Source organism: Marmota flaviventris, chromosome 2, assembly GCF_047511675.1.
Source record: "Marmota flaviventris isolate mMarFla1 chromosome 2, mMarFla1.hap1, whole genome shotgun sequence".
Lineage (NCBI taxonomy): Eukaryota > Metazoa > Chordata > Mammalia > Rodentia > Sciuridae > Marmota > Marmota flaviventris.
This window is the reverse complement of record NC_092499.1, coordinates 75,935,160-76,223,517: the sequence shown is the minus strand read 5'-3', so window position 1 is coordinate 76,223,517 and position 288,358 is coordinate 75,935,160. Positions and strand designations below refer to the sequence as shown.

The following is a 288,358-nucleotide window of genomic DNA, read 5'->3' as shown; positions in this document are numbered from 1 at the left end:
GCATACATTTGTTTTTCAAAAAATTGAGGTTAATTTGCTTGAGACAATTTTGGAGAACACATTTTATGTCTCTTAGAAAACCTTGAGATAATATCATCCATCCCTGTGTGCATGCCAATTAAGGTGGAGGATGGGTGCTCTGGAATCCAGAGAAAAACCCCTGCCTAGCTCATTTGGAGTTCTAGGGAAGGAACTGTTCAAGTGTAAGTGAAGACTCAGGACATGTTCGAGTGGCTTGCTGAGTCTATTGCACACAGATGATCCTCATCAGATATTTAACTGGAAAAGAAAGATATCAGGGAAAGTTTACAATTAATATTAAGAACAATTAAAAGTTTATGAGAGACATAGAAGAGAAAGCATTCTCTTCAACTTGAATTTGCTGCTTGAGGGTGTGTGTGTGTGTGTGTGTGTGTGTGTGTGTGTGTGTATGTTAGTTAATGTGCATATGTAGAATTCAGTTCTGAATGAAGACCTGGCTGTCTTGTATCAGCTTACTAGACTCTCTTTTAGTTTTCAGTTTCTAAAGTCTAGTTAATTCCCTCAATACTAGGTTTCTCAGTTTGCCAAGACTGACTCCAAATACCTGTTCTGCCTCAGGAATTGTTCTCTAGGTCAACTCACTCTGCTTCTCTGACACCCAGTTTTTTTGATGAGATAATACTATGTTTTAGCCCTAGACATCTTGGAATCAAAGACCAGGTAAGGAATAGGGTTATTTGAGAAACAAAAGCTGGAGTAGCACAGGTGAAGGGGAGGAGGACAGTGTGGCTAGGAAGGTGAGAAAATGGGTGACACCATGTATGCCACTGATTCACAACAAAACAACCAACAGGGACTTCACTGGAGAGTTAATAATAAGAAAGCACACCTCAGAGTCATGCATGGGGTGCAGAGAAGAGAGGGACTTATTTGTTCTGTTCCCTTCTATCTCATGTCTCCCATCGGTCAAGATTGACCTCACTGGCAAATAACCCCACTTCCAGGTCTCCAGGTCACATCATCCAGCCCTTTGGTGAATACTCCAGAATCCAAACTCAGTAGTCTGCAGTGTGGCACTTTATCCCTGTGTGGAAGCAGCAGGGAATGCAGAGATGACATGGCTCTGCATGGGCGATGTGAGAGGCAGGCAGACCGGGAGTTCCCTGGACTCCCACCAGCCAGGACCCTGTACAAGGGTGCCACAGAGGTGCGTGAAGCAGTACAGCCTGAGGGATAGTATTTTGAAAGAAGTGGATGGTCCAGGGAACTGAGAAATCACACGAAGTTTCTGTCCAATAAGACTGAGATCTACTGTATCGGAATTTTGCCAGAATTGAACTTAAGCCCAATGCCTGGTGTGACAGAGAGCGCCTGGACTTCAGTTCACTATTGGCTTGTTAACTGTGCAAACATAGGCAAGATACTTGCTTTAAACATCAAAAGTCTCACTTTAAAAGAAAAGATGATAATTGTACTTATTTCATAGAATTTTATTTTATTTTATTTATTTTTTTGGTGGTGCTAGGGATTGAACCCAGGCCCTTGTGCAGGCAAGGCAAGCACTCTACCAACCGAGCTGTATCCCCAGCCCTCTATTTCATTGAATTATTAGGAAGATTACATGGGACACTAGAGTACTTAGCGCAGTATCTCTTGGGTGGCAAGTGGTCAGTAAACTTTAATCATGATGTTGATGGCAATGCTGCTGCTACTAATAATAAAGATGAAAATAACGAATCAACAGTGCTTACATGTAAAGTTCTTTAATCTCAATTTTATATAACTCCTTACAAGAAAATCACTGGTCTCTGGTATTTTCTATTTGGTTTCCTATTGCATTCTTGTCATCGTTGAATTATATTAAACTTGATTTCAGTTCTTCTCAAAACCTTGGTTGCTTGAAATTTACCCAGTGGCTGAACATGATAGAGAAACTGCTATAAGAATACCACTACACAGACTATCAGACAGTGGGATCTCTTAATAAATCCTGAGCCTGGTCTGAAGTTTAATGACTTCGAAAGCAGCCATAACTGGCCAGTCAACCAGAGACACATCAAATTTATTAATAAGATGTTGTGAAGTTCCTTATCTATCTATGCATCACTGGATGCCCTAGCAACAGAACTCATCTCAGGACTGTCCATAAACATTTTGTGGTTTCTGTAATACTTCCTGAGCATAGAAGGATTTGTGTCCTCGACTATAGGTAAGCTAGCCCATGTTCATCACTCATGAAATGACTTTAAACAAAAAGTAATTTATTAAATATACTTGACCTTAGATATCTATGTGTTTTCTTGGGAGAAACTATGAAACAAGTCATTAAATTAACAACCTGAATGTGTATCCTGAATTTATCACAGTTGTAGGACAGATCCCATCAAGCCAGATGTCGGTGTAATCCACATACCTGTAAAAGTCAAACCTGATTGGGAACAGGGAGTACAGAGAAGGTGCAGAAGTCCAGGTACTTCCAGCGAGCATTTTCACAAAACGGTTCCCTCAAACTGTCATAGTCCCTCCCCCTCCATATGCACACCTCTGCCACTGAGCCCCCTTCACCCAGCTCTAGTGCCCTCATTCAAGACACAGAAGTAGGTAATTGCAGACCCCTGAGTTGCTTCAAAAAATTCCCTTATTTGCCTGGACCAAGGAGTGCAATTCTGTATTGAGAGAAATAATTTTCTCAGCAGGCTTCCATAGCTACATCTAAGACAGTCCTAGAGATTGGCTAAGACCATGGATTTAGGCTCACTCAGATGTGAGTTTGAATCCTGTTCTCACGGCTACTTTTTTATAATACGAGACAGGCTACCGAGTCTCTCTGCTCCTCAGTTTATTTCTAAAACAGAGTTGATAATAAAAAAGAAGATAATGGTTACCCTTTATTAAATACTTACAATGCCCCCTTCCCAACTGAACTAAATAAATCCTTCGCCTTTATTCTTTCCTTTTTGGAGATTTCCTTGACAACTCTTGGAGGCATTGATGTCACAATGAACAATGCCCTGCTACTGTCATGCCCACTACATATGCCACCACTACTGTCACTGAAGAAAAGACTTTTCATTCCCAGCTCCCTCTCATGCCCATAACTAATATTCTCTCCTGCTTTTTAAAATATATATTTTTAATTGTAGGTGAACACAATATCTTTATTTATTTATTTTAATGTGGTGCTGAGGATCAAATTCAGTGCCTCACATGTGCGAGGCAAGTGCTCTGCCACTGAGTTACAGCTACAGCCCCTCTCCTGCTTTTTGAGGCATTAACACATCTCCTTTTTGGTTCTAGGGCCAGATATACCTGAGATACACCGATAGAGGGGATACTTTGTTCCCTTGTTCATTTTTCTGAGAATTATGTAGTACATGTAATTTTTTTCTTGCATTATTTAGGGATGTTGATCTGCTCTACTCTGGATTTACTTCAAGAAAGGATCCAGATCGAGAATCGTTCTACAGCATTTACAGCATTAAGTTCCTCTAAAACAGAACTCAATTTTAAACAGCATAAACAAAAAATAAAAGCAACAATTGCAAAAATGATCTTCCCAGTAACCCTATAAGAAAGCCCCTCTGACTGAGGCATTGTATTTACTCTGACATTGTGGGGAGGTGGTGTAATGCAAGCTGTTTCTTATGCAGCAATTACTTGGCAACATGAGCTCTACGTTATTAGTGGTCTCTTCTATTGATGCAGGAGCCTGAGGAGCAGCAGCCCTGATCAAGACAAGCAGTCAGCCTCCAGGGAGGTGAAATCTCTACCACGAAGAGATTTTTATGTTCACTTCTACCCTTGGCCGTGATTTATTAGTAGTGCCTGGATGGTAACTTGATTTAACCCATAATGCATTGCTTTCCAAATTACAGCATGTTAAACATCTAGTAAGCTATTTCACACAATTAAATAGGCTTAAACAACCCTGGAGTGCTAGTTACTGACACAAAGAAGCAGTTTATCATAGGTAGTGTCACGCACTGAATTACACTCTTGGTTCTTGAGCCCACCCTGAGAAACATCATAGACCCAGGGTTACTCATCCCCTTTCAAAGTGGCATATTTATTTTAGTTTAAAATGGTAACTTCCAACAGCCTAACTATTAGTAGAGACTTAAAAAAAAAAAAAAAAGAAAAAAAATCAGGCACTGTTGCCGGTGAGAATGTGCAATGTTTAGCTCTTAATTTCCATAGAGAAGTGAGTAGAGATGTCAATAAACTCCAGAAAGCCTGCATTGCTTTTGGACTACAGCCTAGACTGCAGTATTGCTCAGCTCACTTTGGGGAGATTTGGCTTTGGGCTTTAATCTGAAGGTGGCCTCTGCTGAGGTCCTGAGTATAAAGCCCACTCTGAAGCAGGGGATTGGCCTGTGCGAACTTTTGACATTCCTTCTAGTCACCAAAATCTCTTCTGAGAGAGCTTGTCACCACCACTCCTCTCAAATAGCCATGGCCTGTGGAGGGAGACCTGGAGCAGCTGTGGTCTTGCCAGCCAACTCAGCAGATGGCAGTGAGGTGACTGCAGACCCAGTGCCACCCAGTCATCTCTGGGGCCTGTCTACAGGCGCCAGGCCCCACCTTCAGAGATTCCCGTTGAGGAGTATATTGTTGTGGGGCCCTGATCCTTTATATTTTCGCCAAGTTTACTGAGGTATAATTTACATTCCCGCTTGGTATTCACGGGGATCTTTAAATACAAAGTTTGAGCAGTTTTTGTTTGTTTGCTTGCTTGTTTGTTTTTATGATACAGGACTTAAACTCAAGGGCACACTAAGCTACCTCTACAGCCCTTTTTATATTTATTTTGAGACAGGGTCTCATTATATCACTGAGGCTGGCCTTGAACTTATGATCCTCCTGTCTCAGCCTCCAGAGTAGCTGGGATCACAGGCGTGTATCACCATGCCCAGCAGTTTTGACAAAGTTTGAGCAATTTTGACAAAGGATTTGTCCCTATAACCACTACTACAATCAAGGTATAAAGCATTGTCAGCACCCCCCAAAGTTTCTATGTGTCCTTTGCATTTAGTATTCTCCCATCCCTCTCCTGGCACCAGGCATCCATTGGTTTGCAGTTCCTCTAATCAGTTCCCATTAAAATTATTCATCAACATGGACTCAAGCCTGAATCTCACCAGGAGCTTTGAGCCTGCCCCTGATGTTCCATCCTGTGCTCACCCTTGACATATACTGTATGATACATTTGATACACACACACACACACACACACACACACACACACCTTATTTTTTGAGCATATTTTTTTGAGATTCGCCTGTTTCATTGTGTACATCGTTGGTTCATTCTTTCTATTTGTAACAAGTATTCCTCTGTGTGGCTATATCCCAATTTCTCTATCCATTCACTTTTTGATGGACATTTGGGTTGTTTCAGAATTTTAGCCATTAAGAATGAAGCTGCTATGAATAATCTATGTAAAATGTCTTTGTATGGGATTTCTGGGTCACCTAAGTGTATATTTACATTAGGAGAAACTGTCAGATTGTTTTCCAAAACAGTTTCACCCTTTTTTAAAGAGTCTTTCCACCACTGTTTGAAAGTCTCATTGACTCCATATCCTCATCATTACTTAGTATTGACAGTTAAAGTTTTAGTCACCCTAGTTGGATACCTGTTCAGGTGGACCCCAAATTATGATGGCGCAACTTGGGATTCTTTGACGGGATGATGGGGTGAAAACGATGCACATTCAGTAGAAAACACACTTCCAAATTTGAATTGTGACGTTTTCTTAGGTTGTCACTGTGCCATACGATCCCCTTGTGATGCTGGACAGCAGCCCCCAGTCAGCCTGGCAGTTATGAGAGAAACTAGTGGTTCTCTGCAGCTCACTGTGTCGCTGAGCTAAGATGTTCAGCAGGTTAGGTGTAGTAAATCACTTTCCACCTGTGGTATTTCAGCTTATGATGGGTTAGGGTGTAATCCATTATTAGTCTAGTAGGAGCACCTCTGTTTTTAATAAGCTCCTGAATGATCCCAATGCACACTAGCCCAGGTCTGTAAAATCTTTGGCTTATTTATGGCAGCCTAAAAGCAACTCAAGCTCTGAATCGCACTCTGAGCTCTGAGCCTGCCCCTGCTGTTTTACCCTGTGCTCACTCTGGATAACCAGGGTCTTCCAGAAAAGTCCTTCTGGTATCTGGACAGCCAGGCTTTCCACCTCTCTGCTGCTGTTGTCCACTGCCTCTGTGAGGACCATTCTCATGAGCCAGCCTCCCATCTGCGGATCCACACCTGGTCACCCCAGGCCAGAGCTGCATTGAATGAGTAGATGATGGGGGAGGGGAGAGGGACCAGCAAGGACAAAGTCTCAAGGTTACGAACTCACCTGGCCTATTGGGAAGCCAGAGTAGTTAAGGGTCCCTTGAGTGTGGTACTGAAAGGAGAACTTGGATAGAGATGGCTGAAAATCCAGATCACATGGGGTCTTTAATGCCATGTTCCACGCTTTGGGCGTTTTTCTAGGAGAGGCTGAGATGTGGGGTATGGATGGCTGTATTTCAGAAAGATTACCCTAGTGTCTGCAAGGAAAATGAATTAGAGAGGAGGAAAAGAGAGAAGAAAATTAGCTAGAAGACCAATGCTGCAGTCCAGATATATCCCAGGTTTTAGCCCAGTTCCGACTCACTACTGGGTACATCGTAATTATTTTTAAATAAAACGGTGAAAAAAAAATGGGATTTTTGGGTCACTTCCTGCTTCACTGTGTTTCGTCCCCTCCCCTCATGCCCCACCAAAGGTGGTAAAATAAATTGGTCTGGGGGCAGGGGGTGACCCTGGTCCCTGCTCAAGTCTAAAGACCATCCTGCTGTGAACCTGCTCTGCCAATCTCCTGGATGCCTTGCCATCATCATAGTTTTGTGACCTTTCCCACCTGGTCCTTGCTCATTCCTTCACTCACCAGTCTTTGAACATTTATTATAAGTCAGTTATAAACTGGAAATGAGCAAACACCATCTCAGCCCTCAGGGCCCTATGTTCTTTCCCATCTTCGTGAAGCCTCAGTCTGGGGGTCTGCAAACTTTCTCTACAAAAAGCCAGGTAGTAAATGTTTGGGGCTTTGATAGTCACTTTGGTCTTTTGTAGCTACTCAGCTCTGCCACTGTAGCCCCACAAGCTCCCAAGCTATCCTAGATGACTAAACAAATGGGCCTGGCCATGCTTCAGTAACACTCATTTATGAGCACAGAATCTGAATTGCATGTGAGTTTTCATGTGCCACTGTTATCAGAGTCCTAGGCCCGAAGGACCTGACTTCAGGAAGTCCCAACAAATCATGTTCCACCACTCACCCCAGAAACCACATGGAAAAAATAAAGGGTGAGAGGCGGGAAAGAAATATGTTTATTCAATATAACTACATCAGGAAGACAAGGGGGAGTAAGTGTCCTCAGGCCTGTCTTGGGGTAGGCTACTGATGGGAACTTTGAAGTTCCGTAGAAAGGGGGAACAAAGGCAGGGGTTGGGAGTTTGCACAGCTGGGAGCTTTGCATAACTGTCAAAGCAGGTAATCTTTTTTTTTTTTTTTTGAATTTTCGCAACATTTATTTTTTAGTTTTCGATGGACACAACATCTTCATTTTATTTTATTTTTTTTATTGGTTGTTCAAAACATTACAAAGCTCTTGACATATCATATTTCATACATTAGATTCAAGTTGGTTATGAACTCCCAATTTTACCCCAAATACAGATTGCAGAATCACATCGGTTACACATCCACATTTTTACATAATGCCCTATTAGTAACTGTTGTATTCTGCTACCTTTCCTATCCTCTACTATCCCCCCTCCCCTCCCCTCCCCTCCCATCTTCTCTCTCTACCCCATCTTAATCAGTCCATGGTTTGGTTGATCATTATCTCAGGGCTGATTCAGCCAAACCCCAAGGACCAGGGAAGTCAGGGGGGGGGCAATTCAGCTCCCCTAGTGACAAGATTTTTCCTGCCTTGTGGGGCTACGTTGGTTCCCATCATGGGGCAGTTGCTCTGGCTGGGGGTCTGGGCAGCTAACTCATGCAGTAGAGTGATCGGCCTACAAGGCTCACTGTTGTTTGGTAGTAGCTTTGGTTCCTTGTTGTAAGACATTTATCCATCAGACCTAGTGCTCCTGGAATCCAAGGTGACGCAGCACAGCATGACGCAGACAGCAAAGGAGATAGAGGCAAAATGGAGGGAGGGATTCTGTATCTTTATTGGGTTCAAGTGAAGAGTCAGTGCTTTTAGCAAATGCAGCCTCTACTTCATTACACACTGAATATTCTCCTCCTTCTCATTCTCCTTTGTTTCTTTTTCTTTTCTTTCCTTTTTTCAAATGTTTCTTCAATCGTTTAAACATATAAAATGTTGTCTTAGCTCCAGGAGGATTGTACAAAATCAGGTAAAGGCAGGATTCGGTTTGTGAGCCACGGTTTGCCCACCCTCTTAGGTTTCTTCTTATAGCATTGATTATGGTCACCATTGCCAAGAAATATTCCCCTACTTGCATCCCTGTTTTACACCCCCATATACACTAACCCAAGTTCTCAATATTGCTAATGAAGTATTCTTTCTATAATGTAAACACAATCCATGGTATCAGCACCCTACCCAACACCCCTGCCCAGGTGTCCCCAAGCTGTGCTATGGAGTCAATTTCAGCTCCCCAGGTCTGGTCACTTCTGTTCCTCACAGCTCTCTGTTTTCCCTTCTAGCTTCCTCTGTTGCCCCTTCTCAGCCTCAAACCTCTGCTCCAATCTTTCTAAACCCTTTACAGCTACTTTCTCTAGCTTTCTCTAGTATGCATTCCTGGGTCTGCTGGGCTTTTTATTTTTTTAAAGCATTTTATTTTTATTTACTTATTTTTAATTGATATATGGTAATTGTGTTTCTGGAGTATAATGTGATGTTTGGATCTGTACATACATCGTAGGCAGATTTAATCAAGCTAATTAGCTTATCCATTACCTCAACAATTTTTTTTTTGTTAGAATTCTAAAAATCTCTTCTTTCGGCAATTTTGAAATATACAATCCACTGTCATTAACTGGACATCACACAGAGCCATAGATCATTCAAACTTATTCTTCCAGTCTGAGACTTTGTACCCTTCCATCAACATCTCCCTTTTCCCAATCCCTTTCCTGCCTTCCCAGCTCCTGGTAACCACCTTTCTATTCTCTGTTTCTATGTGATCCATTTTTTTCAGATTCCATGTATAAAAGAGAGATCAGACCATATTTATCTTTTTTGTGCCTGGCATATTTCACTTAGCAAAATATCCTCCAGTTCCATTCATGCTACAGCGAATGGCAGAATCTTCATTTCTTTTAAAGCACTTCAGGATTATTCACAATAGTCAAGATATGAAGCAACCCAAGTATCCATCAACTGATGAATAGATGAAGAAGATGTGATAAAATACCTGAAGAAATTCTATTCAGCCTTAATCTGTTTTTTTGTCTGATTAACTCCTGTTTGTTTTTAAGGTTCAACCTACGTCTTCCTCAGGTCACCTAAAACTTCTCACACCAGACAGAATTTGGGCATTCCTTATCTGGGGTCCCAGCACTCAATGACCCTTAGGAAATAGTAAGCACCTTGAGTGTCATATCCTGTCCTTTTTTAAGCCCTCAATTCAGGGTCAAGCACATAGTAGATGCTCTGTAGATCTTTTAATGAATTCTCAACATCAAGACCCATTTGTATGTAATATATAAAAATGTAAACATTATACATTGACGCCTCTGTTATTTTTCTTTTCTTTGTTTTATGTGTTATTGCTATGATTACACTTTAAGGTTTAAGGGAGGACAATAGAATCTATATTTTAGTATAAATCTTCCCCCTTCCTTTTAAATGCATAAAAGAACCTTCTGTAGCTCCGGAGTTCTCCATTGGAGCCTCCTGGTGCTAATAATGGTGGCTTTTCCTCAGAGCAAACCTAATCAACTGATGAGAAATCAAAGAATGTCACCAAGGCCTTATTATGTCTTCCTTTGACAGATGAGGAAACTGCGTCCACAAAAGGACCAATAAGTGTACTTCAGGACACTTGGCTAGTAAATAGAAAAAAATAACAATACAACACACAACAGGAGCTGGAACCCAAGTCTTGTTATTACTAGCATCCTAATTTTTGAGTCAGTTTGAAAACTAAAATGCTGTGCTCTGAATATGAATTTGCACTTTCTGAGTGTGGAGATGCAGGGTGAATGGGGGTGTAAGAGTGTGCCTAGGAGGCTGGGCAGTGGGGACCTTTTGTTTTTCACATCCTTGAATAGGATTCCTTGTCGGCTGGTACCCATAGCCTTTTCTTGCTCTTTTAGCCAATCAGTCATTCCCTTAAAACAGTGATGCTCATTATAGCTGGCACACAAATGGTCGGGAGCTAGGCAACTCCAATTATTTAACTCAGCATGTGAAAACATTTAATCAGAGCTCACAGGACTGAGGGGCAGTATGAGAGAGAAATGGGCACCCTGTCTGGCCCCCAGAATGAACTCTTTTCAGGAGAGAAGAGAGCTTATATTATTTATTGTGGCAGGAAGAAGATATACTGTAGTATATAAATGAGAAAAGAACTAGATGATAAAATTTTAGAGACTAGCATTCCCTTTGAGCTCTGTTCTGATTTTTTCAGTTTAATTATAGAACAATTATTTAATTATTGCATAACACCATTTTTCCAACATAACATACAACTGCCCCCCCCCTTTTTTCATAATTTTATGATAGTGCCATGGGACCTGGGGTGTGCCATCTGTGTTATCTTGCATTCAACTGTAAGGTTGCAGTTTCTGAAATACCAAAAAGACTGCATTTAAAATTGGTTTTAGAGGCTGAGGCTGTAGCTCAGTGGTGGAGCATTTGCTTTGTATGTGGAAGGCCTGGGATTCACTGTTGAGCAACACACAACACACACATAAAAAGTACTTTTAACCCCGGGATGAATACAATGGTAGCGATTCCTCGGATACATTTTTAAGTGCTCATAAGTCAGAAGCACACATTTTTAAAGTAATTTTGTGTTCACCACCAGTTGCCTTTTTATTTTAATGGTATAGGCAGCCTTTTGTTAAATATGAGAGTGTAGGAGGTGGAGCATTGGCTGGGAAATGTAATAATTGAAAAACACATTGAAGTCTGATCCCAGAGAGAGATGCCACAGATGGCGACCATCCCTCCTCCATATCATTTCCAGTTTGGAAAGGAGCCTTCTGGGGCTAAGCATGCATGGGAACAGGAGGACACAGAGGGACAGACAACTCTCTTGCCAACCAGTCATGCTTTGGAACAAGCGTGCATACAGGCCTGCGCTCCCTTTCTGTCTCTCCTGAAGTGCTGCTGTAACGTGTGACATTGCTTGGAAAGCACTTGCTCTGTTTGTCCTCCAGAATCTTTCATGTGCTTTTCTGAGAAAAAACAAATTAACACTCTCCTCCTGACTGACAGAATCTCAAGACATGAAAGTACAATCATGGGAAATAGGACGCAACTTATAAATGGCCGCGTGGACATATGCTTTTCTGAAAACCTAAGAGTTATAGGCTAAATTCTGATACCACCGTTCAATAAATTTAATTTTGCATTTTTTTCTTTCCGCTCATATTGTTCCTTAGAATCGTTTTTTAAATGTTAGATGGCTTTGGAAAGCTGTGTACTAGCCGCAGATTGCATAGAAAGCTGAAGTCAATAGTATGCAACGTGGACCGTGAGCATTATGGGTGTTATTGGGAATTCAACATATGTTTAAGGTTCATGCAGCCTTCATGAAGCTTAGACCCTGTATGAGATCTCGTAAGTGGACTTGATGAGGATTTTAATATGCACTGTCACTCCCATTTTCTTTAAGTTGAGCTCTCTACGGTTCAATGTCAGTGGAGGAAAGTGGATTCACTCGCCCTGGGCAAAATGTCATAATCCCATGATGCATAGAGAGAAGGAGCTGGAAGAAAGGAGGACCAACAGGAGGCCCAGGGTAAATGGTGAGCTGACCTGTGCTAATTATGGCAATGTGATTGGTCAAACAGAATCACACAATCATGATGTCACTCTTGAAGTTTTTTCTTTCTGCCTTCTCTCTCTTTTTTATTAAATTTCTATTTATTTTTATTCTCTTTTTTTCACTCAGAAACAAAAAATACATATTCAAAAGACAGGTCTTTAAAACTCGAATCAAGAAACGTCCTTCCCAGTAGAAACATACAGAACCACAATTTGACTTGGGGCCTGACGAAGTCAAGAAATGATCTTTTTAAATATTCTGATCAGAGGCTTGGAAAACAGAAAATGTAAAACTTCAGCTCAGAAGAGTGTGATTAACTCGGAGCGGATGTGCTGGTTCTAGCCACGTAATTTTAGGCATTCTAATTGGCAGTTTAAAAATAGCAGCCACAGCCTTCTCCTCTGCACAGTTATTCTCTTTGTTTCGCTCAGGACTTTGCATTGTATTTAGGGAGACTTCAGGTTGCAGGGGCTGCCAGGGCGCTATGAGATTTCACTTACCATCTCCTTGGTGGGCCAGACTCCACCCTGAAACCCTGCGGGGTTATACAAACCTGTGTTTTCTTAGGAATACATCCAACCTCCAACTCATGGACATATTCCCCTTCCTTCTCTAATCACTATATACTTATGGGACAAGCTTCTATGATGCTATTCAATTAAATCTGTTTCTGGGTACCTTTAAGCTTCCGGCTGAACTGCATCCTTTACTTACCAGGTAATAACGAGAGTGCAGGATGTCATCAGGAAAAAAGAAGATACTGATTTTAAATAACCATGAACTTACCAAACTCTTTCTGTATTCTGCGAGGACAGGTCTAGAGGCAGAAACAAGTGTTCGTTTCTCTTTGCTGCTATTTCAATTGGCAGCAAGATAATGCATCAGCAAAGGAGCTCACAACAGAGCTACAGTTTTCCCTTTTGCATCTCTAAGGAGCCCTAAGAGTTCTATGTGGTGAGGCCTAAAGTCCCTCATTTTTTACCTAATTGCAGTCTCTGAAGTTTCTTTCTGAGAGACTCTTGCAGCTTCACTAAGAAGGGGTGAGATACAAAAATGGCTTGAGGTACAGAAGCTGCTCACAGCAACACAGGAACTGCTGCCCCAAGCAAAGGGTTCACTGGGGCCCAAGCTGAGGGGTTCTCCATTGGCACCTGCGTTCCCTGTGGGACCTTGTTAATCATTCCCGTTTTGAGTTTTATTTACATGGAATTTCTCACTTCCTAACCAATGAGGCCACAAACACATAAACTATATTAAGCCCATCAATCCCAGACTGCCAAGTCCCTGGACTATCAGCTCTAACCTGCAGTGAGTAATAAATTGCCCTGTCCGTTTGCATGGGGAGCCTTCTGTGTGGGGAGAATGCTGCTCTTCCTGCTCCCCTCCCCAAGGGGACCTGTAGCCACCGCTCTCTCATGAATCTTAAATCCTCTTAGGCAGCATTTTGAAAAACAGGAATAAAGCAAAGTTGTTTTCTCCTGGCTGTCTGGGAGCAGAAGGGTGGAGTCTGTTGATAGGATTCTTATCTTTCATCCCAGGCTCTTAGAAAGGTAGGAATGTTAATGGAGGCTTGCAGTCCTCTCGCTAGGACCTTGTCTCCTCCAAGCCCCTTCCTGTGGAGCCAGTAAGGAGAGTAAAGACCCACACAGCAAAAGGCCAGTTCCCAAGGAGACAGTTGAGAAAGCAGCCTCAGTGCCCAGGAGGGATTAAGGGGGAGCCTGTTCTCTCCAAGTCACCACCCAGCCCTTAAGCATGTCTGTCAGTCATCCATGGGACCTGACAAGTGCCCATGGGAAAGTGAGATGATCTGAGCTGAAGGAGGCCCTGCTACCTTTTCCAAGCATGAGGGTCGGTTAAGAACACAATTCAATGGTTCTCAGTGGGATGAGGCTGTGTTGGCAGAAATGGCTTGGGATTGTTATTGAAGTCACTTGTAAGGATACTGGTCCATTTTCCTTTTATAATACACAGAGTTAGGGTCTGGGACATCTAAGGCCCTGCATCCCTAAGGCTTAAAAAAAGTTCGGCCACACCCACTTTTCCTAGACTCATGGAATTGAGCCATGGTCCTTGGGTTCCTTGTTTAATCACACAGTATGGGGTTCCCCGTGTGCTTTGAAAAGAAGCCTCTTTACCTTTTCATTCCATTCTTCTCGTTCTTTATGACTTGCTAACCAGCCCTTGTGCATTTCTACAGACCTCAGAGAGTGGGTCATCTTCCCTTGATTTTATTTTTTTCATATTTGTATTTCTTCAAAATTCATGGATGACATTTTTGGAGCAGTTTTAGGTTGACACGGAAATGAATGGCAAGTAGAGTCTCCACACGGTCTCCCCGCCGACCACCCCCACCAGTTTCCCTTATGATTAGCACCCTTTACCTTATATTAACATTATGAAAGCCAGACAAGGAGAGCTATTGTTATAACCAAAGATTTTCACTTCCATTATCTCATTTAATGGAGACTGTTCAGGAAATAAGTTACATGATTGTGGACATGCATGTCCTTAATTATGGAGATCCCCAGCATCTCCACCCGACTGCAGTTCTCAGGCACCTAATCTGTGCTCAGGATGGACTCATTCAAGGACAGGTGCTCAAGGTGAGTTCCTCAATACCCAGATTGTTTTCCCAGAAATTGGACTATTTCCTATGGCTACCATAATGACTTGCTCTAGATGCAGAGGCTTCACACAGCACAAATTTATGATCTTTTAGTTCTGAAAGTCAGAAGTGTGAACTGTGTCTCACTGTGTCATTAGGACTCGATCCTTCTGAAAGCTCTAGGGGAGAATGTGTTTCCTTGACTTTTTATCTCTAGAGGCTGCCTGCATTCCTTGGCTCTAGGTCCCTTCATTATCCTCAAAGCCAAAAATGGTGGCTGAATCTTTCTCACATCACATTTCTCTGGCTCTTCTTCTGCCTTCCTCTCCCATTTATAAAGACTTTTGTAATTAAATGAAACTCAAGTGCCTAAAAATGGGTACTCTTCTCATTTCAAGGCCAGCTGATTAGTGATCTTCATTTCCTCTCTGAGTTTAATTTCCTCCTTGCCTGGTGAGGGAACATAATCTGGGTTTCTGGGAATTAGGATGTGGACATCTTTTGGAAGTCATTGTTCTGCCAACCACATGGGGCATTCTCCTGGAGCAGTGAATGCCAACCTTATCCTGGCCCAGGAGTAATCAGAGACAAAGCCCAGCCTCTTCATTCAGTTCAACTGTCCCTTCCTCCATTGTTGATCATTGAAGAAGACAGTGGACATGTGTGGCTTTTGAGCATTTGAAATGTGACTAATCTAAGTATAATGTACATACCATATTTCAAAGGCTTAGTACGAATATAAAATACCTTATTAAAGTGTTTTTAAACTATTGATGACATATTGAAATGAGATATTTTGGAATATTGGGTCAAGTATATTATGAAATTAATCTCATTTGTTCTTTGATTCTTTTTAATGTGGCTACCAGAAATTCTAAAATAGTAAATGTACCCTGTGATGTGCTTTTGTTTGGTCAGTGCTTTCTACAGTAGCTCTGGGATGAGCCCAGAGCCTCTTCTTTTGCTCCCGCGGCTCTGTGTCCCTGCCTCTAACACTTACACTGTAATTATCAGTTTGCATGTCTACCTTCCCCACCCCGTGGTGAATTCTTATGTGTTATTAATCACTGCATCTCTACTAGAAATGGATGATAAACTGACTCTAGGAAAGAAGCAGGGATAGACAGGGGGAACTGCAGACTGCCTCACACTTCTGCACACAACCCACCAAGGACTTGGTGGTGAGATGGATTGTGTTAATCCTGTCTCACTGACTATAGTGGATTTTACTTTTTAAATGTGGTACCAGGAATTAAACCTAGGGGCATTTAGCCACTAAGCAACATCCCCAGTCCTTTTTTATATTTTCTTTAGAGACAGGGTCTCATTGATCATTTAGGGCCTTGCTAAATTGCTGAGGCTGCCTTTGAACTCACAAACCTCCTGCCTCAGTCTCCTGAACTGTTGGGATTATAGATGTGCACCACTGTGCCCAGCTGACTGTAATTGCTTTACACTTCAAAATTATTATAGCCCAAACAGAGGAATCAAACCAAAATGTATGAGTTAGAAATCAAAATTTTAAAAACAAAAACTTATTTTGGTCCATGATTCCAAAGTAAGGAAGGAGAAGGAGTCAATACAGGCCACTGATGGAGTTTCTCAAGTGACCAATAAATTGTTGACTTCTTAGCACATAACATTGGGGTCGCTTTGCGTGGGTCTGTCCCGGAGGCCTACCAACCTTGGCACACTCACACTTGCAATCTCTGTGGTTCATCTCAGACTGTTAAAAAGTCGAGGTCACCCTGCAAGGCGCGGTCTATAAATTTCCAACTCCCAGCCTAAATGTGCAGAAAGTACTATAGTGTCTCCAGCCAGATTTCACCACCACAGGAGGTGGGGGAATCAAAGGCAGGGATTGGTCTTTAAAGGGCCTGACAAAATTTATGACTCAATTTAAAACCACTTGTAGTTTATCAAAGCAAGGGAAATGGAATCTCCGGCTCCAGGGCAGGAGCGGATTATCTGTGAGCGTGAAAGAGGAGCCTGTCCTTCTATGCAGTCTTCTGTGCCAGCAGAGTCTTTCCCCAAATTTCACACATTTAGCAGTTTAATCATTTCATGCACTAATTAAACAAAATTTATGAATGACTAATTGGAGAGTCCATGAGCCTCCTGGTACAGCTCAGTGACAACCTGGAGGAGGAGAAATGCAGAGCATGGGGGGAGGGGCAGAGTCCAAGGCTTTGGGTTTAGTCTCAGTCTTGATCATTTTTCTGAATGATCTTTGCCAAGGCAACCATATTCTTCATCTAACAGATGAAGAGAGTGAAATAAATGGTCCCTCATCAGATAGTCTCTAGTTCTTTGCTAGTAGAACTAGAACTTTGGAGTCAAATCTGTGAGTCACATGAACAAGTCCATTGAAGCACATTGGTTAGTTTCTGTACATTTATCATAGGCTCTGAAACATAAGTGTACCTAACAAGAATTGCATAGTTTCAGTTCAGTTGTCCTTATAGCTGCTAGGAGTAAGGGCCTGACCGAAGTGTCTTGAACACACAGAACCTATTTCTATTATATATTAGGAAGTCTGGGGGTACACAGAAACTGACTTCAGTTCAATAGCACAAAGATATCATAGCTGAGCTCTTTGATTTGCCTGAGTTTTTCCTCATTGTCTCAAGATGGCTGCTGGAGCTCCAAGCGTTACTGAACTTCAGGCACCAGAATGAGCAGAAGGGAAAACAGGGCTTTGTTGGAAAGCCCCACCAGTGACTTCTGATTACATCACATCTGGCACAACTAAGGGTATAGGAGGCTGAAAAATTTAAGTCGTATTTTCCCTCAGGCTAGGTACTTTTTTGGCTCTAATAACACAGAGAGAAGAAGAGGAAGATGGAGAGTAGGTGAGCAACTAGAAGTTTTTTTTTTTTTTTTTTTTTTTTTTTCAGTTCACAACCAGCAATTCAGTAGTGTGGGAAGAAGGAAGCCAGTCTTGAGGTTCCTGTAACTAAACTTGTATGAGGTCTGATCAAACTTTTCTATCTACTTGTATTACTTTTCTCTCTCCTTTGAATGTTTACATTAAAAGTTATTTTGCTCTCCTTAGGTTCCCCAGAATTGTTGTTCTTATTTGCTCAGTGACCAGCAAGGAACTTGGCCCATAGCAGGTTCTAAAAACCATGCTATTAAATTGAATTATTGGATGAATATGACTAAATTGGGTGCTTGGGAATAGAAATATTTGCATTCATATGTACATATCATATATACTGATAAAACAAATCATTAATAGTCTCAATTGTTTCAGGTAAAGAAAACAGTTCCCAGAGAAGTACGTCTCCTTTAACATCTCTGCAAGTTACATGACCCTGCAGGAAGTTGCTTGAATGATGGAATAAACTCAAGCTTCCTGCTCATCCTTCTATGCCCCTCTGGAGCTTCTCTCATTATGTAAAACTTCTCTCTCTCTCCTTTGTCTAAAAAGACAAGACTCCTGTCACTCAACAACAGCACCTGCCATACACCATGCAGGTCAGGGTGAAGATTCTACTACTGATCTCTTATCCTCACTATAAATCAGAATTATAGAGGAATTTAAAAATACCAATTCCCAAGACTCTGCCCTGGCAACTTGGATCCAACAAGTCAGAGATGGTGTTCCAGGGTCTGTAATTTTATAAAGTGATCCAGGTAACTCTGATGTGCAGCCATGTACAGATGTCCCTGAGGCGGTCCTCTCTTCTTTGTCCCAGATCATGTCTTTCCTGTGGAGCACTTACCATCACCATAGGAGCTGGCTCACCTGCACTAACCTGCCCAGGTGGAGGGCATCTTTTCCCTTAACGTTCGCAGCTGCAGCGGCTGGCGAGTGCCTGGTGCCTGGGAGGTGCTTTGTAACTGTTTGTTACAGTGTTAGAATAAATTGAATGGGTAATTATTCACCTCTGCAGACTCCCCGCCATGCTGAGAACACTAGCACAAAGTAGCTCATCTTACCTAACAAGCAACTTGTCTTACTTTAGAACTCAGGGACAGAATACACTCTGGAAATGACCAAAAAGGCATTTCTAATGCACTTGGTGGTAAGTCACCCTGAGGAGTCTTGAACAGAAGTTACCTTTTTATAAACAACATATTTACAAATGATTCTGGTGCCAGTTACCTAGAAAGTTTAACTGAAATAATTCATATAAAGTGCTTGCTCAGCACAGTGCCAGCAGTCAAATGATTGTTCAATAAATGTTAGATGATGATGATAATGACAACTATAATTACAAGAGTAACTGCTGCTCATCAAAAGAAACTTAGAACAAAAAGCGTAAAGAAGAAACCCAGTCTTTACCCTTAATCTTATCCACAGAAGCAATAGCTTTGAGACATGATTTCTTCTAGTTTTCCCCCCAGGCATCTATATTAACAAGTATTTTTAAAATATATGAAGTATATATTGAAAGTATGAATGTTGTATTTTCAAATGTTTTACTAAATCATTTTAAGATATGTTGACTGTTTTAGATATATTTATAAGAAATATAGGATTAAATTTAATATTTTATATTTCATACAATACATATATTATATATACATTTATATAACATAGAGAATACATGCATGCACAATATGAATATTATAACATGCATGCATATATAATTTATACTAAGTGTATATATATTATATGTACTACAGATACATATATGGATATTGCATATATAATACATTTGCATAAATATGTAATATACACATTACTGTATGCACATCTATATGTATATTAGAGATAAGCATATCCAGCTTTGCGTCAAGCAGCATTATTCCCCCGATGGCTCCTTGTTTCCCACTGTTTCCCCAGCTTCCCTGGTCTGGCGACCTTTGTCTACCAGTCTGTGTACCTCTGTCTGGAGAGCCATCCTCTGCTCGCACAAGGCCAGCCAGGGTGGCAAAGCCAAATCAGTCTAACCAGGATGATAATGGTTATGACAAGGAGCCTGAGTAGTCTTTCCCTGCTTGAGGGTCTCTGCTGAACTCTTGGTCACTTTATGTTGCTAATGAAGGGGACTCTACTCTCAAGCTGTGACCATGTTCACTCAGTCCTCCCTTTCTGCCAGTCAGAAAGATGACATGTGGCCATCCCTCTTGGTTGCCACACGTTAAGCTTCATCTCACAATGGGCACTTGGTCTATAGTTATCCTGGACATTTGAAAGTGACATTGCTATTTCCTACAAGCTAAGTGAAAGGTAAAAATCTAGCCAAAGGTAAAAATTTACATTTCAATGATCAGCAAGTTTGAGTACATTTTAAAAACTGGCCAGAGACGCTCAGCTCCCGTACACAGGTTTTGTTAATGAATTTGGCAGAGAGGAGTTGCATTCCTAGGCAAAGTATGAGAACAAAAAGGACCTGTTTTCCTGTGTAATGAATTGCTGAGAAATTATTCAAAATGTGACTTAAAAAGCTTCTAGCCAGTGAGCTCAATTCTGTGAGCTGTGAATTAGATAAAGGGCTTTTATGAACCCACAGAGGGAGACCCTCTAAGGATTTATGTGGGTGAGGAGAGAATGTCTCTCCGGGGCCACCACCCCCTCCCAAGGACTGGTGCATGATGCAGAGGCCCAGAGACACTGCATACCAATGCCAAGACCAACTGGAGCTGCAGCGAGGGGGGCGTTCCGGCTCCACATTTGCCCCAGACTCTCGGCTGCAGCTCACACCAGAGCACAGAGAACTGCACCTGCCCTGTGCCAGGAGCCAGAATGGTCAAGAGGACAAGCAAAGCCTCCTCCACAGCCCCATCACCATCTTAAAGATAATGTCTCTGTCCTGTTTCCCAGTAGTAATTCAGATCAGGAGATGTGAGCCTCCCGGGACACCGAGACTTAGAGTTCTTGTATGTACAGGGAGGAGTATTTAGAGAGGATTCCATGAAAATGAAACCCCACACAATGGGAACAGAATCCCTCTTACAAATGGAGCTCTAAGAGTGAAAGAGGAGTGCCAGCCAAGAATGTATCAGACAGCGATGACAGAACCTTATGATGTCCTTTATCCACGCTTAAAGATAAGGGCATTCCTGGGCACACAAAACTATTCAATGCATTGACTCCCTTCTTCCCACCTAAATGTTTTCTAGTACAATGGACACAAACTCTATTTTTGCCCCCACAGGGGAACCTTGACTTCCTTCATTTTGGTTACCTATCAGGACTCCTGCCTGCCCTGAGCCAGGAACACCTCAGATTGACTCTGCCTCATGCCACTGCCCACTCCGGCTGTGTGTGCCCTTGGACTGCCAGCTTGGAGCTCTGGCCTGGCTCCCATGAGCCACTTGGGCATGAGGACAACCTGGATAGGACATCTGTCGGCCCAATGGTGGCCAAGATAGTCTGGCAACGCCTATGTCGTCTGATGCTAGAATGTTCCAAAAACTATCTAGCAATCTCATGTGACTAGTGGCCATGGAAGCCACAAAGGATTTCCTCTATTACCTGAGTTTACACATTGTTTGAGAAGAGAATAGCAAATAAGGGGCAAGAGGGTTTTCTTATATTGGGAGCCAGAAAAATACAATGGGCAAGAATGTCCTATAGTATTGTGCCAGACCCTGCCAGCATAAAAACTAAAAAAAAACAAAAACAAAAAACCCAAAATTCCTTCTTAGACAGTCACTGGATTTGGAGATGTCATCATTCTAGGGGTGAAAATTTTCATGTTTTTACTTCCAAAGCTATCTTCCTGAATTTCTAGAAAGCACAGACCTAAGAACCCACATCACTTCTTGTGAGCTAGGATAGATCGGTAAGGACAACAGTTTGGGTAGGTCCTGGAGGCAAGGCCTGGAAGGTGTTTGGCTTAGCTGGTTAGAGCCCTGCAGCAAGCTGACTAAGTTTGAACTTCCAGATGGCCCAGCCAGCTTCTTTTCACCTGTGGCTCCACTTGTCACCCCTGGTTTTATGTATGGTCACATTAGAATAGATGAATGTGTGTTTCCTCCTTTAATCCAGTACATCTGCATTGAGTACAATACCCAAAATTTTAGTAGGTGTTTCAAGATATAAAAATTAGTGTCAGTTTATAAATTGGTTGAAGATTGCTTCAAATTCATCATTTTCTTTTTCCTCTTCTTTCTAAGGTTCTCACAGTTTATCTGGGGGCTCCCAGTTTCAGGGGTCTCGGTCCATAGATGGCAGGCTCCATTTCATGGGGGTCAGTATGAGAAAGAACATCATGGTGGAAGAGTGTGGTAGAGTGAAGCAGCTCACATCATGATCAGGATGTAGAGAGAGAGAGAGTCTCCACTTATCAGATACAAAATATATACCTCAAAGCTACGCCCCAAATGGCCCACCTCCTCCATCCACACCTTATCGGCCTTCAGTTAGCACTCAGTAATCCCATCAGGGGATTAACTCACTGATTGGGTTAAGGCTCTCATAACTCGATCATTTTTCCTCTAAACCTTCTTACATTGTCTCACACATGAGCTTTTGGGGAACACCTCACATCCAAACCATCACATTTCTCTTATTTAAAATAAAAAGATTTCTAATAAATAACTGCCTTGTCTTTAAGATAATAGGAAATTAGCCAAGGACTTAATGAAATTGTGAGGGAGACAGGTGGTAGCTGTTAATATACTCATAAATGGAGAAGATATTTGTTGTAAGTAATACACAAGGCAAGCTCACAGCAACCGACCAGGTTTGGCTTTTAAAAGTATTTCTTCTCTCAGAGGGAGTGTGACATTTGCAAATTAAAGATTTACTATAGAAGCCCAGATAGTTATGACATGAAAACTACAGTTTTCAAAAATACTGGCTGAAGTCATTGAAAATCCCTGCATGATCAAGCAAAGTTTAGGGAAACCCAACTGTTTTTCAAGCATTTGGAACTGAAGCGGAATGAATTAAATGACAAATCTCTCTGCCCTTCCACTTTGTCATGAAAATATTGAGTGCCTTATCAAATGAATGCATCATGATGCATAATTTATTTTAGGACTGGGATAATTTGCAGGCACTATCAGTTGGCAGCATAGAACAGAAAAAGTAGAAGTCCTAGTATTTGGAATAGGACAAGAGCTTACATCTATCCCCAAGGGAAGTCTGAAAGCAGCTAGGACCAGAGCTGTTCTGGGTGCTGTACTGAGTCCTTAGAGACCCAGGACCCTCACAGCTGTCTGCTCTGCTCTCCCTGGGGTCCTGGGTTGACCTCTTGTACTTCAGCTTGCCAATCCCTGCTCCAGGTAGCTAGGTGCATATAGGGGCCAAGAGCACGTCCCTCCCTTTACAGATACTTCCCAGAAGCCATATGAAACTCTGTGACCTAAACATAGTTACAAGATCATCCCACTACTTTATGATCCGGTGAACATAGTCTGCCAACTGGGGAGTAGTAAAGATCAGGAAAGAATAATATTAGGAGAAAGGGCAGGACTAGGGATGTAGTTCAGGGGTAGAGCACTTGCCTTGTATGTGTGACGCCCTGGGTGCCATCCCACCAGCAGTGGGGAAAAAAGGAAAAGAACAGGAAAAAGAGAAAAAGGCTGAACGGATGTTTGGAGAAAATTAACAGTCCCCGTGTGTGTGTGTGTGTGTGTGTGTGTGTGTAAAAGAGAGATAGAGAGAGAGAGAATGAATGGATGAATGAATGAATGAATGAGAGAATGGCAGCAGGAATTCAGGAATCCTGATTCTTCCAAGGCTGAAAGATATCAGTGCTTCCTGAGCTAGATGTGTCTGAGAGGAAGCTATGGAATTGTTCATGACGGTGGATATTTAATTCTTACTTCTTTGTAAAACTTTGTATTCTGGCTTCCTCTGCTTTGTCTTTCATAAAAATCAAGCCCAGAAAATGCACATGAGACATTTCCATTACGCTTGGCTTTTTATTCATTGTATCAAGTAGGCTGTTCATATGTTTGCTGATAATGGCTACAAGTCAAGATTTTAATGATAAAAGTAAAATATGATGTAGCATTTTTCTCTCTTCTCATGCATCTTTTCAAGTTCACTCTTCTCTGAAAAATGAAAACAAAACAATCATAGCTCTTAGACTCAATAAAATTTCATTTGGTTGAAACATTTGGATGATGGCAGAAAGGGGAATAATTCAGTTTGAAGGAGATAGACTTAAATAAAGCTCTTTCTCAATCGTTGTCTGTCAACATCCCACCACCACCTCCCCACTTCTCTGCAGGTTTCCAGCATCTAAAAGGCCCTTTACAGGAGGGAAAACTCTTCATACACATAGAATCACAAGGGGATTTTAATACACAGCTGTTTGGTTGACTGGTGAGAAAGTGAGTTGCTTGGTGAGATAAGAAGGATTAAAGAATTTATAGAGACCTCCATCAAGATGTCACAATGTGTTCATACTTTGATGTCCTGTGTGCAAAACGTGTAGCAGAAATGGGTTTCTTAACATGCCATATAAAATTGTCCATATTTGACAACACACTCGCCATTTCATGGGACTCAGTCTAGTAATGAAGAGAAAAAGGAAGAAAGCACAAAATGATATATCTAGGATCACGGCTCTTGGACTCACAGTGACATGTGGGAGTCTACTTCTGGTGGGATCACGAGGACTCCACATGCTCCATGCAGGATCCTTCAAGCTGTTACTTGAATGAGTGAACCTGCCCTCACCCTAAAAGGAGTCTGAATAAAGCCACTTTCGACTGTTGCCTGAGGCAGTGGCTCTTGGTAAGCTATAGGTCTAGGGAGCTAGAGAGACCCAGACTCCATCTCCCGAACGAAGCCACTGGCTGGGTAGGTAGATCTGTATCTCGCCAACATCACCTCAGAAAAAAACTGGACTATGGTTATATGACCAAAACTGGGCACTAAATAATGACATCCATAAAACCACTGCACAGAGAAGATTGAGAAAGAAAGGAAAACACTGAAAATTGAACTGCAAATCCAAATTCCAAAAGATGTAAAGCAGTTGAGTGCTAACATAGGCAGTCAACTTTTTAGTCTTTAGCATGGATTTATTCAAGAGGAAATAAATTTTTTTGTCAAAAACTTTAAAACGTGAATAAAAGAAAACAAGGATAAACTGAATAAGACTGGGAAAAGTATAACAGGAAATTTTCAAAATTTAAACATACTTGAAATAAAAATGTAATAGATACAGTTTAAGCAAGATTAGAGTGAATTAAGAGACAGCAGATGAACTAAAAGTCTCCAACATATATCTAACAGAAGTTCTAGAAGAAGAGATGGGAAAGAGTGATAAAGTTATTCTTTCTTCAAATGAGAGAGAATAATTTGACTTCTAGTTAAAAATGCATTTACTACTACTTCTTGCCAAGACTTTACTAGCATGACAGTAAAATAATAAAAAGGACACAAATCTATAAAGTTGTAGATAAGAGACAAAAATAAATATGAAACTTCAGAAGATGGAAAGTAAATGAAAAAATTATAGCAGATTTGGCAGATGGGAGCTTAAAACCAATCCAGAAAGAAATAAGTCAACAATAACCAACTTGATTCACACCATAGGATACAAGAATGACTCAAATCTGCCTTAAAAAAAAAATCTTCATTAATCTAACAAGATACCTAGATACTCTTTCTTACCAGATACATCCAGGTGATTGCTCCTTCTCACTCCCTGGGAGAAGACTGGAGTTTTGCTTTTTGAAGAAGTGGACTGAGGGACTGTGGACTTAGGGAAAATAGGACAGATGAACAAATTTGAGTGCAATTCCAAATACTAAAGAAATACATTTCTATATAGAAAGGACCACCAAATACCACCCTTTCAAATGGAAAAGACCCATACTAATGTATGTCATTTTAGAATTTCTGGGCTCTGAAGATTAAGAAGAGAGCCTGATATATTTAAATTACTGTTTCTAAGAATTAAAGCATAAAGTATCAAAAATAAAAAGTGGAGGGGGCTGGGAGTGTGTGTGGCTCAGTGATAGAGCAGTTGTCCAGCATATGCATGTCCCTAGATTTGATCCCCAGCACTACACACACACACACACACACACAATTTAAACTGCTCAACAGCTCTCCAGTCTAGAATTTTATACCCATCTGCCACAGTTCAGTTGTAGACCCATGTGTGAAATGCTTGGTCCCTAAGATTGTGTTATTGGGAGGTGGTGGAATCTTTAAGAGGTGGACCCTAGAGGGAGATCCTCAGGCCACTGGAGGCATGACTTTGAAGGGGATTGTAGGACTTCAACCCCTTCCTCTTCCTCTTTTGCTTCCTGGACATAAGGTAAGCACTCTAGGCCATTGTTGTCTGGTGCCCCCCACCAAAGGCCTAAAATCAAGGGATCCAAACATTCATGGACTAGAACTTCTAAAACAGTGAATCAAAATAAAACTTTTCTCTTTATAAGTTGATTTTCTCAGGTATTTTGTTATAGTAACAGAAAGCTGACTGACACATCAAACTATTAATCAAGGGTCAACTCTGTGCTAAGTATGGTATCAACATTTTAGTGAACAAATTGAATGAGAGTGTGTTCAGAATTAGAGAACTAAAACATGAAAGGAGGGAAGGGGAGTTGCTTACAGAACAGAGCTATGGTCTTTAAACACTTCTATTCACATAACACTTAAAATAATTTTTAAAAACTATGAAACCTTTTGTATATTTTTAGATTGACACCTGAAAAATTTTAATGTAAGTTAAATTGTTACAAAGGATATAATTTCCAATCTATTGTACCTTTTGGCATTTAAAAATAGAATTTTTACATTGCCCTTTAAAAATTATCCGAAGAAATCTAAATATCATAGTAATCTCATACATGTTATCCATTTTAAAATGGATGTGTTATAGCTGAGAAAAAATTCTATTGCTTCAAAGGCTATATAAAGATAATACCAAAATAGAAAACTCTATAAGCTCAGCTTTAAAAATTGAAAATTTCTACATCATTCTTTCTTCCACTCCAATTCCCACTATAGAAGTTTACCTTAATGAAGTGCTTTTGCTTAAAAATCTTACATTTATTCTTTGATTACTCTTTGTAACAAAACAATTCAAATACTGTACCCAGATATATAAATAAATTTAATTTTTTAAATTTCCTGTGACCAAGTCTTTGAATCATAAAATTTCTTCTGGATTAATTATCACTACAAATATTAGAAATATTAAGTTAATAAAAACAACAAGAATGTGTCATGAAATTTGATAATTATTAAATGTAATATGAATAGGGCATTTAAAATTTTCAACTTTTTCTCACATGCATCAATAGATGAGTATAATTGGTACTAAAAAAAGTTATGGTTCATCAGCAATTCTATTTCCAATTTTGTTTCAATTGATATAGATTGAAAAACCATATTTAGCACAGCACAGCCATTATCTTTACAGACCATAGCACCAATCAACCTGAGTTCAAATCCCAACTCTGTCACTTACTACCTGTATTCATTAGTCAAAACCATAATTACATACCTGAGGTAAGCTACTTAGGAAGAAAAAAGTTTTATTTAGCTCACAGTTTTGGAGGCTTAAGAGCATGGTGCTGGCATGGGTTTGGTTCTGGTGAGGGCCCTTTCAGCATCATGACATCATGGCAGATGGCAAAGGTGGGAGCACATGTGGGAACAAGTGACTGTATCTTGATACAAGAAGCTAGAGAGAGGCTGGATGGGGTTGGGCTGAGGTTTTAACTAATGATCCCCTTGAATAACCAATGAGGGTTCTCTGAGAAATAACTTGACTTTCAAAAGCATGTCCCCAATAGACTTAAGGACCTCTCACTTTGTCATGTTAGGGACCAAGCCTCTAACGCATGAACTGTTCTAGGACAAATCACATCCAAAGCAGAGCGCTATAGCACCATATAGCACTATATAACTACTATAGGACAAGTAGTTACCCTCTCTGGGCTTCCTTTATCATGTGTAAAATAAAGACAACATAAAATTTACCCTATAAGTTTCTTCTGAGTATTGATTAAATGAGTTAATTCGTGTTAAATGCTTAAACCTTAAGTTTCACATAAGCATTTAAGCAAAATGCTAAATAAGTAGATGAAATAGTTTTGCTATAGTAGCATTCCGTAGTTGTGCTCATTCTCTGAGCACAACTGGGGAATGCTACTACAGCAAAAAAAAAAAAAAAAAAAAAGGGAGAGAAAGAAATCACATGATGATCTAGTATCCAAAATTATTATATGAAACTAGATTAAACTTCATTTTTGTTTAACATGTGCAGGCGAGCCCGTTATTCATGTTCCTGACAGAGACTCTCTTTGAGGTGTAGGACCCCAAAGCACTCCTGAACTGGAGCCATCTCACTTGAGAAGGGAATTGTTACCAAGTTATCAGAGTCATTGACTTTCTCAGAACCTGCACTATTGTCTTTAACTTTCCTTTGTTTGGTGACCCAGAGATCTGTATACCCATGGAGCATCCTAGTGCATTTATAAATGGAGCAGCAGTAATGAATTGTGTGTTGGAAGGCAAGGTCACAAGAAGATCAGTTACAAGGTAGGGTGTTCCTGGAAGTAAGGATCTTCAGACTGGCCCCCACAGAACTTCCCTTGTCCTTGGCCATGGTTGGAACTCCCTAGCCGTGCTGCCCATTTGGAGGTCCACTGATGACGTTCCAGCTCCAGGAGTAGAAGCGGCAGACTGGGGTCCAGTTCAGTATACCCCAAAGGAAGTATCTGGAACAACCTAGTTTATTAAGTGACCTGGAAAGTTTAGATGCCAACCGTTTTGTACAATTTGGTCTTCAGTTTGAAGTAGAGGGGCCGAGACACAAAGCCATTCTCCAGAACCAGAAAGAGATCTAGTTCCAAGGATCACCAAGACTTAACTCCCAAGATAAATACCACCATAGACCTCACTATTGCCTGTTAATGAATGGGACTTGTGACTCTTTTTCTTACCTGGAGAAAATTAGCTTTTGTTTCTTAGTTAAAAACATGGAGATTTGTCTGCTGTTTGCTAGGACTGGGGGCTTCAGGGACATGACCAAGTTGTTGGCCACAGTGCCCCAAGCATCAGTGAACATGGCCAGGCAGAGCCTGATGTGGACCACACTGTCCAGGTAAGCCACTCTCTGTTTCCAGGACCACCTCCTAAAGCCAGAGAGGGAATTTCCCTCTGTACTGGAGCATTCATCAGCCTGAACCAAAGGATGTTTGGTTAAATCCAATTGGAATCACCCCACACAATTTAAATCAGAGATGTGTCTGGCTTTCCCTGTGCCTGTTGATACCAAATTCTCATATACACCAACCTCCACTGCATTGCTTGGAATGAGATTTTTTTTTAGCTGTACACACACACACACACACACACACATTTTAAACTCACAAGTGAATTCTAGTCAAATGGTTATTTTAAAAATTACCAGTTATTTTAAAAATTCCAGATCACCGCTGGCTGGAAAATGCTTCTTTGTTTTCATGAGATGTGTGTGGGTGAGCTATTGCCATGAGGTGCCCGTTCGGACTATGATTACCCCAATAACACATCTGACCTTCTAGCCTCACACACCGACACATCAAATACCAATTAAATGTCACCTGGTAGAAGCTGCTCTCAGATTATTATATTTTGTTGTCCCCCCGACACACACACACTTTTTTGGTAGGGCTGTGATGCCCATTGTGCTTATTTACATGCACAGAGATTCAAGAAATGTGTAGAAATTCTATGTAGTTTCAAGAGGCTTCCCTAGGCCCCAGATGCTTTACACAACTTAACAAAGGGTCCTGTAACCAAAAGCCAGAATTTAGAGAAGTTATAGGACGTTCCCATAGACAGAAAGAATGAGAAAGTGTCAAAGAAAAGGCAAAAAGTCACACTCTGAAAAACCCGAGGAGATTATTTGTAGAAACAGCCACAGACAACGAGGACTGGCAAAATTATTTTCCAACATTTGATGGCCTAGTATCACCGAGGGAACTTTCCATCTGATTAAAAATAATTACTGCTGGCATTAAATCCAATTGGAATCACCCCACACAATTTATCTTCTATTTCATGCTGCTACCATATGCCCGACATTGTGGAGCAGAAACATTCTCTTTCATTCTGATAAATAGTACTTTGTAAATATTTAGAGACGGGAGCGCTGGATCGCTGAACAATTCTGACAGGGAACATGTGCAGAAGAGCCCGTTATTCATGTTCCCCGACAGAGACTCTCTTTGAGGTGTAGGACCCCAAAGCACTCCTGAAGCTGTGAATTCCTTTCCCAAAAGTCTTGTTGAGAATCAACAGCAATTGCATGAACACGGTTGGGCTCTCCAGCATGAGCTGAGCTTTCCAAAAGAGCACGTGTACTTTGGAGTGAGACGTTTTGCTGTCTGGCTAGTGCTGTATTTGTTGAGAAACTGCTCTATTTAGTAAACAGGCTTTTCCTGGAATACTTGATTCAAGAAAGAAGCCATACCTAATGTGACTTTATTTGGAGAAAACAAATTCAATGCTCTTTGGGGATTTCTTTGTGTGTGTGGGGGGGGGGGAGAAGGGGCTCTCAAACACGGAGCCACATCCCCAGCCCTATTTTGTATTTTATTTAGAGACAGGGTCTCACTGAGTTGCTTAGCTCCTTGCTATTGCTAAGGCTGGATTTGAACTTGGGATCCTCCTGCATCAGCCTCCTGAGCCTCTGGGATTACCAGCGTATACCATGCCTGGCTCTTTGGGGGATTTCTATGGAGGAAAGTTTTTTTCCCCTAAGAGAAAGGAAAGTTCTCCACTCTATTTAAGAGAGAGCTGCTTAGTGGAATCCTGGTCATTCCCTCCCTCCCTGTGAAGAGGTGTGGCACTGGGACATGGGGGACTGATTATGGGTGGCCCACTCTTGCTCTCTCTGGGGCTCTCAGGCCTCAGACTCACCTCTTAATTGCTCTATTCTTGCTTCCTTGCAGCAAACTGTCTTCCTCACCCCTTGCACTGGGCAGGCATCCTTTCTCCAGTATTTCACTTGGGCTCCAATCAGAGAAAGCAGTAAGAAGTCCTAGGCCAGGCTCCACTCAAGTGGGCCCTCCAGCCAGTATCTGGAGTAGCAAGTTTAATAGTTTCGTATTTGTGGTCTCAGTCCCTGGTGAGAATATTTTGGTGGCTGGAATTCTAGGATCTTTAGAGTTTGTCTGATTCACATGTTGGACTCTCATCTGGCTCTTCTGGGGACTAGAACAAGGCTATGATGCCCATTGTGCTTATTTGTTTGTGGGTGTGTGCCCCTCAAAACTGGAACCTTTAGGGAAAGATAAAAAAATAGTCATTGCCATATTCAAGTACCATTGGATTCATGTTGGAAATTTCTGCTCATGGCATTTATGGGCATTTTACAATTCCCCTCCACCCTGCAAATGAGGAAATTTTCACCATCAGTGATTCCAATGTGATCATTCATGATGCTTTAAGAAGTGTAGAGAAAAATCATTATCTATTTCTAGAAAAATTTTAATGGACTTTTTAAAAGGTGCATCCCATCTGTCCATGGGGATCTTCATGGGGGGATCCTGACCCCATTCTGAAGTCTTTAGCTCTAACCTTAGCAATAAGGGAGACCAAGGCTGAACATCTCAGGACATTAACTTACCTCTTACCTGCTCATTGTTAAAAGTCATTTATGCATCTTGAATATATCTCCCTAAATATTTGTCAAGAGTAATTGATCAAAATGAAAGAGTTTTTTTTTTTCCACTCAGCAAAGCCAGGAATGGTAGCTCTTTGATACAGAAAATGAATTCTATGAAGCTAATGTCAATGGCCACTAGAAACAAAGAGAAAGAGAAAGAAATGGGAGAAAAATGTAAGGCCAGGAGCCACTACATTGTTATCACAGTGCCCAGAAAAGATGTTCTAAGAAATTAGAGAGCCTGCTTTCCTTTTTCTTCTGAAACTATGGACCAGAGCCCAGACAAGCAATCAGAAAGAGGGAGCAGGAGATTAAAAGGGGACTATTAGCAAAGTTTTGAGATACAGGAGGGAAAAATATGTGTCAGCATATATTTTCTTCTGATTAAACATGCACAGATAAAATTAAATACCAGGGCTTTTCTAAATAGTCACCAATTTTTATAGCTAAATAGTAGACTTAATGATACTTTAAAATAGCATTTCTATAGAATATGGGTTCACAGTTCTTTATCCTTTACCAAATAAAAAATACGTAGAAAATTTTGAGTTTTATAGGTTATGCACCCAGCTGAGACGAGTTTAACACTTCCTTTATGGAAAGAATGGATGATTTGGAAAGAGCAGTTTCAGCATTTTTCCCCAAATAGTGAGAAGGAAAAGTTTTTTCACTTTGGTAAAAAGAATACACGTATGAGGACTGCGGCCAAAGTTGTTGAAGCCTGAACAATTCGTTTCTGACGTGTGTAGCATTTTCTGGTTTTTCACCATGGTGGACTATGAAATAGAGGAATACAGTTTGAGAAGCCCACAGTCTCCTGTTTCTTTTTGAAGAAATTTGAAAAGTATAATGTGGACCATGAAAGAGGAGGATCCTCTTCTCCCATTGCTGAGACTTGAAGAGAACAACTCATGGAATGAAGCATTGACACACAGTGATAAATTAAACCCACAGCTCTATCTTACATTAGCTTGGTGACATGTTAAGAAATATGGGAAGGGGCTGGGGTTGTGGCTCAAGTGGTAGAGTACTCACCTAACACACGTGAGGCACTGGGTTTGATCCTCAGCACCATATGAAAATAAAAGATATTATGGCCACCTAAAACTAAAACTAAATAAATATTTTTTTTAAAAAAGAAGTATTGGAGACACTTTAAAAATAGATATGGATAGTTCCTGGGTAGAGCTTCAGGGCCAACTCAAAGGTGCCATTATTATCATGTGCCCTTAGTGCTTTTGAGAAGTCACTGGCACCTAAAATGTCCTGTCTCCTAGGAATGTGATTTTTGCACATGCCATCACAATGTGGCCCTCCCCTCCTTTCTACCCTTCTTCATCTCATTCAGTCTGCAAGGATTCTATTAAATCAGATGTGTTTTTTTTTCAGTGAAATTTCTTGACATACCCAGGTAGTTGTTATTTCTATGTCAGCCTGTGAGACTTAGTATTTATATTGCCATGAATTTAGCTGTATTGAATTTATGAATTTTGCTGTATTACTATACTGGGGTGACATAAACTACCATTGAGTAATGATTCCATCCCAGTACTAGGATATTATCACTTTATTTTTCTGAATCAAATTTAAAGAGTCAGAACCCGCCCAGGACATGAAGGAAAACATCAGTTAGTTCTTATTGGGATTCCTCACTCCACATGCCCCATCACATGAGGGCCCCATGGTTGAGGCATGGGCTAGTCTTCTGTCCTCACTGGCTACAGCTGAAGGGCTCCTTGTCTATGCCGACCTTGTCCTTGATAAAAGTCAGTTCTGCTTTCCATGTCACCTGGGGCCTGAGAGTCTCCAAAATGGCTGTGGTGTCTTCTCTAAGGACATTACCCTGCCATTTTCCTCTTAGGTTTGGCAAACCTTATAGGGTACTTACTGTAAGAATTAAGTCTCAAAAACCTTAGAATCTGAAAAGCTCAACCTTAGTCTATTCTCAAGGAATCTCCAGCTCCCTGGTTCCCTGTATCATTTCCAACTCTACCACTCCAAACATTTCCCAGTAAACACCTTTCCTTTAGAGAATCCAAGAGACTGTCTTTCAATGACTCTTTGGAAGTACATCCTGAGCATGGTGTAGAATAAGGATTACTAATGCCCATCAGGGTTTTTTTTTTTCTTACTTACCCAATTATATTCTCATTTGGCACTCATCCATATAGAACTTTAGAGTCTTACCTTTTCAAGTTCTGCCCAAGTAGATCATAGACATAGAGTATACATTAGAAGTCTTGATGAACCTACAGAGCCAACAAACAGATGATCTATTTTTATTGAAAGACAGAGAAGAGCTAGGGGCACGGGGAGGGGGAGGCATTGCTGTCGTTTATCCTGACCATTATACCTTTTTTCTTTTTGCTAAAACTATCAATAAAATCAAGTTTCTTGTAGGGCTTGTAGGGTCTTCGGTGTATGTGTGTGTGGTGACTGAATCCAGGGCCATGAGCATGCTTAGCAGTACCCTACCACTGAGCTTTGCCCCAGCACCTTTTTGAAAGGACAAGAAGACTCATTTGTAACTTCTAAATTCTACTTATTTTTTTAGACTTGGTTTAAATATCATCCCTTCCATGAAGCTTTACCTGACTTCTCTAAAAGGAGCATTCTTTCTTTTCTACAATACCCCCAATATCTTACCTTTTCATTCTTTTGCTCAGCTGTAGATATTGAAGAGGCAAGAGTGAAATGACTAAAAGCACAGATTCTGGGGTTACAAACTACTTGAGTCCAAAATATGGCTATGGATTTTCCTTAGGTTTGTGACTTTGAGCAGGCGGCCTCCCTTGGATAATCATAATTCCATAGTACCAATCTCATAAGAATTATGTGAGTTTATACATAGAAGGCACTTGGAACAGAGTAGGTATTCGGTATGTCTTAGCTGTGAACATATGCTGATGTGACTAATGCTATTTTAGTGTTAATTTAGACATCCCTGATCACAGTAATGAGATGACAATAACCTGGAGTGGAAGGACAAGAGAAAAATAAAATTTTCTAAGAAAGAAAATTTCAAGAATTTTCACTAAGAAAAATAAAATTTTCAAATAAATCACTCGAAAACTCAACTGATAATGTGTTACCTAAACAAGGCCCTTTGAGAAGAAACGGCTTTATAGAAGAAAATTCTTTAGTGAGCATATCAATTTTTTTTCAAAGAGTGCTTCTGAAGTGCCTGAGTGTTGAAAACAATTTGCTCCCTCCAGTACCTGTGAGATTTAATCTGCTTTAAACAGTGTATACGGGGTCTATACACAATGTTTTACAAAACCAAATAAATGAGTGTGGTTTACTTTTAAAAAAAGAAGACACCATATTATTTTCAATAAGTCCAGCAAGGCTCCATGGCTCATGCCTATAATTCCAGCTGCTCAGGAGGCTGAGGCAGGCAGGAGGATCACAAGTTCATATCTATCAACCTCAGCAACTTAGTGAGGCCCTAAACAATTCAGCAAGACCCTGTCTGTAAACAAAATATTTAAAAGGCCCACGGATATGGGTCATTGTTTAAGTGCCCCAGGTTCAATCCTTGGTACTAAACACTTAAATAAATAAAGTAAGTCCAGTTACATGATATCTAAAGGATGACAAATACTAATTTGGTCCAAATCCATGGAGTTTTTCAACTTTGTAATATTTCTGGGAGCTGATTGATGCCTATAAAAATTGGCCTTTAAAAGGGTAACAGAGCTGTGACTTAGTCTGAAGCAAATTTTATGGAAACAAATTTTGAGATGGAGATTTGTTTGCTGGCAGTGTATTGGGGGAGTGCTCAAAAACATACCTGTGAGGAAATAAAGAAAGCAGGATTGGGCAGAGGGAGAGGGGGTCTCTTTTGATCCCACAGGGAGCTCCAGAGCTTGAATGGCCCTCCCAAGTCATTTTATTGAGGGAAGGATCCAACCACCACTGTGCTGCCTGTCCACACACACACTGACCAACCCAGGGAAGGAGAGGGCATAACATTGGGCAAAGTAGCTTCCTTCAGCTATTGGCAATTCCTAAAGGGCAACTTAGCTGTGACCTTTTAGCAGCTGACACTGTAGGAAGTTGAGGGGAATGAGTATCTAGATTCTAAACCCAGGATCTAGGTGCCACACCATAGCATCCATAACACTAAAGGGTCAATAATTCATATGACTTGACTCTAACATTCTTACCTATGAAGCAGGTGACATAGACCCTCCTAGTGGATCCTGTGTTTAAAACACAGGCGTTTTATGTGTAAATTGGAGATGCTATATGAACAGTGGCCAGGTTAGAAGAGAAGAATCATCTGGATCTGTGTTAAATTGAATATCCACAGACAGACCCTTATCAAGGCTTATACCCCTTGTGACTTTTTTTCCCTAGGACCAAAAGAATACCTCATCCATCCCTTGCCTAGTGAATTTATCTTGATTCTCCTTGGGAAAGTAAGGTGGAGTGGGGATAGGAGTCCATCTGAGAATTATGTGCACAATGAAACTCACAGGATTTTTCTTCCTCGCTATCAAATCTATACTGAAAAATGAGAAAATAGAAGAATTCTGCACATCTTTTGCACATCTAACTGCTTTAAGAAGTCATAACTCAGAGTACTTGTTTTAAATCTGATTAAAATCCAGGAGTAAACAATGCATATTAATTGATCCATGCATTTGGGTGAATAATAAATTTGAGTCCCTAGATTGATTTTTCTGAGCAAGCCAATAAAGTGAGTAAACCTTGCATTATTTATCACGGATCATCCTGTGCAATGTTTAAGTCAACAGAACTGGTGTGCTTTCTGCTTCTCCTCCAGGAAAGCAGCAGGCTTATTTGGGAAATATCATATTTTTATACAGCATCAGATTTTTACTCTTTGTCTTTCAAATTTAACAGCAAGGCCATCCGGAGCATTCTGCCTTCTTGCCTGTCAGGTAGGTGGAAATGTGTACAAGGAGAGATAGTCCATCTGTAACCTTAGAAAGAAACAATAGACCAAAATGAAACCAAGTGTATTTTTACCAATCAGATGAGTCATTTCCCCCAAGAGGTTAATTATCATTAATGACTTTAATTAAGGAGTCATGTGAAGTATTTATCTTAGAAAATGTGGATCCATGTGGGTTTGCACTATCGGATTTTAGCTCTCTGCTGTGATAGCACTCTTTCAAAACACTATTAATGTTAAGTCTCTTTGGTGCTATAAGCTAAAGCTGTGTAGCTTGAGGGCATATTTTACAGTGACATTGGCCAGGTTTCGCCTGGCATTTAACTAACTATGGAGCCAGAATTATTCTTGCTCATTTGAGGCTTCCAACTTGGAATTTGTAAGATAAATGAGTCAGTTGCATCTATTCTGTAGCAATTAACTGGTAATTGGGGCATTTAATCAGAAAACCGACTTGAAGGACATTTGCCTGATTAGATGCTATCGCATTGAATAAAAAAATACTCCTGGTTCATCTCATTCATAGACTTTATTCACACCCTAAGTCCAGATCACACCCAGATCTAGCTTGTCAATTAACATTTTACAAATAAATGGGTACTTAAGAAAATGGGTACTTATGGAAAATTAATAGTTTTAGGAGCAAATCTTATGCAAAATACTCAGGTCAATAATAGTCTATTTTAAAATTGTTTATCTTCTTGGTGCAAGGAAGTTACTTGTAGGGATATAAACAAGAATGACATAGTTGTTGAATTCAAGAAGCCTAGAAGACCCATGTTTCATTTCAACCAGAGTATAAATCAAGGTAAATAATTGCCTCAATTTCCTCTCTGAAAACCAGATGACTATCCAACTTCGTAATCTACACAGTGAAGACATAACCTATTAGCAATGCTTTGTGGTTTATTAGCAAAAGTCAGTAGTTTAAGTCTGGCTGTGTATTAGAGTCACCTGGAATGTTTTCACAGCATGATTCCCGGATAACACCTGATATGGTTTGGATGTGGGTTGAGTGTGACATCGGGGATTCATGTGTGGAGGCTTGGTCCTCATTGTGGTGACGTTGGAAGGTAGCAGAACCTTTAAAAGGTGGAGCTTAATGCAAGCTAATCAGGTCATTAAGGATTGCTGCACTTGGAAAGGATTAGTGTAGTTCTCGTGGGACTCAAGTTAGTTCCCATAGGAAGGATTATTATAAAAGAGCAAAACTGTCCCTCTGTCTTCCCTGGCTTCCTTTCTTGCCATGTATTTGCTCTTGTAAACATTCCTGACACAGTGATGTCATCTGCCATGAGGTCCCCATCAGCTGAGGTGACGCCGAACCTCTAAAACTGTAGGTAAACTAAATAATCCTCTTTTCTTTACATATTACCCAGCCACAGATATTTGTTATAGCAATGGAAAATGGACAATACAAATCTGTTAAACCAGAATATCTGGGCATGGGACATTTACATCAATTTTTAAAAAGTAAGTTTGATGACTTCAATGTGTTAAGAAACGCTGATATAAACCCGGCACAGTGTGCACATCTATAATCCTAGCAGCTTGAGAGGCGGAAACTGGAGGATCACAAGTTCAAACCAGCCTCAGCAATGTGGAGACACTAAGCAACTCAGTGAGACCCTGTCTCTAAATAAAATACAAAATAGGGCTGGGGATGAAGCTTGGTGGTTGAGTGCCCCTGAGTTCAATCCCTGGTACCACACCCCTCTCCGCAAAAAAAAAAAAAAAGAAAGACAAAAAACGAAATGCTGATATAAGCAAATAAACTTTTATTTAGCTTTAAAGGTATAGATACAGAATTGTGGTAGGAGTTGGTAGATCCCAGTAGTCTGTGAGCCATAGGAAACCATAGGAGTGGATACAAAGCGGGTGAATGAAGGTTGGGGGCATAGGAATCAAGAACTCATCCTCTGGCCATCTGAGTCTGGCCCTGCTGTTGCCTCTCCCCTTGTGAAGGTGACCTCACTTTCCAGCAGAAACTACTAGAAGAAGATGGCTAGCTTCTGCTTCATATCCACCTACCAAGTCCCAAACAAGTATCACGTGAAGGCTTTGCACGTCTGTAGAGTGAGAAGACAACTGCAAAAGCAGGGTGAAATGTGGGTTGAGCTGGACAACCTAAGTATTCTTTATTGTCCCCAAATATAATGGCAGGGCAAGAGTTTAATCAATCAACCAGATTATTTGATCAGTTTTCATTTGTGCCCTCCTTTAAGGCTTCCACCCGACCCACATTAAGTTTGGTGTCCCCAGGGTTCTATCCTAAGCCTGTGATGTTTTGTGCCCAACAGGCTAGGAGCCCTTCCAAGGAAATTATCCTTATCTCCTGGTCTAAACCACTATCCAAATGATGTCAGTCAAATCCATATCTGTAGCTAACACCTCTCCCTGGACTTTAATTTTATATATTTAATTGTCAGCTCCACAGCCCCACCTAGTCCATGTAGTGCCTCAGGTCTACTTGTCTGATGATTCTAGTTTCTATGAATGTCACCTTCGTCCACCCAGGAACCTGCTGCATTCCTAGACTGTATGTTGTCTCCTTGATTTGCCTCATCTCCCATATTTAGTCTGTAACATCTCTGAGTTTTCTCCTGTTTTAGTTTTTGTCACTGTGACCAAAAGATCTGACAAGGACAATTTAGAGGAGTAAAAGTTTATTTTAGCTTATGGTTTCAGAAATTCAGTCCATGGTTGCCTAACTCCATTTCTCTGGGCCCAAGGTGAGGCAGAACTTCATGGCAGAGGAAAGCAACTCAGGACATGGTGGCCCGGAAGCAGAGAGACAAAGAGCTCTGCTCACCAGGGACAAAATATAAACCCTAAAGTCATACCCCCAGTGACCCACCTCCTTCAGCCACACCCATCCTGCCTACAGTTACTGCCCAGCTAATCCCTATCAGAAAATTAATCCACGGATTCTGTTACACCTCTCATAATCTAATCCTTTCATTTGTAAATATTCTTGCATTGTCTCATCCATGAGCTTTTGGGGGACCCCTCATATCTAAATCATCACACCTCCTGAATCTCTCTTATTCATCCTGTCTTCTCCAGCCCTATTACCACTTGTTTCAGTTTAAGCCCACATTGTCTCGCCCTTGGATTCCTGCAACTGCTACCTGATTGATTTCCCTAGCCCCAGTTTTCGACTCCTCAAATCTGTCCTCCATATGGTTGACAATAATTGCATTAAAAACATGATCACATCAGCTACCCCTCAGACCTCAGCTATACCTTCATCACCTATTGCAATGATATTAAACTCAGGCTGCACATTAAAATCTATGAGTCTATTATGAGACATAGCTTGGCAGCTTTTAAAACTATGTATGCCTGACTTAACTTTTCCTCTAGTATGTGCGGGGTTTCTGGCCTAATGCCTAGATCCTTGATCCACTTTGAGCTGAGTTTTGTGCAGGGTGAGAGGGATTAAATTTCATTCTACTACATATGGTTTTCCAAGCACCATTTGTTGAAGAAGCTCTCTTTTTTCAATGTATGTTATTGGCGCCTTTGTCTACTATGAGGTAATTTCATTTCTGTTGGTTTATCTCTGTGTCTTCTATTCTGTTCCATTGGTATTCTTGCCTGTTTTGATCCCAATACCATGGTTTTTTTTTTTTTTTAACTATAGCTCTATAGTATAATTTTATGTTTGGTATTGTGATGTCTCCTACTTTGCTTATCTTGTTAAAGATTGTGTTGGCTATTCTGGGCCTCTTATTTTTCCAAATGAATTTCATGACTGTTTTTTCTATTTTTGTGAAGAATATCATTGGAATTTTGATGGGAATTGCATTGAATCTGTGTAGTACTTTTAGTTGTATGACCATTTGACAATATTAATTCTGCCTGTCTGAGAACATGAGAGTTCTTCCCATCTTCTATGGTCTTCCTTGGTTTCTCAATTTCTTTCTTTAGTGTTCCGTACTTCTCATCATAGAGGTCTTTCACTTCTTTTGTTCGATTGATTTCCAAGTTGATTTTTTTGAGGCTATTGTGAATGGGATGGTTTTCCTAATTTCTCTTTTAGATGATTCATCGTTTGCATATAGAAATACAATTGATTTATGAGTGTTAATTTTGTATCCTACGACACGAATGAATTCATTTATGAGTTCTAGAAGTTTTCTGGTGGAGTCTTTTAGGTCTTCTAAATATACAATCATGTCATTGGTAACCAGAGCTGGTTTTATCTCTTCTTTAAAAAGACTTCTAAAGTACAAGAAGTAAAATCAAGAATCAATAAATGGGATGGCATCAAACAAAAAAGCTTCTTCACAACAAAGGAAACTGAAGAGAGAGCCTACAGAATGGGAGAAAGTCTTTGCCACCTGCACCTCAGATAGAGCATTAATTTCCAGGATATATAAAGAACTCAAAAAACTTAACACCAAAAACAAACTAATAACCCAATCAATAAATGGGCAAAGGAACTGAAAATGGCAACAGTCAAGAATACAAGTAACAATAAATATTGGCAAGGATGTAGGGAAAGATGTACACTCATACATTTCTGGTGGGACTGTAAGATGGTGCAACCACTCTGGAAAGCAGTATGGAGATTCCTTAGAAAACGTGGAATGGAACCACCATTTGACCCAGTTATTCCAATCTTCAGCTTATATCCCAGAAACTTAAAATCAGCATACTACAGTGATGCAGCCACATCAATGTTTATAGCAGCTCAATTCACAATAGCTAAGCTATGGAACCAAATGAGGTGCCCTTTAGCAGATGAACATATGTTGAAAATGTGGTATATGTACACAATATTGCTCAGCCATAAAGAGGAATGACTTTATGACATTTGCCAGCAAATGGATGAATCTGTAGACAATCGTGCCAAATGAAGTAAGCCAGTCCCCCAAAAAGCAAAGGTCAAATGTTTTCTCTGATATGTGGAAGCTAACCCACAATAAGAGGAGGAGTGATGGGAAGAATACAAGTGCAGTAGATTAGACAATAGGGCGTGGAGGGAAGAGAGGGAGTATAGATAAAGGAAAGGCTGTGGAATAAAGCTGATATAATTTTCCCATGAACATACATGAAAACAACACAGTGAATCCTACTAACATGTACACCCATTAGAATGGGACTCTAACTAGAATAAATATATCCCCAGCTTGTATGGTTATATCAAATGGATTCTGCTGTCATGTATAACTAAAAAGAACCAATAAATAAATTTAAAAACTATGCCTGAGTACCACTTCAGACCAATCAAATCAGAATCTGGGGAGAGAGTTTGGGATCAATATGTATTTTCTTAACTTCCTAATTATGTATGTAGCTAGAGCACATTAGATCACATTCTGCTTGGTTACCTATTGCTAAAAAACAAAACTTAATCGATCAACAACTTAATAGCATAAAACAGTCACTATTTTATTTTACCTCTTAGTCTTGTGGATCGTGAATTCATACAGGTTTTGCCTGGGCAGTTCTGCTCTAAATCAACTGAGGTCACTTGCTGTTATTTAAATAGTAGAGGGTGCATGATGGCATCACTGAAGTCAGAACAGGTGGTCTCCACTGAAACCACAGTGTCTTCACATGGTCTCTTCAGCACAGCAATCTCAGATTAGCTGGTCTTGTTACACAGCCTTGCTGCACCGATCATGGTCGCTAAACCAGCAGTACTGGAAGCTTGTTAGAAAATGCAAAATCCCAGGCCCCACCCCAGACCTTCTGGATTAGAATCAACATTTTATAAGATCCCTGAGTGATTCACGTGCCTACTAAAGTTGGAGAACTACTGACCTACAGGCCAAAATCTGATTTCCTTATGAGACTTGATGTCTTCTTTTATCTGGTACTTCCTACACCTCACCAGCTTAAATACTCTTCATCTTCCCCTCCTGGACTTTGAGCTGTAAGAACATTCAACAGCTTTTAGTTCCTTTCACTTTGAGCTCCATGCTTTCACACATGGTCTTCTCTTTCTGTGTTAGATACTGACAAAGACCCAGCAGTAGAAACCAACCGAAATGAAACACAAATAAAAAAAAAAAAACAGAAAACATAAACAGCGAATCCGTGAGCTGTGAGGCAACATTAGGTGACCCAAGAGACAAGACATGAGAGTCAAGGATGGAGAGATCCCTGCTTCCTTGTCATCAAGTGCACAGCTCTGCTCCACCATATGCTCCCCATTGTGGTGTAAGTTTACAAAATAAATCATAGGATTATAGGTTATTTTTAAAAAGGAGGACTGAAAATATATATATAAAGTTTGCAGATTATAATCCTATAGTTTCAAGAAGTTCAATAAACTACAAACACACACTGAAATATGAATAATACTACACTAAAGACATCATAATCAGATTGCCTAAAACTAGCCATAAAGAGGGGAATCTTTAAAGCAGCTACAGCAAAATAGAGAAATTATTTTCAGAAAAACAAAATCACAGCACACTGAAATCACCAGAAACAGTGACAGTCAGGAAACAAGAAGGCTGTATCTTTGAAGTCTTGCAGATAAAAGTTAAAAGGACAACAACAAAACAATAACAACAAAAGTCAAATCCAGAATTCTATAACCAGCAAAATTATCTATCTGAAGCAAAGATTTTCGGACATACAAAAACTAGAAAAATTCGTCACTGACAAACCCTTCATTTCTAGAAATGTTATTGGAAGTCCTTCCAGCAGAAGAAAACTATTACCAGATGGAAATCTGAATCTACACAAAGGCACGAGGCAACTTCTTGCCAACAAATAGTTTCTTATTTTTAATCATTTAAAAGGACAACTTGCCATCTAAAAGCAAAACAGTAACCATGTACTGTGAGGTTTATAATATCCACAGAAGTGAATTATATGAGCACCATACATGAAGACCTGGAGGAGGGAAAATTAAGATCATGATGTTAGGTTCTTATACTGTATGTGAAGTGGTATAATATCACTTATGGGAGATTGTGATTAAGTAAAGATAAATAATATAACTCCTAAAACAATTTTTTAAATAAAACAAAAAAAATTATAACTAAGGCTGGGCATGATCCCAGGGGCGGGGGGGGGGGGAGGGGCTGAGTGAGTCAAGAGGATCACAGGTTTAAAGTCAGCCTTAGCACGGCTGTAAGCAATCTAGAGAGACCCTGTCTCAAAATAAAAAATGAAAAGGGCTAGGGATGTGGCTCAGTGGTTAAGTGCCCCGAGTTTAATACCTGGCACCAACAAATAAATAAATAAATAGTAACTATATATAGTAATTTTACACACACACACACACACACTAAAGAGTCCAATAAGATCACACTTCACTTCCAGAACTCTAAAATGACCTTAATCACATTAAGAGATTTAGTTGGGCGCAGAGCCCCTGCAGCAATGATGAGTGAGACTCAGCATGTGATCCCACCTACCACTCACTTAACATGGCCACCGTGGATAGTGTCAGGCCAAGCTGGGAATCTGCAGCCCTGGTCCTTGCAGGTTCACAGAGCTGCCCCTCTGTTCCTCTAGCCACCTGTGGAGGTAGGAATTCACCCCTCCCATTGTTGGGAGACTGGAATGATGCTACTGTACCCTGAGGCCAGAGATCTTGTCAGCACTCTGGTAAAGAAAGAAGAATCCTCTTCTGTATTTAGCCCAGGTAGAGAGAAGGGAAAAGAGGACAAAGGGTTGTCAGTAAGGTTTACTGAGCCCCAAAGTGCTACAGTGCTTAATATAGAGCTTGTTCTGTTCCACACAACTATGCACTGTTTCTACAATGACAAACTCTGTCACCTAGGCTAGGTCAGGAAGATTCTGCTGTCAGCTGTTGGACCATTTCTGTTGGACCATTCCGGCTCTCTGGGCCCTCCTCCTAGCTCCCCGGGATAACATCTCTCTAAAGACTCAGTTGTTCTTCTGGCTCCTATTGAGGCCAACCCAGTCCATCAGAGATGGCTTTTTGGATGTGATTCTCAGTAGTGGACAGGATTTGAGTCCTTTGTTTTCTCCTGGAGTCTTCAGCCCCCATGTAAATTAGTGGACAGGGAAGGAAATGTCAAGGAGAGGAGCAGAGTCGAAATCTACTTACCAGAGACCTCCAGGGCTCCGTTCCTGCCTGATGGAGACTCTGCACTGTCAGCATGTTACCTTTATTTTTCCTTCACGAGCTTCCATTTGATTATCACATGCACTCTGTGAGCTGGATATTATCCAGGTACTTCAATCGAGGCTCAGTGAATTATAAGTGAAGTAGTAGTTTTAGAGAAAACAGAAATTAGTTGGAGAAGGTAAGATGGGCCAAGCTTTGAAAGAGAAAGATTTAGAAAGTATCTGTGACAAGTGGCATTTGGAATGCTCAGTCTTTGGACAAGGTCAATAGCGTTCGCAAAGAATTCAAAGACAGAATGAGCATGATGAGCTGGGGAGAGAGTAAGGAGACAGCCCCCTGGGACAGAGCTCCTGCTGGGAAAAGGCTGGGGTGGGTGCGGTGGGCTGTCTCCAGGGGTATTCGTAGTCAGGCAGGAGAGGTGAGGTAGGTTATTGAGCAAGGACAGAAATGTCTGCCTAGTATAAAAATGACATGGGGTTTTAACAGGGTCAAGAGTTTGAGAGGAGAGAAGAAACTTGGGTCAGAAATTGCTATAGAAGGAGAATGACCTGATGTGAGGTGAGGACACACACAAAAATGACAATTAAAAGTTGAAAAGGAGAGCCATTTTGGGAGGAAAGACAAATTCTCTTTGGGACATGTTGAATGAACTTGAGGTGACGGGAGAGTTTGAACTCTAAAAAAAAAGATACATTTTTAAAGAAACACATCTATTAATTATAAGGTTGGAGTTCAACTCTTGAGAAGAGTGAGTGAAGATTGAGTTCCCTCATTATAAAGCAACTCTGCAATGTCTGGCATTTCCCACAGGTGGACATGGAAAAGTGGTCTTGGGAGTTATAAATAAAAAGAAAGTCACCAGGAAAATATTCTGAACTGGGTGATGGATGACCAGAGGACAAAAGTGTTATTGCAGAGGGCAGCAGTGTATTCATTTCTTCTTCAGTCAAATCAATCAGAATCAGAAGGGTACACCCAATGGAAGAGAAGAGAACAAGTTTCTAAGCTCTCCAGGGCTTTGGGTATTATTTTAGTAAAAGACATAGTTTAGTTAAAAATCTTAAAATGTTGATGGGAAACTTGGGCCAGAAGTTCGAATTGATTCTATAATGTGAAGAAGAAAAGTGCTTCTGTAATCACAACAGTGTCCTGGAAAACCCTTTGACCCACTGAACATCTTGTAGGTCTTAGTCATGCAAATCTATTCCCTGAGCATTAGAAATTCCAATGGATATATGTTAGGTGGAGAGGAATAGGAGAGTGGGGTTTAGAGGCGGTGGGGATCACTTGATATGCAGGGGAGGGAGGAATAGAAAATGAAATTTGCCAGAAGCATCTATGCAGAGTGGTCAGTGTGATATCTTCATGGAGGAAAGGCAAGCTGGATGGTCTAATGTTCAAAATTGCTAAGATCTTAGGTTAAAAACACTTATTTGAAAGAATAAAAAAAATTCTAAGATAACTTAAATAAAACACAAACCATGAAGAAAAAAGTTTGATAAATTTGATTTCATTGAAATTTAAAACTTTTGCTCTTCAAAATACAACATTTAAGGAAATGAACAGGGGAATCACAGAGAGGGAGAAAATGTTTGCAAAACATGTATCCAGTAGGGGACTTTTATCCAACATATATAAAGAGCTCTTATAATTAATTAGCAGGAAGATAAACAACACAGTAAAAATGGGTTAGAGATTTGAACACTTCCCAAAAAGAGAAATATGAATGGCAAATAAACTCATGAAGAGTACAACTAACTACTCTTAAAGGGAATGCCCATTAAAATCACAACTAGGTACCATTACATGATCCCTAAAACAGCTAATTAAAAAACACTGCCAGTGATAAGTGTTGGCACAGATATAGAGGAATTAGCATTCTCATACATTGCTGGTGGAATTCTCAAATGGTACAATGGTTTTGAAAAAGAATATGACAGTCTTATGAAATTAATTGTACCTACATGTGACTTAACAGTTACCAATCTTGCCTATTTTTTCAAGAGAAAAATATCTACACGCAGACTTTTAAATAAGTGTCTATAGCAGACTTAGCAAAAATCAGCTGACAACTCAAAATATTCAGATGTCCATTGACACAGGAATAGACATTTTACAGTATACTTATACAATGGAATACTACTCAGAGGGGGAAAATAATACCTAGATATTGATACAGGTATTCACCATCTAACAAAACAAAACAGACACAAAAGAATACATACAGTATGGATGTCTTCATATGAAATTCTAAAGTAGGCAAAACTAGTGTATAAAGACAGAAAGCGGATGAGTCATTGTCTGGGGCTGGGGTTGTGGTGGGAATGACCAATGGGCTCAGAGCTGTTTTCGGTATGATGGAAGTGTTCTATAGCTTAATTATGGTGGTGGTTACAGAATAACTACATTTGTAAAACCTCATTTAGCTGTGCTCTAGAAAGTATGCATTGAGGTATAAATGATACCTCAATGAAATTGATTTTTAAAATATTTTCTTACCCCCCAATAGTCAATAGAATATCTCCCATTGTACAAAGATTTGCACAAGTGTTTTTAGAAATTAAAACACTTCACATCAGGTTTAACATGGTGTGAAATAAAATAACATATTTGCCTCAGTGAGAACAACCCAAAATCCAATTATTTGAGCAACGACACACTCCTTGAGCCAATGACAAAAATGCGAAACATGAACTTGAACTCTCCCATTCACACCATCACTTCCCAAAATATGACAGAAGTCTCAGGGTCGGGAAGATTTGGACCTCTGTAAGAATGAGAACCTCACAGGAGGAGGATGTGAACCCCACTTGTCTGGATCTCAGCTCCCAGAAATACCTTCACCCAGACCATTCTGACATGGTTTGCTGAGTTTGGATCAGTATTTGAAAGCTTTGTATCAGAGATTAAAGGATTTTTAAAAATAAATTCTCAGTGCCTGTTATTCTGTGATGAGATCCAGTAATGATGTTAATTAAGTCCAGCCATTAAATTCTTTTATTTCTTCTCTTTGCAAATACTTGCAAAGTCAATCTTCTATCTCTTCCCCATTCCTCCATTTTTCCACCCTCCTCCTCTCTTCTATCTCTGCTGTGCTTCTTTCTTTTTTTAAATATTTTTTTAGTGTTGACGGACCTTTATTTTATACATTTATTTATATGCGGTGCTGAGAATTGAACCCAGTGCCTCACACATGTGAGGCAAGCACTCTACCATTGAGCCACAACCCCAGCCCCTTCTTGCTTATTTTCTGCTTCTCTATTCTTTATCTATATTTACTGACTTGAACATTATCTTAAGCAAAGGACTTCTACCCCTCATAATGGGACCATTAATTATGCAAGAATAAAAATATTATTGATTATATAATATTAGGCATTATTTTTGTTTAACCCCCAACCACACACACACACACACACACACACGGCCATGCTGATTTGTTTAAATGGTAAAGTTCATGAGGGTGGACTGGATCCAGACTATTGAATTATCACCTAAAAATAAATAATAGAAAAACTGACCAAAAGGTCTAGCTCATTTATGAATGAGAGCTTTTTATCACTTCACACAAAACACAGCTGTCCTCATATTGTCCTCCTGTGGCTACTTCAAGTCTGTAGCATTTCATAGTAAATAACCAGCAAGTGATGCTACACCAAGTTTTTGCAAAGAGCTAAGCAAATTTACTGACAAGAGTAGCAAAGATGATAAGTGTTATTTTTGTGTTTCTTTTGTTGGGTTGGTTTTTTAAGTCCGAACTTGGTAAAACTAAAAACACATAATCAGTTTTGAGACAGACATTAAAATCTTCTGCAGTTCCCTGGAGAGAACAAAAATAGAAAGCTTCCAGAGCGAGAAATAACTGTGGTCATGTGGAAAGCTTCAACCCTCCGTTTTCTCTCTCCATCCATCCAAGGGCTCCAAGAGCAGCTTACAATTAGGGAGAGAGAAAAAAAAAAACCTTTGAGAACTTGTTCTAAAGGGGGTTATTTTGGGGAAAGTGTAATTGAAAAAAAAAAAAACCATGGCCACTTGGTTTAGAATTTGCTCATGTAAAATGCATGCCTTCCACAACGTACAAAGGATTCTTGTTATAAACCTCCCTGGTATCACTGAGAGGACTTGGTCTACTGGCAAATTTATCGAGGGATTTCTCAGCTTAAGTACTATTTGCCTGTGAAATCTTTTGCAGATGGTAAAATTATTTTAGTTCACTCTGATGTCCTCCCAATGTGTTAAGAAAGAAAGAAAGAGAGACAAAGAAAGAGAAAAGAATTAGACCTATAAGTTGTTAATGCTAGATTCTAATTAGACACATCATCCAGATATTTTGCAAAAAGTCATAGTATCTAGTTGATGTCAGCAAACCTCATTTAAAAATAGAAATAAAGAAATATGTCCCAAATAATTGATGTTTTCTGGCAGCAAACAGAAAACTAAAAAAGAAAGAAAGGAAGGAAGGAAGGAAGGAAGGAAGGGAAGAAAGAAGTTGGGTGGAAGGAAGGAAGGAAGGGGGAAGGGAAGAAAGTCAGTAGGGAAAAAGGAAGGAAGCTTCATTTTACTTCAGAAGGAGATTTTTTTTTACTAGAGAATGAAATCCATTCATCTTCTACTAAAAGTGTCAATTTTCAGCACATGGATCACCGCTTCTGAGTAAGATGCCAACTGTGTATCATACATGCTTTTGACAAGAAAAGGTTCTACTTTAAAACCTCAGGTTGGCGTCATATCACCAGAAAGTCAACCAACCACGAGAGCTAAGGGATGGCATTTGTATTAAAGATTCCTGATGAACCCTGGAGGGAGAGGTGAGCTCTCTAGCCCACAATACTAAATCACCTTAAGGAAAGCAGTGGATCCGAATTCTCACTGGGGACTCAATGACCACAGCTTACACAGGGTGAAATGCTGGAAGACAGCGTGTCTTGAACATGCAATCTGAGTACTCTTCCCATTTTGGCACTGGCTCCTGGAGGGTAGGGCACACATCTTTGCCCATGCAGTGGATAATAATCATAACTGGGGTTCAAAGGAGAAAACAGAGGAGACTTCACTTTGAGAGATTAGATAATGTGTCAAAGTCAGAAAAAAAGAAAGAGCAGAATTTTAACTCCAGTTATGTGACCACAGGTTTCACCTCCCATGATGTATGGGGGAAGGGACATCATTAGGAATACTATTGACTATTTCCAATTTTCAGAGGGTTTTTTTCCCTATGGTCCATTAATCACTTCTTTACTTTATCTCCATCCCCAAACGGCAGTGCAGAGAAAGGCAAAGATGTCTCTGTAGATTTATACAAAGAAATAAATAAAGGCCTTCCTCCCCAATACCAGCAGCTTGTCACTGAAGCCCTGAAAAGCAACGTGAAGATGGGGTGGGAGGCGTAGGTGGAAGGAACAGAATGGGACAAAGGACATGCTAGATACAGGCTGCATTTTTCTGTTTACCTGGGGATTTCTGGTTCGTACTTATCTTGGCAACTCTTCTGTGCTTCTGTTAATGCAGAAAGGAAACTGTGTCACAGAGAGCTGAAGAGAACTCTGAAGTTTTGGGGAATAGCCAAGAGATTGCAGTCAACTGGAAGAAGATGAAAAGGGTCACTATTTACGGTCCTCTCTGACTCCCTATGGCTAGCATTTCCAGCCCAGAGACAGAGGAGCACACCAACATGTTGGAAGATGAACCATTGAAAAATGGTTCTAAAAGAAACATCTTTCCCTTTCTTGCTTCAGTGTTCAGGACTCCCCCAAAGGGAGCACATGGACTGTCCACCATTAGATATTCACACAAGTAAACAGACTGTTATAACGGATGGCAAAGCACAAAGCACATTGGCTATCAAACATAGGGACTAAATGCACTGACATCAGAAACCTCCTAGGAAGGGAAGCCTGAGAGGGCAGCAGCTGGAGGGACCCGATGTTCCTGGGGCAGGAATTCAGATGTTCCCCTTGGGGCCCTGAGCTGTCTAGCCTTTGGTTGGTCTCTATCTAACACTGTTTCTAGACCCCAATCCCCATCCCCCATCCCATTTCCATTTCCCTCCTCAACTTTCACACTTCAATGAAGAGACCCATGCTGTTTTAACAGTTCCCTGAAATCCTACATGCCCACCCTTATCGACCTGCCTTTTTATTAATCATGTAAACCTAATCATTTTAATAATCCAAGTCAGCCTCACTTATTTAATAAATATCAGCAAAGATTTGTTACATAGATGTGTTTGGTGAGAGTTTCTGCAAACTAGAGTAGCCAGGGCCCTGCCCTTGAACCAAAATCAAGACTTCTTTCAAGAGGCCAACTTTTGGCAAGAAATGCCTTGTTAATGTGGAACCAAACATGTTCTTTCCCAGTAATAGAGCAAAATAAAATAGAAATTTGGGGAAAAAATGTGCAATTGATTTAACTATGGATTCAAGTATTATTCAGTAGTTCAGAGCATATTTTTTCATAGGCCTTCTTTGTTCTGATTTTTTTTCTGCAAAGTTTGTGTAAATATAAGAAACCCTAATAGGAAAAGTGGGATTAACTGAGGGTTTTGTGCTAATTCCTTTATGTGCTTCCTGCTCAGGTCTTGAACTGGTAACAGAGTGTGGGTGGCCTGAAAACCACAGTATAAGCTAAGCCTGTGTTTTACAAATCAGATTGATGAGTATCTACCAGCAGTTTCAAAAAATGGGGTGGGGGGAAGAAAGGAATACAATTATCAGCATTTGTCACATATAGAAGAGTTAACCTCTTTTCATTGGATGTTTGCTTCTGTTGTATGTGTTGGTTCTTAATTTTGATATTTCTATGGATCTCATAAAAAAATTGAAAGCTAATGACCAAAGAGACAGCAGAGAAAATAGTGGTTTCTGTTAGAGGAAGAAAGTTGTATTCAGGATGCTAAAAAATCAAGAGAAAGAGTTTGGTTTTGTATAGAATCTATTGTACATTCTTAAGTGGAGAAATGATATGATAAAGGTGAAGTTTTTTTAAGAATTTTGCATGGGTGGCATGCGTGATAGCTTGTTGTGGTTAGGGCCAGATAGGGAAACTGGAATATTTTTGAAGTTTCTTGAAAGAGAAGTTGATTCTTGCTTGATCATGAAAATAAGTTTTCATATGAATTACTGCATCACTCATGGAGATGCTGGGAAAGTTAGAGAACCAGGTTCAGTAAGTCAGAAGAAATAAAGGGCGCTATAGAGCAAGAGCCATGGTGGAAATGACTCCTATAAAGCTTGTCTGGAGAGGATTCCCAGAGCACAGCTGCTGAGTACTGGACACGGGAGCTGACCTGATGTGGTAGAACCCCCTTGAGTCACCCTAAAGACATCTACAGGCATTGCTGGCACTACTGCAAATCCTGCCCCTGTGCACCACTAAGCCTACACTTAGTGTCCAGGGTGAGTACTTCTGCTTAGCGAAGTCCAGATGTGCATCTGAACTCCAGCAGCAAGAGAAGCTGCTCTTTTTGGCTTCTCCAGCAGAGAGAAGTCTCTGCCTCCCATCAAGATTCACACACTGGAGAATTCTCTTAACACAGGAAAAGGACTCAGTTGATAATGGACCTGCTACAGTAGTGTGCCAGCTGAGGTGGTAAGGGTTTGGAGCAGGAAGGTAACAAAGAAAAAGAAGCTGAAAGAACAAATCGGAGAGATTGGGGAAGGAAGAAACAGAGTTGGTGATGGACTGTGTATAGATGATTAGCAATGGGAAATGGAAAGAGCCAACTCCAGGCTTCTGTCCTGAAGCTGATAAGAGCAGTTGGTACTGCTGACAGTTACAAGAACTGAGAGAAGAGGAAACCAAAAAAAGATCATGAAGTCATATTTAGTGGGGACAGATGGCCTAATTGTCTTTTGAGTTAGTGGTCATGGTAAATGTAGCTCCTTCAGCTAATCCCAATCTTTGAGATCATCCATAAAGACCAATTGTACATCATTGACTTGAGTGGCTCTTCTGTATAGTGTCACTGGAGGTCTGACCTTCTTGTGGGTTCAGGACTTCCCAAATCAGTGTTCCCATGTAGCCTGTAACCTGCACCCTACACCGTTTTGATATTTATTTTTACATGCATTTTGAAGACTCAAATTAGGAAAAAGAACTTTAAAAAATAATGCTTTATTTCTTTTAAAACTCTAACACATAACATCCACAAGAATGTCAATTTCCATTGAGATTTGACAAATGAAAAGACCCAAGAATGTGTGTATAGTGCAGAGAGAGACGCACAGATATGCACTGGATGAGAAATCGACATAGCCCTTCACCACCCATGCTTTCCCTTGCCAAGATGAGGTGATGTTCTCTACCTGTCATACCTCCAATGCCTTTTGTTGTCCCCACTTGGGATTAGGACTAGAACCCCAACCCATTGATCTATCATGTTGGTGGATAAACTTATTCATTTTGCATCTTAATCCTGACTACAACGTCTCACTACTCCTAACTTTGCAATTAAAAAAATGTAGTGGGTTGGGCTGTTAAGAGCAGATGAAAAGACCAGACCAGAGAGGTGTTCAGGTTAGTTTGCAGCAGTTCACATCTACAAGAACGGACTTGAAAACCACTAACAGTCCTGAGTATGACTTCCCTGCTATCCCCTTTCCTAACTATTCTTTCCCACATCTTTCCATATGCAAAGCCCATCTTATGTGTTTCAAATTTCCTTGCTTTTAAGATGAAAGCAAGATATTACAGACAAATTAGTAATCCTAAAGCTCCTATTTCCCATCTGGCATCAGGATCTCTGTGTTTCCCAAGTTTTCTTACTTACCTTGTATCACAGAAAAAGAAAATGAAAATGTAGAAATAAGGGATTGCGTTTTAATGGGAGTTGGGTGAATGTCAACAAACTGGGAAACTCAAGAATGTTTTCCTGTTCTGGAATAAAATAAAGTAAGACCAAAAACCAAGCTTTGATATGTTTAAAATGAAGCCAAATAAATTATTTTTATAATTTTAAAGACCATTACAAACCAGGACTTCAGACTCCAGTTTTCCCTTCCTCACAGGGCTAGGCAATGGCAAGTGCAAGCGCTCTACCACACCGGGCCAGGAATACATCCTTTTGGTTTGTTTGTATGTTCCAGTATCATGCATAGTGCTCACTAATTGTTTCCTAGTTTATTAATTAATCATGAGTCAGGGCCCAGGTTTCATTTGTAACCTTGATTCTAACTAGCTCTGGGGCCTGAAAAGATTTGTTTTCTTGTGGATCTTGATTCCTTCATCTCTAAAGATTTGGGGCTGGCTAATACCTCTGAACTTCCACTCCAGATTTCATGGTCCTGAAATGTTATGTGCAAAATTGTTTGTGGGTGAATCATGTAATATTAAAGTTTGCCTTTAAGAAAATTTCTAGAGTAAATCCTCAATGACAGGTGAAGGTAAGACTCCTCCTCGCTAGCTCAAACATCAGGACAAGAAACCTGATTAATTTGAGCTGGGGGAGGATGCTTATTTTAAGATGTTGGAAGGTTTTATGAATTCCTTAGGTTATCAGTTCTGAAGAAATTCAAACTTAGACAAATCTATGAGAACAAGGTGCGGGATGGGAGACGCATCCGTTAAAAAGAAATAACAAAAACTGCCACAGGGACAACTCATGGGAAAATAAAAAAGGAAACATTTCTGTCGACAGATATGTACATGTATTTTGCCTTGCCTGGGTGGATAATGGATCTTTTTGAAAGCAAATTGTTGTATGCTCAAATATTTTGTAAATGCAAGTTTTTATCTAATGGGATTCTGAAAACCATGCCCAACCACATTTTGATCTTTCTGCATACTTCTTCACATCAAATTCTGCATTCTACAACCTGAAAACCAGTTTTTAGAAAGATGCCCTGGTTGAAGAGAGAGGTTGAGCTCCACCTGGGCCCCTGAACTGGATGCATTTCCAACTTAGATAAGGACCAGAAGGAAATATCCTGTGCTAATATTTGAAACACAGATAGAAGGTATTTGACAATTTTGCCAATGTCTTTCATAAAACATCTGAAAGAGCAAATACCACCCGACCATCTCTGAACAGTATCTCATTTTGCTTTAGGACATTGATCATATTCTGTTCCTTCCTCTGCTCTGCTTTCATCTCATGGGGGTTTTCATTAAAAACTGATCTGAGGAGCAGAAGCCATGTCAATGTTATGAATGGGGACGAGCTTCTGATAGCATCTCTTATCGGGTTGGGAGGGAGATGGCAGCTGAACTGGCACGCTGAATAAAAAACAAACAGGAGCCTAGAATCTGCCCTGGGGAAGCAGCAGGGAGAGTTTGACTTCTGAAAGCTGGTGTGGGTCAGTGCTTCTTGGGTTCGACACCTCGGTCTTGTAAGCCAGTGCCAGTTAGAGGAATGAGAGAGAACATGAAGCTCATGGGGGCTCCTGCCCACAAGAATCAATGCCATTTACCCAGGGAAGGAGCGTGGAGCAGCCCAGAGCACACTGCTCCAAGCTGCCTCTCAGCATGACCTGGGGCATGCAGAGCTGCTTCATAGCAGTAACTCTCAAAGCCAAGGCAGGGAGATTCCCACCCAAGATGCTCAAAGCCAGCCATTTCCTGGCCCCCAACTCTAATATCCTTCCTCTCCTCCAGCAGGATTCAAATGAAGAGGTGGCAACAGGCCAATCCACCCAAACAATTAATAACCAATATTTGTTAAGTGGCTCTGAACCTAGCAATGTGCTAAGCGCTCTCTATACACTACCTCTTAAATCTGTATAGCAGCTATGGTGGAGAAACTATTTTCTAGGTAAGAAAAGTGAAGCACAGAGTAAATAACTCACTCAAGGCCTCCTTGAACCCAGGACATGAGATTTCACAATCCACACCTTAACTACAAGGATCAAATAACTCCAAGCAGTTAGCAGAGGTACCTGACACAGTGAGTATTAACAGATGAATTAGCAGGCATGTGGCCTTGATCAGTATTTTTTAAAATATATTTTTATTTATATTTTATTTTATCTTTAATTTTTTGGACAGGGTCTCACTAAGTTGCTCAGAGACTCAAAAGTTGCTAAAACTGGCTTTGAACTTGGATTTGATCTGGTTTAATGGTAGGTATAGTAAAGATTAGTTGCAATAGACCTTGTCTTTACATAATTTATACTACCATATTTTATTACAAAGACTCTGCTTTTAATTTTAGAGATAATTAACATGTTGAAAACATGTAAAGAAATCATTTGTTCAGGATCAAAGTTCAATTAGAATTATGAATAAAATAAGGTTTATAAGATCTCTGCTACAAGAAAACCTTTGTTTTTCTATGACTGATATTTCAGGGCTTATCCAAGAGGGAAGGAGAAGTCCAGAGATTTGGGTGTAATTTTGAAAGATCTGCAGTCTGGGAGTCAAAGATCTGAGCCTTAGACTGTTCTGCCACCTAAGACTTGGAACAAAGCTTTTAGAACTGAAGTTCCAGTTTCTCATCTGAAAACGGAGGGTGATTAGATCAGTGTCACTCTGGAGGCTGCTAAGAAAAGAACTTGCCTGTTCTAGGAACAGGGGATGTAGAGCACTTGCATGGCATGTATGAGGTCCTGCATTTGATCTCCAGTGACCCCCACCACCACCAAAACAAGAGCTCTAATTTGTAGTATTTGCCAATTTCTCTGGTGTAAACACTAGTACCATGACTGATATCAAGCTCCAACCTGATGCCACTGAATGCAGGGTGGAAAAGAAATGTGTGGTTAACTCTGGATGACCATCATAAACTGCTCACAGTGCCGTATAGATAAATCCATCAGATTGACTGTCTCTGTGATTGACAGTCAGAAAGCTCAGGATGGAAAAAGGGGTAACAAAGGCGAGGGTAGGATGAAAACAGGAAAGAAAGATGGGAGATGCTATCTAATCAGTTGTCACTCATTCAATAGATGTTCACAAATAGCTCTTTTTTATAAGTTTCCTGGACACTGTGTAGTTGGGGTTGGATAGCAGTCCCATTAAGGTGGGAGCAGAATATAACCCTTTTCTGCAATTAATTGGTTTGCAACCAAGTTTTGCCCAGAGCTGACTACTGAATCCTGGCCCGTGCTCACAGTGATGGAAGGTGATCCTTTCTCAGGTTTTTACACCGAGGAAATGAATCCATTGAAACAATAGGGAGACCTTGTGGACAGGGTTACTGTGCGTTTGGTTTTCTTGCTATTAACATCTAAGAGAAAGGAACAGAAATCCATATTACCATTTCAAGAAGAGAAGGAAAAGCAAGATGTCCCAGATGTATTCCACTACTCACATCGAAGCAATTAGCTACTGTACTGCAATTGATTCTTTGGGCCCACTACCCTTGTTTTGGGGGTGGGGAATATAGAGTAAAACAAAGAAACCAATTCAAGCCAACTGTTAAAACTGATTTGAAAAGAAGCTTGATCCAAAACTCCTGTTTTGCTTCAGTGGAAGAATCAGAAGATATAGTGATGGCACATTGCAATATCTACTGCTTGATATCTATTTTCAGGCAACCCCAGTTCAGCTGCCTGACATATTTATTTATTCATTCATTTCTGCATCAAGTATTTATTAAGGGTCTTCTAAGTGCCAGGCCCTGCAGTAGGTACTAGAGATACAACAGAGAATAAGAGAGCTATAATGACTCTCCTTATTAAAATCAACTGGAGGAATAAAAAAAAAAAAACAAAAATTAAAAATAAAAAAAAATTTAAATCTACTGAAGGGATTCAGGAAATAAAAAGCTGTCAAATCAATGGTAACCAACTGTGTAGGTACCGTTGAGCCTCCTAATCAACAAATCTGAATTCAGAAATACATTGAAAGGAAAACCTTTTTGAGGCTGACTTGACATGATGTCCAAAAAGTTTCCAATTTCAGAGCATTTCAGATTTTGGATCTGGGAGTTTGGGAGTAAGGTGTTCTACTGGTGAAGTCTATGCAAACATTACAAAATCTGGAAAACTCAAGAATAGGAAACACCCTGGGCCCAAGCATTTGGGATAAGGGATACTCAACCTCTACTAGGAAGAAAACAAACAAGAAACTATGATAAGGGAAAACATTGGTAATCTCATTTTAGGCTACTCAGGAAAGTCCTGAATAGAGTGCTTTCCATGTAGGCATGAAAGATGGGGGACCAGTCAATCAAGTTATAGAATGAGGGAGAAGGGGGAACTTAAGGGTAGTTTGAAGAGCCTTTAAGGCAAAGAAAATAATACCTGCAAGGACTTAATGCAGGAAGGAGTTTAGTGTACTCAAAAGCTAAAATTAAGACTAGACAAATCTACAAAGACAAAGTACATTAGTGGTTGCCTTGGGCTAGGGAAGTTGGGGAGATATGAGAAGTGTTGGCTAATGGGTACAGGATTAGGGGGGTTATAAAATGTTCTAAAGTTGATTGTGGTGATAGTTATGTAACTCTGAGCATATTAAAAAATGATGAATCATATACTTTTCAAAGTGGGTGAACTGTATGGTATTTGAATTACAACTCAATACAACTATTTTTTTCTTTAATTTTTTAAAGTATCTTAATATCAGGGGCTGAATAATCAAGGATGGGGAGAGGAAATAAGATGAAGTTGGAAATTCTCAAGCAGGCCTATGAGCCCTTGGCAACAAAGTCAAATTTTATTCTAGGTTCAAGAGAAGCCATCCCATCAGTACTGTGAGGATTTGGGGTGGAATGGAGTGGGAAGGCAAGAATGGAAAGAGAGATCATAGTTAGGAAAACATCACCATAACCTATGTGAGATGTGATGACTAGATGACTAAACCAGATGGCAGAAGTGGGTATGGAACAGAGAAAGGGATTCAAAATCCATTTTGAAGGGCATCCCTGATGGGAACTGGTGAAGAATAAACGTAGGAGGTGAAGCTACAACAGAGAGCAAGCTTTCTCATGATCTTCCCCCACAGCAGCTTCTAGATTCTGAAGAAGGAAACACAGATCACAAGAGCCCCTGTGGTCATTCTGGCCCAGGGCAGCCCTTAAAAACTGTGTTCAGGGGCTGAGACTGGAATAGGGGTGATGTCCTGCTGACGCCTCCACTGAACCCCCTTCCCTCTCTCCCAGAGGCCCCCTTCTTCTTCTCCATCTGGATTTGTTGCAAGACCCACAGATCCCAACAGCCCTTGCTGTGTCTTGCAAACTGTGGAGGATCCCTCCACTTTACATAAGTTGTGTTAGAAAAAGATGTTAACTGGGCAAAGGGAAGAGGAGGGAGAGCCCAGTAAACAGAAGGCTGGATTTTTCTCACTTCCTTGGGAACCTGTCCACTCGCGGGCTCATCATCTGCACTGCAATCCCGTTTGGCAGGAAGCGAAGTGTGGGCTGGATTGGCCTCCTCAGAACAACTAACTTGTTTGACTCCCAAAGAATGCTGAGACACTAAGCCCCAGGCCTTTGGCAATCTCTCACTGTGTGTACCCCGTGGATGTTGTCCACTCACTGACCCCAGGAACAGAGAGTCTTCACGGAACAGCCTGGACCCAACTGCAGCCCCTCTGAGTCCCTTTCTCCAGCCACTCTCCTGGTATCCATATGGCTTTTAGGCCAAAAATATGTATTTCCTCTTCCCTGTTCACACCTCCATCCCATCTTTCCCACCTGCCTCTTGAAGCAGAATGTGGAGCATTGAAAAAGCAGTTGTAAAGCATGGACTGCGGAAGCCAACGGAATCCAACCTCCTCTCCAACTTGCTGGATTATCTTGACCAAGGATCTAAAGTTCTCTGAACTTCCATGTTACATACTTCACCAAGAGCTACCAAACAACAACAGCGGAAACATGGATAAATACGAATAAAGTAGGACGCAACACCAAACTGTTTCCTTGATATTCGACAAATATCGACAGGCACCTATTTTAGGTGGGTCTTGCGGGTGATGGGGATACAGTGGTGAACAAAGCACATGAAACCCTGCACTATGGAGCTTATGTTCTTTTCTACAACTTTGAAAACTTTGTGATGCAGCATGTATATGAAAAAGGACACAGATACTAAGCATATGGCTTGTCGAGTTTTCGCATACGTGCACATACCAATGAAAACATCAACCAGACAAAGAAATAGAACATTCTCCAAGTATCAGGGTTTCTTTTTTTTAATGCTTCTTCCCAATTAGCACCACTCCCACCCCACATCTGCTTCCACCAGAGGTAAACACTGTTCTGATTTCAATGACCATAGACTTGTTTGCCTCTTGAATTCATGTAGATGAAATTCATGCCCTTTTGACTCGCTCTTTTGTATTTGACTTCTTTCACTAAAGAAAAATGTTTGTGAAAGTTATTCATATTGTTGCATGGATTACTAGCTTTTTTCTTTTATATTGCTGTATGATATTTCTTTCTCTTTATTTTATTTTTTCAGTCCTGGGGATTAAACCCAGGACCTTGTACATTCTAGGCAAGGGCTCTACTACTGAGTTACATTCCTAACCCATATTGCTGTATAATATTTCATTGAATGAATATATTATCATTTATCTGTTCTAAAATAAATATGGACATTTTTATATATGTCTTTTGACGCACTTAAGGCATTCACTTCTCTCATACATACCCTTAAGCATCAAATTCTTAGTATATGCGTAAATTTTGGTCAACTTAGAACACACCGACAGTTTTCCAAAGTGGTTGTAACAATTTATAGACTCATCAGCAATATTCGAGATTGCAGTTGCCAGTGGAAGAAGGGACAGGATGTAAATTTAATAAGTTACGCAGCATGTTAGAAGGTGATAAATGCTATAGAAAAATAAAACGAGGAAAGACACACTTAACTTCAAATGGTATGCTCATTGATGTGTACCTGTTTTATCTTTTTCTAACAATTTTATACTTGGCATATTTGGAGTTGATATGGTCATTATTTAAATCAAGAAATATTTATTGAGCACTTACTATGTACTCAGCACTGCATTAGGGGATATGAGAGTGTAAGGCAAGGCCCACAATTTGAGGGAGTTTACGGTGTGGGTGGAAGTTACATTGAGCATAAGAATCTAATCAGAGGGAGCAGTGCTGTCCTGTCAGAGTGATGGGAGCTTTTCAAGGTAGAGAAAAGTGCCAATCCTACTAGCAAGGAAGGGGACTCCAGAAGAGAGACAGAATCATGTGCCACGGTGTGCCTTTATTGTTTTCTCACTTTCCTCCTATTTTAGATCCTCTTCATTTGGTGTGTGTGTGCTCAGAAAGGCCTCTGGATATCTTTGTGAGACTGTAACCTGACCTTACTGGAGGGCAGTGAACCATAGGTTCCTCCAGATGTCAGTCATGTTGGGTGCATTTGTCCTTTCAATAGACACAGCTCCAGACTTCTAGATCAAAAGATAGAGCTGCATTCAAACAATCTTGGCCCTCAAGAAGTTTATGGTCCAGCAGGAGAGAAAAAATAGACATACAAATAACGACAAGAAACGAGAAAAAAAAATGTCATAAGCGAGGTGTTGGTAAAGCATTTCAGGCATTTGGAAGAGAAAAAGATGTGGAGAAATCAAGTCACCAGAATTCCATGTCAACAACACACATGTTCCCTCTCATTCTCTTTCCTTCTCCCTCTCTCACAGGCGCTTGTGCAGACACACACACACAACAGAATTAGACATTACTGCAGCCGGAAGCAGAACCCATACTTGTCTGAATGGCTGCATCTTTTCTGCTTTGAACCTTTTTCTATCACACTCTGAGAACTAGTTCTCTAAATGCTGCTTATTAAAAAAACAAACAAACAAAAAACCTCTACCTTATGATCCCAGCCATCCTATAGTGGGGATCTAGAATCCCCAAAGCAGCCTGAGGAGTCCAACCTTTGAGCTCAGAGTAGTACCTGCTGGCTGAGAAGTGCGGCCTGTGGAAAGGAAGAAAGAGGAGAGAGAATGCAGGAGAAGAAAGGAGGTGTGACTAGGGAAGAGAGGAAATCCTGAAGAAGAGGGCTTCAGACACTTGCCCTCATCTCCAGGCACCTCAAGATTTTGTCTGACTGTTTCTTTCATTGAATATGAGACTGGTGATTGAGAAAAAGCCATGTGGATGGTGGCTATGGGACTGCCTGACTTTTGTCCTTCCTCTGCTCTGCTTCTGAGAACAGGAGTGAGACAGCTGGAGCTCCAGGCCCCATCTTGGGCTGCGAGGTTAAGACCACATGCTGGAGATGGCAGAGTTGGAAACGGAGCTAGAAGAAGCTGTCAAGGAAGCAAAGCTGTCAAATCAGCCCTGGATTTTCTTCCTCCACAGAAATACAGTCCTCACTTGTGTAAGACACCATTATTTTGGTTGTCTGTTATTCACAGTTAAACATAATCCTAATGGATACAGAATTGTTTCTGATACAGAATCATTTTCTTGACAAATTAAAATTTACAAACCAATTACCAGATGATTACTATTACACATGATGAGAGCTGCTATGATCTTTCTTCCAATTATATTTTAAATCACACAAGTAATTTCATACATTCAAACAATGTGAAAAAATTATAGTAAAGACTGACAATTACTCTTTAAAATTCTCCTCCCCCTCCTCCCCTACCCTATTCCATTCTCAACCTCCAAAGTAAGCATCCAAAGTAAGTGCAAGGATCATCTCTTAGGTCCCTCTCTAGACGTTTACAAACACATCAAGGCTCTGATGCACTTCTGTTTTAAAAAATGGGATCCTTCCCAGGGGCTTGGGAGGCTGAGGCAGGAGGATCACAAGTTCAAAGCCAGCCTCAGCAAAAGTGAGGCACTAAGCAACTCAGTGAGACCCTGTCTCTAAATAAAACACAAAATAGGGCTGGGGATGTGGCTCAGTGGTCGAGTGCTCATGAATTCAATCTCCAGTACCTCCCCCCAAAATATGATTCTAACATGCATATTATTCTGCAGTGTTTACCATTTAATGATGAAATATGACTTCTGTCAAGGCTGAGATATTCTTTTCACCCCTTTGAAGTACTTCATACGTATGGATGAATGATAACTAATCAATTACACTTTAACATGGTTTACAACTTTCCTATCATAAATAATGCTTCAATCAAACAACCCTGTGCTTGTGAATGAGATTTTAGTAGGATGGATTTCTAGAAGTGCATTTGCAAGGTTTTGACCTTCTGAAGTGGACTTCAACTTTCTTAAAGGATTGAGAGCGATGTGGCAGGTTTTTTTGTTTTGTTTTGTTTTGTTTTGCCTCCCAATAGCAGCTGCAAGATGATAGAGCTAAAGAATGAGACAGGGCTAATGGGAAGGTCAAGTGTCCTGCTCACCCTCTAGCCATAGGAAGCAGAAAATGGAGAGATTCTATAAACTGAGGGAGGCCTATGAGTCTAGTGAAGGGGCAGAGCCTGTGGTCACATCTGAGCTTGTGACCAGCTGAGCTGGACACCCCCTAACCCAAAGTATCTGCTTCACCCAGCTTCATGCATGGTTCTTTGTGGCTGATGCAGTGCCAGGCTGGATTCGGGAACAGAAAAGACCTTCCCAGGGACAGTTATGCAGTTCTGCCATTTGTTCACATTCCCCCCACCATATCTGATTTTATCATCTGCTGCGTGATGTTCATCCTAAGAGTGCCCCACTGTTCTGGGATCAGTGCATAGCATCACATCAGCTCACCATTTCCCAAGAGTAATACGTGAAACCAGCCCACGGCACATTTTGAGTGGGAGACTGGATCTATAAAGGCCAACTATTTCAGGAAGGAGGCCAGAGGCTTCCTAACCAAACAAGCACAAATTTCGTTTTCTTTTGCAGCCAACCATTTCCTTTCATTCCCAATCTATTTACAGATCCCCTGGAATAGGTCATATCCGTCTCAGCATACCGCTGCTCAGCAGAATTATTGACCAGACTTGGGGCCTTCAAACTCTGGGCCAGAAGTTCTTGACCTTTCTTTGGGCCATGGATCCATTTGGCAGTCTGCTGAAGCCCATGAATTCCTTCCCAGAATGATGTTTTTAAGCAGTCGATGTAAAATACATAGAGCTACAAATGAAATGAGTCATCCAAACGCAGTTAGTAAAAATGTTGAAAAATAAGTGTGTGATAGAGTATGCAGTCTTTCTATTTAACATTAAATAGTAATATTCCACAGCAGGAGGAGCGCCTGGCATCATTCTGAAGAAGTGACAAGTGTGAACAATGTTTGAAGATGTCTGCAATAACCAACAAATGATATGGATATATCTCTGATGACTAAGGACAACAAACACAAGGATCCTACTAATCTCACTGTGGTCTGCTGCTACCCACAAAATTTGAGTCTGAAGTTCATGAAAAGAAAGATGCAACTTTTCTCCACCCTAGTTCACAGACCCTAACCTCTAGTTGAAGAACCCTCCTGTCCTCTTCCCTGCTGGCCCTCTCACCCTGGTGTCACACAGGCAACTCCCAATCAGAGTGGAATGAATTCATCATCTTCTGCTTCTTCTCCACTCCCCATATACAGAGACACCCCACCCATTACCCAAGCCCCAGACCTGGTTCTGACCTGGGGCTGCCTTCTCCCTTCCTTTCTAGGTCATTCTTCTCTGTTCTTCCCTCTATGAGTCTCCTCCCCATACTGCTAACTCCCTCCATTTGGTGTCACCCAGGTGGGCTCTTGTACTAGCCCTCTGCTCCTCTAGTCTGTCCTCCTCATGGCTATGGGAACAATTGTTCCAAAACAGCAATATGTTTACAGCTTCAGTGTTTAAACCCTTCATGGCTGCAAGATGGAGCCCAGAAGGCCTTCTGAGGTCTGGCCCTTGTCACATTTATGTGCCTGTCCCTCGATCCCCTTACCAACACTCCATGTCCCAATCATAAGGAAGGGTTTCCACTCCTCCTGCATCCCAAGAGACCTGACCCTGTTCCACTCCACTCCCTCTCATCTTGACTCATCTGGCAAGACTTCCACGAACCCTTTCTTATCAGCCTGCATCCCTGCCCCTGTCTTTCACAAGTGGCAGTGGATACACTCACACACTCACACACACACACACACACACACACACACACAAACACACATGCACACACACGAAGCTGGTTGACCATTTTCTCCTATGTTTCCTCACCACATAGTAAATACTTCATTAAAAGCTCCTGTCATATTTTATTTGGCTTATACTTCTATGTGACAATCCTTTTCTAGTAGTCATTGAGAGTTCCTCCAGGACTACGTTTCTGCTTTTGTTTGATTTCCTTTTGATTCTCTAAAATCCAGCACAGTATTTAGCACATCGAATATGCTTAATAAATGTGCGAGCATTCTTAAAAGATAAACAACCAAATAAAGACTACAATTATTCATGTACATTAATAAGAAGAAAGAAATGCACCCGCAACTTCCAGCATTTAAATAAAATGTCAATCATGGCAGCAAATCACAGAAAAGACTGGTGTAGAGTTAAACATGCAGAAACACAGAGCACACGGAATATGAGCTAAGAGGGATTTTCCAGCTGTATCAGTCAATCCTCTTTTCTGTATCAGAAAGAGGCTCTCCTCCATCCTCTATCTCTTTTACTCTTTTACTCTTCAAACCCTCTATTAAGCATGCTCCAGGAAGAGCTCCAGGAGAGACCTAAGGCATAAAGGAGGCCTGTATGTATTCTACTTTGTGTCTCAAGTCTGATAAAAAGAATCCTGAACTCACTGGGCATGATAGTGCACACCTCTAATTCCAGTGGCAAGGAAGGCTGAGGCAGGAGAATCGTAAGTTCAAAGCCAGCCTCAACAACCATGGGGGCGCTAAACAACTCAGTGAGACCCTGTCTCTAAATAAAATACAAAATAGGGCTGGGGATGTGGCTCAGTGGTCAAGTGTCCCTGAGTTCAATCGCCAGTACCCCCTTATCCCCAAATAAGAGAATCCTGAACTCCATCCTTGATATAGCTGCTGACCTGCTATGAAGCAAGTCCTGGGAACAATAGGCATTGCTGACCCCAAGAACTTGTTTTCTTGTCAGTATTTGGGAATTCCAATTTCTATGTAAAACAAATTCCAGATTTGGAGATTTAAGGAGGTCAGTTCTGTATTTCCAACAGAACAAAAAAAAAATTTTTTTTTTTGGCTTTCTAATTTATCAGGTCTATGTTTTCCTCTTTTCTGGGACCAAATGTCTGACATTCTTATTTTAACTCTGATCCCTTTCCTTAGTTCAATATATCCCTCCGTAAATGGTTGTTACTCCCCATCCACCATGTTAATTTGCAAGCAGCCACTAGATAGTTATTTACTGGTGCCATGGAATCTCTACCCAATTGATGTGCAGTAGGGGTGAGGCAGGGATAACTCCTGTTTTCTAGAATTCTTCTAAATGAAAAATGAAATTTGACCTTTCTTCTTATTCTAGTTCCATGCTTGGTTTTGTATTATTCCTATGGGCTAATAAAGACATTGATGAGTTTTTATGTTCACAATTTGAGGATTGCTCTCTTTGGAAAGATTATTGCATTAGCATCCTATCTCTGTGTGCTGTGGCCAGCAGAACTCCTTAGGCACTTAACTGAATGAGAAGTAGTTGGGCAGAAACAAGGGCCTCTAGTTAACTTACCAGCACCTTCAGCTTTCTCGTTAGGAAGACCCTCATTATCACTGACTTGAGAATTGCAGCTAGGTACTAGACAAATGGGATAGTGCCACAGTCATTCATCAAATGAAGGGAGAGTGTGACCTCTGCCATCCATTGGCTGAGATGAAAAGCTTTGGCATTAGCACAGTTAAAATGGTGTACATGCCTGTACCCATCCATTCAAGTCCAGAGTAAGGACATGGCTAGGGGTCATTTGGCTGAGCTTTCGGCTCCTGCACAGAGAGAAGTTTTATATGATCCAGTCTCTAATTCCAAAAGTCCAAAGCCTTTCATTGTTTTCTGTCTTTTGAGAGATGCCGCAGTCTGGCTGGGCACAAATCACGAGCCACTGAAGCAGGAACAAACTTTATTTTTAAAACGCAGAAAAACACTTCACACAGCTCCCGGGGAAATCCTCCCGAGCGCGCCACGAGGCTCGTCCAGGAACCCCCAGCCGGAACTATATCTCCCGGAAATCCCTCCTCCTGCACTTCCCCAACCAATGGGAACTCTCGGGGAATCCCCGGAAATCCCCACGAGAACTCCAAAATAGTGCGAGAACTCAAAAGTTGCGGCAGAGGCGGACAGGCAGAGGCGCCTGTCAATCAATACTGTTGGCAAAATGCCAGGGGCCATACAGACTCAGCCGTGGCTCTCAGCAGAGAGACTCCTCATTCCGGGCCTTCCACACTTTTAAGAACAGAAGAGATCTTTTGCTAGATGTTTTTGGGTACATAGGCATTTAGTGGCAGCTTTTTAGAGGGAAAAAAAAAACAACTCTCCCACCAAAGAGCTATCTTTAGCAAGGTCTCCCCTTTTTCTTATTTTGGAAGCATGAAGTGCACATTTCTTTGGCTAATTAGTATTTCAAAAGCAAACCCAGACACAAGGCAAGGAATCCAGAAAGTTTTTAATTTGTAGAAATGTTTTAGTTTTGATATAGCCCAGGCAATTTAAACACATGGTTTATCAGAGGCAAGGAGGTTGGGAAATGAAGGTCTCCTGAGCTCGTGGGTGAACAGCCTTCAGAGGGCCTAGTATGGGCAAATGGTTTTGTGTGTTAAGGATGCAGGCTCGGCAGGTGGGGGTCCAGGAATGGGTCCCCTCAACTCAACTTCCTGCACCTTCACATAAATCTATTTTAATCCCCTGTCAGTCCCTCTACTACTCTAACCCTTAAAAATGGATGATTGCCTTTCAGGTAAAACTCGGGCAAATTAAAGTAAGAGTACCACCTGGGCCAGGGTGTTGGATCCTCTAAAGGTAGCAAGAAGGGTTGCTGAGCCATTAGCTGAGGCTCCATGGGGCAAAGCAACCGCCACAGCCCTGTATCATGGACTACCAGGTTCTAGAATTCACGGCTGAGCCCAAAGAGCTGTGCCCACAGATGCCAAGCCAAAGGAATAAGGGAGAGGACATTCCAGGCCACTAACCCCAGATTTCTGAGATATAAAGCTTATATCAGAGCACACAGAGTATGAGATAAGATGGATTTTCCAGCTGTACCAGTCAAGGGCATTCATGAGTTGACATCAACCCTCTTTTCTGTATCAGAAAGAAGCACTCCTCCATCCTCTATTCCACAGATAAACCTCCGTCAATGTGCTGGATTCCACACCCCTTCCCTACGCCATTGTTATGGTTTGGGTAAGTATTTCCCCAAGGTTAAAGGCATGCTCCCCAGCGGGTGCTAATGGAAGGTGCTGTGGACCTTCCAGAGGGGGGGGCTAGAGGGAAGTTCTTAGGTCACTGGGGACAGGCTACCAAAGGAGATCTTGGGACTCTCATTTGTCCTTTCTCTTGTTCTTGCTTTCTGACTCATGATGTAAGTTCCTCTGCCACATATTTCTGCCATGGTGTGTTGCTCTTGCCATAGGCCCAAAAGGATGGGGTCACTCAATCGTAAACTGGAAACTCCAGAGTCATGATTCAAAAGAAATCTTCTCTTTTTATAAATTAACTGCCCCGGATATTTTTTTTATAGTGACAGGAATTTGGCCAATTTAATATCACTGTGTTCTAATTATTCTATCTCTGGTATCTTCAATCTTTCTCTCACCACTGAATCTTTTTTTATTATTATTTCCCAAGAACTGAGGGTTGAACTCAGGGTCTTGCATATACCAGGCAAGCACTCTGACACTGAGCCACATCCCCAGCCTGTTCCATGGAAGGTTTCATATCATCCCATAAACTTGTTCTAATTTTTCCCACCTGAGGAAAAAAATTCTTTCTCAAAGCTGGCTCCTCTCTTCTGTGACAGAGAGAGATGAAAGATGAGGAGAATGGGAGACAGAGAGAGGTAGAGAAGAAAGAGAAGAGGAGGAAGTCCTTCATGTTTAAAAAAAGAAGAGGAAGGAGAAGTATATTACATTTTTAAAAATTGAGAAAATTTTAAATAGTGAAAAACAGACACACATTTTGTGCTTAGGTTTCTGTCTCTTCTCTAGTCTCTCATCCTTCTCTCCATGTATGGGTTCCTTCTCCAGCAGATTCTCTGCACAGCAAGAAAGTTTACCATGGGCATACCACACAGTTTGCAATCCAGAGTGAGAAAGGACACGTTTTCTCTGATATCTATATCAAAATCTCTGGGAACACATTCATTGTTCTGCATGAGTTTATGCCCACATTGGGTGTTCATAAACAGATTCTCTTCTTGGTGGTGAGCAAGGGGACTGATTCATAGTGTCTGCCAATTTCTGTGGTGCAAATATCCCCATCATAACAATTTTAAGATACCAGTGTGAGGTTTTTTGTTAACTTCAAGGAGCCCACTCCAGCACATCACTAATCCAATCATTGTAGTCAGGATGAGATAGACACTCTTTCCATCTTAGGGCAAAGGGCCTAGTGCAGTTTGTACAGGACAGCATGAACATCTACTTCAACGGATTTATATGGAGTAGGGAAAGGTGGATGGCCAAAGGATAGATGAAGAACTAGGACCAGATGGAATGAAGCCCTGACATTGAAAAACAGCACATGCCCATGTGGCTTAGGTTTTACTGTTGTTGTTGTTGTTTGTTTGTTTGTTATCCTTTCTTCTTCCCAGTATGTGTGTTTCTTCTGTGTGATCTCATCCATCTCCATGACATCTACACTCATGAAATAATGATGTCCAACGTCTTTATCTTCCACCTTGGCTTGGCTTCTGATCTCCAGTCTCATATATCACCTGTCAATTAGATATCGACATCTGGATGCTCCCCAACCACAAACTGTATTTTCATAACTGAATTCATTCTCTCTCCACACAAGCATATTGACTTAGAAACACCCAAATCATCTCTGAGTCATTTGACTCTCCTTCATCCCCACAGTCCCTCCCCTAACACACACCACTCAAGTCCTGTGGGTTTGTGCCTCTATAATATCTTTCAGATGTATCCCTTTTATCTCCCTTCCAGGGCCACTGCCCTAATTCAAATACACAGTGACCACTGGCTGACACTCTTTCAGTCACCTCCTACTTGGTTTCTAAGCCTCCTCCTATCCTGCAAACTCAAACATAGCCTTTCTGTGGTTGTGATTGTGCCCTGTCCTAGGGTCAAATCCCTATAGGGTTGGTGCCTAGGATACAGTCCAGACTGTTTAGCATTGGTGCACTTGCACTTGGCCTTTAACTGTCTGGATTCATCTCCCTCCCCTGGTCATACCAGCATTCCCAGGCTATTGGCCTTTACATGTGCTGTTCTTTTCTGCCTGGGATTCCTCCCCCACCCTCTATCCTGATGCATAAACTCTTTCTTATCTTTCAGAGCTCAAAGTGAGTGTGAATTTCCCCTCCCTATCCATCCCAACTCCAGAACTATCTATGCTCTAGTTGTTTGTGGTCTAAACCTTAATAATAAACCTATACTATATCAGGATTAACCATTTATTAATAAATATTTTTGAATGAATGAATTCCAAGTATATGGTGGATGAGAATGGCATATGATTATATTCACCAAGTTCTTCAGTATTGGTCTTCATTTCAATGATCCAAATTCCTGTTCTCCCTTAGAAACAGTTAAAGATTTGTTTCTGTGTTAACAACAACAATAATAACAATAATAAGTCCTCTAGACAAAGTCTTGGCATTCATCAGGAAACAATTAGTTGAAAGATGCTGACAGTTCAAGGACACCTCATTTCCTTTATTTAAAAAAATCTGTGCATTTCATATCCAAGTGAATACATTTTTTCTATTATTTCATTTATAATTAAATATATTTTACTATTAAAAATTATTTTTGAGACTTTACCTTCTGCTGCATCTTTCTGTTAAAAGGCAAAGTGCTGCATGATTTAACAACAAAACCTATTCATAAAAGCTGGGATCTAAGGCATTTTCTGCTCTCAGTATGACTCAACATATTAAAGTATAGGAGAATTAACTCTTATATCTCTTACTTTGCCAAAAGACAAATTTAAGCACAAGAAAAGTCAAGTTTGACTTGAAGGAAAATAATTGGATCAATGAGTTCCCATTCCTCACTCTAGTTTCTAGGATACACTTGCCTTCTTAAGGAGAATTAAATAACTTCAAGTGGGAAATTAAATAAACAGAATTGATTACTAAATAAGTAAGGATTTTGTTATTATGTAAATGGTAAATTGTAGGACTAAAGCAGAAAGCTAAAACACAGTCTAATCAAAAAGGGTGGACTGTGGAATGAACACTAAATCCAACTGCAGTGGTTTCAAAATCTCATCTGCCATTTGCAAATTCTAGAGGACAATATAGTTTTAAAGTTTAGTGTCATCCTTGTTATAATAATTCTTATAATTTCTTGATATCAACAATAACATTTGAGTGTCTACAACATGCAAATGAAGATTATTAATAGGTCTTGACTAAATTATCAAACATTTGACCCTAGATTGAAGCTACTATGGCCCAATCCTATCCACCAGGATAGATAGAGGTCTGTGGCAGAAAAAGGAAATACATGGGATTTAGCTGTTTTTTCCTTTCTCCTGCATTCAAGGTCAACGATAACAAAGTCATACCACTCACTACTGTGATCTGCATGCCAGTCTTCAAATCTTCAGTATAACATTGTTGGTGGCAATCATCACTAAGTGATCACGGTAGATCCATTTTTTAGTCAGGAACTCATCAGAGCTGAGCAGATGATACACTCAAAATGGTCATTTTAGGGCTCTCTGATACAGAGACTATTGTTAACCTTTACCACTCATAGGCCTGAAGGAACAAGTGGTTGTAAGAATTCAGAAGGAGTGATTGTATGGAGAAAACATTTAAAGGAAGCCTTCAGTGGAATGAAACAGGAGAGCTTTTGCAACTGAGCAAGGAGGAAGATGGGAACACAAACACCCAGACTTTGTTCTTCTAATACATCCAGTCTCCTGACAGTGTGTTCCAGTAAAAAGCCTAGTTGGTACAGTCTGTCTGGGTCAGCTCTCTATTGCATGGAGCACACTGGAGAGTAGGTCTGGATGCAAAATGTAGGAATTCTTATTGCTACCAGGTTGAAGTATGCTGCCATTTGTAATTTACCTCATTGTGCTGTCTTCACATGTGAGTGCAAAGGCCAAAAGACACATGGTGGCTGTGGATGCTAGGACACCATTGATTTTTCATGTCTTCATTTTCCCAGTAGTAAGGCAAGAGTGAGCCTGCAGACCTCTCCAATGGGTGATGCAATTCTCCAAGTTTAGCATTCTAAACCCACTGGATTTTTGGCAAGAGAGTATAAGCCGATGTTGTTAGAGAGATGTGATAGACTATTTTGTTTCTAACACATCTCAAGCAGAGCACCCAAGAAAAATTTCCTCCTTCTTTTCATCTGTCTGCAGATGGGATCCTTGTTTCTCTGCAGTCATCTGTCAGAGTTACGATCTCCCCGTCTGAGCCCCCAACAGGCAAAAGGGTGAGGTTTCCAGAGAGCTTATTCATACCAGTCTCTGTATTCTTGAATGAAACCTGATATCTTGATTCCAAGTTTCTTGTGATCACCCAAATATGTCTTTGAGGTCTCAGCCCCATGATGTTACTTTGTTGGTTTCTTTTCTGTTGTGAAAAATGTTTGTGTTCCAGTTTTTAGAAACAAAAGATTTTAAAACTGTCCTTGGGACATTCTAGGAAGGATGGAGAAAGTTTTGTCCAAGCAGGGTTTGCATTAGCACCTGGCCTGTATTTAAATGCTCCCATCAGAAGAACAGCTGTGGGAGCTCAGTGTGGTTAACCATAATATTTACTGTTAATGCAAAGAAAAATGGGGAAAGAAAGGGAAATATTTGGTAAAAATGAATTTACTATATATCGCTGTCTCTCCCTTTTGGAATGAGGGAACCAGAGAGGGTTACCAAGACAAAGAGATGCAAATATGTATTCTATATACAATCTATCACTATTTTTCAACTGGTCATTTAAAAACTCATTCAATATTTTCAGTCAGGGTGATCAGTGTGTCTTATTTATAGTGTTTCATCAGGAAAATGAGAAGAATATTTCAAGGCATATTTTCTAGTTGTATTTAAAGATGTTTGTCTCATTTTCATATTTAAAGACTACTTATGAAAAAATCTCTCTCCTTCTGACACTTTGTGTCTGAAGATCTTCCAATTTTTTTATAAATAATAAGCTTCAGAATATCCTTGTTAGAAACATAATTTTATTCTCCCCGAGCTGGGGAAAGTAGAGAAATAAAAGCCCAAAGCCATGGGACAGAAGGAATGGGATTCCTCCCTCTTCTGTCTCCTCTGCCCCTGTGCTTTCCCATTTCCCTAAGCTCTCCTTGGCCTTCCCTTTTGCTCTGTCTCAATCTTCTCCCATGGTCCCATCAACCCCATGTCCTAGCCACTTCGGTGCTTTATTCCTTTGATTTCCCCTCTTAACATTTATATTTCTTGCCTTCCCTGAGCCATCCTATATCTTGGAGTCAAGTTCCTAAGTGGTTGGGTAAACCAAATATTCGCTCACCACCCCCTTGTCCTTCCTCTGCTCTACTCATTCCATTCAAATCGATTCACCTACCGTGGAAAACACAGCATGGAGGTAAAAAGGTGCCTAAAATATGGTGCCTGCCTATGGAGCTTAGAGTCCAATGACAGAGCCACAACAGCTCAACGTTATAATACACACAATAAAAAATACAGAAATGGGGAGCTGAATAGTGATGGGTTTCCCAAAGAAGAGCTGATTCTAACCAAGGGTGGATGTTTCTAGAAGATTTTGTGATCGAAATGTTTGGCAACAGACCTCCACCCAAGGAGGATGAGCAGGGACACCTCCAGCCAATCAGAAGACCCACGGCCTAAGCTAGACATGTGGCTGCTCACCCAGGGACGAGGGAGGACTGTGAAAGTGACCAGATCATGGAGGCAAAGAACATAGCAGGGAAAAGAAAGGTGAACAGCAGAGGCCAAGAGACTGGCTATATTTGAGGAAAAATAGAGGAACAGTCCCATGAGGGGGCTCAGAGAATAACTGTCAGAGATTAGAATAAACTAGGAGTTCAGTGGCAGGAAAACTTAAGAGATGAAATTCCAAAAGAGGGAGTAGGTAATAATAGTTATGAAAAGAATAACAACTAACTTTAATGGACTTTTTACTATGTTCCAGTTATTATTCTAAAGCACTTAACAAAGCTAAGTGGCAGAACTAGACTCGTACCAGACTTGACCAATGTCAACACTCTTTACTCTGCAGATGCTAACAGAATGGAAACCTCAACCATGTATTTTCCTAGGATAGTCACAGGAATCCACTGGAGGAATCTCAAGTGAAAGATTTCAGTGATTGGGATAAGTGGCAATAAAAGGTAGTAAAGGTATTGACTTTAGTGTCTTCTCCAAAATGTTAGCAGCAAATCTTAAGAAATAGGGCAGTGACTTAAGGAGATAAGAACATACTTTCTAAAATGGGAGCTACTTAGACATTAGGTTGATTATAAGCTTGAAAATTTGAGAGAGATTCCTATTGAGAAGGTAAGAGAAAGTGGGATCAAGAAGACAATAGAAAGATTATCTGGGAAAGATGAGGGACTTGGCTCCTGGCCTCTGAGATAAGAAAAGGAGAACCGGATAATATTAAGCAAATCATATGCAAAGTGTGGCAGAGTGTGAGGGAGTTCACCAAGGTCATCTTCACCTTCCCACCAAAGGTTGCTAATAAAAGGACTGGGAACTCTGAAAACAGAAGACGGCGTGACCCTGTAGGTCACAGGCTTGGAAAAGTAGACCTGTGCAAATTAATAAATCTCAGAAGTATGTCTGGGACACAGAATGCAGAGTAGAGAAACAACATTTCATGAATGGAAACTGGTTTTGAAAGTAAACCATCCCCCCATAAAGCAGATTCACATTCCAGTTGGGTGCCTAGACTTCTACTTTTATTCATTTTTTGGTTAGAAAACAGTAGATCAAATAGTTGGGACATCTGTATAACAGAGAGACTGCTGATAAATTAAGTCACCTTGGCAGAAAGCAGTGTTCTGAATGCCCATTGTATAACAAAAAGATCTTTGTAGCAAAAACCCCACAGAACAAGGGCTTGAGGTAGGAGCTCCTGCATTATCCAAAGAGGTGAGGGCCAGGTCAGGAAAATCTTTCTCTTACTGACACTCCATCTGCCCCTTCTGGTTGATCATAGAGCAAAGTATAGTGAAAAGAGCGTAGCTGTTGGTCTCTGAGAGCCCAGGGTTCAAGTCTATGGCCTCAGTTGTACTAGTGTGCAGCTTTTAACAAGTTACTTAATCTTTTTGACACTTATTCATAAAATGGAGATCATAATACCTACCATCCAGAACTGTCAGAAGTAGACAGTGTGCGGTGGCGCATGCCTGCAATCCCAGAGGTTCAGGAGGCTGAGGCAGGAAGATGGAGAGTTTAAAGCCAGTCACAGCAACTTAGTGAGACACTTAGCAACTCAGTGAAAACCTGTCTCTAAATAAAATATTAAAAAGGGCTGGGGATTTAGCTCAGTGGTAAAGCACCTCTGGGTTCAATCCTCAGTATCAAAAAAATATATATATTGCAATAAACCTCTTTCCTTTCCTTTAGCTACCTGACCTGCCTGGGCGCCTTGAAAAACCTCTGATTCTAAGTTGTGGAAAAGAGTTAAAAAATCATGAAAGCAGAGCCCTACCTTGTGTCTCACAATGTTCCTGCCCCTGGCCCAGCCTCTACCTTCTCTCCTATCCTATCATGCCCTGGCCTTATCCCTGTCCGTGGCCAGAGTTACCTGGGCATTATTAGTTTTGTCCTTCCCACCTACCCAAGAATGTTTGCCCTCGTACTGCTCCCCATCTCTCTCCTGCATCTTCAGGTTTTCTCTCTGCAGGATCCTCCTGATCAGCTTACAAACATGCTGATAGTTTTGCCCCCCTTTGTCTTCTAGTTAGACCCCATTTTCGTCCTTCCTTTTAGAAGGAAACCCTTTGAAAGATACATCTGTTCTTGTGACCTCCAGTTGCTTCTCTCTCTTTCTCTATCTCTTCTTCCTCTGCACTGACTGTTCAAGTTTACCAATGATCTGCTATATTGCTATTTTTTTTTCAGACTTCATCTTGGTTGACATACAGGCAGCATTTGACAAAGTGGAATGTTTTCCTCCTTAAAACACTTTCTTGTCTTGGTTTCCAGACTTTCCTGATGTTTCTCCCTGGATTCTGGTCAGTGACTTCACCCCTCCAACCTCTATATATTGAACTTCCTCAGGGTAGTCTATGAATGTTTCACTCTTCTAATTACATTTTCTTTCTTGGTAAATGTTATGATCGTTTGATTTAAAGACTAGCTCTGGGATGATGACACCCACAATTGTATCTTTATTCTGGACCTTTTCCTTAAACTTATAGAAACCATCTGCCCACTTGACATCTCCAATTGCTTATCTAATTGGCAACTTAAACTTAACATGTCCAAGATGAGGCCCCTAGCAAAATCCCCCAACCAACTTTTCCTGCAGTCACTGGTTGATGACTATTTCATTCTTCCAGTTATTTCATTCAAAAGATCTTAAGAGAACTCTTGATTCTTTCCTTTCTCTCTCTCCTCCCTGTATGTGCTCTGTCATCAGATGCTGTTGGATCTACTTCCATAATATATACAGCATTTACATTCTTCACCTTCCTGCCACCAAACTGGTCCAATTCTCTATCATCTGTCATTACTGTGGCCATCTCACTAGTCTCTATGCTTCTCAACTCTTGGACCCAAGCAGTTTCTTCTCAATCCAGCAACCAGAGCTGTACTGTGAAAACATAAAGTCTGATCATGACATTCATCTCATTCAGAAGAAAAAAATCAAGTCCACACAATGATGCCCTCTTATCTCTTGACCCCTTTGTCTCATTGATTTCCCCTCAATCACCTCAGTTCTTCAAATGTATACAGGGCCTTTGCATTTGCTTTTCCCTCTGCTCAGATTCCTCTTCTCCCAGATTCTCTTATGGCCAGATCCCTCACTACCTTAGTTACACCAATATAACCACTTCAAAAAAATCTTGTCCTACTAGTCTGCTCCATTTCTTACATCTCCATAATATGTAACACCGTTTAACTATATGTATTACTGACATTGTTTATTGTCTTCCCCAATAAAATGTGTGTCCTACACGGTTGGTAGTTCACAACTTTATTCCAGCACCTACTACAGCTCTTGGCACATGGTATTTGTTGAAAAATTGAATCAATTTTTATTAATTGAATGCATTTGAGCAGCCAAAGAGATGGTCATCACGTGTTTAAAAAGCTATTTAGAGGGAAAGGGGGCAGAAATCTAATGATCTAGAGTGTTCACACATACAAAGAACTTGGGAGAGGTATCACCCAGTGGGAATTTGGTGAAATGACGGGTGTCTCTTAGCTGCATGCTGATGGCAATACTCCAGCCAAAGAGCTTCCGGTTGCCAGTAGAAAAACAACTCTGACTCTCATGCTAAGAGTAAGACTAAGGTGGTCCCAATACCCAGACAGTAGAATTGCTCCTCAATGATTTTTAACATTGAAAGCATGGGATAATGTTCTGGGGCAGTGAGGGAAGGTGGAGTGTTATGGTCTTGGTTATGATTATGGTTATAGATGGGAACATTTGTTCCGTCAAGCTTGTGACCCAGTCACATTTAAAGGTCTCAGAAACCTGAACTGAACTAGATTTAATGTTCCTTTTGTGTGAGTGAAACATGACCAATGTGGCCTCTTTTGTTCTGCAGATGGAAGCTGTACTTCCAGAAGCTGGGTATGAGCTTCATGGATAATCAATATGAAGTAGTGCCTGAACTTGCAAAGAAATGCCAAAAACTTTCTCCCCCAAATATTAATTAAATGACTAAATATGTGATGTCGGAGAAATTGCTTGACCTTTTGGAACTATAATATCCACATCTGTAATGTAACAGAGTACCCCACTATTTTGTCCTTATAATCTTTTGATATGACATTAATTAACTCTTTTCTTGTAAAATAATAATCTTTATTCTACATATTTCTTATTTTGCTTATGAGCAAATATGTTCTAATAAGTTATGGTATAGTAAGGTCTTGGTCAACAAAAACATTTTGCCCATACAAAGCATTTATTATTATCATTCTGCATTAGTTTGGTAAGATAGGCTTAGAATGTTACTGTTCCTAAAATATTATAAAACTCTAATGAAAAACAAATTTGATTATCCCAGTATATAAACACACTTGGATAATTTTCATTGAATGTTTTAAAAAGTAAGCTAGCAACCATGATTTTTGGGCTGTTTGTCGCAGATAACATATCAAATCAGCCCATTCAAAAACTTGAATAAAAACTGAAGAGTCCAGGGAATATCAGCTTTGGGTGTGGCTTGATCAGGCTTCAATGATATGACCAGAAATTGATTACTCTTTTTGTAGATCTGCTTCCTCCCTATCAGAGCTATTCTCAGGTATTCTATAATCATAAGATGTCTTCCAGAAGCTCCAAGACTATCACCTTCCAAGTTTGAATACAACAGGGATTATCAAAGCCGTTGTCACTTCAATCTTAGCAAACATCTAGCAATTCACATTGCAAACCTACTGAACCAATTTCTGTGACCAAGAGAAAAACAATATTTTCACTGAGTATATGCTGTATGCTAAAGCAGGGGCAGAGTAACCCCACCCCCGAGACGAGGAGTGAGGCAGGAGCGCATCCCTCAACAAAACTTGTTTCATTGAGAGAGAAGGCAGGACACATACATGTTTCCTAAGAAAAATAGAGGCATCAGGTCCTGCCATTACTGCTGTATAATTTCTCCAGTTGCCAAGAAAGCAGCACATCCTTTCTACTGTGCAAACAAGCAAGCTGCTGGGAGACCATATTAACTTTTGTTAATAGAAAGCTTTGAGTTTGCAGAGTACAGCCAAATCTCCCTCAAGAGCTGGTGCAGTCAGCTGTGTTTATCTTGTCCTTGTTTTCGGGCAATGCTGGCTGGAACAGACCAGCCATGCCATGATAACCATGAGAAGTGCCGTGTCGTGCCCAGGCTCTGGTACAGACATTTTCTGGGGCACCACAGTGAAGCATCACTCATACACAGTTCAGGGAGGAGAACTCGGTGTAAGCTCCAAGAGCAAATTAAACACAACTTTGTGGGTTTCGTGGTTAGCTGCCAATGAGAAGACTGATCTTTGAGTTAATAGTTCATGACAGGATGACTCCAGAGTTCTTGGCAGGAAGCAGTGTTCCCAATACTAACCCTCCTTATGGTGAGCAAGACACATATGCTAAGTCGTCCATATTTACTGGTGGTATTTGCATAAAGGATCAGCTCTATTATTTTATTCAATGCCAAAATTTCCCAAGATGAACAAGATGGTGGATCTTCAGCATGAATATGGTGATGTGACTGATGCCTTTAGAAAAACCCTGTAAACAGTGTAACCATGGGGGATGTGCCATCAACGTGACAGGTTTTCACGTAAGATTACACTCTCCCATGAATATGAATTTCCCTCTGTGGCATGTGAGGACTGAATCTTATAATGTAAGCTCTGCTACAAGGAGATTTGGTTAAGCTGTCAGACCGTTAAATAAATGGTCTCACAATTTGTTTATACCTCTACTGAGCACAACATTTCAATAAAGAAGAGAAATTTTAACTGCCTGAAGGGAGATGGGAAAGAGATTACAGGATCTATGTTGGTGGCTGAACTTCATCTCATTTCAAGGACTTTATTTTTCTAAGCATTGAAGAGAAAACACAAAGAAAGTTGCTTCTCAAGATTCTAAGGGAACCCCCACATTTGCTAAAATAACTAAGTGAGCCCCTGGTAGCCAACACAGGGTCTTTCCTACAATAATTTGCATTGAGAAATGGTCATCAAGGTCAGTGGTGGCCAAAATAAATTTACCTTCTAACACTAAATTAGTCCCTGTGAAAGCAAGATTAAAGAACAGAAATACTAACCTAATCTTTGGGGTTCACATTATTTTTCTTGCAAAGAGTTTTCCCGCCTAAATATTTTGGGCTTTGGGGTTTATGTGCTTGCTAAATTTTGTCCCAGAAAATTTGTCATCAGGCAACAATTACATAAAAGTGTGTTTAACAACGAAGCGCTAAAAACCTCCACTCCAGCTAATTCTTATGTTCCCAACTGTCAGAACCAGCTGCTCTCTACAAGGATCATGTCTCTGGCTAGGTCTATACTCTTGTATACAAAACGGTGGGGAGAGATTGACGTGAGCATGCCGGTAGAGGCCTTCATCTGTTTGTAACAGGATTGGCAAACATTTCCAAAGTGAGCTTTCCCTTGAAAAGTTCTAGGCAGACAATCATTTGCATTTACATTTATCAAAGGTAGGTGGGCAAGTTTCATGGTTAAATGGGAGCAGATTGTCCTACCTAAGCCACCTACTAGCTGTGTGACCTTAGGCAAGTCTGGAAATCTCTCTGATTTCCAGTTTTATCTCTAAAATGAGGACAATAGTAGCATCTAATGCAGTATCATCTTAATCATTAAATAAGTAATGAGCACAAAGTTCTTAGCATGGTTTCAGGCTCATAATGAATAGTGGATAACTATTAACTGTTGGTATCTGATTTAAATATTTGCTTTTGTTCCTATTAAGTGAAAACTCTAAAGGCAGAAAAATCTATAATACTGTTAGAAAATGCTTGTCTCCATGTTTTCAGAGACACAGATAACCAATCTGTTTGACTCAAAAATACAGAATTTTAGAAACCCAAGCTTTTAATTCCAAGACCTAATTAGATGTGGCGAGGGATTTTTAATTTGGGGGATAGCATAAGGTTTATTCAAGGATTACCTGGTGGAATAATTACTTTTAGTTTGAATATGCTGTTTCGGAAAAAGCTACTGAAAATTGTCAGACAGGCTGTGAAGATAAAATACAAATTTCCTAAATGATGTCTCTCTCTCTCTCTCTCTCTCTCTCTCTCTCTCTCTCTCACACACACACACACACACACACATACACATTCGATCTGAAGCAGAACTGAATTTTCTCTCAGACTAGAACAGCCACCTCTTTGTGTTACTGCTGAATTTGCAGGAATGTTTTCATTCATGGTAGTACATTTGAAAAGGGGATTAAAAATGTAAAGTTTTGTCTTTGTGAACTTGACAGAGTTAGTCATATCCTGGGGGATGCCTAGGCCTCTGGCCTTGAGGAGACCCGAAAGGCCAATTTCTACTTACTGATCATCCATCAGTGCCTGGGCAGATGGTGCAGACGGGGAGGGAGAGGACACAGCAGGCCCTGCAGCCTCACTCTGGCACCTGGCGGAGGGTTACCCAGACCTCCTCCCTGCAAGCTGTATAAAAGAAGAGAAAATGCAAATTCCAAATCGACACACTCTGGAAAACCACCACACAGGCACAGATGTGTGTACTGATTTTAAGAGAAAAACATCCTGCACATTTCCTTTCTATGAGAAAGAAAAGAAATATTAAGTAAGGAAAATAAGTGATGAAACTAAAAAGATTTTTTATTTCCTTGGCCAATGACCTTTGAGAAATTGGAATTTCCTTTGGAGGAGTTCAAGTGGAAAACAAGTGAAACCTCAGGACGCCTTCTGGCTTCCTTTGTTACCCCACTCGTTGGTCACCCCTGCTAGGGTAGCCACACTGCGGACAATTTATAGGCCTCAGTTGTTGAGCCATGGTCTCAGGTGGCGCTTTGCAGGTCACCGAGGCTTTGGCCTGCAAATGGAATGAGAAGGCCATTTAACAGTGTGGCGCATTGCTAATTAGTGGCAAATTTGGCCAGTTTCTGCACGTAAGGAAGCTTGAGTTGACTCTGGCCCCATCTGCTCTGAAAATGATGATAACTGACTTTTATACAAAGGCTTGTCTTTCTCGGGGAATTCCTCCTCGTTCTTTCACAGGAAAATGATCTATAAAGATTTTTATTTGCACCATTGCAGTTATTTGTTGTTTAGCAAAATTATGGATGCTTCTGTGTGTGATGGTTGTCAAGGGTCTGGTTAAAAAGCCCTGCAAATCTGAGGAGGAGTTCTCCTTTTCTTTTGTTAAGCTAATTCACCCACAAAAACTCTGAATTCGGCAGAAAACCTTCTAGAAAACTCAGTCTGACCTTAGCTCTGCAGGGTGATGTAGCATCCCTTTTTTCCATCTGCCTCTGTTCATCTTTTACTGCTAAACAGAAGAAATGGCTCCAGAAGTTGGTTTACTGGAGGTTACTTTTTCTTGGAGAAAAATGTCAGATCTGCCCTCTCCCTACTGTGGTTTCTCAATTGGGCAACTCATTTCTTCTTGTTTCAACTCACTTCTTCTTCTGGGCAAGAATTACTGACTTTGTCCTATCCTAATCATATTTACTTAGGCCAAAAACCAGAAACAAAGTAAATAATAACAAATGCACACCCACACATACACACAAACCACCAAAAATAGTGTGTGGCTTTTCTCAGATCCCATGGATTCCAAAAAATAAGTAAGGAGGCAAATGTACAGACCTTTTTAATTTTTCTTTCTTTCTAAAGGTCTGAGCAGAGACATGTCCCCTCCCTTTTTGTTGTGTCAATCTTTTCCTGGATTTTCTAGGAGCTTTCATGCATAACTCTCATTAGCTGGATGCTCCAAATAACTCCCAGCAACTCATTTTCAGCAGTGTCTTTTTTTTAAAAAAAAATCAGAAAGGATGCAAAAGTCTTTGTACCACTTGCAGCAGATAGACATTTCTCTGTTAATTAAGTCATTATGATCTTATTGCCGTGAGAGGGATTTGGCCTGTATATCCACCTACTCTGTAGGCCCGAATAATGAAAACTCTGCAAGACCCTTTGCTGATGGGTGTACCTTTGAGTTTACAGAGATTAATGATTTTTAAATTGACTCCACAGACCACTAGTAATGAAATTGACCATATCCAATTTTGAAAGCCCTAAGACCTCAAGAGAAACTGCAAATTAACAGTGAGAAGGTAGCATGTCCCTAGTGATGTGAAGCCCAAGCTGATATTGGTCCTCTGAAGTGTTGCAGAATTGGGCAGGTTAGGTTAGTATTGCTGCATTAGGTTAAAGATCAACCCGGATATAAAACGTGTGGGCAGCCTTAGGCCTGGTAGATTTGCAATTCCTAAAGAACTGAAGTAGTGACAGGACATTATCCTGGTACCCTAATGGCATGAGACACAATTAAAAAGGAAGTAGCTTGGGCTAATATCTTGCTTCTGTTAAAGTAGCAACTATAGTAGCAAAAACAGGAGCTGACAGTTTCTGAAATATGCTATGCTTCAGACACAAGCATTTAATATGCATTATTTCTTTAGTTCATTATTAGTTCTCGCCAGAATCCAAGTGGGACACAGTTTCACTATTGTCCCATTGTGCAATTGCAGAAAATAAAACCTAGGGAGGCTAATGACCCATTTGGCATAATCAATAGTCAAGTAGTGGATCTGACAGTGGAGCCTCCATCTGATTCCACAGTGAAAGAACTTGGTCTTTCACTGCCTCTCTGTAGACCCTGCTGCGATGGTTCATAGAATCATAAGAAAGGCAAAGGTGGAACCAACGAGGGCCCTACAGCCCAGGCTTTCATCATCTCGAAGTCTTTTAAGGAACATCTTCAGCTTCTTGTGAAGCCTTCTCTTTAACAATCAGCTTAAATTCCTCAGACTGCCCTTTCAAAGTATTTATTTATTTATTTATTTGGGTACCAGGCATTGAATCCAGGGGTGCTTAACCACTGAGCCACATCCCCCAGCCCTTTTAATGTTTTATCTTTGAGACTGGATTTCACTAAGTTGCACAGGGGTCTCACTAAGTTTCAGGCGTTGGCTTTGGACTGACAATCCTCCTGCCTCAGTCTTCCAAGCACTGCTAGGATTATAGGTGTGCACCACTGCACCTGGCTCTTTCAAACTCTTAGCTGTCACTTCTCCTTTGTGCAATTAGGAGATTGTAATCAATCAATATGATCCTCTTCTTTCCTCAAAGGAAATAGAAGCAAAGACAAGTATTATGGTCCCCACACCACCTTAGTTATCGTCTCCAGATTCCTATCAAGCCCTTGGTGAGTACCATCAAATTGTAAGTTTGGACACCCTGCTGCCTGACATACAGAAACTGCAATACTCAAATACCTATACCCATAAGCCAAGTGACTGAATGCTAGGGTGCAAGTCACCAAGAAGGAATCCATACATGCGCCATTTCACTGTTCTCCAGCAAATCAATTTCCTCCTTCAAATATTGCAACATGGCATTTGAAATTCAGCTGAGGAAAGATTTGTTCTCATGCCCCCCACTCCCACCCCCGAAGGGCAGGTTTTCTTGGTTGTTGTAGGGTAAAGGAAAGTTCGTGATGTTAAAGGTTGACTTTTATGAGATCTAAACTCTGTACTCACCTGTTTTTCTTCTCTTACCCTCTCCACTGCCCAATCCATTTAGCATTTCTCAGTGATTTTATTCTCAGAAATACCACTTTTAAATTGAACGTGTGCTTTACAGTAACAAAAGCTAAAAAGTAGTGTGTGTTCCGGATTGATTTTCAATTTCTCTTCAAGGAAAAACAAGAAAGCTTGTCCTGAAAGAAAGCCAATCAGAAAGAGAGTGTTCTCCTTATTTCTCTCTCAATACTCAGGGCTTGGTTTCCTTTCTTATTTTTCCTTCTTTGAGTCTTAGTACAGATTTTGGGCTAGCCTCAGTCTCAGTCTTCTCCAGTCTCCAAGCAACTCCTATTTATGTGATAGAATATTAGAAAAATAAGAGGAGTTTGTCATCTCCAACACTAGAAAAAATATGCCATGTCACTTTGCAGTTCTTCCTACTCCATCTTTCTCCCCCACTCCATTAAGCTTCAGGGCAGCAAGGATACTCGGGACCAAGTATTCGCTCTAAATGAAGCTCCCTCAAGTCTGGCAGTCATAAAATGGGACACATAAATGACTTCCTTTGTCTTTATATGACTGCTTTATCAGTTTAAGAAGGCAAATGAAGCACAGGTTTGCATTTCTATCTCATAGAAGATGGCAAAAAAAAAAAATAGTATTTTTTTTTTGATAGCCACGTCATAGTTTATCTAAATTTGAGTATGTGAGACATAAGAACCCAGAGTTAGGTTCTCTGGCTGATTTCTATAGCAACTGGAGTACAGTGTTATCTACAGGGGAACCGCTCAATATGTATGTGCCAACTTCAGCACCTCTCAGCCTTACACAGATGCTGGAAGGCTTCAGCAACACCAAAGAGATGGAGATGAGAATGACGGGCACAAAATAAAAAAAGGAATGGGCTAATATCTTAACTGCCTGCCTGGAGCCTCGTATATTATAAGATTGTGGGCTGATGGCAGCTTCTGATTTCTATGGGAAATTAAAGAGAAATCCCAATGAATCCACCAGAAAGAAAATATCTCTGAAACATTGAAATATAGAACTGGAAGCAAAATTGAACTATTGAACATTAGAGGACTGGGAACTGTGACCCAAATATGATGATATTATTTCATTTAAAAATATGCTTCAGCACAGAAGACCAGGATGGCATTAACAGCAGAGCTGAAGTGTTTGTTCATAAATCAGAGAAAGGCCAGGATGGGGAATGATTTGAGCCTTGAGAAAGGAACATGGAAGAGAAAGCCAAAAATCTGCAAAGGTTTCTGCTTGTATGTTCAGCACTGCTTCCTGCAGCCTGGCCTGCTTCCCGCCTTCTCTCTGAAGTCAGCAATGAGATGAAAGCTGGAACGTACGACCGCCAGCTCAGGGAGGAAAAAGGAATAAGGGGAATATTTTTTACCAGTTAAATACACATTTGGGACCTGAGGCTTCTCTTTAAAAGTAAAATCAACAGTGATGATTTCATAGGGGAAACAATGAAATGGAAAGGCACGGAATTAACTATTTGAGTCTTAGCTCTGCGACAGGGTCAGGTTACTGGACCTTTCCAAACATCAGGTGATTTATCTGTCAAAGTGAGAATAGATATCTACTTTTGTCCTTGTGAGGGGGAGTTGTATGAATAATGTATGAAAAAGTCACTGTTTAATAGGTCCCCTAGAATTGAGGTGGTCGGGGTTGCTGGGTGTATTCGTTTCCTAGGGTTGTCATAACAAATTATCACAAATCAAGTGGATTTGAACAACAGAAATTTATTCTTTCATGGTTCTGAAGGCCAGAAGTCCAAATCAAGATATTGACAGAAGCATGCCTCCTCTGAAGGCTCCAGAGGAGGATCTTTCCTTGCCTCTTCCAGCTTCGGATGGCTCCAATAAAACCTTAGCTTGTGACTATTTGACAGTCTATATTCTAGATAATAACGAATGTGCAATGAACATTCAGTTATGTTGTAAGCACTGTTCCAGGTTCTGATGACATTTTATTTCTTTAACTCTCATGAGAATCTTGCCAGGTAGGAATACCATTGCCTCCACAGTGAAGAAACTGATTATCAGAGAACTTAAATAACTTGCCCAAAGTTGTAGAGCTAGTAGGTATAAGATCAAGGAATCAAATCCAGGTATCTCTAACCGCAAAGCCTATGCTGTTAGCTACAGTCCTAGAGGTTTACTTACTAAGTTCCTTGCACAGGAGAGGGAAATGGAGGGAATCAGGCAAAGAGCAGCTTCTTACAAGAAAGATGGGCTCAAGGTCCTTAGTATCAAGACACATGACACGAACAGTCTGTCACTGCCCAGAACTCTTGCCCCTCATGCCTTCCTGTCAACAGCCTCTCTCAAACACTTATTGGACAGAATGGATTGCCTGCCCAAAAGAAGATGGTGGAATCTAATGATATGGTAGGCTTTCAGGTCAGCTTTTACTAGAACTTCTGCTTTGAAATCAGGGAATCCTGAAAACACCCACAAACACACACACACACACACACACACAAAACAGATGGTTGTTCTCAGAAAAGTTTCCTTTAAGAAACAGGATTCTCAGGCCTTATTTAACACAAAACCAGTGCTGTCTCTGGGTGTCCTGTGTATCTAACCACAACTTTTCCACTTTTACAAATGTAAGAGAGGCCTCTCCATAGTGACAGCATGATGAGAGTGGCACAGTTCACAGAGATTCAAATGCATATAGAAATGTTAATTGATAGAGACCCTTTCACCATGTTAGCAAGTTTCAGGGAATAATTCTATGTAGGAGACCACTGGTTATTTAAAATGCTCAGCAATAATTGAATACAGCTGTTGGAATATCGCTAAATGATTTCTATTTCAGAGTTAGGAAACACCAGAGAGACTTTCATTGCTCCAGTTACCAAAAAAGATTTTTTTTTTCTTTGGGAACTCTAATTCTAGAAAAATAATTGTACACGTGTTGGAGGAAGAAAACCATGCAAGCCTTTTTGACATGTAATGTATAAACACCCAGTTCAGGCCTGGCCCATCAACTCATAAAACAAACATATAATTTAAAATGTCTACTTTTCAAGTTACTCCCATGAATAATTGTGAAAAAAGTTTGTATTTTATGTTTAAAAGGTTTTTTTTTTATGTTAACTACAAAAAAGTTGATGATAATGGTCATTTCTCCTTGAAAGAAAGTATTCTAGTTACCTATTATGGCATAATTAACTATCCTAACTGTTCTTATTTAATACCATAACCAGTTTAATATGCTCAGAGACTCTGCAGGTCAGGGATTTGGATAGGACACTGAAGGGATGTGTTGTTTCTGCTCCCCGGAGGCTGTGCAGATGAGGATGGCTGAGTGGCTGGCAGCCCATATCACTCTGAGATCTGGCACAAGCATTCAGGTGACTTGCATAGTAGGACTGAAGACCAAAGCACCTGTATGTGGCTTCTCCGTGTGACTTGACTTCCTCACAAGCATGGCAGCCTCTGAACTCCCAATGCAGGTGTTCCAGTGGCCAAGGTAGAAGAGGAATGACCTGCCATCTCCCATGGCATCACTTTCACTGCATTCCATTTGCCAAGCAGTCAAAGGTTCCCCAGACTCAGGAGAAGGGGACACCACCTGTTGATGAAGACATGACAGTTCATATTGTAGAAGAAGCACATGAGGTGGAAATTACTGTTGCAGTTGTCTTTGGAAAAAATGCAATCTTCCATAAAAAGGGATAAGAAAAGTGAAAATAGTTCAAAATGGACATTATTATCCAAGAAGGAGTTGATGGAGGGAAAAATGTAAATGGAATAATCTCCTAGTGGGGCATATGTTAAACCTAGGTTTCAGGTAATACTGACGGTAATGATAGTTACTAAATTTTACAGTGTTCACTATGTGCCAGACAATGTTCCAAGTGGTTAACTTACATCAATTCAGTTCATCCCCAGTGGAAATGGATATAAAGATGTTCAGTAACCAACCAAAGTTATACAGAAAGCAGTAAGGCTAGGCTGTGAGTCCAGGCAATTCATCTCCTTGTGTTAAGTGCCTTAACTACTCTGCCATAGTGCTTCTGCAATCTAAGGGAAGAAACAGGAATAGTATAAGGAAAAGCAAACTCTAAAGTGGCATTTGTTTCAAGGTCCTACTTGGGAAGGAAGATGATCTTTACTGAATGCTCACCACAGGCCAGGGATTGTGCTCTGTACACTACAACTCTTCCTTCTCACTATAACCCTAATGAGGTAGGTATTATTACTGCCACATTATAGAAAGGAGAACTGAGGTTCAGAGGCATTAAGTGACTTGCCCCAAAGTCACAAAGATGACAAATGGTAGCCATGAGTTTCAAAGACAAATCCATCTGATTTTACCTGTTTTTCCATCTTTCTCCAGCTACAGGGTACCTTCTCCCCGGGGTTTTTGTGTCAGGGTCTATGTGAATCCTGAGTAATCCACAGTGGAGTCCTTTGCTTCTTGATAGCATGACCTTTGATAATACTTGATAGCTGAGCATCCAAAATCCCTTGGTTTGATTATGAAGCTTTGGGAACTAATATTGCAACATTTGTGTTTGTCTTTACAAATTCCTGTCGGACATGAACTATGACTTTTATCTTAGGTAATAAGCCTGAATTCTGGAAGGATACTCTTTTCTCTTTCTAAGAATATATCTTATTGACTACCTGACATTTTCAAGAATTTATCCTTTGCCCTAACAAACCATTAAGTAAGCAGAAACTCCTCTGAAGAGGTCTTTATTTTACTTGGGCTTCAGCTTTAATTTGATAGGCACTCAACCATAACATCATGATTATGAAGCACTTAGAACTGTGCATCTACAAGATGCTTTCTATATATATCTTGTGCTTCACCCTCTAAAGTCTTTAATCTCAACTGTGCTCATGTTTTTAACCCATTTTGAGAAAGATCCTTGAGCTGCCATGGAAAAAAGAGGCAATTGGGTTTGGGAATTCAAAGATATTTGTATATTTTACTTATTTTTTTTTTCATTAATGTGACTGACAGATTCAGCTCTAGTGTCAGATAGTTCTCTTTCAACTTCCTTCCTGTGTCAATGACTGAGGTTTTAACTTGCTCGTGACCTGTGGATTCAGAGGACTGAACCCCCTTGCCCTTTTTCTTTGACAACCAAAATTGGTTCTATCATTATGAAGATTAAGCAAACTTTCCCAGACTCTGTCCACAAATTGAGGGTTTTCAATTATTAATATTCTTTCCAAGTTATAATGGCATTATTTGCAACCACAGCTATTCCTAATGGGGCAGAATTTAACTAATGATGGGAGATCAGGGAGAGTCACAGAGGTCTTAGACAGCTGCAGAATCTACCAACACAGTAGTCAGGCATCAATACAAACAGGAAGCTAGGGAGTGAGTGATCTCTCTTATCAGAATATAAAAGCTATTTGGATGTGTTTACCTTAGTTCACTTTCTGGAACAAAAGCTCTTTGACAAAGAGTAAAGCCTTTTTCATCTTAGTGTATGTACAATGCCTAGGACATAGTTTTTAGTAAATGTCTGTTGACTTGTTCAGAATTGTCTCAGAAACTTGTGCACAGCACTTTGTTTAACTTGGAATCTATTGTCAGAGAAGTTCAAGGAAGAAAGAATTGAATTTTTCATGTGTGATTCAAACCTCCCAACTTTCCAGTTCAGTGCTTTTTGTTTTAAATCATCCTTAGCATTCAGGGAGCTAAAATGTATTATACAATAGCTGTGATGTACTCATTGTCCTCCTGAAAAACTTTAGTTATAACTCATCTAATCTCCTTGAGGGCTCCAGAGCTATTCACAGTACCTGGCTCATGTAATGGACACTCAATATAATTTGCTGAGTGATTACAATGACTGAAACATCCATCTCATTGGGAAAAGCTTTGCTATCAAGGCCCATTTCAGTGGCAGAAGCTGCTCATTGAGTCCTATTCTGGATGAAACTGCTGTTCTTTGCAAATACTTATGATATGCATGCTTCCTTGCTTGCCTTCAGTTTTTTCTTCAGAGAATACTGCAAGGGGTTGGAGGCTAGCCTTTTGATCTTTTAAGGCCTGCTAAATGTAGTTTTTAATCCTGGATTAAAAATATGCACACAAGAAAAGAATTATCTTAATCTCATAACAGCACAAAGAAAAAACTCAAACTAGTAAAGAAGAATCCATGTTAGGGTCTGGAATCCTATGACTAACATATAGCTAGGATTTATGGGAACTCAAACATATTGGAGCAGATAATTTATCTTGGTCCTTCTCACTATAGAGTCTTCAATCTCTTTGCAAGTCGCCTCCATCTTCCCTGGGGGAAAAAGTTTGTTTATTTTTGTTTGTTTGTTTGTTTTTAGGGGCTGCTTCCCTGTACCTTCAGCTACATTTAACTTTGGGGTGCTCTAAAGCCAATTCTAATACAGATTGAATATGTTATCCAAAATACTTGAGAAATGTTTTGGGTTTGAGCTTTTAAAAAAAAAAATTTCACATCTATATAATGAAATAGCTTGAAGAGGGAACCCAAGTGTAAGTATGATATTCACTTATATTTTATATACAACTTATAAATACAGGCTGAATGCAATTTTAGGAAATATTTTTAATAATTTTGTGCATGAAACAAAGTTTTATAGTGGGAGACTCTCTATGTGGCCTCATGTTGGCATTCAAAATTTCAGACTTTGGAGCATTTCAAATTTTGGATTTTTGAATTGGGGAGGCTCAACTTGTACGAATTCTATTCACTGATTTATTCAATCTCTATGTTTCAACTTCCATATTTTCTGGGAGTTAGGATTCGAATGACTCAATTGACTTACAGGTCCACTTTTGGTCTAATTACCAATGGGACAAGTTAAACCTTTTTCAGGCAGGGTTCTTAGCAGGAAAAGTTTTCAATTAAAGAGTGTTGGCAAGAGGAAATGATGGACAAATCTTCAAAAATTACCATATAAATCTATCTTTGCTAGAAGGTGATTTTGAGTAGATTAATCATCATGAAAACATTTAAAATAAAAATAATGAAAATTAGTTTCAATCTTTGTACCTAATACTACCTCATTTTTTATTGCTAAACTACCTCTTTATCTATGAATCTTCTAGTTCTCTCTCCAAAATTATCTTTAAGAGGATAATTTTGTGAACCTTGACCTGAAACGTCTTATATTAGAAGCCAAACAATAAGGATAAATCCTTTGAACATTTCTTGTTGCTTCTGGTAGCTTCATTTGTAATGACTATTTGCCCTAAATTAAAGTGAGGTTGGGGAAAGTAGAAATCAAACTCCAGGGAAAAGATCTGAAAAACTGGGAATACTTTTGAAGCTTAAGAAGATGAAAGAGATTGTAAGTAGCCTCAACCTTTTTTTGATAATTTACTCATGTAGAAATCTGCTTTCTTCAAAACAATGCATAAATTTATTGAAAAATGAACTTTGAAAAGTATGGGTAATCTTATATCTTAACAATTTAAATAAAGATGGCTATAAATGAATGGCAATTGAATTTTTAAAAAACTTTAATGGTCTTGATTTGATTTAATTTGATGTTTAAAACTGATAATGTAAATACCCTATTACCAAGATTTTGCTTCAGTTGTACCCCAAATTTACCAAGCTTGACATGTTTGCAGCCCCTAGCGAGGTGAGCTCTATTGAGAGAATGAGAGCGCATGTGCGAGGGGACAAGGGCGCACAGTCGGCAGCCATGTTTCCATGCTCAACTCTTCCTCACCCCACTGATGATTGGACAAGGAGAGCGAGCCCAGCCCAAGGCTAGCCTATATATATATATATATATATATATATATATATATATATAGGCATTGAGCCAATCAGATTCTCTCAAAAATGTGAATAAATGACAACAGAAGAAGTCTAGGAAATATTATTAAGAGCAAAAGGTGGCCCATTATAGTATGTAGAGATTTGATTTCCACTGGGCTATGCAAAAGCCAAACAGAGAAGAAAAAAATGAATCAACAGAGGAAGCCCACCTAGAAAGAGAGAAAAACAACTTCTTAGTGATGTAATCTCTTTTAAGAGATGGACAGCCCACTGGTCCCTGGAGCAGCCCTAGTACAGTTCATGTTTTAATGCAGGTGGAGATTTGCAGCAAAACCTCTGTTTTCTACAACTCTCTTGAGTATCTCTGTCCCTTATAATTCAAAAGACCTAACTTCAACACCATCTTATCCGGGGCTCATTATGAAGGCTAGGGGCTCCCAACTTGCATTAGGCAATGGAACTCGATAATTTGACATTTAGGAAACTGACATGGATCCTCCCAATAATGAAATTTGAGCAAATTTGGAGTTAGCAGAGATGAAAATATTTGCATATTGGCTTGCTTTCTTGGGTCAAGTTTGTCTCTCTCCTTCCCCAGTACTAGTGTAGGCAAGTCTAGCTGTGGTCTAGGGCCTCATCAACAGAGAACACACACCCAACCTGTGTCACTTGGAGGTCCATTCCAGTCCAGGGTCTATTGAGAATTATTTGGGGGATAATTTGGGGGGCATTTCCTCTCTCTGAACAAGGAGGGTGATTCCTCAGGAAGGCCAGGAACTCTGGTCCTCAGTGAGAGGAATTGGAAGGGCAAAGTTGAAGAAAGTTTTTTAGTCACCTTGCATATAGCAGAGTCAACTTTAGTACCTGGGCTGGAGGTTATCTGGGAGTGAAGCTGTGACAGTAAGGAGAGTGAATGACTTTTACACTCTGTGTGTGTGTGTGTGCATGTGTACACACATATGTGTGTTGCTGAGGCAGCAGAATAATGAGCAGAGATGGAACTTTGAATCATGCCTTTCTCAGGAGAGGGATGGCTGCTGGTGAGCTCAGGGAGAGTATTGGATGCTTAATCTGGCCTCAGGAACTTGAAATTCACTGGAGGGTTGACCAGCACAGACTATGATTCCCCCTTACAGTGCCTTCAAACCAACATCAGAGGCCCTGTGATTTTTGTTGCTTTGGAGCAGGGAGATACTGTAAGTTGGTTTAACAATCCTTCCTGCTAGTGTATTATGACAAAAACTGATGACTATTGTAAACATATAAAGAACATGCAGAAAATATTGCCAATAGGTATCAAGTAAAAATACAAAAAGTTTTTAAGAGGTGCCATAGCATATTGTTACAAAAGGCATGAATTCTGGAACCAGACATGTTGGGCCTAATGCTGAGTACTATCAACTTATTAGCTGTGTAACTTTTAGCAGGACACTTAAACTCTCTATGCCTCAATTTCTTCTTCTCTGTAATGGGGGCAATAATAACAATAGCCAATACTGCATTCAGTTATTGTAAGGATACATGTAGTTTTTGTGTGAGATATGTACATGGCTGGTACATAATAAATATTCAGAGCTGGGCATGGCGGCACATGCCTGTAATCCCAGTGGCTCAGGAGACTGAGGCAGGAGGATTTTGAGTTCAAAGCCAGCTTCACCAACAAGGCCCTAAGCAACTCAGTGAGAATCTGTCTTTAAATAAAATTTTTTTAAAAGGGCTGGAGGATGTGGCTTAGTTGCTAAGTGGCCCCTGGGTTCAATTTCTCGTAGTAAATAAATAAATAAATAGAAATATTCGGTGTTAGAGATGTTATTATTTACTGCACTTCAAGAACGAGGTATAGAGCTGGGTACAGTGGCATACACCTGTAATCCCAGTGGCTCAGGAGTCTGAGGCAGGAGGATCCTGAGTTCAAAGCCAGCCTCAGCAAAAGTGAGGCACCAAGCAACTCAGTGAGACCCTGTCTCTAAATAAAATACAAAATGGGGATGTGGCTCAGTGGTCGAGTGCCCCTGAGTTCAATCCCTGTTACCTGAATGCGGTATAGAGATACACTTGTTGAAGGTCATGTGGTGGTCCCCTGCAAGGTTAGGAGGAATTTAAATTCTGTTTGACACTGGTTCTTTTTTTTAAGACACTACTATAAAAACCAAGCTTTGCATGCATCTTGAAGGAAATGCAATGTGGACCCACACTTTATCCTCAGTTCCAGGTGAGAAAACTAAGAGAATGAAAAGTGAGATGTGTCTCTCTGATGTGTCTATTTCCGTGTCGCTGTGTGGTTCTGACTTTGTTGGTGTTCTCTGCAGTAACATGTTACTGTCTCAGTAACATGCAGCCCTGGAATCCTTTGCCCCACCCCACCCATCCTCCAGGCAGCACATAACATACACATGCTCTAGAAGTTCCAGTTAAATAATCCCAGGGCTCATCACAGGGACCTGGCACATAGTGGATACTCGAGGAGTCTTCATTTGACATGAACGAATGTCAAATTTGCTCTTGCCTCAGAAAGCTTCCACATGACCCTTCTTCTTCAAAGTCAACCATTCTTCCTATGTTTCAGTTCTTTTGGTGGCTAGCCCTTCACCATTGTTTACTTACTTCAGTGAATGAATCTTCTCTGACCATGTTCTTCTTACCTATCTTTATCCTTCACATAGTACTAAATATAACTCCTATGCTTTAACATTTCAATATCCATACTTCAATATTCTGCTTTCTTTCCATTGGAATTATAGTTGGAGTGGACAACTTAGAGGTGTTTTCCCAGTCACATATGGTCTTCTCTAAAAATTGCTCTCATGGTAGCTATGTTTGAACTGCATGACCATGACGCTTAACCCTAGCTAATGGGACCAGGAATGACCACTTGGGCCATGCTAGGCCAACCAAATTCTCTCCTCCTAGAATCTGGAATAGGATATGAGAGGAACTAAGCAGTCTTTCTTCATCACAGGAGATAAGGTCAGGTAACCCTGGAAATATAAGGTAAGGCAGCCATCCTCTGTCAGGTAAGTGGAGAAACAGAGAAAGGTGACTGAACAGAGACAAGAGAAAAAGAAAAAGAAAGAAAATTCATGCAGTCAGTCTCAGAAGAAGACAGAAATTAGCTGCCTTCGTTGCTGGTCAGATTTTTCATTTTCTGATTCCATCCCCGAGGATGCCCAACTGTGCTTCTGCCCTTATTTTCTGTAAACTATCTACATAACCTCGTTATAAATTCTATGTTTAATTTTTTTCTCTTTTTAAATTTATTCTTCTTAAATGTATATGACAGTAGAGTGTATTTTGACATATTATACACACATGGAGTATAACTTATTCTAATTAGGATCCCATTCTTGTAGTTGTACATGATGTGGAGTTTTCTATGTCTTTATTTAAGATTGGCTAAATAGGTAGTTTTCTGATACTAGTCACCAAAGACCCTTAAAAAAGACTATAGTAAATAGAAGGATAATGTAACTTATCTTGTTTCTTCTGTTACTGGGTTATAAATCACCCCAAAAGTTTGCATATAGAAAAACAGTTCTGAGACTAGGGGTGTAGCTCAGTGGTAGAGCATACACAAGACTCTGGGTTCTATCCTCAACACTGAGAAAGAAGAAGGAGAAGAAGAGAAATAATTCTGTAGATCAACAAATAGTGCTGAGATCAGCAGGATTCTGATGGTCTTACCAGGGAAATTTCATGCAGTTGCTGGCATCTGACTGTTGTAGAGGGCTGCACTTGCATGACTGGTGTTGGTATTGGCTGTTGCCTGGGTGCCTCAGTTTTTGTGGGTGCTCATCCTTCAGTAAGCTAGGTCAAGCTTCTTCTCATGCTAGTGGAAGCACTCCAAGAGCAAGCCTAGTATGCAAGATCTTCAGAACAGTAGCCACTGATCACAAGCAGCTATCAATCACTTGCAATGCAGCTACTATAACTAAACTACTGAATTTTTAATTTTATTTAAATATAATTCTTTTTCATTTAACTGGATTCATGGGGATAATGGTAACTGTATTAGACAGTGAGACTAAGTAGTTCTATTTAAAAGCAGAAATTGACAGAATGGTATAAGAAGACAATACTATTGCTGCATACAATAGACATACTTTTATATAAAGACAAGTTGAAAGTAAATGAATGGAGAAGATTACAGTGTGCAAACAGAAGCATTTGAAGATTTGGGCAAGTACTTTAATATCAAAAAAGATACAAAACAAAAAGTGTTCCAATTTCAGTGCCCTTTATAGCATATCAAAACAGACCCCTTATAATGATAAACATGACAATCCATCAGGAAAATATAATTCAAAGGTATATGCACCCAATAACAGAACACATGAAGAAAAATGACAATATTAAAGGGAACTAGACAACCCTACAATTACAGTAATAATTATAGTAGATTTTAACAGTACTCTTTGAGTAGTTGAGAACTAGACAAATATTAATATAAACAACAGTATCAAAACTATTGAGCTTGATGTGGTGGCCCATGATTATAATCCCAGAAACTCAGAGGGCTGAAGCAGGAGGATCTTGAGTTAGAAGCCAGCCTCAGCAATTTAAAGAGACTCTCAGCAATTTAGCAACACTCTGTCTCCAAATAAAAAATAAAAATTGCTAGGGATGTAGGTCAGTGGTAAATCCCCCCTGGTAGTTTTCTGATACTAGTCACTAAAAACCTTTTTAAAAAGACTATAGTGAATAGAAGAATAATGTAACTTATCTTATTTCTTCCTACTACCAAAAAAAAAAATAAACTTAATTGACTACTACATCTAGTAATTTCATATACATTCTTTCAAAGTACACAATACATTCTCCAAATAGAACATGCATAGAGCAATAAAATAAGAACAATAAGTCTCAATATACTTAAAAGAACAAAATAATAGAAAGTGCTTTCTCAAACTACTACAACATTAAATTAGACCTTAGTAAATACATATTAAGGAAAACCCTGAATATTTGAAAAATAAAAATTTTGATTATTTATTATAAATAATTCATGGCTCAGACAAAAATATCATAACAAAGTTGACATGAGAAGAAATACAAAATCCCAGTAGTTCTATGTCAAACAATAAATAAATAAATTTGTTATCAAAAACAAACTTAATTCCAAAAGACAGGTATATGCCCAGATGACTTTATCAGTGATTTTCATCAGATACTTTGGAACAAAATAGCATCAATTGTACACCAACTTAAAAAAAAACAGATGTGGGATCACTGTATAATCTGTTTAATGCAATCATTGTAGCCTAATAAAAAGTCTGATAGAGACATTCCTGAAACAAAATTACAGACCAATTTCTCATTAATATAGTTGAACAGATATGTAACAAAATATCAGCAGATTACATTCAATTATATATAAAAACAATAATATAACCAAGTGGGACTTATTGCATACAATCAAATTTAATTTAACATTTGGAAAATCAACCAGTGTAACTAGTATAAAATAAAAAAGAAAAACCATAAAATCATCTCAATAGATGCAGAAAAGGCAGTTGATAAAATTCAATGCTGTACTTTAAAAAAAACTCCCCCCAAAATTAGGAATAATAGGGAACTTATTAAAACTGATAATGGGCACCTAACAAAAAACTTCAGCTAACATTATATTTGATGGTGAAAGGTCCAACTTTTTTCTCTTGAGGTCATGAACAAGGTAAAGATGCCTGCTTTCATCACTTCAACCGTACATTTTCTTAATGTCATTGCCATTTCAATCAGTCAAGGAAAAGAAATAAAAGTCATAAATATTAAAAAGGAAGAAGTAAAATTGTCCCAATGGTAGATGATATTGTTTACACAGAAAAATTCAGAGACTCTATAAAACAACTATTAGCACTGATAAGAAAGTGTAACAAGTTCAAAAGACATTATGTAATATTTTTTAAAACAAATTTCATTCTCAAATATTAAAAAGTTTTAGAAAATCTTATTAACAGTTGTGCTGAAAAGACCCTTACAGTGCCTGGGAATTTTTTTTAAAAATCTAACTAACAGAAGATAGTGCTCAAATGAAAACATTGCTGAAGAAATAAATCTCAAGAAATAGAAAAAGAATCATGTCTATAGATTGCAAATTGAACTATACAGGTTTAACAGGATACCAACCAATATTTCAATAGGATATTTTGTAGAAATTAACAGGGTAATTCTAAAATGTATATAGAATACAAAAGATATAAAATAAATCAAAGTAATTTTTATCTGGAAAACTTTTCCTATCTAATTTTATGACTTACTCTTTAGTTAATCAAGACAGCTTAGTATTGGCAAAAAACAGACATACAGGTCAATCGAAAAATAGTCCAAATAAGGACACATGCATACAGGAGCAATTCATTTTTGGACAAAAATGGTATGTAAATGGAGGGGGGGAAGCCTTTTCAACAAAATATTTCAGATCAACTAGATATCCGAATGGGAGGAACAAACATTAACCCTTACCTCATACCATATAAAAAATTAACTTGTCATGGATTGGAGACATAAATATGAAAGTTGAAATTGTTATACCTCCAGAAGGACATCAAGGAGAAAATATTTGTGACCTTCAGATATGCAAAATGTTCATATCTTTCTTCCTGTAAATAATCACATGCAACTAAAAGAAACCAAATGATACTTTTAACATTCTGGCTGGAAACTTCCTTGGCTAGATGCACAAGTTCATTAGGTACATTTTTTGTTTGTTTGTTTTTAGTCTTCCAAGTTTCCTTGGCAATGTTTTTGTGAAGTGTTGCTGCCACTGCATGATGCTGTTTTGTCTTTTCTTCCATCCTCGAAGAGTACTTTCCTCATTGCTATTCTAGCCTCCACTAACAGCCTCCTCCCAACAGCCTCTTCCTTCTGTCCTCCTAGATTTTGTCTTCAGTCCAGTTCCAAAGCCATGAGCTTTAAACGTTTATTTTGGCAGCACCCCACTTACAGATATCAATATCTTATCTCACTCTTGAACTTGGAACTTCATGGCTCACCCTTTTGGAAAACTGTTACCTTATAAAGAAGCCCAGTAAGTGCCCTTGAGGCTGAACCATCTTGTGGAAAGAGAGACCACACTGAGAGAGAAAAAAGTCCCACCAGTGACCTCTTCTAGCCAATCCAGCTGAGGCTCTGGACATGTGAGTGGCATCTGGGACATCCAGTACCCAGTTGACCAGCACTTGACTGTAAATGCAAGAGTGAGCATCTACAAAGGATGGGAGCAGATCAACCAACCAGCTGAGCTTGGTCCACATTTCTGACTCAGTCTCTCATGAAGAAATAAATGGATTTTGTTTTAATTTGGAGAGTTTTGTCTGCAGTAATAAATAATTGATGTAGTCATTATCCTCAAAAGTTGCTTAATGAAATCTAACTGTGAATAAAAATTTACTTACAGCATATTTCAACTTAATATCCATATGATTTTATTGTGAAAAGATTATTGCAAGAACTTTCTCTGCTGAATATGATCTATAGTACAAAACATATGGTAGGTCTATGATAAGCACAGAAAGATTGTGAATTTTAAAATGCCTAGAAGAGGAGAGAGAGGAGGCAAGTTTTGAGTTTTTAAGTTTGAGTTTTTAAGTTTTTTTTTTTTTTAAACTGGCTTTTAGCATTTGTTTTTCTGGATGCAGAAGAGGATAGAGCTAATAAAATGTTTAACATTTAATAAAATGCTCATCATTTCATAAAATAAATAGATTAGCTCTTTTCTTTCAGAAATGAATCTCTCTTAAGTCTTAGAGCTCAGTTAAGAGATTTCCCCTTCCTTGTTGCATATTTGTAACTTGTTTTTTGTCAACAGCAAATCTTTCTGGCATATTGACTTTAGCCAATCATGACACAAGAATAGAACATAGGAGGGGAAAGTCTCCTCAGACAATTGACTAGTGGCCAAGTGAGAAGAAAGGCAATAGGAATTTTAATAGGAATTAAAATTTACCAGGCAAGTGGATATTTTGTGAATTGACAGTTTTGATTTTGTGGATGTTAAAGTGTTTAATTTTCCCATTATTGTGGTTAAGCTTCAATCTTGGCTTAAGTACTTTCAAAAAGAATGAAAATGTCATTTTGTCTTACTATTTATCTTAAGGGAGTAGTTATACCTTCTACCTGTTATCTGGTGCTCATTTCTACTTTAATGGTTGACCATAGGGGTCAGTTCCATCTGTGCTGAGCTGCGTGTGTCAATGTGCCCTTGGATTTTTTTTTTTAATGTGAACTGGCACATGGGAATGGAGATTAGGTCACTCTGGTTGGTATGTTGGTTTTGCAGCTAAACACACCCACTGGCTTCACATGTGCATAGTAGTGGTTGAATTGAAAAGATTATAGAAATGTAAGAATAAAATGATTGGATACAGCATCATTTAAGGTCAAAAGGACGTTTATTAGCTAGGTGGAGATGACTGATGTATTGAATCGAAATTTTAGCTCTAGTTTCCTGATATAAGTTGATCTCTCAGTACTTCCTCATCATACTATTGTATTTCACCTTACAGATTAGAAAGTATTCTCATTTGGATTCATTACTTTCTTTGATTCTGGAACATTTTCACAACTAGCAGGAAAGCTACAAGATTGTGTGGATTCTGCCAGCCAGAGAAAATTAAATTATTTCAAAATGTAAATGACCTCAAAAATATAAGCCCTTGGGACTCCTGGATAACAGCTGTCTTATTTGCAGCTGTATTGTTGATGTAACTATCACTGTGCCTCTAACATCATAGACACTGAATAAACATGTATTAAGTTTGCTTGTTATTATAGGGCTACTCATTATCAGTACAAGAAATTTTCAACACATATTTACTAAAATGTTATTGTTTAATGGTCCCACATATTCTTTCCCATAATGTTGTTCATATAATTTTATTAAACAACAATAATAATATACACTTTTAACACTTTGCAGTTCAAAAATTACCATCACATGCATTATCTTATTTGATTTCCTCTAAAACCTAGTGAGCTATATTACTACTATTTCACAGATGGGATAACTGAGGCAGGCATATAAGGAGATTAAGTGATTAGAACTGAGTCTCTGACTCTGAAGCCAAGCCTCTCTTCCCTTTATTAGGGTGCCTTTCTCAGTGGTGAAGATAAGGAAAGCTTCTCTCAGTACCATCTCACTGTTACAAGTTTGTTTCCTTATTGGTGGTAATTTTGGCCTTGGGCTAAGAACATAAGAATGAATTCCTTTATTAAAGATAGTTTATTATGTAGCTTCTAAAATGTGTACCCTGATTTCAGCAGAAGCATTTTATGGTTTTTCATGATATCTATGTAGGTAAAATTGTTAGATGATTTTTTTTTTAGTGTTTAAATAACTATACACAACCCTTCAGTGATTTCCAATACAAAAGGGAAACAAATTGAGTTGGCACATCATTACCCTGAAGGCTCTGTCTGGTCTGGCTCCTACCCACTTCTCCAACTTTATCCTATATTTCTTTCCTGCTCATTCAGTGAACTTCAGCAACATGAATTTCTTTCTTTATAAAATATATGCCAAGCTTGTTCCAGTCTCAGGGCATTTGTACTGGCTGTGCTTTCTGTATGGAATGTCTGTAGTCCATCAGATCTTGCACAAGTAACTCTGTTGTATCATTTTCTCATCTGCTCAAAGGCATCCTTGGAAAAACCTTCCCAGTCTCCTTGTTGAGTGCAAAATGCTAGGAACATAACAGTGTGCTTCCATGTCTGTATCTTTTCTTAAATGTTCGTTATACAAACATATACACATACATGGAGAATATTGCTGGAAAAATACACAAGAAAGAACAGTGGTTTTACTATGGAGGAGAACCATAGGATGAAAGTAAGAATAGGTATTTTTACTCTTTTGTCTTATTTGAATTGCTTATCATCTGTATGCACTAGCTACTGAGATGACTAAAACATCTTTAAAAGAATAAAGAAAAATTCATCGGTTTGTCTGAGACTCAAAAATTGGAAATAGAAGAAGAATAAATATTTAATATTTCACTTAGATTCAATAATTCAACTGTGTAAGATCTAGTAAGATAGATCATGTTTAAAAGCTATTCATTTTACAAAAAATTAAACTAATATTTTATTAACCCAACCACTTCACTGTGTTGAATGTATCAGCACCAGCAGCATACATGTTCTTTTCAAGTGCACACAGAACTATCTATAGGAGAGATCACATGTTTAGGTCACAAAACAAATTTTAACAAAAAATTTTAAATATATATATTTTGTACCAGGGATTGAACTCAGGAGCACTCAACCACTGAGCCACATCCCTATCCCTATTTTATTTAGAAACAGGATCTCACTGAGTTGCTTAGCACCTGCCTCACTTTTGCTGAGGCTGGCTTTGGACTTGTGATCCTCCTGCTCAGCCTCCAGAGCCGCTGGGATTATCCATGTGCCACCACGCCTGGCTACATATTTATAATTTAAAATAATGCCAAATATCTTCCCCAAACACAATGGGGACACACTAAAAATCAACAGCAGAAGGAAAGTTGGAAAATTCACAAATAAACATGTATTAAACAACGCACCCTTGAACAACCAAGGGGTCAAGAAGAAACCAAAAGAGAAATTAGAAAATATTTTGGGACAAATAAAACTGAAAACACAACATACAAGACTTATCGTATACAGCAAAAGCAGCACTAGGAATGAAGTTTATAGCAGTAAAAACCTACATTTAAAAATAAGGTTCTTAGATAAGCAACCTGACTCTAAATCTCATGGAACTAAAAAAAGAAGAATGAATCCAAAGTTAGCAGGAAGAAGGAAATAATGAAATTGGAGCAGAACTTAATAAAATAGAGACTACTAAAAAGTGGGGGGAAATAAAACAGAGTTAGTTATTGAAAAAATCAATAAATTGATAGCTAAATTTTTCTAAGTAAAAAAAAGAAGATTCAAATAAAATCAGAAATGAAAGAGGAGACATTACAACTGGTGCCATAGAAATGAAAAGGGTTGTAAGAGCCTACTATGAATACCTGTACACCGACTATTTCACAATCTTATGGTTTAGATGTGGAATCCCCTGAAAGCTCACATGTGAGACAATACAAGAAGGTTTGGAGGAGAAATGACTGGTTATAACCTTATCCTAAATAGTGAATTAATCCCTAATGGAATCAAGTGAGTGGTAACTGGAGGCAGGTGGGGTATGGCTGGAGGATGTGGTTCTTTCCCCCAAAGAACCATGGCTATGGGAGATATATATTATCTCTCTCTCTTGCGCGCTCTCTCTCTCTTCCTCTCTCTTCCTCTCTCTCTCTCTCTCTCTCTCTCTCTTACCATAATGAGCCCCAAGGAATGAAGTCTGCTGTCTATGAATTGAGATCTCTGACACCATAACCCCTAAACTTTTCCTCCTCTACAATTGAGCTCATCAGGTCTTGTAGTTACAGCACAAAAAAAGCTGACTAAAGCAGATGACCTAGAAGAAATAGCCAAATTTGTAGAAACATATAATCTCTACCATGACTGAGTCATAAGGAAATATAAAATCTGAACAGACGTACAACTAAAGTAAGGCGACTGAATAATCCAAAACCTCCCAACAAAGAAAAATACACCATCAGAGGGCTTCACTGGTGAATTTTACCAAATAATTTATGAACCAATGCCAACCCTTTCCAAAAAATTGAAGAGGAAAAAATACTTCCAAACTCATTTTATGAGGACAGCTTTACCCTGATAGCAGAGCCAGAAAAACATATAAGAAAAAGCAAACAAACAAACAAACTATAGGCCAATATCGCTGGTGTATATACATGAAAAAATTCTCAACAAAATACTAGCAAATTGAATTCAATAGTACATTAAAAGAATCATACATCATGATCAAGTAGGATTTACCTATGAGATGCAAGGTTTTTTCAACATATAAAAATATTGTTTCAGAATTGTGTTACAGAATACATTATGTTACAGAATACAAGACAAAAATCATATGATCATCTCAATATATGCAAAAATATGAAAAAAGTCAACACCCTTTCATGATGAAAACATTCAACAAACTTGGAATACGAGGAAACCATCTGAAGCTATAAATAAGAAAATAGTAAATGGAAAGTAGTAAAATTATCTCTGTTCATGGATGACATAACTTTACACATAGCAAATATTAAGGATGCCACAAAAACAGCTAATAAATTAATTCAGTAAAGTAAAAACCTTAGGAATAAACTTAATCAAAGAGGAGAAACACTTGTACGCTAAAAACTATGAAGTCACTGAATAAAATTACAGAAACAAAAGATATCTCATATTCACGGATTGGAGGATTTAACTTTGTTAAAATGTCTGTATTACTGAAGACACAGATTCAGTGAAATGCCTATCAAAATATCAATGGTCGTTAAATAGAAAATAACAATGCAAAATGCAAAAATTTATATGGAACCACAAAGGACCCTGAATAGCCCAATCCGTTTTGAGAAACAAGAACAAATCTTGAGGTCTCACAATTCCTGGTCTCAAAACATATTCAAAACAATATGGTACAGGCATAAAGATTGACACATAGACCAATGAAACAGAAAAAAAGCCCAGAAGTAAACCCATGTGTTATGGTTAGATATGGTATGTGTCCCCCAAAGGTGCATGTGTTGGAAGCTCAGTCTCCACTCAGAGGTGATAGAATCTTTGAGTGGGAAGGCTTACAGGATCCTCAGAATAGATTAATGCTATTCTTTCAAAGAAAGTCCTCACAGGGTGGTGGGCTGTTATAAAAAGAGCAAGATTGATTTTTCACTACTTTCTGACTTCCTATCTCACCATGTGATCTTTTCCTCTTGCACATGTTTACACTATTGTAATGTCATATCGCCAGGACTAAGGAGAAGCTGGTGTCAAGCTCCGGGATCTCCAGAACTGAACGATAAAACTCTTTTCTTTACAAATTATCTAGTTCATGTATTTTGATACAGAAATGGAAAACAGATAAATACATAATGTAGACCATATGTATTTGGTCAGCTAATTTTTGACAAGGGTGCTAAGAATACATTCTAGGGAAAGGACAGTCTCTTCAACAAATGGTGTTTGAAAAACTGGATATAGAAATTCAAAGGAATGAAACTGGACTTCTTATCTTACACCATTTACAAAAATCAACTCAAAAAGGATTAAAGACTTGAAAGATTTCAAACTGTAAAATTCTCAGAAGGAAAAAGTGGGAAATTTTCATAGCATTCATCTTGCCAATGATTTCCTGGATTTTGACACCAAAAGTACAGGCAACAAAAGCAATAATAGGCAAGTGAAACTCTATCAAACTAAAAAACTTCTGGGAGAAAATTTTTGCAATCTATATATCTGGAAGGGGTTAATTTCCAAAATATATAAGAAACTTCTACAATTCAATAGAAACAAACTCCACCAAAACCCCTCCCAAAAAAACCTGATTGAAAAATAGGCAAAGGACTTAATAAATATTTCTTTGAGGAAGACATATAGAAAATAGATATATCAAAAGATGCTCAATATCTTTAATCATCAGGGAAATATATACAAAAACACAGTGAGGTGAAGCCTGGCATGGGGTGCATGCCTGAAATCACAGCGGCTTGGGAGGATGAATCAGGCAGATGACAGGTTTGGGACCAGCCTCAGAAACTTAGTGAGACCCTGTCTCAAAAAAAGAAAAAAAGAAAGGAAAAAAAAAAGAGTCTGGGGGATGTAGGTTAGTGGTAAATTGCTCTTGGGTTAAGTCTCCAGTATCACTGCCCCCCACCAAAAATCCACAATGAGATATCACCTCAAATCTGTTCAGATGGCCTTATAAAATAAAACATAACAGATAATAAATTTTCTTAAGGATGTGGAAAAATTTGAACCCTTGTACACTGCTTGTAAAAATGTAAAATGGTTTATCTACTATGGAAAACAGTACAGAGGTTCCTCAAAAAATTAAAAATGTAACTACCATATGAGCCAGAATCCTCACTTTTTGAGTTTTTATCAAAAAATAATTGAAATCAAGATCTCAAGGAGATATGTGTACTCCCATATTCATTGCAGCATTATTTACAAAAACCATCCTAAATGTACATCAAAGATGAATGGATAAAGAAAATGTGGTGTATACATACTATGAAATACTATTCAGCCATGAGGAGGAGGAAATCCTGTCATATGCTTCAACATGAACGTGGAAGCCATGTGCTCAGTAAGATAACCTATCCCCAGAAGGACAAATACTGTGTGATTCACATATACGAGGTATTTAAAATAATCAAACTCATCAAAGTAGAATAGTGGTTGCCAGGGGCTAGAGGGAGGGAGAAAAGGAGAGTTGCTGTTCAAAGGGTATAAAGATTCAGTCATGCAAGATGAAAAAGTTCTAGAATCTGCCACACACTATGGTGTTGATAATTAACAAAACTGTAGTGTACACTTAAAAATCTATTAAGAGGGTAGGTCTCAGATTCTGTATTTTCTTTACCACAATAAAAATAGTGAATGCCCTGCACAATAATAATCACAGAAATGCAAATAAAAAATTATCACCTGTCAAATTAGTAAGAATTTTAAAATGCTGGCGAGAGTTCCCTGAGGCAGGTTCTCATTTAGTGCTAGTTACAGGATAAATTGGCAGGCACAACCGTTTTGAAAAACACTTTGGAAGTACACATCAAAAGGTCTTAAAAATGTTTATACCCTTTGATGTAAAAATTTTACTTGTAGAAATCTGCTTTTAAGAAATAACAGCAAATATAAATACGTTTATTATTTATAATAGCAAAATTTAAAACTACTCCAAATGTCCCATAAAAGGAGCATGGTTAATAAATGTTGATAATTACTATTTTAAAAGTTTATGAGGTTTTAGTGACAACAGAAAACTTTTTACAGCATAACACTAAGTGGAAAAAGCTAGGATAAAAAACTTCATAAGAGATATTTACACATAGTATTATCACCACGTTGTCAAAGAAAGAGAAAAAGATGTAGAAAATACACAGAAATGAAAAAAAAGGGGGGTATTTCTGAGTAAGGAGGTTATGGATGGTTTAAGACAAGGGTTTTAAAAAATCCTTTTCCCATGTTTCCCAAACTTTTGACAAAGAACTTATATTACTCTTTCAATCAGGAAACAAACAAAAAAGATTTTTCCATCTTTTTGTTTGTTTCCTGATTGAAAGAGTAATATAAGGTTTCACAGAAAAATATATTATATCCTGATCAAATCTATATTTTTCAAACTTTATTTACTCTTTACTCTTTGCAAACATAAATATAGGAGATAAAATGTACAGTGACCAAAAATTAAACTCTTCATGCTAGAAATACTTGGAGGTATTTTACTTAAGGTTTGGTTAAAATAAACAAACTTTTTCACTAAATCTTTGAATTCTAAAGCAAAAGAGGTAGGCATATCAGGAGAGAAAGCAAGAGAGAGCATTACATTGTTTGTAAAGTAAACATATGGCTTCTGGTAGCCCAAGGAAATATCATTGGGTCCCTGTGGGATACTATGTGCATCCTCTTCAGGAGAGTGGTCTGCAGGGACATTAATGGCATGACCAACAGGAAGAGTAGGGAAGGGTCTGTCCTGGCAGCAAGGACAGCCAAACCCACCATGGCTTTCAGTGGATTGGCAGATGGCACAGCCAGATTGTCCCACCAGCCTGGAGCTACTAACTAAAACAATTACATTCAAGAGAGGATAAATTCATGCTACAATCAGATTCCTAATATTAGCTGGGATGGTGGGGGTCATGTTTCAATTGGTTTGGGTTGTGAGCAGATAATGAATAAAGGATGGGCCAAGAGAGGTGCAAGCTGGCTTCTTTAGGGACATAAGCCATTAACTCTGAGAAAATCAAGTTTACTGCCATGGCCCCAGTCCTCCTATTTGATGCCACTTGAGAAGTGTTCTTTTACTTGTACTTACATGTTTCCTTGAAATCAGAGAAAGTCAATTTGGAGATTTTGGGTACAACTTAGAAACTTGACATGGTTTTGGTGGGCCTATGAGATATTTAAAGGTGTGTGTACTGTGGTTGGTGGTGGGGAGCTTAAATGTGTTGCTGACAGTTCAAAATTGAGAAATTTTGGCATAATCAGGATTTGGAGTTCTTAAACAAGATTAAATCTATCAAGGGTAAGCTGTCATTGCCACAGACCACCAGTATACCACAGTTTTCACTCAGTTCATTATCTCATTTGGATTTTCATGCATGGAGTCTGTATGTATTCCTAAACCCTGATCAATAGGCTTGCTCTTACCAGTAGGAAGCTTTCATCGTTCAGAGAGACTTGACAGAAAAGGTCTACTCATAAGCTCTGAGCTGCCTCTGATAAAAAGCTTCCATTGAGAGAAAAATTCGTTCAAAGCAACACTACCTGTAAGTAACTCTGATAAAGACAAACCTGATGAAGCACTATAAAAATGCTCAAAGACTCTCTGGGGGATAAGAAAGATGCCCCTCTGGAAGTCATGGGTGCCCTATGCAGGTAGTTAGAATGAACAGGGCTTTCAAGGAAGATTGGGACAGACTGTGGGATGCTCACAGTTTAGTATTTGGAACTTAGTAGGAGGTTAATAAATATTTGTTTCCATCTTCCTAACAGCAGATGCAGAGCACAGCAAGGAAGAAATGGAGCCAGAACATGTAATGCAATGCACAAAAGCACAGCATGCCAAGAGAGAAGGAGGTAATTGTAGCCTAGAGATCAGTAGATGCACTAGAATAGACCTCTAGTAGTTAGGATGACAGCTCCAGGTACTGTAGTGATGGGGACTGCAAAACTGCAGCATGATTCTGACGGATCTTTGATAGTTATACATCTACATGGTAAGTTGGAGCATAGGATAGATGAAAACAAGCAGAAATTTAGGTAGAAATTTAGGAGAAAGAACTCAACCCTTCAGTGAATGATGGTTTGTTAAAATCATAACAAACTCTTTATAACATAAAAATATAAAAAGTATGTAAAACATGCAGGATAGACATATTCAGTTTAGGTACAGGATTCCAGTAATTAGTGGAAATAAGTTAACTGTTTAATAAAATTTATTTTTGGCTTATTGATGGTGCAGCTTGTGTCACTTTGGAATGATTTATTCCTAAAGCCTCAATTAAAAAAAAATCAGTTACTAACTGAAATAAAACCATCAAAAGCTTCATTGTTACTACAGTAATAACCTGTCAGAGAATGTTACAGGAAGGGTGTTGAACAGCAGAATGGAAGGTTACAGATGCAATTATTTCTTCTCTAGGTCATAGCCAATCAGTCGCTGTTTACACACAGGGTAGCTTCTGCACTATTTATTTCTTTAAATATTTAACAGTTTTGAGAGGCAGTGACTGACAATAGTCTATAGAGTTTCTAGCATGTTATGAGTGTTTAATAAATGTTAAAATATTTAATAAAATTCCGTATGATGAAAAACAGCAGTCAGTAAAACTGTTATAGCCTACAATATTTTAATGCCATAGTAGTAACTATTTAAAAATATAAAAAGCAAACAGTGCATTGACTAAACCATAATAAAAAGGAATATTTAGAGTCACCAAAAAAAAAAAAATCCACCTAGGTAATTTCCTCCTAAATTCCTTTGGGAATCATAGGAAAGTGCATAGAAAATGGATTTAAAAAAAAAAAAAAACTTCTTTGGAAAGGAGGTGCGTGTGTGCGACACTTCCAGATGTAAGCCGGGTCGCAGTGACACGCAGAAAGCCAATGCTCTGACACAGCAAGGAAGTTCTTTATTTCCGTCTAATCCTGGGAAAACGTCCGCTAGGCTTGGGAATCGTGACTACACGGTTCCCGCATCTCCTGCGCAGCCCTCAGCCGCTGAAGTCCGGGGCGGCGAGGGCTGAGGACCCCGCTCTCTAACTTTAGAGAAGGAAGTAAGGAGAAAAACAGAGCTGCTCCTTTAAGAACTCCCCTTCCCTTTTACTCTATGTTTACATAACACGGGGCCAGTCCCGGGCCGCCCGTGGGGGCAGGGAGGGGGCGCGGGCGGCCCCACGCGCTGGGGGCGGGGTCGGAGGGCGGGGGGGCGTCGGCGCTCGCGAGGGCGGGGCCCCCCACCTGCCCGCGCCGGCGGGGCGGCTCCGCGCTCTGGCCCCCGCCCACCCCGCCTCTCGCGCTCGCTCGCTCCCTCCCTCCCTCCCGCGGGGCTTCGGCGGCGGCGGCTGCAGTGGCGGCGACGCTAGGCGCTCGGCGCGGGCAGGTCCCCCTGCTGCCCGGTCCCATTTGTTGCCGGGTCTGGCTCGGGGCGGCCGCGGCGCGCGGAGCTCCGGGGAGCCAGGCGGGCAAACGCGCAGCCACGACGGAGCAGCCGCGGGACTGGCCGCCCCGCGCCCCCTTCGCCGCGGTGCCCTTCCCCGGCGCGCTCACCCCCTTCTCGGGATGGGATTGTAGCGGCGGCGCGGACTCGGCGGGGATCGCGGCGGAGGCGGCGGCGGCGGCGGCCGAGCGGGGCTCCATGTTTTCCCCGGGCCAGGAGGAGCCCAGCGCCCCCAATAAGGAGCCGGTGAAATACGGGGAGCTGGTGGTACTGGGGTGAGTCCGGGCAGACGGGCGGGCGGCGAGCGTCCCCGAGTGGGGCCGCGGGGTGGCTCGGGCGCTCTCTGGGGACCGCTGAGGCAGCGGGAGCGGCTCGCCGGAGGCCGGGATGCTTTGGTCCGCGCGCGCGGGACGCTGCGGCGGGCGCCGGGATGTGCGGCGCGCGCGGAAGCGACTCGGGCGACCCCGCGGGGCACTGCGTGGCGCTCCCGGACCCAGTCCTCGGCGGTTCCGCGGGGGCCGGGGCTTGACTTCTCGCCCAGTGGCTGCCCTCTCAGGGACCGGGGAGGGTGAGCAGGAGCTCGGGCACCTCGTGGAGTCGCTTCCCGAAGCTGGGGAGCCAGCCGCCGCGGCCCCTGGGGGTTCTTAATCTCCCGAGGACCGTTGGCCCCGAGCACCCGTCTTCGGAACCCCGAGTGCGGGCCGTGGGCTCGCGCCGCGGCGGACAGTGGGGCTGCGTTTTGCATATTGTTATGGTGACCGCCGCGGGCGGTGAACTGTCTGTGACCCAGGCTGGCAGGCTAGCCCTGGCTTCTCAGAGTAGGGGGGGGACGAGCAGGGACGCTGCCATGTGGGGCCTGGACACCGGGCGCGGGACCGCACTCCTCCAGCCCCCGGCCCAGGGCCTCGGCCTCGTGGATGCCCTCCTGGCGGCTGGGCAGCGGCAGGGAGCGAGCCAGCCGCCTTTGCTCCCTCTCCGCTGGTGAAAACCACATTTTGAAGATAGTAATTATCTACAATCGTTAAACGGCAGCAATTAGAGACTTCATCTACTTCCTGATTTTCCTTGTGACATTTCTATTGTTTACCCTTAATAAACCAGGAGAGAGGCTTCGCGGGATTAAAGCAGGATAAAGTGGGCAGTGAAAGGGGAGTGGAAGGGGGAGGAGAAAAGTGCAGGAAACTCGGGAGAAGGAGCAGCTTGGCTTTAGTGTTGGAGGAGAAAGGATTATTTTTCCCTTTGGATGTGCCACTCCTGGGAACCCGCGCTTTTGTCTTCCTCTGTTGAAAGACTTGTATTCAGAGCACCGTGAGTGCTGATAGGTGGGTTTAGCACACATGTGAGGAGTCCTAGCTATGGAAAGACTTATGGGACTTGGAGAAACGTGTCTTGATAACTTGAAGTGAATGCCAACTTAAAGATAATTTTAAAGAGAAGCTCCCAGACACAGCTGCCTACTCTTCCTCACTTTGTTGCTAGAGTAGTAAATGGGATAGTGCTGGAAATCCCATTACTGGTCTCGAAACTGTCTGCAGCTAAGCGTTTTTCACACCTGCATAGTAATTGCACTTAAAAAGACAGATATCAGGGTTCTCTAGACAGAAGGAGAAGTGACAGAGAAAAAGCCACAGTTTGGTCTGTCTTATGTAACTTCAACCCAACCTAATTTTGTGAAGTTTGGATTTATTTGTGTGGCTGGCTTCAAAGTATGTTTAACACTGTGAACTTGACATGGAAGATTAACTTATGCCAGAACTTTATTTCATTATTTCCTTTTGAGGCAATCATTGTTGAGATGTTTCAGAACAGCAGTGAGTGGGCCTGGAGGAGATTTTGTGTTCACAGTTGGAAGTGAAGGGCATTCCAAAGCCAACAGAAGGATTTATATTCTGGATTGTCCTGGTGTCATAGGCTTATTCCAAAGTAGGCTATGTAAATCCATTGCTAGTTGCATATGAACTGCCTTTTACTAATGCTTTCCAGGAGACATTAAGTCTGACATTGCTGCTGTTTACCTGACAGTTGGGGTCAGACAGGCAGAAGTTATTTGTGCACCTATTTGTGCCAGCTCTTTGTTTAGGCATTGAGGATCCAGCAGTGAACCAGGAACTTTCAGTTTAGTGTGGAGTGACGGGCATAAACAGGACAAAAAAAAAAAGTGAATAAATTAATAAATGACAACTTCAGGTGTTGCCAAATTCTCAACAGAAAATTGGTTAAAGAGTGACTGCTGGGTTTTGCTTTCTTCAGTTAAGTCAGGGAAGGTCTTTCTGAGAAAGTAAAGTGTGAGTAGAAGATGCTAGTTGTTTTTTATATAACTTGAATTGTCTTTGTTTGAGAGTAGGTTTCTGACTCTAGCAATATTAAACTTTACAGAAAAGGTAAAATAGTGAATAAGTGGGTATTTTAAAGAGGCTCTTATTGAATTATATCCTAATCTCAGGACTTGAGACAGTGTCTTCCCTTTTAAAACAACAATAACATTCAAAGAACAATCACTATCACCATTGCATGTCTGATCTTCTAGGATATATATATATATGTGTGTGTGTGTGTGTGTGTAAATAGTCTATTAGATTTTCTTGTTATTTTTGAGGTTAAAAAATGCTTAGTGTTTTATATTGATGGAATTCTTTGCTTATACAGTATATTGTTTTTTGTTTGCATTTTCTAAAAGTTGTTGTGACTGTCCCTCTATGCTGTCTTCTGAATTTAATAGTAAAATCTTACCAGGAAATTCTAGAGGTCAGGCCGAAAGGTTGATAGATATCTGTATCTTTATATAGTATTCTGCATCTTTTCATATGTTACAATATTAATTAATCCTATGCAGTTAGGATTTTATTGGGTTATAACTTTTTGTCAGATTAGTGAAATTTAAATTTTTTCATAATTCCAACCAGTTAATGTATCACAGCCACACTTTTTTGTTGTGCCCACTAATTAATTGAATGTGCAGGAAAATGTCTACTCATTGGGTCTTTCTTGCTCTTAATTTTAAACTTGACTAACATTTTAAGGTTGGGGAAGTAGCTTAGGATTTGAGAGGCAGTTGAGTGGGGTGGGAACAGCACACATTCACAGTTAGGGAACCTGATTCAAGTCCTGCATTCTTGTCAAGTGGCTTTGTGATTTTGACTTACTTCCTCCCTGTTTTTTTTAGCAATAACAAAATATGATTGGATTAGATTTTCATCAAAAACCCTTGGTCTGTACTCTGGAATTTTGTCATTGGCTTAAATGTAGAAAATGTATAGTTAAGTTACATTGTCCAAATTGCTTGACATTTGTTGATTTTTATGTATTAAAGTGATGGTACTAGAATTCGAATAGGCCCACATCCTGCATCTGTAGCAGAAAGGCTAATGCTATGTTTGTTTTTTATGAAGTAGACATACATAAAACAGGCTTAAAAAAGTAATATTACACATATACTTGATTTCTTGGTGGTAGGTTATGCATGAGAACATTCAAATTGGGTAAAACTTGCTGTCTCAAATTTAAGAAAGGCAAAGATGGTTTGAAGTCAAGCTAAATAGATTGAAATTCTAGCATAAGGAGGAGATAATCTAATGGTAGAATTTAGGACTGGAACGGGCCTAAGAGGTATTGGTATATATTCAGCCCTTTTATTATTCACAAACTGGGGATTTGGAAAGGAATTTTTTTTCGAGTTCCTACTTCTTCCTGTCTGAGCTGGGTCACTGTATATACTGTTTCCCAGTGCTATCAGCCCCTCAAAGTACCCTTTTTGGATTCAATTTGAAGCATGCGGCTCTCTTGCTGACTAATGGCCCATCATGGTTTTTGGAAAAATAATGCTTAGTCCCCTCACCTCACAGTTGAATGGATAATACATTTTGTAATACATTTTCATTAGATGCTTCACAAAATATATCTCAACCAAGGGTTCCTAACTGAGGGTCCACAGATGGAATTCAGGGAATCTACACATGTGAATAGGAGAAAAACACATCTTTATTTTCATTGAATTTATTAATTCAGACATTGTATTCAGATGTATGTAGCATTTTGCTTTATTATCAGCATATGAGACAAAAAGGTCTACTGCTAGACTTGTCATTTAATGCCTCAACATAGAAGTACATGTATGATTTTTTACAATTTAAAACTACTTGGATAACTCAGTGTAACTGATTTCTTTGGTATTCTATTTTATACATTGAAAAAACCCATTTGTCTGAGCAGAGTTGAATAGGCTTCATCAGACTACCAAAGAGATCCTTGGCACAAAAAGAACTTAAGATCCTTTACAAATTAAGTTTATAAATATTACTGAAAAAAGAAGTTAAGTATCTTAATGGAAATATTAAGCACTACTAAAGAGGGGAGATACCTGCCTTGTTTCCTTTGGATCATGCAGTTGCCTGTTAAATAAAACAAAAAGGACTATTGCTTGAAGAAGTTATGTGTCTTTCTTTTTAAAAGGTGGTCCCCAATTTTTATATGTTTTTCTGTTGTTCTGTAGGGACTTTGCCTTGATTCTGCCTCCCTTTGGTGATAATAAGGAACCTTAAAATGTATCCTGACACTTCTTATTTTCTGATCCTCCACTCTAATTTGGGCACATAGACTTCAAACACTAGTATCTTTTATAGACTTAAAAGCCTTTGAACTGTTTTTGTTTTTTTTTAATAAAACAAAATCTTTGTTGTCACTTAGCATGTGGGGTGATCTGAAGAGTTCAGATCTGTTTATGTGGACATAGTGTCTCATTCTGTAGGCTATTAAGGGTTATGATGTTACTGACTTTAGGTTGCTATATTTTTCTTTACTAACTTTAGCCTTGTTTGGAATATGTTGCTCTCTGTGTGACTTTGTGGCTTCTGGTCTGACTTTCTCAGATTTATTTGGTTCTTTAACACAACAACGCTGGAATTTTTATTAGGACTTTTCACTTTGGGTCATATTTCATCATGTGGGGATGCTTTTTATAAACAAATAAAAGCAGCTTGATTCAAGTTCTAACAACTTGACCAGACATTTTACCTGAAAGATAAAATGCAGACACAGAAGACCAGAACAGAATAAAACATAGCAGTTGCTGTATTGGGGTGACACTGATGTTTTGGACCTGGAGGTATTGTTCTGTGACTGCTGTGCAGGGGTGGCAGTGTGGCCTCCCTGAAAAGAGTATGTGAGGCTGTAGTTGGCTTTTGAATGGAGACAACAGCAACTGGTGGACCTCATTGGTATGGGAGAAAAATAACTGAGAAGGAATTTCTAACATCTTTGAGTTATTAAAGGTTTCTCCTGGGGTGTGCAGTAATCTACTTTACAAAAAGAAAAGTGAAGGTTTGAATGATTCAGTTATTAGTTCTTACTGAGCTTATTGTCACCATCTTCTGGAAAATAAAATAATAAGAGCAGAAAGTGCTTCATATTTCTTAGCATTGTCTAAACCAGCTGTTCTCAACCACTATCTCAGCCACCTCATGATCAGTCTTGAGGTATGTAGCCAGTAATTTATGACATGTAATAAAGTATGGATCTTTCAAATGATTCAGGGATGTTTTAGTAATGGCATTTTTACCTACATGCATTCTGATGTTTTCTCAAGTGGGAGAGAAGGGGTGGAGTCACAGTAGGCAAGCTAGAAATTTATTCATTCAACATATATTCACTGGGTATCTTCTAGGTTCGGGGAATACAGCTGGGACAAGGCAGCAGATTCACTGCTCTGGTGAATTGCTAGATGTTCTTGTCATAACCCTTAAGTGAGCAACTGCTGATGTATAGTGTGTATGTATTACCCAAATATTCAGTATATATAAATGTTTGTCAGGTTTGGCACTAAGGGATACACAGACAGGCATGGTTAGAGCCACTGTGGAATTTACAGCCTAGTTGGGGAGAGCGAAAGGCTGTGATCCTGGTATGTCAGTAGGCTCACATAACCTCTGCCTGAATGCCAAGGTGGTGGCCCACATGCAGTTTCATGGGCAAGAGAGCTCTAGAAAGAGTATGCTAAGACCTATGGGCAAGCTGCTGCATGTAGCTCCTTTAAAAAGCAGGGAGGATCCCTGAATGCTAGAAAAGTGTTGTTGAATAAAATAATGGGAAAGATGAGATGGAGGTAGGTGAGGAGGGGCTTATAAACTATTGGAAGGGTTTTGAACTTCATTCTAAGGGTGTGGGAGACTATCACAAGGTTTTCAGAAGTGAGAGGGGTGCAGGCAAAGCCTTCAACCAAGAGGACATAGTGGAGATGGAGGGAGGAACTGGGGCTGGAGCCCACCAAAGCAAAGAATGGAGGGAGCCAGAGGCGGCTATCTGGCTTCCAGGTCCTACTGCCTGTCCCTCTTGAGACTGAGTTGCCTCTCTTGTCCCATGTTTTGTGTGGTTTACCAGAAAGTGCTGGCTGGGGATCAGTCCTGTTCTCTGATCCTGATGCTGGGTTACAGGCACCGTCCCTGCCTGCCTTCATTTATCTCACCTTTATTGGGAGAGATGGCAAGCCAGCAGGTAGATAGAAAGTGGAATTTCAGAGAGTGCTGTGAAGAAAATACAGCAAGATAGGGAGAAGGAAAGCTGATGGGAAGGGCTGAGGGGACTAGCAGGGTAAAGTGGTAGTGATAAGGTTGCGGTGCTTTTAAATAGAATTATCAGGAAAAGCGTTCCTAAGGAAATAATCCTGTGTCTTTTGGGAGTCTCCGTCTTTTTCAGTGTTCATTTACACTTTTTTTTTTTTTTTTCTGGTTCAGCCACTTAGATGGGGTTCTGCTCTTACAGCCAAAAGATACTGAATATTCCATTAGTTAAGAAGCAAAATGTATAAGCAGTTTACAAAGGGAATATAGAAGAACAAACAGATGTAAGGACAGATAGTTACTGTTCCTCCACATAGACATGGTTCAGTGCATAGTGCCACCTGCCACCAGCCCAGAGTGATAGTTACATTCCACCAGAGTTCATTGAAACTGTCTTCCCTTGGAGTTTGCCCTTGGGGTCAGGGATGCCTGCCTGACTCCACCCTCTGTGGATTGTGGGCACACCTTTCTGGCACACAGTGAGCATTCATGGATGTCTTTAGGAAATGGATTTTTAGTGACACACCCCAGCACCCTGCTTGACACAGGTGACACCAGGTTTAATAGATGTTTCTTAATTTGGAAGGAACACTGCTTCTGTAGTACAGTTGCGGTTCTATGAACAATCCTGCCAGCCTATAGGGCTCATGTTAAAGATTCCTCAAGATACTAAGCTACTTTACTGACATCATCTATTCCAATTTCAACTTCTGTTTGTTTTTCTTTTCATGAGTTACCTAACAGTCATTTTGTCACCTGCAGAAAATTCTGCCTTGAAGGGAAGTGGGCCATCTGTTCTAATTCCACCAGCTGCTGTGAACTGCATTGCAGTGCCACGGTGGCATTGAAAGGCTGTGGCCATTAATGCCTGTTAATGATGGCTGGAGATACTGTGGCATACAAGACTCCTAATAAATATGCATCGGGTATTTTCAGCAGTGGGTTTAAGTCTCGATTGAGGTTTTCTTTGCAGCCATCCACATAATGCTTCTCACTCTCAAACACTTAACTCTGCTTATTCCCTGCTTTTCTGCTCATGCAGAATCTGTTTTTAGGATAAGAAATCATTTCAAGCTTTGTACTTCCATTCTAATTAGTACCAGTTTAACAGAATCCAACCACAGCAGGCGGTTGTATGTTTAGTTTCTAGACTATTGGTAGGAAACGGGGGTTTACTATTGCCAAGTGCTTCTGAGGAGCCTGGGCGGCTCTTCCTCCCTCCTCATTTGTACCTGCTTCTCCTGCTTCCTGCTCCTCATTTGTAGAACACTCTCATTGTAATGAGAACTTGTGATAGGTGTGCAATTAAATTTTCCTGAGGCACTTGATTGATTACTTTGAGTAAAGGTCATTTCTGTACAAGGACCATAGACACAAAGGAATATATGCTTTCACACCAGATCCCAGAAAATTATGCAGACTAGATCCTTATACTTCTCAAGATAGTTTTTCACACATTCAAACTATTTTCACTTGGTAAGCATTCAGTTGTTTGACCCTTCAAGCCATCTGTGAAAGAATTGTAATAAAGGCTGAGTTACTAAGGTGGAGATTACCCAGTTTTTCTATTTGGTGTTGTTGTAGATGGTTGGAGATCATATAGGCAATTCAGGTTTTTTACTTCATCTCATGTTTTTCCCAGCCAGTGAGAGTTCTTTCTATCCCTGTGTATGCATTCCAGACCTCCCATCAGAAGAATCCTCTCTTTGAAACAGGTCTGGTTCTGAAATTGCATTGATCCCTCCACTTGGCACAAGTGATGCTGTGTGGCTTCTGGGTGTTGCCTTAAGGGATGTTGTAGCCTGTCTTTGCCCTCCATATCCATAATAAAATACCACTTGCTGGGGGCTTCAACAACAGAAACTTATTTTCTCACAGTTTTGGAGGGTGCATTTCAAGATTAAGGTGTCAGCAGGCACCTGAGACCTCTGCCCTTGGCTCACAGATGACCACTTTCTCACTGTGTCCTTACATGGCCTTTTCACTGTGCATGCATATCTGGTGCCTCTTTTCTTATAACACTAGTTATACTGGATTAGGACCTTCCCATGTTACCTCATTTTAACTTTGGTTTTCTGAGAGTTAATACTTCATAAGAATTTTAAGGGGTTATAGTTCAGACCAAAATGTTCTGTTAGAGGGCAGCTGACTTATCACAAAAGTCTGACTACCTTGCTGAAGGTAGTTGCTCTGGCAGATGAGAGATTATAAAAGGGGAGGAGAAGTTCTTCCATCCCACAGCCATTCCAGCCATCTCAGCTGAGGCAGCAGACCTGTGATTGAAACCATCATGGGTCCTTTGGCCCATCAAGCTGCGAACCCATATCATACAGAACAAAGATGAGCTCTTTCCACCACCCTCTACCCAAATGAAAGCATCATGAGAAGATAAGCAGCAGTTGTTTTAAAACACTTGTTTACAGGAGATTTGTTATATTGTAGTAGACAAAACACCAGAATACTATGTATGCAAATGGTTCTGTGGTCAGATTTGACAACTCTAACATGAAATAAATTACTCATTTCTTACTGAATTTTTTTTGCTTCTTTCAGATTATTAATTACTTTAATATGCACATTTTCAGCCTTTTGGATGAGTTATTCCAAACATGTACTGTGTGGTTTGAAAGTCTTGGCTGACAAAAGCATTTGTGGAGTGATTTTATCACATGCAAGTCACCTGCAGGTTTCCGTGCATTCCCCCTCCATAATCAGTACAGTCTCCCACAATTCACTGAGCAGTTGAATAGCCCAGCTGAGCTGAGAACCCTGATTCTGGGAGACTCCCACATAAGCAGCTTTCACCCAGGACAACTAAGTGCATGACACAGATTTTCAGGCTATTAAAGGTCACCTGACATGAAATAATAGAACTAGCAGAAATTTGAGTAGGGGAAGTAATCTATATCAGCATTCTGCAGGTATAGGGTGCCAAGTAGACCAAAGAATGTTTTAATACTGCAGTCAGGTGGTTAAATGACAGGATGAAAAGCTCATTTATATTGGTTGTACCTGTCTGTGACTGCAGGCAGTAAGAATGTAGGATAGCTCCTGAAGTACTTCACATGTCTCATGCTTGAAATGGAGAACAGTTTTGTGTCAGTTAAGAAGTAAGCAAAGGCAGAAGATTGCTCTGGTGCTCCCAGTTTTGGGTGGGCCAGTATACTCTGTTCACAGAAGAAGCCAGGTGTCCTAGCAATGCTGCTGCCAGCCATCTGCACAGCACCATGGGTGGAAGTACCTGCAGGCATGGGAGCCACCACCTCCTTCCAAACTGGACATGTCACCATAGAAAGAAAAGGGACTCCTCTTGTAGTTAGCTGATGAGACAAATGTAGCTTCTAAACCTTTCCAATGGGGAAATTTTTCATTTTTAATCAGAGAGAGTGAGAAATGCAAAATCCAGACTTTGCCTTTAAAATCGATCAACTATGTGTTAAACTTCCAGGGATGGAGTTGTAACTCAGTGGTAGGGCACTTGCCTCACAAGTGTGAGGCACTGAGTTCTGTCTTGGCACCACGTGAAAACAAATAAAGGCACCAAGTCCATATACAACTAAAAAAAATAAAAATAAAAAATTTCAAAAATGATAAATTAAACTTCCAAATCACATATTTTGAAAGTTTGAAGCTTTCATAATCTTTTAGATTTTAAAACAACTATGGTAAGACTTTTGGGACTATATATAAAATTTCGTCCGTTGTGAATGGGTATGTCTAATTAAAAACGGAATCCACTGTACATCCAGAAATTGAGCAGTCTAAACATGTTCACCTAACATGAGCCACTCGGTTTGTGCTAGGTGATGCTGTTGCTGCTTCATAATGATGATTAGGGGACCAGGGGTGCCAGAACTCACATATCATATGAGGAAATGTGGAGCAATAAATTGTGGCTGGAACAGAGGAAGGATGGTTGGAGGGAGCCGCTATTCTGGGAGCACTGTGTGCCAGGTTGTGTTAGGTGTTTTATGTTGTTGTTCCAGGAACTGTTTTTTGTTATGTGGGCAGTGAGGCTCAAGCTTAGTGACTTGTCCAAGTTCATTCCACTTGTGGGTGGCAGAGCCTGGTTGAAAGGTAATCTGTGTGACTCTGAAGCTGATTCCTTCTACCAGGTGAAGGTGGGAGGCGTGTATATTGCTGGGAGACTGGAAAGGATTTCCTAGGGCAGCAGGCTTTGAGCAGAATTTTGAAGGGTGACCTGGATTTTTATAAAACAGTAGTTATGAAGGCAAAGGGCTTTTGGAACATGAAGAATTTTGCTCGTGGTTGAAATTGGGAAGGAGATGAAGTAGGATCAGGGTGTCAGCAAATTCTTGTGCTCTTTGTGCAGACCATCATTTTGGTCTAGGGCAGGTTCTTTCCTCTGTTGCAGGTCTCCACTGCCTTCGCTCTCTATTGCTGAGCTGTTATAGCAGTAGTGTGGGACATGTGGGCCTGCTGTCTCACCCCCAGACCAGCCCTCTGATGATATAACGGAGAAAATTTCTCGTTTTTGCCATTTGCTTGCCCTGGCCGTGTACTCTGCTCAACCTCTGCCTTATCTTGTGGTGTGCCACTCACTTTTGAATTGAAGTGAAGCTTCCTGAGTTTAAAATCGTCATTAGGGAGGAAGTATTAGGATTTGAGCTTTTTAATTTATTTTCCTACTGAAATGAGGGAATTCCAGTTAGAGTTGCTCCTTAGTGGCCTGATTCTGCTTCCTCTTGGAGGTGCCTAGAGGGCTGGCTCACACAGGTCATGATGATGGCATCTGTCCTTCCTTGAGAGCTTTCTCTCAGCCAGGTCCTGTGCAGAGTGTTGACTTCTCTGTACTATAAGGGAAGTGGATGCCATCACTTATCACTCCAAGTGAGGAAACTGAGTCATGGTGCCTGAGAGACCTGTCCAGATCCCTGGACTGACATATGACTAAGCTCTGATTTGAACTTAGGCCTTTCCGACTCCAACACAGTGGTTCTTAGATCCTGCCTTTACTGTATAGGTTCAGGAACAGTTTTGCACTATTTTAATTACCTTTTTTTTAGCCAAATACTTGCATCCTGGGTATTCTCATTAAACACATGACACAAAGCTTCCCACCTTTAATGAAGTTACTGGCAAGGTTACAAAAAAGTTTTTTTTTCTTATATTCACAGCCGAGATTAACTTTTTGGGAAAAAAGTTTGCTTTTTTTATTGTGTTTTTGTATTGTATGTTTAAACATTATTAAATGTATGTTTTCCAGGGAATAAAAACTAATCCTCATAATATCTGCCTTCTTATTTTTCTGAATGTTATTACAGTTGAATTAATACTTCAAGAAAGACCTGCCTTGATCATGTAGAGGAATTCAAAGTTTATTCCCCTAGTTTCCAAGATGATTTATTGAGTTATTCTTCCCCGACAGAACAGCTCTGTGATTGCACAGTATGGCACAGCCCTTGAAGTCTTGCCTTTGTCTTTGTTGGTGGTGATAACTTAGGGATTTCAATTTGACCCATAGCTTGGAGAAAGAGCTGTGAGGGTTTTCCCTCTCCAGTAAAGCCTGGGATCTGCCTGGAGACTAATGCTACTACATGTGGAGTTTTCTCTTTCTGTCTCTTGATCTTCCTGTTAGTATTGATTAAGGGGAAAGAACTTCACAGCTTCTGTCTCCTTGCTCACAGTACTTTGTACAAGTTGTTCCAGTAATGGCACTCATTCAGCTAATCTAAAAAGTACAGGCCAACAACTGTCCAGGAAAACTGCCTTTGTTTGCTTATACTGAGTCTTAACTTAGACCAGATGAGAACTTCAAGGCTTTCATGAAATTCAGTTGATGTAGACCCTTCTGAAAGCTGGCATAGCTTTATGTTTTACAGTTTTAACCTTCCTGTGATGGCAGTGAAATATTTTCAGTGACATATGTTGGGAGCTGCATGTGACCCAGGGTTTCTGAAAAACATTCTTAGCAAACAGACATCCTAAGATATCAGATGGTGAAATACCAGAGGACAAATACAGCATCTTGATAATCAATATTAGATGTTATATGGGGAAAAAGCAGAGACCTGAAGCACTGCAGGGAAGTAATTCAATCAGCAGATTCTGATAATGTAATAAACTACACAGGGTGAAACTTGAGTGGTTTACACACACCAGAATGCCCTTCAATTGAATTATTGTCTCATAATAGTTGTCTGCTCATGTACTACTATTTTAAATATTAAAAGACAATGCAAGTAACTTTTCCCCCTCAGATGAAAAAGAAGACACAAATCTTCATCACTTTAATAATTTATATGCCACCCCCATGACCGTCAGAGCTCATGTTTTGGATTTATTAGTTGGAAATCCTGTTTGGGAGAGCAGAGCATGCAGACTCTGTATTGTGTTATTTGTAAATCTGCTCCTCCATTGTGCAGATGCCCTGGAGAGTTGCTTCTCTCTTGGTGAGGAGGACAGAGTGGAGGGCCCTTCCCTCACTGGGTTTTCTGGCTCACGTATAGTTTGCAGCTAGGAGGCAGGCATAAAGAACCTCCTGGGGCAGTCATGGCTTGAGAGGCATACTAAAAGCCTGTGTGGCTGCCACAGGCTAGGTGCTCCATTGCAGTCCTGGAGGAGGTGATGGAGGCAGGGAGGCTGAGACCTTGAGAGATTTAGTGTGAGGATGCACATGACTGTAATGGATTTTGAAGTTCAGGAATTTGAGTCTGGATCTCAAATTCTAAAGTTCATGCATATTCTGCTTCTCAAAACTGTAGATACATCTTAAGCTTGTAAAAGGGCTTTCTAAGACTGGACACACTGCACTCTGAGGCCATGTCGTTATCAGTGATAACTTTTGAAAATTTATTTATTTATTTTAATTAGGTATATATAACAGCAGAGTGCATTTTGATTAATCGTACACAATTGTAGCACAACTTTTTATTTCAGTGGTTGTTATATATAGCATCATACCACATATAGCATCATACCACACATGCAGTCATATCTATACCTAGGGTAATGATGTCCATCTCATTCTGCCATCTTTCCTGCTTCCATGTGCCCTCCCCACCCTCTCTCCCTTTTGCAGTAATAACTTTTGATAATGACCAGAAAGGTATAATTCTTCAGGTCTGGCATTAAGTACAAGAGTTGTGATTTTTAACTAGAAATGCTGGTGTAGTCCCCACTGGACCAGGGATGAAGTGGGCTGCAGTATAGGCTGACAGTCCTGTGGAGCCGCACCTCCCCTTTTGATGGCTCCACCTGTTTACATTTCCCTTTCTTCTCTTGCCTGAGGCCCAGGAAAGGGTCGGAGGATGCCTGCCCCTGTTTTTCCGGTTACCTCCACTCACATCCAATTTGGACAATAGAGCTCAGCTCCCTTGGGAGAAGAGCTTTCTGTAGTCCTTTAACTCAGTCTAAGTGAATCTTTCTCTGATCTAATTGGGTATTTTTATCCATTTGAACAGCATCATGATAATTACACAAATCACACCCTCTTCCATTGGATTTGTAAAAAATTTTTTATCCCAGTTTCTTCTAGGTTAAACTAGTTTCAAGTTATATATCATGAATTCTTATAATTTTTAGATGTTAACATTAATTTTTAACACTAATTATATAGCGTTCCTTCACTGAAAAATTTGTAAATGAAATTTTTTTTAAAGGTAGAACATTTGCATTCAGGTAATATGGTATTAATTTAAAAAGCTGTATGCTGAAAGCATATATAAAGAATATTAAAAAAATTTTGGAAGAGGGAAGAAAAATCACCCATGATGCTAATATTCTTTTCTTTGTTTTCTCACACACCTACCTCCATTTATGATCCATATATGTCAATATTTTTATATACTTCATGTTATACATGGTGCATATGCTTATTTTTAAAGTATCAGCTAATTGACCTTCATTTTTAGGAGAATTTGATTACTAAAAAAAAAATTTAAATAACCAAATATATTTTTTTTTGATCAAAGTGGGTATGTGTTAATTGGTTATTTAACACAAATTCTGCTCTTTTGGAGGGGCATCAAGATTTGCTCTCTGATTTTAAAGGTCTCTATCTGTTCTAACAATGTATGGAAGGAAAAACAGACTGATCTCTGTCTTACTTGAGGTCCCCAAGTAGAGCAGCCTGTATGTGAAGGGCATGGCTCCTGAAAATGTCTCCTAGGTGCTGAGAGGAAAGGACACTTTTGAGACAGTAAATTCTATACATGTGTTGTCCATAATAACTTATTTCTTGTCCTTGGAGCTTTCCCCTGGACCTCTGTGATGTGTCTGTATAACTTTCTTCCTTCTCTTTTCTGCATCTTCTGTGCTTTTTGCACATATAGTTCCCTCTGCCTGCCTGCGGTTCAGTTCTTTCTTCCGCGTTTTGCTCACCTGGTTATGTAATTCAGGTGTCACCTCCAGCAAGCTGCCCTGGTTCTCCTCTGTTTTCCTCCATCCAGAACCAGGGATTTGTAGTGTCATTCTGTGCCGTGGAAATGTCTCCTCCTTATTGGGCTCCTTCAGGGTAGGGCCTGGGGCTTGCTCATTGGCTCTCCTTCTCAGCCCTTGGTGTAGTACCTAGCATTGGGTGGATGGAGAGAAGGATGAAAAGATGTTCTCCTGAAGGAGGAACATTCTACTGGGATGGTGTTTTCCCCTTTCCTTTGCTTCCTGCTCCATTTTAAAAGAATTCATTGTTAGTTCTAAAATAGGTATTTGGTTTATTTGTATTTCTTTAATAAACTTCCTAAAGTATTCTGTTTGTGTCTTCCAACGTAAGCTAGATTATCAGTTTTTTCAGCACACAAACATAATGGGTGTTCATTTATGATTGGCTGACCCTGAAATGAGGTGGTAATGACTTTAAAATTTTTCCCTTTAAACTTTTTTTTTTGAAATTTTTTGTAGTTATAGATGGACAGAATGCCCCTATTTTGTGTTTATTTTTATGTAGTGCCAAGGATTGAACCTAGTGCCTCTCACATGCTAGACAAGTGATCTGCCACTATGCTACAGTCCCAGCCCCTTTCTTTAAACTTTTAAGAAAGAGAAGGGTTAAAGCGGGTGAATACAGGATATGACTGGAAGCTGACAGTAATTTAAGCTTTTGACTTAAAATGGGCTTCCTTACTGTGTAGTATTAAAAATCTCTCCAGAAAAATCAACAAACCCAGTCACATTTTGACAGTGATAAATCTTTATTTTTATTCAAAAGTTGTTGCTCTGAAAAAAAAAAAGTTGGTTGCTGTGGTTTCTTATCTTTTCACTCAAAAGTAACAGATAAATATTTTTTCCATTATTTTTTCTTGATTCGTATCATAGTCGCTTTTGGGTCTGTGTGCTGGCTGGGCTTATTTGTGTGTGCTTTCACTCTGCATCATCTACATTTCAACTTCTCTCCTTTGATTCTTAGAGAACTCTATGCTTGCAGTGCATATGTGATGTTTGCTGTTCATCCAGTTTCCAGGTATTCTTTTTTCATATCCTTACAGACACACTTGCTGTTGGTTGACCCCCTCTCCCCCATAATACTGTGTTGAGTGCCACTTGTTATATATTTGCAGCAGGACAGCTGGGGTACTCTGAAAGCCAACTTGGGTTTATGTTTCTCCCTTTTTTTTCCCTTTCTTTTAAAAAACATCTTAAACATTTTAAAATGTGAAATTATTATATAAAACTTAAACATTTTGTGATTTTATTCTTTGACTCTAAGAAAATGTTTTTATCAGACAACCTTTCCTTAATTCCCTGTCTTAAATTTTTAAAAAAATGAATCCATAAAAACATACAAAAAAGAAAAAACCCTCATTATTATGAGGAACCAGAGATCTGGTCATTAAACTATTTATTTTTGCTAGAGAGGGTTATGTGTAGCAGGGAAATATAAGGCATCTTTCCTTCTGATTTTCCTTTTTTTGTCCCCCTTCTCCCCAGTGCAGTCTCTTACCCATCCTCCACTTTGTAGAATTCTCAAATGAATATTCATCTCCTTTCTCCATTCCCACTCCAGTTCTTATAAGCAACATAATATACAATGAAATGTCTAAAATTTAGATTATTCATGGGATTTATAAGAAATAAAAAGAGAATGTGATTTTTTTAAAAAAAATTACATATACATTGGAGAGCAGCATAATAGCATAAATTATTGTGAATTAAGGTTTTCGTTCCTAGTGGTGTTGGCAGCCCTGAAGCTGTATTCTAAGTATAAAACAAACACAGACACAAACCAGCCTCTGTGAGCACGTGCACTGCCTCATGACGTGCCAGCAAGAAGAAGGGAGATGGTCTGCTGCTCAGTGTGTGTGCAGATCTTTGGGAGAAAACTGCAATCCAAATGATTTGTGAACTGTGGTTTTGTAAAGTGGCTTAATGAATTTGTTCATTTGGTTTGATTGGATTATAAGAGACTGTCTTATAGTGTGGATCTGGCTGATTATTTTTGCCTTGTATATTTTCTTTCTGGGATATTATGGGCACATGCTCAATAAAAAATGACCCAGAAATTGCAGGTATTTTCTCAAACTGAGAAATAATGCTCAGGGGTGGTTGCCCAGAGACTTGGTGGAATATTGGTGGCCAATGAGTCAATTTATTGCTGATGAGCTCTCTAAAGTGAGATTTCTCTAAGAGCTGACATTTTTTGGCTTTTTGTTATAAATGTATTAGCTACATATGATGACTATTATTAAATTGAAAATAGCCTTTATTTTTCTGATAGAATATATTTCAAAATCTGAAACACTTATTTTCCTGAACTAAGAGTAACTGGAATAAAAAAAAAAGACCAAGGCCAAGAGTATAATATGCTGAATATATTGCTCACTATGAAAACTGAACAGTCAATAGCCTCAGTGTTACGTAGTAAAGACATCCAGTTAGAAAATGCTACAGGAGTGGCCTGCTTGTGGACCATTGAAGTTCACGTTAACTGATGATTTAGCAGAAATTTCTGTAGAGGATTATTATTATTTTTTAAATTGGTGCTTCTCTTTTTCAGATACAACATTTGGAGTCTATTTGAGACTTTCTTTGATACATGGGGCTTGTCTCATTGACCTTTCTGCACATTAGGGATCTTTGAATAACTTTGTAAATTTAAAAAACAGAAAACTGGAACTCAAGAGAATCCAAACATTTCATTCTACAAATAAAGTTAAAAAGTAAAAGTTAAATGTTAATTACGAATTTGATCTCTGTAAGGGCAGAATGTGTGGAGGGCATTTCTGTCACTCAAGGGTGTCATTGGTTCACTCATGTTCTTCACAGTTGAGTTTTTCACTGTCTCTGAGGGGGTGTAGTAGAGTGTTGAGTCCGCAGTGTCTTTGATCATGCCCTTAGATAGTGTGGCAACAAAATAAACATGTTTGTTTAGTCCTTTTGTGGAGCATACAATTTAGAAGCATCATTGTTAACTTCTAGATTGTATTTTTAACCTTTTGAACTGGCAGTTTCTTGGAATGTGTTGAGCTTTTGAAAATGAAATTAAATCAAGGTTTCAAGTAAGAACTGGGACCAGAAAGCAAAGCTATAGATTCCATATGTGATCTACCATTCTCTAGAATTGTTCAGTCAGAGGGATGCCTTTTGTTTAAATAAGAAGAAAAATAATAACTGACTACTTTGGCCTGCTGACCTTGGTAATTATTAGCTCCTCTGATGTAATTTATTAGTGTAATTTATTGAGTGCCAGGGGTTTCAACTGATGTATGAAGCACAGATTTATATGGGACTCCTGCCAGGGTCTCACTCTAAAGTCAAATACGGATCTTTCTTTTCTTTCTCTCTTCTCTTTCCCTCCTCTTCTTCCTCTTTTTTCTCTTCTCCGCATTGTAGGTATGCATGCTGACTGACATCATTTCTTTCCAGTAGACTTGTTGGTTTGCCTTTTGCAACTTCTAGGAGTCTTACATGGAGAAAACCTTACAATGCAGAATTTGTTTTCCAGCTCCCCCTTTGAAAAACCTTTTCACACTTCTTTGCTTTCTGAATAGAGGTGGAAAGTATTTTGCCTGACTGGTGTGTGGTCCCACATGAAAGGTTTGTTTGGGCATTTAGCAAAACAGTGATTTTTTTTTTTTTTTTTTTACCTTCCCAGTAGAGACTTATTGTCATTTACTTACACCATAGGAGGTGGCAACATCAAGTTTACAAGAAAGAGTAGAAAATAAGTTTATAATACCTTTCAGAAAGTGTTTTATATCTTATATTAACATAAGAATCCCATGTAATTTGTTTCCTTAGAAGGGAGATACCACTGAATGTGCATAGTAAGAGGATTTTCTCCCATGAAATTTGAGAAATTGCTTTCTTAGTCACTGATATAAGCAACAGAGGAGAAAGAGCTTTTTGGATCTTGTGACATGTAATTGCTCTGTGTCTGGATTAAGAAGCAGAGTAAGAAAAGGCAAGCCCAAACTACCTAGAGCTCAGCAGGTCATTGGATCCTGTTTCATTGTTAGGATAGCAGACTTTTCTAGGTCCCTTGTAGGGTGTCCTGGCTCTGGTTCCTTGTTACCTCCAGAATGTTGCTGACCTGAGAGTCTTAGGTTTGATTCTTCTGCTGCAGGTAAGGCGTGTGTGTATACAAAGGAACAGTTTGGGAAAGGTGGGTTTGTGCATGCCTTCTCCCACTTTGGGATATTTAGCAGTACAGTTAATACATGATAAATGATCATTCAACATTCATGTGTGGGGTTCTGACTTTGTCATCCATTTTTTAAAAAGCAAGACTGATCCAATTTAAGGCTGTTGGTTTGAATTGAAGATATTAAACTGTTCCGAGTTTGTATAAGTTGCTGATGTGCTGTAGTGAGTAAAAAATAGATAATCTTTGCAGAGGAGTTCAGAAACTGTATGGTTTGGAGCTAGTGTTCCACAGTCTCATGTGTAGAAGGTTGATGTCTAGTCTCCAAAGCTGTAATGTGCAAAGGTGGAACATTTAGGAAATGATTGGGTGAGAGGGCTTTAACCTCAACAGGAGGGATTAATTGATTTGATAGATTAGCAGTTTGGATGGACTACTGGTGGTGCGAACTGTAGGCAGGTGGGTCATAGTTGGAGGAAGTTGGTCACTGGGGGGCATGCCCTTGGGAACTACATCTTATCCCTGGCCCTTTTGCTTCCTGCCCTATGAGCTGAGCAGCTTTCTTCTGCCACGCCCTTCCTTGTTTCTGCCTTGGAGTCAGCCAGCCATGGACTGAAACCTCTGAAATTGTGAGCCAAAATGAATGTTTCCTCCTTTAAGTTGTTTATGTCACATATTTTTGTCACAACAATGAGAGGCTAACACAGAAACATTTACATTAATGCTTGGGTCATTCTCACAGAAAAGTTATTTTATTCTGAATATTAGTTCTGAATATTTCCTCTTGAAATGGGACAACAAACACACCTTCTTGGGCTTCCTTCCTTGCTGGATGTCACTTCCTTACCTGTAGAGTTACCTGGGCTCTAGGAAGTGTTTTCTGGGAGGTCTTGGGGGCTGCCTTGCTGGAGGCATCCACTGGAGGAGGCTGCTTCATGAGCTCTCAGAGGTCAGAGATGAGAATCGGCCAGGCCATGTGCCCTGCCTCATGCTGACCCCCTCCTGCGCCATCTCACACTGACTCCTGCCTCTGTTATGTGCTCACCAGAGCATTACAGTGCTCAGAAAATTGCTTTCTCCAAGAACTGGCTGTTTTTGTGTAAGGTAGTCATTTTTCATGAGGAGGTAAAAGTAACTTCAGGAATATTCTTTGAAAATTGCAGATGTAGTTAGCAAAAATTGCAGTCTCAAAACATAGTATATTTTTACATAGATTCTGACACAGCACAATACATTTGGAGTTATGGCCTTATTGTGGGATTAGAAAAGGCATTTTTTTTTTTTTTTTAGGATTTAAGCATTTCCTGGATTCAGAATTTTCTGGCAGCTTTTAATTAAATATAAGTACAGATGTCACTATGGTTCTTTTTGTCTTTCAAAAACTGGAAATTATCATTAATTTTCTATAATGCCTATCTGTAGCAAAACACTAGGGTGGCAGCTGCTGAACAGGGGTGTTACATAATAAGGAATTTGCTCAATTTGAATTTGTCAAGTTCAGACTTTAGAAATTCTGTAAAATGTCCTCTTTGGCACATTTTTAAAAAAATCAAGTTTTACTGTTAAAGATATGGGAAAAATGATAGCATATTAATTTTTTAAAGATTTGATTCACCAAACTAATCTTAGCATTTATTCCATTTCTCCCTGTAAATGATTTGTGACATCACTGAAAGAGCAGATTGTTTTTAATCTATTGTCGATCAAGTCTGTGCATTCACTCAATTTCTTTGAAATGTCAATAGTGGGATTGTGGAGACCTTTAGTTCATGTTGAAACAATTCTTTCTCATGTGTTGTTGGTGAGTTTGTTTTCTCAGATGTCTTTTCACAGCCTAGCTTTGGTTCTTCCCTGCTGACATAATTGATGAGCATGTGGGGAGGTGGTAGGAAAGAAGTAGGGTTATATGTGATTCAAGCTGGTCCAGCTGACAGGGACAGGGATATGGAGGGATTTTCAGAATGTGGCAGCACATTTAGAGGGACAACTGGGTAGAGGTGGAATCATTGGATAAGCCACGGAATCCTTAATTATTTAACCTAGTGCCTTGCCTCTGGGATACCCCAACTGATAGGGTATTACATAGAATGGGGAAGGTGCTGACCGGGACTGGGAGGGAAAGGAAGGAAGGAAAGAAAGACAGATGGGCCAGGGAAGGGGGAGGAGAACTGGCAAAGGATGTGACAGGAGGAAGTCTGGGTCTGCTGAACAGAGTGGGGTTTATTTGTATTTGGTAGTTTCATGATTTAATTGTCTTTGACTAATTATGAAGCTATGTGAAAACTGACCAGTATGTATTTTGTAGGCAATTGCTTATTTTCTAAGTAGAGTTCACCCTGTGATTTCTTGCTTAGAACCATTGAAGTTCACTTCTTACAGAACCTCACTCCCTGACTCTTCCTGTTGTTGCTTCTTTTATCATTGTTTACCTTTCCTTTTCTATCTTCTTCTTTGGGTACATTTTTGTTTTGGTTTATTTTTAAAATCTTTGATTTACTTGAGTCAAGTGTCTGAGAGTTTTTTTTTTTTTTTTTTTTAATGCTGCCTTTAATGCTTGAGCTTGCCACCCCCATCCCCGGCAAAGTTGCAAAAAAACTTTTTTAGAGTTAATTTTCCAAAAATATGATTCTGGTACCCCATGAGACCCTACTAGCACAACTGAGAAACAGAAAAGCTGGGGCCAGCCAGAAGTCCTGAAAATAGACCTGTCACAAACCACTCCTATGCTGCAAGGTTCTATTTGGTAAAATCTGGCTCCATTCTTTAAAAAGGCTGGTGCAAACCAACTTCTTTACCAAAAGGAAAAGGTGGGATTTTGATATTTGAGCCTGGCCCTTGGCAAGGCATTTAATTGCTGCTAAAATTGGCCTTTATTGAGAATGGGTCTTTCCTCCTTTATGTATCTGAAAGGAAATGAACATGCAATTCAGTTGATTATGGCTAAATCATGCATTGTGCCTTAAATCTGTTTAATTCAAAACTGAGTGCCTTAGTTGAGTGTTCTTGAGTCTGAAAGATCTGTACTTTTACAGAACTGATGCATCCCTCTCATTAATATTTTTAGGACTTGTAAAGAACATTTAAATAACAATCTACTTTCTCCAAAACAAACTCGTACCCATTTGTAGTTATTCATTTAAAATGAGTTAAACAGTATCAATGTTTGCTTTAAATGAAACTCATTTGAACATATTTGTTAATTGCAAATTAGTTTTTCAAAAGTAGAGCAATAGTAACCACAGCTATAATATATCCTTAAGTTTTTTTTTGCCTTTATATCTAAAAAAAACATACCAACTTTAAGCAAACCTTTGAAAATGACTCCTTAGAAAAGAAGTTTCTTTTGAAAGTTTCTTAGTAAAAACCATTAGATTAAGGAGTTCTGTGCAGATGCAGCACAGCCAATAGAATCACTAACTACCCATGAGGGTAGTTACAGGGTAGTTTACAATGAAGATGTTTAACATTCTCCAGACATTAATCTGTCTGTAGTGTGTATTGTTGAGTGCAGTTAGCCTCTGTTTATGAATAGCAGTAGGAAAAGACAATGTTGAAGACTTAAATTTATTTATTTAAAATATAATTTATTTGTTTTATTCAAAATTTTTCTATATGGAGATGCAGGATGGCCTTAGAATTTTGCTCTTTGGCTCATTAAACTTATTTTTAGTTTTTAACTTTATGTTGAGGACCTGATAGTGTTTTCATTTTGAAATTCTGATTTAACCACAAGAAGGGAAAAATTGATGATGTAAGATGATGAGATCAGTTGGACAGGTAGAGATTGACTTGGTATCACAGGAGCTTTCTAGTATATTCAGAGGCCCAAGAGGGATGGCTGAGTGTTTTAGTCAGCTTTTTCATCACTGTGACCAAAAGACTTGACAAGAACAACATAGAGGAGGAAAAATTTATTTAGGGTTCCCAGTTTCAGAGGTCTCAAACATAGTTGGTAGAGTCCATAGCTCTGAACTCTGAAGATGAATATGAAAAGAAGAGCAAGGAATAAGAAAGTAAGCTTTGGACATAACAATCAGAAAGTAGAGAGAGAGAAAGACAGCTCTGCTCATGAAGGACAAAATATAAACTTGAAAGGCATGCCTCCAGTGACCTATCTCCTTCAATTACTGGAGACCTGCCTATATTTACAACCCAGTTAATCCATATCAGTGGACTAATCCACTGATTAGGACCCCCTTCATTAATGTAATCATTTCATCTCTGAAAATTCTTGCATTATCTCACACATGAGCTTTTGGGGGACACCCCATATCCAAGCCATAACACCAAAAGAATGGGGCAGATGTGTTGAGCTGGCAGCTTTGCTGGCCAGAGCATGTGGATGCTGACAATGCAGCTGAGCACTGATTTCTAGCCTCTGTTCCTTGACACTTTATTATTTAGTTATCCTCTTAATCAAGGAGAACTTGAGTGCAGTAATGTACAACTGGAGTTTGGGCTGGTTGGTTTGGAACTTCAAAGGCTGTTGGCAAGGCTTGGGCCAGCAAGCGGGCAGTCACATAGTTCTGAGCTGTTTCCTAGTAAGTCTGAGCTTCCCATGGGTGAGATGAAAGTATAACTTGTTTTAATTGACTTAAGACAGAGGAATCATTTGATTTACAATGAAGATGTTTAACATTCTCCAGACATTAATCTGTCTGTAGTGTGTATTGTTGGGGAAAATTAAGTGGAGGAAGAAATGTTGTGAGACCAGTGTCTTTTGTGGTGCCAATGTGCCCCTGTTGGCTGCCTCAGAAACAATCAGAGAACTGGCAAAGGCTCATGAATGGCAGATAAGCAAACCAGTATCTGCTCCTCTGTGTCTGCTGTCATCTTTGTAAGGCAGAATTTGCCTCATAGTTTTTGGGAGCTGATTTGTGTCATGGACCATATTCCTGTATTTGAAGTATTTCATTACAAGGAAAATGCTTTGTAGTGTTGTACAAAGGCATTGGCAAAGCTTAAACAAATGCAGTGTGTGTTGCGTCGAGTCATGCAGTACAATGTCAGCATAGTTCTGATTGTTTCCAGTTCTAGAGGGTTCTTTCATGAGTGCTGATCTCTTAATTTACTGTGGCTTGAACCTGCCCATCCTTCCATAGTGGCCTTTACTGTGGATTCATGAGCAGAGCTTCAGATACTATGCTAGTCTCTATTTTGCCCCCAATTTTTTTGCTTACTCTTTAAAGTTTAAATGAACTCAACTTTTCATCAGATAATTAGGCAACAGATATATCACTCATTTATAAATCTGTGGGCCTTTCTGCATTCTGAATGATATTATTTCTAATAGGGTCTTGGTCCACTGCACAATCTGAGGGCAGCTTTCAAGAAGAAGCTTCCACCTATCATTGTACTCTCACTTGCTAGTAATTGTCTTGGGATATCTCACAGTTGATAAATTTTCAGAATTAGAAGTTTAAGGCTTCGAAGTGATAATTTTCTCAACTAACTCTGACCTTCTTAGCTAAGAGGTATTAGACTTTAGAAACTTCCAGAGTGTATTTCATATAAAGTCATTTATTTCCAAATATGAAAATGAAATAATTTTCTGTTTTATCAGGCTCTTGAATACTATTATTAGAGAAAAAGGGCTATAATAGAAAATCTCAAAGTTACTAGAAATCTATAGTTATAGTAATGGCAAATTGAGAGATCTCCATTTTTTTATACAAATAATTATCTTTCCTTAAATAAGCTTTAACTTGTTCATTGTTGAAGATGTGCTAAATACAAAATTATATGAAGAGACAGACCATAAGTCAACCAGAACCCAGCTCTTGGAGGAGGCAACTACTACACTGGAAGTGTTCTTCTGGCCAGAATGGGTTTCTTCCTGCTCCCCTGCTTTGCTGTACTACAGGGCAGCTTGGAGACCCTTTCAGAAGTTGAATCAGATCTGGTCATTTGCCTGCTTAGCTAGTCGGGCTCCTAAGACCCTGGTGACCTGACATGTATTGTGTATTCTCTTGCTGGCCTTTCGGTCTATCACAGCATACTGTGTCCTTAATAGACCATATCTTAGTTTGTGAGTTTTTTTTGCTTTTTGTCTTTCTTTCTCATTGAAATGTGAGCTCCACAGATTTGGGGAGCATGTCCCAGTATTATCTTTGGCAAATATCTGTAATATTGTAGGGGCTTAGTAGGAGTTTATTAAACAATGAATGAATAAATGACTCCTTCAAGCCCTTCTCTTTGTAGACACATGTTCACATAATTACTTATACATTTGTCCTTTACAAAATTCTCAATTTTCTACTATAATCATATTAACTTGGCATATTACAACTGACCATCCCACCTATTAATCTGCAAAATGTGGTTACAGAATTATTAATATTTATGGATATTACTGTAAGATTTTATAAAATTTTAAAGAATTGTAAAGGTTACAAACTTGTTAGAATCTTCATTGTCTTCCCTATTTATGATTGTTTACTGTTTCTTTTCCTCACTGGGCTCCTATCCCTCTTTTCATGTATCCCCAGCACTTAACTAAGTGCCTACAGTGGCTACCTGTTGAGAGAACAAATTGAAGAAGGCTATCTGTTCTAATATTTCCTTTGTACCAACTTTCTCCTTTGCTAATATTTCCATTAAGATAGAAGAATGAAGTGGAAGAACCAATTTATAAAGAGGTTAGAAAGAGACCAAATGTGAATTTAGGTTAAATCCTGGATCTCAGGTAAATGTTTTTTAAATGTTCTCTTCACTTTGGGTTAGTATTGAAAGAGTTCACTGCCTGTTTATCCTCTCTTGCTCACCCCTTCCCACCATCCCTTCTTCAAGTTCTGCTTGGTTAGTGTTTATGCCTAACTCCCAGAGTTTTAAAGCTTCAAAGTAGGTTAGTTGAGGCCAGTATTAGGTAGTAGCATTTCACATTTTTGTTTTGGAATAGGAACATAATGCAGACTCATTTATTCAACCATGTTTTATGAGGGCTTTTCTTACACCATGCATTTGGGCTATAGAGAGGAAAAAATACAGACTGCTATTGAGGGTACTGTATTGTAGTATACTGCCTCTCTAATTTGAATAATAAGTGGCTCTGTTTCAAAGGGGGAAAAAGTATCTGAAATCCCTAGTATTGACATAGATTACTTTTGTTATAATGTTACTTAGATATGCAGAAAACTTGTAACTAGAAATAAACACCTTATGCTTATATTTCTTTTACAACTATAAACAAAAGCCAATGCATAATGAAATCTAAAACTATAGTCATTGAAATCCAAATTTACCATATTAATTTAATGTGACAAATGATGTTGTTTTGCTAAAATAAAAACACCATTTGCAATACAGAATGCTGTGCTGACTGTGCAGGCAGGGTTTTTAAGTTTGGCCTCCTCTGCTGCCACAGGCTGCCACAGGTTTCCCACATCTGTCTTGGAACTGCTGAAGTATTGGTTCTTGGAGAATGTACTATGGTTTCATGTGGCCTCCTGTAACCCCAAATGCATCATATGTCCAGTAGGTCTGCTTCTGTTGTTTTCTTGTTAGTGCTGGACACTGAAAGTGGTAAGTTTGCCTCTCCTCTATTCAAAATGCATTACAAACTGGGATGTTGAAAAGAAAATTAAAAATGCTTCTTAACATATTGTGGGCCTCTAGGAACATGTCCATGAATCTGTCTTGGAGAAATATTGGTTCAGTAAAGAGAGGGAGAGGAACACATAGGATACCACATTATGTGCTCATTGCTGTATCAGAGTGTACAGGTGCCATGTGGTGGTAGGAGAAGGTGTTAGATTTTATGTTGAAACCCTGAGGTAAGAGAGGAGTTTTTGTGGTTGACAGGTAGGGGAGGGCATTTTACACAGAACTATTGGTCTGTGCAAGTTATGGGCACAGAGGCTTGGATATTCAATTCAGTACTGTTTGAGTATCCTACAAAAGGAGAACTTTTGAAGTTGAAGAGAGCATTCTCACACAATCTGCATATAACATTCTTAGATTTACATGCTGACAGATGAATTTTGCTTCTGTTAGAACATTATAAGATTGAAGTCTTTATTTTTTGAGGTATGATTTATGTGTCACACAGTTTATCCAGTGTACAGTTTAGTGGCTTAGTAAAATTACATATCATTTATAAATTCACCACAGCGAGGTACAGAATACTTTCAGGTTCCTCAGTGCTTCTCCCTCCCAGTTTGTAGTTAACTCCCATTCCTAGCCTAGCTCTAGGCAACCGCTGATGTGTTTCTTTAGTTTTGCCTTTTTTTTTTTTTTTTTTTAGCAATTTCATATAAATAGGATCATATAGTAGGTAACCTTTTGTGTCAGGCTACTTTCATTTAACATAATGTTTTCAGTGTTCAGCCATGTCATAGCATATATCTTTGTTCCTCCTTATGACCAAATTATATTCCATTACATGGATATACTGCATTTGATGAATTGACCAATTGATGGACCCTGGAGTATTTCTAGTTTTTAGCTGTTATGAAATAATACTTTTATGGACTTTACTTGTGAGTCTTTGTGTGGCTATGTTTCAGATTTTTTTTGGTAGGTACTCAATAGTAGAATTGCTGGGTCTTTTGAGTGTCTGCTAAACTTTTTAAGAAACTGACAAATGGTTTTCCAAAAAAGCTCTTGCATCTTGCTGAGTGTATAGTCTTATTGGCAGCAAGCCATAATGTTGTCATTTGCAGTTAGGATGAACAGCCACATGTGTATTTGGGGTAGAGGAAAGAAGATGTGAAAGTTACTGTGGTGGGTTGGGTTCATTCTTTGTTTCCTACTTGGTATTTTTAATTTCTATATACCAGTACCAAAAAGCATGGAATGGTGTTCTGAGAATATTACTTTCTTAGTTCTGAATTTTAATGTTAATAATAATTCCTTTTATCTTTATGAGCTCTGGTTTTATGGGAACTATTTGTTAGTCACTGAATTCTGGAAAAATTCTTCTGTAGTGATCCCCAACTGGGTTAAAACAAGACCCCCCATAACTGTCTTGTGATGGAATTTTCTGGCCCTAGCTTTTAGAAAGTTAGAGGAAAGCCATGAAGAGTGAAAGAGAAATAGCAAATATTTTGAAATATGTGGTTTGGGTGTGTGTCAAAAAGGGAAACTAGGTTACTGTTACATTATTACCCATGTGGTATTTTGACCACAACATTATTGGTGTGACAAATGATCTTGGAATCAGATTTAGGACAAGTCTGAATGTTCTGTGTGTAAGTGGCTTAGGAACGGACAGGTTTAGGATGGTGTTGTGGTATTGTTTGATGGAAGTACAGACTACTTCATACCTTTGGTCACATGTGAAGCTCAGCACCAAAATCGTTATTTCTCCCCCGTAAATCTGCCTCCTCCTTCTCAGTTCCCTCCGGGCAATTAGAACAATTCTCTGTGCCAGCCAGAAACTGGAGGTCAGCCTGGATCCTTCTCTCACCTCTCACAGCATGTGTGTGCATCATTGAGTTTTTAAAATTTTCTTTCTTGCAGTCTGACTTCTCCTTCCTATCCTGGCTGTGGCTGTAAGTCTCCTAATTCCTTTTCATCTTTTCTGTATTCCAGTGTATCCTTCACTGTGCTGCTGGAGAGATCTATCTATCAACAACGAAAAACAATTTATATGACCTTGTTAGGATTTATGGAAAAGTGTGTGTGTATGTGTGTGGGGGTGTTTTCTCTGGGATAAAGTGTAAACATTCTATGATGTAAAAGGGCTTCATGGTGATGGCATGCTGTCTTCATCCTCCTGCATCCGCAGTACAGTCTGCAGCCTCATGAAATGCTTGGGGCTCCTTAGTTGTTCCCTGCTCTCTCATTTTCAGGTATTTGGGAATCCTGCTCTGGTTGTCTGGGAAACCTGCTCTTCCCCCACCTTTGTCTGCGGTGAGCATGTAAGTTCATGCTTCCAAGACAGTGTACCTCACCTACCTGAAATCTTCACAGACTTCACCTGGGTTCTTTTTCTTCCTGGGTTCCCATGGTACTTTCCCAAACTTTTCTACTCAATTTTGTCCCTGAGTAGTGCCTTTGCTCTGTTTCCCTGCTGGACATACACTCTTTGGTTGCAGGTACTTCTTCTATATAAAAGAAGTGCGACCCTGGCATCTAGTGCAGTGCTTGCCACCAAGTGTGCACTTAATAGGGACTTGCAGATGAAGTGGGAAGAGGAGTCAGAGCTAAAGGGAGGTGGGAGCTGCAGATACTTGTGAAAAATGAGAAACAGTCTGTGAACATCAGAGGAAGTGTGTGGGGTCACTGTCTTCCAGGAGATGGAGACCCAAGCCATACACTGATTGAGAAAGCTTCATAAGAGATACCACTTTCTTAGATGACTTGTTTCAGCAACCAGAAGAACTCATGCCTGGAAAACAGACTGATACTTTACCAAAATCCTTTATACCAGGGTTTAAGCCTTAGTATATATGGATCCTTCTGTGAAAGCAGAGCAAACTTGTAATAAAACTTGAATCAGACTTTTAATAAAATTGAAACAAGAGTTGTAAAGTTAGATGCCTAAGTGTGTGTGAACCTACTAGATGAGATTTAAAGCACATGTCTGTGCTGATTGAAAAGTGAGTGCTTTGCAGCAGTGTGCTTTTCCTGCTGAACTTTTCATAGTTCTGCTGTGTGTATTCTGGCTAGGTAATCTGCATACTGCAGTTTACTCTGTCCTTTTTTTAATTTCTACAACTTGCCAAGTGTAATCATGCGTGGAATTATGCTTTATAAAGCAAGAATGCCTGCCTGAGGAAGCAGGGGAGTCCAAGAAGAAACATTGTTGGGGAAGAGTATAGGGATATTTTCTCCATTTTAGTCACATAGTTCAGTTTCCTTGGAGATTGGAGCCCACCTTGTACTTTAGGGTTTTTTTGAACCACATTGCAGCAGTGATGGCTTTTTATCATTCTCCATGGCCTTCAGGACTCATGTCACCTCTATTTGTTTCTGGATTATTTTCATTCTGCAGCAACTATGAATAAGATGTTGAGATCTCTACTTGAAATATTGTATACTTTGTATTTTTGTTCTTGTCTAAGAGCTCAAGTCTTTCATGGAATAATGCAAATATTTTGTGTTTTACTCTTGATATTTTTAAAAGACATTTAACATCTTCCCTTCCATGATTGGAACATGCATTTTTCCTGCCTCCTTCCTTTTTTGGTGCTGGTGAGAGTCTCAACAGGTCCTGCTTTCCTATGATTTTTTTTTTTTTTTATGCTGGCCTCAGCTGCATTGTGACAAGATTGATGACTTTTCTAGAACTCTGTGGCATCGCCAATATTGTCATTAAGAGGAAATTTGAATAGCATAATCCTCCCTGATTGCACTTGCTGCCTTCCTTCTTAAGGCAGAGGTGATAATAATTGAAGAAAAGTGTTTTGATAGCTTCAAAAGCAGAATATTTTAAGGAAGAAATATTGTAGGGATTAAGTCCCTGGCAAAAAGCACAGTGTAACTTTAAAGTGTGGCTGGTGATTAACATTAAGATCTAGTGTTAACTGCCAGCAAACCAACATGAAGGAAACCATTTCCCCACATAGAAGCCAAAATAAAGAAATTCATTGAAACAGATTTTGAGAGTGAAGATGTATTTCACAGAATGCCCTGTGTGTTGATTGATCCAATGTAATCTCATTATTGATTCCATTATCTGTTACCATTATGATTATTGCTATCATTATTTTACCATTTTTAAATGCTTTCAGTAGTCACTTTAAGATAAACAATTTTTTTAGATTAGCCTACTTTCTAACATAGTAGAATATTTATGAGTGAATTTTAAGAGTATGTAACAATGTTTAAATATCTGATTACACATATTTGGAGGTTTTATAGCACTTGGAAAATACCTTACAACCTTTTATTTTTTAGATTCTAAATATTTGAAGGATCAGCTTATATTAAAATAGCAAACTCATTTTTGATTGTTAAAAAGACTTGATACAAACACCAGGAAAATTACAACAAAGAAAGCAAATTGAATTTAACCCAAGGAAGACCCTTTCCACAGACTTGGGCCCTGCCATGAACTGGCCTTCCCTGTGACTGTGTTCCAGTAGGGATGGCTGGTCCATCCTCTGTCTCAGAGCTAGCAGAGTGGATACATGGTAGCACTGGAGTGGCTGGACCATGTGCCACACAGTTCCTTCAACCCTAGATCCTGAGAAACCTGATAACCTAATATCGGTTTATAGATAAGGTTGAACTCTATTCAGATTGAATGATTTTGCCTTTCAAATATAAGAACTTAAGGAAATGAGAGGTTCAATCACCTCTGGTGATTTTGTAGCTATTGTTATGGTTTAGATATGGTGTCCCCCATGTTTGAAGCTGGAATTTAGAAAGAAAAAGTTAAAAATGAGATTTCAGGTTAAGTCGGCACTGCCTTCCAGTATTCTAGCAATGTTATCTGCCCCCCCCTCCCCCCACCTTCAGTACCCTGTGTAGCCTCTTTGAAGCATCTTTGGTAGTTGTAGGGGCAACTGTAGGAGTTTAAAGCCTCATAGCCTTTGCCTGTGCAGTTCCTTCAGTTTCTACTTCCCTGCCACCTGGTGATTATTTTTTTTTTATTTGCATCCAGCACGTTGCACTAGGGTCATCTCCTCTTTTGACCCTTGTTTATCTTTTCTGTATGCTTACTGGTTGTCCTTAATGGCCCCAGGTGCTCTGACCTTGGTACTCCTTTAGTGTTGTACATAGAGCTATTTGAGAAAATCACTCTGTATTTTAAGTGTTGTACATTTCTCAAGGGGCTGAACTTCCTGAATAGGTTTCACGACCTTGTTGGTACCTCAGCCATTCATACATACCTGTTCAGCTACGACTTGAAGTGAGAGTGTTGGGTTTCTATTCCAGCTCTGCCACTTCTTACCTCTATGATGGTGAACACATCATCTAACCGGTGCCTCAGTTTCTCATCTGTTGGATGAGGATATTAACAGGTTTGTTATGAAGACTACTGCTAAGTTGAAAATCAAATTTTATTAAGAAACAAATTATTAGTAGAGTTAAAGAAGGGAAAGAAAGTTTGGAGCCAAACAAAATGAGATTAAGCGTCTTTTAATAGATATGCCCCAAAGTTACTGAAAATGTATTAGGGTTCTCTAAAGGAACAGAACCAATAGAATATACATACACATTATAACTGTTTTAGTCAGCGTTTTCACTGCTGCAACTAAAAGACCTGACCAGCACAATTTTAGAGGAGGAAAGTTTATTTGAGGGATCATGGGTTTAGAGGTCTAAGTCCATAGAAGGTCAGCTCCATTCCTCCAGGCTCCAGGTAAAGCAGAACGTCATGGCAGAGGAGTGTGACACAAGGAAGCAGCTCGCTCACATGATGATCAGAAAGCATAGAGAGAGACTCCATTCTCCAGTTAACAAAAGAAATACCCCATAGCCAGGCCCCCAGTGCTCTACCTCCTCCATCCACACCCCACCTGCCTCCAGTCACCATCCAGGTAATCCCATCAAGGATCAATTCACTGATGAGGTTAAGGCTAGCACCCATTCATTTCTCATCCAAACCTTCTTTCATTGTCTCACACATGAACTTTTGGGGGACTCTAAACCATAACAATAGCTACAAGAGGGGATTTATTATGTTGGCTCATACAGTCAGAGGGTGGATGGTTCCACTGTGGCTGTCTGTAGGCTGGAGAGCCAGGAAAACTAGTAGCTGTTCAGTCCAGGAAACTGGAGCCTCAGGGCAAAAGGGACCAATGGTGGAGTCCCAGTCCAAGGCTGAGTTCTTGAAAGCCCCCTGGAGAGCTGCTCCTGTGAGTCCATGTAGGCTGAGGAGGCTGGAGTGGATGTTTCTTCTGTGTGTCATCTGGACCCCCCCAGCATGCTGGTTGATGCCTCCCACATTTAGGGTGGATTTTAATCCTTTAGTTTGCTGTCCCGAATGCCAGTTGTCTCAGGAAATATGCTCACAGACACACCCAGAAGGGATCTTTATTTATTTCATAGCAATCTCTCAATCCAGTCAAGTTAACAAATCAAGATGGACCCTCACAAGTAATATAGGTGGAATTTCTTAGGTGTTTCCTCTGTATGAATTAGTCCAAAGTTTAGCAGTCCACTGCTGCTGGCATCTAGAGGATCATTCAGATATTCTGCGTCCTTTAGTATTGTTACTTTCAGGAATTTGGTCTCACATGGTAGAAGCTGTCAGGTCGCCAGTCTGTTCCAGACCGCAGGGCAAAGAAAAACCAGAGGAAGTGGTTTCAACCTTAAAGAGAAGAACCAGAAATTTGAAGTGTCACTTATGGTCAGATTATCCCATATAGTCACATGACCACACCTAATAGCAAGGAAAATGAAGGGCATTTCTTTCAGATGGGCTGGTTAAACCTGGGATTTGGGAAAATTTCTTAACCTCTATGCCTGTTTTCTTTTAGAACTGGGAGCCAGTAGAAGTACCTGCCTCATAATGTTATGGTAAGGATTACATTGTTAATACACATGAAGCATTCAAGACAGGGCCTGAAACAAGGAAGCATTAGATAAACATTAGTGATTTTGATTATTGTTTTACTTAAAGGAACAAGGGAGAATGAGCATTAGGGGACAATGAACAGTCTCTCCATGGGAGAAAAACTGGAGGCTGGTGGCCACAGGCTTATAATTACTGTTGGTCCCAGGAACTTTTTGTTTCCTCCTAAGTCTGCCTTGCTGTTAGGTCTTATGTAGGCCTCCCTTGGGTCCATAAGAAAAAGGTTTATCTGTCGTTTATGGTTTTGACCTCTCAATTTTCATTTGTATTTCTTCTCTCATTGTAGCTTGCCATTAGTATACTAAGGAAGTAAATGAAAAGAAACTTGCTATTTGTAACTATATTAATTTATAATTATAACTTTAATTCTTCCTTATATGTGTAAAAAGATGGCTATAAAGTTAAGTTTTATATATTGAAACTTTTTTTTTTTTTGTAATGGGGATTAAGCCCAGAGGTATTTTTACTGCTGAGCCATCCCCAACCCTTTTTATTTTATTTAATTTTGAGACAGAGTCTCACTAGGGCCTAGCTAAGTTGCTCAGGCTGGCCTTGAACTTGTGCTCTTCATGCCTTAGTCTCCTGAGTCACTGGGATTACAGGCATGTGCCACCCTGCCCAGCTTTGAAACCCGTTTCAAATTGCTATCAATGACAGAATGTGTATTAGTAGGCAGTATGCAGTATAGTTGTTTCTAACTGCTGCTCTCTCTTTAAAGCAACATCCCATGCCTTTGTAGTAACATGGTGGACTTCATAGTATATATACACACCTTTCTGACAGTCCCTAACTTCACTGTAGAGAGCACTGTTCTAGGAATGCACCATGGTAGTAGGATAGTAAGGCGGGTGAATTTGGTGTCTTCCACTTGGTGGTTGGTAGAGTATATTAGCATTTGTATATGTTTTTAAAAAGCTGTGAAAAAGATGATAGAAGAAAAGTCTGTTGAATTTTGTTTAGTTCATTCCACACGCTCATTTGAAAATGAACATGTTTTGGCTTGCTGATTTGTTTTTGAGGTGCACCAATGGGACCCTTCTAGGAAGCATGCTTTTTCTGTGTGCTGGTTTTGGCAGTGTGAGCAGTCCTGATCCATCTTAAGATGTTGTTCATACCACACTGCTTACTCTGAGTTGCCTGCACTTTCTGCCCTTGTCGTTAGAATTCTAGTAAATAGAAAGCCCATACCCTGTTCATCTAGAGAGGGCATCAGGAAGGTGGTCACTCATGAGAAAGATGGCAGTTTGAGGTTACCCAATTTCAAATGATGAACATTCTGTTCTAATTTTAGGAACTAAATGGGAAGCATACTTTTCAAAGTATATCTTTAGACCCTAGAAAACAACTTGGTACTCAATGGCAAATTACTGAGTTAAAAATTTGACTAAGATTCTATATGATAGAATGAAACATATTCACATCAAGCATTATCTGTGGTAGAGGCTGAACATTGGGGAGTTTATTTGTTTATTTGAAAAAGAAAGTATGAGAACAATAGATGTGCAGAGTTGTTTTTGTTTTTTGAAGAATAACCATTTTTCCAATGGTGTGGTATGTTTAAAACGGACAGCATCACTGTCCCTCATGCTCTGCTTGTGTGCCAGAGGTTATCCCTGTGTAAATGGTGTTAGTGAATGTGGCCACTTAACCACATGTAGAATGTGGCATGCTACAGTGTGGAAATTGAAATTTTCTTCTCATTCTAAGGGTTGATTGTATTTCTGGGTTTTCTTTCAAATCTCAGATGAGTAATACTTAGAAATTTAAACAGGACACCTTATTTAACAAAATGCACATTTTAAAAAATGTTCTAATTTAAAGAAATATACTAAATATGAACATTTGGAAAAATATACATCAAGTAGAGTCACAATTCTTTCTCAACCACAGCTAGTATTTGGCATGTTTATTTCTGTTTGTCCTATGCACATTAAACATTTTCAGCATATTAAAGATACCATACACATCTTGTATTCTTGGGTTTTCATAATCTCTTTTCATTACTATTAAGAATTTATGGTATATATTTTGTCATGTAGAATTATACAGCCTAATTAATCTGTCGGGGGTTTTTACCCACCCCCTCCCCGCGGGAAAAGCTGGGCCCACCACCCTCCCTCCCTCCCTCCCTCCCTCCCCTGAGGATAATCAGATGCTTCTGGGAGACTGGTGGAAGCAGGATCTCATTTATTGAGGAAGTACACACAGCTTATATACTGCACAGGAGCCAATCAGGATAAAGGTCAGAGGGGTGGAGCGAGTTCACGTGTACACCCATCCCATAGTCCATAAGGGAAGGCATGAGCTGTCCACGAGGGCGGAAGAGTCCTGGACCTATCCTGGAGGTGGTCTACCTTTTCTGTCACCGCCCACAGCTCCACTTCCTGGCTGATCGCCAGGCGCCATCCCAGCCACTTGTGGGGCCCCAAGACTGGGAAGCGGGCAGCAAGTCATGCCCTTCAATTAATCCATTATTATTGAGCATTTTTGTTATTTGCTATATTTTTCCATTACAAATAATGACATAATTAACACCTTTGTGCCCAAAACTTGGTTTTCATTTCAAAATTATGCCTTAGATGATCCCTCAAATTAGAATTACTGGGTCAAATACATGAGTACTTTTAGAAGGGTGTTGATGTGTGTTTCTAAAATATTTTGTGGAGAGATTATGCCAATTAACATTCTCTCCAGTGGCATAGTAGAGCACTGTGTCATTTGAGCAGAAATTGGTAATTCGATGGGCAAATAATGCATTTTTTTTATTCCTGACAAGATTACACTTTTAAAAAAAATATGTCCACCTAGTCATTGTTTTTTTTTCTTTTCTTTTCTTTTCTTTTTGGTACTGGGTATTGAACTCAGGAGCATTGAGCCATATCCAGCCCTACTTGTATTTTATTTAGAGACAGGGTCTCACCAAGTTGCTTAGCTCTTTGCTGTTGGTGAGGCTGGTTTTGAACTTGCTATCTTCCTGCCTCAGCCTCCTGAGCCTGTGGGATTTCAGGCATGTGCCACTGCACCTGGCTAGTCATTGCTATTTTTTCTTTTCCTCAGCTAATTGTTCTTTGAACATTTTTCTATTGTGTATCTATGGGGATTCTGTGTTTTCTCATCCTTTATTTGTAAAAACGTATACCTATTAAAGATAGTATTTTTGTCATATTATTACCAATATTTTTTCTAGCTTTGTTGAATATATAGTTTTATAACATCTGATAAAGAAATTTCATAATTTTTACATGTTCAGGTGTACCAATTCTTGATTTTGTATTTAGAACATTACATCTGATTTAAGAGTCACATAATCAACTTTGTTTTCTTTAATTCTTTAATTGTTTTTATATTCATCTTTTGAGTATTTTAGAAAGTATTGTGTGGTGATGTAAGATGCAGCTATGAGTAGTGTTTTTTTTTTTTTTTTCTTTCTTTCTTTCTAAGGAGCTTCAGTTTCCTCAGCAAAGTTGATTGAATTACCCAAATTTATTTCTCACTGAATGGTGGTCCTTTCTTCATTGCATTACTTATTCTAGGGTCTATTTCTGAAGTACATCTTCTGTTTCATTGGCTAGCGATATTTCTTCTCAAGTAATACATTGTTGTAATTATTGTGGCAATAACACTAGTTTTGTACCTTCTTCACCGCAGTTAATACTTTTGCTGTCTTATCCTTGAATAATTATGTGAAAGAAGTATTCTTTTAGTCTCTTAAAAACATTAATCTGGAAAGGTAAAAAATTTTATCAAAAGCCTTTTTGGTATTTGTAATAAGTATGAATTTGGAAGTTGTTTATCAAGTGAATTTTTATGTGTGACTCACACTTTGTTAGTAACTTACATTGTAAATTCCAAAGTGTATCCTTAGAGGAAAATGCTTTGGCCCCAAACAAAATATATTTTTTGATGCCAGAATATTTCATTTCCCTCAAAAGGTAGGAGAACATTTTCTTAATTACCACTCAGAGAAAAAACATCTTCAAGCAGAGAGATGGAGTTTGAGAATGTCTTCCAGCCCTGGCATTTTTCCAAGGAACTCGTTTACAAGTATAGTGTCCAAAGACTGTCAAATTCTAGAAATCTTAAGGATAAAATTGAACTAGCATTCAGGGTCACTCTGCTGATTGGCTCTGTGGCCTCAAAGATGCCTCTTTACTTGACCTGCTTGAAGGTGGATGCATGTGTATCTAGTAGGTCTTTTGTTGAAGATGAAAGTGTTGTATCTGTCAACTGTCCAGGGAGGTAGCCATTGGCCACGTGGCTCTTGAGCACTTGAAGTGTAGCTAGTATGACAAACTGAATTTTAAATTTTATTTGATTGTAACCAATTAAAATTGAAATAGCTACATATGGCTTTTGAAAAATATAGATCTATCAGTAAATCTCCAAGGTCATATACAATTCTTGAACTGTGCCTGTGAACACTGGGAAGATTTTCTAAGAATCTTCTTGTATTTTAAGAATTTGTAAATTGGAAGATTTTGGGGAAAAATCTCTCGAATTGGTAATATGCATAATCTATTCAGATTATGTGCATGGTTGTTGACTTCTAGTAACCACATAAATATATGATTTGTGATAATTGATAACTAATTCTATATTTTCATGGTGAACATGAAAGGTTTTTTTTTCCACTTTTTGTAGTTGATGTTGTTGCAGTCATTGGGTTAATGCTTCAAACGAAAATTAACTTATAGGTAATATGCTTCTGTAGCACTAAAGAGTTGGTTGTGGAAAATGCCATTTACTACTGAGAGGCTGAAAGCACTTTTATGTAGTTAACATTCTTCACCTGCTACTTTGCAATTACAAAATGGAGCTTTAAAGAGTGCTTCCATTTCTTGAAATAAACTTGATTTTGTATATATTTTTATTTCTAATATTTTCTAATCTCATGGTTCTGCTATTAGTTATTTGTAAATGTTTTGGAAGTAGAAAAATCTTCTTTAGAAAATTCATGAAAGGGAGTGAATCCATGGAGCATCAACATGCTTTGTTTAAAACCATGAATGGCTTTATGCTTCATAGCTCATTAAAAATATTTATTTGGTATAAAGTAACTTTCCCCCCTGAATTCTGCCGTGGATAATTGAACAAAGCTAAAATATCTTGTAACAAATTGCCTTGAGAATTTATTTTTACATATAGTAAGCAATTATCTATTTCTTTAGTAAATAATTAGGGCATTGCCCCGTAATGTTCAGAGTTGAATTTTCTTGCTCTGAATTGTATGTATTTCTAGCAATTTCTAAAAATTGTTTGTGCATACATTAAAAATTTGAAGTAAATAGATATTAGTATTATTATTTTAAGAGTAGCAAGAGGGGCATGCCTTGAAATTTTTAAAAAGGAAGTTGGAAGTAATTATTTTAATAGTTTGGATTAGGATACAGAGATTTTAATGCTAGTTTAAATTTCTGGCTTACTACTTACCTTCACACTTTTTGGTTTGGGGGAGTAATGAGTTTTCTTGATACCATTAAGTTTCTTTATTTGAAATATCTGTAGCTTAATACATGTTAGATGATGAGGCCAATGCTAATTTAGGCAGCTTTTGAGATGTTTATTTTTAGAGGTTTCTTACTATAGTAGAAATTGTATATAAACAGATTTAAAAGAATCAGTGTTTTGCTAGATAATTACTATCTTAATTCTTTTGTCTAAATTTGATATTTAGAGAACTTTGTAGACACATATTATTTGTCTTATTTGAGGAAATGCAGATTTTAATGGACAGATTTCAATAATGATTTATTGAAAAGAAAAATAAAATACATACAATTTTGTATTGCCATCCTTTTTCTGTTTAAACAAGTATGCATTTTTATTTTTATTTTTTGTAATATTGGGGATTGAACCCACACATGCTGGGCAAGTGCTTTACTATTGATCTATATCCCCAGTGCTTTTTAAAAAATATTTTTACTTTGAGACAGGTTTTCACTAAATTGCCCAGGCTGGCTTCAAACTTTTGATCCTCTTGTTTCAGCCTCATGAGTAGTTGAGATAAAGGTGCATACCATCTTGCCTGACAAAAATTATACAATTGCAAAATCTTATTTTTTATAACTCATTTTAAAAGGGATGCATTTGAAATTAACTCCAATTTTAGATTTCTTCCGATTCTTTAGATTTCAAAAGCTATGTAAATTTATGTTTATTTAGCCCCAAATATTTAGGTACTAAGGGAGTTACTTAAGTTAATTTGCCTTTGAGATGCACAGTATCAGTTAATTATTGCCGTATGCTCTATATAATCAATCATCCCAAAACTCAGTGACTTAAAAACAACAATTATTCTCATGTGTCTGGGGCAGTTGAGGAGACTGCTCTGGGCTATGGTGAAGTGGCTGTCCTCCACACTGCATTTCTGTGGTTTGGTGCTCCTCCAGGTTTCTCTCATTCTCCTTGGCATGGCAGGCTGGCTGGACAGGTTCTCTTATGGCCATGGCAGATGTGTTGGAGCATAATTTCAAGTATCCAGCACATTTCAAGCCCTGTGACCTCACTTTTGTTAGTATCTCATCTATGGACCACAGCAAGTCACATGACCTAATCCAAAGTCCTGAACAAGGAAGTGATAATGATAAATCTGCCTAATACGTGAGTTGTACAAGTCATACACTATCAAATCCATTTCTAATTATGCCTCATTTTTTTTCTTTTGGTGTGATATTTTCTCTTCATGAAATAAAAAATTACTGCAAGCTGAGCGTGGCAGTACATGCCTGTAATCCCAACAGCTTGGGCGGAGGATCGAAAGTTCAAAGCCAGCCTCAGCAACTTAGTGTGGCACTAAGCAACTCAGTGAGATCCTGTCTCTAAATAAAATACAGAAAGGGACCGGGAATGTGGCTCAGTGGTTGAGTGTCCCTGAGTTCAATCCACAATACCTCCTCCCCAAATTACTGCAAGATAGTACTTAAAAAGTAATTTTTATTCATATAATACTCTTTGACATAAAAAATGTAATATTATATTAAAAGAGACTTAATTGGAGATATTTTGAGTTGTTGGAGCCAAAGGTAGTATAAAAGTAATAGTCTTGAAGTAGTCTTGAACAGTGACATAAATAGCCTTCCCCATTCCTGGCAATTTGCCTGTCTTTAGGTGTTCATTGAAAACTATTTGCTGTTGGCTCTCCAGCAGTGCTCAAAAATCAAAGATTCAATTCATTAAAACACACACACACACACACACACACACACACACACGTCAGTGACAGTCCCATTGTGAAATGAAAAAAGGAGGAAGAAGACTTCAAAAAAGCGAAGAGCTCAATATAAGATGATATTACTGTTTTCATAGACTGTTAAGTTTTTATTTTAGGTACAGTGGATTTGCTTTGCATACTTTTTATTTTTGGTGGCCTGATTAGAAGAAGAAGTGGGGAAGTTTGACCTTCAAAAATCAATAGGAATTGAATAAGAGCAGGAAAGAACAGTGTGTTTGCCCTGGGATCAGTGTAGGTGTGGTGCTGATGAGGCTGGGGTCAGGGGTTGAGGCTTCTCATGAGCTGGTTAGCTTTGCCCTCAAATCCCACCACCATACCATGCCAGAATCCAAACTAGAGAAGGTTACGCCATTCTAGTTTATGGGGAAGGAAACTGAGACTCTCAGAAGCTAAAGGACTCACACGAAGTCAGATAGGAATTAGAGGTAGCACCAGGCTACAGGCTTTTCCCCCTCACATCAAGCTTTTTGACACAAAGAGCTGTTGAATAAACCCAGGAAGAGTCCATGAAAGTCTGCTGAATGTGGGTCCAGTACTATATTTTTTATATCAAAAACTTTTTAATGGCTAGCCTTAGGAAATATTTTGGCACAAGGAAACTAGAAAACTTCAAGATAAGAAAAAAGACTACCTATAGTAAACTGGCATTTCTCATTTGTCATGAAGATATGGGAGTCTTCTGTACAATGTGATTGCAATATACATCCAAGATGAACTTTACTCTTTTTAGGCAGGATGCAGGTATTTTAGTTGGCTAGGAATACCTTCTGTATCCATATTGAGAGAGATTTGGGAATCTCTTTAAATACTGTATTTGTAACTTTGAGGAATCAAAGGCCCATCTTAATTAAGATTAGGTACCTTCACATCCCTAGCTTAAGAAAAGACCCAGGGCTAGATTTCCTTTCTCCATTCTTCTTGCACTGATGTAGTCACCTTTATTATTGAGTCATTCTCTGCTTCAGGGTTCCAGGTAGAGGCAAAGGGGGATATGAAAGAAACAGGGAGCTGCTCAGAGAGCACCCAGTTCAGAGGTGGAAGGTAAGTGGAAGATTAGTTTCTGTGGTCACACAGGTCTGGTATAGAAGACTTTTATTAAGGTACCATGGACTGGAATCACATGTGTAGGACATGTCAGTAAATACATCTTCAAAGACACCAGGGCAGTATCCTAATTCAAAATTCAGGGTCTGTGGTGTAGCCCAGGGGTAGAGCAGTGCATGTGTGAGGCCCTAGGTTTCATTGCCATAACCAAAAGGCAAAACATAATAAAACCTAAAAACAAAACTTGCTGTTCTGATTTCTCTTTTATTTTTTTTCCTATTGTGTTTTCTAAACCATTTCTGTCATCATTTACCAGGGTTGGTTTGTATCTGTCACCTTGGCTGCCTTCCCACATGGCTGAATTCATCAGAAGACACGGTGTCTTTGTGTCTCCTTAGCCCTCAGCCTGACACACCCCATGCACTCTGACTGATTCATTTTGAAAGAATATATGTATCTCTCCACCGCCCCCCCCCCCCCGCCCCCCAATGTTCGGTAGGTCGTAAGTGGCTCCTTGGAGCAAAGACCATTTCCAAACATAAATGGGGACTTGAGAATCTTCCATGTAATGCCAAGGCCAGGCAGATTTTCTGAATGAATTGATGTTTACAAAGCTGTAATAGGTTATCTCCAAAGGGGATAGGCTGTTATGTTGCTGACATAATTAGTTCTTTGGCTAGAAATCAAAGTCTGCCTTTTATTTTATGAGACTCCATTGTGAGGCATTTCTTAGTTAACGATGTTGTGTCCCTGAGCTTTATAGTTCACTGGGGCAGGGAAAGTCCACATATATGATAGATTAAATAATGAGGGAGTTGGAACTATAATTATGTAAAACCAGTGTTAGGTATTTATTAGTTTATGTGCATTTTCTTACGGTTGCATTTGTACAGAAATGGGAGTTAGTGTGAGCTGCCTTAAGACAGGTGCCACATCAGACTCTGTGCCCTGCCTTTAAGTCTCTTGCTTCTAGAGTCACATCCTGTTTATCTGGAATGTATAGTCTCCTTTGGGTACAGTCGTTGCCTGTGATTTATTGGTGTAAGTGATAGAGATGTTGTTTCTGAGGGAGGGCAGAGCCTTCAGTCTATAATGAAAAGCCTGGCTGCTTCTGGAACAGGCTCATTGGATGCTGATGACACCTCCACTGTTGGAGCCCATGGCTGTTCTATTCCACATGGATGCTGCTGTAGGAGCTCAAGCCAGTTAAGATCACATGGAATGTCTCAGATGTGGCCAAGAGTCCTGGCATTCCTTCTCTTGTTGCTGTTCCCTGTAGGAAAGTCTTTCTGTCAAATGCATTTTTGGTGGCAGGCATCTTTTCAAGACTATATCTTTGCATCATATGCCAAGAATTGCAGTGTCAGTGTTGTCTTCTAAAAAAAGTATGAAATTTGGTGTTCCACCAGACTGAATATGGCTTTGGGTCTGTCTGGCCTTTCCTAGCTGTGTCTGTGTGTTTCAGCATTCTGAATCTTTCACATGTCTACCAGGAGCAATATCCCTTAAATAGTGTTTCTTGACCACAGCAAATGTTATTTTTCACATTAATATGATTGTTGATCAATAATAATTCTGTATTACTTGGTGAGGTGTTTTCATTATTCTTTGCAGGTTCCAAATATTTCTACTATTAAAACCGTTTGTTCTCCACATATGAAGAATTAAGTTTTCCTCACACATTTACTAAATAAATGGATATTTTAAAAAGTCTTCAGAATTAAAAAAAGAAAATTGAATCTTGAAAGTACCCCCCCATACCCCCCAGCTGCTCACTAGCTATGTCAGCAGCACATAAAGATTTTATTTCTACAAATTTATTGACTAAAAGCTTGCCAGACCAGGGAACATTCTGACCTCCTTTTGTAGAACAATAATTTTTTGCCTTTGTAAGCAGAATTTCAACTTTACACCTGGACCGTACTCTACAGAAGATGGTCCTTCTGTCGGCAGATGGTCTGGAGATTTCAGTGCCTAGTGTGTAACCCTCTGCATTGGCCAGGTACCTTACTTTCTTGGAATCAGGAGGCAGATGGGCCAGGTGGGGAGGTAAGGAGGACAGAGGGGAAGAGCTGGTGATGGTCATCAGGAGTAGGTGACTTGGCTTCTAACAGATCAGGGACCAATGCAGAGGCTGTGGAGCTGGGGAAGTGAAAGTGTGCTGAGGATTTGGGGCTTGTTGTTCCAGGGATCTATTAGTGCATAATCAACTACCCCCAAACTTAGTTGCTTAAAGCAGCCACCATTTTATTTATTACACAGTTCTAGTCAGGAATTTGGGCAGTTCTCTCATTTGACGTCATCTGAGGTCACTTGGTAGTAATCAGGATGGACTTATATGGGGAGGCCATAGTGGCCTCAACCCATTGCACACCAGGATCAGCTGGGACTGCAATTGAAGTGCCTTTGTGTATCTTTCCTAGCATGCCACTCCCAGGGTAGTTGAGTTTCTTATGAGGCAGCTCAGAGTCCTAAGAGAAGGACTAAGGCAGAAGCTACAGGGCCTTTCCACATCTGGTTGTAGAAGTTTAAGACCACTGCTTCCTCTGTATCTTGCTGGTAAGCAAATCACAAGTCATGAAGGTCAGTACATATTTAGAAACAGCACATATTTAGAAAGAGGAGAATTTGATTCCATCGATTGGCAGAAGTAATGAGGAATTTGTGGCCCTTTTTCAGCTGCCACATGGTGTTCCTTGACGGAAGATTCACTGCAAGAGACTTTAGGAAGTGACGGAGGGATGCTGGTGTATATGATCAAATGTACTTTTCACATTTGGTGGCCAAGATCAGAAGACTGTGGGCTGAGGAGTAGGCAGAGGCTGAGAGTGGGATAGCAGGCAAGGATTACTTTTTCAGGATTCTTGGTTGTGTGTGGAAGATGGGAACGAACCTGGAGGCTCAGAGGAAGGTCTGGGTTTGGAGGGCTTGTGTGCTTGACTTTGTTTCATTTGAAGATGGGTGAGGTCACCAGTGGCTCATTGTTGCAGATTGTGGGTGTGCATTTTCATTCTCATGGATGACTGCTGAACCGATGAACCCTTGAGGGAATTCTGTCTGGTCTTTGGTGATATAACTTTCTTCTGGTCCTAGTCCTTCTGCCTGTGTTCAGGAAAGGGTTGTTTCTTTTAATGGTTGTATTTTCTAAGTACTGTCTCAGTCTTCTTGCTTCCTAATTCTGTGCCCTTTCTTTGAAGTCCCATTTATTCCTATGATTTTAACAGACACACATGATGAAGGCCCCCAAATCTTATTATGTCCAGAACTCTAGCTCTGCCTATCTAGTTGCCTTCTGCATGTCTCCCCTGAATGGCCCTTTAATTCCTGTTCCTGTTTCTAATAATTTCATTACCTTGGCCAGGCCAGATGCCTCCTTGATTTTCCTTTTATCTGTCCTTCACCCTCTGCATCCAGACAGGTCACCAAGTATTGTTGATTTTGGGGTTCTCAATTGTGGCTGCACAAAAACATTACCTGTGGGGTTCTGCAGATGCAGACCTGGAGTCCATTCCAGACTTCCTGAATCAGAATCTCATGGGATTTAACTTTCCATATTTTTATAAGGCTTCCCAGGTGATTCTGATGTTTACCTCACATTGAAAACAACTCTAAAACTTTTCTTTTAATACGTCAGCTCATTTCATCATCAGAGCTTTAATTCAGATCTTTTTAGTTTCTTGTGGCTCCTATAACAAATTACCACAATTTGTTGGCTTAAAGAGCGAAGTTGACCAAACTATGCTTTGCACATTGAATATATTAGAATCCATTCCAATTTTGTATATAATTATAATGCACCAGTTGAAAAATGAACAAACAAAAGGAAGACCAGTGGAGCAGAGAATGGGAATCAGGAGGAGGGAAGAGGGAGGGAAAGAGGAAATTGTTGGGATTGAAATGGAGAAAACTATTTATATGTATTTATGAATATGTCAAAATGAACCCCATTATTATATGTAAGTATAATGTAATATTTAAAAGTAAACAAACTATTTTTTCTGTCACAGTTTTGGAGACCATGAGTCTGAATCAGGGTGTTAGAAGGGCTATGCTATCTCTGAAAGTTCTAAAGGAGAATCCTTCCTTACCTATTTCAGCCTCTGGTGGGTCCAGGTACTCCTTGACTTGTGGTTGCATAACTCGAGTCTCTGCCTCCATTTTCACATGGTCACTCCTTTGTTTCTTGTGTCTCTTAGAAGACATTTGCTGTTGGCTTTATGGCCTACCAGTAATCCAGGGTGATTTAATCTAGAGACCCTTAATTACGTCTACAAAGACTTCTTCTAAAAGCTCATATTCACAAGTTTCAGAACATGGTCATATCTTTTTGAGGGCTAGCATTTCCACTACCACATGCTCCCTCTGGCTATGATGGTTCTCCCAGCTGATCATCTTGCCTCTAACCTGGGTATATCCTCAAGTATATTCATCATGTGATCCATTTGCTTACATCTTACCAGACTTCCCATTCCCTTTGGGGGAGTAAGTCCTTTATCCTGGAGAACCTGGCCTCTGTCTGCCTTTCCCATCCTTTACCATTGATTCTTATGCTCTTAAACTTCAGCTCATGGCATTGAACTGCCTTCATCCTCCCTGCCTTATGCAGGCACTTGCCTCACACTTACAAGTTCAGAGTTCTGGTTAGATTCAGGACAGTGCAAGCAGCATCTTCCCATGAAGCCTTCCCTAAGTCCTCTCCTCTGTGCACTGTGCTGCTAGTGCCTCGTGTTCTGCGTGTTTTTTTTTTTTTTTTTTTAATTTTTTTAATAACATTTGTTTTTGTGCCTTTCTCTCTAGGCAGAGAGCTCTGTGAAGGCAGGAAAGCTGATATTCATCATTGTAGCTCTAGTACTCGGTACTATAAATATTGAATAAATGGTGCTGTAGCTTAACCTAATTAGCTGCTCGTCTCATCTTGATTCTGGTTTTGCCACCAGTACTTTAAGTTTTCCATAGGATTTTTCACCTAACATTATCTAGACATGTAAGTAAGTAGGCAACCTATAAGTAGACTGACTTTTTTTATTTCTTTAACATGCAATATCTGTGCACTTCTGTGTAAGTAATTTAAATTAAAATGTTTCTGCATGCATTAAGGTTGACATTTCTGGACCCTCCCTCACTTTATGTTAGAGATGGCTTTGGAGTTGTTAATAGCAGAAACAAACTTGAGTTAGCTGAAACTAAAAAGAAATTTATGAACAAGGATCAGAGTACAACTGGGCTAATGGATTCTTTCTATCTCTTTTTGCTTCTTTTCTGTATTCATCTGCTTCATTCTTCAATTTATCTGCTTTTTCAGCCAAATACAGGTTGGGACATGCCCATGGCCCCCATGTTTACAGAGACAAGTAGCCACCCACAGAGGCTGGCTTGGTTAGTTGTTTCTCTTCCCAGTTTTGTGTTTTCCAGGATGAGGATGTCATTGGCCAGCTTGGGCCTTATGACACCTCTGGCCAGTCAGCTGCAGGGTGGTGGAGAGGATGCTGGCAGGGCTGTCTCTTCTAAATGTGGTGCTGGAGCTCACCCTTGGGAATTAAGGGCTGGATTCCAGAGAAGGAAGTGCTATTGTGAGAAAATAGCCTAAAAAGAGCTGGACCAGAGGTGTGGTTGAGGGAAAGTTGTAGCAAGGGCTGGGTTAAAACCAGGGGCACAGGAAACATTGCTAGATCTTGTCTTAATTTTCTGTAGACCACAGTAGTGAAAATGGTTTTCAATTGTTTACTGTCTTGACTTCATTTGGTTTGCATATGTTTCCTTTAACAGAATGTTCATCATGAATAAAGTGGTGTGAAAATATCTTAAAACAAAGTGGGTCTATGATGTTTGTTTACTTATGGATATTCCATAGTAGTGATCACAAATATATTTAAGAAAGTAATGTACATTTTTCTGTCTTGCCTGAAAAGGAGAGTAATAAGACTTGAAACAAATATCATTTATTCTAGAGACATTTTTATATAGCTGACATTCCTTTTTGATGGGAATGGAAACAGATTACAAACACAGTGGGAATAACTTCTGCTGATTATGTAAAACCATTGTCAGACTGCAGATACTGACTCAATTCTTAAAACACCCCAAATTCCTTTGTTCCAAAGTCTGTGGTTCCCAGTGGCCTCATGTCCCCAGTTCTCTACCCTGGTGCCCATCTCCTCTTCTGGGTAGAGCTGGAGAAGTGGAGAGAGCCCAGAGATCTGCTGGACAGGACCCTTAGGTCAGAAACAAGCTACCAGAACCACTGTACCCTGACTTTGGTATTCTGAGGGAGCTTTGGAACAGCCATATTTATCTATGTGCATTTTAAATGATTCCTTTCCCTTTTCTTTTTTTGAAAGGAACTTCTGCCAGTGTAGGCAGAGAATGAATAGTCATGTTAGTGTGGCCATAGGGGACAGTGGTCTGAATAGTCAGGGACAAGTTAATTCAAAGTTAGAATATGCAGTCAAAAATTTAACTAACTGCAACCTTGCCTTTCTTTTAAACTCTCATATTAGCAAAATATATAAGAAATCTGTTTAAGGATATTATGTGTTTTCCTGGTGACTCTGTAAATTTTTGACAGTTTATGGACTATAAAATTCAATGCATAATTTGTATAAGTTATTTTTTTGCTAACCTAGCATTGTAGGGTTCAGTGAGAAATGTGAGTGAATATATTCAGAACTTTAAAGAAAGCAGGTAACTATATTTGATCTTCTTACAAATAAAAATCTTATAGACAACATTAACATGATTTGAGAATGAGGTGTGAGGTTTAATTAGTATGCTATTTTCTAACTAGTTCATTTAAAAATATTTCTTAAGTTTCTCTGGGGTCCATTAGAATGGTGCTAGCTGAATTGAGCCTTTTCTTAATATGGCCTCTGCAGAATCTGCTTATTTATACTCTGTTTCAAAAAAGATTGGAAGAGTGACTCCATAGAATAGGAAATTTATAATTACTTGTACATCTCTCTTAAATTAAGTTTCTGGAAGTGATTTGAATTTCATTACAGCTAAAGTCTGTTTTGTAACCCTTTCCTTTTGTGAGTGGTTTGGTGGGCAGTTCTTTAATCCTGTCTTTTCCATTATTTCATCTAACTTTCATGCCTAAAACTTTTAAAATCCACAAATAATTGAACTATCTCATCTCTGTTCTTAGGTACAATGGTGCTTTACCTAATGGTGACAGAGGAAGGAGGAAAAGCAGATTTGCTCTCTATAAGCGGCTGAAGGCTAATGGTGTTAAACCTAGCACAGTCCATGTGATATCCACACCCCAGGCTTCCAAGGTAGGTGACTTTGGCCTATTTGGGAGGACCTTGCAAACGGTGATTTATGATTATTCCTTATTAGCTGCTTTCTTTCCTTTACTCCTGTTCTTGTATAGGACATTTTCTCAACCATCTAAAGCAGGGTATATGTTGGGAGGGGCTGTGCTATGTGCTATAGAATATTTAGGAGCACCCCCAGCTTCAACCCACTAGATGCCAGTGGCACTCTCCTCTCCCCACCCCTAAGTTGTTCAAAACCAAAACAACTTGACATTGTAGGATGTCTTCTGACGGGGGGTTAGTAGGTAAAATCTGCCCCATTTTGAACCTCTGCTTTATGATGAAAAGTAATTACCATTGTATCAAGTTAGAATTGCTGTAACTGATTGTATATTGTGTGCATGCACAAATATGTAACAACAAATCCCATCAGTGTGTACAACTAATGCTCCAATAAAAAATGTGGGGGGGAGGGGAGGAATAATAGCTGAAAGATATATAATGTTCTTTATTCTAAAGAGTTTTTGTATTGAATCTTGGTATAAACTGCAAAGATTTGTAATTTTCATTCTATTAATTGGATATATTTTGTGTTTTCACATATTCTCCATGAGCATGTAATTAAATTTGTGTGATTATTGGAAAGATAGGAAGAAGACAGACCTAAGTGATATAAGTCCACTGTACCTATTTGAAATAAATAAAATGCTATATTTTAAAAAAGGATTATTTAATTTGCTTCCTGATATACAGCTGGGGGAAAATAGGAGCTTTCATTTTGGTTGATATATTTTTCATATTAGACTTAAGAAAGTTTTTTTTTCAATAAGATGAATTATTTGAGGTATATAAAGTTTCGTTTTGTAGAAAATAATTATATGTACCTGTAGTATTTTATATGGGGCTACTAGCTGTACATGTTTATCTTCATGGGTTTTGGTCACTTGGAATAAATCAGACTTGATTCCCATCTTACTGAAAACATGTATTGAGGGAGAAATGATGGCTTCTTGGAAGCAGGCTGGTGTTTATATGGTGATAATAGTATGGATTACCTTTGTGGGTGCTTTTATTTTTAAAAAGCCCTTATTGTTCCTGAAGCAGAGCTATGGAAAGAGTTTGTTAGAATGTACCAGTTAAGATTGTCTTGTACTAATGAGGGAATGACTAGATAAAAAATATCAAGCTCCAGGTAAACAGAGGAGAAGAGTTTAATGTGGGCAAGTTTTCACCAGGGAAAGAGAAATAAAATAAATATTTTAGGGAAGAAAGAATATTTTATAAGGAAAACAAAGGAAATCCAGCTTTACAAAGATTTTGAAAAAAGAAGTCAAATAGCAACAAAATCTTGGAAGGTCAAGAACTAGGAGAAACATTTTATGTAAACAACAAAAATATTTGGTGTAGAAGAAAACCAAGACAAATGTTTTTAAGCATGTTTTAAGTGTCAAAACTGTACTGATACTGTAGAGGTGGTACTTATAATTTTGCATATTTGTTGACATTCATCTGTGTCTGTACCTTGTTATTGGCTTTTTTAAAAAAGTCTAGGTCTGTAATAGAATGGCTGACATTTAAAAAGTTAGGAAAATAATTGTTTTTCAGTGAAATATTAAAATTTACTACTATAGGGATATCAGTGGTTTTTATCATTCCCTACCTCCCACATTTCCCATTTTAGCCGAAGTTTCACCTGTATATCTAGATTTTACTTGAAGTTACTTAGATTATACATCTTTTTGTCTTAAGTTTGTGTTTAAACATATTACCCACAGTACTAAGAGTAAGTCACATCAGGTTTTCGTCTTTACCTTTCTTATGTTGTAATCTGGGGAAAATGTATTCTAAGGGTCTTAGATTACTCATTTATTAAATAAGCAGATTGCCTACAGGCGGAAACAATGTTGAAACAGATAATACACTTTGGTTATAAGCAACAGAAATTCTGAACTTAAATAAAAAGCAAAAATGGGGAAATTCTTACGGGATAGAATAGGAATAGCTCTCAGAATCAAGGAAAAGTTGGGTAACCAGGTTTCATTAAGAGGAGAAATGGAGTATCAACAAGAGTTCACTTGGATATTCTTTTCATGTGCAGTGACTTGATTTTAGTCACCTTCTGTCTCCTCAATTTTCCAAGAGAGAGAATCTGATAGACTGCACCTGGGTCACCCAGTGCGGTAAAGGGAGATGGCAGACCAGGCATATTTATTGTGAGTTGACTTCCCAGTGCTGTCCTAACTTCATTCATCTTTGTGCCTCTACCTTGAGGTTCTTGTACTTAGTAAGTACTGAATAATGGTTAGGACAAGGAATAGGTACTGAATCTATTTTCTTCTTCCCTACATGAATTTCTGACCTCAATTACAAATCCTTTCACTTTCTCTGGTCCCTGCCAAACTGGCATCACTCAGCAGCTTGGCCCTACCACTCCTCCTGCTAGGTTTGCTCTCTTGGCCCCTTTCACTTTGAAGCCCCATTCAGATGTAAACACAGCCTCTTGCATATTTAACTTGATCTGATTGTATTTACTATGCACTTCTTATTTCCGTTTCTTGTAGTTCATAGAACTAGCAATGATTCTATTTTGCTACTCCATTCCAGTCTCTTCTTGTTGAGATTATTAATCTAAGCTATCTTTCCCCCAGATTTGTGGACCTTGCTGACCTATAGTTCGCCTCTGTGTATTTTGGTGCCCCAGTGCAGCCCTGTGTCTTTCTCCTGGACCCTGTAGCTTCTCAGATTCATTGTACTTTAACTCTTTCAATTTCAGAAGCTGTCACTTCTGCTCCACTTTCCCACTCATACAGTACACTTTACAGCCAGTGTCACTTGGAAGTGAACATAATATTCTATTCATTCTACTTGTGCATACACACTTTCTTATCTACTCTAATTACACATTCCATTCTTCAGTCTGTCCCTATTTGCTATGGTTATTGGTCTACTTGGCTTCTCCAGTTATATGTTAATTTACCCCAATTTCTCTTTCTTTGGTTCTTTTTGGGACCTTTCTCCCTGAGTACCTGGCTCCAGGCTCTATCCAGACTCTGCTGGACTGTTTTGTTTGTCCTGCTTGTTGCTTACACCATGTCCCATGAGAATGCCAGTCCCATGGCAAAAACTATTTCACCTGAAATGACAGTAGTTTGCATGTCCTAGAACTTTTGATTCTTTAGTATTGGAAATAAAAGGTTTATCTTTGATTAGGGCTGTGAAAGTGAAATCTAGAAGGGTGGGTATGTTAGGACTTGAGCACTGTGCCTTTTGTCTATGTTCTTTCTTTCTTTGCCCCATAATGTAGGGCTGAACAAGGATGGATACCCCTTTGATGATTGAAGAAGCAGCTGGGAAACAGGACCTTTTAGTCTCCTACGCATGCCAATGTCCAAGCAAAAGCAGATTAGGGTGGCAAACATGTGCCGCTGTTGTGTAATCTCTGTTTGTATAGTCTTTATTTGTGCACATAATTGCTCTTGGAATAATACAGGTATTTTTCTGATCATTTAATGCATTTAAAAAAAAATCAAATGTCCTGTTTTATTTCTGGCTGTTCTGTTACATAGGCACAGGGCCTTTAGTAATGTATTCACCCACTCATTTACTCAACAAATATTTATCCAGCACCTTCCATGACTGGGCATTATGCCAAATATTGGATAGACTGCAGTGAACAAACACATCAGTATGGAGCTAATCGTCCAGTGAGTAGGAAACAATAAAGAATCATGTGAATACACACGAAACTGCACATTGTGAAAAGAGCTGTGAGGAAAGGGGGTTCAGAATGGAGACTGGGTAGACAAGGAAGGATGTCTGAGCAAGTGGTGTATGAGCTGGAGGGAAAAGGGATTGACCAGGACAGCAGAGGGATTCAGGCTATTGTGGGCCTGGCTGTAGAAGATTTGAGTTTTTTCCCAAAGGGAAACATTGAAGAGTGACATGCTGTGAGTCAATTTATATATGCTCATTTACTTTTTATTATATAGGGCATCTATTTTGCTATTATTACTAGTGAATAGTGAGTGTGACAGTTGTGGTTGTGGTGATGATGATGATGCCTGTGCCTGATAGGGGAATATTTTGCTAGCAGCATGGTTGAAATTTAGCTATGGAAAACTCTCTTCCATGTGTTTTTTTTTGTGCTTTTTAAGATATATATGACAGTACAGTGTGTTTTGACATATTATATGTACAAAGTATAACTTACTGTAATTAGGATCCCATTCTTGTGGTTGTGCATGATATGGAGTTTCATCGGTGATGTAATCATATATGAACATAGGAAAGTCATGTCCAATTCATTGTACTGTCTTTCCTGTTCCTGCCCCACTTCCTTCCCTTCATTCCCCTAATCCACTGAACTTCTACCCCTCTCCCCTGTTGTATGTTAGCGTCTGCATATCAGAGAGAACATTCAACCTTTGGTGTTTTGGGGAAAACTCTTTATCATGATTTTCCCTTCCTAGATGATGCTTTAATGAAATATCCCTTTTAAAGGTATTTTTGCCTTCAAAAAATAATTGAAAATAATTTTATTCCAGTTAGCATATTTCATAAAGGAAAATATCAGTGGTCTTTAAGTGATAGTTTAGTGAAAGATTAGTACTACTTAATATGATTGCCATGACCAGGCTGAATCCTGTGTCTTACTACTCTTTGTGTTGCTACAATATAGTACCTGGTACTAGGTACTTTATAAAGAAATTTATTTGGCTTACTATTCTGGTGGCTGGAAGGTTCACATAGTATGGCACCTGCATCCTAGTTGTATCACAACATGGCAGAGAAGCAAAAAGGGAACCAGCCAAGATACAAGATACAGGCAGGGAAGCAGAGAAGGGCAAGACTTGTTTTTTTTTTTTATAACAGCCGGCTCCCATGGTCACTAACCCAGTCTTCAAGACCTCATCTACTCTGTGAAACCAGCATTAACCTCTGCCCCAGGTGGTACCCCCATGACCTCCTAATAACATTCTGCTAGGTTCCTCCTCTTAGAGATCCACATCTCTTTACATTGCCAGACTGGGCACCAAATGTTCAGCACATGAACCTCTGGGGAAAAACCACATCCAAACCATAGCAGCCTATTTGAGCTAGTATGTCTCTACTGATTAGTAAAATATTGAAATTCTTCTGTGTCAGTCAATGAATGGTAATAATAGTAACCACAGAAAGTAGTAAAACTAATACAATTTTCAATGTGAACTCATTACCCCAAGCTAATTTTGCAGGATGTAGAGAGGTCCACTTCTGAAGCCCTCATTGTCTCTGCAGTCTGTATGTATCTTGGTGCAGTGGATCTCCACTGCATATTCAAATGAGGCTGGAGCCTTCTATGATTCAGGGCAGTCATCCGTTTATCAATGTTCTCAGACTTTCTAATTACTCCTTTTAAAGAATTTGGTTTTATTTTATTTTATTTTTAAAGGAAAGATAGTTGTAACACATACAGCAAAGTTCTTAAATCTTTTTTTTTTTTTTTTGGCAGTGCTAGGGATTGAACCCAGGGTCTTGTGCATGCAAGGCAAGCACTCTACCAACTGAGCTGTATTCCCAGCCTCTAGAATTTGGTTTTTAAATAGTTGTTATTTTGGTTTCTTTCATAGTTCTTGTGTTGTAATTCTTGGGTAAGTAATTTTGGTATTTGTTATTTTTAAGTTCAGTACATAATTTGATGAAGTAAATTATACTTTAAAAAATTAATTTAATGAAGTATTTTATTATAAAAGGGCAATGTTTGGATAAGGTTTATCCTTTTAGATATCATAAATATGAATATTGTGAATCTGTAAGAGAATAAAAAATAAGAGAAGAAAAAAGAAAAAAATAATTAATTTAATAATAGTAATTACAGCCCATAATATCTTTTGATTCCATGCAGAATACAAACCTAAAAATAAATCATTTGTATTTCCAGAATGAGAAACAACTAGATTATTTCAATAAAAAAAAAAATAAGCAGTATGGAGATTCCTTGGAAAGCTGGGAATGGAACCACTATTTGACCCAGTTATCCCCCTTCACGGACTAAACCCAAAAGACCTAAAAAGAGCATACTACAGAGATTCAGCTACATCAATGTTTATAGCAGCACAATTCACAATAGCTAGACTGTGGAACCAACCTAGATGCCCTTCAATAGATGAATGGATAAAAAAAAGTGGCATTTATACACAATAGAATATTACTCAGCACTAAAAAATAACAAAATCATGGCATTTGCCGGGAAATGGATGGCATTAGAGCAGATTATGCTAAGTGAAGTTAGCCAATCCCTAAAAAACAAATGCCGAATGTCTTCTTTGATATAAGAGGGGCGACTCAAAACAGAGCAGGGAGGAAGAGCATGAGAAGAAGATTACCATTAAACCGGGACGAGAGGTGGGAAGGAATGGGAGAGAGAAGGGGAATTGCACGGAAGATGGAAGGAGACCCTCATTGTTTTACAAAATTACGTATAAGATGGTGTGAGGGGGAAGAAAAAAAAAGAAATGTGTTACAGCAGATGGGGTAGAGAGACGTGATGGGAGGGGAGTGGGGATAGGAAGGGCAGGAGAATACAACAGACTCTAGTATGGCAGTAAGTTAAATGTGGCTGTATAACCAATGTGATCCTCCAATTTGTACACGTGGAAAAATAAGAATTCATACCCCATTTGAATCAAATGTATGATATGTCAAGATCATTGTAATTTTTGAGCAACTAATAAAAAAAAGAAATAAAAAAATATATAGAAATCGGTTTCCAAGATATTGGAGTAACAACTTTCAAAACTTTTTAACAATGAATATTGATAAAGCAAAGGCAAAAACATTCAGGAACTATCAATATAATATGCTGTGAGTTAAAAATAATTTTCTGACTTAGAGTATATATTAGGACTTAGTTTTATAGGACTGTATCATGTCAGTTTAAATTTATGGTCCTGATTGTAGCAAAACATCTATCTACTGAGATGAAAAAAGCACTTTCTAGAAGATTTATGTATCAGGGCAGTAAAATTTAGACATCATTGACAAAGGTCCAAACATTTTACCTAGACATAGTTGAATAATTTACTTAAAATGCAATATTTAAGACTTTGAAGATAGTATGATGGTTTTTGTTGATTCCATGGAGCTAAAAGGAACATCTGAAATATATTAAGCTTTATTGTCATACTCAAAAGAAATTGTTTCAATGAGAAATATTTACATGAAAACCTTATGAATTTTGTACAGATGGTACAAGTATAGTGCTGGGGAGAAGAATTGTTTCAGCTGAAGTTCTAGGAAAACCTTTGGATGTTTTTGTTTGATTATGTCTTATTTGTCATTTTGTTGTCTCTGGATGATTGAAAGTTAAACCAAGTAAACCACTTACCATTTTTTTTCTTGAAAATTTTTGTTACCTTACAGCAAATAATTACTAGAGAATTAATTAACATTTTTAAAATTTGAAATTTCAATAATGAAGTATTTGAGCATGTGGTACTACATATAAATTCAGTTTAGAAATTGTGTGGACTTAAATATGTGAGATAGCAGTTGGACAATTAAACATTTTAGAGATTTGGCTTTATCACATGATATTCTAACCAATATCAAGATTTTCCTTGGTTTTAAGAGAATGAAAAATTTCAGTTATTAACATGGACAGATTAGTTGACAAATAATTGTGGCAGGACATATAAACCAAATACAGATTCAATTCTCTCTCCCCCTCCCCACCCCTTATTATGGGTTAGCTTCCACATATCAGCAAAAATTTTGACTTTTGGTTAGCTATATAATTATATCAAAATGGATTCTACTGTCATTTATATTTAAAAAGAACCAATGAAAAATACAGGAAACCATGATAAACAATCAGAATACTAGAGAAAAACAAATTTAAAATAAAACAAGAGTAATTCTAGGAGAAAGTCTATCAAGTTATCCAACAAATTATAGGAATGTGTGCTTATTTGGTGACATTTATGAAGAAAACAATTAATTTTAATAACATACTTTTAATTTATTGATTCTTACAACTTGGCCAGTTTATGTTTTCAAAGCACCATAGGTTGACACTGATTTTCATGGCATAGGTGATAACAGAAATGGAAAATATAAAAACCTCAAGCAGGAAAGCTTGATTCTAGCACTCAGCATATTAATTATCAGTGCAATTATCTGCATTACTGATATACAATAATAATTATAATTTTGACTTGATGCATGTATTAGTTGGAAAAATAATTTAATTTGTGTTGTCCTTAAAGCACAATTTTATTAATGACTTGCTTTTAACATGTCACTGTGGGAGAATACTTATATACTTATATTTATATTTATAATTATGCTTTAATTCAAACTTATTTTAATTATGACCCTGATTTAGATACTTGCTTTTTTTGGGTGGAAGAAGAGTCTTTTTGCTATAACCCTTGCTTTTCAAAAACAACATTAAAGTTGGAAGGAGCTTTTATTCAGACCATCTTCTTGAGAGGAACTTTAAAAAGCCCTGAAGAGCCCGCACTAAGCTGGCTGTGTTGCCAAGGACCCAGCAATGTTGGTTAGTGTTGGTTTTGTGTGTCCTCTTCACTGCTGCAGGTAGTAGGTGGAAATGCTCTGAAGGGTGGAACCAAAGCTGGTTCTGTTTCTCTTTCCCCCTTTCTCCCACTTCCTAGGAGTGTGACTTGAGAAACCCATAAACTAGGACTGCTGTAATGATAAAGTTGATTAATGTGGCACTTGTCAGTAAAAATCAAGTTGCTTTGTAGACTTATGGGATAGTAGTACTGTTTGTGAAATCAGGTGCTCTGCAGAGAGCCTTTTCTACAAAAAAGAACGATGATGGTGGCTTGAATTTAAGTAGCTGGTTTGTTTATAGCGGTGGTTATGATAGCATGTAGTGGAAAGTACAGTGAAATAGAATTCTGTACAGTGGAAAGGAAGTCACAGAGGAGGATCATGGAGGTATCATTAGCTGACTTGGAATTGTTAGTCCTCTCTTTTGTTACTCTTTTGACATTAAAGTGCATGGTGGCCCTTATCTTTTCAAAAAAGTACTGTGAGCCTCTTGAAGTACTAGTTATGGATGACTTCATACGAGTGCTTACATACAAGCTCTTGATTGGTTGCACCCATGTTCCAGAGGAGGTGAAATGAGTGGCTTCAGGAATTTTTGGTTTTGTCCAACTCAGGTTAGAGTTAATGGAGGCCTTAGTGAAGCCGGTTCAGGTGCACTCAGATGGGCAGCTCATTTGTGCTTCTTTCTTTGCTTATTCTGCTGTCACATAGTCCCTGTAGGCTTCCCCAATCTTCTGCTCTGTATTCCCAGGTGGCCATGTTTTCCCTCAGCTGCATACCTTTGCTGGTGATGTTCTCATTGCTTAGGATGTGCTCCAGCCTCATATAGTAACCTATACTGCCACCACCCTTTATAACACAGCCCATATGTCCTTTTCTTCCAGAAAGTCTTTCACTCCCAGCCGGAGGCAGTGTATGTCTTCTTTTTTGAAGCTCTAGAACATGTTTTTTGTGTCCTCTCCATTGCTCTGATGTTGGGTTAGAAATGTTAGCTGCCTTATTTTGTTATCCTGGACAGCAAGCTCCTTGAAGGCAGCAGTCTTGCATTTCTGCACTTTGGCTGCCTGGCACAGTTGGTTGACCTGCCTTCAGAATGTGCTGGACAGCAGGTGGTCCTAGTAGTAATAGCTAAGTGACTTAAGATAAACGCTTGGAACATATCATATGTCTACTACATGGTAGCAACTGATTAATGTTAGATAATGTTATTAGTGATGGTTTCTCTGGAAAGAATTATCTGTTATAAGAAATGATGAATAGGCTCAGGATATAATGAGACATAGCATGCATACTTACTTATTTGCTATCAGTTATACAAAAAACCTTTCTAGCTAAAATACACTAATAGATTAAACATTAAAACTGCATCTTCATGACTTGAATACAGGCTTCCTTTGTAAATTTCACAAGTTAAATTTATTGTTTTCTTTAGATCACAGCAATGAAGCTTTAATAATGAACATAGTTTCTGAATTATTGAGCCCACTGACTTTGAAAGTCAGAGCATTTCCTCACTGGAGAATGTACTTACCATTTAGAACATTTTGATAAGGCATTCTTATTTAAAAATGCATCTGGCTAAATCGGTTTAGTTCCTCATACATTCTTCAGCTTGCCAGCATTAGTTTCATTCCTTGTGTTTTGAACAAAGGAGTAGTTCTGTATTTTTTTTCAATGAAGATTTAAGCCTTTGTTTCATACGAATAGTTAGGTTTAAAATTTTTTTTCTTAAGTTGTTTTGTAGTGCCTCGTTGAAATTGTTGACATGAATATCAGCAGTCTTTTCCCCAGCATTAAAAAAAAATCATTTTTGTTATTTTCTCCTTGCAATCTAGTATCATAAATCCAAGAATGTCATATTTTAAAACTTCTAAATAGGATTGATGTTATAAAATTAAAAAGTTTTTGCCCAGCAAAGGAAATAAGAATGTGAAGAGAGAACCTATAGAACGGAAGAAAATCTTTGCTGTCTTCTTTTATGACAGGATTAATAATCAGAGTACATAAAGAACTTAACACCAAGAAAAGCAAATAACCCAATTAATTAATGAGCAAATGAATTAAATAGACATTTCTCAAAAGAAGAAATAAAGATGGCCAACCAATATATGAAAAATGTTCAACATCATTTAGCAGAGAAATATAAATCAAAACTACACTGAGATTTCATTTTCCTGTAGTCAAAATGGCAGCTATCAAGAATACAAACAACAATACTTGCTGGAAAGGATGTGGAGAACAAGAAACACCTTTAAACTGTTGGTGGGATTGTAAATTACTACAACCATGTGGAAATCACTATGGAGGTTCATCAAAAGACTAGGTATGGGACCACTATATGACCCAGCTATTCCTTTTTTTTAATATCATCTGTTATTTAAAAAAAATTTTTAAATTGCTTTTATTTTTAAAATACATGACAGCGGAATGCATCACAATTCTTATTACACATATAGAACACACAATTTTTCATATCTCTGTATATAAGGTATGTTCACACCAATTCATGTCTTCATACATATGCTTTGGATAATGATGTCCATCACATTCTACCATCATTGCTAACCCCATGCCCCCTCCCTTCCCCTCCCACCCCTCTGTCCTCTCTAGAGTTCATCTATTTCTCACATGCTCCCTCTCTCTACCCCACTATGAGTCAGTCACCTTATATCAGAGAAGACATTCGCCATTTGTCTTTTGGGGATTGGCTAACTTCACTTAGCATTATCTTCAACTGCATCCATTTACCTGCAAATGCCATAATTTTATTCTCTTTTATTGCTGAATAATATTTCATTGTCTATATATGCCACATTTTTTAATCCATTCATCTACTGAAGGGCATCTGGGTTGGTTCTACAGTTTAGCTATTGTGAATTGTGCTGATATAAACATTGATGTGGCTGTGTTCCTAATGCTGTTTTTAAGTCCTTTGGGTATAGTCCAAGGAGAAGGATAGCTGGGTCAAATGGTGGTTCCATTCCAAGTTTTCCAAGGAATCTCCATACTGTTTTCCATATTGGCTGCACCAATTGATAGTTCCACCAGCAATGTATGAGTGTCCTTTTTCCCCACATTCTCACCAACATTTATTATTGTTTGTCTTCATAATAGCTGCCATTCTGACTGGAGTAAGATGGTATCTTAGAGTGGTTTCGATTTGCATTTCTGTAATTGCTAGTGAAGATGAACATTTTTTCATGTATTTGTTGATTGATTGTATATCCTCTTCTGAGAAGTGTCTCTTGAGGTCCTTGGCCCATTTATTTATTGGGTTATTTGTTTTTTTGGTGTTTAGCTTTTTGAGTTCTTTATATACCTTAGAGATTAGTGCTCTAACGGATGTGTGAGGGGTAAAAATTTGCTCCCAAGATGTAGGCTCTCTGTTCACCTCACAGATTGTTTATTTTGCTGAGAAGAAACTTTTTAGTTTGAGTCCATCCCATTTATTGATTCTTGGTTTTAATTCTTGCGCTGTAGGAGTCTTATTAAGGAAGTTGGGACCTAATCCCACATGATGAAGATTAGGGCCTCTCTCGTTGAAGGAAGAAATATTCTATATATGTCAGTAAGTCTAAGTTATTGATTGTATTATTGAGTTCTATAGTTTCTTTGTTGAGCTTTTGTTTGGAAGATCTAGTGATGAAAGAGGTGTGTTAAAGTCACCCCAAATTATTGTGTTGTGGTCTATTTGACTCTTGAACTTGTGAAGAGTTTGTTTGATCAAAGTAGATGCTCCATTGTTTGGGCATAGATTTTATGATTGTTAAGTCTTATTGGTGTATGATTCCCTTGAGCAGTATGTAGTGTCCTTCTTTTTCCTTTTTGATTGACTTTAGTTTGATGTCTGTTTTATTTGATATGAGGATGGAAATCCTTGCTTGCTTCCACAGTCCATGTGAGTGGCATGATTTTTCCCAACCCTTTACCTTCAGTCTGTGTATGTCTTTTTTCTATGAGATGAGTCTCTTGGAGGCAGCATATTGTTGGGTCTTTTTTTTTTTCTTTGATCCAATCTTCTAGTTTATGTCTCTTGATTGGTGAGTTTAGGCCATTAACATTCAGGTTATTATTGAGACATGATTTGCATCCCCAGCCATTTTTGTTTAGTTTTGGTATTTTTTGTGACTTGGTTTCTCCTCTGATTTCCTTTAGTGTAATCCCTCCCTCTGCTGATTTTTATCATTGTTTTTCATTTCCTCTTCTTGGAATATTTTTCTGAGGATGTTCTGTAGTGCAGGCTTTCTAATTGTAAATTCTTTTAACTTTTGTTTATCATGGAAGGTTTTTATTTTATCATCAAATCTAAAGCTTAGTTTTGTAATGAACATAGATGCAAAAATTCTCAGTAAAATTCTGGCAAATCGAATATAAAAACATATCAAAAAGATCATGCACCATGATCAAGTAGGATTCATCCCAGGTATGCAAGGTGGTTCAACATAAGGAAATAAATAAACGTAATTCATCACATCAATAGACTCAAAGATAAGAGTCATATTTTCATCTCAATAGACGCAGAAAAAGCATTTGACAAAATACAGCACCCCTTCATGTTCAAAACACTAGAAAAACTAGGGGTAACAGGAACATATCGCAACATGACCCAGCATTTCTATTCCTCGGTATTTATCGTAAAGAAGTAAAGTCAGCATATTATAGTGATACATGCTTACCAGTGTTTACAGCTTCACAATCTACAATAGCCAAACTATGAAAGTAGCTTAGTTTTCCATTAGCAAATGAATAGATAAAGAAAATATGGTATATAAACACAATGGAGTTTTACTTATCCATGAGTGAAAGTTGTGTCATTTTTAAGCAAATGGATGGAATTTGAGAACATTATGCTTAGCAAAATAAGCCAAACTCAGAAAGTCAAGGGTACTATGTTTTCTCTTATGCACAGGAGATAAAGAGTAAAAAGGAAAAGAAAGTTATGTGGGGGTCTCGTGAAAATTAAAGAGAGATCAGTGGAGTAGAGGAAAAGGCTCAAGGGGTGGAAGATGAGGCATGATATTGGCCAAATTATGTTTACATTGCGTGCATGTGTGAATATGTAACAACAAATCCCATTATTATGTACAACTGTATTACAGCCTGTAAAAAATAGAGGAAAATGTTCCAGCAAAAAAGTAAAACAAATAAATGAATAAAGAACATTGATATTTAAGTCTCATAAGCTAGGTAGAACTTTGTTTTTAGCAAACAGGTCTTATTTAGTATTTTTAATTTTTTCTTATTTATTTGGTGGTGCTGGAGGAGTCAAACCCACGGCCTCTTATATGCTACACTGAGCTACATATACAATGCTAATAATTTTTTATTTTAAGACTTTGTTTAAAATACAAATTCTAAAGTGTGGAGTTTGATGAATCTTCATAAAATGAACATTCACATTTATATATACAGTACTCTGACCAAGAATCTGCGCATCTTACTCCCACTCCTAGTTGCTGTCCCTGCCTCCCAAGCAGTAACCAGGTATCCATCATCCTGCCTAACACCAAAGGTTGTTTTTTTTTCTTGCTTTGTATAAATGGACCCATAGTACATACTATTCTGTTTATGACTTCTTTTACAAAGCATATTTTTGAGTGAAATACCCCACTGCTTTTTAATATTCTACTGTGTGAATACTCATTTAACACTTAATATGCTTTAAAGTTTGATAGCCTTAAAACTTCAGTTAAGTTTTTGTAAATTATTAAACATATTCTAAAAAGTTATTTTACTGTAGGGTATGAATTCAGAATAAATAGAATTCAATACTAGGTGCCAACATTCACATTTGTAGGTTGCAGCAATTTAAAATCTAGCTGTTTGTTGTGCAGGTGAAGACTGTATCCTCACTTAGAAAATTGGTTGGCCTGCTAAAACAGTGATGATTTTACAGATTTTATAGAATTAAATATTTGGGAAAGAACTAGAATTTTATGCTAACCTTTGAATTTTATGGTATATTTTCTTTTCTGAAAAAAAAAACATATAGCTAATACAATAATAAATGTTGGAGAGGGGACCTGAATATCAAATTTTCCTTAGGTTTTTACATTTGTGAGATAAGGAGGTAGCCTGACAGGGGAGACAGGAATGACATAGACTTTGATGTCAGGTGAACCTGATTGGAGTCTTGCCTCTGCTCTTTTGCTAGCATGAGACCTGAACACAGCCTTTGAGTACAGTCATAGCCTTTTCAAAGTTGCTCATGAGAATTAGACAGGATAGATAGTATACATAGCTCCTGTCTGGGGAATCAGTAACTGTTCTTTTAGTTACTGTGCAAAGATATTCCAAAGATATGATGAAATCATGTGATCTTTTGAAAACCACTCTATACTGAATACCAACATAAACATAATCAATGCATTGAGAAGACTTCAGACTATTCCCTTTCTAAGTATATAAATTCTCATTCTCGTTGCCTGTGTAGCTCATTTTCAATATTTAAATATAAGCAAATCCTTAATATTTGCTCCCTTGATTGAGCACCAAAAAAAAAAAAAAAAAATCTTTGAAACTTTATTCTAAAAGGTGAGTGGCAGTCCCCAGAGGTCACTTCCACGTGAATTGCTATCTTCTAGGGTTTAGTCCCCCTTCCTTTCATAAGTCTTGGCAAATCTCCGTTCCCAGCAGATTATAAGATCTTGTAGGCAGGTGCCTTGAGGGGACTTTCACATAACTGATGGAATGAACAATAGCCACATATGATTTAGAATCTCTTGCTTTTCCCTCAACTGACATGATTTTTAAAGTGCAAAGGAGTTTATTAACTTAGGACCAGAGTCAGAAGTAAGCTGTTCTCTCAGCAAACATGTTTCTAGCGTACCAGACGTTGAATTACTTGAAATATTTTCGTTTTCTTTGTGAAAATTAATCATTGCCTGACATCCATATGAATTCCTCACATGTGAAGGGAGAGTGAAGTATGGGTGGTTGGTAGCAATAATGAGTCACAGGAGGAGGGGTCAGAGGGTTTGGACAACAAAGGTCATAATTCTGCTGTGAATGTGCTGACAGATTATCTAGCTGCAAGGGCTGGGAGGGGTCCTTGCCTGCAGGGTATTGCTAGTACCCACAGAGAACTGCCCTCAGGCCTTGCCTGCTCTCTGTGCTGTGAGATTGGACAGGGTCGCTATAAAATTCTTTGGAGCTGCTAGAGCTGCTATGGCACCATCATCTTAGCTTGCCAATCCAAACTGCAATTTGAGAACCTTTCCACTTGAATCATGATACAGAACTAGTTTCTTAAGTTTGATGCTAGTTACTACGTTTTTTTTTTTTTTTATTGATGTTTAACAGTGTTTTTGTTTAGTAGAAATGTACATTTGTTTGTTTTTCAAAAATGAATAAAAATTTTCAGCAGAGATTTACTGAACTTTTCCCCACTAGTCTTTTATTATACTGATGCATTTCTAGTGTGTGTTCCTTATTGTTCCCTAAACTGAATCATGCTGAATGGTGGTAAGGAAGACTTGGGGAAAGTTTAGGAATATTATTTCTAATTGAAGGCTGAGCATTTCTTAGCCTCAGCAACTGTTGACAGTTTGGGCTGGATACCATTGTGACTACCAAAAATATCTCCAGAATTTACTGAATGACCCCTTTAGACTCTTAAGCTCTGGTTAAGTATGGAATCTGGTTAATAATTCAGGCCGTGGAGTTAGAATCCCTGTTTGAAATCCCAGTTCTTCATTGGCCAAGTGACAAACACTCTGACCCTCAGTTTTCTCTTCTCTCATTGGGGAAAATAATATTATTAAACTATTAGGTTGGAATAACTGGTTTAGTACACATGAAGTTCTTATTCATGAATAACGGTAGCTCCTGGAGCATTGTCAGTGCTCAGTTAATGTTAACCATGATTATTATTATTACTACTTACAAGAATACCAAGTATCATAATTAGATCTTTCCTTCTTACTTTTTCACCATGTCACAGAGTGGAAACCTGTGGGGAAATCAGAAGTAAGAAAATTTCTTAGCAAATTCATCTTCATTTTAAAAAGCTGCATCCCCATTCCTTTGGTAGGCAGTGTGGCAGAGTGAATGGATATCAGGCTCATCTGACAAGTTCCTTTTCTCTGAGTAATTCAGTGCTGCTTAGCAGAAACCATTGCTTAAATCAGGCTTTGTGGAGATAAAGGGGGATTCTTTACAATTGACTTCCATGTGGGGTTAATCTGTCTTTGGCCTGAATTAAGAAGCATTGGTCTCAGTTCTGTGAGCCTCTGCCTTCCCAGGGTTGGCAGCACATTTCAAGACCTGTGTTCCTAGCCCAGAACAGGGTAGTGAGAAGCCTGTGGGTGGGAAAAGGAGCTGGAAGGAATGTTGATTTTCTCTATTGCTCAGTCAGTGGAAGCTGCCTCCTCCCTGAATTCAATCCATTATCTGATTTGACAAGGATGAATTCATTTTGCCAAAGACTTGATTGTGGCAGTGATTGCTAATTTCATAGAGTGAAAAGAGAAGGATTGGGTGGAGGAGAAAGAGCAGCAAAGATTATGTGGAGAGAAGGAAAGTTTTCCTAAAGTTCAAGGATGGAAAAGGAAGAGGAGAAACTGCAAATAAATATCAGTCATACAAACCAAAGAAGACTTTAAATAGTTTAAATTAGCAAAACATCTCCGATGATACATGCAACGGAATTATACTCTCTAGTTTGAAGGTTCAAAAAATCCACAAGAGTTCACCCCAAATAGGTTAATGACATGTATTCTTTTAAAATTTTATCAATCTTCTGACCTTTTTTTTGTTAAATAATTAAAATTTTCAGTAAGCTTTTAAAGGTGACTTTTGACTCACACAGCGCTCTCTCTCTCTCCCTCCCTCCCTCTCTCCCTCCCTCCCTCCCTCCCTCTCTCTCTCTTTGTAAATATAAAGGAGTGTAGTCAACCCTTGCAATCCATGGGGGATTTGGCCTAGGACCCCCCTGCCCCCTGCAACCACAGGTACCAAAATCCAGGATGCCTTTATATAAAATCCAGGATGTCCCTTATATAAGATGGCATAGTATTTGCATAGAACCTATACACATCCTCCTGTATACTTTAAATCATCTCTTAGATCAGTTCTAATACCTAACGCAATGTGTGAAAGCTTTATAAATTGTTGCTGTACTATAGACTACAACAGGCCATTTGTGTACATCATTTATGTGGATTCAAGGTAGTGCTTGAAAATTAAAGTTTTGCTTTTTGGAAACTTCTGAAAAAATTTTTTGTCAAATATTTTTTCCATTGGTGGTTGGTTGAGTTCACAGATATGGAGGACATACTGTATATAATTTGCTCCTGGTTCAGACTACGTTTTTAGAGTGTAACCTAAGGAAGATTCTTATTCTCCTGCCTATGTTTCCTAGTGTGAAAACTAATGTCTAGAATTTCATAGACACTTTCTAAGATTGCTTCTCTGGCTTGAGCTTCAGGCTCTTATTTCTGTTAATTTTTTTTTTTTTTTTTTAATGTCTGGAGTCTTTACTTGGTGTGATAAGTTGATAAAAGTCTTTTAACCACCTTTTTGTTTTTCAAGTAGTAATGGTTTCTAAGCTTTGTGAACCAATATGTGGCACTAAGCTGAATGTGAGGCATTGACCTTGAGCAACACAGTGAACTTACCACTGTAGTAGCAGTGTTTTCAGTGTGTCTCTGCCCCTTTTCCTGCTAGAGCAAGTACCTGTCCCTGACCTCAGCATCTTTGGTCTTTGGTCACTTTTCATCCTGCTTCATAGGCTACATAGGAAACTTGGTAGCATGCTTACAGTTTTCTCTGTCTCCATACCTAGGACCCACCCCATCAGGAAGTCTCTAGACCCTGCACAGTCTGCTTTTACCCTATCACAGTCTCAGGCCTCTCAGCATTTGAAATGGTAGTTCAAGGATGAATGGATGGTTGAAACCCTAACAATTTTCCCTTTGCCTCAGGACATAGTTTATTCATGTCTATCAGGGGTGACTCTTAAGTGCTAAATATGCTTCTAAGATGACTTTCCTTCACACTCTTCTAAGAACTCTTTCCTTCACACTCTTGTATGTCTTGCCAGGCTGAAAACCTTGACTAATTCTCTGGTATGTACAAGATAGGGCCCCAAGTCCAGGGAATGGCACACAATCTATACCTAAGTGGTCTCATCCCTTTCTGACCTCCTTTTTCCATCATTGTGCCTTTTTGCTGCTTCAGAATTCAGTCAGTGGGGAATTTTTAGAGCTTATTAGTACGTTTAAGATCTACACTTTATGGAGATGAAAATAAGGACTGAGTGTTGTCCCTGTTATTAGAATTCAAGAACCAGCTGTGTGGAATTAAAATACCCCATCCCTCACTTTGCAGTGATGACCCTAATGAAAGCAGCAGAATTCACTTTCCACTGATGGGAATTCAAACTAAAACTATAAATTGGATGTTCATTAATTTAATGCTTTTAATTGACACAGCTTTCTGCAGCTTTTGGTAAGATGTTTTTAGGCATTTGCAGATGGAAGGATACATGCTGCCATAGGTAAATATGTCTAGAAAATGAACAGTGTATCTTTGGTGTTCCTTGTAACCATCCCTGTAAAAGAGGAGCCCCTGCCCACATTCCCATTGCACTGTTTGCTTGTAATGTTGTTTCTTTATATTTGCTTCTTCCATTTTTCAGTTTCCTCGTTTCTGGTGGGGATGTGGACGTGGAGAGACAAACACTGAAAGTCCCGGGGAGAGGTGTGTTTCTTGGCCCCCTCCAATTTTTCTTATTTACCTTTGTTGTTCCATGCCATCATCCCTTTGCCTTTACAATGTGTGTGAGGCCGAGGCAGTTTTCCACAGCACCTGTTCACCACAGCAGTTCTGAAGCTAGCTGGGCGTTGTAGTGGCCATAAAACAGGTTGCTGTGTGGAAGGCTGATAAGCTGCCAGCTAAAGGCCTTAGAGGCACAGAGATGTTTTCACTCACCAAAATTGGTGCTAACAAAACAGGTAGGGTTAGCTGTCCTCCAGATGTCAGCACCTCCCATATTAAAATCCCCCATACCACCTGTCAGAAGAAACTCTCCTCCCTTTGTTGTTTCATTTATGCTACAAGGTGTCTTAGGTTTGGGAAAATTCTATGGAGACCTTTTGGTTTTTAAAATGTGGTTCAGATGTCAGAAAGCCTGATCTGTCCAGCAGGCAGGTGGGAACCCCATTCTCATGGGCCCAGCATGTGGCTCTCAGGAGTTGGGATGGCCTCCTCACAGGAGCCACCTTCTCCACTATTCCCAGTTGGAGGAGTAGGACCTTTGATAAATTCCAAAATGTCAACTTGTGATTCCTGGGGGTAGGTGACTCTGATGGGGGAAGTGTTTATTCCCCTTAACAGATAAAGCAGTAGAGGACAGAAATGCTTAAAATGCTATGACTGATTTTCAAGTATAATTTCTAGGATTGCCAAGGTGACATTATGTAAATAGGATTAATATCAAGTGAATTTAAAGGTTAAGAGAGAATGAGGAAATTACTTATAAATGATTTCCTTCTTAAAACAACTGTTTCCTTTCAAAGTATGTTTTTTTTTTCTTTGTATGTGTATGTGTTTTCTTGTGTGCAGGTGGTAAATCCTGTGTTTTAATTTCTGAAGAAGCTGCTTCTAAACTTGTGTTTCCTGAGCAGTGTGAGCCATAGAAAAGTTTTAGTTCTTGATATCCTGACATCTGGCCTTGGTGGTAGTTCTGTCACCACCTGTGTTGGTCATTTTTCCTTCAGGAATGGTAGATCCTCTGCTGCAGACACACTTTTCATTTTTATTTAAAAAAAATATTCATTTTAATTTTTGCAAATCTGATGCTTAAGATTGGAATCTGTTGATCTCCTGGCATTTATTATTCTTTGTCTGCATTTGAACTACATTATTTGACTACTTTTTTGTTTTAATTTGTAGGATCTCTGTTGCATGTGTTGCTGTGTTTTGTCTTTTAACTTCGTGACTTATGATTCCATATTTGAAGATTTTTTTAACCTCAATGCAATAAAACACATTTTTTCATTTATGATTTATTTCCTGTTTTGATTAAGAAATACTCATTGATCCAAAAGGTTATTCTATTTTTAAAATACATTTATGGTTTTAATTTATATATTTAGATTTTTCTTTACTTAATTTTTGTTGTTGTTTATTTAATATTGGTTGAGCATTCCCTGTGTGCCAGACCCTGTGCTCAGCATAAGACTGAAACAAACATAGTCCCTGCACTAGAAGTTATAGTTGAAGAAGCAGGCAGTAAAGAAAGCAAGTAAATATATACTCATTTGTGCTTGGTTCTCTCAGGAAACAGTAGTGGAGAATCCTGAGAGGACCAAGGACACAAATTATGCTGAGTTATGAAGGAGTACACAAAATTTTGTCTTGCAAAGAGAAAGGGGCAGAAGTGTAGCTGGCACCATACTCCAAGACCCTGAGACTGACCTGAGGGCTGGAGACTTGGAGCCTGGGATGAGGCAGGGGTCCAGAAGTAACAAACCCTTCAAGTCTTGGTAAGGGGCCTTGGTATTAATCTAAGGGCAGCTGGAAGCTGTTGGTGGTTACAGGGAGATGTGTGAAAAGATGATATTCTGGCTTTAATATGGAAAGTAAAGATGGAAACTGAGACCAGTTAGGCTATTGGAGGGATTAGACCAGATAAGGTGGCTTAGAGTAGTATGATGGTTAATTTTATGTGTTAATTTGGTCAGGCCTTGGTGCCCAGGTATGTGGTCAGCCATTACTCTGAATGTTTCTGTGAAGGTGTTTTTGGATGCATTTAATGTTTAGATCTCTGGACTTAAAGCAGATTGCCCCTTGCAGTGTGGCTGGGTTTCATCCAATCAGCTGAAGACCTGAATAGACCTCCCTTGAGCAACGGGGAATTCTGAAGCAAACAACCTTAACACTCACTCATCCTCAGTGTCATTGGCTCTGATGGACTCCAGCCTTCCTGCCTACCCATGCTGCAGATTTTGACTTGCCAGACTCCATAATCATGGGAGCCGATTCTTTAAAATAAATCTCTCTCTATATATTCATGCAGCCTATTGGTATATTTCTCTGAAGAACCCTGACTAATATGACAAGAGTGGTAGCATGGAAACAGAGAGGTCAACATGTTTTTGAGGAAGAAGCAACAGGACTCTCTCAGAGGAAGAATTTGCTGTAATTAATGAATGGCGATGTCATTCACTGAAGTGAAAGTAAAGGAGCCAGTTTAGGGAGAAATTTAAGAGTTTGGTTTGGGCCAGTTTAGTTTGGAGTGCCCATGCAATATGAGTGGAAGAGTCAAGGATGCAATTGGATATGTGATTATGAAACAGGGTTCCCCTGTACTGTTTCCTGGAGGAGCCATGTGCCTCAGCCCTTTATTGAACAGTCCATCATTTCTTCACTGACTTTGCATGCCTCGGTTCCCGTATGTTGAACTTCCACCCACTGCTTGGATCCTTCTCTGGCCCTTGATCATGTTCCCCAAACTCTTCACCTTTTGTGGTGCTGACACACTGCTTTGCTATTGGGCACAGCAGTTTCCCCCAGATGCACAAGCAGTAGTTTCTCCACACCTGCCACCTAGGTGAGGCTGCATGGTAAGATCTAAGTTCATCCTCAGTGTCATTAGCTATTGCAGTATTGTCTTTAGAATGTGTGTAGCAGTTCACAGTTCTACCAGTAATATTTCTACTTCTTCACATTCTCAGAAATGTGGAGATGTTATCAGATTTCATAGTTGTGTTTTGAGAAGAGATTTTGTTGATCTCCATCTTTCTGGGAATCAGAAGTCTTTAATTTTTATGCAGCCAGGTAAATTTGTCTCACTACCACCACTTCTGTGGCTTGGGCTTCTGCATCTTGTTTAAATAATCCTTCTCTACATTCATGTCATAGAGATCATCTGATATTGTCTCTTAATGTTTTAAAGTTTTTGTAGGTAGGACTGTGAACCATCTACAATTTATTTTGTGTAGGTAGTTCGTAAAGATTCAGTGTTTTATCATGTAGATAAAGCAATTTTTTCAGAACTTTCTCTCATTAACTGGTAATAACTTTTTCATTGTGTGCAAAATTCCCACAAAAACATGCGGAGACCCACATGTATAACTCTGGATTCTCAATTAGTCTGTTTATCTCTGAACCAACACCACACTATTGTAATTACTACATCTTTATGAGGAATCCTCATATCTGGTCAGTGCAGTCCCACCCACCTTGCTCTTGAGGAATTTCTTGACTACTATTGACTCTTTTTCTCTATGTGAACTCTGGGATTAAATTGCCAGATCTCAGCAAAAAGCATGTTCCAGTTTTGATGGGAATCGCATGTAATTTGTAGATTAATTTGGAGGAAAACTGTATAGTATTGAATCTTTCTATTCATTAACTTGGTCTGTAGGTCATCTTTTATGATTTTTAATAAGGCTTTACTCCATAGATATCTTCTATATGTTTTAAAAGATTCAGATAACTAATGGTTATGATTGCAATCAAAGTGTTTCTGTTAAGTTATTATGTTTTATAGTTTTTTGTTGTTGGTAACAAGAAGTGCTGTTGATTTTTATATATCCATGCATAAAGTTAGTGATTCTTGTTTTCTGGCTATTTTTGTAAATTTAGTTAGTTTATGTTTTGTTGGAAAATCTTTGCATTTACTAAGTTATAATAAAAAACTTCTTTTAATTATTCATGTCTATAATCACATTTTTTCTGTTCCTAATATTGTATATTCTTTTCCCTTTAACTTTTTTCTTTCTTTCTTTCTTTTTGCTTAGATAACTTTTTACTCATTTCAGAAGGGCAAATTTTGACTTCACTTTTTTCTACTATTACTTATTTTCTTAAAGTTTATTAGTTTTAGCTCAGATCTCTTCCCACTCATCTTACAATAATTCTCTAAACAAAAATAATTTTATTACAGTCTTATGTAAGCCAAAAGTTTCTGTGTTGCTGCCCAAAGTCTTTATCATGAGAGGGATCACATGATGCTTCTGAGTCATCTTGAGCGACTGTCCTGGATGTCTCCACATACCCATGTTTGGGAACTGAATGCAGCAGTGCATCCTGATGGCTGTTTATTCTGTTCTGTTTGTGTTTATGCAGGAAACATTTTAGCTGGGTCACTTCTCTTCACATGTTGCTGCTGAGACAGAGTTCAGTTAAAGAACAAAGAACTATGTGATTGAAAGTGTACCACTAATCACAGATGGTAGATTCCCAAATGTAATTTTAAAAACTGTTCTTTATTATTAGGAATATTAAAATGGAAGAATATATTTAAAATAACACATTAATTAAGTCCACCCAATGCTTCATGGTTCTTTCTGTTGATTTCTCAGAGTGTGAGTACAGTGAACCAAAGTTTATAACTAGCAAGTCAGAGTGAAATGCTCCTTATAATTATGTTTAATGGCCAGTTTGGTATAAGTTATGGTTTAAATATGTCCCCCAAAAGCTCATGTGTTAGTCAATGCAAAAATTTTCAGAGGTGAAATGATTGGGTTATTAGAGCATTAACCTAATCAGTGTCTTAATTCACTGTAGGCAGGTAGGGTGTGACTGGAGAAGGTCAGTTACTGGCAGCATGTTTTGGGGATTTATATTTTGTCCCTAGTGAGTGGAGGTCTCTCTGCTTCTTATTGCCATTTCCTAAATTGCTTTCCTCTGCCATGGCCTTCCTCCATGATGTTCTGTCTCACCTTAGGCTTAGAGGTATAGAGTTGGTTGATTATGGTATGAACCTGTGAAATCATAAGCCAAAATAAAATTTTCCTCCTCCATGTTCTCAGATCTTTTGGTCACAGCAATGAAAAAGCTGACTAAAACAGCATATTCATCCAGATTTAAATATAAACCCTACTTGTTATATAGACAGATAAAAGTTGTTTGGAAATTAAATTATAAGAACATTATGATAGACCAAGGAGGTATTTCTTCAGTGTTTACATGTAAGTTTCACTTAGCTTGCCAGGATTCAGGGATTTAATCAAGTTGTACTACAGGTTCTGTTTCGGGGCATGCCATATACACAGGTGGTGCTTGAGAGATCTTTGCTGGCTTGATGTTGATTGAGTGTACCTGAAAAAAGTTTTCTAGGTCACTAGAGAAAGTCCTCTATCTTACAGAGTGGTAGTATCAGGTATGTTCACCTGGTAGCCAGCAGGTCTGTATCAAGCTTAGGTTTTTGGGAACTCTATAGTCTGAATGATTAGTAAAGAATGCTACCAAACAAAGGGATGAGTTAGAGCCACAATTCAAGGCCTTAAAATGTTTCTAGTCTTAGTGATCTGTGTCATATTGCATTTTCCAGATATTTGTTGTTGTTGTTATTTGAGGAAAACAGGATGTGACTCTATTGACTTTTTTTGTACTACTCTCACCCATACTGTCCTAATAATAATGAGAACTCCTTCATTGAGTGCTACTCCTGCCAGGTATTGTGCCAAGAGGTTTCAGGTATTTCTTTATTTTTCCTCACAACAGTCTGAAGTAGGGATTTTATCATTGCTATTTTCCCAGTAAGGAATCTGAGTTGATTCAGTTACTCCTCAAGGTCACACAGCCCGGGAGAAGTGGAGGGGGAGACTCAAGTCTGAGTCTTTTTGGCCCAAGCCTGCTTTCATAACTGCCACAGTCTTCTGTTTCCATGTAGGTAATGAAAGTATTCCCCAGATGGGAAGTTATGCTTTTAGAAGGAAAGAAATCTTATTAAAAAGTGGTAAAGTTATCAGTAGAACCACCATTTAACCAAAGATACATACTCTTGTATTGAAATGCTGAATTTTTTATTTTTGGACTGCTAATGCTTTTAAACTGCCGGTCTACAGTTTAGGCAAAGATTATTCTTACTTGAGTAAATGAATTCCTGATTTAGGTGTCTCCTTATTAAAGTTACTTTCAGACTAGTTTTTGATATTATAGTAGGACTTAGCAGAAGAACTCTGGCATCTTTGTTAATTACCTTACCTTTGCGTTTCAAGCAAATATGTTTAGCTCATGGGTTTTGTGTGATCTAAAAGCTATTAGCGATCATTATTCAGTGAAACTGTCTAAAGATTTCACAAGCCATTTGGATTTCATAGGTCTTCTTTTTTACATCAAAAGCCATGCACAGTCATCTTTAATATTAATATACTTTTGATCTAGGCATAAAACACCAATTAAAATAACATTAAAATTGGTCTTTAAATGTGAACCCTAAGAAGAGCACTGGCCTGTGAATTTGAAAGCCTGGAACTTGCTCCCTGCTATGATGTGTTTCCAGACAAATGGTGTACCCTCTCCAAGGACACTGTAAAGTGCAACTGTAAATAAGTCCCATTTCCGTGCAGTTCTTCACATTCCATTATTCTATCAAAGGATGATTCTGAGTTTGCTGGTTGTTTTTCCATGAGAGCATTATTAGGAGAAATGCAGAAGATAGAAAGATTAACTAGAAACTGGGACATAGTATTTTGTTTTTCATAAAGTAGGCCTGTAAGCCACCTTTCACTTATTATAATTGTTTTCCCAGAGTCTTGAACAACAATGGTACCCATAGTGACAGTTATCCAGGAGAGATGTATGTATTTTAAAAAGTATAGCGGTAGTACTCTTAAGTGTTGTTTCTGTGAAGAAAGGATTTTCATGCATTCAACTAACATTTTAAGGGCCTTCCATATAGATATTATTTTTGAAGAAAGAAAAAATATTGCCTGTATAATTTGGTTGAATTGTGTTGTCGAAGTAGCCATTCTGTTCTCTTAGGCTTTCATCTACTTGATTTCAGAATAAGGTGAGGTGCTGCATTTCAGAGTAAGGTGAGTTGCTAAACTTTTGCTTTAGTGGGTGGCTCAGTTGTACTTGGTTTACAGAGATACAGGAAAGATTACTTAACCAAGAATTCAGCTCTCTATTTACAAAAATCTCATCCATGATAAATCAGTATACATTCATTTTTCTACAAAAGTTAAGTCCTTATGGTTCAAGTCATTTTAAAGTTAAAAGAGGCTTCTTAACCACAGTTATTAATATTAATAGCTCACCATGACTACAGAAGTACATTGAACACTTCCGTGTGCTAGAATACCATTCTAGCACTTAACATGTGCAAGCTTGTTAATTCTCACAACCCAGTGAGATTATTCCACATGATAAATAAAGAAACTCAGGTAGAGAGATGCATGAGATAACCTGACAGTGTCATACCTGGTGGTTTCCTGCCTGTGAGGTTACATGCCAGGTCTCCAGAGCTCATAGCCTAACCAGAGTTAAGATTATTCAACTGGGCCATATAAGATGCTTTTTAACAAATAAATATGACTTTATACCTCTTGTCCCACAGAAGTGTAAATCTCTCTTTAGCACAGTCTAACTTATCAGTGATCTGTCAGTTCTCCTCTTCTCTTTGGAAACAGCCCTCCTGCAGCCCTGCACTCCTGATCTGCTCGCAGCCAGCATCCTGCTCATTAGAGGCTCTCCTAATCACCTGTTTGCACTTGGATGTCTGTTCACATGGAAGGCCAACTGAATGAAACCTGGGTACAGGGCTCCTGCAGTCTGGGCTTAGTTGCACTGTGACTGAGTAGGAACAAGACTGTGTCTTTTGGGGAATGTGTCTCCTGATGTGCTGCAATGTGAAGTACACAGCATCATCTGCAAAATGTTGTTAATAGTATCTTTAACCTGAATTGAATTCTTATGATATAGCTAGACAAATAACAGACAAGGCAACATTTTACAAGTCTCCTGGCCTGAGCTCTTCAAAAATGTCCATCATGGAAGACCAAAGTGCTAAATAAAAATAAAAGGTAGAGCATCTACTGCAACTTATGCTAAAATAGTTAAGCCAAAAAAAATAAAGCATGTTTATGCACATGTATCTTTTTTTCTTTGTGTGTACACATGCATGTGCATATATAAAATATGTGTGCATTGTTTGCATATGGATGTCTTCTGCATCTGTGACATTCTGGGAATTATTTATTATGAAAACATTATTGTTTATTTTTCAGAGTTGAAAAATGAAGGACAAAGCAGTGAGTCAAAACACAGGGCAGTTAAACCATGCTGTTTGTGAGGCCATTTACTAACTTTATAATTTATTAAACAAAGATTTATGAAGTACTTGCTAAGGGTGCCCAGGTGCCTGAGCAAGGTTGAGGCCTAGTCAGCCTCAAAGCCCAGTTTTAAGTGTATATAAGTTATTATGGCATCTGTTTTGGAAAGGGATCATGGCTGTATATAACAGTGGCCCTCACCCTACTCTGAAGTAGAAAGAACTGGCTTATAGACAGTGACTTTTCAGTTCAATATCCTAAAAGAAGGAGTTAACTGTGCCAAATGGGGAGTTGTACTGGAGGATGGAGGTGAAGCCCTGTATGAGAAGAAGATGAGCAATTCTTACACCCAGAAGCGGTCAGATAGAGAGCAGAACAGGAAATAATGCTGAACTCCTAGAAGGACTTGTCAATCCAGGCATCAGGCAGGCACTGGAAGGCTTTCAATAGGAGACTGAACCATGGTGTTTACTTTCCATTTTAGAACAGTTGGTATTCTAAAAGTTGATGAATACCAGGAGATACATTAGAATTGTTGTCCAGACAAGGTGATGTGATGCTATAGATTGGGTTGGTGAAATGAAAATAGAGAATAGCAAACAACTTAAAGTGATATTCACATAGTGGGTTAATCTGGGTGCTTAGCTCAGTCTTCAGGCTGGTTGAATGTCGTGGATAAAAGCAAGAGTGCTAGGATGACTGTAAACTTTGATTTTGAGGAAAGGGAGGTACACTGTGAGTCTTGGGGGAGGCCCAGGGTCTTTTAGTTTGGGACAGCAGAGGGTGAAAGGAGTTGGTTTCAGTTTGAGATATGCTGAATTTGAAGTGTTGTGAGACCTACAAGTGCTGGAATTCAGAAGGCTCTAATATATATGGGTCTGAAGCCCAGAAGTGAGGTTTGGGTAGAATTAGGGAGTTTCTGGCATGCAGGTGATATTTGGAGAGAGAGGGAATGAGCTCCTCTGGAAGAGCATTTAGACAGTTTAGAAGAGAAGACTGTTTTAGTTGAGGGCCTGATGGAGAAGGAGGTGTCTGCTAGGTAGACCCCAGAGAGCAGGGAGAGAACTTGGGGGTGTCAAGGCCAGGGAGCAGGCAGTAGATTGGAGCTGCAAGAGGCCAAGCAGGACAGGACTGAGGGAGCCCACTAGCTTCACCAACATGAGGAGACATGGAGTGCTGGGTGGTGCTGGTACAATTGGACTGAGCAAACTGCAAGCAGATGGGGAAGTGGAGGCAGAGCACAGGGAAGCCATGTATCTGAATAGATGAGGATGTGATTGGTGGGGAAGGAGAGTCAAGGAAGAATATACTTATAAATATGTTTTAATATGGAGAGTCTTGAGCGTCCTTCAGCATGAAAGGTGTGGAGCTGTGGAGATAGGGAGGTTGAAAAAGAGGAGGCAATTGACTGGGCAGGATCCTAGAGAAGATGGGAGGAGTGGCTGGAGTTTGGTCAGAACTGGCCTGAGGAAGCATAAAATTTTCTCCTGTTGGAACAGGAGGGCAGAGGAAAGCTTGGGTGCGTAGGTGAAGGCATTGACTCAATAGGATGTGAGAGTGAATATTTACAAGCAAAACCATTCTGTGATTTTGAAAGTAAATAAAATTTGCTCCTTCAGATAGTATTCATGTAGAGCCATGATATGATATGTACTCTTGCCAAACATAGTATGGCTCCCAGGGGGTGCTACAAGGCCCTTTGGTGGCTTTGCAGGACCCCTATGCCCAGAGGAATCTCCTATTGCACATACCTGACCCTAGCCCCACATTTTGGAGTTAGAAAGTAGTTTGGAAAGGGAAGAGGGTAATTAATTAAATGCACTTGGACTAAAAAGTTGTTCAAAGTATTATGGGTGTTTAAGGAATAAATGGAAAGTTGGATTTTTTTCCCCTGTGAACTAATCAGTAACCATTATTTTGATGCAAGAAAAGATCACAGATAACCAACCAAACAGCAGTCAGCTTTCCAGTGATGCTTCCCAGCAGGAAGAATGGCAGAAATTCACAAGTACATTGTTGTTTGAAAAAGTTGAGTACTGAAGTGACACACTTCATTTACTAGGGTATTTGCAGTAGGAAAGTGACCTAATTAGAACAAATGGTAACCTCAGGAACTTTCTCATCTCCTGATTATGGGGTCAGTGCCTCTGATTATTTGCCTTTATTTGACCAAACAGATTAGCTGTGACTTATTTTTAGATTTAATTCCAAAGTTATATTGGAATATATGTGTAGTCCCTACTGAAATCCCAGCTACTTGGGAGGCCCACCCAGGAAGATGGCAAGTTTGAGGCCAGTCTGGGCAAAATTCAGATCCAAGGCTGTCTCAAAAAATTTAAATGAAAGGCTGGGGATATAACTTAGTGGTAGAGCATTCCTGGGTACAGTCATCAGTACGGGGCTGGGGAGTGTAGAAAACGAAAAGGGGTTTGTGTATCATCCTTCCGTTTCCCTTTTAAGGAAAAAAATTAAGTTATTCTAAGTTGATGAAAGTGTTTCTTCTACCTTTTCTCACCTACAAAGTTTCCTTTGCCAAATGGATCATGCTTCGTAAGGCCTTCCTTCAAGTTTAACTTCACTGTTTAGAAAGTTGTCATTTCAGAATGCAGTAAATGACTCTTAATTTGCTAGTCTGGATGTGACATTTTTGCTTCTAATTTTCCACAAAGTGCCACTTTGTTTTGCTAATAGTTCTCCATACCTAGAAAACACAGCGTTTCCCCTTCAGATGTTTTAAAATAACATAAAAACCCTGGACTTTTTCACCAGTCCTTGCAGTAGTCTGTGACTTTTTCTCTTTCTTCCTTGAACATTTCCTTTGTTTCCTGCTGTTGGGTGTTTTATCAATCTAATAACAATTTCCCTCTCAGCGTATAGCTCTCATGCACTGGCTGTTAACCTTTGATATGGAACTCTGTCAAGTGTTCTCTGAATTACAAGATCACTGCCACTCCTTTTATTAAACTTGTTGGTATTAACCTCAGGGGGATTTGCTGCATGTTATGTGAGAATGACTTGCTATTCCTGAAAGCAGGTTGGCTGTGCCTCATCCAAATGTACTCAAAAAGTTATCAAATAAGGCCCTTAGTTTTCAGTGATTACATGGCTATTGAATTGTAAGTCTTCAGTGAAATCCTGGGGAGACAGAAATTAATAACACAAATTACTACCCAAGAGCAGAGTGAGCCCAGAGTCTTAAGATTCATGAATCGCATCATTTCTCATTGCCCTTAGACACATGCTCAGATTATTAGATCCTAATAAATAATATGCTTTACACATTGCCAACAAGGCCAGTAGAGCAAAAAATTACTATTCTCTGTATAAATCCTAACATTCTTGTAATTGTCATCACATCAGAATCAGAACAACTTCCCTATGGACTGCTTGCTGACTGTGTCCCAGTCACTGTGCTAAGAACTTATGTACTTTATCTACATTAATTGCTTCAGCAGATATTTTTGAGTACCTACTTGTATCAGGTACTGTGGTGGGTACTGGGAGTATTATGTTCACTACCCTAAGGGATTGTAACTTGATAGGAGATTCCAGGAAAAAAAATTAGAAGTACCATAGAAGACGATATTATAGGGATATATTAGGAACAGAAAACTGGGTGGAGTTCAGCACCAGCTACAGGCTAAAAGAGGTAGGAACTATCAAAAGACTGTTTTCTATGTGACCAAAAAGTAGGGAGACCTGCATTGGTAGGGACTGTTAGTATGGAGCAGCAGCCCTGACCAGGAGTGGACCTTGGTGCCTTCATCCTAGGGTCCTGGCTATTGTGTCTTTACTCTGGATTGACCCTTGGACCTTTGCCCAAATGACAGGCACATGGGAAGTTGCCAGGCATTCAGACTGGGACTCAAAAGGAAAATATAAAATTCTAATCATTGTTAGGTATATAGGCAATAAAAGCCAGATTCTTCTTTCATGGGACAAGATGGCATTGGTGCCTAAATTCAAAGTACTGTATTATCAAGGTGACTCAGCCAGCTTTATAGAGAGAGCTTTAACATTTAGGAGTCAGCCTAATCTTTCTTGCGTGCTTGCCAGGATGGATGCAGGTGCCACTGGGAAAGGGAGTGTCTCCTGGCTCCTACTTAAGCCCACTCACCACTGCAGACAAGTGTTATGGAAGTTCCTGGGAGGGCACCTGACCTCATCTCAGGGAAGTGGAGAGGGCTTTGCAGAGGAGATGACATTCAAGACCTGAAAAATAAGTCAAGGTTGGGTAGAAGGGGAAGGAAGAGAGGGAAGCAATTGTTCAAATAGGCACAGCAAAGTTTGCTCCAAGAATTAAAGGTGTCTCCATTTGCTTGGGAAGTGTGGGAGAAGGAGGGCTGTTAGCTTTTTGTCACATTTTACTTTCTCCCTGTGTTGGCATTTGCACTAATGGTTCAGAAGCAATGGTGGGTAAAACTGCTGGCACTTTAGCGTGAATCCATGTAGTGGCTCCAAGCTATAGTCATTTTGTTCTTCGTTGCCACAAAATACCTGCAGTTTTAAAAAATGCAATTTTACTTGTTGAAGCAGTAAATATTATTTTTCTTAGACTTCTACCCTTAAATACAAGTCTTTATTTTTTGCATGATGAAGTGAGACGTGCGTACACAGAACTTCTGTCATGTAACAGCATGAGAGTTATCTCTTAAGAAAAGTACTTGTACAGTTGTTTGACTTGCAGGCTGCACTGGCCACTTTCATAGAACACCATTTTTACCTGAAAGAATGATAAATAAATAAGGTTATTCATACTTGGATATTTGGCAACCAGTTTCGAAAGGGAAACTATGCAGGACTTTTGTTGGCAATGTTATAATCAAGCTTTCAAGCAAAAATTAGGATGTTGACTTGAATCTGCTACCCAGAACTTGACAGTTTCCAGTAATTAAAATTCTTCTGATGAGGTTGGTGGTGATATTAATAAATATGAGTTTTTCATATATATAATGAAATATGCCATCATTTGGAAGATCTATATAACTCTTTGAACTATTTTCCCAAATGACCAATGCATGATGAAATTTGTGGAATCATACATAGTTAAAAGATCCATTCAGTGTGAAATTTAGACCAATGGATTTTGATACAACAAGGTAAGAAACTCTCATGGCTATAGTTTCAGATTCCACATTATAGCTATCTTTTAAGAGAGGACTGGTTGTTAACTTTTAGTGCATTATCACAGAAGTATTTATAATTATCTGAAAAGTCTATTAAAATTTTCCCTTTTCCAGCTACCTATCTATGGAAGGCTAGGTTTGCTTCATGTACTTCATCCAAACTGTTATATATCACAACAGGTTCAGTGCAGAAGCAGATGTGAGCCACACACAGACATTAAAGAGATTTGCAAGAATGTAAAACAATGTCACTCTTGCCATTAAATTATTTTTTCATGTTGTAAATAGAAAATTGGTTTTCATAAACTATTTTGTGATAATATGTAGTGTTTACTATTGTTATCCAGTTAATTAATGAATATTTAAGTTTTTTTATTAGTTGCACACGACAATACAATGATCTTGACATGTCATACATTTGAATCAAATGGGGTATAATTTCTCATTTTCTGAGTGTACAGGTTGCAGAATCACATTGGTTAATTTATAATATGGCAAATGCCTTTATAGATACAATACATGAACAAAAGCTTTGGGGGATTTTTCAATAGTTTTTAGAGAATGTAAAGAAGTTTTGAAAACCTTCAAAACTACAAAAAAAGAGAACCAATGATCTGAATATTTAAAACTGAAAAAGATTTAATTCAGGGAATTAGATGCTTACCAAATAATTGACAATCTGGAGGAGCAAAGATCAGGGAGTATCCTTAGTAACTCTTAGGTTTACCTAAGTTCAAGGAAGTGAGACATCAATACTGAAGAGGAGTCAGGAGCTATAGGAAGTTCTCAATGACTTATACCAGATGAAGGGAGATGAGGAGAGGAAGCAGAAGAATGAAAAGCCTACTCAAATCCTGGATTGGATTGATATGGGCATAACGGGCAATTTTATTCACGCTGTAAAATAGACATTATTACATTAATGTTAAATTTTTCTGAAGTGTGTAATGGAACTTTGATTATGCAAGTGTCCTTGTTCTTAGAAGCAATCTAACGTATTTAAGAGTGAAATGCCACATTTTAAATTGACCAAAAAGAAAAGATACGTATGTTGAAAGAGCGGATGTCGTAAAATGTTCACAATAGATAAATCTAGTTGAAAGATTTTTTTTTGTAGTTTTGAGGTTTTTCAAGATAAAATGTTGGGGAAAAGTATAATGCCAGCATAAAATAAATCAATCAAAGGTTTAGAAAATAAAAGGGAAACTATCTCTTAGAATGTAGAACAGAAAAACAAAGTAAGGAAATTAAGAAGGAAAATTAAAAATTAGAGGATCAATCTAGGAAGTCTAGCATTTAGTTAGTACAAACTTATAGCAAAGTGGGAAGAAAAGAGTTAATAAAGAATAATAGAATAAAATATCTCAGAACCAATTAAATGAATCTCCAGATTTAACACTCACACTAAGAGCCCAACAGAGAAACTGAAGAAAAGAGCCACATCAAGGCATATAATTGGGAAATTCAGAATACCGAGATAAAGAGTCCTAATAGCCTCCAGAGAGAAACTCATCACATATAAAGGGCCAGGAATTAGAAAGTCTTCTCACCAGCAACACTGTGAAGCAGTGTTTTCAAAATTGTGAATAAAAATTATTCCCAGCCTAAGATTCTGTTGCTTGCCAAATTTCCAGTCAAGTATGAGGATAGAATGAAGACGTCTTCAAATATGAGATGTGAAAATGTAACTGCTCTGTACCCTGTCTCATGAAGTTACTAGAAGGTAGACTGTCTAAATGAGGGAAGAGGGAATGCATGGGATCCAGGAAACATTCTACACAAGGGAGAAACAAAGGATGTCCTGGGATGACAAGGGAATCCCAGGATAGCAGCCCGGGAGCAGACCTAGAGAACAGTCTATTCAGGTTAAAGCATTAGACTTAAGTTTTATTTGGAAGTGGGAATATCAAAAACAAAAACAAAAATGCAACCAATGGATTATCTAATGCATATAACTATATTGACAGAGATTTGTACTTTTATAGGAGAGTTGGGGTTCGTTAGTCATTGATAACAAATAAGCAAATCAAAAGTAAAACTACAGGTAAAAGAAAAAGTTGAGGAAGGGAAACTTTGTCATAGTTCACTGCAGGGTTTGGCTTTGAACAATGTTAGTGTGGTCACAATAATATCAAAATTAATATTGATTTAACTAAAAATTGTAGTATAACCCTGTTGGAAGAATAAAAAGAAATATGTGTGTGTGTGTATATATATATATATATATATATATATATATATATATATAATGATGAGAGGGGTGTATCAGGAATAAGAACAAAAGAGATCATGTGGTTACTGTCTGAATTTGAAAAATATGCTGTTTAGAATTACAAAAGTAATTAACCAAACAGCCCCAAGAGTTGAATGGAATTAACTTTTTGGAAGCCTAGGGAGAAGCGCATTTCATAGGCAGGGCTAAACTTAAGAAGGGAGGCAGGAGACAAGCCCTTGGGGTAGTTTAGGGCAGTTACCAGAGCGGGGGTCAATGCCAGATTACAGAGAACAAAATGAAAAAAGAGCAAAGATTGAAGGAATGTGAGGACTATTTTCCCTAAGAAGCTTGGTGATTTGATGATAAAGGGAAGAATTTGGGTGATGGCAGTGTGTTTTTAGGATGGAGGGAGCACAGATGTGCTGAGGTGAAGTTGGTAAACCTGTGGTAGAGACAGGAATTGAAGTAACAGGAGAGGGGCTCAGAGTGAGCAGCATTGATCATGAGTAGGAAGATGCCAGAAAGGAGCATAGGTTTATTTATTTTTTGGCTTTCTATCAGTTTTCTGAATGACAAGTATGTACCTTGTATGTGTTAATTTTTAAAGTCTCATTTATAAAGCTTGTCCTAATGTCACTGATATAATTCCCCAAAACTCACAGATCTCAAGCTGGGTTCCACAGGGAAGTATACTGTTAAGTTAATTGTGATACAGGGCTAGAAAATGTATCTTGTTTTCCCATCTTGAAGGGATGGGAGTCTGCAACTTTGAGGGAAGGAGGGTGGTTGGAGAGGGTGGGGAGAGAACCAGAAGGTGATGAATCCTATGCTGTGACTTTTACAGGTACCATGATGCATTTGGGACAGGAAATGATGCTCTTCTTTCTCTTGATCCAGTTTTGGATGTTGGTGGTATTCCCCAGTTGGATTAGTTTGGTTTGGGGAATATTGTTTTACAGTATCTACAAATGATATGATAATAAGCATGTGCCATTGCTCTGGTATACTATCCTTACTTTTAGTTTTTCTTCCTCTCCTAGACTTTGCCCTGAGCAAGACCAGTGGGGAGAATTTTATCAAGTGGTTTCTTTATTCTCTTGGTAGGAAGAAGGTGTGGGACCTGTTTGTCCCACAGAGAACTAAGCTACTTCTCAATGACAGGGGAAGCCCTGAAAGGGACGGGAGGACATAAGCAGCTCAAAGACCTCCGGAATTTAAACGATAGATACTCTTCCATTTTGGGTGGAATATTAAATGTTCATTTAATATTCATGCATAAGATATACATTGTACAGCACAAAAGAAGCATTTTGAAATTCTGTGACTAGTAGGGAAAGGAAACATGTGCCTTGAATGCCACAGGGAGGTGTTCTTTTAGACTTCTGGGGCAATATGCCAGGGAGAGAAAGTCTAAGAGAGCTCTTTCCCTCTGGATGAGGAGGTGACTGCATGGGTTTGTGCTATCCAGATCATCCTGTTTTTTTTGTTTTGTTTTTTTTTTAACTTAGAGATGCTGGACATTTTAATAACTGTTTCACTTAAGCCTGTGTTTTTGAATTAATGGACATAATTGCTTAGTAATTTGAGAATAGATTTCAGTAATTAATATTAGTGTTTTACCTAGCTTCAAGATGCTGACACATGTCATTCATGAATCACACAATTGTAATTATGTGCATAACATTCTCACTTGGTAATGTAGATGACAGTGAGACAGCTCTTTATCAGTCTTGACACCCAGTCCTTGGGATTACTTTCTGTTCTATCTTTAGAAGTGTATTTCTGTCTAGGAAACACTGCATCTTACAGGCTAAGTCCTGTTCATGAGCATAAGGGGCTTTGGGGAGAAGGCGTTTAAAAGTGGATGCCCTTTTGTACTGTTGCTAGCAAAACACAGCTCATTGGAAAACTAGCTGAAGGGAAATGTGGCTGATTGTATTGTAGGCAAATGTACTTTGGAGTTCTTTTCATGTGCTTTTCAGTTTCCTCAGTAGGCAAGTAGAAGGAAATTATCCTTATTTTCTAGCTTTATGGCTTATTTCTAGCTTTGTAGAAACATTATTAGTTCATGAATCAAGTCTAAAAGAGGTGACCAGAAATAAAATAACTTCAGTCAGTAGTTGAAATTTTGTAATTGATGTTAAACTGTAATAAATTTTCAATTGAACTCTACATTTTGGTAGCAAAACACATGAATTAAGGAGCATGTTATTTTCAAAATTAACTAGGTCTTAAGAAAAAAATCCAAGTCTTGCAATATAGCCTAGTTTTGCAGATAAATTTTTAATTAAACTCACTGTTGCTTAATGATGCCTGTCCAGATTTGTCACTATCACCAGTGGTACAGAATTTAGGTACCTAATGCCTGTGGTCATCAGTAGGTAACCTAAAACACATAGTGTGACCACAAAATAATGACACTGTTGGGGCTTATAAAAATTGTGAAGTTTTATGTTGTCACATATCACATTATGATGCTGCAAAATTTTATTAATTACATTGTAGCTATGGCTGTAATTTTATTTTTATGTGGGAATGTGTGCCAGTACTGCTCAGGAATTTGCTTAGTCTGGTTTATATTTTGCAGAGATGTCATCTCTGGGCTTTCAAGGTAGCAATTAATTTTGCTTCATTCTTTAATCGACATTATAGAAAGGCAAAACTAAAAACCATATGATGATGCATTTTCTTTTTATGTGACTATGAAATGATTAATCTTTTATTTGGTTTAGATTTCACTGTAAGTGTATGAGTTCTTGAGTCGGGGTAGGGTGGAGCTTGTCAAGGTCATTTGTACTTGTGGGGTTGTAGCATTATTTGTTAAGGCTCTTTGCTGTTTCATTTTCTACTTTCTAAGCCAATTGTGGAGTTCCACTATGCCCAGTCTTGTTCTCTAGCATCATTTCCCAGTTCATAATAAAGGCGTATTAAACTACTTGTTCAGCAGAGTGTAGGCTAGTATTGTTGAGTGTTCAGGCTGCACTGTTATTTTGTAAAATACACATACACCTTCCCAACAAATCATAAGGTATTTTGTGCTGCAAACATAGTCTCTCCTAAAAGCAGATATTTCACATAATTCACATCATTTTTGTCAAATTACAATTCTTAGTTGTAGTGACTGAGTTTTATACATTTGATGATAGTTTTTCTGTGTACACTGGTAGGTGGTTTGTTATATACCAGTTGTAATTGTATTCATTATAACGTAATTCATTGGCAAGAAAGGAACAAAACTCTGTAGTCAGAGGCTGTGTTTGGAGCTCCATTGCTATCGAGATTCATGTCATCAGGGCTCAGTTTTCTGGCTCCTGAAAAAGCTAATTCAGTTTCTTCACTTAGCCAGCAGAAAATTAGCTCTTTGCCAGGAGCTGTTGACAGTTATTGCTTCTCTTTAGGCTGATTAGCATGCAAGGTTACAGTGTCTTTAAGAATAATTTTGCTTTCCTATATAATAATTTAAGAATTTAATCATTTCCAAACATGTTCTAAATTATTCAGCCCTTTGTCAGCATCTCAATTCAGATCTAGAAGTTTTTTTCATTTTTCTTTTTTTTAAGTTCCCCTTGGTTGTAGTATGTTAAACATTAAGGAAAGTGTTTCCAAATAGGTTGTTGTTTCTAACAATAGAGTTTCTTACATTTCTTACGTGTATTATAGTTATATATACACATCTCCTTCGAGGGTGATGACAGTCCTCTGAGTTAGAAACATCAGTGACGTGTCCCCCTTTCTGTTGACAGAGGGTGGACTGGGTCCTAGAGCATAAGGGATTCATCCAGAGTCATGTAGCTCCCCAAGTATTGCAGGGGGTCTGCAGGCCAGACCGTCTTCCCTGTCACCTTCAAGCAGGCCCACCCAGGCTTTCCATCTTTGTAGAGAGAAATTGGCATTGGAATAAGCTAGAAAAAGGAAAGAATGAAAATGTCCTGTTGAATATCACAAGGTGTTGCAATGACAGTTGACCTCACAGATGAGATGGGTTAGTTATGCTGTTATGGTAGGAGGAGGGCTCCTCTGAGGCCGGCACCCTGTTTGGCTAGGGGTCCACCCTCTGTCACTTTCTGTAGCGCTCTCTGGCGGCTGGGGAAGGTTCACTGCATCAGGAAGTCTTTCACATGTGCCACATTAGAGGTTTGTATTAGACAAATGTTCAAGACCCTTTTTTTGTGCTCTATCCTGGAAATTTTATTACAAAGACAAAAAAGCCAATGATTTGAAAAGGCAATTGGTTTATCATTTTCTAATCTCTGGGTTTTTATGTATTGACAGGCACTCTGTTCATATTCTCTGTGTCATTTTTCTCTCAATTTTGGTCTAATGTGGCATTGTTCTTTTTGTTAGACTTGCCTTTCCCTCTGCCTGCTCCTTACCAGTGTCATCCTACCCATCTCTCTGCTCTTTTATTTATCAAACATCTTTTTTGTATTCAAAAACTCCTGCTCAGCTAATAAGAGCTACTTTTTATGAAACATCATTCCCTAGTTAAGCACCCTGTTGAGTACTTTTCAGACAGGATCTCATGCAGTTCCTCCAAGCATCTTCTCAGCTGGGTGTACTAACGTCCCAACTCATATGACAGGAAATCAAGGTACGATGAAGAAACCTGATCAATGTTACAACCCGGATTTGAACCATGTCTGACTCCACAGGCAGTGATTTAACAAATGAACAGACTCGTTGTCTTCTTCCTTGGCCAGATTACATAGCCATGCTTTGCCATTATTTTCTGGAACATCTCCTTTCAGAGAATGTAATCTTAGGAGTTTTTTGTTTGTTTTGTTGTTATTGTTGCTCCCAGCTTCTGCACTTTTCCTGGAAGTAGTCTGGTGTTTATAATATAAGCCAAGAGTTGCATTTTCTTCTATGTATACCTATATAGTCCTAGAGTAGATAAATGGTTCCAGGTGGATCTCCTGGTAATAAAAATGATTGGTGCTGAAGCTAACATTTGCTGCTGCTTTAATTGTTGTCTGTTTTTTTTTTTAATATTTATTATTTAGTTTTAGTTGGACACAATGTCTTTATTTTTATATCGTGCTGAGAATCGAACCCAGTGCCTCACACATGCTAGGCGAGCATGCTACCACTTGAGCTACATCCCCAGCCCTTGTTGTCTGTTTTGACACAACTAAATACTGTATAGCCAACGGTGTAGTCAAAAGTATACGTGTTAATATTTTGTGCCACATTTTAAGATTAATTTCTTGCTGCCTACTCTTATACCTCCCAAAATATATCCTTTATTTCCCCCATGAGATGACCATGGAAATTTTATTCCTCTTTATCTTTGTGGGCAATACCTTAAGAAAATCATACCTTTTGCTTAAGACCTTTGTGTGTTTGCACAAAGCATGGGGGGGAGAGGGAGAGAGAGAGAGAGAGAGAGACAGACAGACAAGATTAATTTTGCCCAGATTATACTACTAAGAAAATGCTGTGTGTGTGGTGCACACTCTGGTTTATAGACACAGAAAAGTTGGTCAAAGCTAAATATGTTGGGAGTTTAGTTCTCAAAGATGGTTGAAAACTTAGCTATGGGATGTTGGGCACACACCAGAACTTCAAGTAGTGTCCCCGTGCTGCTTTTGTCTAGGTTTTAAAAGATGCCTAGTCCTTTCACTTTCATGGGCCTGACAAGATCAATGCCTTGTGTTTTCCCTTCACCCCTCTTTTTCTAATAGTAAGCAGAGTTGTTGGAAATGAACGCATTCAAGTAAAAGCCATTATAGGGTATTCTTGTCTCTTCATTCTGTATAAATTTTTTTAAAATTAATATTAATTTACCTAAAGCTAAAGCTTGTCTTCAACTCTGAGCACTCCAGTTGTCTTTAACTGACCAGGTCCCCTCCTTCTTACAATCCTGTCTTTTCCCCGTGATGGCCAGAGGCTCTGTTTGACCCCAAACACTCAGCTTTCATAGGCCCATCTCTGTCTCCAGCATCCTCTGCTTCCATCTGGAGAGGCTCTGACAGTGTCTGCAAGAAGTCAGCTATGGCTTTGGAGCTACAGTCACTCCTAAAAGGCCTCCTTAGTCCCACCCAGGACACACTTGTTCTTGTTAATAGTCCATTCTAAACTGACTGGTAATCCCTCCCATTTCTGTCATCAACTTAAAAGCTGAAAATTTTGATGGGGAAATGATACGTTTCTTGGTAAACTGAAAAGTGGCATGACACACATTCCTTCTAGTTGGCTCCAGACATTTGTTTACTTTCACATTTATAATTTGCCCTGATGCACAAAGGACTTGAGGCCACTGCCATCCTTACAGAGAATCCCTTGTTACATCTTTAATGGATACGGCCTCCTTAAAGGAGCTCGGGATTGAAAAAAAGAAACTCCTGCAACAGAACAGATAATTTAAGTGTTCTGCTAACACTTTTTATTGCTTTATTAATGCTTGCCATGGGAGTCATTGGAAGCAGTGCAGGTGAACAGGAAGCTAATAGCAGACACCAAGAATTGTGCTGTCTCACAGATGTGTGTCTTATCTGCAGACTGCAGACACTGAGCTCCAGCTTGTGCCTCACTTCTCTCTTCATAAGGCTCTGAACAAGAGGCGCACAGCAAACGTGTCCCTGCTGTTGATGCCTGTGACAGAGTACCATCACCAGCACCAGGGTGACTGCAGTGGGCCATGCCGTGGGAATAACTGTTTAACTCTCTGCAGCTTTAAAATCACATTGATTTCATTCGGGCAAAGGCACATCGGCAGGGGTGTATTTTACTGTTTGACACACAGATGACAATCTAGCTGGAAGCTAGTATTTTGGAAGAAAATACTGAAAAGAAAATGATGGTTATGAGACAACATAGTTATAAGACACAGCGTGTATCTATATTTTTCTTCTGAGAAAAGTCAAATTTTCACCCTGGAAAAACACCCAGAAACCAAGCAGTTGCATCCCTGTGTTTTGGCATTTATATAACAGTTTATATGAAAGAAAAACACAGTAAAAAGTCATTCCAACACTGTGTGCTAATTTGCCAGAGCCACGAGATGAAACAATCAGCACATTTGCACTTTTGTGTTGAATATTTGAGGAGTGTGACAGTACAAAGGGAAAAATAGGAGAAACTTGCCCTGCCATCGAGGAGGACAGGGCTGTGGCATAGCTTTGCTCCAAGTTGCTCCATAACCAGTGTCCAGAGAGGCACAACCAGGAGAGGAGAGAATAAAGGAGGTGCTCAGGAATGTGGAGAATGGCTAGGACAAGGCAGCAGGCACAAAATGGGCCATCTTTGGTGACTAAAATCCAAATCACACAATAACTTCCAGAAAATAAAAGCAGTTGCACAATTCAAGTTAATATGCATATCACACTTACTCAAGAGTTTTCATAAGCACACGATTCTGTCCATCCAATAACACTATGCAGGCGAGGCATACAGCCCCAGTTTATAAACCAGTTGCAGTCAGGCCCTGTGAAATGCTGGAACAAGGACAGCTGCAACCTACTTGAGACAAAGTCCCCCCTCAATACTATCCATGCTCTCCGGAAAGCTGAGGTGAAGTTCCGTAGTCCACACCTGAGAATGGGAATATCTGATCCTGAAAAGAACAAACGTCATATGAGGTGCTTAATTTAGGCAGCTGAAAAGGAGAAGAAAGGCCTGCCTAGGGAGAATTTGGGCCTAGGGAGCGCTGCTTAGTCCTAGAGACAAAGGGAACAGCAGCAGCTGGCTAAAGAATGAAGGAGCAAGTAGAAGCAGGCCCACCAGTGAAGGTCCCATAGAACGTGGAGAAGGGGTTCCGTGCTTCAACTGTGGGCACTTGTAGTACTAGAGACAGATTCCAAGGATTTGCCTGTCAGCTGTGGAAGCTAACAACTTGGGAATAGGCACACACTTTTCTACCCCCAATCTCTATCTAACCTAGTGCTCAGGATTAATCACCTCATTTTATAAAACAAACTATAGAAACTTCTATTTGCCAGATTCTAAATTAGGAATGAGTACCTTCTCTAAAATATCTTTGCAGCCAAGACAAGTTCTTTTACAACTTGAGGAGCCAGGCTGAACACAGCCCCCTGGGTGCCATATATACTATTTAGCAGAGCCATCTGTCCTTTTTTGTGTGTAGATGCACAAAGGGAAACCTTATTGGTGCAAACCTTGAGTTTTATAAATAGTTGATGGTGTGAACATTCAGATTTTCTTTTAACCTTCTTTTGAGTGTTTCTATCCTTCCTTGAGACCAATCACTCAGGTCCTTTTATATGGAAGAGGACTAACAACTCTCAGCTGTTAGAACTGTGTTGAACTTAGCATACACATCCTGATGATGTGGGGGCAGCCATGGGAAGAGCTCAGTCAAGGTTAGTTTCCTGCCTTATGCCTTTCCCGAAGAATGCAGAGCAAGATGTAGTGGACTTGAGTACAGTTATTTTGCATTAAAGTATATTTCCTCTATGCATAGTGGCCTTAGGCTGCTATTCATTTTTAGTTTCAGATTGCTATTTAATAGTTTCTTCACCTCTTTAATTCTTTTCAAAATGTACTGAGCCCCTGCTATGTTATGCTTGAAGTTTTATCTATCTCACCTCATTTAATCTTCATAGCAAGATGTCCTTTTCATTGACCTGCACATGTGTAGCTTAATTCAATACATTTTGCAGCTGTGATCCATTTTTTTCAAATTGCAGAAGTCATGTTGCTGGATGTGGATCACTCTGTCCATGGGAAAAGATACTAATGTAATAGTGTCCCTTAAAATGGCAATTTAAAAAAAAAATATATGGAATGCTTCACAAATTTGCGTGTCATTCTTGTTTAGGGGCCATGCTAATCTTCTCTGTATCATTTCAGTTTTAGTATATGTGTTGAAGAGAGCAAAACAAGTTTGTTTGTTTTGTTTTTTTTTTAAATCAAAGGCAATTTGAAAAGTATTTGTTTTGTCGGGAAGAGCTGCCTTTTTAGTCCACATGATTGCATAAGAGGGTATAAAGCAGAGCTAACTGTAGTCCATACAAATTAGAAAATGATGCCCTCTCTGGGAAGATACTATCCTAAGGCACAAGACTTGTGCATGGTGGTGCTTTTGCACAAAATGGACCAACGAAGGCTTCTCTTTAGGTGGGTAGACACAGACTGAAGCCATAGTGTGTGGCTCAGAGAGCTGACAGCAGGATGGCTATAAGCTTCTTGTGCACTTTGTGCATTGCACAGCCTGGCCCAACTACATTATGGCTGAGGTGTGTGTGTGTGCGCGCGCACACACACACATGGAATGTTTGAAGGGAGATGGAGGTATTGATGGTGAATGGGAGAGAATGAATGTCAGTAAGGGGGAACAGATATAGGACAAAACAATAGATCAGCAACTGGTAAGTAATCAAAGAAATTTCATAGAATTAGAAGGGGAAAGAGAGAGCCTATAGCTGATTCTTGCTCAGGGCATGCAAGGCAGTTTGAAGCCTGTGGCCAAAAACTCAATGGAAAAAAACCAGCAAGTCATGCTACTTTTACCACCACCATTGTCACTGTCAAGGCAGTCTTTGTTAACTCTGACTCCCTCTCCTGGTGCTAATTTCTCCAACTGTGGCATTTTAATGCCAAGCTTGTTTTTAGGGAGTGAAGCTTTTTTTAGGCCCCTGAGTCTCTCAGTCATAGCACTTAGAGATGATGGAGAAATGGTGTGAAATGCTCTAGAGCCTGGACGCCCTCCCCTTGATTCACACGGGGAGATCTCCAGAACAAACAGACCCTGCAGCCCTGTTCTTCAGCATGTTAGTGGTGAACGCTGTCCCCTGGCCTCTGAGGAGCAGCCTGCTGTCTACTCCCATATTACTCTGCTTCCTGTAGACAGCAGATGTGCAGAGAAAGGCCAAAATGATGCGTCTGTGCAGTCATAATAATAGGAAAGCCAACTATGGAAGCAGAAGTGAATGGAATGTGCAGAGAGGAAGATCTATTTTTTAAAAGCCTGTTTAAAAATCGGGTAATATCTTATTTTCCTTCCTTTCATACTAGAAAATATTTGATCACTTATTATTATCTTCATTAAGAATTAGATACAGATTTGAATACCATGCTTAGTAACTTTCAAAAGTTGCAGAAGGGTAAAAGAAACCACAGTAGGTTTTTGTACATTTTTTTTTACTCTAATCATTTACTGTAATTATACAAGGATTGAAATCTGCTAAAATTCTCGAAGGAGGTTACTTTACCAATTCGTGTTACATAATACTTGTTTTCCTCCACCCCCATACCCATATGGCAAATATAAATATATGAGGATGCCAGAAGTGGTGGTGAAAGTCTATAATCCCAGCAACTTGGGAGGCTTAGAGGATTTCAAGTTCAAGGCCAGCCTCAGAAAGCTAGTAAGACCCTCAGTAACTTGGCAAGATTCTGTCTCAAAATAATAAATAAGAAGGGCTGCAGATTGTAGCTCAGTGGTAAAGCACCCCTGTGTTCAATTACGTGTGTGTGTCGGGGTGTGAATGAGATATAATGTATATACATAGAGAAAAGGTAGAGATCAATCTACTTTAGATTGTATTTTTGGGAGCAGATGATCTCATAGTTGCAGAATAATGGAACAGTATAAATTGATCTTATTTGGAAATACAGACGAACGTGGCTTTTAAAAGGAGACTGATGAATGTGTATATGTACTTTAAAAAAAATGTTTTAGATGTTGATGGACCTTTATTTTATTCATTTATTTATATGTGGTGCTGAGAATTGAACCCAGTGCCTCACACATGCTAGGCAAGCGCTGTACCACTGAGCTACAACCCCAGCCCCTTTTAAAAGTACTTTTGAAAGTTCTGGTTTAGAAATCACAGTGGGCTCATATGTATCCAGAATAATACCTGGATTGCTTTTGATGTTCATTTGAATGCTCTGATTTCATTTAAAGGGCCCTTTCAGTCACAGTAATACTTGCTTCAGTAAAATGTTTTTTGCCGCCCCCAAACAGGCATGGGCAGCTGAACTAAGGTCGCTCATGTGAATTTGCAGGGACGCAAAATAAAACAGAAACAATTTACCTTTACACAAGCTTCAGGATGGCTTCCCCGGCTTTCAGCCTCAGGCTCCCCAAAAGGAAGAGCAAGAGAAAGGAGAGAGAGAGAGAGAGAGGAAGGGGAGGGGTGAGAGGGAGGGAGGGAGGGGGAGGGAGGGGACAAACACGTTTGGAAGTTAGCTTTTATTGGGGGGACACTGTTCTTAGGAAGTTCTACCCATAAAAGGGAAGAAAGGGTAGGACTACAAGGGAACAGGTGAGTGTAACTCAACCCTAGGGTTACACCCCTTGCTATCCCAGTGGGTCATTGCCCAAGCCACAATGAATGCAATGGTTGGTCAGAGCCTGATGCATCAGGACTGGAAGGTATGGTCATTTAGTGTGGCTCCCCACAGATTTTATGTTGCTTGCAAATGTAAAGGCTTATGATTTAGACCCAAGGTAAAGGAGATTCTGGCATTCATTTACTACATCTGTCCCAAATCTTATATCCCACTTAATAGTGACTATGACCTAGTATGATCTGCACAGTTAATAAGTTGTAGTCTTCTAACTTGGAAAGTCCACTATGATTTTTGCCTACTGGTGGCTTTTTAAAAAGTCATTAATGGCTTACTGTGAAACCTAGCTAGTAAAATTGTTGCTCTTGAGAACAGGGTCATCTGTTCAAAGTTCAATAGAGATAAAACTCTTAGCACAATATAATGTGTTTTGAATCTTTCCCTTCTATTAAATACTGAACTTACAGACAGGTTCTGCCCACTGTAGTTTGTCAGAATTTTGTTTTCATTATTAACTCATAAAAGCAATTCATACCCTAAGTAATATATTTTATGTGTAATTATTTCACTTCTCTGTGTATTCAGGAGGGAGTGTTTTGTACATTTGTGCAGGTTGTGTTACATTTTAGCAAGGAAATCTTTTCTTCATTGGACTTGGGAGACTCATAAAGATGTCAACATGTAAAGTATGGTTGAATCTGAATGCAAGAACGTGGACCCATACCCATACCTGCCTTCTCTGTGTCTCCTTGTGCTCTGTATGCAATCCTGTCATAGTTCAGAAGGTTCATAGCCTCTCTGCTGTATAATTGCTGATTCACCAGTTGTTTCTCCCTGAATGCTCTGCCTGCTTTGAAAGTCTTGGTATGTGAAGATAACTGTGCACCTTTAGTGCGTGTATTCCCAGAGCCGACTGAGATGCTGGGTGCTTAGCACATGGAGAGTAAATAAATAGAGGTGAGCACATACTGATAGAATCAGTATTTAGTACAGATGACCAGTGAGAATGGAGGTCTGTTCCTGAGAAATGGAGAAAGGAAAAGTCTGGTCCAGGAAGTCCCAGTATTGTTATAACATATTACAAAGGCAATTAAACTGTTTTGCTGAGTTGCTGAACTCTCCATGTAATAATAATACCTCATTCATTGTTGTGGTCATCTTAGGTAACATGAGCTGTGTCCTTGTAGTTATTTAGGGGAAATATAACTTTATTCATCTTCATTTCAAGATGGATCTAAAGTTAAAGACTTTCTGTAAGATATGTGTAAGACTGGCTGTATTTTAAAAGTTATCTAAGGAGACCACTCATACCAGCCTGCTTAGGACCAGGCTCTCAGTAGGCCCAGTTCACCCTTCCAGCAGACTACATGGGAGGTCAAGCCTGGTGGTCCAGATCCACCCACACCAGCCTGTGCAGGTCCCAGGTGCATAGCAGGCCTGGTCTACCCCTCCCTCAGCGGGACAGACACCTCCCAGAGCCAGCCTAGCCTCTGGAGTGGGACCGCTCCTTCCCACCCAAAAACTACTGTGGGAGGTCAAGCTCATAGGCCCATATCTACCTACTCCAACTTGCACAGGACCCAGATCCAGGATGCAATAGCATTCATTGAGGGACACCAGCAGGGTCTGGAAGCCCAACATCAAGGTGAGGTACAGACAGTCTGCATGGGTACTGCAAGAATATAGGGAAGAAACTGTAATATCTCAGATCCACACTGCAAGAAAGAAAGACACATAGACAGCATGAAAAAATAAGGGAGGAGAGTGCCCCAAACTAATGAGGACACTATAATAACAGAACCCAATGACAACGAAGTTGATGAAATGTCAGAGAAGGAGTTCAGAAGGTTCATAATTAAAATAATCTGTGAATTAAAGAATGACCTAAATGAACAAATACAGGCAAAAATTGATCACTCCAACAATGAGATAAGAGAGAGCAAATACAGGTAACAAAAGATTACTTCAAGAGAGACAGACTCTGGAAAAAAAAAAAAAAACAGAAATCCTTGAAGTGAAGGATACAATAAGTCAAATAAAAAACTCAGTAGAAAGAATAACCAACAGACTAGATAACTTGGAAGAAAGAATGTCAGATAATAAGGACAAAGTATACAATCTGGAAAATTAAGTTGATCGCACAGCAAAGATAGTTAGAAACCATGAACATAACATCCAAGAATTATGGAACAGTATCAAAAGACCAAATTTAAAGTTATTAGGATAGAGGAAGGCATAGAGTTTCAAACCAAAGGAATGCACAATCTCTTGAATGAGATAATATCAGAAAATTTCCCAAGCACACACAAATTGGAAAACCAAATACAAGAGGCTTATAGGACACCAAATATACAAAATTACAACATATCTACACCAAGGTACATAATAATGAAAATGTCTAGCATACAGAATAAAGATAGAATCTTAAAAGCCACAAGAGAGAAGAATCAGATCACATATAGGGGGAGATCAATTCATATCTCAGCAGATTTTTCAGCCCAGACCCTCAAAGTCAGGAGATCATGGAACAACATATACCAAGCTCTGAAAGAAAATGGATGCCAGCCAAGAATCTTATATCCAGCAAAACTAAGCTTTAGATTTGATGATGAAATAAAAACCTTCCATGATAAACAAAAATTAAAAGAATTTACAGTTAGAAAGCCTGCACTACAGAACATCCTCAGAAAAATATTCCAAGAAGAGGAAATGAAAAACAATGATGAAAATCAGCAGAGAGAGGGATTACACTAAAGGAAATCAGAGGAGAAACCAAGTCACAAAAATGGCTGGGAATGCAAATCATGTCTCAAAAATGACCTGAATGTTAATGGCCTAAACTCACCAATCAAAAGACATAAACTAGCAGATTGGATCCAAAAAAAAAAACCCAACAATATGCTGCCTCCAAGAGACTCATCTCATAGAAAAAGACATCCACAGACTGAAGGTGAAGGGTTGGGAAAAATTATACCACTCACATGAACTGTGGAAGCAAACAAGGGTTTCCGTCCTCATATCAAATAAAGCAGACATCAAACTAAAGTCAATCAAAAAGGATAAAGAAGGACACTACATACTGATCAAGGGAACCATACACCATCAAGACTTAACAATCATAAAAATCTATGCCCCAAACAGTGGAGCATCTACTTTGATCAAACAAACTCTTCACAAGTTCAAGAGTCAAATAGACCACAATACAATAATTTGGGGTGACTTTAACACACCTCTTTCATAACTAGATCTTCCAAACAAAAGCTGAACAAAGAAACTATAGAACTCAATAATACGATCAATAACTTAGACTTAACTGACATATAGAATATTTCATCCTTCAACAAGAGAATGTACTTTCTTCTCAGCAGCACATGGATCCTTCTCTAAAATAGACCATATGCCAGAAAGCAACTCATAGCAAATATAGAAAAGTAGAGACACTACCCTGCATTCTATCAGATCATGATGGAATGAAATTAGAAATTGATGATAAAATAAGAAATAAAATCCACTCCAACACCTGGAGACTAAATAATATGCTACTGAATGTACAATGGGTTACAGAAGACATCAAGGAGGAGATTAAAAAATTTTTAGAGGTGAATGAGAACACAGATACAACATACTGAAATCTCTGGACACTATGAAAGCAGTTCTAAGAGGAAAGTTTATTGCATGGAGTTCATTCCTTAAAATAAAAAAAAGTCAACAAATAAATGACTTAATATTCCATCTCAAAGACCTAGAAAAAGAAGAACAAATCAACACCAAAAGCAGCAGAAGACAGGAAATAATTAAAATCAGAGCTGAAATCAATGAAATGGAAACAAAAGAAACAATTGAAAAAATTGACAGAAGAAAAAGTTGGTTTTTTGAAAAAAAATAAATAAAATTGACAGGCCCTTAGCCATGCTAACGAAAAGAAGGAGAAAAATCACTAACATACGTGATCAAAAAGGAAATATCACAACAGACACTACAGAAATACAGAAGTTAATTAGAAATTATTTTGAAAACTTGTACTCTAATAAAATAGAAAATATTGAAGGCATCGACATATTTCTAGAGTTATATAATTTGCCCAAATTGAATAAGGATGATATACACAATTTAAACAGATCAATTTCAAGTGATGAAATAGCAGAAGCCATCAAAAGTCTACCAATCAAGAAAAGCCAGGACCAGATGTATACACAGCTGAGTTCTACAAGACCTTTAAAGAAGAACTAATATCAATATTCTCCAGTTCATTTCAGGAAATAGAAAAAAGAGGCATTCTATTAGGCCAACATCACTTTGATTCCAAAACTAGGCAAAGACACATCAATAAAAGAAAACTTCAGACTAATATCTCTAATGAACATAGATGCAAAAATTCTCAATAAAATTCTGGCAAATCAAATATAAAAACATATCAAAAATATTGTGCACTATGATCAAGTGGGATTCATCCCAGGGATGCAAGGTTGGTTCAACATATGGAAATCAGTAAATGTAATTCATCACATCAATAGACTCAAAGATAAGAATCATATAATCATCTTAATAGACGCAGAAAAAGCATTTGACAAAATACAGCACCCTTTCATGTTCAAAACACTAGAAAAACTAGGGATAACAGGAACATATCGCAACATCATAAAGGCTAAGCCCCAGCTCTACATCATTCTAAATGGAGAAAAACTAAAGGCATTCCCTCTAAAAACTGGAATAAGACAGGGATGCTCTCTTTCACCACTTCCATTTAACATAGTTCTTGAAACACTGGCCAGAGCAGTTAGACAGATGAAAGAAATTAAAAGATACACATAGGAAAAGAAGAACTCAAATTGGCACTACTTGCTGATGATATGATTCTATACCTAGAAGACCCAAAAAGTTCCACCAGAAAACTCCTAGAACTAGTACATGAATTCAGCAAAGTAGCAGGATATAAAATCAACACCCATAAATCAAAGGTATTTCTGTATATCAGTGCCAAATCCTCAGAAAGGGAAACGAGGAAAACTGCCCCATTTACAATAGCCTCGAGAAAAATAAAATACTTGGGAATCAACTTAATGAAAGAGGTGAAAGATCTATACAGTGAAAACTACAGAACCCTAAAGAAGTCAAAGAAGACCTTAAAAGATGGAAAGATCTTCCTTGCTCTGGGATAAGCAGAATTAATATTATCAAAATGACCATACTTCCAAAAGCACTATACAGATTTAATGCAATTCCGATCAAAATCCCAATGGCATTTCTCATAGAAATAGAAAAAGCAATCATGAAATTCATCTGGAAAAATAAGAGACCCAGAATAGCTAAAGCAATCCTTAGCAGGAAGAGTGAAGCAGGTGGCATCACTATACCGGACCTTAAACTATACTACAGAGCAATAGTAACAAAAACAGCAAGGTATTGGCACCAAAACAGGTTGGTTAGACCAATGGTACTGAATAGGGGACACAGAGACTAACCCACAAAACTAAAATTATCTTAGACAAAGGTGCCAAGAACACCTTTGGAGAAAAGATAGCCTCTTCAACAAATGGTGCTAGGAAAACTGGAAATCCATATGCAACAAAATGAGATTCAACCCCTATCTCTCACTGCTCACAAAACTCAACTCAAAATGGATCAAGGACTTAGGACTACAGCCAGAGACCCAGTGTGTAATAGAAGAAAAAATAGGTCCTAATCTCTAACATGTGGGGATTAGGCCTCAACTTCCTTAATAAGATTCCTATAGCACAAGAATTAAAACCAAGAATCAGTAAATGGGATGGACTCAAACTAAAAAATTTCTTCTCAGCAAAAGAAACAATCTGTGAGGTGAATAGAGAGCCTACATCTTGGGAGCAAATTTTTACCCCTCACACATCAGAAAGAGCACTAATCTCTAGGGTCTATGAAGAACTCAAAAAGCTAAGCACCAAAAAAACAAATAACCCAATCAATAAATTGGCCAGGGACCTGAATAGACAATTCTCAGAAGAGGATATACAATCAATCAACAAATACATGAAAAAATGTTCATCTTCACTAGCAGTTACAGAAATGCAAATCAAAACCACTCTTAAGATTTTGTCTCACTCCAGTCAGAATGGCAGAGTTGAAGACAAACAACAATAAGTGTTGGTGAGGATGTGAGGAAAAAGGTACACTCATACATTGGTGGTGGGACTGCAAGTCGGTGCAGCCAATATGAAAAGCAGTATGGATATTTCTTGGAAAATTGGGAATTTGACCCGCTATCCCTCTCATTTGATCCAACTATTCCTCTCCTCAGTCTATTCCCAAAGGACTTAAAAAGAGCATACTACAGGGACACAACCACATCAATGTTTATATCAGCACAATTCACAATAGCTGAACTGTGGAACCAACCTAGATGCCCTCTAATAGATGAATGGATAAAAAGAAATGTGGCACATATACACAATGGAATATTACTCAGCAATAAAAGAGAATAAAATCATGGCATCTGCAGGTGAATGGATGGAGTTAGAGAAGATAATGCTTAGTGAAGTTAGCCAATCCCTCAAAACCAAATGCCAGATGTTTTCTTTGATATAAGTAGGCTGATTCATATTGGAATAGGGAGCGGGAGCATGGGAGGAATAGACAAACTCTAGATAGGGCAGAGGGGTTGGAGGGCAAGGGAGGGTCATGGAGTAATTAATGATGGTGGAATGTGATGGTCATTATTATCCAAAGTACATGTATGAAGACATGAATTGGTGTGAATATACTGTGTATACAACCAGAGATGTGAAAAAGTATGCTCTATATGTGTAATAAGAATTGTAATGCATCCCACAATCTCATATAAATTTAAAAAAAATTTTATCTAAGCTGTACTATTTACATTATGACCTTGTAAAATACATTTAAGGTATATATGTGTATTCTTAATTTCTAAAATAATGTTAGTTCCTGTAGTCTGCTTTCCAAATTTTTTTGCAGATCTATGGAATGCACTTATAAAAAGAAGTCTATGTTATTTTATTTTATTTTTTTTTTTAAGTACCAGCTAAATGATGGTGGGGGCTCCAGACGCATACATGAGGGTAGTTGTTAGACTGTTGTTAGGACAGAGGGACTGACTGCTCCAAAATTCTAGGCATCTGAGAGCACCACCTGAGCACAGGGTTGTTGAAGACAAACAACAATAAGTGTTGGTGAGGATGTGGGGGAAAAGGTACACTCATACATGGTGGTGGAACTGCAAATTGGTGCAGCCAGTTTGAAAAGCAGTATGGAGATTAACTACAAGGTTGAGGTTAACTACAAGGACTGACAGTGACCTCAGTGCTGTCAGGGTTGGAGGAGCTAGGAGCCCACATCAGGCTTGTGAACTGCTCTCTAGGAACTCCCTCTGTGATGTGAGGTGGCTTCTATGAGCTAACTGAGCACATTTGGAATGTGGCCCTGTGCTAGTACCAGGATGCAGGCTGTCCTCCATGGGACACATCAGGCGGCTGCAGTGAAGAGGGTCAGTGGTCATAACTCCCAGTAGTGTTTTCCTTTCAGGAGAAGCTCTGGTTCTTCTGTTTTTATTGTCCTTGAGGAGGAATAAACTCTTAAGAAGGGCACTAGGGGAAATCTATGTGGAGAAGGCTCCGACTCAGGGCAGCCCCCAGACTACTGCCCAGGCTCCCTCCCCTGATCCAGCTCACCAGCAGAGTGAGGCAAGGGGCTCCTTGTTCCATTAGTCCCCGTTCTGGTGGTTAGGATATGTATTCATGTTGGAAACTGAGGTACAGAGAGGTTGTGGACCTTGCCCAAGGTCACTCAACCAGTACACTGTGAAACCTGGATTTGAACTCAGTCTGGTTTCAGAATCTGACCTTTTAACCCTAGTCTGCACTCCAAAGGAACTGACTGTCCCAAGCAGAGTTGCCAGGGAAAGACCCAGAAGACCAAAACAAAGCTCCTGTGGCCCCCAAAAGTTAGGTCGAGGAGATTAACTCCTAGTAGACCAGACTTCTAAATCAATATTTCCAGGAACTTAAATAACCCTAAAATTCTATTGATTGCCATATGTTTGCACTAAAATTATGTTATGAATTCCTAGTTTAATCCCCCCTTCCAGACTTAGATGCATTGATTATTGTGTTAAGATGACTTTTTGTAATCCATTAAAAACTTCCTGAATGTGCCCTTTAGTTTATTTTACTGAAAAAGATGATAATGCTCTGGGGCTTCTGCATTATAGAGAAATGGTGTTTTGTTTGTTTAGGCACTGTAAAATCCTGGAGTACATGGATGGTGTTTAGTGTGATTCATCTCTTACTCGGATACTAGCACTTAAAAAAAAAAAATCATGTTTGATGAAAAGCAAATTTTGCAGAATAGCTACATTAGTAGGGTTTATTCACACTACAAAATGACTTTCTGCCTTATGAAATGACTCACCACTGTGTTCCTTTAAGTGGAAGGCCTCAAGGGCTCTAAAATGGAATTTCTATAAAAGCTTAAATGGAAATTTTCAGGAATGTACTATTATATAAACTGAAAATGAACCACCTAATAAAATACTAGTTATATTTTATTTTAAAGATTATTACCAGGTTTTTATTCCCTCTTCCTCAGTAGTTTACCCCAGAAACCATTAGGTGCAACTGGGAAGGGTACCTTTGTATGGGGGGACCATGGTGGTCCCACTGGGGTACAGGAGGGCTGCCCAGCACACATTTTAGAGCCAAGTGGGGGCCATTGGTTATGGCCTATTGTGGGGTGAGGAGGACACTAGGTTTTGATTCTGAGAGGGATGAAGTGGGGTGTGTGGGTGGTGTGCCATGTGACAGTAATGAGTTTGAGTCCAGGTAGAGTAAGGAGAGTGCCTCACCTGGACCAGAGGCTCAGTGGCAGCAAGCAGTGGAATTGAGAAGACATCAGTATAGCAAAGATCAGATACCCAGATTTTTCACTTCATAGAAAAAAAATATATAAATAAGAGGAAAAAAACTGGAATGAACACTGTTGTAGTAGATTTTCAAATGGGAGGTATCAGCATAAACTTGTTGATTTAGCAAATGTAGATATATGGAAAATGATTTATAGATGTGCACGTGTATATATGCATATGCACTTGTAGATTTACCTGTAGTCCTTGGTAGAGCTCTCAACAGCAGCACTCCAGTAGCAATAAGCACACCTAGCATCCAGATCTTGGATTGTAAAGGCCATTCTCCCGAGAGGAACCAGGGCTCCTTGGAGAACTAACTTCAGGGCTGGGAAAGGATAGTACAAAATGAGTCTGGATATCATACTGTACTAAAAAGTAAGGAAGTGCTCAGAAATTATAGAGCCTGTCAAAAGGGCTCTAAAGCCAGGTTGAAGGAGCCCTCCAACATATCTGGACCGTTATGAACATCAGATTAAATTAGGATGCTCCTTAAAGAAATGCTGGTCCAAACTGAGAAATGAATCTATACCACTGCTAGAAATGGGACTAAAAACCAGGGCCACCTCATTTTTGCTTATGGGAGTCTAGTCTAAATATATCACTGCTAACACACACAGTACAATGTTTTAAAAATAGAATCTGAATTGAAGAAGGCCTTACTTCCAAAGAATCCCCCCACCTTGTAACACTGTTTCAATTTAGAAGTAATTTGATGCCTGAAACAATAGGTGCGTGTAAAATATATATATTTAAAATAGGTATTCAAACATTTCTCATTTGTGACAGGGACAGTATTAGATTATTTTATTATTTTAAGCCAAACATAGTGGCTTATGTTGTGGTCTGTAGTTGTTTTTTCTCAGCAACGTAGAAACACCCTTTTAATACCACTCTGGGGACCTGTGCCCATATATACTGTAATAAAAAACAACTTAAAAATTGAAGAGTTAAACTTTTGTACTTTACTATTTTTCTATAAATTTCTAGTTTTAATCAAGCATACCTAAGTAGAATAACTTACACATATTTATCTTGTTGACAGCTGTGCTTTTGCTATTAGGTAACTAACTTTTGTGTGTAACAGGAAAAACAAAAACAAAATACAAACTTAACCTTTTATAAAAGCTAGAATTTTAAAAAAATTAGTCTACAAAATTCACATTGAGTTAAGATTAAAAAAAACTAGGCAGACCTGGGTGTGTGGTGTCATTTTATAGGAGGACTGAAATGAAGGGAAGAAGACACTGATATTGGAATAGTCTGGAGTATGTAGATCTGGTGAGCAAGGCCACCCACAGGGACCCACAGGTCTAGCTGTAGAATGTTGGCAGGAGCTTGTATTACCCAGACTTGACATCAGGGACTAGGGAGTATGGTTTTCCCAGTAGAGATTAGTATGGATCCTTCCACTTATATTCTGGGGAGACTTATTTGTTTCACCTCCAAGAAAATTGAGACAAGGCTTAGGAAAATATCTCAGGAAAAAAAAATGGTAATCTCCATCTCAAAGTTTCATAGTCAATATTCCTTTACTATAACTACCTGGGGAGTGGGGGTGTAATGTTCTAGTGAATACCTGCTTCAAAAGTAGTTAATACAAAAACTATTAATAACTAATAAAAAATAGTATTATAGTACAATGTTGGGGGGTCTATCCTCCAAGTATATGGGCACTTTTCACAGAAATCTTTGAAAATATCTGTATTGCTGTCTTAAAGGGAGCCCCAGAGACCTAATGCCCTCTATCACTTTATTACAAGGTCATCTCTTCAGTGGTGCTGTGGGGTAACTTTGTGAAGGCTTACTGTTTTCAGTGTTTCTAAACAGTCACACATGTGTTTTCCCAAGAAAAACTATCCTACCTTTGATAAAAAATAACATAAATATTTGCTGTTTCCCAGCAAATGGTAATTTCCCTCATTAACTGGTTAGAATATTAGTGATCCCTAATGGGGTGGATCCCTGTCTACCTTCTCCTTACTCGAATAGTGTGCAAGGTGTTGAGGATCTCTGTACTCATCTCAGTGAAAGAAACAGGTTGAGATTACAGAGCTGGTTACTATGGTGTAGTCAGGATTTCTTTGATGCCAGAAGAAACTCACTGGAGTTGGGTCAAGTGGAGTTGACAGAGGGTCAGGGTATCATGGGGAGAATTCTGGTGCCACTGGGCTCTCATTCTTTCTGATCTTTCTTATGAATCTATTTGGGTCTCCTTTCTCTCTCTGTCCCTATCTCTGCTTATATAGTTACTTCATTCTTATGCTTTCAGCCTGGATGTGGCCCACTGAGGATTTCTAAGATCCAGTTTACCTTGTCATCTTTCATCTTCTCTTCTACATGAAGGGGTGGCATCTGTCTGTGTTGTTTAAGTCTCATGTGAGAGCCAGGCCCAGAGAGAGCTGCTGCCAGAAGTGCTGCAGCCAACTGTGCAGGGACTGGCCCTGTCATCATGCCATCCAACATGGGACAGCAGTGGTCTGAGCTGTACTTGTTTGTAGTACATCATGTTCATGGCAGAGCTAGATCTCCCAGTTTTATAGAAGGATACGGAAGGATGGAAAGTGACAGAGCATTTCAAATACATAAGTACAGAAAGGAGCTCTCTGTCCAGTTTTGTTGTTGGCTCGTCTCACTCCAGGGAATAGTGTGACAGGCAGTGCTGCAGACAGTCAGGTATGATTCTGGATGGGGAGACTATTCTCTGCTCTGTGTGCTTACGTAGTTTTTTTTTAAATTTAGTTTCATTTGCTGTGTAATTAAAGGAATCAAATTCAGGAAGTAATTTAACTCTTTCTTGGTCCTTAAAATTTACTTTTTCTTGTGGCTGAGGTTGTGGCTCAGCGGTGGAGTGCTCCCCTAACATGTGTGAGGCTCTGGGTTTGATCCTCAGCACCATATAAAAATAGTGAAATAAAGGTATTGTGTCCATCTGCAACTAAAAAAAAAATTTTTAAATTTACTTTTTCTTATTTTAGTGTTAGTGGGGTTTCACTCCTTTCCCTTTTCTGTGTATTGCTAGTTATTTAGTGGGATAGTGGAAGAGGTTGAATTAGGAGCAGTATAGCTGGATACCCTTTCAAATTTGAGCACTCTTTTGAAGGTTTGGGGCTCTGTTTTAACATGTGTTCCCATGTGTATTGCATCAAAAGATAACTTAGAAGCTTTGATTCATCCCTCTGATTCATCACTCTGATTCATCACTATCAACTTTAAGATTAATAGTGTTAGAAGTGTTTAGACCTTGACCAACCTTTCTAGTATAGGAAACATGTGAGGCAGTGCCAGGTTCTGAATTTCTGGCAGCATTAGATACCTTTTCTTTGGGTTATTGAAACCTGTGGCCCAAGAGTGATGCTGTCCTTGGATGATCTTGCCTGACATGTGTTTTAATAAATGCCATTAGCACTAACCTGTAAAGAGAAGGGAGGAAGTTCTGGATAATGGAGAGCCAAGGGGGAAATGGTCCAGACACTGCACTTTTTTATTATTGTAAACCTGGACAGCCTGTTTATTGGTAATAGAATTTCCTCATGTTTAGTTTTTATTTAGTCTCACATTCGATTGGTTGAAGACTAATTCAGAACCCATATTGATAGGACCATATTCCACCTTTTCCTCGGTAAAAGGGACAGATGGGTTTACAGTAGAGCATTCCAGTTTCCAAGTGGCAATATCTGTTGCGGAGCTCATGTATCACTCTAAAATGTTTGTGTATATTGTGATATTTTTTAGTCTACTCTCTTGTGAAGTTGATAGAATTAAATTTTTAGAGTGTATAAATTGGACTACCCTTTACTACTTTAGCGTGTTTCAAAATAAACATACTTGTTGACTTGAAACACATTTTTCATGCACACAGGCATGTATGAACAAGGACTTGTGCAGCATTATTCTAAGTTGCATCTCTATGCAGAGATAAGCTGTAGCGTAATGAATGCCTGGAGGGAGGAGACTTCTGTTCGCGGGTTTTAATTACACTTGTGCAATAACTTTTGTAGCATTTCTAAGGCTCCACTATTGAGATGCTTCTGAAGAGCAAATAAGGTTTCAGCATAGCCTGCTTGGCTTTGAGTATGCTGTGTGTGATGTGTGTGTAAACGCAAAAGGCTTTCACAATGCTGATTCTACTGTCTATTTTGCTGACTCTTACTTGTGGTGCCTTGTTTTTCTGTGTATTTACTTCCAGTTTTTTACCCTGAGTTCATATTTCTTAGTTTTTTTTCTGTGGCTGTTCTCTGGAACCAAATCTGAGGGTAGATTGCTCCAGAGGGGAATTGCTTACTTCTCAGGGGTAGCTGGAGTCACTGCTGACCCAAGGACTTCTAGGAACTCAACTGTCAATTTGAGATTTGGGGAGCCCTAAGTTATTTCTGGCTACAGAATTACATCAGGGCTGGTTTGTGATGACAAATGGATCTCTCTCCATTCACTTAGTATCAAGATTTGGGACAGGCAACTTTCTTTGTGATCCTGATGTGTTAGCTTAATCCTACTTCTCCCAAATACAGGGGCTGTGGTCCTCTGGTATATCCTATTAGATGTTCCACTTTGCTGAGGGTTTCCCCTGCTTCTAACAGTGCTATGAGACTGAAAACCAAAGCTAAAATCCATCCTTCCTTCCATAAATGCCCCAAGGTAGGAACCAGTATTAATCCCCTTCGTACCTCTGGAATTCTCGTCTTCACTTAATCTTTAACTTCTAATATTCCTTACTAATTAGACAGTCACATTTACCTGTTGATCTGTCCTTAATGCTTTACTCAACTTTTTAGTTCTCAGTGTGAGAATCAGTCAGAGTACCTGCTTAGACATATCCTCAGAAATGGAAGTCCTTCATTTAAGATTGCTTTGGGCTCTTCCTTGTTTAGCCTATCTACCTCCCACTACAGGAGCTGGAAGGATTCACAGAATTTATAGCTGTGAGCTCTTGGGACCCTGCTTTGTACTCAGTACTCTCTACTGGTTCAGAAACCCAGGTGAGTCAGGCAGTTTCCATGTTTTAGGTGCTTTTTAAAAAAACAAAAACATGGAACTAAATTCTATCTCCTTAGAATTTCTCCCAGTTAATATTTTGTACCTTGAAGCAACAAAGATAAATGTCCCTTTTTCATGTGGTGTCTGATATTTTGTGCCTCTTGTTTCCCCAGCTTTGCTAATAAGCTTCCTATTCTCTGGGTTAACTTCCCTTAGTGTCTCCAACTATATCTTAGGCAATATGATTGCCGTCTCCATCTCCATTTCCTGTCATCCATTAGGACTGATAATGATTTCCTCTATTTGGCATCTAGTTTGTGTTTTCTCAGACATTGCATGTTCATAGCTACACACAATATTCCAAATATGACCTGATTGTGCCAGAGTACTTTTTCTAATGCTATCTTTGTAGCCTTGTGTCTTTACAGTTGACACAGCTAATAGTTGATCACTTCTCCCCTCCTCACTTGTTACTCCTTTTGCCCCCGACCCTGATACCTTTGTTGTATAAACTGTTTTAAGCTGGATCTTATTCATTTTGGAACTATGGATAATATGCCTTTTAAAAAAAGTAAATGAATGGTATTAGCTCAAACTAAGAAGTTTCTTCATAGCAGAGGAAATGATCAGCAGAATTAAGAGATAATCTATAGAATGAAAGAAAATGCTTGCAAACTATTCATCCAGTAAGGTATTAATATCTAAAATTTCTAAAGAAATCTATCTAAAAAGGTGAACACCAAAAAAAATCCAATTAAAAACTGGGCTAAAGAACTAAACAAACACTTCTTATGTGCATATATGATTACATGACCAATGTAATTCTACATCATGTACAACCAGAATGAGAAGTTATTCTCTGTATCTGTATGATATGTCAAAGTATGTTCTACTATCATGTATAACTAATAAGAACAAATAAAGAGGATATATCATTGAGCAACAAGTTTATGAAAAAAATGCCCAGTCTCACTTAACATCAGGGAATTCAAATCAAATCCACAATGAGCATCACTTCACTACAGTTAGAAGGGCTGTCATCCAAAAGGCAAAAAGTATTACAAAGCTGGAGAGGATATGGAGAAAGGGAAACTTGAAAAAAAGACTGTTGGTGGGAATGTATATTAGTATGGCCATTTTAAAATATATATATATTTATTTTTTAGTTCTAAGTGGACATAATATCTTTATTTTACATTTATGTGGTGCCGAGGATCGAACCCAGTGCCTCATGCATGCTAGGCGAGTACTCTACCACTGAGCCACAACCCCAGCCCCAATATGGCCATTTTTGAAAAGAGTATGGAAATAATTCCTTTAAAAACTAAATATAGAACTACCATATGCTCCAGCCATTCCACCACTTGCACTCCCATGTTTATTACAATACTACACACAATAGCCAAAATACAGAATTAGCCTAGATATGCCTATCAGTAGATGAATGAATAAAAAAATGTGGTATATATACACACTGTAATATCATTCAGCCATAAAAAAAAATGAAATTCTATCATTTGAAACAAAGAGGATGGAACTGGAAGCCATTGTGTTAATGAAATAAACCAGACACAGAATGACAAATACCACACATTCTCATTTGTGAAAACTGGAAAGTCAGTCTCCTAGAAGAACAGAACAATAATGGTCACTGGAGACTAGGAGGGGCAGGAGGGAGGGGCGACAGCAAGAAGATGGATAAGGGGCCCTAAAACAGAGGGAGAATTAGCGCTGGTTTTCCTGTAACACAATAGCAGGATTATTGGTTAGAATAATCTTTGATATATTTCAAAATGACTAAAAGAGTATGAAATTCCCATCCCATAAAAAAGAGATGGAAGTGTTTTATCATATCAATCATATCAGGGGTGATATGATTATCACACATTGTGTACATGTATCAAATTAACCAAAATATGCCCTGTGAATATACAAATATTATGTCTCAATTCAAGAAAAAATAAACCGAAAAAGGTAAATGATATGCTGCTATTTAATCAATTTTTGAATGAGCATATGAAGCCCTGATATAATTCTATTTATCTATTTATCTTATTCTTAAGCAAAGAATACCTTGAATAGAATATTATCTTGAACCACAAAAATCCTAGGGTTGTATAAAAGCTTTCACTTGGATTTAACATGTTATCAATAAATTCTATTTGTAGAAGGTGATAGTTATTCAGGTATAATTAATAATAAATTCATTGATTTAATATGCCTGTTACAGTTATATTGACTTTAAAGGATTATATTTTACAGAATCATTTCATTTACCATCTTTAAGAGATTAAAATTTATAAAAACTCACTTTTCCAACATTTGATGTCAATTGTCATTCTATATTGACAACATTAATTAGATTTCCTGTTGAGTTCAGTCTTCTAGTACATAATATATCAAAAGGTCTATTAGTTATAATTTAGGTTCTTGTCACAAATGTTTTCAGAAAGCTGTTGTAGCAGGGGTAATAGTAGTTAAAGGTGTTCAGTGTTCTTAATCCATCTCTTACAATGGTTTTGTGCTTCTCAAAATAAAAAACCATGTCTCCCTTGCTCAGACCCTTTGGGTTCACTGAGTTTTGACTGTAGGACTCCTAGGTTGAGTATAATTATTGTGATTACATTAATAATAAAAGAGTTTTGTAAATTTCAGATGGTGAATTCAGAGTGTGATTAACCCATTACTGGGAGGATTCATGACTCTCATTGTGCAAAGCATGAAGTGTGTGTCTGAAAGCCAAATGAGTGAGCACAATTGACAAAGATGTTTACCCAGGAGGATTTGTGGGTTAAATTTACTTTGAAGTTCACGTGAAAGGATTGTTCAGTGAACTTGAGAAAAAAAAAAATCCTGTTGTAGAGTTAAAAGATGGTAGAAGAGTAACAGATTGGGACAGTAGCTGAAAACTTTCTTGATGTGATTAAACCAACTCAAACAGTAAATTAAACATGTTTTTTGGTTAATGGTGAAAAATGTTTTTTTCAGTGGTTCTGATTAGAAACATGAACTAACTAGTTTTATCACGTGTTTTTCAGAGAGAACTTTATATGCCAATAATTGTAAGTGAACTGGAGATACTGTTTGAAAGTATGAAATGATTTTCATAACAGTGCTAAAATAATTTAAAACATTATTTATTAAGCTACAAATGATATTTATTGCCTGTCTTCATACAGTTTCATAAGTATGAAACAGTTGCTTTGTTAGTTTTATATAGTCTAAGTTGAAGAATATTTATGTGTTCTTTCTTTGCAATTGAAAACAAGGAAATAATCCTCAAGAAAATAATAATTTAGAATATCTTCTTCTGAAAATTCCCAGTGGGGCTGGGGGTGTATACAGCTCAGTGACAGAGTACATTCTTAGCACACATGAGACCCTGGCTGAAACTGCAGCTGAGGTTCCATACCTAGCACCAAAAATAATTCTCAGTGGTCTGCACTGGAGAACCTAGCCTTATCTAAATGAACTTAAGTGATTGATGTTTGGTGGTCTTGTGGACAGGTGAGAACTTACTGTTTAAGCATGGAGGAATTTTGGATTGGGCAAAGGGGAGGGCGGGGAGGGTTTATGAGAATAAGAAAGATGGTGGAATCAGTGGACATCATTACATGTATGATTGCATGAATGGTGCATCTCTATACAACCAGAGAGTTGAAACGTTATACTCCATTTGTGTACAATGAATTGAAATGCATTCTGCTGTTATATACAACTAAGTAGAACAAAGAATAAATAAATAAATATAAAAAAAGAAAAAAGAAAGAAAGTGAATGGGTAAGCCAGAGAGTAGAAAGAAATTTGCAATCCATATCTTGTTCATATATGTACTTAGATATTTATGAATATATTCATATATATGAAAACACATATACATATATATATATATGAACTCCTGTAAGTCAATAAGAAAAAGACCACCCAATAGAAAATGAACTTCACAAAAGAGGCTCTACAAAATATCAAAAGACTTATGAAAACATTTTTGCCTCATTTGTAAGAAGACAAATGCAAATTCATACTATTTGGAGATGTTACTGTATGCCCATGAGAATAGCTTAAAAAATTATAACATGACAATATAAACAGGAATATATATCATGAGTAATTATCATACACTTCTGGAAGGAGTATAAATTGATAACAGTCTTCTGACAGATATGGTCTGCTTCTACTGCTGATAATAATCTGACATAACCTATTAAAGATGAGCAAACAAACAAAAAGAATAAATGGGTTTACTGCCATGCTGTTTTGTTAAGTATGTTCTGGACCTTTGCTTTTAAACCTGCCTCTCTTAGTACTAATTGCAACATATGTATAGGGTACTTTCCTGTTTCTCTACTCATCTGATTTCCACAAGTTTGGGGATTCTGCTTCTTTAGTGAAATTATTGGGGCTCTTGATCACCCAGTGTCAAGAAAGAACTGAAAATTCAACATTTGGTAACCAAAGATTAAAGCAGTTTTAATGATAGGAACATAAAGATGAAATAAACATCCCAGAAATTAGAACAATAAAAGAATATTTGGGAATTAATCCAGGAAGCTCAATACCCAATTAATAATGATTTCCAGAAGTAATGGGCAGAAAATTATAAAGAAGGAATTCAGGAAAATATGTGTACTTCCCAATTGAAAGGTCTTGGCAGACATGAGCACATTTGTTGTTTATTCTATCTGTGTTCCTTAAGTATCTACTTGGACAGGCATTGTTAAAGGCAGGAGGACTGCACAAATGAGGTAGGCCAGTAGTCTGTGCCATCATGGAGTTTACATTTTGTTGAAATTACTCTGGAATTTAAAAATAGCTCATACCAAAGCACTTCATTGTGAAATTTCAGAATACCATGGATAAAAGGAAGATAGTAAAAATTTCCACAAGGGAGAAAAGTCAGGTTGTATTTAAAGAATCAGGAATCAAACAGAATTGATCTTCTCAATAGTAAATCTCTGTGCTGTTCTTGAGAACAAATGAGTGCCAGCCACTAGTTGTATGCCCAGCCAAATAATTACATGTGAGAATAGAACTAAGACATTTTAGATAGGCCAGAAATATAAAAATATTTAGCCACTGGGGATGTGCTTCACAAATAATGAAGGAATGAAATTCTGAAAGAGGAAGACAAAGATGAGATGTAGGAAATGAGACCTAACACAGGAAGAAAGCAAAGGGAATTCTGGGAAGTCTGGAGGGCATGCAGCTCTCTCATGGTCCTAGGGATTGGGACACCCAAATAGAGAGAGGCAGAGGCCTCTGGATGAAATGGCCGTTTGTGAGGGGTGTGGGGACAAAAGGACTCACTCACTGGTTAACCACCTTGTGAGTTTCTGTACAGAAAAGGTTTATAGTTGTATCAGAAGGTTTAGGAATAATTTAGTAATAGGAAGATAGCTAATTGACAATTAACAAAGTTATAGTTTCAGCAGAAATAGAGTTATCAAGAAAGAAAATACACTGATGATATACTACAGACACAGCTGTGAACTTTATAGTCATAGTCATAACCATGGAAACAATGAATTTTTAAAAACCAGTATATTAGCAGGATAGGGAAGGGGGAGTCTGTGAGTAAGCTGGTTGCACCTTGCAAAGTAGGAAATCAAAAATAGCACGTCAAGCCAGATGCTGTGGTGCAGGCCTATAATTCCAGCTGCTCGGGAGGCTGAGACAGGAAGATTTCAAGTTCAAAGCTAGACTCCTCAATTTAGTGAGTGGCAATTTAACAACTTGGTGAGACCCTGTCTCAAAACAAAATACACAAAGGGCTGGGGATGTGGCTCAGTGGTAAAGTGTTCATGGGTTCAATTCCTGGTACCAAATAATAATAACAACATGTCATTGAAAAATCAAGAAAGAGATTAACTTGGTAGGTTGTGTGACATTGAAACAACCTGTCAAGGAATTCTGTGTAATTTTCACCCCAGTGTGACTTGAGACACAGGATAAAAAGCCATAATTCAGGAATGTGGCCTTCTAGGGTCCTTGGCTAATAACTTCCACATCAGACAAAATCTCTGGGGGAGGTGGGATGGTCCCTCATGGAGCAATCCAGGGCTTCTGAGGGCAAGCTGGTTTCAACAGATTCCTGTGAAGGGTTCCCCTTGGGCTACGAGGACAGCATCATGTCTTTGTTTTAATTTATAAGGCACTGATCTCTGTCCTCATTTGAGATGGATTAGAGTGTGGCATATAAGTCTGGTCCCAATTTCTGGCATTTTGTGACCCTGGACAAGTGAAGTCACATTTTAGTTTTCCCATCTGTAAAATGGAGATAATACTACTACCTCCTTCCTAAGGTGGTTTTGAAGTGTAAATCAGTTAAGATGTGTCAAGTCTTTCAAAATAGTTGATGGAACACAGTAGACATACTGTGGTATCTGGTTTATTTTTACCTACCTTTGTTGACCTTTGTGTTTGTTGTTTGTTTCTGTTTCTTCTTCTTCTTCTCCTTCTCCATTACTATTGTGGTATTTTCTTTATCCAATTCTATCAATAATTTAGAAATGGTTCTTTGAAGTATAAAAAAGAGTGACAAAAATAAGAATTAAATACTACTACAGCTCAAAATAACATTATAAACAGATAGTGAACAGAGACCCAGAGTAAGTATAGGCTGTGAATCTTGAGTGTCCAGGGACCAGTGAATCTGCCAGATTGATCATTTCACTCAAGTAACTGAAAAAGGAAAATCGTAAGTAGAAAGTACCACAGTGACTCTCTGAAAATTGAATTTTACTTGGCAGGTGATTTATTTGTGCATAGTCTCCAGTGCTTTCTCTGTTATGAAACTTTGTCAAATAGTGGTATGAAACCCTGAATGCTTTTGAGTCATTTTCAGGCAAAGTACAGCAGTCTCTCTAGTAAACCAGTTGAGTTGTCCCAGATCAAGTTCAAAATAGTATTTTCCAGGGTGAAACTGATTAATTCTGTCGCTGAGGGCCCAGAACAGAACAAAGCCTAAAAGGCATCATTCAAAGTTACATTCCTCATGGCAAAAGCAGATTTGCTGAGAAGTTTGCAACATCAACCCCAAAGCTGATGACAAACATATTTAAAGGGAAAGAAGAAGTTTTTGGCAGAATCCTTTATCAAATACTGTTGTTGCCTGTCATGTAATGTCAGTGGTGTGCATTATGAAGAGCAATCATTTGTGTGAATGACTGTTTCACTTTTTAGTTTTGTTGAAATCACTTGTGTGCAGGGTATGCATCTGCCTTTGGCATTTGTCTGGTGATACGTATGAGGGAGAAGTCTTCATTGACTTTTCATGTGGTTTGTCATTGAAAACCTTTACTTATTTTGTTGGCTCCCCTATTGCTGGGGAAGTTCCTTGACATTCCCAGCAACAGGCACCAGCTGAGAACTAACTCAAGGAAGCTGCTGCTCAGGGAATTCTCATCCACACCCCACTTCTCCACAAAGATGGTGATGAAAGCTCCCTCGAAGACCACGTTTCCACTGGGCTGTATGAATTTCTCAGCAAGTAGATACCTTAGCTCTCCTATGTTGAGTTTTGCTAGCTGGTGAGGAAATCTTTTTCCAAGAAGGTATGAAATATTTCTTCATGGTCCTTATGCAAGTAAAGAGCATTTCTGTGACATTGGATGGCTTAATCCAATGGCATAGTGTGTACTTTTATCTTCTCCCACTGAATCTGTCTCTTCCTGGTCAGAAATAAGATAATGAGAATTTATAAGAACTGCATGATGATGCTGATGACTGAATCACTAAGAATTGATTCTTTACTAGCCTGTTCTGATTTTCACTGAAAAGTGGGTGATAGTTGGCTATGTTAAAAAAAAAAAAAAATGAGGCAAATAACTACATGATTGAGGTATCATGTACTTCAAGCACTATTCATCTCTTTCCCAAGTTGAAACTTTCCATCTCCCACCTTTTAAGGATAACTTAGGTTCTGGTAGATACCAAAGGAAGCCTTTTAATAATAATACTTACAAAGTATTTGGGTTCATTCTTTCTGTGTTTGTTGGGGGGTGGGGTGAGGTACCAGGCATTGAACTCAGAGGCACTGGATCACTGAGTCACATCCCCAGCCCTATTTTATATTTTATTTAGAAAAAAGGTTTCACTGAGTTGCTTAGCACCTCGCTTTTGCTGAGGCTGGCTTTGAACTTGTGATCCTTCTGCCTCAGCCTCCTGAGTGGCTAGGATTACAGGAGTGAGCCACGTACCCGGCGTCTGGGTTCATTCTTGATGCAAATATTTAATGCTACCTACCAAAAATCTGGATGCTACCTACCAGAAATTGCAACAAGTCCCAGCAGTCTGTACAGTACAATGGATTATAGTCTTCCAATTGTTTAAATTAAAATGTATTAATTGGCTTAAATATGGAGATAGGCTATTGCTAAAGGTAATCATGTCTTGAACACAGAAGAGAGATTGTGCTGAATATTTGTAATTTTAAAATATTATTTGTCACCAGTATTTAAAAATTAGAATGAGCCTTTAAAAACTATTGATTACAGTAAAATCATCATACCCAGTGAGTGAATTCATAGTTGGCAAAAGTTTGGAATGTATTGCCTCAGGAGTTGGAGAGTTATTATTCTGGTTTGATGTTTATATGTCTGATGTTTATGTGACTCCATACAGGTAAACTGTCTTCCTTTGGGAACTATTTCTTTGTCTATAAAAATGAGAATAGCTAGACAGTTTCCCATATCAAAATGGCAATTCTTACTAAACCAGTAGACATTTTCAACTGAACAGCTTCTCTGAATGTCACAGGTCCTGTAAATCTTAGTTACAGGAGACTTTAGAAGCAATCTAGACCACCTTCCTTGGTAAGTGAGAATTCCTCCGCAGCATACCTGGTGTAGTCTCGGAGCTTTCCCCTGTAGGGCAAGCAGAGGATGTGAAGCTTTCTGTGACTTGGGAGGGATGGAAGTCCCATGCTAGGCAACTCGGAGTCATTTTCAACAGCTGCAACTCAGATGTAAGATTTATTTCTACCCAGATCTGTTCGTCTCTCCCTATAATGTTTATGTATTTATTTCAATTCTGTCCATCTACGCCAGACTGAAAAAGATAAAATTTTCTTTTATATTAATATCTTCTAATTATTTAAGTTAGCTACTAATCCTCTGCCCTTCTAGGGCAGAGTGCTGTAGTTATTTCAACAGCTCCTCCTGTGTTTCTAATCTCCTGTCCTGGCCCCTTTGTGCCTCTTTAGAGTACCCTTCAGGACAAATGTGATCTATCTATATAGATCAGTGATTTTTTGTTCTGTAAAAAACACTGTTTACTAAGATAGACCAATCATGTGCCAGGACCTTCAGGCTTGGCCCATGCCTATCTTATTTTATTTCAACAACTTTGCCAGAAGGTTTGATTATCTGTAGTGTACTGATATGAAAACTAAGACTCAGATATTAAGTTAATTGCTCAAGATAGCTAACCCAGGAAGTAGCACAACTGTGACTTCTGTTCCTTTTAATTATAGCATCACACCATTGACTCATATTGTGCAGTCATTCTCATACATGCCACCTAGACACATTGCCTTTGTTGGATTTTAAAAGTATTACATTCTTCTTAGAATCTTTAAATATACAGAATTATGTAAGAAAACCCTTCCTCACCCCAGTAGCTATGCTGGTAGTGTAACGTGTGATTGTCTTTTACATTCTTGTCCTACCACTTACTTTCAGAACCTGAACAAAATGGAAGCATGAATCTATAACTGTTCTATTAAAAGAAATGAATGAGTTAATAAAGTACCTGCCAAACAGTCCTTGGTACATAGTAAGAGCTCAAATGTTGCTATTGCATACACAAATGCACAAAGTACATGCATAATGTGTGTGCGAAAATAAACACACATACTTAAGTGGAATTCAAAGCAAAAACAGTAGGAACAGTCTGTTTATAATGTCCTCAACATTCTTTTATCACCCAAAATTTATCACAGCATTCTTCCATATCATAATAATTCAGTCCACTGTAGTATTTTTTTTCTTTTTTGCAATTACAAGATATACCATAGCCCCTTAATTTCCTTACTGATGGATGTTTAGGTTCTGTCCATGCTATAATAAGTAATGGTTCAGGATATCATCTTGAAGTGCATCTTTATTCATGAGAACTGATTTTCTGAACCTACACTGGGAAATTTACATTTATCTCTTAAAAATGGTTTGTCTTGTTATATTTGGCATGCTTTCATAATATATTGTCACCAAACATATTTTGACCATGTTATCCAGTGGATTCACAGAGTTTGATTTTACTTCATTTTTTTAAGTGGTGATCAGTCTATTTTCCTTAACATCTTAAAAATCATGGATTTAAAAAGGTTGAATTCAGCAGTTTAGGACAGAATTCTGTAGTTGCCACCAGAGGGCTCCTGTTATGTTGCAACTGATTTTTTTTTTTTTTTTTTTTACTTTCCAGTAACAATTTATTATTTATTTTTATTTTTTTTTATTGCTTGTTCGAAACATTACAAAGCTCTTGACATATTATATTTCATACATTAGATTCAGGTTGGTTATGAACTCCCAATTTTACCCCAAATACAGATTGCAGAATCACATGGGTTACACATCCACATTTTTACATAATGCCCTATTAGTAACTGTTGTATTCTGCTACCTTTCCTATCCTCTACTATCTCCCCTCCCCTCCCCTCCCATCTTCTCTCTCTACCCCATCTACTGTAATTCATTTCTCTCCTTGTTTATTTTCCCATTCCCCTCACAACCTCTTATATGTAATTTTGTATAACCATGCGGGTCTCCCTCCATTACCATGCAATTTCCCTTTTCTCTCCCTTTCCCTCCTACCTCATGTATCTGTTTAATGTTAATCTTTTCTTCCTGCTCTTCCTCCCTGCTTTGTTCTTAGTTGCTCTCATTATATCAAAGAAGACATTTGGTATTTGTTTTTTAGGGATTGGCTAGCTTCACTAAGCATAATCTGCTCTAATGCCATCCATTTCCCTGCAAATTCCATGATTTTGTCATTTTTTAGTGCTGCGTAATACTCCATGGTGTATAAATGCCACATTTTTAAAAATCCATTCATCTATTGAAGGGCATCTGGGTTGGTTCCACAGTCAAGCAATTGTGGCAACTGATCTTTTAGGAGTAATCATTCACCTAGGTGTAAATCTACTTGGGATATTACCTTATAATTGTATTTCTCCAAGTGTGTGTACACACTTGTCATAACAGACTTGACAGGTGCCTTCATGGGATTTTGTTAAGGTTGTCATTTGATGAGCAGTCTTTGCTCTCCCTCGTCTGGAAGAATGATACTGTACTCTGTATTTGGAAAAGCTTGAAATATAAATGACAGACGTCTATTCTTTGGGAAATGTTTGAAAAAAAAAGTCTAAATTTTCCAATTTTGTTGCCCAAAAAAGAAAACAAAAAGTGTAAATGCTATTTTGCTTCCATTAGGCAAGCTGCCACATAACTGGCACCAGTATTGATGTTCCACTTGGAAATTTTTTAGCAAGATCAGATGTAATATCATCGTCCGTTAAAATATATTTCCAGATTACTGGATTGGTTGAAACCATTAAAATTGTTGCATAAATGTGAAGTAAAGTACAAAAATAATTTTCAGTGTCTACTATGCTAACATGACAAAGAGCCAACTAAGAATGTGGCATCATCACTGAAAGAAGTAACGAGAACATTAAGCTTTGTGTAGGTTTTTATTTATTCCTTAACTTCTTAAGGTTTTAGAGATTAGAGCAACCATCTCATTTGAACCTTTCAAGAACTCTGAAATGACAGAGTACAGATGGTTATTATCCTTTTTTTAGTTGAAAGGATTGAAGCACAGAGTAATTTTAAAACTGCCCAGAGAAAGGAGGGTGATGCATTCTGATCATCTGGAGAATCTTGGAGAGTTGTCACATAAGAGGTTGTCATCAACCAAGGTTTCATATTTTGTTAAGTGAGAGCATGACAAGAGGCATCTAGTTGAACAACAGAGTGCTTGGGAAGTAGAAGGAAGGCATGTGGCTGGCATGCCTTGGGAGGCTGGGCTGAGAAGGTGAGGCCAGTAGGCCAAATCATAGAGGCCTCAAAGCCATGCTCCAGAGTGTGGCCTTCAGTCTGTAACCTGGACAAGTGAGGGGAGGAAGGGGAACAACACTAATCAGACTGTAGAATGGATACCATGAGGATTGCTCTGCTGCTTCTCACCCCCTAGGCTTCACTGTTTGGAACTCATGGGATTTCACCAAGTACCACGGAGAGGGGTTGTCAGTGTGTCACCATATGGAGTCCCATCTCCTATTGGGAAAGGATGTGGGTTTTCCTCTAAGTGAATTCCTGAGACATGGTTAATCGTCAGTTCAAAAAATGAAAAGTACTATCTCAGTGTCTACCTGGACCTGTCTTTGAGAGGGCCTATTGGGCTTCTTGCATGGAGGTCTGCATCATTCATCAGTCAGTCCCTGAGGTGATGGTACTGCAGCTTGGCCATAGGAGATGCATTATGTGAGCTTATATTTGGTTTTAAAAGGCTGATATGGGTCCAGGTATGGTGGTGCACTGCTATAATCCCAGAAGCTTGGGAGCCTAATGCAGGAGTATTTCAAGTTCAAAGCCAGCTAGGTAACTTAGTGAGGCCCTTAAGCAACTTAGCAAGACCCTGTCTCAGAATAAAAAATAAACCAGGGCTAGAGATGTGGCTTGGTGGTTAAGTGCCCCTGGGTTTAATCCCTGGTATCAAAAAAAAAAAAAAAAAGATTGATATGGGTATCTTTTACTTTCTGGAAATTCACATATGAGAATTCTAAGCATAAGGAATTCATAAAATTTAAGCCATGGTGAGCATTCACTCTATACCAGGAAGTTGGGGATGAGAGGAAAGAAAAGTAAGGCCAATCTTACTTACAATTAACTATTCCTATTTTTTCCCCATTCCTTTGCATGTGTTATACATTTGCCAATCAGTCCTTATCACAATGTTTGGTGATTCTGTCTCCATCACTGTGAAGTCTGTCTTTCCCCATACCTTTTTGCTCCCATCTACTTCCTGCTGCCTCAGCAAGGAACACTTCTGCCTGGAATTCTTATCCAGCTCTTCCAAGATGTAGTCAGTTTAATTCAGCAGATACTTCTAGAGCAATAGTTCTGTGCAGTGTCCTATGTGACAAGAACTGTCCCTAACTTGATCCGTATAAGCCCAGTTCTCACCATGGAGCAAGGCACATAGCAGGGGCTCCAGGTATGTCTCATGAGCAAGAAAGGAGCTGGTGTTCTCTTGAGGAGGCAACATGCAGACACACACCAGCGAGTTAAATAGCATGTGGGACAGCATATGGCTGACAGAGTGTGTGGCCCATGTTCAGTGGGAATAAGCTCATGACTGGAAAGGATTGTCATGAGAAGTGCATTTCTCTGGTCTGTCCCATTTGATGTATGCCTTGACTCAGTCATACATCAGAAGGTCATGCTGACCAGGTGCTGCCCAGGGATCATGCAAATCTCAGTGTCATTTAAATACTATGGGTGAGGAAAGTGTTTGTGATGGAATCACTTGAATAGACCAGAGGGGAGTTTCCTATAGGGAGAGAGAAGGTGTTCTCTGGTATTTTCCAGGGGACATAAGATGGTCCAAGTGGGGCTCAATCTCACTGAGGATGCTCCTAGTGGGGCTCTATCCTCTCCTTCCTGACACCATGTTCCCTGACTAAACTTGGTATCAAGCATTGGCTGAACTTGTGGGGCACTGTCTTATACATGGTGGTTCCTAGTGAAATTCTGGGCCATGCTGGAAATGTTTCCATATGCTGATGGTTGACAGACCAGCCAGATAAGCCAGCCCTAGAAGATAATGGTGGTGCCTTAGATCAGGTTGCCTAGAAACAAAGCCTGTAAAGTGCTGAGGAAGTGCTTTCAGGAGAAGCTAAGGAAGAAACTCATGCCCTGATCCCCCAGGAAGCTCTGAAACATGAGGGAGACCACACAGTTGTCCCACCTTGAGGCAGAGGCCCAGTTTTCTTTTCTCTTTTCCTTTGTATTGGGCTACAGGTTGCCTCAGGGGAAGGGCGCCATCTCCCAGGCATTTGTGGATTGGCTGGTCCAAAGAAAGTTCTTAAGAGAAGGGCTTGGCTGTGAATCCTCAGCTGTCCATATACTCCCTCAGCAAGTGAGCAGGTGCTCCGCACAGGCCCAGGAACACCATCCACAGAGGCACCTTCAGAAATCAAAGTTGTAATTCTTAGCCTTAGTGTTCCACTTCTCATTCACAAATAGAATTCTCTGAGGAAGATAGTGGCATAATATTCATGCAAGGATGTGGGTTTTCCTTTCAATTTAAAAAGCCAAGAATTCTTATTTCATTTTATTCCTGCAACAACCCAGTGAAGTAGTTAGGGTAGTTACTAATCTTTTGCAGTTGAGAACATTGCAGTTTTGTGAAAGATGAGTGACTTAAGTTCAAGTACCAGTAGTGTTCTCTGGGTATTCGTCTGATCCCTGCAGCAGCTCTGCAAGGTGGGTATTCTTATTAAGCCCATTTGCTGGCCATGATTCAGGCAGATTAGGTGACATGCCTGTGTTCTCAGAACTGATGTATAGTAGAGCTGTAATTTTGACTGCCTGGGTGACTCTTTGCCTTATTTTAGTCTCACCATACCCTGAAGCATCTGCAATCTGTAGCAAACCCAAATCCAAAACCCAATTTTTGATACCTAGAATCTTGGAAAGAGATCTTTGGGCATAAATGATGGGAAACAAAGATGTACAATATTAGCTGTGTAAACTGTTTAAAGCTGGTATGATATATCAGGATAAGTTGTTAAAGTTTTACATTAAGAGCAGTCACAAATGTGATGTTTTAGTTATTCATTTATATTCATCTTGTGCTGTCATTTAGGTTGACATGACAATGTGAAGTACCAAATGTATGCATCGTAATTCTTTTTTATAGTAAGACACTAAATTGATTATGAGATAAGTCTCTGAGAACTGTGAACTGCTTATTTAAGAATAACACAGGGTGGTAACATCTCAGGCACCTGGAATGCTTGAGAGGGTAGTATATTCTGTTCAGTAATTAGTGTGTCCAGGAAACACTGAACACCCTGGGCACCATTTATGCTCTGTGCAGCTATACTGTGAGAAGGTGACAATGTATTAGCAAATGAATAGTTACCACAGCAGAGGGTCAGGGTGCTATAATAGTAGCCAGACTTGAGAAAAAGGGGTATAGGCCTTTAAAATTATTGTCTTGGTTAATGGTAGCATACCCCTTTTCTATCATATGATTTTCCAAAGCAAAACATTCCCACACTGTTTTCCTTAATAGGTAAGTGTCTTTATTGGGGCACCTATTGTGTGTAAAGTACCATAACCAAGTCTGCCACTGGCTGAGTTAAGCAGCTTTGCATGAAGTCTTAGAAAATGCAATTGTAAAATTATTTGTGTAAAAGCACTTTTAACCTATGACTCACCATATGACATGTTGGTGGTCGTGATGGAGTCAGTTTGGGTTAAGCTAGAAAAAAGATATCATTTGCTTTAAAATAAAAATTAGTTAGAAATGTAAGAAGCCAGGTGTGATTCCTAAGAGTATCTACAAAGCACTACTTATTGAATCTGATTTAAGATATAAATGAACTTCATTTGTTTGGGAATTTATACAAAGATTTTATGTAGAGACTAAATCTGTTTTGTTTATTTAGCACAAAATGTAGTTAGAAATTTCAGGTCTTCAAAATTTCTTCGGAAATAACTAATATGTAGAATAAATAAAATTCCTTATTAACCTCCCTTATAACCTCTTAAGTAACCAAAGATTTATTTGAAGATAGATTTCAGACATTTCTTCTCCTCTGCCCTTTATGCTCCAATTAGTACAGGTCACACTTTTCTAAAGCTTTTGAGAACATGTGTTCTGTTCTCAGCTTTTAAGAACATATATTCTGTCTTCAATATGTAGCTTCCATCTTCAAATTCACACTAGTGAATGCTGCTGGAAGGTGCCAGTTGCCTGAACATCTACATAGGATATTGTGAATCATTGCCTATTACTTACTTTGATAAAAATTAGTACTGTTATTTTTCCTTTCAATATGTTTATCTTCTTAATATTCTCCTCTTCTTGTGTAGGACCCTATTTTAATAATATATGGTGGAAATCAAGGGTAAAAGTAGGATATTATTGAACTAAAATTAGTTTTACAATAAATATATTTTCTACAATGTGAGGGGTATTTACCAAGTCAAAGAATAGATAGATGCCTGCAGTTAAGTAATTGTGTTCTATGGTATGCCAGGAATTATTCTGTAAACTAGAGATAAAAGCAATAAACAGTATAGAAAATGACCCTACCCTCTCAAAGCTCATATTGCAATATGGGCTGAGAGACAGTAAATAAGTAAAATAAGTGAATATAAGCCTCTATTAAGTGCTTAGAAGAAAATAAAAATAAAAAGATTGAGGCATTGCTTAATATTTGATGTTAATTAGGGTGTAATAACTCAAGAACTTGATTTGTTTAAAATTTCCATCACTTTAGGTGTATTGGATTTTTTCTTCCTCTTGCTACATATGTATGCATTGGGGAGAGGGCAGAATCTAAAATGTGTGCAAAACAAAATTTCACTTCTACCCTTGAAGATTAATTCTGCTGCAAACAACTGGAACACCAAACAAAATATATTAAATAACTGGTTGCAGACACTGGACAGCAGGTAGATCAGGACTGTGACCCCTGAGAGAAGGCATTAAATGAGGTGAACCTCAGATTACTGCCTGAAAGTTATTTCAAGGCCCAAGTGCAGGGATGAGGAACCAGATAGTCCTGTGATTGCACTGAGTTGAGGAGACAAAGATCAGTTTGAGGGGCTAGGTAACTAGAACTTGTCAAGGAGAATACCAGATATAATCTTCATGGAGGGAAAGAGCTTATATAGCTAGGGTGGCTACTCCTTGGCTAAGTACTGCTTTGCTTGTATGTGAGGTGAAAAGTGTTAGACTGAATAATTCCTGTAGCTCACAAAGGGCTGGAATTAGCTCATGTTCCCACCTGCAGAGTGGAAAGACCTAATAATATGAGGAAAACAGGTTAGAGTCTGTAGAAGAGCATCACCTAAGTAATGAGAGTGAGTTAGCCCTAGATCAAAGTCTGTCCTGGACTTGCCCAAACAAAACTTAAAAGCAATCCTTGAGAGATAAACTGATCTGAAGAGACTTAACTGCCTGCCAGAACAAGCCCAACATCCTTAACAAAACCCAGCACCCAAAAACATAAAATTAACCATGTCCAGTATCTAATCAAAAATTACCAAAACTGCATAAAAACTGTAAAACCTGGCCCTTTACCCTAGGCAGGGGAGTCAGAGAGTACAATAGACACAAACCTAGAGATTATAGATGGAATTAAAAAACAAGAAAGTTAAAGCAGCTGCTAAAATATATATTTCCTGGGATCCTAAGGATAGAGGAAAACATGTATATATTAACAAGAGAAAAGTAAGAAAGAATAAGGCTGAAATAAAATTTCCAAAATTGAAATCTGAATTATCTGAAATGAAAAATACACTGGACTTGGCAATAGTACATTAGAAACTGAAGAAGAAATCATTATAGAACTTGAAGATAGAGCAATTGAAGTATCAGTATGTGGCAAGAGAGGAAAAATACGGAAGTGAAGAGAATCACAGTAAATTTTGGAAAAGTATCTAGTTCTCTCAAATTTGTATAATTGATGTTCTAAAGCAAAAAAATGAGGATAGAAGAAGTGGGGGAAATGCTTAAATGTGATGAGAACGATAAATTTAAGATCTTAGAAGCTTAATGAACTCTAAAGAGAAGATAATCATCACAACACACATCACAATCAAATTGTTGAAAAGCAGTAATAAAAAGAAAATCTTAAAGGTACCCAAAGAAAAAAAAGGTGATATGTACAGAGGAACAAGGATAAGAATGAAAAATAAAAATAGAAACAGTACAAACCAGAATACCATGGATCAACATCTTTGAAGTACCAGAAGGGTGAGACTACCAATGGAATTCTTACCTAGCATAAATTTTTTCAAAAGTGAAAGAAAAATGAGAATTTATTTCAGAAAAATGAAAGCTTAAAACTATTATCACCAGCAAACCTGCACAACAAAAAAAATATTAATGACTTGCAGGCAGAAGGAAAAATAGTGTGTTAACAGTTATAAAATTTGGATTTACACTAAAATTTAGAGTACCAGGCATGGTTAAAATAAAGGTAAAAGACATTTCTTTCTTATTTTATCTTTTTAAAAAACAATTGTGTAAAGCCAAATTAATGATAATGTATGGAATTTGTAACGTATTTTTTTAAAAAGTGGCAGTAGTATCAAGGACAGGAGAGAGGAAACTGTTAAATTCTTGCATTGTTTATCCTGGGAATCAGGGTTGGTTCATCATTCAAAAATCAGTCAATGTAATTCACTGTATCTGAAAACTAAAAAGAAAATGACATGATCATCTTAGTAGATGTACAAAAAGCACTTGGTGAGTTAAAACACTCACTCACCATAAAATCTTTCATGAAGCAAGAAGTAGAGGAAACTTCCTAATTTGATAAATAGTGGTCTATGAAAACCTGCAGATAATTATACCTAACAGTGAAAGAATTAACATTTTACCTTTCTTAGACTGGAAACTAAGAGGAAATGTTTGCTTTCACCATTTCTACTTAATATTGTACCAAAGATCTTAGCAGTGTAGTATAGCAAGGGGAAAAACAAAATAAACATGATTGTGGGATAAAGGAAGTAAAAGTGCTTTTATTTACAATATGATTATATATAGAAATCCTACAATAGGTACAAAAAACAAAGAAACAAACTATTCACACTGATAAATAAATGTAGTGGGCTTGTAGGATTCAAGACTGATATACAAAAATCAATTATTATTGAGAATGGAAACTTTTAGAAAAAAAATCATTTAATATACAAGATGAAATATTTTGGGATAAATTTAATGCAATATATGCAATACTACACACTGAAAACTGCAAAAACAATGCTGATATAAAGAAGACCTAAATAAAATCCATTTTATTTTCAGATATGAGAAGATGTACCATGTTCATGGATTGGAGGACTAGTTATTTAAATATCAATTTTCCAAAAATTAATCTATAGATTAAACCCAATCCTTATCAAATTCCCAGATTGATTTTTAATGGGAAAAAAGTTAGATGTATATTTATCATATGACCCAGCAACCCTGTTCTAGTTATTTAACTAGAAAAAATGAAAACATAACCATAGTTATATTCATGATGGCCCCAAACTGGAAATAATCTAAATATCCCATCAATTGGCGAATGGAACAAATAAACTATAGTATATTTATATAAATAAATAACCACTAATAAAGAAAAAGGAATAGAGTGCCAAAACACACAATAACATAGGTAAATTTTCAAAGGTTTTAGTATTTAAAGAAGTCAAGCTGGGTGCAATGGCGCATGCCTGTAATCCTCCCAGCAGCTTGGGAGGCTGAGGCAGGAGAATTGTGAGTTTAAAACCAGCCTCAGCGATGGCGAGGTGCTAAGCAACTCAGTGAAACCCTGTCTCAAAATAAAATACAAAATAGGGCTGGGATGGGGTTGTAGCTCAGTGATTGAGTGCCCCTGAGTTCAATCCCTGGTACCAAAAAACAAAAAAGCAGCTAAATGCATATGACTAACGTATTAATGTTTTCATTTATATGAAAATCTAGAAAAGAGCTAACTGTCATGTCAGAAAGCCTATTACTGGTTTCTGGGAAAGATGAAGGAGTGATTATTGGATACAGTCACAAGGGGACTCTTTGTGAGGACAGAACTATTCTATATCTTGATAAAGATCATGGTTCCATGGATGTTTTCATTTGTCAAAACTTCTCAAATTGTATACCTAAAAGTGATGAATTTTAGTAAATACTAGTTATTAAATAGCTGATTTTTACCACAGTGATACTCCACATTATGTACAACCACAAAAATGGGATCCTAATTAGAATAAGTTATACTCCATATATGTAAAATATGTCAAAATATACTCTACTGTCATGTATATCTAAAAAGAACAAATAAAGAAAAAAGCTGATTTTTAAACTTTAGAAAATAAATTTTTATGAAGTAACTTTATAGTTTGATAATACTCCTTGTGTGGGTAAATAGTATGATGGGTACTTCACATACACTCACACGAGGAGAAATGAATGCTGCTTACACTAAAGTGATGAAAGCAGAATTGTTGAATTTGCTTCCAGTGGCACATGTGTTCTGTAAAGGAGACTTCAGAATGAATGTAGACAGACAGATCTGTGTCTGAGAAAGTAAAGGAATTTGAAGCCACGTGTTTTGAAGAAAATAACAAGGCAGGAGGAAAGATCCACTAAGAGAAGCAAATACTGGAAGTAAGGTTCAGTGTGCTGAGGAGGTCTCCAGCTATATATTTGAAGGACTCTAATATGGGAAGAGATTGGGCTATTTTTTTCCTCCCTGAATATCTGACCACAGGAAGACAGGTTTCTATCCACACCATAATGCTTTCCAGCTTATTATATAATTTTTTGGACTGAATATATTGATATATATAATAATAATATATAAAGAAGATTCTAGAAACCTCTGAAGAATAAGCTTGCCGTGGCTTGTGTTAGTAATTTTTAACTATGTCCCTAACTCCACAAATGACTTGTATCATTTCTCCTGAGTGATCTCTCTACCCCAGCTGACAGTTGAGACTGGTGCTTGTTTTTATAACTCATTCTAACCAATTTCACTTGCACAAAGCCATCCTTTGCTTGTTCTCTTGCTTTTTTAATGATAGTTCCTTTCCAGTGATGAAAAGAGAGTTTGATAGGTGACTGAACTGCATCACTTTCTAAGTGATTTTCAATCTTATGATCTCATAGTTGTGAGTGATTATGCAAGTTTACGTAAATCTTCTCTCTCCTGAACTTAGAAGCTCTTCTGTTAAAGAGAAATGTGATGTAGACTCACTTATTCACCTGGAAATCCCTCCAAGTGAGTTTCCTTGTTTTTTATAGTAGAGATAACTATACCCACTTCATAGTTGTGGGGAATCAAATAATTAAGTAAAATAATATGTATGAAAATATCGTACCTTGAAAAGACACTATATACGCAGAAATTATTACTAATTTGGTTATGAAGGTGATGTTTATCATTTTATAAATTTGTTTGGGGTTTCTTTTTGTTGTTACCTAGAGTTGTATTCAAATAGGATTTTATGTATCCAGAATGCTAATCTAATTAAACTTAACAGATGAGTATCTTGATGGAATAATGCTGAGTTTCCTTGTACCATAAATAAGATTTGTCTTCTGTGGTTCTCACACAGCTTTACTCTCTAAAAGTTACTTTAGTAGGTGGTATCTTTAGAGTTCACCATTGAGCACAGACTTCACCCACAGATAGCAACACATTTATTTTATTTGTCAAATTTATTTATATCCTGTCCCTTCCCCCAAAAGTACTAGAGGCAGGGCAGGTTTATTTTAAGCAGCAATTTGCAGAGTCCAAGGCAGATCTGTCCTTTGATTTGTCTTCCTTTACCTACATAGTAGTGTAAAAACCCACCATTGACCCTGGTCATTTTTAGCTGCAGTTCTAAGAGTTTTGTTCCTCAGCATCACCTGAGGAATAAACATTGTGTTATCCAATGCATGGATAGACTTTTTAATCAGTAGTAGTAGTCTTTTAAAAAATATTTTCTTTTCTTTTCTTTTTTTTTTTTTAAGTTGTAGTTGACACAATACCTTTATTTTATTTATTTATACGTGGTGCTGAGGATCGAACTCAGGGCCCCGCATGTGCTAGACAAGCGCTCTACCACTGAGCCACAACCCTAGCCCAGTAGTAGTAGTCTTATTAACTTAATAACTGAATGGGTTCTGAATCCCTGGTATAATTCAATATCAAGCCATTTCATCTTTTCTGCTGGTTTTTTTATGATAGATTATCTACAGATATTTCAGATCAAACTGTTTTCTCTAATATGCCCCTCATCCCCTATTCCTATCTTTTAGTCTTTTATTTATTTCTCAAGAAATATAAACTTCTTTAAATATTTGAAGTTGGGGAGGAGATTATAAAGATAATTCTTCATAATATATAGAATGTATTCTCACAATGGAAACTAACTTTTAACAAGTGTGCACTGTTCTCCTTTTACCAACTAGTAAGGTTTTAGTTGCATGGTTGTGATTCACGTTAACTCATACAGGGACTGAGCCTTAGACTGTTGGACTCCTGTCCTGACATTCTCCATTGGCACAATGTGTCCTGGGCTTATTGATTACTATGATATAGAATATCCCTGATCATTTTGGGTCATGTCCTTGACAAATACAGCCAGGATGTAAACGTTTAAATATATTATGCACAGCAGAAAGCCTTTTTGTGTATGGTACCTTTCACTTTTTTTTTTTTTTAAAGCAACTGTTATCACCTGGGGGTTTTCAGAAGCTTCCTGCCAATGGCTACAGGATTTGATTCTCTGACTCAGGGAATTCATAAGCTAATGACTCAAAGTTTCATTACTTACCCCAAATTTTTGTTAGATATATAACCATTGAGCAAGTATTGATGAACCCACAAGAACTCAGGATATAAAATGTTTATGGCCCCTTGCTGAAGGAATTGCTGGAGGAGAAATTTTAGCAACGCCCCCTCCCCCCAAAAAAATATGAAAGAAAAGAGGTGACTGGAGTTCCTATGGCAAAGGGACTGTCATTTAAGTGGTGAATTCTGCTTCATCTGTAGGACTAAAACAAAGCAGAAAGTGATTACTTCTGACTAGAATGTATTATAATTCTGAAGTATAGAACAAATACAATTAGTAAAAGATGGGAAAGAAGGGGAGAAAAGGAGAGAGGTAGTGTGGGCATGCTAATTATCTTCAGATTTTATAACCAAGAGACAAAAACTTATCACTTATGACAGGTACATATATATATATATATATATATATATATATATATATATATATGTATTTTTAAAGGCAAAAAGCAATCAACCATAATCAGTATAAGAACAAAAGTGTGTAGAGGATGGTAAGGAGAAAATGAAATTATTCTTATTTATCATTGCTTTTAGTAAAGTTAATGGATACAACCATATTTTATAGTTGTATGCATAAAAATAACCACAAGAACAGAAACATATCCCTTCTAAGTAAATTACATGAACTAAGAAGATAAGGCAAAAAAAAGGACAGATCATAATGCAAAAGATTTTTCAAAAGGTAACAGAAGTTCAGAAATGGAATTTTATCATTTACAAGTGTATCAAAAATGTAGAATATAATTGATCCTCATTATTTGCAGATTACATATTACAAATTCACCTACTCACTAAAATTTATTTGTAACTCCAAAAACAATACTCAAGGCCCTTTTATAGTCATTTGGCAAATTTTTTGAATGACCTAACATTCACATTCCCAGCTGATGTACAACAAAGCAAAGATCTCTTCCTTTTGATTCATCTCTATTTAAATAAGTATCCTTTACCTAGTCTATATAGTGTTGGGTTTCCTTGTTTTTATGCTTTTTCTTGGTAACTTCTTAAATCATAGTGTTGACATGATATCAGGTATTCCTCAGTATAAGAAAACTGTGGTGTGCCTTTCAGAAAAAAACACGTGTGTTAGATAAGCTTTGTTCAGCTAAAGTGCTGTTGATTGGCTGTGAATTCAAGAAGCTACTCCAGAAAGTGCCAAAGTAAAATCTTTAGTATATGAGTTAACTATGGAAAGGTGGCTAAATTTATGGACTCATGAAAAAGCATAGTAGTGGGTAGCATTGTTGTGAGGTTGAAAGCCAAAAAAAAAACTTGTAATCACATTACCCAGGATCAGGAACATGTTAAACCTTTTTATTATGAAGAATACTTTATATAGTTGTTTGTAAGAAATATATAGTAGATGGGGTATATTTAAACAGAAACATAAAAGCAAGGTTGTGTATTGATCAGTTGATGAAAATGTTTTTATAAGATACTTAAAGGAACCTAATCTTAATCCCAGGAAAAATTTCCCCTAGGAGCAGTGGCTTAATATTCACTAATTCAATATTTGTGGCAAATCTATATAACCTGACTACTGAGAATAATTATGATTGATCGTACTTAGGGATAAATCGAATAAAAGACATGGAAGACCTTTATGCTCGAAACTACAAGACATTGCAGACAGAAATTAAAGACCTAAATATCTGGAGAGATATGCCATGTTCATGGATTTGAAAACTAAATATTGATGTGAATTCTGCCAAAATTCATCTGTAAATTCAACATAATCCCAATCAAAATTTCATCAGATGGTTTTTATGACAATTAACAAGCTGATTCTCAAATTCATTTGAAAATGCAAACCTAAAATAGCCAAAACTACATTACAAAACAAGAACAGAGTTGGAATATTATTGATTCCAAGACTTATAAGTCACAGTAAATAAGATAGTGGTATGGGTATAAATAGGTCTTCAGAATAGAGTCCAGAAATAGGTCCACATATATATATATGGACATGTGATTTTTGACAAAAGTTCAAAGGCAGTTCAATTTAGCCTTGTATTTATTTATTTTATGTATTTATTAGTTCTAATCAGTTATACATGACAGTAGAAAGCTCTTTGGGGCTGGGGTTGTGGCTCAGTGGTAGAGTGCTCGCCTACCATACACGAGGCACTGGGTTCAATCCTCAGCACCACATAAATGTAAAATAAAGATGTTGTGTCCATCTAAAAAAAAATACTTACGAATAAATATTTTTTAAAAAGAAAGAAAGCTCTTTGATTCATTGTACACAAATGGAGCAAAATTTTTCACTTCTCTGGTTGTGCATGGAGTCACACCTTTTGTGCCTAGGGTAATGGTGTCCAACTCATTCCACCATCTTTCCTATTCTTTGCCCCTTCCTCCCTTCCCTTTTGCCCCATCCAAAGTTCTCCACTTATTCCATACCCCCGCCATATGGATTAGCATCCACTTATCAGAGAAAACATTCAGCCCCTAGATTTTTGAGAATGGCTTATTTCACTTGGCATGATATTCTCCAGTTCCATTTACCTGAAAATGCCATAATTTTGTAGAATGGCCTTTTAAATAGACAGTGATTGAATCTCTTGGGAATTCATACACTGAAACATGAACTTTGATTTGACCTTTTGATCATTGTTTTAGTCTGCTCTTGTGTTGCTATTACCAATATACCAAGAGCAACTTAGAAGAGGAAAAATTTATTTTGGCTCACGGTTTCAGAGGTTCAGTCCATGGCAGGCCAACTCCATAGCTCTGGGCCCAAGGTGAGGCCAAACATCATAAAGGAAGGGAATGGCAGAAGAAAGCTGCTCAGGACATGGCAACCAGGAAGTAGAAAGAACACCTGCTTACCAGGGACAAAATATAAACCCTAATGGCACACCTCCAGTGACATCCTGCTTCCTGCCACACCCTACCTCTCTACAGTTACCACCCAGTTAATCCATATCAGTGGAGTATTCCACTGATTAGGTTATGCTGCTCATAATCTGAATTTCACCTCTGAAAATTATTGCGTTGTTTCACAAATGAGCTTTTATAGAACACCTCATATCTAAACCATAACAAACATATACAATAATTAAATCTAAATGGATAATATACCTAAATAAAACTTTTAAAAGAAAACGTAGAAGAAAAATCTTTGCACCTTTTGGTTAGGCAAAGTTTTCTTAGACATAAAACCAGAAACACGATTCACATAAGAACCAACTGATGGACTGGTGTTGTAGCTCAGTGATAGAGCACTCGCCTAGCACGTGCAAGACCCTGGGTTTGATCCTCAGTATCACATAAAATAAAAAGTAAAATAACAGGTATTGTGTCCTTCTAAACTTAAAAAAATATATATTATAAAAAAAGAACCAATTGATAAGTAGACATCAAAATTAAGAACTTTGGCTCCTTGGAAAAAAGCTATTTAGAGATGAAAAGACAAGGTGCAGACTGGGAGAAAATAATTACTTATTATTTATTATTTGAAAAAGGATTCAAATTCAGAATACTTACAAGAACTCAATAATAAACTAATTTTTGAGAATTAGCAAGTTAGACTGAGCCTTCATAATACATGAATGGTATATTAGCATATGAAAAGATTCTTAGTGTCATTTAGTCATTAGGAAAATACAAATTAAAACCCTAATAAGAACACTACACACTCATGAGGGTGGCTAAAATTAAAAGACTGACTGTCCCAAAAGTTGGTAGGAACTTACATTCAGTGTTGATAAAAAAATGCAAAGTGGTATAACCAATTTGGAAAATAATTTTTAATGGTTTTTTTAAAAAGTTAAACATGTACCTGCCATGTCTCACTGTTCTACTCCTAGGTATTTACCCAAAAGAAAGAGAAATGTACATAGCATCTTCATGGAACTAATCCAGTGTTCATCAGCTGATGAATGGATGAGCAAATTGTAATAGATCCTTATATTGGACTACTTCTCAGCAATATAAAGTAATGAACTGTTGACACACATGTGCTGAAAACAGAAATTATACTTTCTTTATAAGCACCATCACTAAAAAAGTTTTCAAGTAATATTTTTTAATTTGAAAAGTAAAACCCTAAATATATTAAAGAGAAATGAAGAATTAATTGCTTATTCTAAGAATGAGAAAACCCTTTCAGTTATGAAGGAAAAACCCAGAAATCATAAAAGAAGAGACTGATAATTTTGTATAGAATTCTTAAAAATCTGCATAGGAAAAAAGTACTTAATGTGGAAACACAATGAGTGGGAGGATCAGCAACTCCTGTTGCTAAGACAGCAAGCCAAAAGAGTAATGGGCAAAGGATAGAAATAGTTCATGGTACAAAGAGATAACTTTTAATATTCTTAAAAACATGTTAGCCTTATTAATAATAGTAGAAATGTTTTTGAAAGCACAATGAAATTGTTGTTTGCATATCAGAAGGTAAAGATTGTAACAATAACTCCTTGTTTTGATGACAGTGGAGAATATACTCTCATATATACTTCTAGTGAGAAAGTCAATTGATACTACTTTCATGAAAAGTAGTTGGATAATAGCTTTTACTATTAAAAGTACATATACCACATTTCATTTGGTTCAGTAATTTTATTTCTAGGACTTTATCCTATAGGTATATTAATTTAGTTGTTGATTGACCTTTATTTACTTATATGTGGTGCTGGGAATCCAACCCAGTGCCTCACTCATGCTAGGCAAGTATTCTACCACTGAGCCACAACCCCAGCCCAGGATAGATATATTAATTTATATGCAAAAGAATACCTGAATATTTATTACAACATTGCTTATGAAATTTCTTTCTAAATTTTAATGGCCACCAATAAGAGTATTAATAAGAATACACACACACACACACACACACACACACACGAATGAGATAACAATTTACACATTATTGTGTTAAGGGAAAGAAGCAGTAACAGAACACTACAGTGTGCTGTCATTTCTTGCCTAAATTCTGCTAATATAGATGTAAAATTTTCTCTGGGAGAATACACAAGAAACTGATGATGGTGGCTCTTTGATAGGCTGGAATTGGAAGGAGTATGCTATTTACTGGTTATATTTGGTACTTTGTACACATTATACCTTGTTGAAAATATTCTTTGCCTCATAAATGCCATCAGTACCCTGGAAGACTCCATAAAGTTATTAAATTCTCTAATAGAGTTTACACATTCTATAGTAATCAAAATAATTGACTATGAGACTAATTGTGTTGGGCATTGTAGTCTGGGTACTTTACAAACATCATCTGAGCTTTTCCAGCAACCCTTGGAGATAGTGGTAATACTTTACAGGTTAGGAAATTCAAACTACAGTCCAAGGACATACACCTAACATGGAGCTTTGTAAGTTCAGTTTAATGAGACTTGAGGCATATAACATCCAGCATACCTAAACTTTTGTCAAAAAAGAGTTGCAAATGGTTTGGGGTGGTAGCAGGTACTCCAAGGAAAGGCAGCTATTGTCTTACAATCTTGTGTGTTAAGATTGAAATTTGCATGATGTTAGCAGGCTTAACATCTTGAAAGTACCACCTGCCAATATACCTGTTGTCTTGTGAAAAAAATATTTTGATGTTTCTATATAAGTAGAATTTCAAACTTATGTAGGATGATTCCATAAAGAAAATGAGATTCTTCAACAGATGGACAAAATTTAAATATAGGCCAAATCGTCAAACGCACAAAAAATCAAGTTTAATGAGGGAAAAAATTTGAACTTCTCCCTTCTTTTTTACAACTTTTAAATAAAGACTTTTGCTTCTATCATTATAAATAATCAATAGGGTTTTGTATTTTGTTTTGTTTGGAATAAGAGTAATTTCAATCTTTTTATTTCTTGATACTCAAGAGATTGTTTGAACTGCCAATAAACTGGCCTATATATTAAAACAATTATATGGTAGATCTTGGGTTATCTTAGTATAAAATCAATTTATGTCAGATCCAGTTTATAGCATCTGGAAATCTGCCTGCTCAGCCCAGCAAATTTACTACTGACTCACCAGAGCACACAGCATATGTGGATGCCTATGTATTTCTTCTCCAGTGCTCTTTGGAAATAAGATATACCTTGTGTTATGGTTTAGATGTGAGGTGTCCCCTGAAAGCACACACATGAGACAATGCAAGAAACCTTAGCTGGGTTATGAGAGCCTTAACCTAATCAGCACATGAATCCCTTGGTAGGGATTAACTGGACCAGGCAGGGTGTGGCTGGAGGAGGTGGATCCCTGGGAATGAGCCTTTGGGGGATATATTTTGTCCTTGTTGAGCAGAGCTCTCTGTCTCTGCTTCTTGGTGCTTTGCTCCCAGCTGCTTTCCTCCACCACACACTTCGTGGTATTCTGCCTCACCTCAGATCCTGAGAAATGGCATTGGCCACTTATGAACTGAAACAATGAGCCCCCAAATAAACTTTACCTCCTCTAATTGGTATCATCAGGTCATTTGTTCACAGCAGCTGAAAAGCTGACTAAAACACCTTATGTTACCAAACAAATGCATTATTAAATGAGAAAAGTTATTAACCAATGAATTTTGCTTTTTCAGTGTCGTCATTTGCAAGATGCTTTATTCTTATTTATGATTTATATTTATTAGAGTTTAGTCTTTCAATGAGCTTTGCTTCTTGGGACAGTAGCTATTTATATGCTTGTGTGTAAATATTTAGAGAAATAAATGTTAGAGATCATAGCAGACAGTTTTACATACATCCTTTAAATATCTTCCTCTAAAGTTTAACAACTCCTGTTTTTATATGTACAGTTAGGTTCCCCCTAACTCCAGATTAATCTTAAGGTATTCAACAATGAGAAAATACTGTTTTATTTTCACTGAAATACTTGGCACTTCACAAGAATACTGCATCTTCATTCTCATGCTTCTTGCTCCTGGCTAGAGCTGTAAATGTAAGAGCAAAGGCACTGCTGTTTCAAAAGGAGTCCGTTGAAAGTCACTTTCTCTACCTCTCACTAAGAGAGGCTCCCCCATCCCCTGCCCCTCTGGTGACCATGCACGAGTGGTCTTTGTTGCAGAATCAAGCCCTGGGTGGCCAGTAGTCCTAATGCCTGGCCTCCAGACCATTGCCTTCTGCCATGGATATGGTACTCAGGACCTCATGCTTCCTCATTCCCTCCTGCTCTGTCAGGTGCCACCACACAGACAGTGGGGGAGATGTTACCAAGAAGCAGTAGAACTTTAAAGTCTTGATTTAGAATGGACTGTCATTTTATGGTAACTAGTGCACAGTGCGTGTTGAGCAAGGTGAACATGTTTATATATGTAGACATGTGTCCAAGTCAAGGAGGTTGCTTTAATAGGAGGAGATTAGCTTAATAGGTTTAGAATCACAGTGAAGTACTCCATACAAACTTGAGTATAACCTTTCACTTGTTCAGCACTTTGTGATATACTTGGTGGATACAGAAGTAGCTGAAACATCTCTGCTTTTCTATAGCAGTGACTTTCCTAGGACAAGACTGCACAATGATAAAACCAAGGCTCAGAGCACTTGAGTAACTTGCATAGAGTCCCATAGCCAGCTGATGGTACAGTGGCAATCTGGCCCCATCTGTACTATTAACCACAAAATATACTGATGGAATTGGAGGCTGATTTAAAAAGACAGTTCTTCCCTCCAGGAACTTTTCATATGGCTAGAAGTTGTATAGTTCCCAGGGACAGATCACAAAGCATATGAACTTGATCTTGCTCAGTTCTCTAGCTGTAGCCCTTGGTGTTCTTATCTTCCAGACTGTGTCTGAGTCAGGTCATCTATCTTTATAATCAGAACCATCAAACAAATTCAGCTTCATTGTAATCAGGAGTACCCCCAAATTAGAACCAGGGTTCTCCTCAAATGTTCTTACCCTTAGGCATCTGTGCTCACTGATTCTCTCTGCCCCACTCCTGTCCAGGCCTGTGCATGCTGTAGGTTCTCTGCCTGGTTTACTGAATAGCTCAATAAGCTGATCCAGGATGGGCATAGGAGTGGCCCCCTGCCAAGTTCAAAGCCATTGCCTCTAACAAATAGACATATCATTTTTATTTACTAGGAAATACTGTTGATTTTGATTAAAAAAAAAAAAAAAAAACCAAGTTAACATTCAGTGACTTTTGCTACCATACCCATGGGCAGGGCACTCATTTGAAATCTGGTTCCTTGGAAAGATAGAATATTTTAAAGGGATGCATGTGACATAAATTATAAAATTTCTTTAGCCACCTTCTCTCTTTAGAAATAGTACTCATACATATTTTATACATAAATTGACAAGGATGGCAGAGACCTCATCTTCCCTGTAGCAATTTAAACCAGACTGATTGAGGATTTATTGCCTAATTATACCTGTCATCCTGACATAAAAGTCATTAGTTCTGGAAAAACAAGTTTGTCATGCCAGGATTATCCCTAATTAATACAGTCAATAGCTAATGTATATTTAAAGCCAAGAGAATAGTAACCTCCGAGTAATATGTTATGGACTACGAGGAACTGATGGAAAACATCTTTGGGTCATGAAGCAGTGCTCAAAAGTACAGATTTGCATCTGAGGGAAGAAAATGCCACTTTACACAGCGTTCCTTTTGCGTTGAATATAGTGAAATTGGTGCAACTGGCATTGACCCCATTTGTTGATGAATTATAAAAGTAGTAACTGAAGAGTCAGAGAGGTTATTTAATTTGGTTTTAATTGATGAGAACCCAAACTAGCCTTCAAGCCTGATCTACAGTGGTGTTTCCTCAGCATTGAAATCTACTAGCCAAGTTGATCTTGGCAGTATCCACATAGGGATTCTGTTTTCCTACATGTAAAGTTGGAGCTCAGCAGAATAGACCAAGTAATCATAGTCAGAGAGCCACTTTGGCATCAATGGTTTTTTTGTTTGTTTGTTTGTTTGTTTGTTTTTTGGCCTGATGTTCTGGCATGCGCTGGATTATCAGTGGATACTGCAGCCAGTGGCCCCGTTATACGTCCATATGTGCTCGATAATCTCTAGTACCCACACTGCTCTGCCCAGCATCACAGTGTACATGGGTTTTGGAATGGGAAAAATCATGCAGCAGTTATTTCCAGGCTGCCATAAAAGTTACAGCAAAATCATTTATGCACATTTCTACCACAAGCATACATATCAAAAGTTGTTTTTGAATTAAATTCATTGGCCCCATCCAGACTTATCCCCAAACAGTTTTGTTATTGTGTTTTCCACAGTAGTTAAAAAACTTCTCCAGCAACATACTCTGTTATAGACTGTTTGTGTTTAATAACCAAAACTTCATGAGAGGTCAGGATAGTTATTTTTCTAATTTTTATCAGGTCTTTTCTGCAGTTATCATTTTGTATAGCTATTTATTTTCAAGTTGTATGATGGATTGAAATATTTTATTGCAAATAAGAAATAGCAGTTAAAGTGGGTGAAAATAAAGTTGCCCTTTAAAGTATGCAGACTCCTCAGCAGGGGAGCCTCTAGTTGGCCCATCAGTCCTAGGCAGAGGACCTCATTGTGCTCATCATTTAAAGGCTGTTGAACACAAGTTTAGATTGTTTTTCTCCATGGACCCCAAATGACAAAGGGCTCACAGCTCCCAGAGTCAACTATGAGGAGATGTGTCAGCCTGAGAGTGCCTGCAACCTCTCCCCAGAGAATTAATGATGGGCGGTGGCAGATGAGGGGCCCTGGCTCTGTCCCAGCTCAACTAGCCCACCAGCTCCTTCTTCCCAGGCCCTGGTAAGGGACTCAGCAACAGTGCAGTGGGTTCCATTACCCTCACACATCTGAGGCAGAGCTCTCACACTGCTGTGAACACTCAGGATCTAGCTGGGAAAGGCTCCTTCAGCCCTTGGTCCTCTCTTCTGAGAAGCAAATACAGCGCCAATTGTGCTTACATACAGAGAAGACAGTGCAGGGCAGGCTTTTCCAGGAATTGTCATGTGAGTTAGTCACACCACTGTGTGCCCTGTGGTTCTATAGTAATCAGCATCCAGGATGTCTAGACAAAGGCATTGTTAAACCTTCGAGTCATTTTGTTCTAAGGAAGACAGTAATAGACAAATTGGGTGTAGTTCTGAAGAAAAAGAATTTCATTTCCCTTCGTTCGAATCTCTCTCTCTCCCCCCCCCCATTCCCTTAAATGAGGCAGACTGTGGTTTAGAAAACATACACTTTTAGTATTCATAACGCGTGGAGTTTGCCAAAGTTTGGCGTCATCATTTCTAAAATAAGAAGTTATTTTCTTCTGCTTTCTTGGTGTCCCCTCTATTCCTGCTCCAAATGTGTAAGGACTAAAAAATGTCCCATGTGACATGGTTGGTGGCTTTTGCCTCCTCTGACAATGCTTTAAAAGAATGCCTTACAGATAAATTTCTTTTATACATACTGATATATAAATATTAAGTTTAGATAGTGATAAAAATTTTTCTTAACAAGTTTTCTAACAACTGAGGAGTACTACAGTACAAATTTATATTTGTTCTAACTGTAGACAGTCTTACCACTTTCAGGAGCCCACACTACTTCTCTCGGTAGCATCCCTCTGCTCTGTGGGAAGACTCTGCTGCCCACTGTAGTAGATACCCTAGCCCTCACCCTTGGGTGTAGGTAAGCTGTACACAAAAAGTCATAATGTCTTCTGTGATGAGTCACAGACATAGGGAAAAAAATGGTCTGGCACTGAGTCACCTTGGAAACTGGTTGTTCCATTTGTCTCTTGTGTGGCAAATTATTCCCAAATTTGGTAACTTTTCAGAAATCATTCCATTGTTTATTATTTTGGGTCAAGGCTGTCACTAGTCTGCGTGCTGAGTGCTGGGGCAGCTAGAAGGGAGTGTCCATTCCCAAAGTGGCTTCCCACTTGCATGTCTGCATCCTGGTGCTCCTTGGCCTCCTTCTCCCCCAGGGCAGTTTATCCAAGTCAGACTTCCTAGCTGCAGCTTAGAACTCATGTGGGAGCTGAGGGCTTCTCCATACCCAGCCACAAAAGTTCCAGGTGTCACTTCTATAGCATTTTGTGGTTTAGGCAAGTTCCTAAGGCAGACAGATTGAGAGGAAGACAAATTAGATTGCACCTCCTTGTCTAAAGAGCAGAAAGTTATGGGCCATAAATAGGAACTGATACAAAACATTCAGAGTTTTCTAAGTACTGGTTGCCCAAGAGCTACTTTGTATTCGAGGAGAAAAAGTAAAATGTTATACTTTGTTTGTTCTGCTTTGTGTTTGAGTTTTGCCTTAATATCCTGAAATCAGTGAGGCTGGCTTTGACTCCCTGTTGATTAATTATGATGGAATGGCAAGAGGGAGCTCATAGGTGGGAGAAAGTTTTTTGGAATGAGGGACTGGGAATCTGGCAGTGCTGTAGACTAATAGGAAACCCAAGAGGAGAAGGGTGTTTGACCAAAGTATCAGGATACTTTAGACTACAGGTAACAAAATGCAAAGTGCCCAACCAAAATCAGCCTAAAATACACATTTCTATTAGAAGACTGGGGATAGGTAGTTCTAGGTTTGGCTCAGCATCTCAAAGATATCATGCTGTCAGTCACCTTTTCTGAGTCTTTTGACATACTGTCAGTCAACTTCTCTTGAGAGTCTTTTGATACCCCTCTTATGTTGCAAGATAACCACCTCAGCTTCATCACCATATCATTATAGTAATGACAGAGAAAGAAAGAGTCTCTTCTGATGTCTTTCATCCCCAGGAACCTGACAACAGATTTCTGTTGAGTCCCACTGGCCAGAATACAGCTACATGTTCATGGGCTAGCCTCTGGGAGAGCTGGGTTAGAATTGGTCAGGCTTTCCCAGGGAAGCGAGGAGAAAGACATTAAGTGGCACCAGCCTGGCTGCCACAGAGTCATATGCCCCCTACCCCAAATGGGCAAAGTCTTAACTATAAAAATTAATATTTTCTAGAAACCAGTTAATTTCTCTATTGACTTTCTCTTGTTTACTTTGTGTTTGAGAGCTACTCCCATTTCCTCTTAACAAATAAAAGAATTAATTTTCCCACATACTTTAAAATTTGAATGAAAGCTCTTTGGCTGCCATGAAGATGGGTTTCCTGGTGATATCTTGTAGGATTGCCCTCCTGCTGTCATTACTTACTTCATACCCCTCTAAGTGCCTTTGTGTGCATATAGGTTTACATAAGGAAGGACTCTAGGCAGGAGCATGCTTGTTTTAGAGTCTGGAGACTTAGAGAACTCCCTGACCTTTTTTAGTTGTAAGTTGGACCAGGACACCAATTTTAACTATTCTAATTCCTGAATGGCAAAGGCTGGCTGAACTGAGCCGAGTCAGTAACACAGTAGCATAGAACTGAGAAAACCCAGATCCTCAACTAAGAAGAAAACACCTTGATCCAAAAGGGCCTGGTGTGGGAGAGTGGGGAAGGTTGCCGCCTTCTCTGCACAGCTGCATGAGAGAAACGGTGTCTATGTCTATCCCACATGCTGCTAGGGCCCATTTTCTTCATGATGTTAAAAGGCTGAGTTTTCAAAGTAAGCTTGTAGGAAGATCATAACATTATGTTACAGAAATTGTACTTGAACTGAATTACAGTGAATGTCAAAAGAAGGCCTATCTACCTATCCTCCTTTCTGATATTTCAGAAATAGATTTCAAAACAAATGTTTTGGAGAAATTTTTATTTCCAAAATACCTGAAACAATTGACTCACGTCAGTGATATCTATTTCTAAAAGTGATTTTTTTCATTGCCATATTTCTGATTAGTATATTATAACTGTACATAATGGTGGGATTTGTTGTTACATTATTCATACATGGACCCAACATAACAGTATAATTTGGCCAATATCGTTCCTCAATATTTCCCCTTTCCCTCCCCTTTTCTTTCCCCCTGCTTGGTTTCCTCTACTATCTCTTCCAATTTTCATGAGGCCTTCCCTACCAGGAAGTCGTATTTTAAGTGTTAAAAAATATTGTTAAAAAATTGATACTTCTAGTAAAAGAAGGGGGGGATGAATGCTTTATGTACTTATAGACCACTGTATAAGATAGAACCCAAGTGAGAAAGTGAAAATTGATCTCCGGCTAGATAGCTCCTACACTTTCCCCAAGCCACCTAAATCTGACCCCACCCTAGTGTTTAATATACACAGACAAGATCATGCAAGCCCTAAATCATGTAATCAGGGAAATCTGCACCTCTCCATCAACTTCTGAGGATCTTAGTGGTGGCCTTAGTTTCCCTAGTTTTGACTGCCACCTTTTGCTCCAAAATTTCAGTTCTGAATTAAGTCTCAGTATTCTCAGGCTAACTCATCACCATACTCTGCACCATGCAGGTGCAGCTGGTATGTGGGCTTCTGAATAGGCAGGACTCCTCTCTGGCATTGCCTCAGAGAAATCCCTGCCAGCACTGGAAGGGACTTCCAGGTGGATGTCACTGACTCAAAGTGCACCAGCCAGCCCCCTACAAGGCTTGCATTATGTGTGTTGCCTCAGAGCCACTCGCCACTACTTAGGGCTTGTGTCTCTCTTCTCTCATTTTCCCATCTTCCCCAAATCTTCATATTATAGTTTAGCAGTCTTCCCCAGCTTTACTGAGATATAACTGAAAATTGTATATTGCAAGGTACCCAGCATGATGATTTGATATATGTATACATTATAAAATGATTTCCACAATCGAGTTAAATTATATGTCTACCACGTCCACCTATGTCACATTGAAAATAGTTCTTTATAAATTTGGCTTTCAGACAGTGTTACACCAGCACTATGGAATTTATCTGATTCAGATCAATGAAAATTTAGAAGATTTTATTTGTTAATGAAGTTAAATAGTTTAAGAACTATTTTTCAGATTCCTGAACTTATTAAAGATCTGTATTATCTTTAATACTTTTATTATCTTCATAATAACATGTAAAATAAAACATCAATTCAATCACAAAGTTCCTTAGGGCAAGTGATTAAATAACCATGAGATTAACCAGGTTCACTTCAAAGATGATTTGGAATGTTGTACTATTTATTGCTCTAGGCAATTATAGTAGTCAAATATAAATGTTCACAGAGTACATTTTCATTAACATGCTGTATATATCCAGCTACTTCCATATGTTTTCTGGATTTCACACAATGTCATCATTAAATAAATATTTAATAGAAAGGTTTATTAAAGTTTTATTATACTTAAAAGAGTAGAAATGAAGATAGATTAAGTTAAAAGTAATGGAGAAATGTAATGAAATAACTTGGAAGTACAATTTAAATCAATACCTTTCTTAATTTAGAAATATTAAAAGTATATGACCACAATTTAAGATGTGTTTAAATATATCATTATGGAGAAAATAAGAGCAATATTTTATCTCACTATTTCTATGTTATTTGAATAAGAATATTAATTGTTCTTAGTCTAAAACAGAAAAAAAGACAAGTTAACTACCTTATTTATCAACTCATTAAATATATTGATGTGGCTGTCATTAGCACATGTGTATTATTACATAGAAATCCTTACAGAGCATTGACAATTTTTTTTTCAGTGCTTATAATCAGTGCTTATAATACTGTGCTTACAATCTCTGTAACCTAGGAAAAATAACATAATGTTATTGACTTACCTATTGTGTGAAATACATTTTAAAATTTTAAATAAATCACTATATTCAGTTTAAAAATTCTATCATTGAGTTTATATAAATGGAGAAACTATGTTTCTCTGGAAATGTTAAATCAAGTTGTGCAAGCTAGTAAAATAGCTTTGATTTGATTTAAATAAAATATTGTTCACATCAGGATATATGAAAAAAATAGAATTGTGACTATTGGCTCCTCTGTGATCCAGGGGACAGAGCACAGGGATAGACTCTTTGACTATGAAGAAAATGCTGTCCTGTGCTAGGTTTCCTGATAAAGTAATGAATCCTAACAAGAAACAGATTGTAATAATTTGTTAAAATGAACTTTTGATAAGTGTTTTATTTATTTGTTTGTTTGTTTGTTTATTTCATGATCAGGCTATCAGCTGCAAAGGTCAACACAGCATATCCTACACTTTGTCGAGAAATCAGACTGTGGTGGTCGAGTACACACATGATAAAGACACAGATATGTTTCAGGTAACATCTTTCTTTTCTAATTAAAGTGTTATTTTGCATTTTCCCTTTACTTGAATATTTTGATATGTGACTAGAACATCCAACACAGTAGTGTTTGATGATGTTGAGGGGGAAGAAGTTAGGATAATATAAAACTTATTCCTATTTAGTTTTTAAAAGATTTAAAAAATTTTAAAAATATAAAAAGAAATTATAAATGCCACATTGTCAGATCTCAGTGCAATAAAATAGGTATTAATGAGAATAAAAAAATTTTAAGCCAACCACTTTGAAAGCTAACATGAATATATTTATACTTTCTAAGTAACACTTGGGTCAAAATTTCAATTCTAGGCCTTTTAGAAAAAGCTGTGGGAACACTTTATAGCAAAAGTCAACATGATATAGCCAACATCTCACTTGTCTTCTAGAAAAACATAAAACTTAAATATTTTCATTATTAAAATATAAGAAAATAAATGAAGATAAAGGTACAATTCATTTCAGAAAGGTTTTTTTAATGACAATAATAAAATAATTAAGAACCTGGTTAACTAAGGATGGGCTCAGAAATAGTTTTAGTAGTACATAATTGCAAATTCAAAAATATACCAATAGAAAGCAAAAGGAAAGAAAGTCCTCAATTAATGAATAGAATTGATAAATAAATCCAAGATTTGGCACTTTAAAACAACGAAAATCAAAATTTGGGCTAATAAAAGAAAAGAAGCAAACATAAGTTGCAAACAATTAGGTTTTGCATTCTATGTGGAGAGTTAAATTCTTAAATAATGATGAAACAAATGTCAAAATGTTTGCTAGATACTGATGTCATACCCTATGCCAAAATAAACATTAAAGAGAGTAAGCATTTAAATGTGAAAATGAAAGAACAAAAGTCCTAGAACAAAATTTAGCTGAATTCATGTTTTTGGAATGGGGAAGATTTAGTAACAAATGAAAACATAGATTTTGCTACACAACTTCTTTGTGAATGTCAGGAAATTGAAAAGCATTTAAACTAGGGGACAATTTAGGCAACAAATCAAGTAGACAAAGGACTGGTGACTATAATATATTAACTGCCATTCACTAACCTGAAAAAAATGGACAATGAGCAAAACATGTAGTTTTCAAAAGAAGAAATATATCCAGGCACAGTGACGTACACCTGTAATCCCAGTGACTTGGGAGGCAGAGCTAGGAAGACTGCACATTCAAGGCCAGCCTCAGTAACTTAATGAGACCCTGACTCAAAATAAAAAATAAAAAGGGGTGGGAATGTGTCTCAGTGGTTAAGCACCCCTGAGTTCAATTCCTGGTATTAAAAAAAAAGAAGAAGAAGAAAAGAAGGAAGGAGAGAAGGAAATGAAGGAATATAAATAACTAGTAAATATATTTGAAATTTTTAAAATGCCAAATAAATTAATAGTATAATACTTGATTACCTGTTAATTGGAAAGTGTAAACATAGCACTGTAAAGCCTTGTATGGAAATGACACAGCATTTGGCGCTGTGAATTGTGCAGTGTTACCAGTAATTTAAAACAATCAGACCTACTGGCCCAGTAATTCTATCACTATCAAGTTTTTATGCACAAATAATTAAGGAATATGAATAAAAATTTAACTACAAAGATATCCACACAGCATTGCATATACTAATAAAAATCTAGAAATAAATTGATACTCCAGTGTTGGATGAGAATGGTTACAGTAGGGTACCTTTAAATGCAAAATACCATGTAGCCATTGAATGATTATTAAATAAGAAATACAATAAAATGAGTTTAAAAAGCATATGTACACACATATACGTGGATAAACATGTACATGAAAGAGAAATGTACTGGAAAGAAATGCCCCAGCTCTTTTACCCTATTTTCTGTAACATCATGGAGTGCATTCCTAACCTGGACCACCTATGTCAGATCTTTTAAATAAAAGAGAAATAAAAATCTAAAATAAAATCGTCTGCTTCCTTTAAAAATTCTCTCAAAATTTGGGAGTAATACTACTTTTTCTTTTGTTCATCAAATTAGAAATTAGTGGCAAAAATGCAATAAATTAGCCACCTGGTGGAAAAAATGTTTTAGCATCTAATGCCATCAAATTTCAAATTAAAGATTCAAAGTATTTTTCTAAAAAATTCAAAGTATTAGAAGAAAACATGAGGAATTATTATTTAACTTCAAGTTAGGAAGAACTTTCTAATTCTTAAACAGAACCCACAAAGCACAAAAGAAATGATTAATAAATATTGGGCTTTAGATAGATAAATTTCTGTGTGGCCAAAATATAATAAAAGTAAAAAAAAAAAAGATAAATGGGAAAGTATTTACAATTCATATTACAAAGGGTCTCAAACATGTGAGGTCCTCCTAGAAATCACTAAGAAAAGACCTGCAGTTGAATAGGTTAATTAGCAAGGAACCAGACAGGGAAAAGGAAATATGTCTTAGAAATAAGAAAGTGCATTGAACTTCACTTTTTAAAAAAGGAAATGTGAGAAAATCACACAGAGATAATATTTTTTACTTACCAGATTAGAACAAATCTAGAAGGTTTTGTCAAGGATTTGGGGAAATAGACACTCTTTTATCTGCCATAAATTGATATAACCTCTGTGGGATAGTGATTTAGAAATGACTATGAAAAATATTAAATATTTACATATGTTGACTCAGCTCCTGTCTTTATAATGCTCTTCTATTTCTCGAGATTCAGCTCAGAGATATCAGTACATAAATGCAAAATGACTTTGTACAAAGTTCTTGCTCAAAGCATTTACTTAAAAAGCACCATGGAAGTGTTTCAAGGAATTAATTAATTTAAAAATATGAATATGCTATTCATTTGTATTTTGTGGTATTTATAATATTTTAAATTTATAGTTTGTTGTGATTTTTTATTTATTGTAAATAGATGCTTTCTCTCATTAAAAAAAAACTAAAAACTAGAAACAACTGTAAAGTCCTTTAGTAGGAGACCAGGTCAGTAAATCTGAGAAGAGCCGTACAGTGGACTTCTCCATGACTATAGCAAAGAAAGGCTCTATGTATAGACTCAAAAAAAAGTTCTAAACATATAAAATTAATATTATTAAATACATTGAGTCCTACTGATATGTTAGATTCAATTAAGATTGTTTGATGTTAAATATTAGTAAATAATGATGTTAAATGTTAAATATCACATTAATAATAAATATTTCAACAGTTATTAAATGTTAAATTAGTATTGTTAATGGTTCAAATAATGCTTATATGAGTTAAAAATCTCCCAAAAGGTAAACAAGACATTCGCAAAGCAGTGGGGAAGGGGGCCTGGGCAGAGGGTATGCAGGAAGATAGTTCATACTTTTTGATTTTGGAACCATATGGATGTGTTAGTTGTTTTAAAAAAATAATCTTAGATGAAAGACATGGTCATAAAATAAACATAGTATTCTAAGTGCCACTTTGGACTCAAAAGTAAGATTCATCTTATTTAAGCAAAATGGTAATGGTAATTTTACTCTCTATGCCTTTCTATTATATAACCTTCTAAATGTCCTTTCTTCTCAATCTACCAAAGAAAACCTCTTTCTAAATAGGAGGATACTCTCCTATTCTTCCCTGATGGTATTTTTATGGAACTTTATCATGATTTTTTAAATATTTAACAAAATTATGCATTTTCTACTTATAAGCTTTTTTATAGTAAAGATCATAAGATTTTTATGTAAATAGGGGAAATTCCTACAAATGAATCAAAACTATGTTACCATTGTCACCACTAAAATCAATAATTTCAAGTACTACTAAAACATAAGACATTGAATTTTTTTAAAGATTACTTAGCAAATTTCATGTAGTATTCTTTAGTGACATGTTGTGACATAGTGTGTTCTACACTATTATACAATTACATTCTATTCTCATTATTCACTTCCTACCTTCTCATCTCTGCAGAATGAATTAAAGTTTTAGTTGGATTTTTTAGTTTCCTGTTATTAATTTTCAAGTGCTTCATTTTGTTACACAGAGTATTAGAGCACTCAAGATTTAATAAAATTAATAGGCATTTTTTTTAACTGCAAGTGCATGGCAGCAAAGATTGCAGTGACCATTAGCATACTCTGGTGTACTGCCTTGAGTTGCTAAAGCACTTTCTCTGTTAGCCACTGTAGCTTTAGCATCCTTCCTGCAAACACCAGTACTGGAGAGGCAGTGGCAATCTTTGTATGATATGGACCTGGATCCCTTGACATGGGCTAAGGGACAACCCTCAAGGTTTCGTGGACTGTGCTCTAGTTTACACCACCTTGTTAATTTCATAGATTAGAAATATGGTTCTTCAAAAGAAAAAGTAACTCAAATTAAACTCAGAGAAGGCATTAGTAACAGCAATAAGATTTAGGTCTCCTGAGTTCTTGGTCCTCTACACAGTACTAATGCAACCTCTTTAAAAACATAGTAAGCTGAAAAGAATTCGTATATTTCTTGAGACATAACATGTTTTTCATTTTTACTCAAGTGATCAGATTCCATGCACAGGCTAACTGGATGTGTTAGAGGATTAATGTCAGAACATTTGAAGTAACTCTTAGAAGACCTTGAGAAGGCAAGCTTGTTTTCATGTTTACCTCCTCATAACAAGTTATATGTCCAAAGCCCAAGTATGGACCTTGATGTAGAGAGCCGTTCATGTTAGTTGCTCCCGTTAGAGTGATATCTAGGTTAACTGAGTATTTAAAAGAAGAACACCAGAAAAGGACCTTGTACTGCATGTCCCATAGTGGAAGCAGAGAGTAGGCTCAGAGCTTAGCAATATTACTAGCTGAGGGGGAAAAAGAAAATCAAAATTAGCTCTGGATTTAAGGGAGCAGGATTAAGGGCAAGAAAATCTGAATTAATATGGTCAAATAAGATCTTAGTAATTATTTTCTGGAGTAGAGGTAAAAAAAAAAAGAAAGAAAAAGGAGTCTGCAATAAAGTAAAATATAAACAAAGTTTGTGGGAGGGATCAGAGGAAGTGACAGATGTCTTACCAAGTCCCTCAGATGAAGTGAGATACCACATGAGGTCTGACTCCACAGCTGGGGCTAAGTGCTTTTTCCCTCTGACTTCTCAGTTTCAGTCTGTGAACCTGGGTGCTGCAGTGCCTCACATTTTGGGTTTCTTCTTGTTTGTTTTTTAATTGACTTGGTTTATTTCAGTTTGTGATGATAGCATTTAATTAAGATCCATTTAGTTAGAGAAAATGTTAAAGAATATCTGCATTTTTCAGTAGTTATTTCTTTAAAATGTACTTAAAATTGCACCTCCAGGGCTCATGTGTATGTGCATGTATCTCAGAGGATTCAAACTCACTGTCAGAACCCCCCCCAGTCATCATTGTATTTCTTGGGCATCTATTGTGTTGTATACTCATCTGGGTCCTGCAGCTAAAAAGCTGAGGCTCCCTCTTGTGCATGCAGCCTGTGTTCTGGAAGAGGGAGAGAGACATTTCGTCAGAGAAAGCAGCAAGTGGAAGAGCTCCAGGTCAAGAGCAGAATCAAGGAAGAGGGAGTAAAATTAGATGAACTTGGAGCGGCCAATAGAAGCTGAGAAGGAAGACCTTCAGGTCAGGTCAGGAGTCTGGGTTTTATCCTAGGAGTTTTAGAAAGCTGTTACAAAGATTTTAAACAGGAGAGAGATAATCTCTTTTTTATATTTTTGAGATATCTCTGTGTATGGAGAATAGTCTAGGAGTCAAGGATGAAAAAAGGGATTTGGGAGGCTAAGGTAATGGAGTCCAAGTAAGAGATGGTGATGACTGGATGAGATGGGGAAAATGGGAAGATAGAAGGTATAATTGGAGGTACAGTGGATGAGGTTTACAGAGGGATAATGTGGACAGGGAAGAATGAGAAGAATCAGGATAATTCTTAGGTTTTTACTGAGCTAATTGAATGCCAGTCAGTTTTTGAAAGGGAAAAATCTAAGGGTTGAAGGTGGATCAGTGTTCTGTTTGAAGCATGTTATATTTGAGATGCTTATTAGAACTAAGTGGAGATTGGGTGTGTCAGTCTGAAAACTCAGGGGAGAGATCAGGACTTTTTGACTAATGAATGGAATTTGATGAGATTGCCTAGAGAAAGAACAGAAAGAGGAGGAAGGTGACTGGACATATTTTGCCACTTTAATACCAGGGACAGATGTGCTGGCTGATTATAACCTCTGGATTTAGCAGTGTATTAGTCATGGGAACCTTAGTATGAGTGGATTCAGTAGAGGTGAGGGGAGGGAATCCCAGCTGGGGTGGGTTTAGGAAGGAGTTAGAGATGGGCAAGGAAAAGGAGGTGGTATCTGATGACAGATTTCCCAGGAAGTATTGCTGATCAGTGAATCTGAGACACAGGAGGAGGAAAGCTTTCTCAAGAAGAGAGATTAGTGTTGCAAAGCTGTTGTCACTGTGCTCTATGAGCAGCAAAATGTTTGTAACAGTACAGAAAGTGATAGGCTGGAAATTGAAATTTTTATAGCATTTTGGCATTGCTGAGACATGCAAGCAAAGAACCATTTTTCTACTGCTTGTTTTTTATTATTTTTTAAAGGTATCAGTGAATTTTTAACAAAAACAAGTCTGCTCCTCCAGCCATAGTTTGAGAAGTTCCAGAGATAGGATCCAGTATGAAGGAGTGAGTAGTAATTCAGGAGAGAGGGACAAGCAGAAGCAAAATCCACAGGAAGGGAAGACTGTTGACTACCAGGCTCTGTGCAGAGATGGGTCTTGGGTAGTAGCAGCAATAGTTGAGTCTTATCGTAAGAGTGAGGCTGTAAAATAAAGGGGGAGGGGAGGAGAAATGAGGGACACACTCCCGGTGCTTCATGCCACCCTGCTTGAGCTGGCCTCAACCAGCATCCAGGCAAACCCTTACTTTTCTGATGTGCGTGCGCGCGCGCGCGCACACACACACACACACACACACACACACACACCTACCTATATATTTTAAAATACATTGGTTGGAGTAAAATATTTGCTACCACTACTATTTGAAAACTAGCACTCTGACTCTCAAAATGAAATTCAGAAGCATTTTGGCCTCTGTACTATATGAATATCAGATGAAATTCATAAACATCTTGGCCTGTCTTACAAGATTGCCTTTAAAAAAAAAAGAGAGTGGAGCTGATCTAGCAGCGAAAAGAAAGGCATGCTGCAGACTTTCCACACTGAGTGAGTTTTCAGTAGGAAAGTAACTTAGATATTTTTTTGGACAAAAGCAGCATGTGGTTTGTGTCCTAAAGTATAAATTTTACTAGAACTCCAGAGGTTAGATGTAAATGAAAGTGAATTGATGAAAAAATCTTATCTGGCCAGTCAGATAAGATCATGGCTTAAAATAATGGATCCTAGCAGAATGTTCCAGTTGGATTAAATATCATGTTTTAGAGTCAATTTCCATTAATTCATGAAGAAATTAATGTAATAAATTTGGATGAATTCAGGAAGGAGCAAAGGTTGAGGATATAGATCGGTAGTAGAACACTTGTCTAGCATGCATGAGGCCCTGGGTTCGATCCCCAGTGCTGTAAATAAGAAAAAATAAAATAAATAAGAGAGAAGAGAAGGAGTAATTGTGTGGCATTCTAAAAGAGCACAGTTTAGCTTTGAGCTTAAAAATTGAGAAATGAACATGGCTTGATATAGCTGTGCCTTAGAAGGCAGTTAGGACACAGACTGTCATTTGTGGGGCCTCCTGTTTTGTGAGATGACCAGGGGATTTTGAACTTTTCAATTTATTTCACTCCTAAACTATATTGAAACAGAGGTTCAGGACAGGTACTGGAGTAGGCCTTTTTTTCTCCTATATGCTTTTCTGTGTTTGTTAAATATTTTGCAATAAGTATTTGTTACTTTTCTAATTGTTTTTATTATAACTTTTGTGGAGGAAAAAAATCACAGCATCATGAACCAATAGAAATACCGAGCTACACATCCAGCTTCTAAATGAATCTAGCAAGATTGTACAATCTGAGAAAGATAAATTGTATGATTTGAGTTTATAATCTCCCTAATTTAGATGTTGTATTTTTTTAATGAGTCATATTTTTTTAAACCTGAAATGCACATATTCAGGCATTATACATCTGTTCAAGTTGATGAGTTTCAGTAAAACCAGAGGTTTAGTTTATTCCAGGCACATTTCATTAGAACAAGAAATTAAGAGTTGTAAAAAAAAAAAAATGAGAAAATCGAGCTTGTTGTTTTGGTTTTATAGGGTTAGACAATGCATGAGAAAGTGTATGAGAGATTTAAAAAAGAAACAGTAATATTGTTTCAGGAAGCAAGCAGAGCTAAGTGATACAAGATATTTTCTCTTTACTTCATTCATTTGGATAAAAAATTATTTTACATTGCTTATGTTTTAAACGGAATTTTATGATAAGAATAAAAATACCTTAGAAATTGACTTTCAGAGCCTTGTACATATATCTCAGAACTCCGGTGTACCCTCCATTAGCAACTTCAGAATCAGTGTTGCTGAGAGAGGACATTAAAATTATATTTGGTGAAAAATTCTTCATTTACATATAAGTGATTTTTATTTAAGAAGGCTTTTTGGTACATAATAACATTTATCACTTTTCAAGTTATACATTCATAAAACATCATTATATAAATGTTTTAAATTCTATCTTGAGGATTTCCTTAGTTTAAACAAATACAATTTCCTAGTTCACAGAGAAAGCAGTACCTGTTTTATTTGAATTTACTGAATAGGAAAAGCTTTGTTAAAGAACTCTTAAGATCTTCCTAATGAAATGTATTCTTTCTGGAAGCATTTAAATCTTGCCAAGCAGAGTAAACCAATATAACAATATTAGCAACTTTTTAGATTTTCCCCAGAGAAGTGTTTTTTCCCCAAAAAAATCCAAACTTGAAATGCCAAGACCAGCTTTTTAAGTAAGTCTTTTATTTGGCTACATCCCAAGCTTTTGGCTGACTTGTATAAGCCCTTTATATGATTCTCAGACACACTGAGTAATGGCAGTAGACATTTTTACTCTGCATGTAGGTACGGGCTGTTGCTGCTTAGTGCTGTGAGTCACCATTGGATTTACTTAGGAAAGCCATTCTCAGGAGCTGAGCAAGAAGAGGGAGGCAAGAGTTCCTTTGTTTATTTAAAAACTTGCTTTTCTCTAGATATAGAAAAAATTTTTTTCAAAGAATTATTTGCTATGAAAGTGCTTTTTCTACCCAGAACCAGGAGATAATCTAATGTGTGGAGGATGATCTAATATTTTCCTCCAGAGTAGAAAATTAATCTTTCTCTTATTATTTAAAATCTGATGGTCTAAGCAACAGGCATAGCATTTCAATTAAGAAAGATAAAAACATTCTAGAGATCTGCTAAATGATATGTGTGTCTGTGTACAATAATTCCAGTATTGTGCATTCAAATATGTGGTGAGGGTAGATCTGATATTAAGTTTTCTTACCACGATAAAATAAAATTGATAAAGTTTTTTAAAAATCTAGAGATGGGGTACCATAATTTCTTCCCCTTAGTTAAATAGGAAAAAGAATACAACTGAAAGTTTTTTACTAAATTCCGATCCTCAGGGCAGAGATAATGAATGTTGAAGGGCTTCTGAACACCCATCACATGTGAAAAAAGTATGGTAACCTGACTTTTTAAGCAAATCATGAGTGTGTTTGATTCACTCAGGTGGGCAGATCAACAGAAAGCCCTATTGACTTCGTGGTCACAGACACCATTTCTGGTGGTCAGAACAATGATGAAGCCCAGATCACTCAAAGCACCATATCAAGGTTTGCTTGCAGGATTGTGTGTGACAGAAATGAACCTTATACGGCGCGGATATTTGCAGCTGGCTTTGACTCTTCCAAAAACATATTTCTTGGAGTAAGTACTGGTAATAATTACAAATTTCAGGAAAAATACTCATTATTAGATATAGAACATTTAATGGAGACCAAAAATTTGCTTGTGGTGCTTCTAGTTAGATTTTGAGATTTTAGTTTTCAGGTGGCCAGTTTGAAAAACTGTTTTTAAAAATTCATTTAATCTGGCTCCAGTGGCTTAGACAGGAGGTTCACAAGTTCAAGACTACCGTCAGTAATTTAGCGAGGCCCTAAGAAACTTAGGGAGACCCTGTCTCAAAATTAAAAAATAAAAAGGGTTGGGGATGTGACTTAGTGGTGAAGATCCTCTGGGTTCAATCAGCAGTACCAGAAAAAAACTCTAATCAATGATTAGATGGTTAATAGTGTTTTGTAAGAAAACAAAATGGCTACGGCTTGTTGGCTTAATATATTTTGAAATTTTGTACCTTTAATAAAGTCATTTTTTCATGATTATTCTTTTTCCTATATCCAAAGATTAAACAAACAACAGTCATTGCTTGTTATTTGTTATGTTTGCTCTGTCAACTATAATATGTACATTAACTACTTTTTAAAGTGTATATATTACCATTATGCATATGTATTTATGGTGGATTTAAGAGGTTTATTTCAGGAGGAAAAAAGTAGCCAGATCTAGATAATTACAGTCCAAGGAAAATGTTAGTGAGTTATTCATTCACTCATAAATGTTTTCCTAAGTGTTTTCTGTGTTCCATACTGAATTATAGATATGGTCTCACCGAGAATTAAAAAGTCCATGCCTTTATAAGTTTCCTTATAAATGAGCCCCCCAAATTTTATTGAATGATCAGTTTTAATATACTTCCCTCTCAAATCAATATTATTTTTGCAGGATAGGAAAAAGAAAAGAAGAGGGGAATTGCAGTGGTACAGGCAACCAAGAGTGTCTGTCTTGCCACTTATGCCTTCTGCCTTTGAGTATATAAATGCTGATTTGTAAGAAGACAAAATGGCCATTATTTGTTGGCTTAATGTTTTTTGAAATTTTGTACCTTTAATAAAGTCATTTTTTCTTGACTCTACTTCTTTCTATATCCAAATAATGAATGCATGTAAAGCATTTTTAGGAAATAGGATAAAAGCACGGCACAAGTGCAACCGAAGAAAGAAAACAGATTCTTGGATTCATGCAGGGTATGGGGGAATCTGATGGAGAAGCCCAGGCATCAGGGATTTTTCTTAAGCTCCTGAAGTGAATATAATGTATATCTAGTGATAAATAATTTATCTATTTTACCACATCTTTCATATTGTCAGAATAATTGCATATTTTATCCTATTATTATTAGCTTTAAATAGCTCCCCTGTACCCCTACTAGTATTTTAAAGAGACCCCCAATTCCCTCATTTTGAATGTTACCTTAATGTATTTTTTTATGGTCTGTGATGTACTCTCCAGGAAAAAGCAGCAAAGTGGAAAAACCCTGATGGCCACATGGATGGGCTCACTACAAATGGTGTCCTGGTGATGCATCCCAGGGGGGGCTTCACTGAGGAGTCTCAGCCTGGGGTCTGGCGTGAGATCTCTGTCTGTGGAGATGTGTACACCTTGAGAGAAACCAGGTCAGCCCAGCAAAGGGGAAAGCTGGTAAGTGGGTCCTGCTCGAGGACACATACCAAACTACGGAAACTCACTTTGGACCGTCATTTTCCACTCCCCTGAAGCTCAGAAAACCTTTGTACAGGTCTAAGTGCCAAGCCCCCTGACCCACGAAAATGAGAATTCTTAAGTTCCGAAAGTTAGAAGGACATGGCCATCCTTGTGTTAATGTTTAAACTCGTTCATAGTGGCTGTAACTTACCTTTTGCTCCTTAGTATCTTAAGAGCATAATCATTTATTACCTACCACACTACAAAATTCTACTTAAATCCACTCTAAGGAAAATGAACTTACATTTAGAGTAAAGCTTTACTGATTTGCAAAAATCCTGAGTAATCCAGGACAAGTTGGTGACATTTTTTAATTAAAGAATGATACAGACTTTCTTGAACTAAGAATCAATTAAGTTTGCTTTTTACCCCTTAAGTTCATAGTAAGAAATGAATATAGAATTTGCTATATAATTTTTTCCAAAGTCATAGTTACAGCTTTTTACTTGATGATTCATATACTGTATTGACCTGGCTTGTTAATGCTTTCCTGCAGTTCTCACCACTTAGAGTCAGGCCCTAGAGCAGTTGGTTTGGAGCCGTTTCTTCTCTGGAGATTAATTATAATACCTTAAATGGGAAGCTTTTGGTTTCTGATCTTGCCAAAAGTTTGTGGCACAGCTTCCAAATAGTTCTTAGTACACTTCACAGTTTGGACTTCAGTTAATTGTTAAGTTGGAGCAAGAGGAAACAAATGCCTTTTCTAGATGCTAGAGAAGAGGAAGTTCTTCAAGATTCCCTTAGAAAAATATAGAGAATGGAGGATGTGAGCTAGCATTTTGCAGGGAGAAAAATGATAATCACATATTTCTATTATAGAGAAGATGGGATTCTTTTGCAGACCTGGTTTGCTATTCTCTCCAAGGTGTTTGTTTTAGCAGAGTTGTTGCTGTTATTTCTATTTCACACCATAGTTTAGCCATTGGCACAGCGTCTGCATCTATAGTAAAGCCTAGTCTTGGAGCATCATGGCTGAATGCATATGAAAAGCATTTTCCTAGAAAAGCCAACCAATTCAATAAGTTTTGTTAAATACTTTCCAAGAAATTATAAATAGGAAAGGTAATATGAATGCAATTTTTTCAAAAACCTTTTTTTTTCCTGGTTATCTGGTAGTTTTATATAAGACTGACCTAGATCGGCCGAACTGGCTATTAATCATTACAACAGCAAGAATTAGAAAGCAGCAAGTGGTTATTGGGTACTAGCATTATGTCAGCACTTCAGACTTCAGCTCATTTACCCTGTACCACAGCTCTCTAAGGAAAGAAGAATCAGTCCATTTTATGGCTAAGGAACATTTGGCATGGATAAGTTAAATGCTTCCAAGCTTCACAAGATTCAGAGGTGGCTATAGACAGGGTTTAAATTCAGCTCCTCCTGGCTGAGAGTCTGTGGTCCTAACTACCACTCAGTACCATCCCTTGGGAAGCCACACTTAGCTCTCACCAAGAGGGTTTGCACAGAGCATTTGCCTCCTGGTGATTAGAAAGCACATCCTGGACTCCACAGAGAGCTCCTTAGGTCAGGAGGGCATGCCACAGAGTATTCCTTATCCACTCTGGTCCTTATAACGTAGTTTAGGTAACTGTGTATACCAGGAAATTTTGCCAATGCTGCTGAAAAGAAGCCACTCCAAAAAATGGTTTCTGTTGATGGGTGGGTTGTAATAAAGAGAGACTAATTTTGAAATTAGTCCCTGTAAGTAATACATAGATATGTGTTAAACTGTAGACATCTTCCTCAAATCAGGAGTTCACAGCTCTTAGATTTTATACTTGAACATCCATTCCCAGTGCCTCTTAGCTATTGCCCCATGGTATTCTTGGTTGAGGCGCATTCATCCTCTTTGCCTAGAAAAAGAACCCACCCTAGCTGACTCTACCTCTTCTCCTAATCATTACAACAGCAAGAATTAGAAAGCAGCAAGTGGTTATTGGGTACTGGCCCCTCCACCATCTTTCAAACATGCAAACCGATTTTTACAAGGCCACCTAAACCTCCTCTGACTCCCTCAGGCATGCAAGACCAGCCAGCTCTTCAGCCTGGCCCAGCTGTGCCAAAGCCCCAGCCTGGTCACCTGGCTTTGACCTCAAGTTAACTGTTGTTCCCTCAGCACTTTCTGCTGAGCATTCTTGTGCTTCCTGCACGCGTGTGCCTTCCTTGTAGCCCACCTCCTGACTCCTGATGTCTTGCTCAAATCTCTGTTCAAGGAAAACACTTTTAAAAACCATTGCTCGCCTTCTAACTTCATTAAAGTAACAGCAGCATCTGTTTATGTAGTATTTACTGCTTGCCAAACCTTATCCTAGGAACTTTATTTGTATTAACTTATTTAACCCTCATGATCGCCTTTTCTAAGTTTTACAAAGAAACTAAGGGATAGGGTGCTTCAGTAACCTGCCCAGGGTTATACAACTGCTAGGTGACAGAGTCAGGCTCAAACCCAAGTAGTAGGCTCCAGAGTCACAGTCTGAGCCACAATGAGGCTGTGGCCTCATGGCTTTTGACTGGCCCTTACTCACTCCTGGGTCTAGGAACGTCTGCTTCCCACTGAAGAAGAGGACTCTGTTTTCTTGATTTTGGTACCCTTAGGGCTTAGCATTATCTGGCACAAGGAGGCAGAGGTCAGACTCCTGCTGACCACGTCCAACAGTGCTGCTGTCAGCTGGTCATCAGTCTTGTAAGCACTTGGTACACAGCACAGACATCCTTTGAAAACAAAGGCTCATAGTGAAAGCTTCAGCTTGGTCCTTAGAAACGAGGATGAAGGACAGATTCAAGGTATGTGGGAAGCTAAATGTCGCCAGGAGAGTGTCAGACACTTCAGTAATGATTTCAGCCCCAAAGGATCTTCTGCATTGGCTCTGGTCTAAATGAGTATGAGTCTTTTCCACTTGTACTGGTGGCACATCTCTGTCCTTTAATGAGATCAATGACTAATTATATTATCGACTTAAGGAGTAAAAAAATAAGAGTCTAAGCTGAGCAGGGTGGTAAATGCCTGTAATCCCCAAAACTCAGGAGGCTGAGGCAGAAGGATCACAAGTTCAAGGCTAGCCTGGGCAATTTAGCAAGACATTGCCTCAAAAATGAAAATAAAAAGAAGTGCTGGGGATGTAGGTCAGTGATAGAGCACTTGCCTAGCATGTGTGAGGCCCTTCAATCCCCAGTAGCACCAAAAAAAAATAATTATTTTTTCAATTTAAAGAGATTTGTGAAGTTCATTAAAATAACCGCTGTATTAACTGAACCTAGGTGTTTTGTGCTCAAGGCTTTGCATCCTGGACATATATATTGTCTAATATTTAAATGAGAAAACTGAAGCTCAGGGGGGGGTAGGTTACTCCCCTAGTCCTGCTTGAAGTGAGATAAATTTCCTCCCTGGGTCTTCTTCAAAACTGGTTTTCTATTTATTTTGAGAGGAAAGTCAGAGTGATTTGCTCCATGGTTTTCAGGATTTTGCTTTTGAAAGGCATATCTGTCAAACCCATTGTAGGTAGAAAGTGAGACTAACGTCCTGCAGGATGGCTCCCTCATTGACCTGTGTGGAGCCACTCTTCTGTGGAGAACAGCAGACGGTCTTTTCCACACTCCGACTCAGAAACACATCGAGGCTCTCCGGCAGGAGATCAATGCTGCGCGACCCCAGTGTCCTGTGGGGCTCAACACCCTGGTCTTCCCCAGCATCAACAGGAAAGAAGTGGTAGAGGAGAAGCAGCCCTGGGCATATCTCAGCTGCGGCCATGTTCACGGGTACCACAACTGGGGCCATCGGAGCGACACAGAGGCCAACGAGAGGGAGTGTCCCATGTGTAGGACTGTGGGCCCCTACGTACCTCTCTGGCTTGGCTGTGAGGCAGGATTTTACGTAGATGCAGGACCACCGACTCACGCTTTCACCCCCTGTGGACATGTGTGCTCAGAAAAGTCTGCAAAATATTGGTCTCAAATTCCTCTGCCTCATGGAACTCACGCATTTCATGCTGCCTGCCCTTTCTGTGCCACACAGCTGGTTGGGGAGCAAAACTGCATTAAATTGATTTTCCAAGGTCCAGTTGACTGATGCCCTTGACAGCCATCTACTATTAACAAGTTACTGTGAAGATTTTGCCACTAACTAGAATTCTACCTTTTTGTAATGCTGTTTATTAGGGAAAGGGTGGACTGAGACTGGGAAAAAAGGGGGGACACAGTGATGAAACATGGCAGGAATTGAACAGATACCAGTGGTATGTTGCATGCTCAAAACAGCAGCATCGTCATTGAAGTCTGCTTGATTAAACCATAATATCTGTGTAATAATTGGATTTCAACTGCCATGCTTTTATTTTTAACCTTGGGCTTTTAACCAAGTTTTTTTTTCCTTTGTAAACTTGGACAAGATTTTACAATATAGAAGAAATTTATTTGAAAGTCACTGTAAACGTGCTGTGTGGGATGGCGTTACCCAAAACATGTACGGTGTCTGGAGTGCCTGACGCGGCTAGGGTGGCGCTTTGCACAGGACTGGTGAACAGGAGACCTTAGGAACAGGGGCTTGTTTTGAAATCCGGGGCATTTTTCTAATTTATTTTTCTGACTCTCTTGGAAGGACAATATTCATATATTGTGGGATTTTTTTTTAACTTCAGTGGAATTCACTTACATAGTCACTCATCAAATACTTGGCATTTCAAACAAAGAATTTTTCCATAATTTCTTAGTCTGCCTTTTGTTACTTCTGCCTGATGTGGTTTGTCCCTTACCCTCATCTTATATGGCCAGGACTGTTTGATTAAAAAACAGCAGCTCTTAAAAGTTCTTTAATGGAGGGTGACTATTACAGCAGTAGTCATGGCCTAGGTACTATAATACCAACTTTATCTGCATATTGAATTATTTAAGATTTAAGAGTGATTAAAAATACACTGTTACTTTTTAAAACCACTTGTTTGGGTTTTATAGGGTTTCTTCTTCTTCTTCCTCCTCAAGAAAGCCAAAATTCTATGAGCCTAAAAGCAACAAATCACAATGATACAGTCATTTTTGTTCAGTCGCTTTCCACCATCTGTCACCTTCCCTTGCTGTGAAAGGAGCCCTTTAAGTTTTGAAAATGTTTGCAAATCAAACTAAATTTAAATGTGATCATTAGATATACACAAAACCAAGTGATACATCTGCAGAGATAATTTGAAATTTCTGATTTTTGAGAGCAAATGAGTGTTTACTGAGGAATAATTAAATCAGAATTTCATATGAGCTCCACCATACCTCTCTGTTAGTTTAATTTCATTTTGATTAATAATTCTTGGATGCTCATTCTCTGTGCTTGGTACCAGAGTATCACTGCTCCCAGAATGCAGAGAATCTGTAGCTAATATAGGCCCCTGCTCGTGGAGCAAGCATTCATTTAAACTAACATCCTCATACATGGACCATCAAAGATTTGATTTACATTTTCTAATCTTTGTAAATATATGTAATTTATATGATTCTAATGTACTATATTCATACTTGAATTGGTTTTTCCATATTTTGCCTACCGGCAAATAGTTTGCCTATTTCCCGTCATTCTAACCTATTTGAATACTCTTTTCCTTAAAGTGATAAGATTTATTACTCTTAATTGCTGCTGCTTAATTTGACTTAATATTTTTAAAGTTCAGCCTGTCAGTTTTAAAATAGCTTTATTTTTCAATGGAGATCATTGTTGAGGATGAGGTATTTTTGTTTTGGGTTTTCTTTTGGTAATTTTTAAGTGATGTAAAAATCCTACAGCAGTTTTCTTATTAGTAGCTTCCTCTATTCTGTATATCTTACTCTACCTGCAGACAGAAAATGAAAGGAAAAGATGAAATTGCCTAGAATAGTGTATTAAGTGCCATCTGATCTAGCCAGAATCTCTGATGACTAGCTTTGTTGATAGAGTTGTCTTTTCAGCCTATGAGTCTATGGGCTCTGAAGAATGATAAAGGAGGTACTTGTCCCTTTTCTTGTTTTATAGCTAGAGAGTGGTTTGAGGGTTCTTGATACTCCAGGATCATCTTGTAAGGTAAATGGTATTGTACCCAGAAAGGCTGAATTTCACCTACCAAAAGAAACACAACTTTTTTTTCTAGAAAATTATGCTTTGATATCATAATTTTCCACATCAAGGACTATTTATAAATCTACTACTTCTGCATGTGATATATGCCCAAAAGTAAGCTTACCATCTGAAGTTTCTGACTTTTACTAAACTCAGCTTAAGTGCAAGTTGAAATTTGGGCAGTAAATTCCAAGCTCTTGGAACGGGTGAGAGTGCCACCTGCTATGGCCACACATCTTTTCCTTTGGCTTCCAAATGAGGTCCTCTCCCACCCAGTCTAAGGAACCTCAGAGAGGTGGCACATCTGTAAAAGGAAACCACACTCACCTAAGCTACTCATAAGATTCCCTTATAATTTTGACTATTGAGATTTTTTTTGAAGACTTGAAAGCAACTTAGTTTGTGAAAATAAAAAACTCTAGCTCACCAAAGTAGAGTAATACAGTTGAGTAAAGGTCATGTCTCCAAGGTCACTTCTTGCTTTTATGTCTGGCTTTTATGCCCCACTCGACCACTTGTACACATAAGGAATCCAATTGTCCCGGTCTCAACCTAACCGAGATGCCTTTTTCAAATAGGTTTCCAGAAGCAAAACTCCAGTGATGTATTTCCATAGATATTTTTCTTTTCAGTTGTTTATGTCAGTTTACTACAAAAAAAAAAAGGATTCAGAGTGGATGGGGTACAACTCTGAGTATTTTTCTAGACTGAAATTTTTTATTAATAATCGGTGCTGCCGGGTCATGCATGCTGCAACTCTCAACATTTCCCTTATTTGGTTCAGCTTTTTGCAAAAAGGGCTACAGGTCACACTGCAGAGTATTAAGCTTTCTGGTGGATTTTTTTTTACCCCAACTATGGCCCAAAAGAATTAAAAATCTTTTAATATAAATAGAGAACATATTTATCATTCCTCAGTAGTTAATTAGAGTTTGGTACCTTTGTGCCTCAGGGAAGCCACGTGATATAACTGGTTATAGAATTTCAGGGTTAGGGTTTAAGGAAAGGAGAAAGCCATTGGAAAACTGATGGGCTCCATTAAGGAGACTAATGAATCTGGATGCAGAAATATGCCAGGAACTGGCATAAACATGATTGTAGTAGAATTTATTTTCCAGTACCAGTAGGAAAATCATTTTAAGTTATTATATATAATGTATTAGGAAAGTTGAGGTGAACTCTTCCTAAAGCTTCAATGCCTTTTGTTTTTGCTGACATAGAAAAATCTCAAACCTTTGTTATTTGGGAGCTCAGTATTGTTATTTGGGCACTTTTGAGAGTTTAAGGAGCACATTTTCTACTTAATTTATATGTACTATATGTTATAGAATTGTTACCTGCAATTCTTGGATTTTGCTCCACTTCTTTTCTTTTTGAAAGCCATTCTGTCCTTTGGATGTGCACAGGAGGTGTGGTCACACCATTCATTGTGCTGGATGAACACCTGCTAATGTCATGTGATCTTGCCGCATAACAGTGGCATTTCTGATAGGGGATTTTTATTTTAAGCCAGACGCAGGTCCATTCCCTTGGATGTTACTCTTATGTCCCCATAGTTTAGCCTTTGTGGGGCAAGAGAATGAAGTTCTTCTGCAGCTACGGACAGAGAACACCACCCTGTTGTCATTTATGACCCAAAGGTCAATGAGACAACTTCAGGGTCTTTTTTAAAAGCATTGCTGAAGCAGTAAAACAAAAGAAGGTTCAGTATTTTCTTTTTAATAAAACTTACACCCTTTCAAATAAATTTTCACCCTCGTAAAGAACCCCTAAACGAGGATGGGGGCAAATATTTTTCCAGTTGTACGTAACCATTTCTTAACATGTTTCTAAGCAAACAAAAAATAAACTCAATGAAAGGGAAGTGTTTCATTTTTAGCTAAGATGGCAGATTGCTTCTCTGTATTGAATAGTCTAGAAGTTAAGGGGGTGGTCATATTTACCATGTATAGTGTTATGAGCAGTTAAATTTTATGAATATATTTGTAAAATTGTTCTTTTATATTTCATGTCAAATTAAAAAGTTTATTTCTTCACTATTGTACCTGTGGAAATACAAGCCATTTTACAGGAAAAAATCTTCAAAAACTATTAAACAGATCTCACTATGTTTGTGAGTCATTTGTCTTCAGACTCTGGTTGTCATTGGGTTCATCAGGACATTCATCAGGATAGTAAGAGGAAGATACAAATGTAGGCTTGATTTCTGCATTTCTCAAACTTCCCAGTTAATCCCAAATAGTTGAGTTTATTATTAATTGTTTTATACTCTGCACAATACATATTTAAATCTGGGTTCTGAAAATCAAAAATTTATTAAAGTTGGTGCTTATATCATCCTTTCTTGGGACATTTTATCACTGTCAAATAAATCTAATTTCTAGGAAAATTTAACCTGGATGATAGAATTAATTTTCTTCATGGTCATTATAGTCATGTTACTGCTTTTGTAACAGTCTCTCTTCATTTTTAACATAATAAGGATTGTATTAAAGCCTTCAAGCCTTAAGATGGTGTTTCTGTCATAAGAAAATATATGCATGTATGACAGTTTTTTCCTCATCCCATTGATATTCAATGATTCTTAGTATTATTGAGGGAAATAGATTTTTATTTCCCAAAAAAAATGCACTTATATAATAAGGTTTTTATTTAAAAAGGTAAGTGTTCCATACTTTTATCAAATCTAAGATGCTATGAATTATAAGATGTGTTACTATAGAAAAACACATCCAGTTATAATTGTAAGATACATCCCATTCAGCAAGGCACCAAAACTGTGTACGGTGGGGGGGCTGTTAACAAATGGAGCTAAGACAACTGGATATCCACATACTAAAGAATGAAGTTGAACCCCTACCATTGACCCTAAATGGATCACAGAGCTACAGCTATAGAGTTCTTAGGAGGAACGGGGGTGTGTGTGGAGGGGGAACCTTGTGACCTTAGTAAATGATTTCTTAAGATTCTACACCAAGAAAACACAACAAAATGAAAAAGGAGGTAAATTGGGCAACCAAAATTTTAAGTTTTGTACATTATTAAGAGAGTAAAAAATTCGTAAAAAAGAAAAGAAAATATGTAAATATGTGAAGCTCAGATTGGCAAGGAACTTGTGTCCAAAATGTGAAAAAATTCTTACAATTCATTAGTTAAAAATACAACTCCATTAAATAATGGTCAAGTATTTCAGTAGACTTTTTACAAAGAAGATACACAAATGGTCAGTGAGCCCATGAAAACATGTTCAACATCATTAGCCATCAGGGAAATGCAAATTAAAACAATACAATGCCATTTTATATCAAGATGATTAAAATAAAAAGGAAACAATAACAAATGTTGGCAAAGAAGCTGGAATATTAGCACCCCCAAACACCTGGGATGGTAAAATGATGCAGCTGCTTTGGAACAAACAATTTGGCAGTTCCTCAGAAGGTAAAATATGCAGTTATGTGATCCATCAGTTCCACTCCTTGGCATATACCCAAGAGAATTGAGAACATTTACACAAAAACATGAACACAAGTATTCATAGCATTCATGAGAGCAAAACAGTGAAAACCAATCAACTGAGGAATAGATAAGCAAATGTAGTATATACATAGAAATAATATTTGGCTATAAAAATGAAGTACCAGTACATACTACAACATAGATGAACCTCAAAAACACTTAATGCAAGAAAACAGATTCAAAAGGCCACACTGTGTATGTCAGAAGTAGGGAAATCCATGGAGAAAAAAAGTAAGATTAGTGATTGACAGGGGTTAAGGAAAGAGGAATAAGAAATGAGTAGTGTTAAGTACAGAGTTTATTTGGGGGGTAATGAAAATGTTCTAAGCTTTTGTGTGATTGTTCAACTATGTGAATGTACTAAAAACCACTGTACACTTAAAAGGGACACTTTTATAGTGTATGAATGATATCTCGATAAAACTTACTTAAAATATGCATTCTAAACTCAAAGATGTTAGATTGTGACAAATTTTGTCTTAAGATTATAATTATAATCTTAGGTGATTTCAGATGAAAATACGCAGAATCTTTCAAATTTTGCCTAATTTGAGAGATGTTTTCTATAGTTTTCAAACATAACTCATTCCACTTTTTTGAAAAATGAGATTTATTGTTGCATATTCCTCCATGCACAAAATATAAGAATATAATTTGGTCAATACCACCCCTCAGTGTCTCTCACCTCCAATACTCCCTCCCCCAGGCCTTTTGCTCTCCTCTCCTGAGATCCTGCATACACATCTTTTTTCCCTGTTTTCTCTCTAGTTTCCCCACAGGAGTAGCTCACTCTGTCACACTGGTACTTGCCCGTTAAAGAAAACATAAACATAAGTCTTCCAAAAACAAAAGATTAGAAGACAGCTTCATATTCTTATGGATCGACTGCTTTTTTTTCTTCTTAGGATGAAAGCATAGAATGATATTCTGAAAGCCTTCAATATCTTCATTACTAACAAACTGTTGTTCTAAGTGGAATAAAGACTAATACAGAACTATTGTAAAAAATCTAAAACATGGGAAATATAAAGAGTAAAAAGCCACTTATGATCCCATCACCCAGAGATTAACACTTCAAATACTTGGAAATATATCTTTCTAAACAAAAAAGGAATTTTTAGCTGTGATGTCACCTTCATTTTGGTCTGTTTGTCAGTTATTTCACCAGAAAGACTGTTATATGTCAGTTTTGAAATGTGGTTTTGGGAACAGAGGGAAAAGCGATTAGGTGCGCATTCACAAACTTTGTGTCTTACAAAAGGAGGCCACAATTGTCCTGGCTGCAGAGCTGTAAGCCTCAACAAACTGCTTCGAACTATTGTGCCACCCTGAAGAAAATTATGCTGCACTGGGGTGCCCAGAATGTTCTGAAGCTTCACGTCATTTTTTTCTTCTAAATGGGTTCTAGTTGAAGAATACTAAGGTCATTGTTGTTAGATAAAAGGGGTATTATGGTCTTTTTCTTGCTTAATTCCAGGTCTGAACTTTAAGCTTCCATCAGTTTCCTGAGACTTTGGCTTTAAATAGAGATTCTTTAGCTGCATCTACAAAGGCTACACTCTTGGTTTCTAGGTCTCTCCAGTGTCCCCCAAAAGCTCATGTGTGAGACAATGCAAGAAGGTTTAGAGGAGCAATGATTGGGTTTTAAGAGTCGTAACCCTATCATTGAATTAATCCCCGGACTGGATTAATTGAGTGGTAATGTAAAGTAGGTAGAGTGTGGCTGGAGGTGGTGAGTGAGTGGGGGTATGCCTTTGGGGTATATATTTTGTATCCAGCAAATGGTCTCTTGCTCTCTCGTGTGTTCTTGTGTTCTCTCTCTCTCTCTCTCTCTCTCTCTCTCTCTCTCTCTCTCTCTCTGTCTCTCTCTCTCTCTGTCTCTTCCCCCCCCACCTGGTCATCATGTGAGCTGTTTGCCACATTGATATTCTGCCATCTTAAGCCCCAAGAAATAAAGCCAGTTATCTATGGACAGAGTCCTCCGAAACTGTGAGTCCTTAAATAAACTTTTCCTCCTCTAAAATTGTTCCTGTCAGGTCTTTTAGTCACAGCAGGGAAAAAGCTGACTGAAACACTCCAGGGATTCTCACTTTGGACAAACCACCTACAGAACAATGCAGGTGATCCATGTTCCATACTTTAAGAAATGCTTCTTCAACTATCTGATGATACTCAGCATATGCCTCTGCTGTGCTCATCAATTTGGGCAGACCCAGCATGGTTTCCTGGGAATTTGAGGTATGTCGCCCCAAACAATCAAGTGTCCTTCCTGCCCTGTGATTCCAGCTGCCATTTTCTCTCAGGGGAATGGACATGACTCTAACTCTTGCATTCCATATCCTTTGCCATTGGTTTCTTTAGTTCATTTCTTTAAGTATTTCCTTCCTGCAGAAAACAACCTCCAGAGATTTTCAAACTGGTTTGAAGAAGTTCAGAGTTCAAGATGAAATTTATACATAATTCTGGAAACTTGCTGAGTCCTCAGAATTCCCATTAACATGATGAAAACTTGCTTAGGTCAGCAAACCAGATCTCATCAGTGTACATTTCACCAACCTTGGGTTTCTATCATTTAATGACAAAATTTGGAAAAGGAATGCTTTTTAAAATTTCAGTATTTGATTCTCCATACATTCTGAAAGTGTCCTATTGCTTAGAAGTATTGGGTTACATTTCCTCATCTCTAAAATAGAAGTATTTCTTCTTCTATAAATTAGAAGTAATAATCATGCTCCCCTCCTTAAATATCTTATAAAATTAACATAACTCATGCATTGTGATATATAGTAAGTGCTTAATAGATGATAGTTGCCTATATTACTTCCTTGCAAGAACATTACCTGAAGAATCTTCCTTAGAACTTGAGTCTCAGAAATACCCTGCCAAAAGGGTCATCTTACAACCTTGAGAAATAAACTAGTACATCCCTTTATTTGACCACAGACTCTTTTCCTTTGTATTTTGTATGTTTAAATCTTGATGAATGCTAAAATTTGTGGGCTTTTGCTATTCTGGAACTATTGCTTCACATTCCCAGTATTACTTTTATTTTAAATGATATTATTATGAACCCAGTATTGGCTATTGCTATTCAGATAGCTCTAAATCCTACTCTTTAAAGAAAACTACTGTTATTGCTCATGCACAACTCTGCATCAAGCCTCTGTGACTCTAATAAGTTTCACTTGATATTGCTAATGATCATGGAAAGACTATTCTATGAAAAGAAACACACAGCAAATATAATTAAGTATGTATTTAAGAATATAAGACTATTGACAATTAATGTACCACTCTTTCAGTTGCTAGTGTTTATCAATTTTAAATGTATTTTTATAACTTCAAATATACATTCTGTAACTTAGAACTAGCTTATTTATTTGGAAAAATGCATCTTTTGAATTAGGTGGATACTGAGCTGAATTATCACCCATGTTGCTGATGGAAAGCCTCAGAATGCCTGGCCAGTTCTCTTGTTCATTTCTTCTGTAGAGAAAGAGTGAAAACTCATGTAAATTCCCACAACCTTTGCTATAAAATCCAATAAACTATCCAAACTTGAAGTTCCTGCAGGCCACCAACATTTCCCTATTTATCTGAACCAATTTATGGTAGGCTAAAACTTTTAATGGATTGAATTCTCAGTTTACATTCATGAATCTTTAGGTTGAAAACTGCTTTAGAATAGAGATTTCAATGATAAGTTTAGTCTGAATCAGCATGGCTGAAATCAGAAAATGCAAAATGTGGTCAGTGGGAAAAGCACTGAGTTAGGTATCAGTTTCTGATAATTGTGCGATTTCTGCTTAATCATGTGATCTGATGCAAGTTACTTAACCTCTGCTTGATTTTTACTTTGTGAGATGATGAAATTGGACTAAATCAATGATTTTCAAATTATGGGTGTATGTGCACAACACCTTTGCAAAATCAAATAAAATTGCATGCAGATTCCCAATATGTAAAGACATAAAAATGATATTTTAGTGGTATAAATTTTGTGAACTCAAATAGATAAAATTATCTAATGAGAAAAAGACTAAAATCTAGTGTTAGGGAAAATAGTTGTGTCAGCCTTATCTCATGTCTGTGTGTGTGTGTGTGTTGGAAAAAAAGTGATTTGTAGCTCATCTAAAACCTTAATACTCATTCATCAAAATCAGAAGCTTGAAAGAGGAGTAATAGAAAATTTCTTTCAAAGTTAAATCATCTACAATATTTAACAATTACATCCATTCTTATTAATATTCATGTCAGATAAAAATTACCTAATAGAGTAAGTGTAAAATCATCTATGATATAATAGATGGCATAGCTACAAGTGTAGGTGGGCACCAAATAGACCTGAACTCCATTCTTATTATAGGGCCCAAATTTTTAAAAAGATAAAGAATGATATTCATGGAGAACTCATGTTGGTAGAATCCTTTGTATAGTGTCAGCTCTCAGCTCTGCTGTCCAAGAGCCTGCTGTCTGAAGTGGCCTTACCTGACACATAATTATGCATGCAATTGTTAACCCATCATTTGAGAGCTACTGATAACTCAAACAGGACAAGTTCCTGCTTATCAAACCCTTTCTTTTCCACCTAAATTGATGAATGAAGATAGCAAAGGAAAACTTTAAATGCTTTAAAAAGACTGTTTTGAGCATGAGATAAAATATAATTTGTATTAAGTATATTAAAAAGGAATTAAATACTTGACTAGATATAAATATTACTATTCTATGTACATGCAATGGTGATGTATGTATTCACTATTACCCATTCTTTAGTATAAAATTTAATCAGTACTTTAAGATAGTTTAACTTGATTAGTGTTTACATTATCATATATTCAAGTACACTGGAATACTCACACTTTGCTAATGACATCTGCACCTCATTCTGATAACACATGCTACAGAATGTCTTTTCTGACCTCTACTTCACTTCCTGTGGGATGGACCACTGCCCTCCATTACTTTTGGAAAACAGTGACAAATGCCAATGGCATGTCCATGCTCACAGCTAGCAATCCACTCCCTCTCCTAACAGTCTTCAGCTTCCACCAGTTGAAGTTCATGCTTACCAAGAGTCAATTATATTTGTTCCCAAACTTACACCAATTGTCCTATTGATATTATGTACTTAAGTATTATGTAACCTCATAAAACAGGAATATTTTTGATATCAGAGTTGTTTCATTTGTGAAATTTTTTAAAAAGCAGTTTCCAGTATAGGCAAGAAAACTGTAAAACATTGGTAAATGCATGGGGTTTTGTGAAGTTTTTGCTTAGAGTGTACCTGGTGTCTTTTGGTTCTCACTCTACTTTAAGGAACTGAAAATCAGAAATGATTCCTTGTAAATGTGGTTTATTTAAGAAAGAATACTTGGATTATTGGCCAATGGACTAATACCGAAAGAAAAGGCTTTGGCACACTGCCCAAAATGTTAGTATGCAAATGTGCATTTGTGTTCTAAAGTTAAAGTGAGACATTACAATAAATGCAAGAAGTATGTGTTCTTTTTTATAGATTTCAATTAACTGAGTAACCACCCTTCCAAACTATTTGGATAAGAGTTTCTGCTATGGTTCCAATTAGTTTTTGTGCACTCAACTACAAAACTGTATCATGATCTGTTTTCCAAAGGTAAGTTGGATGTCGAGCTTGTTTTTATTTATCTCCTTCATTTTCAATTCTATCAAAAAATATCTAATACCACTATGTTCCAGGTACTATGCCAGAGGCTTGAAGAAATAAGGTATGTACAGTCTGTGGCCCTAGGTTAACTTTTCAGACTGGCAGGAATACCAGCAAGTTAAAAGCAAGCACAGAGCCAGGTATCCCCTGAAAGGAAGCCTGGCCTATATTTGGAGGATGGGAGAAGTAGATCAATTATCGGAATTGATTTATTTCCCATTCTTACTCTTGGAATTGGATTAAGTACAATTTTTTCTTTTTGTGTTTTGTTTGGTTGGTTGGCTTTAGTGTTAATTATTTCCAGTTTTTAAAAAAATTAATCCTTCTTCAAAACTCTTTGGCCTGGAACCAAATAACAATTATCTTTGACAAATGATTAACTTTCAATGTATCCCTGTGAGTCCTGGCATTACCAATTTTATAAGCCACTACCATACACTCTGGAGGCCAGCTTTTTACACACAGATACACACCATACACCTTGGCACTGTTTCCCTGACTGCCTGTCATGACCGTGCCCCCAGGAAACCTGAGTTCTGCAAATTCAGAAGACACATGACAGCTGTTATCACACTAATTACCAAGTGTGCTGCTGGTGATTTCTGATCGTGCTTTGAACGTTGTATATTAAAAGGAGAAATGCAGACTGCAGCTGTTCCCCTGCTCTTCGGGAGTCACACTGCCCTTTGCTTGGAACTGATCAACACTTACTATGCTGAGTAAAGTCTAGACTGATAAGGCCTTCAACAAAGACCCTGATTTATTCACCTTGTGGATCCTGAACCATAATCCTGTTTCCTAAGCACAGTGATGAGTAGACCATTCTTTACAGAGGGTTTTTGCTCACATTTTAACCTTCTGTTCTGTGAAAACCTACTATGTACCAATCAGTTTTCTGTCTCACCAGGATCTTGGCCTCTTAACTTTCCAATTTTGTCTTTTTTTTTTTTTTTTTTTTTTTTTGAGCCCTGCAAGACAGTCCAGAGCTCGGCTGTTTCCTCCACCTCCAGTAGCCGACAGTTACTTCACATAGCTGCAATCGGTCCCAGTGTGAAAGAAGCTGTGGACCAAGAGCCACCTCTCTTCAGACCCTGGCCTTTCCAGTCTTCCATACACCAGCAACCCTCCTGTGTCTTGGGCCAGAGTTTTAATTTCACTTCATGTGGCCTTTTTAATTGTTCATGGTGGGAGCATCAGTCTGCTCCATAGTATCCTCCTCAGGGGTAGGAGGAAACCCTAAGCCTGTATTTGAAACCTCAGAGAAGGGACTGTGTTCAAACACAAAGCTTTTATTTATCCAGTCTCTATTCAGAGAGAGACTGTGAGCAGTGTGCTTCTCTGCTCACAGTTGACGTTCCTCAAGATTTAGCAAACATCCCAAGGTTCATCTTTTTCCTCCTTTTAATTCCAAATGGTGAGATTTTCTTACAAAAACATTCAATCAAACTCCACTTGGTGATTCTACTTTAAATGTTCAGTGAGGATTTGTGAAATCCACTTCATTTTAGAGGGACTTATAGACTCACTTGAAATGGACCAGAATTGATTTGGTTGGGGAGATGCATCCTTTCTGTCTCCTGAAGAAGCCATTGTGCATGGAAGCAAAAAGATGATCCAGGCTTTGGTGTTCAGGCACCAGGAGAGCCACTGCAGTTGGTGAGTCTGGTCACTTGTGCGAAAAAAGCCAGTGGACTCAACTGTGGGGAGCCTCCTTCTCCCAGACCTCTGACCATATAGATCATACTGTCCTTAGTGAATTCTCAGCCATTAGCCTTCCTTTGAGGCATGGCAACATGAGGCAGGGCAGAAGTCAGACCCACACAGAGAACAGATTACCCCAAGGCAAAGCCCAAACAGAGCAGAGGACTTGCAAATCCTGTTGGACAGCTTTGCTCCTTGGCTTACATTTACTTTGATCTAGGACCTGGAGGATATCAGAGTGTATGTCAATTTCTATTAAGAAAACAGAAGAAAAATGCTTCCATATCCATATTCCTCTCTTTCTGATCCTGAGTTCGTGCTGTTACTTATCAATCAACTGCCAGGAAGATTCCCCTGGGCTGGCAGGAGCCTCTAGAAAGATCATTGCATTCTCTCCATAAGTACTCCTCTGTTTAAGATGCAACCTCTTGACACCCCACTGCAAAACATCTAAAGGTTATAAACCACGCCGCTATTTTTAACATGTGTCCTGTGCCTCTGCACCATGAGTCAGTGACATCTCTTTTTAAAAATACTTGGCATCCCTCAGAGGAAAGATACACCCATTTAGTGTTCTCAGTTTCTACCATTCTAATCTTAAAGTCAAGAGTTGCTCCTTTTCTTGGCTGTCCTTGGAGCCTGGGAACTGTTGGGCCTCTCCCCCTCCCCTCCCTCTCTTCTCTCTCTCCCCCTCCCCTTCCCCCTCCCTGTGTTACTGTTCATTTCAAAGGCAATAGCCAAGGCAAATGCAAGGAAGGTGCACTGGTGCTCATAAATTCAAGCAGCTAAAATAGCAACAGCTGTGGCAATTTCAGGATTTCAGCAGGTAATCAAGTAACTAAGTGCAAAAGCTAGATTTGACAATTCTACAGGGGACTGGGACAGAGGGCAATGAGAAATTGAGCTTCAAGGAGAATCTTCAGGAGCTATCAACAAGAAATATAAACCCAACAACTTCACCCAGGGAAGTGCACGGCCTTCGCTCTTGACTCTAATCCCTGAACAGTAGGAATGCCCTTTCTCATCTCCTAGCATTTGGCTTTCTTTGGTATGTTCATCCCATATTATATACTGCAGTTCACTCTATATTTGGGGTTACATTTTCGCTGGTTTAATAATATCTTTCAACAGACTCATGAAAAGATGGTCATGTGCCGACTGAGGTGAAGCTTGTGAGTAGCATTTCTTCTAAAATGTTCTTTTCAAGTCTAGAGGGCAGTGATTCTCAGTCTCTATGAAGGGTAGCCAGGCCCTCTTGTTCACTGTAGAAGGGTTAGAATAGTGTTCAAGTGATGCAGTGCCTTGTTTTCTTTTGTCACTAGACATCATGATGAAAGAGGTCACATTAGGACAAAACTCGGTTATAAGCATTAGCATAGCAGCTAAGAGCAGAGGCTAAAGACAGGCTGCTTAAGTTCAAATCCTGGCTCTGCTACTTACAGGCCTGCATATTGGGCAGATTTCCTAACTGTTCAGTGTCCCAGTTTCTGCACCCAAGTAACAGTGCACACAATACCCACCTTAAATCAGTTCAATGAGAACTGATTGATCCACTACATGGAAAGTACCTACTATAATGCCTAGCATGTAGTAAGCACTCAGTAAATGCTATCTCATCTAATTAAACAAATCATGTCTCTCTTCAATAATAAGCACCTGATAAGCAGTGGGAAACCCAGAAAATTTATAAGAAAAGTAAAAACCTTTTGATATTTTTAAACATCTTTGTGTTAATTGAAGCTCTGTTGTTTGCAGATTCAGAAATCCAATTTCTGAACTGATCTAGAAGGACAAAAAAGAAATTTATTGGCTCTTGTACCTTGGCTTCAGAAACAGCTGGATCCAAGAGCTCTCTCTCTTGGCTGGGCTCACATAGTTTTGCCTGCAATCATCTGTGGGAAATATGGTTGCCTCCCGCCAACCCCTTATTTATACCCCTTTTGGCCTGACATCTCCAGCAGAGGCATCCCAGGAAAGATTGGGATTGGCTGAGCATAGAACCAGTCACTATGGATGGAGGGATGTTGTTATCTCGCCAGGATCAAGTGCCTTCCCTTAGAAAACTGGGGGTAGAGAGTGAGGAAGTTGGAGGAAGAGGCAAGATTTGTAATGGGTGTTCCAGCCAAACCACACCTGTGGAATCAAATCCCCTGGGAAAGAATGGTCCTAATATCAGAGGAAAGTGGTACTGGGAGGTAAGGTTGTGCAGTCTGAAGCCATAGATCCCGTCTGCAGCTAAAAGGAAAGGACCTTCATTCTTCTGTATAGAGATGGAAAATATAGGAAGTATGTTTCATCTGTCGTGCCAACATAGAAAAATTGCATGTGAGCTCCTAGAACACTGTATTGAAAAACATTCTGAGGTCGCCTCCTTGCTCAGACAAAACGATGACCTGCCAAGGGTATGGTTTGAGGAGTCAGGGAACACAAGCCAGGTGATAACTGCCTGTATAATGCCAATTGAAGAACACTTACCCACAAACTAAGGACACCACTCTGAGGGACTTTCAACCAGAACCACATGAGCTTCCCAAGCACAGAGCTTCCCAATTAGAGCTAATTCAAATTGGCCACCTGACTGCTAAACCTGGCAGGTTATACACCTGTGAAGCCACCTTACAATACCACACACACTGACCCCTCTCTATTAAGAAGACAGAAAATGCTGATTTACCTCTTTCAAAATCTCTTGTATTGGCCTCTCACAAAACTTACCTTGAGATTCTTCACCAAAAAAAAAACAAAAAATAAGGACAAGAATGTAAACTCTTTAATTTTTCTTTCTTATGGTTTTATACTTGAAATGAGATGGTATCTGTAGTGTTGTGCCAACTCCTAGGTGTGCTCAGTGCTCTTTAAAGGTAGTTCTTTTATGATTATTTTCACAAAATTTTTCTTTCTTATAAATCGTGCATTTTATCACTAAATAAAAAGTGAGGACACCGTGCACCCAAATGTAGTTGAAAGATTTGCTTAGAAGATTTCAGAAAAGATTCCCCTGTATTAATGATTTTTTTTTTTTTTTTTTGGTGTTTTATGCTTTGTCACTGGGGGCCTGTGGATTTGGGAGGGACTCTACCACCCCCTTCCCCTGCCCAGGGTTAGCTAATTCTTAGCTAACTTTGTCTGTCTGCATACCTTTCATTTACAAATCAACTAATTCACAGTTCATATCCCCAACCACCTTTTTTATTTAAAAGGGCCCATATTTCCCTTCCCTAAATCACCCCAGGGTCAAGGACCAAACTGGAAACTACCCCTATAGCTTAGAGCCCACTGAAATTATTCCAACTATCCAACCCTACACAGCTTAATCCCACCTACCCTGCCTCTCCCATTCTTTCCCATAGAAACGACTGCAAAGGCTTAGTGTCCTGCTTCTGCCTCCTTGTACCTGCCACGTGAAGCCCTGCCTGACATGGCATGCCTCTCCTCCTGGGAACTATAAGCAATACACTCTTCTTTCAAAGGCAGTTGTTTCTGTCATCCTACTACAGCTCATTATCACAAATCCCAGGTACATTTTTAAGCCCCACTCCCATGACCACAAACAATAGGGTTGAAGAATAATGGAGGAAGAAAAAACACTCCCAAAATTGAAGTCAAAAGAAAAATGTGGGAAAAGGAAAGACT

At 38.5% G+C, this 288,358-nt stretch overlaps 1 protein-coding gene and 1 non-coding gene across 2 annotated transcripts; one reads left to right on the top strand and one right to left on the bottom strand.

The window, feature by feature from the left end:
* Positions 1-109,350: 109,350 nt before the first annotated feature.
* On the top strand, positions 109,351-275,932 carry Peli2 (pellino E3 ubiquitin protein ligase family member 2). The gene is made up of 6 exons (XM_027929380.2): positions 109,351-109,702; positions 158,403-158,532; positions 256,097-256,198; positions 265,881-266,078; positions 267,501-267,689; positions 271,252-275,932. Exons 1-6 carry the CDS (start codon positions 109,626-109,628, stop codon positions 271,816-271,818), a joined length of 1,263 nt encoding a protein of 420 aa, XP_027785181.1. The 5' UTR covers positions 109,351-109,625; the 3' UTR covers positions 271,819-275,932.
* LOC114088301 (U6 spliceosomal RNA) lies at positions 202,156-202,262 on the bottom strand. Its single transcript, XR_003581963.1, has one exon. It is a non-coding gene; the product is annotated as a U6 spliceosomal RNA (small nuclear RNA).
* Positions 275,933-288,358: the final 12,426 nt, after the last annotated feature.

Excerpts from the sequence above, each read along its gene's own strand:
- Peli2 (XM_027929380.2), top strand. The coding sequence starts at position 109,626 with ATGTTTTCCCCGGGCCAGGAGGAGCCCAGCGCCCCCAATAAGGAGCCG. Across the intron at positions 256,199-265,880 it reads AAGACACAGATATGTTTCAG|GTGGGCAGATCAACAGAAAG; the intron begins GTAACATCTTTC and ends TGATTCACTCAG. Across the intron at positions 267,690-271,251 it reads CCCAGCAAAGGGGAAAGCTG|GTAGAAAGTGAGACTAACGT; the intron begins GTAAGTGGGTCC and ends AACCCATTGTAG.